General features: G+C 40.1%; 2 protein-coding genes across 3 annotated transcripts; one reads left to right on the top strand and one right to left on the bottom strand.

The window, feature by feature from the left end:
* Positions 1-81,764: 81,764 nt before the first annotated feature.
* On the bottom strand, positions 81,765-174,037 carry INTS7 (integrator complex subunit 7). The gene is made up of 20 exons (XM_082675499.1): positions 173,857-174,037; positions 162,458-162,587; positions 161,138-161,284; positions 159,869-160,006; positions 153,536-153,582; positions 149,279-149,478; positions 148,675-148,797; positions 133,812-133,929; positions 131,539-131,673; positions 128,056-128,153; positions 125,141-125,380; positions 123,437-123,574; positions 122,126-122,332; positions 105,871-106,065; positions 105,208-105,311; positions 103,750-103,818; positions 93,784-93,916; positions 88,288-88,386; positions 86,693-86,878; positions 81,765-83,204 (listed from the first exon to the last, which is right to left on the bottom strand). Exons 1-20 carry the CDS (start codon positions 173,948-173,950, stop codon positions 82,917-82,919), a joined length of 2,889 nt encoding a protein of 962 aa, XP_082531625.1. The 5' UTR covers positions 173,951-174,037; the 3' UTR covers positions 81,765-82,916.
* A 367-nt stretch (positions 174,038-174,404) lies between these two features.
* Positions 174,405-212,353, top strand: DTL (denticleless E3 ubiquitin protein ligase homolog; the record flags this gene model as incomplete). Of its 2 annotated transcripts, XM_082662353.1 has the most annotated exons (15): positions 174,405-174,456; positions 179,297-179,422; positions 180,493-180,591; positions 181,590-181,651; positions 181,736-181,856; positions 187,612-187,677; positions 188,895-189,007; positions 190,272-190,345; positions 192,207-192,310; positions 192,623-192,727; positions 195,343-195,455; positions 200,919-201,008; positions 203,414-203,549; positions 209,215-210,047; positions 212,255-212,353. In XM_082662353.1, the coding sequence occupies 15 exons, from the start codon at positions 174,405-174,407 to the stop codon at positions 212,351-212,353; spliced, it is 2,193 nt and encodes a 730-aa protein (XP_082518479.1). The 2 variants fall into 2 exon arrangements, with proteins under 2 accessions (XP_082518479.1, XP_082518480.1); XM_082662354.1 differs by lacking the exon at positions 179,297-179,422.
* Positions 212,354-265,066: the final 52,713 nt, after the last annotated feature.

Genomic DNA, 265,066 nt, shown 5'->3' with positions numbered 1-265,066 from the left:
AGTTTGCTAGGGCTGCCATAACAATATACCACAAACTGGGTGGCTTAAACAACAGAAATTTATTTTCTCACGGTTCTGGAGGCTGGAAGTCCAAGATGAAGGTGTTGGCAGGGTTTGTTTCTTCTAAGGCCTCTTGCCTTGGCTTGTGGATGACCATCTTCTCCTTGTGACTTCGCATAGTCATCTGTCTGGGCATGCAGGTGTCTGGTGTCTGTCTCTGTGTCCCAATTTCTTCTTACAAGGACACCAGTCACACTGATTAGCACCCACCCTAGTGACCCCATTTAATTTAATTACCTCTTTAAAGGTCCTATCTCCAAATATAGCCACATTCTGAGGTACTGAGGGTTATGATTTTAGTATATGAATTTTAGGGGGACACAATTCAACCATAACATCATCCTTCTACTGTTTACACTGCAGAATTCTGCCATTTCAGTAGCTTTTTATGGGAGAGATGTGGAAACCCTAATCTTGAATCTTTCAGCTAGTCCCCTCTTGACTGGCTCCAACTTCATTAGACTTATCTTCAAGCTAAGCACATCGTGTTTCAGGTGTAGGTATGTCCTGTTTCATTGCCCAGGATGAATGAGAGGGCTTATCTTTTTAACTTTCTTGACCACAGCAGCGTGTTCAGTTTCCAGACAATTCAGTGCCTACCATGGATAAGGAACTGCATTTGGTCTAGCTTCTTCAGGGAACAATTGTTCAGGGAACAATTTCAGATGACGCTTATATTTATTTCTTGTATTTCAGAGTTCATTTAAGATACATGTTTTGTATTCTTTTACCTTACACATAATACCTCCCTCTTGCCTATATGGTTTTTTTGCCCCGCCAGCTTTCAATTTACTGAGACAGCCTCCTGAGATTTTTCTGTAGCTTATTTTCACAATACCAAGGGCAGACAGATGCATATATGCTCTGAACGACTGTAACAAGAAGGTTGGGATGGCCAGTTGTTCAGGGTAGAAGATCTATAGAAAGCAAGGGCCTTCCTCAATGACTAACTAGCCTCCAGTCCCCTATCCAACTACCTTAGAGCCAGGTTTATCAAAACACAAACATAAATTAAGAATTTTGCCATCTTCCTATAGTACAGCCCAATAGGGGAAGAAGGAAAACAAGGAGACCCCACCCTATAGCCACAAGACTTATAGTTTCAGTTTCAAAAGCCCACATTTGAATCACAAGAGGATGGTCCTTTGAAAGAGAAATATGACTTCTCGCATTTCCAGGAGTCTCCAGACATTTTAAAACAATCTAACCACAACACCTGAGAAGGTTTAATTCCACCCATCTGGTCCACATACATCCAACAAATTAGGTTATAACCAGGAAGGAGCTCCCTTGGGCAGAAGAATCCTCCTGGGCTCTCTCTTTTTCCTGGTGGCAATTATAAAAACATTTCACCTACCTTTACCGGGTTCTGCACTAAAGCGCCAATGAAATATTTCCTCTCCAGGGGAAACCCAACCAGCGGTTTTATAAACATGCAATGACTAGATACCGGCCTCCCACATCACTAGAAACAGTTGCAACCTAGAAATTAGCACCCCAGACAGTCGTGCATTCTGACTGTCGTCAGCTTTAACTTCAAACAAAAAGGGAGATATATATATACCTAAATATATATAAATATATGAAATATATAGTTTTCTTCTATATTAGTATCCATAATCATTTTACATAAAATATGTTAGGACTTATAACCTTAAAATTTTTTAGACAAGACTTGACTACAGCTTTATTTAAGCCATTTCAGCAACTCTTGTTATTAACAAGGTTGACCCTAAACAGTTTTGTGAAGTAAACAATTCTCTCTTCTTCTCTATGTCCCTCTCCTCTTCGACTAATTTCCCTTTTCCCCTCTTGATACTGAAATGGTACCTAGTTTCCAAGGGGCACTGAAGACCCCACCTAAGACCTCCACCCCCAACAGACAACACTCTTTAAGCTAGAACCTTCTTTCTCACCTATCCAACATTGCATTTCCTTAGTTCAGCCCAGTCTTTCCTGCCTAGTGTGGTAAACTAATCCCTGCTGAGTTGCTAATGGCTAAAACCCACATTCCCTCTTCCTGAAGTATTAACATTTTATAAAGGACTTCCTTAAAAGCATTTCTGTCGGTAGATTCCCAGGTACTGTAGTGGAGAAGTATTCTTGTAAGATATTTTGGAGAGGCTATTTCAGCAAGTTCCTTCGCTGACAGAACCTACGAAATCATGTAGTACCCCTAAGAATAAGACAAATTCAGATTTAAAATTGTCTTTTCCTAACATAATAACTAAAATAATGACATGTTGTTGATGATTATGTTAAAATAGTAATAACAGCGGACACTTATTGATCACTTTCAACACTGCAGGCCCCGTTCTCAGTGCTTGCCTTCCATGCATCAACTCATTCATTCTTCATGAAGACCTTGTAAGGCCCTACATTTTACTGGTGTAGAGATTAAGTGATCTGCCCCAGGTCACTCAGCCAGCAAGTGGCAGGACTGCGACTGGATTCCCAGTTCTCAGGCTCCAGAGCCCATTCTTCTGACCACAAACTACAGTGCCTCTCTAGGAGGGGCTGGTGGAAAAGCCACTCTCTACCAGAAGGGTGAGAGAAAGAGAGAGAGATTGAGAGGAAGTTTCAGAGGATGCTACTCTTCTCCAGCCTCATCTCTTATCACTCCCTTCTCACACCGTCTTGAAAGGATGCACTGTGTAACTTCACACATACAAGCTCATGTATTTTTTTTGTTCATGCTTTTCCCTTCTCTGTGCTTTTTTGGGGGGGTGGTGGTGCTGCACTACACAGTTTGTGGGACCTTAGTTCCCCGACCAGGGATCAAACCAAGGTTCCCGGCAGTGGAAGCGTGGAATCCTAACCAGTGGAAGCATGGAATTCCCCACCAGGGAATTTCTCCTCTCTGTGTCTTTTTGATTCTACTCATCTTCGTGGTCCAGCTAAGATATCAAAGGATCCATACCCCCAGCCCCACCCCCAGAATTCATTCTTCCTCTGTGTGCATTCTTATATCCCAGTGCTTACCATACTGTAACAGGCTTGGATGTTTTACATTTCAGGTTCTCTCCTAAAATTAGAGGTTCCATATCACCTGTCTTTCTCATTTTTTTCCAATGTCTAGCTTAGTGCCTTATATCTGGTAGGAAAAAAAAATTGAATTCAATGTTTACTTAATTTATTCAGACTAAATCATTTCATTTTTTTAAGTTGACAGTAGGATACCTTGAATGGTGACATCATCATCATTGTCATCATCACCATCATTATCCAAACCATAGCCAGAAGCAATAAATGTTGCTAATACTTCATCTTAAAATGTATTTCAACCTTTTAAAAATGATTGTTTCGGGCTTCCCTGGTAGCGCAGTGGTTAAGAATCCATCTGCCAATGCGGGGGACACGGGTTCGAGCCCTGGTCCGGGAAGATCCCACATGCCATGGAGCAACCAAGTCCATGCGGCACAACTACTGAGCCTGAGCTCTAGGGCCCGCGAGCCACAACTACTGAAGCCCACGCACCTAGAGCCCGACCTCCGCAACAAGAGAAGCCACCGCAATGAGAAGCCCACGCACCACAACGAAGAACAGCCCCTGCTCTCTGCAGCTAGAGAGAGCCCGGGCACAGCAACGAAGACCCAACACAGCCTCAAAAAAAAAAAAAAAGATTGTTTCAGTGGCTAGAAGCACCTCAGCTGAATCACTAATTGTACAAAATAATATTACCCCCTTTTATTATTAAAATATCTTCCTTCCTCATTCTCAAGCTATCATCTACTCCCAATCCATCCTAGATGATGTGGTTGTAGTATCTGGCTTAAAGTACCATTTTTAACATTTTATTTTCCTGCTCAAGTTTTGACATTGCTTTTCCACGTCCTAGCAAATCAAGTGTGACTCTGTCTGTCTGGTTTACTTCAGGACCTCAACACCAGATTCCTCACTCATTATCCTAGAGTTTATCAACCAACGGGCCATGCACGCTGCTGTGTCTCAGGGAGGTTCCCAAGGCAGAGCTTGGCACTCTAGGGTACAAACTGGTGGCCTCCATTTACCCCAACCTATTTTCACCATTGTCAATGACTGCCGTGAAATGAAAGGCTGGGAAACATTGTCAAATTCTACTTCAGTTCTCATTTACTTCCTAACCAGCCTCCTCTACTTTTTTTTTTTTTTTTTTGCGGTACGTGGGCCTCTCACTGTTGTGGCCTCTCCCGTGTGCTCCAGACGCGCAGGCTCAGCGGCCATGGCTCACGGGCCCAGCCGCTCCGCGGCATGTGGGATCTTCCCAGACCGGGGCACGAACCTGTGTCCCCTGCAACGGCAGGCGGACTCTCAACCACTGCGCCACCAGGGAAGGCCAGCCTTCTCTACTTTTAAACAAACACATTCCGTAGCTTTGCTTTGGCTATTCCCCTACCTGGAAAGCCATCCTTCTTTCTCTCTGACCATCTTTTAACAACCACCGGAAGGCTGTCTTCTTGTCCGGGACTCCAGAGTCCCTTCTCTGAATAACTACTGCATTTATATAGAGAGCACCCCACAGTTTTGACTTAATTCTTTGCTCTCACACATCCTTTCTGCATGCTTGTTGCAGTGGATAGCATAATTACCTGCCTGATTCTGAGCCTGCAGTACAGGGAGGTCTAGTCATATAAACTGTACAGATTGAGAAGTTCCAGGTGCATAATTTCACACTACCCCACTCAGACTGCAAACAAGTTCCAGCCCCTCCTTCTCACTTCTTTCTCTGATGGTCCTTCAGTAGCTTGATCCTTTCAATCATTCTGTCCTTCCACAGTCCATCCTCCAGTTTAAAGCCAAATCTACTTTTTTCAGCCTCTCTAGACCCTCAGAAAAGTTAGATCTTTTCAGGGTCCTGGATTCTGCTTAGCTTCCAGACAAAACTGTTCTCCTTACAGTTAACCTGAATTCCACCTTGGCAATTTCCCTGGACTGTGTCCACAGAATTTCCCAGCACTAACTTCTTTCTGGAAAGAGTACCCTATCTGCTTTGTACTAGCTTCTTCTCCCTTTCCTCTGACCTCATATTTATCCTCAGGAGATCCCATGGAATCACATGTCTGAAGCTTTCTTTCACAATTCCAGGTCCTACCATTGACAACCGACTCCTAACTTGTCTGGAAGCTTTTAACTCATAAGTATCCTATGTTTATGGGTTTTCCCACAAATTAAAAAAAAAAGAAAAAACAACACTGCAGCATCTTTGTTCTGGCATTGGGGTGGTGAAATTTAGTGGTATTTGCTAAGGAAGGGGAATTCCCCTGTGGAAGAGGAACACAGGATAACTTCACTTATGAACAGAGGAAAGAAGGTATGGGGAAGTTACATGGCTTGTTCATCCCAGAGAGCACCAGAGACAGCTGCTGTGGTATTAAGGCGACCAACTCTTGATTTACCTAGGACTTTCATCATTTTAGCACTCAAAGTCCCACAGCCCAGGAAACCACTCAGTCCTGGCAAATGGTTGCTGACCCTCTATGGTGTCCTGGGTCCCCATGCAGTCCCTTAGCCAGGTTACAGAGGTCCAGCTTCCCTGCCCAGCTTACCTTTTCTCTGCTACACCTGCTCTCTGACGATTTGATGCATCAGAAGTTAACAAGCCATTCAGGTCTAATAGCGTGTTTAATGTTTCCTCTAAAGCGTTATTACTTGTCCTTATCTGGGTTAAATTTCCCCTCTCATTCAAGTCTTCAGCAGTGCAGCTTGGCTCTTTCCGAAGTTCTCATCAGCTTAAATCATAAGGGGTTTGAGCAGAAATTTTCACCCTGCTCCTTTTCAAACTGTGTGTTTAAGATTGATTTGTCATCTTGGGGACTGAGCCTGTTGGCTGAGACTGTCGTAATGAAAATCATGCCACCTTGCATTTCCCCAGTGCCTTGCAGTCAACAAAGTGCTCGCGCTCTCTCTCTCTCTCTCTCTCTCTCTCTCTCTCTCTCTCTCACACACACACACACACACACACCCCTTGCGTCGTGTTACCAATAACCCCCTGAGGTAGGCAGGTACTTACTGGTTGAAAGAAGTAAATAGGGTAAGGAAATAATTTCTTTACAAGTGGTTTTCTCTTGAAATGTCTTTAAGAAGCAGTTTATAAAACATGCTTTCAAATCCTTTGTTTCTCTTAACTTCTGTCTTCAAAGCATAAAGATCTAAATTATTAAGAATCTAAATTATTAAGAATCAGCTACTGGCAACCACACAGCCTGGAGAAACCCCAGAGTAGGGCTGGGGGGATCCCAGTTCCTCCCTCCCAGCACAGCCAGCCGCAGGCCCTGGAGGGAGGGTCCCACCCTCCATCACCCCAAAACCTGGCAGGCCCTGCCTCTCTACTTCCTCTCACCTAGAACATTATTTCTATGGGGAAATGCAAACCCACATGCTCTTGAAAGAGAACCTGATTGTAAATTGGGAACCGTCGACAAAGAATCCTTCATCTCTTGGTTTCCTATTATGAGGTCTTCTCAGCACAAGCTCCTGTTTTAAGTACTGTGAATTAAACAAGGCTATCGGCAAAAGAGTGAAGCTAAAATGCTGCCTCTTCAAGTGTTAGGGGGAACACTGACCGAAACCGCCCACCCTGGCCAGGCAAAGACGGTAACAATTTGCATGAATTATTTTACGACAGGAGATCCTGGTAAGGAACACGGTACTAACAAGCCACCACCAACCAGAAGAATACGGGAAAGGTCAAAAGGAGAGAGGAGACGCCAGTCCACATGTCCTACCAACCTCCCAGAATCCTCCTGGCTAGAATCCATCTTGGCTGAGTGGTTGCACGCGCCGCCAGGAAGGACCCTGAGTCAGAATGGCTGGCCAGAGACAACCCGGAAGTTAATCCCATCACCATAAAACCCGACACTGCGAGCCACGTGAACCCACCCTTACCCTCCTGCTCTCCGCCTGGGCGCCTCTTCCCGATAGTCTCTTGCTTTGTCAGTAAGTGTGTCTCCTCGGACAATTCATTTCCAAGTGTTAGACAAGAGCCCACTCTCAGGCCCTGGAAGGGGTCCCCCTTCCTGCAACAAAAGGATGGGATTTTTAAAGTTTGGAGCCACTCAACTTACAGTAATTCTATAGTTTACGTTCTTGCATGAGGTTTCGGTAAACCTTCGGCAACTCCACGTCATGTTGAATTGAATGACATTCTTCTGAAAATGTACCTACTCTATTTCAGTGTTTTTAAATATGCCTAATCATGAGAAACATCTGCAGTTCTTTTTAATTTGAGACTTCAGTGTATATAATCATCTCCTGGAGAGCTTGTTAAAATGTGGATTCCTGGGCCTCATCCCAAAGATTCTGATTCAGTCTGTCTGGGGTGGGGTCTGGGGATCTTCAGCATTAAAAAGCATCTTCACGTGATCTGAGGCTAGGTGCTCTGAAGGTCCCTATAAACCTTGCTATGTACTGTGTGGGCTGCCAACATCGGTGTCACCTGGGATGGATTAGAAATGCAAAATCTCAGGCTCCGCCCTGATCTTCTGAATCAGAATCTGCATTTTAATAAGATTCCCAGGTGGTTTGTGTGTACATAACATTTGATAAGCAGTGCACTACAATACAACGAACATCACATCACCTCAAAACTTGAAACCACGTGAGAGCTATTAATGGATAACCTGGAGCAAGCCTTCTTCCATGGGGACCTTTAATGTGTACTCAACAAATATTCATTAGATGAATATATTTTCATGGAATAGGTACCATGGAAGTCCCATTGTGCAGACTAACTTGCATTGACAAAATCGTGAATGAACCAGAGGTCTAGATAAGTGTTTGAGTATATAAACAAGACTTTTTTAATGTATTAATCAACAAGTATTTACTTATTAGGTGTTTTCCATGTGCCCAGAATTTTGCTTATCCCATTCTATTTGGGGGAAAGAAAGATAATATAGAAAATATTTATAGAAGATAATGAAATGCCTCGACGCTATGTGGACATTGGATGTTTGCAATTGGAGTTCTAACAAGGGGAAAGTATACTGACTGGAAGAGTCAGTGGAACCTCCATGGAGGAGGAGGTGAGCGAGTGGGTAAAGTATGGGAGGTGTTACGGAAGCAGACAGGAGGCCTTCCCAAGAAGGAAAGAGAGCAAGGAGAGTAAAACTTAAAATGAGCTTGATTTGTCTGGGAGACAGAGAAGTGAACTGCCCTATTACGGCAAAGGTTTTAGGGGAGTGAAGGACGGAAAACAAGGTTATGTAGGAGGAAGCTAAATTGTAGATGGTTTGAAAGTCAGAAGTAGAATGTGCTATAGCATGTGTTTGGACAATGCTGGTTATTTTCTCCAATCCATTTTTTTCTTTCTACTTTACAAGAAGTTTTTTTTTTAATTGTAGTATAGTTGACTCAGGCGATTTTTTTTTTTAAGTTGGGCTCATAGCCAACCAAGACGTAGACTACATTTCCCAGCCTCCTTTACAGGGCAGTGTGATCATATGACTATCTTTTGTCCAATGAGATATAAACAGAAGTGTTTATATCAGCTGTGACTTCTCTAAGGTACCTTTAAAGGATGGGGGCACATCCTTTTTTACATCTTCCACTTTCCTGTTAACTAAATAGGGATGAGGGTAACTAGAGCTCAAGTAACGATTTTGGACCAGAAGCTGGAAGTCACAGGCTAACATGAGCAAACAGTGACATAGGAGGAGTCTGGGTCCCTGGTGATCAGGCCATTCTAACCCCAGACTGCTTTCCTCTGGTCTCTTTAACATGAGAAAGATGTAATTTTATATCTTCCTTAAGTCACTAATATTATACTTTGACTTTTCTGTCATGCACAGCCAAACCTAACTCGAATTCACAAAACATGTAATTGAAAGCCAAAAATGCAAGTGTTTATGCATCAGGCACCATCCTGGTTCCAGGTCCCCAGCCCTATGACCCTAATAGATTAGTTACCTAATCTAAGCCTTTGTCTTCTCATATGTAAAATAGGGAGAACATTCCTCAAGGGTGGTTATGAGGAGCAAATTAGATTATATAAAGTATCTAGCACAGTGCTGGTGTACAGCACGCTCTTAATCAATATACTCTTTCTAATTATATACAGGGACATAGCAACAGACCAATATGGGACACAGTGGCTGTGAAAAGTCAGAGGGTATCTACAACTAGAAGATAAGTTTGGCAGTAGTGGACTTCATGGTTTAAAAGGTGAATAGACTACAAGCAGGCAAATGCTTCAGAAAGTCTTCAGGCTAGCCTGTGGCATTAGCATGGGAACTGAAGCAGATACGTACTGAGCCCTTTTTCTGTCCCAGGCACATTCTAGGAGTTAAAGCTACAATGATAAACAAAAACACACATGTTCTTACACTCACAGAGTTTACAGCCTGGTATGGGAGTCAGACATTAAACTACTCATGAGTAATGATGGTAGGTGCTGAAAAAGAAAGAAACAAAATGTTCTGAGAGCTTGTGTTAGAGGCGAGTAACAGAGTGAGGTAGGATTCAGCTGAGATGTGAAGGATGAACCTGAGTTATCTAAGTGAAAGGAGGCGGAAAGTACATCCCCTGCAGGGAAATGAAAGGCAACGGCCCTGAGATGGAAAGGAGCAGCATAAGTTCTCATGAATAAGATAAAGCCAGTGTACCTGAAGTGGTCAGCCCACAGGGGAGCCTAGTATGAGACGAGCTGGAGAGGAAGGCAAGAGACAGGTCCTATAGGGCCTTGTAGACCATCATAAAGGGTTCTGTCCCAAGGATGATTGGCTGCTGGCAGGTTTTGAGCAGAATCCTAGGACGGCAAACCATCCCAGTTTGCCTGGGACTGAGGGATATGAGACTTCAGTGCTAAAACTGGGACAGTTCTGGGCTAACCAAGAGGTTGGTCACCTTAGTGATCTAATTTTTCCTAAAGATTACAGTCTGGCTGCCATATGGAAAACCAAGTATAGGAGGACAGGAATGGAATTAATAAGAGCAGTTAGATTGTTGGAGTATCCAGGCAAAAGAAGACAGTAGCTTGGGCTGGGGTGGTGGCAGTGAAGTTGAGGGGAAGAGGATGGATTTGAGAGAAATTTAGGAGGTAAAATTGGCAGGACATGGTGAGAGGTTGGAAATGCTATTTCCAAGACCACATGGATTAACTCAAGACCACATGGATTAATTCAAGTTATTTCACTTTCAAAAGTGAAATCTGGACTTCAAATCCCACATAGGAGCTCCTCTGATTATATTCTTCTAAGCACTGAAATACTAGGGTAGACCCAAAAGAACATCACCTTAGCCAAAGTGCAAACTATCTAGTCTAAGCCTTGGTTTCAAGAATCAAAGGCTATAAAGAAAACATTATGGCTCCTTAACTTGCTGCCTTTAGGCAAGGGCCATTTAAATCACCTTAGATCAATGTGTTCCCCAAGGAAAACAATCTTTTTTATAGCTTAACAACTACACCTAACCCCAAAATGAAGCCAGGAACTCTTTCACCTCCTCTAAAGTACTTTTCCTCCTACTAGAAAGTGGTCCAATAGTTACCATGAGCTATTGATCTAGGTTTTATTTGTATGAGAACTTGTGGTCTGACAGTATTTCCAAGTAATCATTTGCTTTTCTTACTTCTTAACCTATATTTCTAAACTGATAACAGTTAAGGAATTTTTTTTTTAAGTTTTATTGGAACACAGCTCCCCTCCCCCCATCTGATTACATTTTGTCTGTAGTTGCTTTCATCCTACAGTTGCAGAGTTGAGTAGTTGCTTTTGGGGTTTTTTGTGGGTTTTTTGCTTTTTATTTATTTATTTACTTACTTTTGGCCATCCCCAGCTTGTGGGATCTTAGTTCCCTGACCAGGGATCAAACCATGGCCCCCACCATGGGAAGCTCAGAGTCCTAACCACTGGACCACCAGGGAATTGCCAGGAAATTATTATTTACTTATAATTGTCACTGTAGTTTTATGATCATTCTAACATTCTTTGCAAGATGTTCTACCTTTTTAGTAGGAATAGAAAACAGTACATATAACTTTTTTTTAAACATCTTTATTGGAGTATAATTGCTTTACAATGGTATGTTAGTTTCTGCTGTATAACAAAGTGAATCAGCTATATGCATAGGTATATCCCCATATCCCCTCCCTCTTGCGTCTCCCTCCCACCCTCCCTATCCCACCCCTCTAGGTGGTCACAAAGCACAGAGCTGATCTCCCTGTGCTATGCAGCTGCTTCCCACTAGCTATCTATTTTACATTTGGTAGTGTATATATTTCAATGCTACTCTCTCACTTCGTCCCAGCTATCCCTTCCCCCTCCCTGTGTCCTCAAGTCCATTCTCTACGTCTGCATCTTTATTCCTGTCCTGCCACTAGGTTCATCAGAACCATTTTTTTTAGATTCCATATATATGTGTTAGCATATGGTATTTGTCTTTCTCTTTCTGACTTACTTCACTCTGTATGACAGACTCTAGGTCTATCCACCTCATTACAAATAACTCAATTTCGTTTCTTTTTATGGCTGAGTAATATTCCATTGTATATATATGCCACATCTTTATCCATTCATCCGATGATGGGCACCTAGGTTGTTTCCATCTCAGGGCTATTGTAAATAGAGCTGCAATGAACATTTTGGTACATGACTCTTTTTGAATTATGGTTTTCTCAGGGTATATGCCCAGTAGTGGGATTGCTGGGTTGTATGGTAGTTCTATTTTTAGTTTTTTAAGGAACCTCTAAAGTGGCTCTATCAATTTACATTCTCACCAACAGTGCAAGAGGGTTCCCTTTTCTCCACACCCTCTCCAGCATTTACTGTTTGTAGATTTTTGGATGATGGCCATTCTGACCTGTGTGAGGTGATACCTCATTGTAGTTTTGATTTGCATGTCTCTAGTGATTAGTGATGTTGAGCATCCTTTCATGTGTTTGTTGGCTATAACTTCTTAATTGCTGCCTCTTTTTTGCACCATAAAACTATTTGGTAGCTTAGGAAATGAAAGGTTAGGATTGTGAACCAAGCAAGTAATGATGAAAAAAGCTTGATGTAGAATCAAAATTTACACTTAAACACAATTATGCTTTTTTTCCTGTTTATATTTAATCTAAAGTTTCTAATAAACTTGCAGGAACTTCTTTGTTAGTGTTTTTTACACCTGTAAATTGTATAAATGTTTCCTTAGCAAAGTAATAAGTAGCATATCTTAATATTACTAAATTATACTCTATAGGACCTCAATTATTTTACTTTGCAATACTTAGCACTTTTAACTTAAATTAATTTCATTATAAAAACACTAAAAATAGGGGCTTCCCTGGTGGCGCAGTGGTTGAGAGTCCGCCTGCCGATGCAGGGGACGCGGGTTCGTGCCCCGGTCCGGGAAGATCCCACATGCCGCAGAGCGGCTGGGCCCGTGAGCCATGGACGCTGAGCCTGTGCGTCCGGAGCCTGTGCTCCGCAACGGGAGAGGCCACAACAGTGAGAGGCCCGCGTACCGCAAAAAAAAGAAAAAAAAAAAAACCACTAAAAACAATGTTAATGAAATAATTCTGAAAATCTTATGGCGGTGACCAGGATGAGTTTGGATGATTTAGGGGTCAAATATGTGTGTGGCAGGAGCAGGCATGTTTCTGTCTGCCTTTTAAAGGTAGCAATAAATCCAGCATCCATCCCTGAGGATAATTAATTCAGTCAAAACAGCTAAAAGGCTGCACCAACATCTAGGAGCTCTAAGGAAGCCAGTTTGGGGATAAAGTAGCACCCACCCAGCCACAACCCACTGTCAGGGTCACCTTGGACCTTGTCACCATCCAGACTGCTTCAGTTATGAAACCTGAATCTCTGTATTCCAGCCTCTGGCCACAATCTCCTGTTCTTCAGCTTGATCCTCTCACTCGTGCTCCCCTAAAACTTCCCAATCTTCCCTTTTCTCCCTCTCCATCTCTCTCCACTAGGCTTCTCTTACCTCGCGTTTCACTTTAATTGCTCTCATTGTACCCCTCAACTTGCCCTTCCCATAGTCTTCAAATTACACCTGCCCTGCAAAACCTGGGATGGTTCCTGAGTCTGTTTTTTGGTCATACTCCTATGGGGGCTATTGGATTCAGCTGAAAAAAAATCACACGGCTCTGAACGGAAGGGTGGTATTAACACGCTATGGATTCCAGACTCAACCAGGTGTCCTGAGCCACTTGGAAATCCTTTCATATATCCCTGATCAGCTTCCCATCCCATTGGTCTTGTTTCAAATACAGTCTCCTCTGATCTGCATTCTCTCCCCTCAGACTCATTGGAAGGCCTCATCAACTGGAAACCTATCTGCAGCTACTTTTATGTGCTGTTGATCATCTAGAGAAGTTTTAATTCATGTTTCTTAGACACATTAAATAAAAGAGTTACTAGGAATTTCCTCATTTTGTGTTACTATTTAAAAACCATCAAACTTCTAAGTAGTGAACAGGACCTGTTGAATAAATGCTATTTCTAAGAGGAAAGGAGGAAAAGACACAGACTTGAAGGTTCTATTTATATGTATTTAAATTGCTATATATATCAATAAGTAGATACTGATATTATATATACCTGTATATATAAAACAGCTTTATAGATTTATAGTAAATATATATAAGCTTTATTGAGATTTAATTCACATACTACATAATTCACCCATTTAAATTATACAATTCAACAGTCTTTAGTATATTCACAGAGTTGTACAGCTATCACCAAAATCAATTTTAGAACATTATTATCATCCCAACAAGAAACCCTGTATTCATTAGCAGTCATTCCCTGTTTGCTCCCAAATTCCCCAATCCCGGGAAGCTGTTTCCCTGTTTTCTGCCTCTATGAATTTTCCTATTCTAGGCATTTCATATAAATGGAACCACACAATACCTGGCCTTTTGTGTTCAGCTTTTTTCACTTAGCATAATGTTTTCAAGGTTCATCCATGTTGTAGAATGTATTAGAACTTCCTTTCTTTTTATTATCAAATAATATTCTATTGTCTAGATATACCACATTTTATTTATCAGTTCATTAGTTGATGGACGTTCGGGCTGCTTCTGTATTTTGGCTATTATGTGTAATGCTGCTAATGAACATTCATTACAAGTTTTACATGGACATACTTTTTGAATTTTCTTGGATATTTACCTCGGAGTGGAATTGCTGGGTCATATGGTAACTCCGTGTTTAAACTTTTGAGGACCTGCCAAACTGTTTTCCAAAATGGCTGCACCAATTTACATTCCCACCAGCAATGTGTAAGGGCTCTGATTTTTCCACACTCTTGCCAACACTTGCTTTTTTCCCTCTTTCTGATTATAGCCATCCTAATGGGTGTGAACTGGTACCTCATTGTAGTTTTGATTTGCATTTTCCTGTTGGTTGATGATGTTGAGTATCTTTTCATGTGCTTATTGGCCATTTGTAAATTTTCTTTGGAGAAATACCTATTCGGATGCTTTGTCCTTTTTAATTTGTGCTAACTGTCTTTTTACTGTTAAGTTGTAAAAGTACTTTATGTATTTTAAATACAAGTCCCTTCAGAAGATCTAACTAGCCATTTCTCCAAAGAAGACATACAGATGGCCAAAAAGCACATGAAAAGATGCTCAACATTACTAATTATGAGAGAAATGCAAATCAAAACTACAATGAGGTATCATCTCACACCGGTCAGAATGGCCATCATCAAAAATCTACAAACAGTAAATGCTGGAGAGGGTGTGGAGAAAAGGAAACCCTCCTACACAGTTGGAGGAAATGTAAATTGCTACAGCCACTATGGAGAACAGTATGGAGGTTCCTTAAAAAACTAAAAATAGGGCTTCCCTGGTGGCGCAGTGGTTGAGAGTCTGCCTGCCGATGCAGGGGACACAAGTTCGTGCCCCGGTCAGGGAAGATCCCACATGCTGCGGAGCGGCTGGGCCCGTGAGCCATGGCCCCTGAGCCTGCGCGTCCGGAGCCTGTGCTCCGCAACGGGAGAGGCCACAACAGTGAGAGGCCAGTGTACCGCAAAAAAAAAAACAAAAACACTAAAAATAGAGCTACCATATGATCCAGCAATCCTACTCCTGGGCATATATCCAGAGAAAACCATAATCCAAAAGACACATGCACCCCAGTGCTCATTGCAGCACTATTTATAACAGCCAGGACATGGAAACAGCCTAAATATCCATTGACAGAGCAATGGGTAAAGAAGATGTGGCACATATATATAATGGAATATTACTCAGCCATAAAAAGAATGAAATAACGTTATTTGCAGCAACATGGATGGACCTAGAGATTGTCATACGAGTGAAGTAAGTCAGACAGAGAAAGACGAATATCATATGATATCGCTTATATGTGGAATCTAAAAAAATGGTACAAATAAACTTATTTACAAAACAGAAATCGAGTCACAGATGTAGAAAACAAAGTTATGGTTGTCAAAGTGGGAAGGGGGAGAGGGATAAATTGGGAGATTGGGATTGACATATACACACTACTGTATATAAAATAGATAACTAATAAGGACCTACTGTATAGCACAGGGAACTCTACTCAGTACTGTGTAATGACCTATATGGGAAAAGAATCTAAAAAAGAGAGGATATATGTATATGTATAACTGATGCACTTTGCTATACAGCAGAAACTAACACAACATTGTAAATCAACTATATTCCAATAAAAATTTTTAAAATAAATAAATAGAAGTCCCTTATCAGACAGGTGATTTGTAAATATTTTCTTTCACTTTGTGGATTTTCTTTTTACTTTCTTGATGATAGAGCACAAAAATTTTTAAATCTGATGATGTCTGCTTTATCTAATTTTTCTTGTTTCTTGTGATTTTGGTATCATATCTAAGAAACCATTGCTTAATCCAAGACCACAAAGATTTACACCTTTGTTTTCTTCTAACAGTTTAAGTTTTAGTTCCTAAATTTTTTTGTTAATCTTTGTATCTTGTGTGAGGTAGAGGTCCAACTTAATTCTTTTGCATGTAGCTCTCCAGTCGTCCCAGACTATTCTTTTTCCATTGGATGGTCTTGGCGCCCCTGTCAAATCAATTGACCTTAAATATGAGGGTATACTTCTGGACTCTCAGTTCTGTCCATTGATCTATATGTCTCTACTTATGCCAGGACTGTGTTGTATTAATTACTGTAGCTTTGTAGTAAGTCTTGGAATTGGGAAGTGTGAATACATCATCTTTGCTCTTTTTTTTTCAAAATTGTTTTGGCTACTCTGTGTCCCTTAAAGTTCCTTATGAATTTTAGAATCAGCGTGGTGATTTCTGCAAAGAAGCCAGCTGGGGTTTTGATAAGGATTGTGTTGTATTTGTAGTGTCCTGGGAAGAAGTACTGCCATCTAAACAATATTGTCTTTTCATTTGTTTAGGTCTCCTTTCATTTCTTTCAACAACATTTTGTAGTTTCTAGAGTATAGGTTTTACATTTCTCATATTAAATTTATTCCTAATTATTTTATTCTTCTTCATAATGTTGTAAGTAGAATTGATTTCCTAATTTCATTTTCAAATTTTTCATTGCAAGTATACAGAAAATGATTTTAGTTTAGTATTAATCTTGTATCCTACAACCTTACTCATTAATAGTTTTTTTAAAGTGGATTTCTTAGGATTTTCTATCTATAAAGTCATGTCGTCTATCCCCTGAATGTTCTTAAAGACTGCAACAATTGCACTGTGGCGGGGCTGAGCTGGGGGGGGTGGATCTTCAATCCCTTCAAAATAGTGATATAGGGGCTTCCCTGGTGGCGCAGGGGTTGAGAGTCTGCCTGCCAATGCAGGGGACACGGGTTCGAGCCCTGGTCTGAGAGGATCCCACATGCCGCGGAGCAACTGGGCCCGTGAGCCACAATTACTGAGCCTGCGCGTCTGGAGCCTGTGCTCCTCAACAAGAGAGGCCGCGACAGTGAGAGGCCCGCGCACCGCGATGAACAGTGGCCCCCGCTCGCCACAACTAGAGAAAGCCCTTGCACAGAAATGAAGACCCAACACAGCCAAAAATAAATAAATTAATTAATTTAATAAAAAAATAGTGATTTTTTTTTGCTGAAAGCTTTTCCTTTTTCTAGCTAGAAAGGATGAGTTTCTCAACAAGAAAATTCACTACTAATTCTTTACACATTACATTTCAACTAGATGCAGCTGAAAAATCCAGTTTTGCTTTTCCCCAAGGGTTGCCCTTATCAACCTACCTAAATATATGAGATGGGGATTTTACTGGTGGTCCAGTGGTAAAGAATCTGCCTTCCAATTTGGGGGACGCGGGTTCGATCTGGGTTGGGGAACTAAGATCCCACATGCCGCAGGGCAACTAAGCCTGTGCACCACAACTACCGAGCTCGCGCGCCTCCACGGGAGAGTATGCGTGCCGCAAACTACAGAGCCCAGCTCTTTGGAGCCCGCATCCACAACTAGAGAGAGAAAAAAACCCACATGCCACAGCTAGAGAGACAACCGAGCAGACAGTGCGCCTTAACAAAAAGATCCCGCATGCCTCAACAAAGATCCCGTGTGCCACAGCTAAGACCCGACACACACACACACAAATAAGGAAACCAAATAAATTAAATAAATATTTTTTAAAATAAATAAATATATGAGATCATGATTCCAAAATAGTGTCAGTATTCCTCTCTTTCATTCAGAAGGCAGCAAGGTTTAATGGAAAGATCTCAGTCTCTGGAGTTGGAAGACTGATTTCCAGTCCAGCTCTGTGCCTATTAGCAGTGAGACTGTGTCTGCCTAACTGACTTCTACATGGTTACTGTTGAAAGCCCAGTGAGCTACTTCTTCAGGCTTCCTTCTGTGAGCTGGCTGTTTCCCCTGCAGAGGACTGGGCCTCAGAGGGGTGGCAGTGCCCTAGAAGAGAGGAAGCAGAACCAGCTGAGCTATACCCTTGGGAAATACCTACTTCTTTTCTTTGGTTTTGTTAGGGGTAATTCCTTTCCTAGTTTAAAACTATGATGACATTCCACCTCATTGAGAAATGCTCTCACTCTAAGGGTGGATCTACCTTTGGTGAAGGTATATCCGGATCTCACCCAGCCTGGTACCTGCTGGCTGAAGAGGACCTGTGAGATAGAGGGGAAAGTCACAGTAGTGATTAGGAAGAACAAACAGGCTGTGGTTTACCTTAGTCACAGAGCCATGGCTTTGTCACCAGGATGGGGGGATTGGCAGGGGGCATTCCATTCCTTAACATAATGCTCATTGCTTTAGCTGCACCACTGCTTCCTTCCTTAATGTGTAATTAAGAACTGACTTTATGAGACAAACAACATGTCCATTGTTAGGCTCAGTAGCCTAGTGGCAAGAGTGTGGCCCTATAGTCAGTTTGCTTTTGGTTCAAATCCTGGTTCTATCCCTTAATAGCACGTGGCCCTGGCAATCTACTTAACCCCTCTATGCCCCCATTTCCTCATCTGTAAAAAGAGTATATAGTAATTCACAGAACTGGACAAATATGTATAGTCCTTACCATATGATAAGCACAATATACATATTAGCTATTAGGAGTAATAGTAGTAGTATTCTTCTTCAAGGCATTTAGTTGATTAAATTAAGACAATTGTTTGAAGTGTTTTTCAATCTTTAGTTTGCATAATAATCACCAGGAATGATTTTATAAAGTGAAAACTTTCAGGTTCTACCCAAGAATTTCTGATTCAGTGGCAGGGCTCATGAAGTTGCATCAGTAGCAAGGAATGTACTCCAAGATTCTGAGTCAATTGATCCGTGGCCACTTTTTTTTTTTTTTTTTGCGGTAAGCGGGCCTCTCACTGTGTGGCCTCTCCCGTTGCGGAGCAACAGGCTCCGGACGCGCAGACTCAGCGGCCATGGCTCATGGGCCCAGCCGCTCCGCGGCATGTGGGATCTTCCCGGACCAGGGCACGAACCCGTGTCCCCTGCATCGGCAGGCGGACTCTCAACCACTGCGCCACCAGGGAAGCCCCGTGGGCACTTTTTTAAATGAAATTTTATTTTAATATAATTTCAAATTTACAGAAAAATTGCAAAAAGAGCACAGAGAACTCTCATATATACTTTACCAAGATTCATCAATTTTTGATAGTTTTCTACATTTGTTTTACCAATCTCTCTTTTTCTCTATTTGTCTCTGTATATAAAATTTTTTTCTAAATCCTTTAACAGTAGGTTGCACTAAGTGTCCACCGACAGAGGACTAGATAAAGAAGATGTGGGAATATTACTCAGCCATAAAAAAGAATGAAATAATGCCATTTGCAGCAAGATCGATGGACCTAGAGATTATCATACTAAGTGAAGTAAGTCAGACAAAGATAAATATCATATGATATTGCTTATATGGGGAATCTAAAAAACGATACAACTGAACGTATTTACAAAACAGACTCATAGGCATAGAAAACAAACTTATGGTTATCAAAGGGGAAAGGCGGGGGAGGGATTAATTAGGAGTTTGGGATTAAAATATACACACTGCTGGGCTTCCCTGGTGGTGCAGTGGTTGAGAGTCCGCCTGCCGATGCAGGGGACACGGGTTCATGCCCCGGTCCGGGAAGATCCCACATGCCGCGGGGCGACTGGGCCCGTGAGCCATGGCCGCTGAGCCTGCGCGTCCGGAGCCAGTGCTCCGCAACGGGAGAGGCCACAACAGTGAGAGGCCCGCATACCGCAAAAAAAAAAAAAGTACACACTGCTATGTATAAAATAGATAACCAATAAGGACCTGCTGTATAGTACAGGGAACTATACTCTATATCTTGTGATAAACTATAATAGAAGAAAGTGTAAAAATAATAAATATATGTATAACTGAAACACTTTGCTGCACACCTGAAACTAACACAACATTGTAAATCATCTATATTTCAATAAAAATTTTAAAGAGTAATTTGCATATCATGCCCCTTTACTCCTTAAATCTTCAGTCTGTATTTCCTAAGAGTAAAGATATTCTCTCTACATGAACACTCTTCAGTTATCAAATTCAGGAAGTTTAACCTTGAGAAGCTATTTTTACCTAATATATAATCCATTTTCCAATTTTATCAATTGCCTTAATAATGCCTTTTATAACAACTATTTTTCCCCAAACAGGATCCAATCCAAGTATTACATGTTGCATTTAGTGTGACCTCCCTTTGTCTCCTTCATTCTGGAACAGTGCCCCAGCCTATCTTTGTTCTTGTCATATTGACATTGTTTGTAGAATACAAAACAATTATTTTATTGAACGTTTCTTATTGTGGATTTGGCTGATGTTTTCTAGTGATTAGAATTGAGTTATGCAGTTTTGGCAAGAATTCTTCATAACTGATAATGTCCTTTTCAGAATATCCCCTCTGGAGACACATGATATCCATTTGTTTCTTATTAATGACATAGACTACACTTTGAAAATACTTGATTACTTTGAGAAGTATTTGTCTAGCCAATTTCTGTTCTAAAAGGCCTTAGAACCTAGAGTGGTCAAAAAAGGAAACAAAACCTCTACTCTTCTGATATTTCTGATTGTTAGTTAAGGGGCTTATCTGTCTATTACCTTGGTACTTCAGAAGACGATCACATAACAACCACAGCTGCTATTACATTCAAACCTACAACACACCTTCATGCTTCACTTATACAACTCCCCGCTCCACCCCTTTTTATTCTTAGTAACTCTGGATCATGACTTTTATTTTGTTGTTTATACTGATAAACTATGTGATTTATCATATGACATAACTAGACCTATCCTTGCTACTGATGGTAGTCTGAGACTAGTAGAGACAATTTAATTAATTTCTTGCGTCACACATTTTACAATGATATATCAGCCTCGTCTTCAATGGTGTGCTTGAAAGTACTCACTTATTCTTCCTTTATCTCTAAAACACACTTATCAATGAACTATAACTAATGTTTTACCTTATTATTTATATTTCCATGTAAAATCTCTAACCTGCTGTCTCATTGTACCTACTTCATCATTGACTACATAATTCTCTTAGCATTCCTTCATTCATGCATTCATTCTACAAATAGTTCAAAGACTAAGAAAGAATGTGATTTAAGCATTAAAGAAGCTAGCATTTATTGAATATCAGCTTTATGTCAGCCACTATTACATATATTACCTCACAACAACCAGAGAGGAATGTTTTTGTTACCAACATTTTACAGACAAGGAAACTGAATTAAATAACTTAACTTGACACCAAACCACTAACAAGTGATAGAACTGAGACTTAGTCCTACATCTGATTAAATATACTCTTCATGGGTACTACCTATAAAATTGCAATGGTAAAGACAGAGCGAACAAAATTAAATTTACAAATTTCAGAAAGCCTCTCAAAATTGAAAGTGCAACTTAAGGTCAAATGAAAGCATTACCTTACAAATGGGTAGGAAACTTACCGAACTTTTACCCCTCAGGGCCCTTCAGGGTAAAACCAGAAGTTTCAAAATAGATTCCTTTGAAAACTTTGACAATAAAGTTGAAGTTCCTGTGTTCTCTCCCATCCTACCCACCCTTCTTCCTTTCCATTTGTTACTATTATTGTGCTTTTATACTCTGCGTAAAATAATGTGACTAAAAATACAAATTAATGCAAAAATAGCATGCTATATGTAATACTGTACAACTTGGTATTGTCATTAAATATGTTTTCATCTAGCATTTCTAACGAACATTTGTCTGACATACGATGTTTAAATACACATTTCTAATAGATTTATTTTAAAGACTGTATAGTATGAATATGCCAAATGGTAATTTTTTACAATTTATTTATGTATTCTAATGAAAAATATTCAGGTTCATAATGGGTTATTAGGGAAGCTAAATTGATTAGAAAATGCCTTTAACTTTTGAGATTAGCATTATGAATAAAGCTCCCAAAGCCAGAGGACAAAGGATGCCTGGAGTTGGCATCTGGTGTTAGGAAGACCCTTTGGCTTGAGTCTTACGATCTCAAAGGGGTCTCCAATTAGACACTATTTCAACAATAACTATGTATTAGGAAAAAGAGACAAATGTCAAAGTGAATGGTATGTTAAAGACTAATATATTTTCTCACATGTACACATTATCTTTTTTACTTATTTAATTATTAACAAACTTTATTTTTCAGAGCAGGTTTAGATTTCCAGCAAAATTGAGCAGAAAGTACAGAGTTCCCATATAATCCTTGCCTTACACATGTCCAGTCTCTCACACTGAGTTTTTAATCATGAATTGGTGCTGAATTTTGTGAAATATTTTTCCTGCATCTATTCACATGTTCATATGATTTTTCTCTTCTGGACAGTTGATGTGATGTGTTACATTAATTGATTTTCAAATGTTGATCCATCCTTGCCTACCAAGGATAAATCCCACTTGGTCGTGGTACATAATTCTTTTTGTACATTGTTGGATTCAATTTGTTGACTATTTTTGCATCCATGTTCATGGTCCATTGTTGGTCTATAGTTTCCTTTTCTTGTACTATCTTTGACTGGTTTTGATATTAGAGTAATGCTGGCCTCATAGAATGAGTTTAGAAGTGTTTTATTGGCTTCTATCTTTTGGAATAAATTGCAAAGAATTGGTATAATTTGTTCTTTAAATGTTGAATAAAATTCCCCAGTGAGCTCACCTGGGCATGGTGCTTCCTGTTTTAAAAGGTTATTAATGATTGATTCAACTTCTTTAATAGTTGTAGGCCTATTCAGATGGTCTGCTTCTTCTTGTGTGAGTTTTGGCAGATTGTCTTTAAAGGAATGGGTCCATTTCATCTAGGTTATCAAATTTGTGGACAGAGTTGTTCATATACTTTAATATACTATTAAAATCCATGGGATCTGTAGTGATGTTTCCGCTTTCATTTTTGATATTAATAATTTGTATCTTCTTTCTTTCTTTTTCTTAGTTAGCCTGGCTAGAGACTTATGAAGTTTATTAATCTTTTCAAAGAACTAGCTTTGTTTTTTATTTTTCTATATTCTTTCTCTAAAACTCTTCATTTCTTTATCTAGATACATTTCTGATCTATATAATTTTCATTCTCTCTGAATAATTTTTTAAAACATTTCTGGCAAGGCAGGTTTACTGGCAACAAATTAGCTCGATTTTTGTTTGTGTGAGAAAGTCTTTATTTCTTCACTTTTGAAGGATAACTTCACAGGGTACAGCCATGTCAGCCATCTCTAGTTGACTAATGAACCCATCAAAGGCATTCTTCATTTCTCATGTAATTTCTCTGTTTTTAGTAAGGTGCTTCACCCTCTGACCTCAGCCACATCAAGGATCCCAGAGCATAAGACCTCTCTGAGTCAGCTTCACCAGAGAGTAAACCTCTATCTAGTATTCCAGTGGGATGGGGGAGGTGTACACTTGTACCTAGGCAGGGACAGCAGGCAATCTTGGTACTCTTCTTTATACAAACCTTCATTCAATCCTTTGGTTTTCAGGGCCACCCCAATCCAGTACCTCCAATTTCCTTCTGGGGTACTGCATGGGTGTTGGTTTGGCTCTTGTTATCTCCCAGAAAGCACTAGTGTTTCTGCTTTCTCCTCTTTACTAAGTCATTTATTATCACCTATCCCCTTTCCATCTTCCAAAATGTTGTTAACATCTCTCATTTGCTGTGGTCTTTTCACTTGTTCTCTTTGTCCTTGTAGATTTGTCTCTTTTTTTAAGTCCCCCCCCCCAACTTTAACCTTTTGAGATTTTGGAAGAACACAGAGACAAATAAATATGACTAATTCATTAGGTTATCCAGAAGCCTATTTGTTTTTCATGTAAGATTACTTTAAAAAATTATGGCTAAGGGACCCAAAAAACTGTAAGTTGTAGGGTCTCTTTCAACTTTCAAGTAGGTCTGATAGCTATGATCTTCACAAACTCTTCCTGGAGACAGAATCCCAAATGAATTCTAGATCTGACACAATATCAACATTCTCATATTTTTATATGCAAACATAAATTAGTGGGTAGTTATCTTCTTTAAAGAGGAATTTGCTATGGGAAACAAATTCCCTTAGGATATTTAAAGTAAAATTTTATGTATAAAAACTCAATTTATAGCTTAGAACATAATCATTATATATATATTATAGTATACTTATGTCTTTCTGCTAGCCAAGTCACTCAGCATATTCTTTAATTTGGAAGCTGGAGTTTCATAAATGGTACAATCATTTAAATCACATTATTATAGCCTCAAAAATAAGTGGATCATACTAAGCGAAGTAAGTCAGACAGAGAAAGACAAATATCATATGATATCACTTATATGTGGAATCTAAAAAAATAACACAGAGGAACTTATTTATAAAACAGAAAGAGACTCATAGAAACAGAAAACAAACTTATGGTTACCAAAGGGGAAAGGCGGGGAGGGATAAATTAGGGATTTGGGATTAACATATACAAACTACTATATATAAAATAGATAAACAATAAAGACCTACTGTATAGCACAGGGAACTATGTTCAATACCTTGTAATATCTATAATAGAAAAGAATCTGAAAAAGAATATATATATATATATATATGAATCACTTAGCTGTACACCTGCAACATTGTAAATCAACTATACTTCAATAAAAAAAAGAAGTGGAAGCTGCAAAGGAAAGGAAGACAAGCAGGAAAAAAAAAACAGGTTTTAAGAATGATTGGGCAAAAAATAGAGACAAAGTAGGATGACAGCCACAGGTGAAAGAAAGCCATCCAAATACCTGGGAAAAGGTACTGCTGGGAAAATAATGGTGGGTTCTCACTCATGGTAATGAAGGGCTTAAAATGGAAGATTGGAGGAAAAAATTGCTGCAGACATGAATCTAATATCATGGTTATAATCAAGTGCATGACTGCTTTTGAACAGTTTTCCAAGTTACAAGATGTGCTGGGTTTGGATAATGGGCTGTGCACCAAGAGTTCCTAAATTAAAATAGTGACGGCCAAGAGAGAGGACTCATAGATTTAAGAGGAAAAAAGTAATCAGGGACTTCCCTGGTGGTCCAGTGGTAAAGAATCCACCTTACAATGCAGGGGACACGGGTTCGATCCCTGGTCAGGGAACTAAGATGCCATACGCCACGGGGCAACTAAGCCCGGGCACCACAACTACCGAGCTCACGCACCTCAGTGACAGAGCCCTTAAGCCGCAAACTACAGAGCCCACACACTCTGGGCCCGCGCACCACAAGTGGGGAGAGAAAACCTGCACCACAACTAGAGAGAAGCCCACACGCTGCAACAAAAGATCCCGCATGCCTCAACGAAGATCCCGCCTGCTGCAACTAAGACCCAACGCAGCCAAAAATAAATTAAATAAATAAATAAAATAATAAATAAATTTTAAAAGAAATAATCAAAGCAGACTCAGTGAGAATCAGAAGGAAAGAATCCATTGGAATTCTTCCAAGTTGATTTCAGAATTTCAAAAGCATTGATATCCCAAAAGAGGGGAAAAAGGCATGTGGAGTCATTGACAAGGAAATCATAGCATCTGTGATGATATCAGGAACAAAACAAACAAAAACAGAGAGATAAGCTCCTCATAACAATATTAACATAATAACTAATGTTTATTTAGCATTTACTACATGACAAGCACAATGCTAAATATCATAGCATTATCACATTTAATCTTCACAGCAACACTATGAAGTAGGAACTATTTCCTACCATTTACAGATAAGGAAACTGAGGATTTGTGACCTTAAATAAGTTGTTCAAGGTCACACAAACTCAGGTCTGTCTGACTCCAGAGTTGGAACATGTGTTTCTACCAAATTCATGTTATCAGTAATAATTACTATTTAATAAATATCATTTATGTGTCAGGCACTTTATATACTTACCTTTATTCCCCACTACAACCCTGTGACGTAGATTTAAATAATACCTAGGTATTAATAAGGTATCATTACCTTATTAAATATTAATAGTAGTCTTACAACAATTCTCTGAGGTAGCTATTATAGATATTTATAGGGTATTACCTTATTAATTATTAATAATATCTTGAGGAGAGTTACATTCAAAAGTATGAAAAACTGATATTGAATTCCCTCAAAAGCAAACCACATTTAGCATCTCTGTTTCCCCTCCTCCTCCTCCTCCAATCTCTCCTCCTTCTCATCCTTCTCCTGTGAGAATGAGCAATGGGAAAGAGTAGATAGGATACGGATGTTGAAGCCAGACAGGCCTGGCTCTGATAGACTTGGAATCAGCTCCCAACACAAAAAAACAGCAGCTACAAAGATCTTATGAGCGACACAGCTGATGCTCCAACTCCTTCTTCACCTTCCTTTTAGTGTGCTGTGGATACAGCAACTTGTTTGTTGGGGAGTCGGGTGATAGCTCAGCCTTCTAACATGTATCAGAGAGGTTAAAAGGGAAAGCATGGAAAGAGGTAGTGTTAAAGAATTGATATAATTCTTCCTAAGAAAGAGCTGAATGTTGTTCTTTGCAAATAACAAACCTGAAAACCCAGAAGAATAAGACAGCAACTTCCCATAGGGAATGAGTTCCTAGAATTAGGGAATATGACAGGAAAGACTTTGATTATTTTGGAAAAAGAAAAGATATACTTCTAATGTTAGGCAACTTGTCCTCATTGCTTAAGGGATGGTTTGAAGTTGTAGTTTGAAAATTATCCAAAATTGTTGCTTTTTCTCTTATCATCGCTTGCTTCGGACCACTTTATATCCATTTGCAGGATTCCCAATGAGTGGGCAATAGAAGACAGAGGAGGATGGACTCATGTCCCAATAGATACTTTGATAAAATATTTGATAAAAGAATGGGGAAGGGGAGGAAATCACTGGTTAAAATTACTTTTCTAGGCTAGCTGAGTGATTCAAACACCCATGGTTAGAAGAACACTTGGAGCCAGGTTGGGGATTCTGTTGGTTCATTGTTTGACTAGGGTATCAGCTAAACACACCTTAGTTTACAGATTACTTCTTCCCTGGTGGTTTATAACATAAAGATTAGAGCACATGCAGCCATACTCATAGATAACTGGAACACAGGATGAGGATATGAGAACAGTTATCAGGGGAGTGCATCTGAGAAACGCCTTCTTCTATTTTGACCCTCATGCATCACACAGGCTATAATCAATCTACCCAAAAACCTTACCCAAAACTCTGCACCAGGGGAATTCTGAATGAAAAGGAATCTGTCCTTCTTAGAAAGAAAGCATAGTACTTGTCTGGACTCAGTTACTGAAATGATAGCAGTAATAATGTTGATAATATAGACACCCTATTAAGTGTGCTAAAAGTGGAAATTCATGGAAATAGCCTATGTGATCTTTGGTCTACCCATGTAATATTGAGGAGCAAAGTTCACAGTCAAATGGTCTTCATCTCCAGTTCTGATAAAAGGAGTATCTAGCCAACTCAAATTGTGGGCTAACTTCAGGGTTCAACTCTTGATTTCATGAGTTTAGAAAACCCCTAATTTCATCCCTTTATCTTAGCAGATTCCAAGATGCTTCCATGGGCAACCATGATGATGTCATGAAGAGCTGGAAAGTTCACCTAGCCCCATTTTCCATCCACAAGATCAAGAGAGCCTCTGTTTAGTGGCCTTTACCCTGTGTCAGCCCTGGCCTTTCTCTCTTCCTCTGTAGTTCCCAGCACATCACAGCTAGGGTTGAGGGCTTATTCCTACACCCAGTCCTAGCTGCTCCTCCTCACACCCAGTTTTGGAGTCCTTCCTAACTGAGGCAGGGAGTTTGTCTTTATTTGGGCTACTCTAACAGAGTGCCATAGACTGGGTAGCTTTTAAAGAGCAGAAACTTATTTCTCACAGTTCTGGAGGCTGGGAAGTCCAAGATCAAGGTGCCGGCAGAGTCAGTGTCTGGTAAAAGCCCACTTCCTGGTTCACAGACTGCCATCTTCTCACTGTGTCCTCACATAATGGAAGGGGCAAGGGACCTCTCTGGGATCTCTTTCATGTGGGCACTAATCCTATTCATGAGGGCTCCTCTTTTATGACTTAATTGCCTCTCAAATGCCCCACCTCCTAATATATCACATTGGGGGTTAGAATTTCAGCATATGAATTTTTTCAGTCTATAACAGAGTTCAGTATTTATAGGCTTAGTCTCTCCCTACAACCTCATTTCATGGGGCTACTCTCTTAAGAGTCTGGCTCCCTAGTTATGGCTGCTAAGTGCCCATGTGACTTATCCATTGCCCAGTTTCTTTGGTTTCTGGGCAGATCTGGGACTCAGCATTCTTAAGGAGTGGTGGAAGATAATTGTGCTGACCTGTGAAGCACACCTCTCCTCATGGCCTTGGTCCCACCAACCCTAGTCCTGAATTTTGACCACTTACCTTGCCCAGGATCTCAATACTGAGGTTGAAAATTAAAACTCAACACAGTTGTTGGAACTACTTGTTTCACTGCCAGGGTCATGGTTCTCCAGACTTCCAGTTGGGGTTACAATCTTGACTTCCTCTTGTTGTACTCCCTGCCCACCTCTGACTTACCTCCCAGTGCCAAGTTTTCTGAACTGTGAGGAAGGTAACTAGGTCTCGTGGGCCTTGTGCCTGCTCTACCCAGCTGGACCTCTGTCCAAAGCAGTGTGCTGCATGCAGCAAAGGAAGACCCAGAGGTAAATTTCCCATAAAGCTTTCTCAGGACGCTTAAACACCAGGGCACCTGTATTCTAGGTGGGGAGAGAAAGCCAGGTTGTTATCAATAAGAATTTTTGCTGGTAAATTACCTATACTGATCCCAAAAGAAAGGGATATGAATCTCCAAGTCACCAGTATTTTGTTGTGATTTCTTTTTTTTTTTTTAACATGTTTATTGGAGTATAATTGCTTTACAATGGTATGTTAGTTTCAGCTTCACAACAAAATGAATCAGTTATATATATACATATATTCCCATATCTCTTCCCGCTTGCGTCTCCCTCCCTCCCACCCTCCCTATCCCACCCCTCCAGGCGGTCACAAAGCACCGAGCTGATCTCCCTGTGCTATGCAGCTGCTTCCCACTAGCTATCTACCTTATGTTTGGTAGTGTATATATGTCCATGCCTCTTTATCGCTTTGTCACCGTTTACCCTTCCCCCTCCCCATAGCCTCAAGTCCATTCTCTAGTAAGTCTGTGTCTTTATTCCTGTTTCACCCCTAGGTTTTTCATGACATTTTTTTTTTTAATTCCATATATATGTGTTAGCATACGGTATTTGTCTTTCTCTTTCTGACTTACTTCACTCTGTATGACAGACTCTAGGTCTATCCACCTCATTACAAATAGCTCAATTTCGTCTCTTTTTATGGCTGAGTAATATTCCATTGTATATATGTGCCACATCTTCTTTATCCATTCATCCGATGATGGACACTTAGGTTGTTTCCATCTCTGGGCTATTGTAAATAGAGCTGCAATGAACATTTTGGTACATGACTCTTTTTGAATTACGGTTTTCTCAGGGTATATGCCCAGTAGTGGGATTGCTGGGTCATATGGTAGTTCTATTTGTAGCTTTTTAAGGAACCTCCATACTGTTCTCCACAGTGGCTGTATCAATTTACATTCCCACCAACAGTGTAAGAGGGTTCCCTTTTCTCCACACCCTCTCCAGCATTTATTGTTTCTAGATTTTTTGATGATGGCCATTCTGACTGGTGTGAGATGATATCTCATTGTAGTTTTGATTTGCATTTCTCTAATGATTAGTGATGTTGAGCATTCTTTCATGTGTTTGTTGGCACTCTGTATATCTTCTTTGGAGAAATGTCTATTTAGGTCTTCTGCCCATTTTTGGATTGGGTTGTTTGTTTTTCTGTTATTAAGCTGCATGAGCTGCTTATAAATTTTGGAGATTAATCCTTTGTCAGTTGCTTCATTTGCAAATATTTTCTCCCATTCTGAGGGTTGTCTTTTGGTCTTCTTTATGGTTTCCTTTGCTGCGCAAAAGCTTTTAAGTTTCATTAGGTCCCATTTGTTTACTTTTGTTTTTATTTCCATTTCTCTAGGAGGTGGGTCAAAAAGGACCTTGCTGTGATTTATGTCATAGAGTGTTCTGCCTATGTTTTCCTCTAAGAGTTTGATAGTTTCTGGCCTTACATTTAGGTCTTTAATCCATTTTGAGCTTATTTTTGTGTATGGTGTTAGGGAGTGATCTAATCTCATACTTTTACATGTAGCTGTCCAGTTTTCCCAGCACCACTTATTGAATAGGCTGTCCTTTCTCCACTGTACATTTCTGCCTGCTTTGTCAAAGATAAGGTGACCACATGTGCGTGGGTTTATCTCTGGGCTTTCTATCCTGTTCCATTGATCTATCTTTCTGTTTTTGTGCCAGTACCATACCGTCTTGATAACTGTAGCTTTGTAGTATAGTCTGAAGTAAGGGAGCCTGATTCCTCCAGTTCCTTCTTTCGTTCTCAAGATTGCTTTGGCTATTCGGGGTCTTTTGTGTTTCCATACAAATTGTGAAATTTTTTGTTCTAGTTCTGTGAAAAATGCCAGTGGTAGTTTGATAGGGATTGCATTGAATCTACAGATTGCTTTGGGTAGTAGAGTCATTTTCACAATGTTGATTCTTCCAATCCAAGAACATGGTATATCTCTCCATCTATTTGTATCATCTTTAATTTCTTTCATCAGTGTCTTATAATTTTCTGCATACAGATCTTTTGTCTCCTTAGGTAGGTTTATTCCTAGATATTTTATTCTTTTTGTTGCAGTGGTAAATGGGAGTGTTTTCTTGATTTCACTTTCAGATTTTTCATCATTAGTATATAGGAATGCCAGAGATTTCTGTGCATTAATTTTGTATCCTGCCACTTTACCAAATTCATTGATTAGCTCTAGTAGTTTTCTGGTAGCATCTTTAGGGTTCTCTATGTATAGGATCATGTCATCTGCAAACAGTGACAGCTTTACTTCTTCTTTTCCGATTTGGATTCCTTTTATTTCCTTTTCTTCTCTGATTGCTGTGGCTAAAACTTCCAAAACTATGTTGAATAAGAGTGGTGAGAGTGGGCAACCTTGTCTTGTTCCTGATCTTAGTGGAAATGCTTTCAGTTTTTCACCATTGAGGATGATGTTTGCTGTGGGCTTGTCATATATGGCCTTTATTATGTTGAGGAAAGTTCCCTCTATGCCTACTTTCTGCAGGGTTTTTATCATAAATGGGTGTTGAATTTTGTCAAAAGCTTTCTCTGCATCTATTGAGATGATCATATGGTTTTTCTCCTTCAGTTTGTTAATATGGTTTATCACATTGATAGATTTGCGTATATTGAAGAATCCTTGCATTCCTGGAATAAACCCCACTTGATCATGGTGTATGATCCTTTTAATGTGCTGTTGGATTCTGTTTGCTAGTATTTTGTTGAGGATTTTTGCATCTATGTTCATCAGTGATATTGGCCTGTAGTTTTCTTTCTTTGTGACATCCTTGTCTGGTTTTGGTATCAAGGTGATGGTGGCCTCGTAGAAGGAGTTTGGGAGTGTTCCTCCCTCTGCTATATTTTGGAAGAGTTTGAGAAGGATAGGTGTTAGCTCTTCTCTAAATGTTTGATAGAATTCGCCTGTGAAGCCATCTGGTCCTGGGCTTTTCTTTGTTGGAAGATTTTTAATCACAGTTTCAATTTCAGTGCTTGTGATTGGTCTGTTCATATTTTCTATTTCTTCCTGATTCAGTCTCGGCAGGTTGTGCATTTCTAAGAATTTGTCCATTTCTTCCAGATTGTCCATTTTATTGGCATAGAGTTGCTTGTAGTAATCTCTCATGATCTCTTTTATTTCTGCAGTGTCAGTTGTTACCTCTCCTTTTTCATTTCTAATTCTATTGATTTGAGTCTTCTCCCTTTTTTTCTTGATGAGTCTGGCTAGTGGTTTATCTATTTTGTTTATCTTCTCAAAGAACCAGCTTTTAGTTTTATTGATCTTTGCTATTGTTTCCTTCATTTCTTTTTCATTTATTTCTGATCTGATTTTTATGATTTCTTTCCTTCTGCTAGCTTTGGGTTTTTTTTTTTCTTCCTTCTCTAATTGCTTTATGTTCAAGGTTAGGTTGTTTATTCGAGATGTTTACTGCTTCTTAAGGTGGGCTTGTATTGCTATAAACTTCCCCCTTAGAACTGCTTTTGCTGCATCCCACAGGTTTTGGGTCGTTGTGTCTCCATTGTCATTTGTTTCTAGGTATTTTTTGATTTCCTCTTTGATTTCTTCAGTGATCACTTCATTATTAAGTAGTGTATTGTTTAGCCTCCATGTGTTTGTATTTTTTACAGATCTTTTCCTGTAATTGATATCTAGTCTCATGGCGTTGTGGTCAGAAAAGATACTTGATACAATTTCAATTTTCTTAAATTTACCAAGGCTTGATTTGTGACCCAAGATATGATCTATCCTGGAGAATGTTCCATGAGCACTTGAGAAAAATGTGTATTCTGTTGTTTTTGGATGGAATGTCCTATAAATATCAATTAACTCCATCTCGTTTAATGTATCATTTAAAGCTTGTGTTTCCTTATTTATTTTCATTTTGGATGATCTGTCCATTGGTGAAAGTGGGGTGTTAAAGTCCCCTACTATGAATGTGTTACTGTCGATTTCCCCTTTTATGGTTGTCAGTATTTGCCTTATGTATTGAGGTGCACCTATGTTGGGTGCATAAATATTTACAATTGTTATATCTTCCTCTTGGATCGATCCCTTGATCATTATGTAGTGTCCTTCTTTGTCTCTTCTAATAGTCTTTGTTTTAAAGTCTATTTTGTCTGATATGAGAATTGCTACTCCAGCTTTCTTTTGGTTTCCATTTGCATGAAATACCTTTTTCCATCCCCTTACTTTCAGTCTGTAAGTGTCTCTAGGTCTGAAGTGGGTCTCTTGTAGACAGCAAATATATGGGTCTTGTTTTTGTATCCATTCAGCCAATCTGTGTCTTTTGGTGGGAGCATTTAGTCCATTTACATTTAAGGTAATTATCGATATGTGTGTTCCTATTCCCATTTTCTTAATAGTTTTGGGTTCGTTATTGTAGGTCCTTTCCTTCTTTTGTGTTTCTTGCCTAGAGAAGTTCCTTTAGCAGTTGTTGTAGAGCTGGTTTGGTGGTGCTGAAGTCTCTCAGCTTTTGCTTGTCTGTAAAGGTTTTAATTTCTCCATCAAATCTGAATGAGATCCTTGCTGGGTAGAGTAATCTTGGTTGCAGGTTTTTCTCCTTCAACACTTTCAATATGTCCTGCCACTCCCTTCTGGCTTGCAGAGTTTCTGCTGAAAGATCAGCTGTTAACCTTATGGGGATTCCCTTGTGTGTTATTTGTTGTTTTTCCCTTGCTGCTTTTAATATGTTTTCTTTGTATTTAATTTTTGACAGTTTGATTAATATGTGTCTTGGCGTATTTCTCCTTGGATTTATCCTGTATGGGACTCTCTGTGCTTCCTGGACTTGATTAACTATTTCCTTTCCCATATTAGGGAAGTTTTCAACTATAATCTCTTCAAATATTTTCTCAGTCCCTTTCTTTTTCTCTTCTTCTTCTGGAACCCCTATAATTCGAATGTTGGTGTGTTTAATGTTGTCCCAGAGGTCTCTGAGACTGTCCTCAGTTCTTTTCATTCTTTTTTCTTTATTCTGCTCTGCAGTAGTTATTTCCACTATTTTATCTTCCAGGTCACTTATCCGTTCTTCTGCCTCAGTTATTCTGCTATTGATCCCATCTAGAGTACTTTTAATTTCATTTATTGTGTTGTTCATCGTTCCTTGTTTCATCTTTAGTTCTTCTAGGTCCTTGTTAACTGATTCTTGCAATTTGTCCATTCTATTGTCCATTCTATCTCCAAGATTTAGGATCAACCTTACTATCATTATTCTGAATTCTTTTTCAGGTAGACTGCCTATTTCCTCTTCATTTGTTAGGTCTGGTGGGTTTTTATCTTGCTCCTTCATCTGCTGTGTGTTTTTCTGTCTTTTCATTTTGCTTATCTTACTGTGTTTGGGGTCTCCTTTTTTGCAGGCTGAAGGTTCGTAGTTCCTGTTGTTTTTTGTGTCTGTCCCCAGTGGCTAAGGTTCGTTCAGTGGGTTGTGTAGGCTTCCTGGTGGAGGGTACTAGTGCCTGTGTTCTGGTGGATGAGGCTGGATCTTGTCTTTCTGGTGGGCAGGTCCACGTCTGGTGGTGTGTTTTGGGGTGTCTGTAGACTTATTATGATTTTGGGCAGCCTCTCTGCTAATGGGTGGGGTTGTGTTCCTGTCTTGCTAGTTGTTTGGCATAGGATGTCCAGCACTGTAGCTTGCTGGTCGTTGAGTGAAGCTGGGTGCTGGCGTTGAGATGGAGATCTCTCGGAGATTTTTGCCGTTTGATATTAAGTGCAGCTGGGAGGCCTCTTGTGGACCAGTGTCCTGAAGTTGGCTCTCCCACCTCAGAGGCACAGCACTGACTCCTGGCTGCAGCACCAAGAGCCTTTCATCCACAGGGCTCCTTAATTTGGGATGATTCGTTGTCTATTCAGGTATTCCACAGATGCAGGGTATATCAAGTTGATTGTGGAGCTTTAATCCGCTGCTTCTGAGGCTGCTGGGAGAGATTTCCCTTTCTCTTCTTTGTTCTCACAGTTCCCAGGGGCTCAGCTTTGGATTTGGCCCCGCCTGTGCGTGTAGGTCGCCGGAGGGCGTCTGTTCTTTGCTCAGACAGGACGGGGTTAAAGGAGCCGCTGATTCGGAGGCTCTGGCTCACCCAGGCTTGGGGGTAGGGAGGGTCACGGAGTGCGGGGCGGGCCTGCAGCGGCAGAGGCCGGCGTGACGCCGCAGCCTGAGGAGCGCCGTGCGCTCCCCCGGGGGAGCCGTCCCCGGATCCCGGGACCCTGGCAGTGGCGGGCTGCACAGGCTCCCCGGAAGGGCGCGTGGCCAGCGACCCGCGTTCGCACACAGGCTTCCCGGCGGCGGCAGCAGCGGCCCTAGCGTCCCACGTCCGTCCCTGGGCTCCGCACTCCCAGCCGCGGCCCGCGCCCGTCCCCGGAGCCCCCTCAAGCAGCGTTCCCAATCCCCTCTCCCCGTGCACCAGGAAACAAAGAGGGACGCAAAAGTCTCTTGCCTCCTCGGCAGGTCCAGACCCCTCCCCCGGACTCTCTCCCGGCCAGCCGCGGCGCACCAACGCCCCGCAGGCTGTGTCCACGCCGCCAACCTCAGTCCTCTCCCGGCGCCCCGACAAAAGCCGGAGCCCCAGCTCCCAGCCCCGCCCGCCCCAGCGGGCGAGCAGACAAGCCTCTCGGCTGGTGAGTGCCGGTCGGCCCGATCCTCTGCGCTGGAATCTGTCCGCTTTGCCCTCCGCACCCCTGTTGCTGTGCTCTCCTCCGCGGCTCCCAAGCTCCCCCACTCCGCCTCCCGAAGTCTCCATCTGCGAAGGGGCTTCCTAGTGTGTGGACACTTTTCCTCCTTCACAACTCTCTCCCGCTGGTGCAGGACCCGTCCCTATCCTTTTGTCTCTGTTTAGTTTTTTCTTTTGCCCTAACCAGGTACGTGGGGGGTTCCTTGCCTTTTGGGAGGTCTGAGGTCTTCTGCCAGCGTTCAGTAGGTGCTCCGTAGGAGTTGTTCCACGCGTAGATGTATTTCTGGTGTATCTGTGGAGAGGAAGGTGATCTCCGTGTCTTACTCTTCCGCCATCTTCCCGGAAGTCTCTACTCAGATATTTAGCAGAGAGCTTCATACGAAATCAAGGGTAATCATTAAACAAATCCATTTCATCTGCCATCACTAATCAAGGTTGTTTTAATTGTTGCTACAAAAGAATTGCATGTCCTCAAAAGGGCGTATCACCTACATAATAAGATGTTTGCCTGAGTTGTTTTCCAGGAACTTGGAATCAGCTATGTCTAGTCTGAACTGAGCTGGTTAAGACTCTGTTGTGATTTCTTTACTCATTCTAAATGAATATTCACTTCCATACCTGTAATTTGTATTATTTTTCTGAAAGAGCAACCCCTTTCTGAAAGTAAATTGTATAAGCTTCAAGCCCCACAAAATCTGGATCTGCCCTTAGGAAGACCCATGGCCAAGCCCCATCTCCAGACTATGATTTCATTGATCTGGGGCCATAGATATCCGCTGAGGTCAATTTTCCACCCTAATGGATTTTTAGCAATGTCTGGTTTTGGTTATCACAACTGAAAGTGAGGGGAAATTTGCTTTTGGCATCAAATAGCTAAAGGCCAGGAATGTTGCTAAACATCTTTTTTTTTTAAATAGGATCAGTATTTTATTTTTTAATTTTAATTATTTATTTTTTGGCTGCATTGGGTCTTCGTTGCTGTGCCCGGGCTTTCTCTAGTTGCAGTGAGCGGGGGCTACTCTTTGTTGCGGTGCAAGGGCTTCTCATTGTGGTGGCTTCTCTTGTAGTGGAGCACAGGCTCTAGGCACTTGGGCTTCAGCAGCTGTGGAGTGCGGGCTCAGTAGTTGTGGCTCATAGGCTCTAGAGCACAGGCTCAGTAGCTGTGGCACAGGGGCTTATTTGGGATCTTATGTGGGATCTTCCCAGACCAGGGATTGAACCCGTGTCCCCTGCATTGGCAGGCATTTTCTTAACCACTGCGCCACCAGGGAAGTCCCTGCTAAACATTTGAAAATGCACAGGACAGCTCCCACAAGAAAGAATTATTCAATCAAGAATGCCCATGGTATCACAGACGAGAAGCCTTGATCTAGGATGGGGCTCTGAGCGTCAGCATTTTTCAAAATGTTTCCAATTATTTGAATATTATAATAATAATTTATCATTATTATAGTAATAATAGCTAACCTTTACTACCGAGTACTATGTGCCAGTCACTGTTCTAAATTAACTAACTTGTTTAGTCTTTGGAATAGCTTGTAAGTACTATTATCGTTCCCATTCTATGGATGAGGAAATTGAGGTACAATATATTAAGAAATGTGTTCTAAGATTCAATCCCAGACAGTTGGGCTCCAAAATCTGAGCTATTAACTGCTATTATATACCTGAACATCCTTGACTGACTCACTTCATCCATAGAGATCTCTAGAAGGGAAGGAGAGCCCCAGGTGGTTCCTATAGCCACAATCCTCTGCTCCCATCACTTGGAAATGAAAATAAAATGCAAAAAGGACTCAAAGTAGGTATAGCTGAGATGGGGGAAGATGTATAGAACCATTCTGAACTGTGTGCCACAGGGGCCTGGGTATTTGTGCCAGTTCCCGATATGTCTATGACTAATTCAATTTGCTGGATGCAATTTCTTAAAATGAAAGTTTTATCCAGAAATGACAGACCCATATTGGGGTACAAATTCCTTAAAAAAAAAAGTGCCTTGCCCCTTAGACGGTAAATAGGTAATAGTAATTGTTGCTACTATCACCATCTCTGGAGCAGTAATGGGTTGTGTGGCAAATGTCCCTTTTACAGATGGCTGCCTTTAATTGAAAGCCATGCCAAACAGCTGTCAGAAGTGCTGACTACCAGACTGGGAAAAGTACCGCCAAATGGGAGGAAAGCAGACAAGTTCGGTGGCAAAATGGGAGAAATATATAACCTGAAATGACTCTCTCTTTAGTCACTCTTAGAAAATGCTGAAGTGGAAAGTACCAGCACTTTGGGACTTCTTGGTTCAATTTCAGAAAACCAAGATGAATAAGACAGTTTCTGCCTTTAGCACAGCAGATGTGGTGGGGATAAGACAAAGGCGCAAGAACTTCTACAATAAAATAGGCCATGGAAAGAGGCACAATAAAGGGCTCTTCCAAGCTTGGAAGAGAACCCCAAGCCCCATGTGAGAAGCACAGCTGTGGCCAATTCCTTGATAACCAGCCTGGGGAGACGCTGAGCAGAGAATCTGGTAGCTGTGCCATGCTTGGACTTCTGACTTACAGAAACTGGGAGATAATAAATTTGTGTTGTTTTGAGCTGTTTGTAATAATTTTTACACAATAGAAAATGAATAGGATGAATTACATTGGTTGATTTTCAAAAGCTTAACCAAGTTTACATTCCTGGGATAAACACTATTTGGTCACCACACACTATCCTTTATACACTGTTAGATTTGATTTGCTAAAATTTTGGTCAGAATTATTTGTATATGTTCATGAGGGATATGGCTTGATGCGAAAGTGAGCAGAAATTTGAAGGAGAAAGACACGGAGGTAAGATGAGAAAGGAAAACATTACAGATGAGAGAACAACATAGTAAAAGTGAGCAAGTGTCAGACAAGGGCTGGATGATAACCACATATGGGAAGTTAAGTGGTGGGGAGGGGCTAGAAAACTGGGGAGTAGAATGAATCCTTAGTTTAGGAGGATAATTAAAGATCCACTGAAATTTGTTGAGATGAGCAAGCCAGAATCAGTGTGTGGTTTGAAATGTACTAAGCAGAACCTGAGGGACAGTAGGGAAGCCCTTGCAATTGTCTGGTTTGAGGTCAGGAGAGCCTGAACCTTGCAGGGTAAGGGAGAGGAGAAGAAGCAAGCACTAGAAGAGATCTAGCCCCTTAGCACTCAGCACTCAGAACATCATCTGGTGATTGGAACCAACCACTGAAGGCAAATCTGAGAACTACTGACCAGCTGCAGGTCCAGCTCCCTGTGTTCCTGGTGGATCCAGGCCTGGCTGGTTGGTCCCAGAAAGTACACAGTTATTAATGGTGGCTCTAGAGGCCCAACCCAGAAGGACTCCAAGAAACTGGTTTGAGTCTGCTGTCCACTCTGGGATGGGAGGTAGTTCAGTTTAATTGATGAAATAGGGGAGAAAGGAACAAGGGAGCTTGGGGAGCAGAACTGTGCTCTCTCAGTAAGGGCTTGAAGCATCTCTCTTGGGTTTGTGGTCCTAATGCAGGATCGGAAGCAGAGGCTGATGGGAAGGACTTCTCTGGAGGGTACCACCACCAGCCCTGGAGTTTATCCTACGTCAGAGGTTGGAAGGGAACAGAGCAGGCTTGGGGAAATGTAGCATGTTGGACATTTATTCTTGAGTCTTTGCTGCATGCAAGCTCCCTGTAAGAGACTCTATATTTGTGACCACATTGGGCAGTTATCCCACAATGTCCTCTAGGGAGCTGCCTCTAAATTCATTCTTTCTCCAGAAGGATAGCTTTTACTTTCACAGCAAAGTCAGGTTCCTCTAATAAAATGCTGGCATTACCTGGGGGGTGGCAGAAGAGGGGTGCTTAATACAACGGCTTATCTGACCATCTCCTCAGGGGCACGGTTATCCATAGGGAGAGGTAACATACGGAATGGGCTGAGGTGGACTGATGAGGAGAGGTGAGAACACACCTGAGAAGCTGAGTCAAAGAAGTGGGGATGGGGATTGTCTGGCCACTGGGGTGACACTGGCAAGATGAGACTCTGATTTACAATTTTGCTCCAGGTTCATCCTATAGCCTTATGTAGCACTCCCTCCCACTCCCTTCTGTGGTGGTTTGAATTATGTCCACTAGTCCTTTGATCTGCCACCCCTCAACAGGTGAAGAGAGCTTGACCTTCCTTCCTTTGATTAGGAGCCAGAGTTAGTGACTCCTGCTAATGGAAAGAATATGGCAGAAGTAACTGTGTTACTTCTGGGATGAAGTCATGTGGCTTTCATTTGGCCACTCTCTCTTGGATCACTGGCTCTGGGGGAAGCCAGCTGCCAAGTCATGAGGAGAGGTCTCTGTGGCACGGGACCAAGACATCCTGCCAACAGCTGTGTGAGTTCAGCCATCTTAGAAGCGGATCCTCCAACCCCAGTCAAGACTTAAGATGGCTGCCACCCCGTCAACATCCTGACTCCTACCTCATGGGAGCCCCTGAGCAGAACTATTCACCGTTAAGCTGCTCTCAAATTCCTGACCTAAAGAAACTGAAATGATACATATTTGTTGTTTGAAGCCACTACATTGTGTAGTCATTTGTTATGCAGCAATAGGTAACTATTATACATTCCGATGGGTCTCAATCAGCTGTTTCAGGTCAATATAATTCAGTGGCTCTTAGCATGGAAGGACCCAACAAATGAAGATTATTAAAGCTAATCTTGGGGACTTCCCTGGTGGTGCAGTGGTTAAGAATCCGCCTGCCAATGCAGGGGACACGGGTTCGAGTCCTGGTCCAGGAAGATCCCACATGCCGCAGAGCAACTAAGCTCATGCGCCACAACTACTGAGCCTGCGCTGTAGAGCCCATAAGCCACAACTACTGAGCCTGTGCTCTAGAGCCCACGAGCCGCAATTACTGAGTCCGCGAGCCTAGAGCCTGTACTCCACAACAAGAGAAGCCACCGCAATGAGAATCCCGTGCGCAATGAAGAGTAGCTCCCGCTCACCACAACTAGAGAGAAACCCGTGCGCAGCAACGAAGACCGAATGCAGCCAAAAATAAATAAAATAAGTAAATTTTTAAAAAAGAATCCTTAAGAAAAAGACCAATCTCTGTATTTTGCAGGTAGGGAAATGAGCCCTCATCTGGAATAGGGCTAAAGTGCTTTGCTTTGTTTAATTTTGCCTACTTGAATAAATGCTTTTGAACCTCAGCATAGAAAGTTGTATGTTGGAATATACAAATTCATGCAAAGCACTGGGAGGGAAACAGTACACTTTCTCCATCTGCTCTGATCGCAGAAAGCTGGCTCTTAGGTTCACTAGTCTTGACATCCATGCTTGAACAAGGAATGAACAACCTGGCTTGAACAACGACAAGATTTTGAAAATGTAGGGCACTGTCTTAGCAAAGTGCCGTCTAGACTAAGAATCCTGGGATGACTTTGGGCTGGTTTGTTTATGGACCAAACAGGGATTGCTCAGTCAGGGAAGCCAGCCAATGGGGCAGTCGGTGAACATATCTGAAAGGCCCCTGCAGGCATTCTAGAAAGATCTGTGTGGACAAAGAATATCACCTGCCATTTTAGTAAACAAAGAATGTTGCGCCCATAAAGCCATCCGCCACTGTAGCCGCCCCTGACGGTGTGCCCTGAGGGGATTCAAGATGGAGAAAAACAGGATACTGCGCTAAAATAGTTAAGGTGCATAGCAAAGGAATGATTTCAATGAGCCCAAACTCTTGCATCTTCCCATACACAGAAAAACACTAAAATCATTAACTTGAGATGTCTGTTTTTGTGATTAGCAGTAATCTTTTGATGTTGGACTACATGTTTTGTTTGTTTCTTTGTTTTTCAACAAAAACTCCCATATACCCTGGCTCCTCCCTTACCTCTTTGGAACAGTCCCTCAGAGCCATCTGAGTGTCTGACTCCTGGACTTAGGTCCTTAGTAAGTCCACGGAGTAAAATATAATTCTCAGCTTTTAGGTTGTGCATTTTTTTTTCAGTTATCTGCTTAACTAACCTTGCTTAGCTCATGATAATTTTGGCTAAGTGCTTGTCAGTGGCAGTGCTTGTAGCCTAACTGGGGCTGTATTTTTGCTGTAACGTGTCCCAGTTAATGTGCACAGCAAGAGGTTGTGAGGTTTTGGACCCAGGTCCCCTGGTGGACTGGCATTTTACACGGCTTCTGCTCTGCTCGATTAACCTTGTGCTCCTCCGTGTTATAGCTGCCATTCCTAACCCCCTGGGGAAGCCAGCAGACGCTTGTTTGAACTGGATTATAGATTATGCAGATCCCTTAGGTTAAGGTTCTTAGTCGGACTGGTAGTTAACATTTATTTTTGTATCCCCAAGATTTAGCACAGGGTCTGGCTCAAAAATGTTTGAATGAATGAATGAATGGACAAAAGGATGACTACCACTCCCTGGGATGGTGAAATCCCAAAGGCGGGTCAGTCTGGCAAGTTTGATGCCTTTCCTGTTCCTTGCAGACAAGAAGCACCATCCAGAGATCCTTAATTCTTCACTCAGAGCACAAGGACCTTTACAGATTTTCTTTCCTGTGCTTTATCCTTTTTAAATGCAAACTGCGACACCGGGTTTCACAGAGGCAGAGGATTCTTACTCTGAATCACTCTATTATATTTGAGCCTTACCTTGGCACTACTTCCTGGCCACACTGGACTCTCCCATTCCCAGATGGGCCCTGGGGTTTAGTTCCCATCAAAGACCTCCCAGGAAAGTCTGATATCTTCATCCCCAGTCTGGGCACTCTTAGCCAGGCTTAGCTGACAAAGCCACCTCAGTTCTCCCTTTCCTAACCAAAGTTTCTGGTTGACAATCCCCACTCCTCACCTCAGCCCCAGGGGAAATCATTCTGTACTGAGTTATGCTAATATATTAATCAAATAAGACTCCTGTTTTGTATATCCAGGAGCCTTTCATTTTTTGATTTTTAAAGGGGCTTTGCATATCCCTGCTCTGATTTATTGGTTTTAATGTTATTTCTCCTCACGGTTTGCCTCACTGTCTACTCGATGGGGCCCCCAAAACAGCATGTGAGGGTGACCTTCCTTTTGAGTGCTCAGTACTATTGACTGTTCATGGGCACAGCCTAGGCTACAAGGTCAGCACCCTTAGTGAGTCACCTCTTTTTTAAAACTTGCATTTTTTTCCCCAGCTTTATTGAGATGTAATTGACATACAACATTGTGTAAGTTTAAAGTGTACAATGTGATAATTTAATACACGTACATACTGTGAAATGATTACTACAATAAGATTAATTAGTACCTCCATCAACTCACATAATTACCGTTTTGTGGTGGTGGTGTTTGTGGTAAGAACAGTTAAGATGTAGTCTCTTAGCACCTTTCGAGTATATAATACAGTATTGTTAACTATAGTTCCTTGCTGTACATTAGATCCCCAGAACTTATTCAACTTCTAACTGGACGTTTGCACCCTTCGACCAATATCTCCACCCCCAAGCCCCTGGCAACTACCATTCTACTCTGTTTCTATGAGTTCAGCTTTTTAGATTCCACATATAAGTGAGAACACACAGTATTTTCCTCTCTCTGACTTATTTCACTAAGCATAATACCCTCTAAGTGCATCCATGTTGTTGCAAATTTCAAAATTTCATCTTTTTATGGGAAAATTGTTTTTTTTAATTTTACATTGGAGTAGAGTTGATTTACAATATTGTGTTAATTTCAGGTGTACAGCAAAGTGATTCGATTACACATATACATATATCTATTATTTTTCAGATTCTTTTCCCAAAAGGTTATTTCAGAATATCAAATAGCATCCCCTGTGCTATACAGTAGGTCCTTGTTGACTATTTTATATACAGTAGTGTGTATATGTTGATCCCAAACTCCTAATTTATCCCTCCCCCACCCCCTTTCCCCTTTGGTACCCATAAGTTTGTTTTCTATGTCTGTGAGTCTGTTTCTGTTTTGTAAATGATTTGTATCATTTTTTTAGATTCCACATATAGGTGATATCATATGATATTTGTCTTTTTCTGTCTGATTTACTTCATTTAGTATGATCATCTCTAGGTCCACCCATGTTGCTGCAAATGGCATTATTTCATTCTTCTTATGGCTGAGTAGTATTCCGTTGTATATATGTACCGCATCTTCTTTTTCTGTTTGCTGATGGGCAATTAGGTTGCTTCCATATCTTGCCTGTTGTAAATAATACTGCTATGAACATTGGGGTGCATGTATCTTTTTAATTAGTGTTTTCATTTTCTTCTGATATATACCCAGGGGTGGAATTGTTAGATCATATGGTAGTTCTATTTTTAGTTTTTTAAGGAAACTCCATACTGTTTTCCTCAGTGGCTGCACCAATTTACATTCTCACCAACTGTCTACAAGAGTTCTCTTTTCTCCACACCCTCTCCAACGTTTGTTATTTGTGGTCTTTTTGATGACAGCCGTTCTGACAAGTGTGATATGTTATCTCACTGTGGTTTCAATTTGTATTTCTCGGATGATTGGTGACAATGAGTATCTTTCCATGTGCCTGTTGGCCATCTAAATATCTTCTGCCCATTTTTAATTGGGTTGTTTGGCTTTTTGATATTGAGTTGTATAAGCTGTTTACATATTTTGGATGTTAACCCCGTATTGGTCATATCATTTGCAAATATTATCTCCGTTCAAGTAGGTTTTCTTTTTGTTTTGTCAGTGGATTCCTTTGTTGTGCAAAAGCTTTTAAGTTTAATTAGGTTCCATTTGTTTATTTTTGCTTTTGTTTCCTTTGCCTTAGGGTACTGATCCAAAAAAAAATGTTACTACAATTTATGTTAAAGAGTATCCTGCCTATGTTTTCCTTTAGGAGTTTTATAGTATCCAGTCTTACATTTAGGTCTTTAATCCATTTTGAGTTTATTTTTGTATATGGTGTGAGAAAATGTTCTAATTTATTCTTTTGCATGTAGCTGTCCAGTTTCCCAGCACAACTTATTGAAAAGACTGTCTTTTCTCCATTGTATATTCTTGCTTCCTTTGTCATAGATGAATTAACCATAAATATGTGGGTTTATTTCTGAGCTCTCTATTCTGTTTCATTTATCTATGTGTCTGTTTTTGTGCCAGTACCATACAGTTTTGATTACTGTAGCTTTGTAGGATAGTCTGAGGTCAGGGAGCTTGTTACCTCCAGCTCTGTTCTTTCTCAAGATTGTTTTGGCTACTCAGGGTTTTTTGTGTTTCCACGCAATTTTTTAAATTATTTGTTCTAGTTCTGCAAAAAATGCCGTTGGTATTTTGATAGGGATTGCATTGAATCTGTAGATTGACTTGAGTAGTATGGTCATTTTAACAATATTAATTCTTCCAGTCCATGAACACAGTATATTTTTGCATCTGTTTGTGTTGCCTCCAATTTCTTTCATCAGTTTCTTATAGTTTTCTGAGTACAGGCTTTTTACCTCCTTAGGTTAGCTCATTTAATTCTTAAAATAATTCTGTGAGGAGGTAGTAAAATTAGTCCCCTGGGCTCTGTTGCTCCCTGTATTCGTTTGCTAGGTGTTTTGGAGGCTGGAAGTCTGAGATCAAAGTATTGGCAGGGTTGGCTCCTTCTAAGGGCTGTGAGGAAAACATCTGTTCCAAGCCTCTCTTGTTGCCTTGGCTTTTCCCTGTGTCTCTTCACATTGTCTTCCCTCTATTTGAATCTGTCTCTGTGTCCAAATTTCCCTTTGGATAATGACTCCAGTCATACTGGATATGGGCCCACCCTATTGACCTCATTTTAACTTGATTACCTCTTTAAAGACCCTATCTCCAAATAAGTTCACATTTTGAGGTACTGTGGGTTATGGCTTCATCACAAGTACTGGGGGATGGGGCATGGAGGGACACAGCTCAACCCATAACAATCCCCAAATTACTGAACTGTAGGTTTCCTAACAAAGATACATGGAAGCTGGTGCTGGCCGCCTCAGTGAGGTAGAGGCAGGAGACAGCCTATGCTATGCATGAGTCGCTCACAGTTCGTAAACCCACTCACTAGGGTCACTCTCCAGGAGTGAAGCATTCTACCTGATTCACTTGCTAAAAACAAAGCAACAGGGCCCAAATGGAGTCACTTGTGCTGAACCCACGTCACCAAAATAAAACTTAGTACCTACCTAATTGCAGTTTCAGCCTCTCCCAGGAACGTAATTTTAAACCAGTCAATCTGGAATTTCCTGGTCAGCAGTAGTGTGGTAATTCCCTCAATAGACCCCTCCCATCCCCCAAAGAAGGATGTGGTAATCACTCTTTCTTTTGCCTGCCCCCCTCTGTCTATAAAAACCTTCCATTTTGTATGATTCTCAGAGCTCCTTTCTAATCCCTGGATGTGATGCTGCCCCATTCCTGAATCGCTGGATAAAACCAACTGGGTCCTTAAATTTACTCAGTGAATTTGTTTTTCAACACACCAAAAAGTCAAATATTTTGATTTTTTGAAGAGGTACCAAAAGATCTAGATTGGATTAGACTTTGATTCCAGGATCAGCCACCTCTTTAACGCTGAGTGACCCTAGAAATTCCTGTAGGTTCATTTCAAGAATAAGCAGGGCCTGGGCCAGCCACTAAAGCAACCGCTGAGAAATGGAACAGAAAGAACAAGAGAGAAAGGATATATTAGGAGGGCTGTGAACCCAAGGAGAAGGAAGTGGAGTGTTGAGGGAAGAGGAAAGAAAAAGGAGGTCAGAGAACTGCAAACTGCCTCCAGTCATCTGAGATTTAAATTGCACCTCCTGGCTGGAGATCAAAGTAACATATGTAAATATGTTTTCAAAGGTTAAAAGTGTTATGCAATTGTAAAGTGTTATTTTCTAAGGCAGAAATACCACGACATTGTACCCTTTGGGAACTGGTACTCTAGGTTTTCTGACAGACTGCTACCTCATCTTTCCTTCACTTAATTTTTTAGCCACAAATAAAACATTGTAACTCTTCTGTAAGTCACCAGCATCCATCTTCATTGCTTTGAGGAGGTTTGTGTTATAATCAGCAAATATGAAAAACTTCCAAGGCACATTAACCTCCGTGCTAACCTAAATGGGAGTGTCAGGTTAAAACACTCCCCTTCCTCCTGAGGTCCCAGCAAACTCTTATTGTAGAAGGCAAGAGAGTTGGAATAAATGTCCCTGACTCTCAAGTTTCATATTTTGCTCCTGGTTTCGCCTAAGACCCTGTGAATAGAAATTCAGTTGTGTTCCAGAGCCTTCCAACCACTGATTCTCAAAACTGCCCAAGGCCAACCTGACGGGCCTCAAACAGACCCAAGAAAGCGACTCTTCCCTTTAGTCCTTACGGACAAACTACTTACAAGTCCATACACTCCACTTTTTATGTACATCTAGGAGCTACTCTCTAGTAGCTTGATAAGTGAATTATTAAAAGATAATCTAATTTGGAATTCATAAACCAAAATCAATGAGATACTAGTTCTTATTGAGGATTTCTAATTTCTAATTTAGTATCCCACCAAGAAGTCTGGCTTCCAGGGAAAGCTCTGATGGAGCCTCGCCCACACCTGACTGTCTCTAGACCAGTGCTTTGTATTGTCATTAGTCTACAGTCAGTATTGCCATATTTGGGTCAAGGTCTTCAATTGCTGCCATTCTTGCTTTAATTATAATTTACTGTTAACTTAGCTTCATCATTATCAAGTTAGTTGCGATTTGGTTAGCCTTAAAGCAACTAGTGTTGCATATTTGCTTCAACTGTATTTTTTGGCCTTTAATTTTCCAGTAATTATACCTAAAGACAATTATGCATTGCAATCTGAATATGAATCATGTATGCCCTAGTTGCTAAAGCACATTGACACTTAATCCCCCCCAAATATACTTTACAATGGCCCCTCAATAGTATCCCTGAGTTATTTTTCCATTGGGACGTGAGAAAGGATGGGGTTGATTGGCTGTGGGCTATTTTGCCCAGCTTAAAGTGGGCTCAAGGAGGAAAAGAAAAGGTTGAAAACCACTGTCTTACACTTGAGGAATAAACAACTGAATATACAGCACATCTTGCAAATAGCTTATAAGTGGCATGTGCAAACTCGTTCCCCTTGATAGATGCCTGGGAAATGAACGTCCACACTTACCTTCTTCCACCCCCTACTCAGCTGCAGGCTTGCTGTGCTTGTAGCAGGAAGCAATGGAGTCTGACGGATCAGGGAGCAGAGCAGTGGTAATGAATGGGAGGGGGTGGGGCTGTTCCGAGCAAAGGTTTCAGAGCAACTGTAAATATGAGAGGCAGGGGCACAAACAACACTGAGCTCTGCAAACAGTGGCCGAAGCTCGCAGCCAGAGGTTTCTGTTCAGGGCTGTGATAAGTGCTGGTTGTACATTAGTAAATGGCAGTGACCATGAAAGCCCAAAGAGACTTTGGAAGACTGGGCATTCACACATTCAGGAATCCCTCTAAGCTGGGTCTGGGCTGACCTCAGGCACAACCGTGGTCTCACACGCTCCCTTTCCTGTGGATCCCACTGAATTTCATTTGTGTCTCTTTTGTAACGTTGTGTTCTGTCTTGCTTTATAGTGGTTTATGAAGGTCTAATTCCCTTGCAGACTTCATTTCTTTGGGGGTAGGATCAGGTTTCACCTGTCTTCAGGGGACAGCTTGACAGAATGCCAGCAGTGGAGTTGGGGGATCAGCCTTCTGTTAGAATTGTCTCTATCCTAAGTACTGAAAACCCAACTCAACCTTTCACCCAAAACAAACAAACAAACAAAACCCCAAACAAAGAAAAGTATTGATACACAGAGGTATTAATAGTTTACATTATGATTTAATCCAGAGACTCTAAGACTTTCAGATCTCTCTCTCTCATAAACAGATAGAAGGATGGATGGAGAGCTAGACATGGAGAGATAGAGATATATCTCTCAATGTCTCTCTTTTTTCACACACACACTCAATTCTGCTTCTTTCTGTATCGCCCTCATCTTCTCCTACAAATGAGCTTCCTCCATACAAGTGGTGGCAGTGCTTGTAAATAGTTTATCTCATTTCTGCTTAGCAACCCAGAGCGGGGAAGGACTTCTCTTTCTCCGATCAGCATATACAAGTCCAAGGAAGTCTCTGATTGGCCAGATCTGAGTTGCAAGCTTACCCCAGGGAGGGGAGAAGGGTTTTGTGATGGACAGTCCCACCAGAATCTTCTGGTAAAGTGGAGAGAGAAAATTCCCCAGAGGAAAGGGTATTTGTAAATGCTGTTACCAAAAATAAGGATTTGGGGGTTGTGGGTGGGAAGGAAGCGGAAGTTGGGCCCACAAAATAGGAACCGTCCATTTCAATGGATGGGATGCCGTAGGTAAGGGGACAGGGCCTTGTACTGAAATAGACATTAAACTGAGCCATCCATTTCCTCCTTCTTTGGGCAGTTCCCAGTCCCTCTGTTCTTGGAGCCTCCTACTTCCTTCCTTAAATACCCTTGTCCCAGCCGCACCTAAAGTCACTTCTGAGACTGTTGGGGAACGGCAGCCAAAGGGAGCTGAAAGGACCCTCCCCTGCTTGACTCTCTCCAGGAGCAGGAGAGAAAATGCTTTTGATCTGGAACAGAAGGAAGGTTCACAGGGAGATCAGAAAGCTGTAGTAGAAAAGAAAGGAAAGCTAGCACAGCGAGGCCATAAGGCCTGTTCTCTCGAGTGCCTGAGGAGTTAGGAGCTGGGTCACAGCAAGTCCCATTAGAATTAGTGGCAGGGTTCAGAGACGTGCCATTCAACTGACGCGCAGCCTGTTTCCACGTTATCAGAGACCTCCAGGCAATGTTCCTTCCCTTGACAGAGGCTCAGCAGGGGGAATGGTGCAGTCCAGAGCTGAGGTGTTGAAGCAGGAAGCAGAGAGTGATTTAACTCGGGCTCTGATGGGCCTGGGTGTGTAGGCATAGCTGGTTTCAGTCCAGTAACCTGCTCCATGAGGCTTTTCTTGGAGTCAGTGGCCCAGAAGACATCTGCGGAGGAGGATGGTTGACAAACCAGGCTCCTGAGCCCGTAGCAAGTGGGGTCCTGGCAGTGGATTCAGTGCCAGTGGGAACCAGGATCAGGGGGGTGAGGACGACCACACCTGCACAAGGATTTGCGCTGAGTCCTTGTTTGTTTTTTGGTTTTGCCATTGAAATCACATTCCAGTAAGACTGGAGGTGCAGAGAGAAGGAAGTAATATGTGGTTTCCGTAGTTCTTGGCCATAGCTGGGAGGCCAATTGGCACAAGAGTTTGGGTACAGGAGAAATTCAGTGACGGGAGTTTAAGAACCACCCGCAGGGCAGTTGTGATGCATAGGAAAGAGAATGGGACGTGGCGTCAGCAGATCTGAAGTTAAAGCCTGACTCAACTGCTCATTCACTATGTGATCTTGGACAGGTTACTCTGCTCCTCTGTGCCTCAGTTTCCTCATCAGAAAGAGTCAAGACAATAATACTTCACAGGGTCATTGTCAGCATGAAAAGAGCAAATACTGTAACATGGCATTCCATTTTTGGGGGTCTATTACCTTCCTCAGGAAGCTGTAGGGTGTAATTGTTAAGAGCTCAGACTCTGGAATTTGACAGAACTGAGTTCAAATCCCCGTTTAAAATTACAAATAGCTATTTATGTATGAAATAATGAGATGTCTGGGATTTGCTTCAAAATAGTGCAGGAAGGGGAGAGTCAGTGGGGATGTTGTGGAATGAGACTGGCCATGAGTTAACAATGGCTGAAACTGGGTGATGGATATATGGGGTTTATTAGACCAATCTGCGTACATTGTATATACGGGCAGTCCTCACTTTGCATGGTTCTGATATGCATGGATTGCAGTTACCATGGTTTAGTTAAATAGCACCAGTCTCCCCGCAACACAGCTCAAATTTCAGTGACCACAGGATATTAACTGTGAGTAATTGCATAAAGTACACACTTTAGTGCACAAACTACTGCATAAAAAGCAGGTGCCCATTATCATCAGCCATCTGTCACAACACTTCTTTCAAAGTCTGTCTTTGGTTATTGGTCACTGCCCATCTGTTGTTAACACACAGACACAAAGCATGTGCTGAGTTGCCTCTTTGTCTCCTAGTGATAAACCTGTGACATTTTACAAAAATGGATAATCAAAAAGAGAGATTTGGCCAACAGAAATGAAAATGCACCAAAGAAATGAACAGTGATGACGCTGAAAATGAAATTAGAGCTTATCTACAGGTGAACTTGTAGATAAATAGCCGACTGTGGGGAGGTCGACATTGACGCCATTCAAGGCTATGGACACAGCCAGAGGAGTCAGTGAAGGCAAACTCCGGGAAAACAGTGGTTGTGACGAAAAGATGATATTCCAGAGAAAGTGACACCTGGAAAAACCTTCACATTGAAGGTACTCTTGGAGGTGCTTCACAACATGGAAAGCTCAAAGGACGAAGTGTTGGAAGGTGATCTACACTTAGAAAGAGCATGACAATTCACCAAGGCATAGAAAATATGCTTAGTCGTTGTGTGACGTGAAGGCAAGCACTGTTCAAACTACTCTTGATACACTTCTTACAAAGAAATAAACACCTTCCTTTTCAAAGTGTCTAATGTTTTAAATTACAGTGTACTAAATAAATATTAGCTTTACTCTTTTTTTCATCTCCCTATGTATTTACAACGGACAGTAAGGGAAATGTTAATGTTCTGACAAAAATGTTTGAAGGTCACACATGAACTGTAATTTTTTCATTGTTTATTAAGATTGCTTTGCGTGCTTTCAGCTTACACAACCATTTTCACAATCCTGCGCTACTGTGGAAGGTTTCCATTTTGACATTTTCAATACTGAATAGTTTTTTTTTCTAATCCCCATTCAACCACTTTCTTATGAAAATTATTTAATCTTCCCGTGTCTCAATTTCCTCACCCGTCAAATGGGGATAACAGTAGCATTCATTTTGCTAATCGTTGTGAAGATTTAACAAGTTAATGCCTGTCGAGTACTCAGCAGAGTGACATAAATAAAAGATTCAGTGAACAGTGGCTGCTATTATATTTTCAGATCTGGACCAGAGGGAGATAGAAGACACTGAAAGGTCACAGGGTATCACTGTGTTATAATAATCATCGTCTACCATTAGATGCCTCACAGCAATTCTTGTTTGCATACTTCCTTAAAATGCTGCCTTCTGCTACATGGAGGTATTTCAGCACAACTTTTTCTCAAGGAGCCTCCAATCTGGATAAAGACACAGTGATGTAGCTCAGTGTTTCTCCACTTCTTTTTTTTTTTTCACTATTACCATCCCCCTCCTGCCCCACGGGAGCCTTTTTAGACATCTTTCCCCTAATCTACATCCCCGTGAAATATTAATAGCATAGCTATACTGTATATTCATGTGTTCATGTACTATATGTATATTTGTGCTTTACATAGAAAAGGAATAAAGTCCTACCCCAACCAATATTTTACCCTCTTGGGAGGATATCATTGTTATTGAGAGTGATAGCATGATAGCATGATGTAGATGAAAATGTAACAGACATGTTGATTGCCTATTCAATGTCCTTATTGCCATCTTCATCTTCCTACGACTACCCCATCCATCCATCCCCAACCCACTGCTTTCCCCTTTCCAAGGGAACCCTGATATTTTATTTATGTCTGTCTGTATGTATGTCAATCCACTGTCATGCATGTGGTCATGTACTTCACTAAGCCAATTAGGTAATCCCGTTCTCTTTGCTAGTGATTTCACTAGTGATTGGTTAGGAATGGGTGTGTGATACAACTCTGGGCAACGAGATGTGAGGGCAAGTCTGCCAGGTGGCTTTGGGGAAAGGTTCCTTCATGACGAAAAATGGACACACCAGAAGAGATGGTCTAACATTTTCCCTTGGAAGTTGGCAGGTTTAGATGAGTTACTTAAACTCTGACAGCTAGCTACGTTTTGTCCATCAGATGAATTAGCTTAAGAACCCAACTGACATGCTGAAGATACAGAATGAATGGAAATAACCAAGGTTCTTGATGACATGGAGTTGCTGAAGTAATCAATCCTGGAGCTGCCCTACCTTGAGACTTCTTGTTATATGAGATAATACTTTTTCTTTTTTCTTTGGCTTGCTGAGTCACTGTTTTTAGATACTTGTAGCCAAAAAGATCCCAGTGATGTTGGGGGGGAAAAAGAGCTATGACAACAAAATAATTTTGAACAAATGTATTACTAAAAAGTCAAGGTAGGGCTTCCCTGGTGGCGCAGTGGTTGAGAGTCCGCCTGTCGATGCAGGGGACGCGGGTACGTGCCCCAGTCCGGGAGGATCCCACATGCCGCGGAGTGGCTGGGCGCATGAGCCACGGCCGCTGAGCCTGCGCGTCCGGGGCCTGTGCTCCGCAACGGGAGAGGCCACAGCAGTGAGAGGCCCGCGTACCGCAAAAAAAAAAGTCAAGGTATCCACATAAATTGCATTTGGAGACAAGATTGGAAACACATTCCTGAATAACCTTATCCACGTTCATAGCTCCAGCACCCAGACCCCTGAAGTATCTGCGTTTGAACCCTATTCACCCATTAATCACGTGGATGGCCTTGGTAGATTACTCTTTTCAGTGTCAGTTTCCTTCTTAGTAAAACTGAGACAAGAATACCTGTACTGGATTGTGAGAATCAAAAGAAATAATACCAACGAAGTATTTAGAACAGGTATGGCATATATATTTAATATAAAATAATATATAATAAAATTTACATGTAATATATATATTTAATAAAAGGTAACTCTTATTATCATCATTTCCTTTACGCTGATGGCTTCCAACACAACCTCTCCATCTCTGTCTGTTCCCAAATTTTCTCTGGATATTCTCACTTGGATATCTCAATGTTACTATAAATCTAACTAATTTCCTGCCTCCTTCCTCTAAACCACACTTCCCTTCCTGTGCTCTGGATCCAACACTCTTAGCCCAGAATGCATTTCTACTTCAGCATCCTTAAAAAAATGTATCTGTGTGGACCCAGCACCTTGATCCCTCAGGCGTTATAAACGGTCTTCTCTAGTCTCCCAAAGCATTTTGTGTCTCTCATGTCGTTTTTCATTATAAGTAGATTATAAACCTGTCTTCCCCAACTCTAAGCTTCTTGCAGACTGAGGCTATAATAGGGAGATGGCACAGCATCCTTTCTGCCATTCCCTGCCAGTACCCTGATTTTTACTCAAGTATTTACTCTCTGGTCTATTAGATTTGGGGAAAGATAACTCTTACCCTCCAGCTAAAGAGGTAGGTTTTTATTGCCTAGATGTAATCCCATCCTGCCTGTCAAGGCAATTAGCTTAGGCCTGGGTTTCTGAATCAGTCAATGCCTGACATTTCTTTCCACATGGGGATTGGTTTTGAAAGGAATATGTGACCTAGTCTGACCAGTGGCAAATGAGGTGAACTTTGCTAGGTAATTCTGGGAAAGCAGGGTCTATGCTTTTAACAGTGAAACTTCATAAAAGCTTTCCTCTCTTTTGTAAATCCTGGTATCTAGAAGAGCCATTTATCACAATGTGGGAAGCCAACCCGAAGAGGAGGCCCATGCACAGAGGGGAGATGAGCTGGGAGCCACCCAGTTAATTCATCCCTGAAGCCTGCCCTACCTCTCAACTTCCATTTACATGAGCCAAAAAACTTATTTATTAAATTGAAGTAACTTGTAGTAGGAAGAGTCCTAACGGATACAGGGACTCTATCTTCAACTTTGTATCCACTGTATATCTGTCACATGGCAGGCATTCAATAAATGCTTGTGGGTTGGATGAGCCCATGATTCTAACATGGTTCCCTGCTGGCTCTCTGGATCTTGCCTGCAGAGCAATTTTCTCCACACAAAGCTCCGGCAGCTCCCCTCCTCATCTGAACTTTTGGGAGGAGTGGGTTGTTTTCTAAAACTGAAACAAAGCATCCTGAAGTGACAGGAAGGTTCATGTCTATCCAGTCCAGCTCTCTTTTGGAAATTCCTGGGTGAACACAGGCAAATCTAAACTCACTGACCCTCCTTTTTCTAGACTTTGGACTTCAACCTTTAGATGGCAGTTGTGGTTATCATTTCAACATAATTTCATGAAGTTTTAAGCTTATTACTTCCTGGGGATAACATTGGAATCACATAACTTAATCAATAAGCAATCTACAAGTCACATTTTAGGGTGGATTATTGTTATTAAGTATTCAATCACCAAATATTTGAGATGCAAAGTCCCATGGAATGATATAATTTCTAAGAAGTTTTCTGTTGTTTATTTTCTTCATTTCTGGATGTAGATTATTAAGAGCTGTATTGTCAGTTAGTATTTCTTTCTTCTTTTTTTTTTTTTTGCTGTACGCGGGCCTCTCACTGTTGTGGCCTCTCCCGTTGCGGAGCACAGGCTCCGGAAGCGCAGCCTCAGTGGTCATGGCTCACGGGCCCAGCCGCTCCGCGGCATGTGGGATCTTCCTGGACCGGGGCATGAACCCGTGTCCCCTGCATCGGCAGGCGGACTCTCAACCACTGAGCCACCAGGGAAGCCCAGTATTTCTTGATTTGAATATCTTATCCTGTGTCTAATTTCCTCCTGCCCCCATCATTTATTGCTTTAAATGGTACTCCCCTATCTTAGGGACAGCAGATGGGCCAGAGATTGGCAGTGATCTTAAAGCAGACATCCATAAGCTGCTCCGGACCTAGGAGATGGTCTTACATGAGAGTATCATCCAACCACATTGCTTTATATTGTGCTTGGCTAACTAGGTAAATCATCTCTCAGAGATTCTGAACGTGAACCACAGATAGAGAGGGATACATAAAGAGGAATGAAAAAATTAAGCTCAACCACATTAAAATTAAGTACTTCTGTTCATCAAAAGACCAGATAGACAGTGAAAAGATAAGCCATAAAGTGGGAGAAAATATTTGCAACATTAGGTAAGTGATTGTTACATAAAAGAATTCCTAAAACTTAACATGAAAGAGATACACAACCCAAGAGCTCTATCCAAAAATTTTGAATAGGCACCAAAGGGCAAGTCCCAATGGCCAATAAACAATATGAAAAGGTATTTAGCCTCATTAGTCATTGGGAAATGTGAATGAAGCCCCAACAAGACACCATTATATATCCACCAGATTGGCAAAATTAAAATCTGAAAATAACATAGACAAGGTTATGAAACAAGGGGAACACAAATACACTGCAGGAGGGAGTATAATTGCTACAACTACTCTGAGAGAGTTTGGCATTACTGAGTACCTTATGACTCATCAACTGCACTCCTAAGAACGTACCCCAGAGAAATCTGTCCATAGTGCACCAGGAAACATGTAAAAGAATGTTCAGAACATAATAGGAAAAAAAGCAGAAACAACCTAAATAGCTATACATGATAGAATGGATAAATAAATTATGGCGTATTCTTACGATGAAAGACTATTGGGCAATGAAAATGAAGAGCAAGAGCAATATGCAACAACACGTTTGAGCCAAGCTGGCAGTAAAAGCGTATGGAAGAGATGTGGCCATTGTCCTTCATGGCGGATGGCTTTGCCTTCTGGGAGCTCCTTCTTTATCTGTTTCCTCTCTCACAGCATCTGAAGTGAACTTTGGATTAAGCCCTCTTTGGAGCTATGCAGATTTCACAGCCGGCTTCCTACTGGTGCAAATGTTGGGGTCCAAGGGTTGCTTTCTGCTTTAAACACCTGGAGACGTTTTTTTTTTTTTTAATGCTTGTAGTTTGAGAATGTAATTGCCTTGAAACTTGAGAAGGCTTCAGTCAGTTCCATGAGCCAGTCACCACTCCCAAGTTCTTCCCCGAACATAGGTCTTTAAGTTGCTTTATTTCTTTGCTTTCTTGATCAACCAGTGATTTTCTCTCTCATTTGAATGATGGCTACCTTGAGTCCATCTGAAATGACACTTAGTCCCTTTTTTTAAAAAAATTAATTAATTTATTATTTTTGGCTGTGTTGGGTTTCTGTTGCTGTGTGCGGGCTTTCTCTAGGTGCGGCGAGCAGGGGCTACTCTTCGTTGCAGTGTGAGGGTTTCTCATTGCAGTGGCTACTCTTGCTGCGTAGCACAGGCTCTAGACGTGCGGGCTTCAGTAGCTGTGGCATGTGGGCTCAGTAGCTGTGGCTTGGGGACTCCAGAGTGCAGGCTCAGTAGTTGTGGCGCATGGGCTTAGTTGCTCCGCGGCATGTGGGATCTTCCCAGGCCAGGGCTCGAACCCGTGTCCCCTGCATTGGCAGGCGGATTCTTAACCACTGCGCCACTAGGGAAGTCCCAGATCCTTAGTCCCTTAGTCTCATCTTTGGCACAGGCCTGGCTCTTGGTTTGGCTGAGAAGTTTTAATGACCCTTTGAAAAATGCTTTGAACAACCACAATTTTAGCTCTTCTTGTTTGGGGTAAAGAAGAAATTGACTTGTCTGACTCTGTAAAGATCCACGATTCTGGACATACTCCGCAATCTGGTCACTTCTTGCCTGCGCTTGTTGTAATATCTTACTAAAAAGCAGGAAGGAGCAGCTAGTACACACTGACAATGGAGTTTTATGCAATTACTTCCTTTGGAATTAGGGGCTTAGTAGGCAAGTGGTCTGTCCTTCAAATTATCACAGACGATGATCTTGTCAAATGTTTTTGCCTCAGCATAACAAGACACTGGCTTTCCAGTAAAAAACATCAATTTCTTATCTCTCCAGTAAAAAACAGTGACACGTATTTTGAGTTTTTGTAACGGCAATACCATACTTTTGGAAACAATTTCTATATTAGTTCGGGTAAGGTTACAGATGGGTAACAGAGACCCATCAATAATCCCACACCTTTAAGAAGACAGAAGTTTCTTTCTTTCTCAGGTAACAGTCCAGGGTGGCTCTGTTCTGCCTGATCGCTCAGGGATCCAACTTCTATCCAACTTCCTTCGCTCAGGGTTCCAATGCCATATTGTTAAGCCACTTCTCCAACCCCTAGGCCTTGATGTTATCTGCGTAATCAAGGTTCAGTCAGTGCCTTGCCAGGGTCCCAGTGTGTGGGAAGGGGGAAGAGACTGGGGAGGAGACACACCCAGGTGTTAAGTGTAGGCCTGGAAGTGGACCCACTCACATTCCTTTGGAGGAAATTTATTTAGCCTGTTGGCCATATCTAACTTCAAGGAAGGCTGGGAGATGTGACAAGGATAAAAGAAAGAACAGATTTGGGTGGGCCATTCAAGTTATATTACCCCCAAATCTTCAATCTCAAGTCTTCAGTTTACTTGGCAGCTCTGGAAATAGATTGAGACTCAGGTTCTTGGCCATAAAGTCGGAGCTACGTAGAAGACCAAAAATACCAGAAGTTCCTCTTTCATGTATATTATCTATGAAAAAGCCACATAATTTCACAAGCATCTGGCTGAAACAGTGGAACATTGTGATCTTAACAATTTCTAGCAGGCCAGACATAGTAAAAGGAAATTAATTGTGCAGGTCTCATTATAAATTTCACATCTATAAAAATTCACAGCTATGTTCTTCAATAAAAAAGAAGATGAAGAAGAAGAGAAAGAAAGAAAGAAAGAAAGAAAGAAAGAAAGAAAGGAAGGAAGGAAGGAAGGAAGGAAGGAAGGAAGGAAGGAAGAAGAAAGGAAGAAAGGAAAAGAGAGAGAAAGAAAAAGAAAGGAAGGAAGGAAGAAAGAAAGAAAGAAAGAAAAACCCAGCGCCCTGCCTGGCATAAAGTAGGCACTTAAATGTCAGTTCCTATGCCTTGCGAGTTCCCTTTCAGAGTATTAATTTGTCTCCAGGGGCTGTCCTGGCTTACCTAAGAAAAGACGATGCGATCCAGGATAGTGGAGGGAGTTGATGCAGCCCAGAGAGCCCAGAGACTCAGAGAACAAAGGCAGCAGCACCAAAGTAGCACCTGGGGTTGCCCCCTGGGGAGTGGTACCCTGAACACCGTGAGGCAGTGGCGGCCAATAGAACACACGAACAGCCACTTCTCACTCATCAAGACCTCTCCTGGCTGGCAAGCCTCTTCTCACCTCTCTCCTCTCTAGCCTCATTGACTATCTGCTCAATGAGAGCGTTAAGCCACTCTCTCTGCTTGTAGTGGAAAGGCAACACAGCCTGTCAGGATTGCAGTAGCTGGGGGCAAAGGCAGGGTGTACGTCGTTCAGGGGGAGTTCACCCACTGCGCTGTGTGCACCTGCTGCCTGACTAGCGGGAACAGTGTGATCTCCCAGTGGCCACTCGGGTTCTTGTTTGCTCCGTTTAGGCCAAGTTGGAAAGTGCAGGAATGTGATGTCATAGATTTTCCTAAGTTTCAGCAGGATAATTAAACAGATGCTTCTACATCTAGATATTTGAGTAAAGTCCTGCCTGGGTTGCCTCGGCCAAAGTTCACTCATGTTGACTCTAAAGCCCTGTGTTGGACTATGTCCACTGTCAGGAGGTGCCTGGCCACACAGAAAGGAGGGAAAAGGACAGAACAGTAAAGACATCGCTATCGCAGTGGTTAAGAATCCGCCTGCCAATGCAGGGGACATGGGTTCGAGCCCTGGTCCAGGAAGATTCCACATGCCGCAGAGCAACTAAGCCTGTGTGCCACAACTACTGAGCCTGCGCTCTAGAGCCCATGAGCCACAACTACTGAGCCCGCGTGCTGCAACTACTGAAGCCCACGTGCCTAGAGCCCGTGCTCCACAATGAGATAACCCACTGCAGTGAGAAGCCCGCGCACCACAACAAAAGTATAGCTCCCGCTCGCTGCAACTAGAGAAAGCCCACGAGCAGCAACAAAGACCCAACACAGCCAAAAATTAATTAATTAATTTTTTTAAAAAAAGACATCGCCATCTAAGAAATTCCCGTGAGAGAATAAGCACTACGATTATTATTCTGAGCTCTGTAAAACAAACACACACACACACACACACACACACCATGAATTGACACATCAGCTATTTGCAAACCCTTGTGCTAGTTATGAGAAGGAAAGTGGGAGGAAGGCCTTTGCTTTACAGTCCTTCAGGTGGACAAGGAAAAAACGGGGAAGACAGAATGGTCCTAAAAGAAACATTATTCCTGAAACAAAACACAGCATAGTCAGTATGTCAGAATAAAGAGACAGTGAAAGAAATGTGTTTGTTTAATGATTCACTTATTCAAACATTTACTCAATACCAACTCTGTGCCATCCATTGCAATAGGCACTAGAGACACAAAAACAAATAGGACACAGAGACCCTGCCCACACAGCTAGAAGCAGGAGGCAGGAAGTCAAGTAAATGAAAGCACAGATATGTATGTCATCAGAGCTTTTGTAGACACGGGTACAAGGGTCAGCTTGATTCTAACCATCTGTGGAGTCTGTGGGCAGAGGTCAAGAGGAGGCTTTCGAGAAGGGGTGGCCAGGGTGACAGCCGTGACAAGTGAGGATGCAGCAGCACGTAGAGAGCAGGCTCAGGGGCTGTGGTGCCAGAGCAGCTGCTATAATCTTAGAAAGCCAAGCTCCCAAAGCAACTTTTTGTTTGGCCATTGACACCTGGGATGCAACAACGATATCAGAAAGGTGCATGTTCCAGGGGAGAATGTGATGTTGGGGAACTAGTGAACCTTATGAATGAGCTGGACTCCTGCTGGGAGCCCCCTGCCCTCATCAGGGCAGCTGGTTATCATACTGCTGACACCTAGCTGGCACAGGAGCCACCCTGATGAAGCAAAGAGCCAGCTGTCCCACTAAGCCTCCTTTCAGGAAATGTTACGCTAAAATTCCCACTCTGGAGCAAACACAAAGGAGCTGGAGGTCCCCATGGTTGAGACTCTGGAGGTAGACAAAAGTAAGCTGGAAGCCTGGCTCCTTTTTTTTGGCCACACCACCTCGTGGCTTGTGGGACCTTAGGTCCCCGACCAGAGATCGAACCCATGCCCCCTACAGTGGAAGCACGGAGCCCTAACCACTGGACCACCAGGGAATTCCTGGAAGCCTGGCTCCTTATTTAGCAGATGGACAAAACACTTGTATTAGTAAGAACTTATTAGCTGTAATAGACACTCAAGCTAGGATAAGTGAAAAAGGTCAATTTAACATAAAGATATAGGGCTGTCTCTTAACACCAGAGGGCAGGAAGGCATCCAGGTCCCAGGGAAGACCAGAACTGGTGGGTGGCTGCCCACCAGGAACCATTCTCCCTGTCTCTGCTTCTCTCTAGGCAACTGTTTCTCTGTCTGTCTGTCTGTCTCTCGCCCTCTCTGTCTCAGCATAGCTGAATATGGCCACCCACAGTGTCCTTGCTTCCATCTTACAGGTTCTACCCCAGGGAAATCCCGTGCTTCTCTTTGGACACAGTTCCAGATGCCTGGGGGAGAGCTCTGAGTCAGCTGAGGCCAGGAGTGCAGGGTTCATGCTGAACAGAAATCTGCCGGGAGCTAGCTCTGTGGGCAAGGGGCAAGGGTTCTTGTGAGTTGGGCAGGCACCCCGAAGGAGGTCAACCATAGTTTTTCAGGGACTCTAGACCCTGAAGATAATAGTCACGCCTTACCTGGTCATCAAACAGATTTGATGAGTTAATATATGTAAAGCAATTACCATACAGCATGTCCTTAGTAAATGGAGGTGATTATAATTATTATGAGTCAATAAAGAGAGAATGTGATCTATTTTTAGGAAAACCCACTCCAGGAGGCTGGCATGCAGCCTTCTTTCCTCCACCAAAGACGTTCACATTAACATAAAGATGCAGGGCAAGGTCCCTCTTTCTTTGCCTCAGCCCCATCCCTCTCATCTCTCATCTCACAGTTACAACCTAAAGCTCCCGTTCCCACTTGCCCCCAAGCTTTCTTTGTTATTACGAACCAATCATTTACTCTTGGGGCCCTTGCCACCCCCGCAGGTAATGGCTGTTCTTAGGAGTGTTAAGTTTATATGGTGATTATATGTCTTTCTTCTTTATTCAACTTTAGACCTGTGGGCTGAGAGACCACATCTGAGTACCCAGGACATTGCCATGCATCTAGTGTTCACTTGATAATATTTGTTGATTCATCATGTTTTCACGTCAAGGGCAATATCCATTTATAGACCCATAAAATGAATCTCAAGAACTCATTTAATTCAGGCCACTGCCTTTAGGCAGGGTAAGGTTTAAATGTCGTGTGTTTTATTTCCACTTTCCTGTAGGCCTACAGGCACAGAACCTGGGATTTGGAAGGGGCCTGGTAGGTCTAGGTCAGGCACCTATGCAAGGTAGGATTCCTGCCCTGAGACATGGGCATCTGGTCTCCACTTGTTACCATCCTAGAAACCTCACTCCAGCTTTATCTTTTACAGTTTAGGGAGTTCTTCTCTGTAGGAAGAATCTCAAATCTACCTCTGTGTCAATTCCATTAAATGTTCCTAATTCTGTAGGACCAGAACTAATGCCTCTGAGACAGGCCTGGGACCTGGGACCCTTTGCTGCAGTGTTTGCACCTGGACAAAAGTCTCCTTGAGCTACAAAATACAAAGAAACTATAAGGGACTAAAAATAACTGCTGTGCATGCACAGTTGGGGCAAATTCTGGCTAAAAGATACAAAAAACCCTAAAAGACCAACTGCCACTTCTGGAGAGCCAGGAGCAAAAACAGGGGGTCGGGAGCAAAAGCAGGGTACTGCTCATGCCCCCTGCACATAACACCACAAAGGGGTGGGAAAACCTAAGCCGTCCCTCCGGCCCGACCCCTGGACACACCCCTACCCTCACCCCCATGTAAGGAACCAGCTTGTCCCACCTTGGGGAGCAAGCTAGGAAGGGAACCTGTTACTTGTTCTCACTCACCCCTGCTGCAGAAGGGACCCCAGTAAAACCTTGCCTGAATTTCTTGTTTGGCCTCTGATCAAATTTCTATTAAGGAGGCCAAGGACCCTGGGCAGTAACACTTCTTCCCCATGGCAGACTTCCTTGCACACAGAATGAGGGCCCGGTTCACTCTCTCGTGTCCCCTCTGAGCCTCTTCTCTTCCACCCAAGTGTCCTTAAGTCCTTCTCCACAAGAAATGGTTTACAGACACTTTGTCAACCCTTGGGCACCTTGATATGTTGTGTTTCTCTTTGTTTTCCTTTCTTAGGGTTCAGAAGCCAGCCCATAACACTCAGTGTGGTCTGACTGCTGAGGGGAGTGGGATTGGGACCTTTGTTCTCTAGCGACTGTGATTTTTTTAATACTGTGTAATTTTGAGCTAGCTTTTCTTTCAGTTGGAGAACCATCATAATTCTGGCTCATATTAGTTTTAAAATCATCATACATTTTTTCAAAAAATGGTAATTACTTTTAAAAAAAGAAATGTAATATACATCATCATGGAAAATTCAGGGAAACAAAAAAACAAAACATGAAGGGACTAACCACTATATTGTAACCCTTCCCTTTAAAGATAACTATTGTTTACATTTTGGTATATACTCTTCTAGACATCATTTTCTATGTATAACACATACACACAGTTTTATAAAAGTGGGATTAAACTTCTGTGGCAGATTAAAGACGGCTGCTAATTCTTTGCTACTCTTCTCATTGAAAGATGGCATCTATTTCCTCTCCCCTGCTTCTGGGCTGGACCTGTGACTGTTTTGTTTGTTTGTTTGTTTGTTTTTGCGGTACGCGGGCCTCTCACTGTTGTGGCCTCTCCCGTTGTGGAGCACAGGCTCCGGACACGCAGGCCCAGCAGCCATGGCTCATGGGCCCAGCCGCTCCACGGCATGTGGGATTCTCCCAGACCGGGGCACGAACCCGTGTCCTCTGCATCGGCAGGGGGACTCTCAACCGCTGCGCCACCACGGAAGCCCCTGTGACTGGTTTTAATAGTATTAAATAGTATTTAATACTACTTCCAATAGTATGTGGTGGAAGTAACACAGGGTAACTTCCAAGGCTGGGCCTAAGGAGATCTTGGCTTCTGCCTTCATCTCTTGGAAGACTCTTTTTGGAGGCCAACCATCATATGAGGAAGCCTAATAGCCCCCTGGAGAACTGAAGCCGGTGTCTGAGAACACACGGAGCTCCCTCCCAGCTGGCAGCCGGTATCAATGATCAACTGTGCAAATGAGGTCCTTTTGGACCTTCTAGTTATCCCAGAGTCCCAGTCAGGACCAAGTGATACAAAATAATCCACAGGATCATAAAAAGTCATAAATTGTCATTTGAAACCACTAAGTTTTGGAGTAGTTTGTTACAACAGCAATAGATAGCTGAAAAAATGACACATAATCACAGCAAATGGTAATACAGTGTTTTCTGTGCGCCGGGCATAGTTATAAATTCTTCATACATATTAACTTACAGATCCTCACAATAACCTTATGAAGTAAGTACTATGAGTATATATTATTGTGCCCATTTCACAGATGAGGAAACTGAGACACAGGGGAATAAGAAACTTGCTCAGGGCCACACAGTGAGTGATGGTTCTGGGATTTGAATCCATACAGTCCCTCAGGTTCCAGAGTCTGTGCTCTAAACCACCATATCCCACTGCCTCTCTGCTGCTTCCTCTCGTTTAAGATACATGAACAACTTTCAAGGTCAATAAATATCAATCTACAAAGTCATAATTAAGGGCACTGAGTCAAGTATCCAAAGTATTCGCAATCTATTCTAGTTTTGAAATTCTCTTCATTGGATATATAGCGTGTTAAAGTCGTCAAGCTGTTGATAAAATTTGTTGAATAGAACAGAGTTCAGGAGTGAACCCCCTTGAACCCACCTGAGATGTCCATCTAGAGGGCCATCATTTAGCAATACTCTTTAAGTACAGATTGTTCAACAAACTGGAATCTGCCCAGGGTTCTATTATCTTAGCCACTGGTTCCCGAGCACGGGCTGGGAGATAGGCCACATAGAAATTGTATAGGCACTTGTTAAAATACAGATTCTTAGGCTTTGCCCCAGACCCTCCAGGAACAGAATCTCTGAAAATGGGGCCCAGGAATCTGCATTCTAATGCCCTCTATATCATTCTGATAACAGCTAGGTTTGGGAACCATTGATTTAATCTCCATTTCTCCTCATCCATATTGATAGCTCTGTCAAATCCCATACCAAATTTCATGTACACTAAGTCTGTGGGAATTTTCTGGTAGTCCTTTGAGAGATGTCCTAGCTCTGCTGTTAACCAGATATATGATTTCATCTCTGGACTGTTTTTATCTATAAAATGAGGAGATTGGGTTAATTTTCACAGTGGATGCTGTGGTGTGCCCACACATACCTTCTTCAAGACTGAGTCACTCATTCCCTCAACTGTTGGGATGGATGACAGTTCACAGGTGACCCAAGACCATATCTCCCCCAGAAGCATAGCCTGTCCAGGGACTAGTTGATGAGGAAGTATGAAGACGCAGCCCCCTAGCCTCAAGGTGAGCCAGTCCTGAAGAACCCTCCCATAGGGTTGACCTGAGACCTTTGTTACATCTGCATCACAGTTCAATTCACCCCTCTGCCATTTCTACTCCCTTCGGTCACCCATAGGCATGGCTGCCAAGGGCACTCAGTAAACTTCCTGCCCACAATCTCCATCTCGGTCAGCCTCCTAAGGAACTGATTACCACAGTGACCTTCCGCTCCTGATTTGGATTGAAGTGACAGCACAGACTCTCAGGTCCTTTTCAAACATCCTGGGCTCTCCGTTCAGCTCAAGAAAAGCATTCTCCTTGTCATCCGCCTCCCATTCATTCTTCATTCACGGAACAAACTTTTACTGTACCCCTACTACGTGCCAGGCCCTGAGCTCAGCCTGGGTATTCAGAGACTTTCCTGTATCTCCAGTAGTGGAAGGAGAGAAAGCACTTAGGAGCTGAATGGCTCTGCTGTCTCTTTGTCAATACTGTGCTATTTCCCATGCTATAGGACTAGCCCATCTTCTTGCTCTGAACATGACCCAATAGGCCTTTTTTTGGCCCTGATCGTGGTTGGCAAGGCCCTTTGTAGGGGATTGAACCCTCCTGACGTCATTCTCATGAGTTTGTGTCTCTCTTTGAATTCCCCTCTTAGCTTCTGAGTTTCTCCTCCCAGCTCTAGTAGTCGGGCTGGGCAAGGACCAACATAAATGTTTCATTCATTCAGGACACTAATGTCTATTTTATGTTTACTGGGCTCGCAGTGGAAAATGTAGGGGAAACAATCTTAAGTCCTTCCAGAAGGGCTGAGGCAGAAGTAAGGGATTAAAAATGTTCATCCAATAATCCATCAAGGACTGACATTCTTCAGGCAAAAGTGGAATAAATCAGCTACATTTGCTGCTGCCGCCCCTCTCTTGTCAACTCCAGCCCCTGAGGGCACTCTTCAGCTCCATCCCCACTCCTCTTCATGGATTTGCAGCCTCCCTGCCTACTGGTTCTGCATACTTCCTACTCCCTTTGCTGTCAAACATTTTCATTTTTTACTTGCCTGCGACTGAGTCATAAGACATATTCTCCAGGGATCACCATATTTTATGCTTTTTCTTGTATCATATTGCAACATAAAAAGTTTTGTCCAACAGACATTAAGAAAACAGGGAGCTCTTTTCAGCTCTGCAATCACATCATGCCCAAGGGCTCTTCACTGAAGAGATATAATAATCTAGCACAGGAGCAGAAAGGACCCAAGCCCAACACTCTCATTGTATAGATGAGGAAACCAAGAAAACAGTGAAGTCAAGCAGCTTTCCAAAGGTCACACAGCAGTAATTGCCAGAACAGGAAAAATGGCACCTTCATCCAGTGAGGAAGGAGTCCATGAACGGTACATTTTAGGAAGGGCTCTGCCTGTCAGAGGTGCTAATTTCTGCATACTACCTAAGAGTACTACTCTGATCGATTGTTTATAGAAGTAGACATATCCTTATTAGTCAGGCCTCTTTTACCCGCTACTACTCCACCAGGGGTCAAGACCAAGCCCTCGTTGCCCTTTTTAACTAGATCACGAGCAGAATAATCCAGGTTCCAGTCCACTTGGTTCCAGAACTTACAAGTTGTCTGACCTTAAAAACACCATTTAACTGCTGTATCTGTGGTTCTCCAGCCTGGCCTTGCTCCCACACCTGTGGGGCAAGGAAAAGCACACAGGATCTCTGAGGGAGAGAGAGCCCTTTGTACCATGAGTTGTTCTCCCTCCTTCCTGTGCACTGGGATCCTCTATGGAGCTTGAAATTGGAGGAGGGGGTATGGTGGTGGAGCAGGGATGGGGGGGATGAGGGTGGGACCTGGTGACTGGGAAGCTTTTATTTTTTTTTTTTGGAGTAAAATTGCTTTACAATGTTGTATTAGTTTCTGCTGTACAGTGAAGTGAATCAGCTGTATGTCTACCTATATCCCCTCCCTCTTGGACCTCCCTCCCATCCCCCTCCATCCCACCCATCTAGGTCGTCACAGAGCACGGAGCTGAGCTCCCTGTGCTATACAGCAGGTTCCCACCCTCTGTTTTACTCACGGTAGTGTATTTATGTCAAACCTAATCTCCCAATTCGTCCCACCCTCCCCTTCCCCCCCGTGTCCACAGGTCCATTCTCTACGTCTATGTCTCTATTCCTGCCCTACAAGTAGGTTCACCTGTACCATTTTTCTAGATTCCACATATATGAATTAATATACGATATTTGGTTTTCTCTTTCTGGCTTACTTCACTCTGTATGACAGACTCTAGGTCCATCCACATCTCTACAAATGACCCAATTTCATTCCTTTTTATGACTAATATTCCATTGTATATATGTACAACATCTTCTTTATCCATTCACTTATCGTTGGGCATTTAGGTTGTTTCCATCTCCGGGCTATTGTAAATAGTGCTGCAGTGAACATTGGAGTACATGTGCCCTTTTGAATTATGGTTTTCTCAGGGTATATGCCCAGTAGTGGGATTGCTGGGCCATATGGTAGCTCTATTTTTAGTTTTTTAAGGAACCTCCATACTGTTCTCCACAGTGGCTGTATTAATTTACATTCCCACCAACAGTGCAAAAGGGTTCCCTTTTCTCCACACCCTCTCCGGCACTTACTGTTTGTAGATTTTTTGATGATGGTCACTCTGACCAGTGTGAGGTGATACCTCACTGTAGTTTTGATTTGCATTTCTCTAATAATTAGTGATGTTGAGCATGTTTTCATGTGCCCCTTGGCCATCTGTACGTCTTCTTTTTATTTAAGCTCCATAAGTGATTTTGATGCACAGTCAAGTGAGGAAACCACTGACAAAGTATAAAAGACAAATAGGAGAGGAGAAATAAATTACACTGTTAGCTAAAAAGAAGTCTTAGAATTATCTGCACATTTTAAACTCTGTTTAGAGTTGATAACTAATTGTCTGCCTTTTTCAGGGCACTCAAAACGCTAATCTCAGGTTCCTTTCCTTCTAGAAAAGATGTATATGACTTCAGTGACATTTCTCTTACCTTGCAGTCTACACACACACCATGAATCATCTCCACCTGCCTCTGTGCTGAAGTCAGATTCTAAGTCAGGTCTTTTATCCTTTGACCACTGAGTAATCACTCTGGCCCCAGTCTGTTCTTTCAGGTCCAGGAAAACAATCTGATTAGGCTCTGGAAAATGGATCCACAGTGGCCCAAATCTCCACAGGTGCTCTATAAACCCGACTGCTAATGTTCTGCTTGGGAATAGCTGTCAGAGTCCTAGCTCTCCTTTTTAAATAACTGAGTGGCCTTGAGCAAATTGCTCAATCTCTAGGTCTCCGAGATGATTATTATTACCTGCTCATCACGCTTTACAAGGTAGTATTTCCTTCCTTATAGCAGTTCTCTTCGGAGTACCAGTGCAGTGTAATCAGAAACTTGTTGCAGTGGCCTTAACATTAAAGAAAATGGGTAGGAATGAGAAGCATAAATTTGAAGAGCATTTCATTCAGCCCCTAAGACACCAAGGTAGACCCTGTTACTTCTGTCTGCCCAGCACCTCCTTCCCCTCTTCTGGGGACAGAGCCTCCTTCCTTGGGGGAACCGCTTCTTTCTCCCTCCATACGGTTCCGGGCCGCTGATCCAAGCACCCTGGACTGTTCCTCTGGGGCCACAGGGGTGGACATGTGACCCCAGCTTAACCGTAACAACAGCCCACTCATCCGGCCACAGCAGTTGGTCTGATGATTCATCTAAGGACCAACTCCCTCCCTCCCCCCTTAAAAAATCAGGGATTTTTCTAAATGAAGCTGGTGGGGAAACTCTTCTTCCTGGTCAAATTGCTATATAACTGTGACACCAGAGCTGCCACATTAAGAAGGATGGGAGGATGAGGCCACCATCCAGAGGTGAGGCTGTGAGAGACAGACATGGAAACGAGGAAAGAGAGTATGTTTTATGGTGTTAAGTTCCCTCCGATTAACTCTTTTTTAAAAAATAAATTTATTTATTTATTTATTTTTGGCTGCATTGGGTCTTCGTTGCTGCACGCGGGCTTTCTCTAGTTGCTGCGAGCGGGAGCTACTCTTCGTTGCGGTGTGTGGCCTTCTCATTGCGGTGGCTTCTCTTGTTGTGGAGCACGGGCTCTAGGCGTACGGGCTTCAGTAGTTGTGGCACACGGGCTCAGTAGTTGTGGCTCACGGGCTCAGTAGTTGTGGCTCACGGGCTCTAGAGCGCAGGCTTGGTAGCTGTGGCGCATGGGCTTAGTTGCTCCACGGCATGTGGGATCTTTCCGGACCAGGGCTCGAACCCGTGACCCCTGCATTGGCAGGCGGATTCTTAGCCACCGCGCCAGCAGGGAAGTCCCCCTCTGATTAATTCTAAATCCAAAGAATTCTTTGGATTCTTTGAGCTACCCCAATATTTCCACCCCCCAAAGCCTCTTTTTCACTTAAGCCAGTTTTAGAATTTCTGTCACTTGCAACCCAGAGTCTTGATGAACAGAAATACTCTGACAGCTTTCCTCTCTACCACACACTTTTTGAGACTTCAAAAATGTGAGGCTCTGTGTATCGGTGAGCTGAGTGTGCTGTTGTCTTTCCTAGATCAGCGTTGGAAGGTTCTGGTGTAATATTTCCCAGCACCCCCTTCTCTGTGAGAAGTTGGCCAAGAGGGAAGTTGCATGTGGGTGGTGGCGGTGAAACAGCAGCCATCACGCTCTGAAGGCCACTGTTGGCTGGAGCTGGTGAGGGACACCCCGAGAGGCAGCCAGGCTCGTGTGTGTCCCTGCTCTTCCCCGCTCCTCTGTGACTGCCGGCCCTGCTGACCAACAGTGATGCCCCCATATACCATGAGATGCTTTGCTGCAAACTCACAGAGGCAGTAGCTACAAAGAGCCACGTCCTTCCAAAGATTGCACCCCAGCCCCTTGGTGGCCCCAGTCCAGCAGCCAGCCCTGCCTTGCTCTTCCTTGTAAGTTCTGCTTTGTTCACCCGCACAATGGCTGGTGAATGACTTTTCAGTGATCCTTCACCGAACTTTCAGAAGAAAGAAAGAACTTTCAGTTCTTTACTTGCCCAGCTCCTCCCACAATTGTGTATGATCTAATTCTTATAGTATTAATAAATTCCTTATTCCATAAGACTCATAGTGGTTCTGCTTCCATAACTTAACCCTAAGACAAATGTCATTGGGTGAACCCTAAGGAGCTCCCCGCTTCTTTTCTTTGCTTCAAGCCCACACTCAGTCCTCCTGTCTCCATGGTGCTGCTCCCCTCTGGTTGCTCATCTTTCCACACCTCCATGTGTTCATGGGAAGATCTGATCCTGTTCCTGCTCATCCTACCATTGTGTTATTTGCTGTCTCAAGCTACTCTTGCCTGTGGCCTCTGCCTGCTTCACTTTTACACTATTTCCCACTCTCCAGTTCAATCACAAGACTGTCTGGCAGGTGGCCTGGAGATTTAACACAGACTGGCATCCAGCTAAGGCGAAAGCCAGGACGTCCTGCCCAGAGCCTCCCCCTACTGATTTCCAGTTAGGAAATGTCATTAGAGAAGGAAATAAATACCTTCAATGAGAACTTAATGGACACTCTGTGTTGTCCACAGATGCCAAAAAAAATATTTTAAAAAATGAATTAACATAGCAGAAACTATTTGATGTGAAAATTATCAGGGAATACTTAAAAAATCAACATGGTATGTTGTTGGCCCATCGAATGCTCCATGAACAGCCCTGAAATTTCCACTGGGATGGGTTCAAGGTCTCTGCCAGTTATGTGATAATGGCTCAAAGACCAGAGCTATTAACCCCAGCCTGGCCATTGCTCAATATGCGACCCTGGTTGAGTCAGCTGGTCTACATGGATTAATGAAGTAACAGAGAAAGATTTAAGAATCATGGTATCTCAGGCTTGGAAGCAACATGAGGAGTTATCCCTAATTCAGGCAGCTGACCCTTGCTTATCTCCATCCAACCCCTCTGGCTTTGCTCGACTCCTCCCTCAACTGGGGTCCTGTGGCCATGTACCACTGTCCCATCACTGCAGGCAAAGGCTGGGGATGGTGACTTAGGCCTCTGTTGGGACTCTGTCCAAGAGTTGGGACAACTGTCTAACAGTGGAATTTTCTCCATACTTATTTAGGCACCTTAAATTTTTAAAAGAACACTCCTGCCCAGTTTGACGTGAGACATGGACAGCAGGAGAGGACTGAGAGAACTGGGAACGTGCAAGAGGAAGAAGAATGTATTACAAAAAAGAAGCAAGCAAGTAGCTGCTGGTACTGGGCATCTAATACTTCCTACATACTTTATATCTGTGTTGACATTTAATCCTCACAACAACTCTATGAGGTAGTGGTGTTTTCTCTAATTTGCAAATGAAAGAATTGAGACCCAGTGATCTCCAGCAATGTGCCTTGAATTGCACAACTGGTAAGTGGCAGATTTGGGATGCCAGACACTTTGGGGTGACCCCGACCTCTGTTCTTTTTCCATGTATAATCCTATCCCTCTCTACCCATCTCTCAGTCATGCTTGATTAAGGGGCTTTTCCAGGTTTCTGGTCAGAAGGAAATTGGAAGCCATCATATCATTATATCATCCATCATCCCATATCATATGTCATGTCATGTCCTATCATATCACATCCATGGTTGGCTGGGTAAATTTATGATTAAACAATGCAGTTTTCTTTCAGCCACACAGATTTAGTGTTTCTCACCTCTTCCTTTTGTCGTCTACATACATTCCCCAGGTGTATAACTCCTCTGGGTATTTGGACAGGGTGGATTCTGCCAGGCCAATGAAATCAAGGTCAGGTGACCTGACCAGGTAAACCAGGTGAGCAGTGGCCTTTACTTGACGTTGGTTTGACAAGGTTTATTTGGTTGTCCTACACATCACACCTGTCCTACATCTGTCCTCAGAACCTCCTGGAGAGTCATGGGCAGCCAGCAGAGCCCTCACTACAGCCTACATTAGAAAATAACTTGCCCTAGTCAGTTTGTGGCAAAGCTGGTCCCAGAGGCCAAGTTCCCTGACTCTCGTTGCATGTTTAAATGCTTCTTTCATGTATATATAGGATGAATCTTTACCCATGCCTAACGCTGATTTCCAGAGCAGGGTTGAGGGCTTTAGCCCCCCCTCTTCACCTCCACCAGCACCCCATGCCCACACACATTCACCTCCTTCTTTCTTATGAATAGCTGATGTTTTCCCAGTTCAGATAAAGTCCTACACAAACATGGCAAGCAGGTTCTCAAGCCCACTTTCAACCATCAAGGTTCCTGGGTAGAAACTCTGGAGCCACTAGCACATGTGCCTGTCTCTTCAGGAGCCACCATTATTTTGCTTTGTAGATTCTGCCCTTCTTCCTGTCAGAGCCATGTTTAAACATCGTTTTCCACTCCAGGATGACCAGGTTGTTATGGTGACTTTGTTTTTCATAGACACAGTGCATCTGGCTGGTTTTCCCAAGTTTCTGACCAGAGGTAGCAACGGCGGGTCAAGGTGTGGCCCAGATGACTTTTCGGCTATATAGATTTTAGAAGCAAAAGTGGCCATGAAATTTCCATTATCTAGAGACCTGTCTTCATCCTACAGAGAATGAAAAGAACTGAGATTTGCTAAGGCCAGTTCTTTGCTTCTTTTATGCAGAAGGGAAGCGGAAGTAATGGCCACTTCGCCCGAGAACCCAGCAAATGGGCTGGGCTCACTCCAGCAGGGAAATTTCACCGAAGTGAGAACACCTGAGGGAAAACACCGGCCCACCCACCACGACCAAATGAACTCTCCAGCGGTAGGCTGGCATGGGCTCCCCTCTCCCAGGGGTTGTTGATTGCTCAGGTTTTACAATCCTCAAGCCCTGTGCCAAGGAGCTTTTGTGGTTTAAACCAATGTGCTTCTGGGAATAAGTGCCCTTATTATTCCTAGTTCATATTATTTGCCGTGCTCTTATACCACGGTGACATAATACCCTTTGTGCAGCTGTGCAATAAGAGTCCTTTCAGGATCCTCTAAGAGCTTTCTAATTAGGACCACAACCACACGACAGACAGAGAAACTGAAGACCAGAGACAGGGATGACAAAGCTTCACCTTGGTCACAAAGGAGTCCAGCCCAGTTCTGACTCCTACTCGGAGGCTGTAGGGTCAGGGCTAGGCCACTAGTTTAGGAAGGGCACCTCTGCAACATTGGCTGCAGAATTATTAGGCTGCCTGAGTGCTGGGTCCTTTGTAGTAGGGTCACCTAAGTAGTTGAGTTATTGAGTTGAGGACCAGAAATATCCAGCATTAGTTATGCAATAGCTCTTGAGTTTACAGTTAGTTCTCAGTGGCTAGGCTCCTAGGACCAGTTAACTCTATTAAGGCTAGGTCATTAGAAACTGAATTCTGCATTAAGTAATTCAACTCAAATGACTGCCTACTATGTTCCAGGCACCATGCTGGACAGCAGGCATGCAAAGATGAACTCCCAATCCTCCCGTTGGATGTTCACAGTTTAGACAGAAGGCGAGATAGCTACGTACACAGGGAGATACACATAAGCAGAGAGTAGACCAGAAAGCTAGGGTAGCACCCAACTCTGTGTGGGCTTTCAGGGAAAGTTTCTTGGAGAGGAGGACTTTCAACCTGGGTAAATCTACAGAGATGGACTGAGCTTGCTAAGCAGAACCATGGGGGAGAAGAAGCATCGCACACTGAATGCCAAGTGCCACAAGGGTGCAGAGGTGTGAGATGCACTGGGGTTCAGGAAACAATGAGAATGTCAACAGGTCTAAAGCGGCAGCCATGGTTATCTCACTGTTCTTTCTCTTCTGTTTTCATAGCCAAAACGCTATCCCTTTTTACTCTCAATGTCTTATTTTGGATGTTAAAAAGACTGAACATTGGGTTGTTTTGTCTTTGCGTATTGCTTTAACCCTCCACTTCTCCTTAGGGCACTGTGGATGTCTCTGACTAGGGAAAGATCACAAATTGGGGAATGTCCAAAAGAAAAGCAGAAAGATGAATATTTCACTGCATTATAAGGACGTAAGGGCAGCTCAGGGAACCTTGGACAGGAACTCAGCTGGGCTGTCCTTTTTTACTGTTTGTATGTATAGCAAAAAACATGGTCTTGGATGACTCCCAAGGTTACCTGTCACAGGTCCAGCCATCCAAAGGGAGTCTGTGGTCCAAAGCTCGCAGGGTAGAAGTATAAAGGAAAGCAGATGGGGGGTGGGAGGTGAGGGGAAAACATGAGTTGGCCGGCAATCTAATAGGTGACCCGCAGAGGAGTGAAAGCATCAGCGTGGAGCTCTCCGAGTCTGATTTGCACCTGGCTCTGGATTGGAGTGGTGAGAATCCAAGGCCACCTCTGCCTTCCTCTCCTTGCCTTTGTCTTCCCTGGCATCTTACGTTGCCCACTCCACCTCCCACAGGGTCTTTCAGGCAGCTCTTTATACACGAGCTCAGTCTATGAGAAGGACAATGGAGTGGACTGCTCAAGTCTCACCTGAGTGCGACTGGCACCCCAGCACCTTGGCACTGTGGACAAACATGGATCAAGCTTACACACATGACAACCACCAACCAAAGCTTCCAGAGAGCCGGGACTCTACCTGCTGCAGTGTTTGCCTATAACAGGTGCTCAATCAGTCCTTGAAAAAGAAAGGCAGGGAGAGAGAAAGGGAAGGAGGGAGGAAGGTGCCCCAGAAAAAAGCTGGCTGGCAACAGTGAAACCCAAATCACCCAAAGCAACAACATAGTCCACATTCTGATCAAGAGAAGGCTGGTGCAGGAGGAATGTGAAGGTGACTCTAAAGAAAAAGACAGATGATGGGAATTCCCTGGCAGTCCAGTGGTTAGGATTCTGGGCTTTCACTGCCGGGGTCCTGGGTTCGATCCCTGGGAAACTAAGATCCTATAAGCTGCGCGGCTGGAAAAAACATAACAAAACAAAAAACGGATGAACAGGCCTTTTTTTTTAATTTTTACTTTCTTGCAAGTCTAGGCTCTGGTTCCCTCCCTACTGCCTCAGACCTCAGATCAGAACCTGAGCTGCACTCCAGGCCCCCCACAATGGCAGTGGTGTGTGCTCCTGCCTTGACACTGCTCGCAGCTCAGAAATAGTAGGTGAACACTGAGTCAGTAGGCAGACCAGCTGGGACTGCTCCACACAGGGATGCGAACCAGGGCTGGGGGCTGGAGAATAGTCACGAGGGGTGGGACGGCGGAGGGAGCCGTTTTTTCTCATCAGCGGGACACGGTCACATTAGCCACTACATGTCCACCTTTATGCTGACTCCGAGGGCCAGGCAGGCTAACTGCTCCACACAAGATTGAACATGATACAGGTCATGGAGGAACCCTGGGCTTGGCTGGAGAATCAGAACATGGAGGGATGGACAAGGGTTTCAGTGATGGAAAAGAGTTTTCAGGTGGTGGGAAAACATGAACAAAGTCACGATGGTGAGAGTGTGCAAACCAAGCTCGTGGGATTCCCAGGAAGCTAGTTTTATTACAGGCTGGGATACACACAGAGATGGGGTGAGAGGTGAGGCCTGGCTGCCACGCTGGAGTCTCACTGTGGAGGGTTTTAAATGATATACTGAAGAATTCAGGCTGTATAGGGAACCCAATGGGAATTAAGATTTTGGACCAGATGAGTGAACTGGGAAGCAGTGGGAATAAGGATTACTCAGAGGAGGCAGACACTAGCAGCAGGAAAAACAGGAGGTGAAAGTGATATTCCAGGAAGATATAATGAGGCTGTGAACTAGGGTGACGGTAGTGGCAACAGGAGGGAGGCAACACTGTGAAGGACAGTCCCCCATCCTCCAAAGTAGGCCAGCTCTTCTCCCTGCCTAGACACATATCTCATACACACACAGAGACACACTTAGGAGGCGAGAGAAAACATAACCTCTTCACCACCCCTCTCCTCTCAGCTGTCAATTTTTGTCCCTTGAAGTCCTCAAACCTGGGACATCATCTTTAAGGCAGAGATGATCTGAAACATTACTGTTTTAGGAAGCTGACGTTTCTTTCCCTGGGGTTCTCTGGGCCACCAGGCCACGCTGGCCACTCCACCACTGACACGGAAGGCAAGCAACGTTTGGTGGGCCCGCCAGTAGCCGGCTTTGTGCATGTATTATTACCTTTAATCCTCACAACCCTTCAACAGGCAGGTATTAGCCCCACTTCACAGACGAAGAAGCCAAGGCTCACAGAGATGTTATGAGAGTAAATAGAGACTCGGAGAACAGCCAGGGGGCTGATGTGGGGTGTGGGACAGTGGACAGAGGTGTTTGTTCCCATTAACAGGACATGATAATTTTAGCCAACATTTGTCCACATTCATGCCAACCCCAAGAGTCAGGCAGCAGAACATACACGAGACTGGATTTGATACTGGTCACAGAGGCAGACGGAGCACCACGTCTGGTTGGAGGAATCAGGGCCAGGGTTTCTGCTGGGTCTGGAGGGGCAGATGGGTTTTTCAATGTGGTGTAGCTGGGGTCAGGGGAGGCTGCATTCTGCTTAAAGCTATTTCCCTATGACCAAGGCTTTGGGGAGCTTTCTATACTCTCAAACACAGAATTGAAGCAGGAGGTTAAGACTGCCGTGAGGGGTTTAGCTGGGATGTGAGGAAAGGTTTAGTGAACTGGGAAGATGGTTAGATTCCAAAGGGGCAGACTTTCAGGCTGAGAGAGCTTTTCCAAAGGCCACACAGGAAACAGCAGCGACTCTGATCTGGATGGTCCCGTCTAAACACATTCCTCTCCACTTTCACTGGAGAAAATGATCAGCTACCAAGGAAGCTAAGGCTGCCCTGGCATAATCAAGGCCAGGGTGGGTTTCCCACAGCCTGTGCAAAAACAAGCAGTGGCATGGCCGTGAACCCAGGGAACTTGTCTATGACTGTATTCCCAGTTCCTGGTACCCTGTACGTGTTCAATCAACATTTGGTGAAGAATAAAAGATCACCTGTTTCCAACATTGTTTGTGTCCTTGTTGGCTGTGCCTTTTGCACAGATCTGAGAAATCTGAGCTCACAAACGCCTGCTCAGACGAATGGACAAATGCTGACTGAGCTACAGTGCCCTGTGATGTCAGCTGAGTTACCCTGGTGCTTAGGATGAAGGAAAAGTGCTTTCCATCAGCTAACCTGGTCAGCATGCAGGGGAGAGAGGCAGGGGGAGGCGGTGCTTGGGGGAGACGCGTGGGCCCCCTCCTGCACCAAGGGCCCTCAAGGAGATTCCAGACGTGCTTACTCCCCGAGAGAGACAGCTCCAGGCAGGGCTAATACTCTCTTGAGCATCCCGGGTGACACTGTAACCACTAAGTAGGACAGATATGATCTTGCTTAAGTGATTCTGTGATTACAGTCATTTCTCCCTAATGCCCTGATACCTTGAAACGTGACATTGAGGCGTTCGTGTCCTCCAACAGCCTGGCCAGAAGCAGTAGTTTCTGCAACAGGAGACAATATTTAATTCTGAGTGTAAGCTCCTATCTCCTCAAGGCTAAATACTGACTTCACATTTTAGGAGTGTACCTTTTTTCCAAATGCTCTTTTGTTCCTCTCTGGCTTCCAAGTAGTAGCTACCCAACTGCCTCTGCTTATGTCAAAAAGAGGCTCTCTGAGGAGGAAAGGACACTGCATTTGAAGTGCTGGAAAAGGAGAAAATGCCACATGACGGCCAGTTTTCTAATTACCTAAGAGCCTGTCCTGTTACATATAAGGGGGGTGCTACTAGAATTTCAGAAATGGCATCTTTTGTGCTCTGTCAACAGCTTTTATAAAGCCCTCTCCACATTCTCTAAAAATAGGTCTTTTCTGTCAAATGAGACTGCAAGTTGCTTGAGGGGTCTCCCTGTCAGTTTCCTTTTGCATTTCTCACCCCAGTTCAGGGCCCGGCATTGTCAGGAAAGCCCCTCTCTCCAACTTGCACTTCTACAGTAGCCTTTTCATCTGCTTCTCCTGTCAAGTGGGAGAAGGGGCTGGGGGGATTTCAGAACTAACCCTCCTAATCACAGGACCGGCTGCCTTTGCTAGGTGGGAGGGGAAAGCAAGGATGGGGGGCACAAGTGTTCACAAGTCGCCATCACTTTGCTCATCTCCTAAGTGTGAGATGACACATAAACAGAAAGCATCTTTAGCCTCACTGCTTCCAATGGGGGAGCTGGGGGTGGGAGTGGTAGAAATTGAGGCAGCCCGGCCTACTTTCACTTTCCATGATCTTAGGAAACAGGAAAAGCAAACACTGGTATCTTCTCATAATTCCTCAGTCTAACTCAGTTCTATTTTACTTGTCACAGTCTTCTATTTTAAATTTCTTTCTTTAAAATACAAATAAGCCACAAATAAGCTTCATCAAAATCCACAAACGAAATCTCCCGAGAAAACCAAAAGGTAGAGAGAGTATTTCTTCTCTGCTTACAATCTGAATTTTGAGGGTACTGGGTAGATGTTCATCTTTCTGATTGTTCTGATTCATTTGGTATTATCTCACATTTATAATTTTATTAAGAAAAAATTATCTGGAAACAACAATAAAAAGATTCTTAGTCTCAGTTTGCCAGCTAAGTATCACTAGACAAAAGCTAGACCCGTAGTCATGATCTATGAAGAAGACAATCCCCAAACTCATTTCACCAAGTCTCAATCTTTAACTAGACCTAAATAATAAGCAAAGAACGCAATTATTGCACAACAAACTGGACTGTGCAGGAGAGAACTGCTCTGGGAGAGATTAGCAAGTAAGCAGGAGGATAAGGGAAAAGATATAGACTGAAAAAATGTTTTGTAACTGTAGTAGATTTGAAATAAGTAAATCTACATTTCGCATTCTTCATTATCTGTGAAAATCAATGACTCCAGATCTTGGTATGTTATTTAAGAAAAAAAACATGACTTACCCTCTGTTTAAATCTGTTACAATTAAACATCAAATTGCTCATAGAATGAGTAGACTGGGAGGCACCACAGGATAGTGGACTAATGCCAGTTAAGCCAATAAAATACACAGCCCATGGAAAGGTCTTTGTGTTCCTGGGCAAGAAATGGAAAGGAAGACCACAGCCTCCTGGAGTGCTGTTGGCAGGAAATCTAAGCCAATTCACCAGACTTTGGGACTTCTCAGTACTCCCATCATACTTTCACTGTTGGTGACTGATAAAACCTAAATCCAAGGGCACATTATAGAGAGAACAGGGCTAGGTGGTTGAGCAACACAGTACTGTATTATCTGAAGCAAAGCAAACACACGAACCCCCGATGCCTTCCTTGTCATCCACACTCTTCCACGTGAAAGCTTTGGTGCATCAAATAACTCCAGTGTAGACACCTTATCTAGAAACCTACTTAAGGACTATCTAGGTCCTAAGGTAGTAGTGAATCTCATTTCTTCACTTATTACTCTTGCACTGTCCAGTTCTACAGGCAGTAGCCACATGAGGCTATTTAAGTTTAACTGAATTAAAAGTAATAAACGATTCAGTTACTCTAGGCTTACTTTAGATACTCAACAGCTCTATGTGGCTAGTGGCTATATTGGATAGTACAGACTTAGAACATTTCCATCATCTCAGAAAGTTCTGTCAGACAGCTCTGCATATACTCTGTATACCAGATGGCAGGGTCATCTTATTCTCAGTATACTGCTGGCATGTATTGGCACAAAAAGATCAAGTGACCTATCCAAGGATCCATGGCAAGTGAGTCGTATAAATAGAACTTAAACTGACATCTCTGGGACCCTAGACTGAAGATCTTGTTTGGCTGTTTTGTTCTTCTCTGAATCATATTTCAATATGAAAAGTGACTGACAGCCTTCAGTTGCAAATTACCTGCTACGTTGGTGGGTTTGAGCTGGAAAGCCGCATCACAAGATCTCTTAGTTTAAGTTGGACTACAATAGTACTTTAGTTTCTAAATAGTCAATATACTATGGCCGTTACCACTGAAGGTAATCAGTACTTTTGGAAAGTATTTTCATAATTTTCTTTGTACGTTTTTCTTTAAATATTTTAATTAAATAGGATTTCAGCACTGCAGTAGACAGAAATTCCATTTTGTTTAGGTCAACAGTAAGCTATTTTGTTCTTAATCAATGTACCCAAAATGAATATGAGGGGAGATAGCTTAAATGTGTGTTGACTAGCAGAGAAAAGGTAACTTTTATTTTGAATAAATAAAATGCTAAGGTTAAGAACTGATCTATGGACTTCCCTGGTCATGCAATGGTTAAGAATCCGCCTGCCAATGCAGGGGACATGGGTTCGATCCCTGGTCTGGGAAGATCCCAAATGCCGCGGAGCAACCAAGCCCGTGCGCCACAACTACTGAGCCTGCGCTCTAGAGCATGTGAGCTGCAACTACTGAGCCCACATGCTGCCACTACTGAAGCCCACATGCTCTAGGGCCCATGCTCTGCAACAAGAGAAGCCACTGCAATGAGAAGCCCACACACCACAACGAAGAGCAGCCCCCGCTCGCTGCAACTAGAGAAAGCCTGCACACAGCAACAAAGACCCAACACAGCCAAAAAAATAAAATAAATAAAATAAAATAAAATAACTTATTAAAAAAAAGAATTGATCTAACACTGTGAAAAATAATACTAGGGAGGATAATAATAGCGGTAATAATAACAGCAAACACTCATGTGTATCTGCTTACTATGTGTGAGGCATATTCTAACTGCTTTATATATATCAATTCTGTATTAACTTGCTTAATCCTCACACCTAACCCATGAAGCACTATTATGCTTCCTGATCTGGGGAATAAGGAAACTGAGGCATAGAGAGATTAAGTAGCTCATCCAAGGCCACAAAGTTAGGTAGAGTTAGGGTTTGGAACTGGACAGAGTGGCTCCAAAGGTTGGGCTTTTAGCCACCAGGTTATACTGCAAAGTCACTAAATACTGGGAAAAATCAGTCCTGTCTTCTTAAATCAATCGGCCAGTGCCCTTATTACTCATATTTCTAAAATCAGGGAACATGTTCACTTCATAATCAGTATGTTTATCTTTCTTTTCTGCATCTTTCCTTGAGTATTCTTTTCCTTTTCATTCATGAGTGTACTGTTGAAATAATAAACAGTTTCCCCCCACCTCAAATAACTGTTTAACAGTTGATGCCAAAAATGCAGTAGATATTATACCAAAAATAAAATCGGTGTCCTAATTCCAGATCTAATGGACATCCTAAAATAAAATAGCCTTTTTTGCTTCACAGAGTTACTTTTCACTCCAAACTGTTTGGATTTGTTTTTATTTTAATAATTCCTTTCCAGTTTGTGCCAGGGGCTCTATAATATACCAAATCAATCAGTTTATAACTACAGCTATCAAAAGCCTATCTTTTAAGAATATAAAATACGGGAAGGTCTCAAAGTGAACTGGGGGAATTGGTGGTTTACAAAATTTGCTTCTTTTCAGACAATTCTGCCTTGAAACAGCACCAGAAACCTAAAATTAACATTGTAAAATTTCATTCTGAAAATAGCCACTTTAAAAGAAAAGAAAAGAAAAAAGATTTTTTCAATTTAAGAAAGAACTTTTTTTTTTTTTGGTCTTTAGTCTTTCAGATAACAAAACTCTAGACTGGAGTCAAGAGGTCCTCTCTAATCCAGTCATTTTACAGACAAAGAAACTTCCGTCTACAGAGATGATGACACTTGCCCAGGTCACAGGGCTAACTCTTTGGAGCCTACAGTGGAACCCAGGCTTTCCGTCAGCTCTTTCCATACCTGGTAGAAGGGCAAGAGGTCCTGCACACGTCCCCCACTACTCTCTAGCAATTCTTCCTAAGGCTTATGTTCCCAGATGTTGTCATGCCTGTGCACATCATGTACTGCGTACATCTGGACATCAACCACAGTGGACACTGTAGATCTGCACCGTTTTATGACAATGCCCTGGCCACTGGCAGAAGTGCTGTGCTGGGACAATAGCCCATGAAGCCAAGAGATCTTAGAGGGACACGAGTTGCCTGCCAATCACTTTCACCCCTGGAGGCCACATTACACACACACAAAAATCCCCCAAACTCATTTTTTTCCCTTTAAACTCTATCCCTCCTTTGAGTCAATGTCGACTTTAAAGAGAAAACGGCAAAACGAGCAAAGCAATTGAGAGATTTATTTTAAAAGAAAACTTCCAGGGAATGTGCCCTGCGCTTCACCTTGGGAGCTACTTCCAGCCCAAGTGCCCATATCATCAGTGTCTGCAATCCTGTGATCCCTGATGTCTAGAAATCATGACCCCGAAGCACTGAACAATCCCAGATCAAGAAAGAACAGTTAAATTACATGTAGTATACTGTGTTAAGAAAGTGTATTATTATTACATTTTATAATGGTTTTCCACCAGTACTGACATAGAAAAAAAGGGGGTTTTCTGGCTAACGAGAAAACTTCTATTCCCTGAGCATTCCAACTAACTGAGGGTGTATTATAGAGAGACTGCTGTTTCTAGACAATCAAGTTTAGCACTACCTAACTTGCCAAGAAGAATCTAAACCAATCAAAGGAAAAGATCTGCCCTCCTAACATTAAATGTGATTTTTTTCATTCTTAGAAACAATAAAAAAAGTCTGTATTACATAAAATTGCACATATATTAGAAAAAACAAATTATTAATTTCCAATCTTTCTATGTAATTGTTAGCTGCTCTTTGGGTCAATTAAACACTAAAACAATAAATTACGATTGCTTTAGCAGAGAATAGATAGGTAAACAGGTGAAATAATACGGCAGGATGTTTCCTTTCTGCTAGACTGCAGGCTCTCATAATCCATAACACTGGATGTTTCAGGGGACACTTCCAAGTCCAACTACGGGAGTACTCAGTTTCTACTACCCTGGGTAAACCCGGCACATACTGGTCAGAACTTCCAAAGGCCCAGCTCAGAATTAGAGGTCTATGTCAGGCAGCAAGTGATATATTTTGGTAGGAAAGCAGTCAAATTTACTAATTCAATGATCCCAATATGTGACTTTTCCTGAAAGAAAAAGAGAAGGCTCAGCAAAAATAAAAGTAATAATAGCAAAACAATGAAAGTGCTGAATAGGAGATGAAGGACTTGGTTTAAGAAGAAATAAGGGGAAAAAAATCTTTCTGGTTAGGAACCCAATGATTTCTCCAAGTAAATTTTTAAGAAAAGAAATGTTTTTTTCAGAATGTTCTATCACAGAAACCAATGAATAAACGGACTCCATATTCTAACTTTTGTACCTTTATCCATATGAAAAAGCAAACTATTTTCGCTAATTTGCTCAGTTCCTGGAAAGTCTGTAGTGCCTCTGTTGCACGGCTAAAACCGCGTGTAGGCATTTCGCTGCTGCTGCTGTTGTAACGGCTGCTGGACTTGCTGCTGCTGCAGGCGAATCTGCTGCGAATAAGGGTCTTCCAGGGATTTTACAAATATGGTGGTTCTGGGACCAGTCTTCCATACGATGCCGTTGGCGTCTTTCACGGAAGATTCCACTGTAATGTTGTGTGTGCCAAGGATAGCAAAGTTCAACAGGAATTGAGTACTGAAGTAATCATTATGAGGCTCAACCCTCTGCTCCATCTCATTGGTCATATTGTCAATGGGTATCTGGAATGAAAAAAATCGTTAAATAACAATAGCTAACGTTTCCTGAGTGCATGCTGTGAGCCAGGACCTGTTTTAAGTGGTATTTAAATCTTTGCAAACAACCAAAAGGTAGGTACTAATATTATCCTTGTTTCACGAATGAGGAAGCTGAGGTGGGGAGGTTAAGTAACTTCTCCAAGGTCATACAGCTAATGAGTGATGACGTTGGCATCTGATAACAAAACTCTAGACTGGAGTCAAGAGTCTGGCTAACTCCAGAGCCTGTACTCTTAATATCAGGTAACACTGCCTCCTCACTAGAAGGAGCCTGAGTAAAAGGAGCTTTCTCAGCCCCTCTGATGAGGCCTTTCTGCCTTGGGAAGCAGTTCAGAACATGCCACCCCAAATACGCGGCTGTGGCATAGCGATTATTTTGAGCTAAAGGCACTTGAAAAACAACAGGTACAGAAAGGGCTCTCTGACCTGCCCCTTTTTACCTAAAACATAAATCAGATTTTCCATGAGAAAGGTAAACCTCCCTGCACCAAAAAAGAGAAGACTGTCACCAGAGACTGGGAATCGATGTTGAGATGGATCTGTACGAACCAACCTAAGAAAATAACCCGTATCTTCCACTAGTCTCCCCCAATGCCCCAACAGATCTCCTAGTCATTTTACTTACTGTCCCTAGCCCCAAACCCTCTGTCTTGCCATTTTGTCAGGAATTTATCATCTGTGTGACTAAAAGGTATCTAAGCTTTCTGTTCTGGTCACTTCTTTGGGTCTTCATCCTCCTGTGAAGACTCCCATATATATGTAAAATTCTAATAAAACTGGCATGCTTTTCTCCTGTTAATCTGCCTTAAGGTCAGTTCAATCTTAGGCCTAGCTGGAGACCCTAAGAGGGTAAAAGAGAAATTTATCCTCCCCTCTCCTTGTTCACCCAACCCCAACTCCAATTCCCATCTTTCTTTAACCTGTGAAGAGATATTCTAAAGAAACTGGATGCAACCACCTGTTTCAGTGAGTTTAAAATCTGAAAGACTAAAAAAGAACATAACGCTATGCAAATATATGGTTTTTCCCCTCCTAGCTAGTCTGATTTTATATTACTTAAGTAATGTAGTGATTCTTCCCTCCTTTAACAAATTAACTTTAGAACTTGCATGTTGCTTACTTAAAAATCAGTGTTTTGTTCAGATGGGCAGTACAACATATTATGAAACACAGATTTATGAATTCATTTATGTATTTAGCTAGATACTCATACCTTTGTCCTTCAAAGAACAGAGTAACACCTGCAGGTGTATCTCTTCTTGTACCCAAGATGAAGTATGTCAAGAGAGACACTTATTCTAAGAATGCATATACAGGTAATCAGAATGAATATTTGATTAGATTGCTCTATGTTTATGTGTGTATTTCTGTTGTGTAATTAATTATATAAATGTGCCCTGAAGCTTCGTGTCTCAATAAGCAGTTATCATGAGGTCAGTTTTCCAGAGACACTGATCTGTAACATTAATGAAATGAAGTCACCACAAATTCAAGATCTTAAAATTATTTATAAGTCCTTTTTTGTTTTTTGTTTGCACATTCAACTTCTGTAGGATTTTTATTTCTGTAAAGAATATGCACACCAAACAAGAACTTCCTTAAAAGGACCAGAAATAGGCCTAGTAGGCAACCTGATCACTCTGAACGCATGATGCATTTTAAGTTGCAAACTCACTGCAAGTAACATTACAAAGCAATCATGTACTACCTGGCTTATTACGTCAGCTTCTTGACTTTAACCAGTGCCTCCTGAGAGGTAAGTCAACAATGAGAAGACCAGTAGTACTTCTCGACTTGAATGGTTTTTTTAAAAACAGTAAAAATCACTATATACAAGGACAAAGAGAATCATGGTTACTGTTCTTTCAAACTCAAAATGAGCAGAGAGCTGCAGACAGGGATAAGCTGACTATGTAAGTTCTCCTTATGATCTTCTGTGACAAGAGAGATCACTGAAACATAAGAGAGTTGTACTAAATACAGTAAATGATTTTTTTCATTATTCACCAAATATCTACTGAGTGGCTACATAAGGTGCCATGCTTTGTGCCCTCGAAGTCAAAAGAGAGGGAGAGAATGAAGGCTGAGCCTTCTCAGAGTGGGTACAGAGCCCCGGAGAGAGAGAGAAAGTTACCAAAGTAAGGAAAGTAGTAATGGCTTAAACCAGACCTTCCCTTGGCCTTTTAGCCTAAAACCACCAAAGAGAATAAAATGCTCTCATTTTATATCTTTACTGATACCCCTTTCCTTGCTCTGGACCTCAGTTCAAGGGTGCCCACAAATAAACCCAGACATAACCAATTTGGACATTTAAACAACTCTGTTCATACAACTGTGCACTTGTTCACTTGTTCCATTTACTGTGAATAAACCACCAAGGGACTAGAAAGAAATGTCTAAAGAAAGGAACATTCTACATTTGGAACATTGGTGTTTCACAGGCACAGATTCAGAATCTTAGCTTTGGCTAACAAAGCAAGCGTGATTTTGGTTAACCTACCTCATGATTTCTCAAAGTAGCAAATTTCTAGGGTTAAACCCTTAACGAAAGATTTTACTTCATCTGATCACTGTATGTCAATATAGTATACTTTTTTTTTTTTTTTTTTTTTTGCGGTACGCGGGCCTCTCACTGTTGTGGCCTCTCCCGTTGCGGAGCACAGGCTCCGGACGTGCAGGCTCCACGGCCACGGCTCGCGGGCCCAGCCGCTCCGTGGCATGTGGGATCTTCCCAGACCGGGACATGAACCCGTGTCCCCTGCATCGGCAGGTGGGCTCTCAACCACTGCGCCACCAGGGAAGACCAATATAGTATACTTTTTTTGGAACATGCTAAAATTTACTTAAAACAAAGGAAAAATAAATAGATGTGTTCTTTTGGGGTCAGGGGGTTAGGGAGAAAGTTTTTCCCCACTCCCGATGCTTCCCTCCATGTGGAGGGACCTTTCATTAGATGAACAGTACTGGTCTCTAGGGGAGAAGGTGCATCCTACTGATTGGTAAGTTGTGGGGTGGGGACTGGGCCTGGGGAGCTAAGCACCTTCTCTCTCCCTTCTTCTTTGGGCTTCAGGGTACTGCTCCTCCCAGTTTTATAGGGGCAGGCTCTGTGTATACTGGCGGAGGCTGGTGGGAAAACTCAATTCAGAGCCACAAGGCTAGGCAGTCCTTGCTGCCAGGCACCTGAGCTAGGTTTCTCCCCAGCTCTAACAGTAGTGACACTCATATTTTGATCTCTGCCTGCCTGGATACTTTGTCTATCAACTGGTTCGGGCAGGGAAAAGAGAAGTGTTGTTTATCAGCCCCCTTACACCCTAATACGTACTTTTAACTTACGTCCATCTGATCCCTTGGGAGGTATAACTGCAATCTGCTTAACCATGAAAAACACTGGAAAACTTCCATCAATGAGTTGATAAAACCTGCATCACAACTCTGCCTCTTTTCTAAATTACCTTGTAGTCTTGTCCAGATTTACTCTGCAGTGTGGAAGAAACATTCAGACAGACAGACTGAATTTTGCGGAAGAGTCCTGGTTTAGATCCGTGCTGGACCACTCCCTCTACCTTCAGCGCCAGTTGCTGGTTATTCTGGACAGCAATGGGTTCAGCAGGGTTCCGGGGGGATGGTGACAGGGCAAGCTGGAAAGCCAACATTAAAATAAATGCTAACAACCGAAAGCAAGCTTCCTTACAACAAACATGTCTGTGCTAATTGTTGATTATAGATTAAAACATTACTTGTACACACACAGGCACACATACATACACACAGATACATACACACACAGACACACACACACACACCCGCAATGACCTGACCGTGCTGGGACAACCAGACAGATGTACCTTTAAAGTCAAGGGTTCCTTATCCCTAATGCCTCCTTTTAAATACCACTGTTTTGTGTTTTTTTTTTTTAAACCCCCAGCCCCAGTTCTGTTTGAGGGGAACAGAGGATTAGAGAATAGCAAGGGCACTGTTCTCCCAATTTCTGAGGTGGGGCATTTCTTTGACAATGAACCAACTCTAGTATGGAAATGCACTATATAAATTTTCATGTCCAGCTGCTGTCTCTATGGTCTTAGGTAATTTTAAATAAACTAAATTCAAATGTAAATGAATCTAGAATTCTAGGATTACATACGCTATCAAGTCAGCATGGTATAAAAGTCAATTTCCACACATAAACCAAATGACATTTTTAACCTCTCAGTTTTTCTTTAAAAACATATTAAGAATCCTAAATACCCTTTAATTAAAGAAAGCTCAAATCTTGCTTAAATAAAAATACGGAAGAAACTGGGTCTTTCTGATAATGTTGTTGAGCCAGTGAACCCTGGAGACATCTTACCTTAGGACTTCTTATCTATATAATCAATTTTCCTTGTTATTCAGGTCATTTTCAAATGGAATGCTCTATTATTTGTAATCAAAAACATTCAAATGGATGCAAAAGTGCACTGAAGACATTTGCTGATCGGGATAATCCAGGGAATCTCTTACAAATGACAATTTCCCCCCTTTCCCAACAATTTCATTCTTTTTTTTTTTTTTTTTCAATTTCATTCTTTGCATCAAAATAGCTTTTGAATTTTGAGTGGCTTAAATATTTTAAAATACTGACTATACTCATTGCCCAGCTTCTCAAAATTTGTTATTTGTAGACAAAAGTGCTTTGGAGATAGGGCTGGTGATGTTTTACTGGACCTGATTCATTCCAAGTTGGGTTTAAATAGTTTGATCAGACATGGATTCAGCTCAAGATCCCTGTGGGCTACTATGATGAACAGCACCCAACTCATTCTTGAAGACAGGGACAGAGCTCAAGGTACCCAAATGCCTGTCCCACTGCATTTGGCACTATGAGGAAAGAAAGGAGAGGAGAGGGTTTAACTCCCAAATCACTTGTTGAAGGGAGGAAAGGCTTACAACTGAAGAGTATAAGTTCTGTCTAAACCAAAGGTAAGATCCTGAAGCAGAGCTATGCCCCCTACAATCTTCAGAAGAAGGTATTAAACTATATTAAACCTGATTGTTCTTCCTATATTACCTTGATGCTGGTAGACTGCAGTTTCTGGAAAAAATATCTCTGAAATGAAAGAGGAACTTTCAGCAAAGAAATGATGGCATTGCAGAGACATGCTGTATGCTGGGGAAAAAAAAGAAAAACCAAATGAAAATAAATTTCCAAATTTCATCAACAAATAGTTACTTTCAGGAAGAAGTGTAAAAACTACAAACGCTCATAAAATTACTACAAAAGTACACACCAATCAGGTTAAGAGACATAACACTCAGGAACTATATACATTTATCAAATCACTCATGCCAAGGAGGACAATTACAGACTTTTACTTTATTCTGAAATATATTCAATAAAAAATGACAGAGAAAACCCACACTCCTCAAGACCAAGCAGTGTGCAGTCTGCGTTTCTATAGAGCTTAGAGCTACTAGATATATAGTTATTTTAGATACTAAAGTATAAAGTAACTATCACGTGACAAAATATGATAAAGAGCAGGTATATGGTAAAAAATCAGAGCAAAATATTGACATTTGAGGCTCGAGACCAAATCCCCGTGGAACCTTGGCTTGGAACTGCCTCATTCTTCATCCCATCTCTACCAGGTGGCCTCCCTGTTCATGTGGCCATGAGTCTCCAGAGAGAGAGCAACGGTGAAAACTTACTGGAATTCAGATTACAGATTACCATATAGTCCAACTCTATAGATCGCTGAAACTTAAATAAAACACCTTCTTTCTAAAATCTATTTCACAAATTTAACTGAGTTTTGAAAATCCCAGCTTAACTGCAGAGGAATAGAACTACTCTAATGAATCTTTCGAGTCTTAGTGAAAGGGGTCATAGAACCAGAATTTAAGAATTCAAAGATTTTATTTATTTATTTGTTTATTTTCAACTACTTTCTTGAGGTACCACTGACATGCAAAAAGCTGGACATATTTAATGCATACTACTTAATCAGTTTGGAGATAAGTATACACCTGTGATACCATCAAAGCTATTTTAAAGATCACCCAGTTTAACCCTCAATTTTGCTGATGACACAGGTCACCCAGACAACTAATGGAACAAGCTGGGACTGGAACCCAGGTCACCTGACTAGGTCACTCAGTGATTTTGTTTTATTTCACCAATGATTTGCAAACTTAATCGAAAAAAAAAATTACAGTACTGGAACACCTGTAACTTTGGGTGACCCAGAACCATTCCTGCTTGGTCTACCATCCCCTCCTCAGTCTACTCCTCTCTCAGTGGCCCCCAAAATGCCACAGGCTGAAAACTGTTCCACTATACAGTGCTGTCTGTCCTTTTAAGTTCCTGCTTCCAAGCAGGGTATCACCTAGTGCCTCTGCTATAAACATTTTTAAAAAGTAGGGCATTAAGGCTAAAAGCCAGAAGAATCCATTCCTCATTGGTTTCAGATTACTGAACATTCTGTGCCTGACAGACTCCTAATATAAACGCCAGGTCTATTACTTGAGATTACCACAACACGGATTTAGAGACACTGGGTCTACTCAGGTTTAACTGCTAAAACGGCACTATTCATTTTCTTGCCACAAGGGATCTGAGATGCGTTTGCCTGGACATCCTACTTGTGGTGGAACCTTTGATGCCACAACAGTATTTAAGGAGAGAAACATCTTTAAAGAATGGATTTAGAGGAGCACAAGTGACCTCAGGCTGTTCCCGGGCAAAAAGGTACCATTTTCCCTTTTAAAAGAATAGATGCGGATTTTGCAATTCCCCACTGGGAAAGCAGGACTGCCTCTGAGACCACTAGCCCCTTGGGCACACTTCAACACGTATGTTAGTTGCAGATTACTATCAAAGTACCAGTCAGGAGATGTGAAATCACATATCATGATTAGTAAACCGGTAAGAGGACTATCCCATCATGAATACTCCCTTCATTGCCAAACCGAATACTTTTCAGCCTTTGTATTTTTTGACACTTCTGTGGCACCTGATAATGCTCTCCTTCCATGAAATTCCACTTAATGGCCCCTGCCCTCACTTCTGATTCTTCCCTGCTCCATCTTCTTTCCTAAGATTCTCTTCCTTTGTATGTTCCTTCAGTGTTGATGCTCTCCTTAGTCCGTTTGTCTTCTCAGTCTGTTTGTTCTTCACAGGCAGTTTTCTTCACTCCCAGGACTTTAAGAACCTATATGCTCACGACACCTCAACTTTACATGCATTCCAGCCTGTCTCCTTCTGACACCAAACCTGTTATCTAACTGCCAATGTTTAACATGTTTAAAAATGAAACCACCTTCTTCCACTATCCCTCTGTATTGTCTCAGTCAAGGATCAACCATTTGTGCACCTGGTCATCTAAGCTGGAAACCCAGAGGTCATGTCTCCATCCTCTCACATCTAATTTAAAGAAAACAAAAAACAAACAAAAAACCAAAACCAAGCCTTGAAAATATTACACCTAAATAATCTTTCTTATGTATCTGTTCTTCTCATTCTTGCTCCCACTTTATCAATTTGGCCCCTACCTTGGATTACTGCAGAAGTCTTGTAACCACTCTTCTTTCCTTTAATTTCATGGCTTCCAGGCCATTACCTGTTCTGTTTCTACATAATAGTGTACAGTCTTAGCTTAACCACTTCTCTCCCACACCCATTTAAAATGCCTAAAGAGTGCCCCCATTGTCTACGGGATAAAGTCCAAACTCCTTAAGACTGTGTTAAAAGCCTTTTGTCATCTGGCCTCCACTGACCTCTCTAGTCCCGAGCCTGCACATTATGCTGCAGCAATAACACACTGTTCCCGGAAGACATCATGCTATCTCATGCCTCCGCTTTTTAAAAAAAATTTATTTATTTATTTATGGCTGTGTTGGACCTTCATGGCTGCTTTGGATCTTCGTTGCTGCACGCGGGCTTTCTCTAATTGCAGCGAGCAGGGATTACTCTTCGCTGCGGTACGCGGGCTTCTCATTGAAGTGGTTTCTCTTGTTGCGGAGCATGGGCTCTAGGTTTGCGGGCTTCAGTAGTTGTGGAACGTAGGCTCAGGAGTTGTAGCTCGCAGGCTCTAGAGCGCAGGCCCAGTAGCTGTGGTGCACGGGCTTAGTTGCTCTGCAGCATGTGGGATCTTCCTGGACCAGGGCTCAAACCCATGTCCCCTGCTTTGGCAGGTGGATTCTTAACCACTGTGCCACCAGGGAAGTCCTCATGCCTCTGCTTTTGAACATGTTGTTCCCTGCCTGAAATTCTCTACCCCTCCTTATCTGCCTCAAAAACTCATATGCAAATACCTCTTCTCTCTGATGTGCACCCTCACCCCATTTCCCCTATCCTTTGACATGAATTACTTTCTCTTTTGTGCTACAACTCTACTTTGTGCAGACCTCTATTATTGCACATATATTATATTGTATTTGTTTACAAAATCTTTCTTATCAGACTATGGACAACTTGAGGGAAGAGCCTCTTTGTCATTTTTCTATTCACAGGATTCAATAAATGCTTGTTAAACTGAATTTTGGGTTCAGAAAGTATCAAATCTATAAAATACAATTTGGAAAGGGGGAAAAGGGAATCAACATTTATTAACCACTCCTTATATGCCAGGCCAGGCACTGTGCCAGGCATTAGGCATTATTCCATTTAAACTTCACAAAAACCCTATGAGGTAGATATTTTTCCATATCATAGAAAAGGGTATTAGAAATTTGTCTAAAATCACGCCTGCTGAGTGGCAGAGGTAGAATCTGACCCTAGGGCTCTTTTCTCTGTATTGCGTACCTACTGGGCAGAAAATTCCCATTCTTTCCATTAAACGCAGTGGATTGAACTCTGTCAAACTCAAGGTACTATCTGGCATCTATTTAATTTCCTAGGGTGGAGCTTAGAGGAAATACATGTAAATAATTTAATCAATGTCTCACATAAATATGTCTACTTCCTACGAAGATAATCTTTACAGTCTTCCTTAGCAATCAATCTCAGTATCAAACAGCTACCTGTGTCATTTCAATTCAGCAAATATGTATTGACAATCTTACGTGGAAAGCAGTGTGCAAATGAAAGTATCTAACCTTAAAATCTAATTTAACTCTTTAATGACACATCCTGTCAATTTCTTCTAGAACACCTGATAAATGGTGAGTTCAGAATGAGAACAGCAGGAGGCAGAAGAGAGCTACAGGAAATACCAGTATCCAATGTGTAGGCAGGGCAAGAGAAACTCTCCAAGGTGTAAAGTTCAAAGACAGTGCTATGCACTGAATGTGATGTCGTCTCTAAATTCACATGTTGAAGCCCTAACTCCCAATGTGTTGATATTTGGAGGAGGGCCTTTGGGAGGTCATTAAGTTTAGATGAGGACATAAGGGGGGGACCCCTGTGATGGGATCAGTGCCCTTATAAGAGAAAGGAGAGAAAAGAGGCCCTCTCTCTCCAACACGTGAGGACACAGCGAGAAAGCAGCAGCTGGCAAGCCAGCAAGAGACCCCACACCACAAAACAAACTGTTTGGCACCCTGAGTCTGGACTTCCCAGCCTCTAGAATTTTAAGAAATGTCTGTTGTTTAAGCCACTATGTCTATTTTATTATAGGAATCTGAGCTCAATACAACACTGGAGAATGGCCAGACAGGGAGGAGGAAATCTGGGTAAGAGTGTCAGTCTGTCCTGTGACTGGGAAGTCAGGGGATAAACAGCAGATGTTCAACAGTGCCAAAGGTAGCAGATTCAGTAGGCTAAGTGGACATGAGTATTAAAGGACAGCAGTAGCATCACCTGGCAGGAACTGATTTACTGATAGTCAGAAAATAAGCCCAGTTCTTTCTATTTTAATTGGCCAATAGTTTTCAACCCTGGTGGCATGACAGAATCACCTGGGAGCTTTTAAAAATACTAAGGTCTGGGCCTCGCAGAGATTCAAAGATAACTGGCCTGGGTGGGGCCTGGATATTGATGTTTTTTTTTAAAATAGCTTCCAAAGTGATTCTAATGTGTAGCCAAGGTTGAGAACAATTGCAACTTTAGTTAAATTGTTAAAAAAGGGAAAAAAAAGTTTTATCTGCATTCTGGTAGAGCAGAGTTGACATGTTAGTGTGACTATGTAGCAGCTACAGATGTGCTAAGTGCTTTCATGGATCATCTCATTTCAACCTCACAACAATACTATGATGTAGGTACTGTACTAACCCTGTTACAAAACAGGCACAGAGGGGGGCTTCCCTGGTGGCGCAGTGGTTGAGAGTCCGCCTGACGATGCAGGGGACACGGGTTCGTGCCTTGGTCCGGGAGGATCTCACACACCGCGGAGCGGCTGGGCCCGTGAGCCATGGCTGCTGAGCCTGTGCTCCACAACGGAAGAGGCCACAACAGTGAGAGGTCCGCGTACCGCAAAAGAAAACAAACAAACAAACAAACAAAAAACAGGCACAGAGGAAACAGTCATAGAGAGGTTAATGTGTTGAAGTCACACACAGTAAGTGCCAGAGACAGATAAAAACTCACTTCCACATAATAAAACTCAATAAAACAAATGTGACTTGCCATGTAAGAAACAGGGGTATATTTCCGATTGAGTGATTCCACCTCCTCCAAGACATGATTATATACAGACATCATTCTTCTCTCATATTCACTATCAGCATGGGCTGCTCCTGTAGATCCATATTCCTGGAAACTGAAGTCAAAAATTAATATCAATCAATCAACCAAGATAGTAACTTTTTTTTGCGGTACGCAGGCCTCTCACTGTTGTGGGCTCTCCCGTTGCAGAGCACAGGCTCCAGACGTGCAGGCTCAGTGGCCATGGCTCACGGGCCTAGCCGCTCCGCAGCATGTGGGATCTTCCTGGACCGGGGCACGAACCCATGTCCCCTGCATCGGCAGGCAGACTCTCAACCACTGCGCCACCAGGGAAGCCCAACAGTAACTAATTTAATGTCAAAATGTGTCAGGTACTTTCCACACTGTCTCATTTAATCTTTAAAATAATGAAGTAGGCACTGTTATTTCCATTTCACAGATGAGAAAACTGAGGCTTGGAGATGTTAAGTAATTCGCCTTCAGTCACACAACTAGTAAGCGACAAGCTAGAATTCAAATCCAGACCTGACTTCAAATTATACAAGTCTTAATCACTTTGGTTGTTAGCTAGTATAAAAATGTTTAATTAAACCTTGTCCCTGCCATGAGGGGAAAGAGACATAAGGCATTTGAAAATGTAAACTATCAATAAAGTCAGCAGACAAGTGCCAAATAACCAGTAAAGATATGCAAGTAATCAGAATATAGAGGGAGCTGAGGAATGCCACAGAAGAGATCGGTCTTGGACAAATCACTATGCAAGTAGCATGGATAAGATTTGAAGAGATGGAAAGTTCGGAGGGCATTCATAACTGGAGAAATGGCATGAATCTAAAGCAAGCAGGTGAAATGCACAAGAATGTTCAGCAGAGAACTAGCATATAGAGCATGCTGGAAGAAGTTTTACCTAGATTTCTTTTTTTTCTACTGCCTCAAACCCAAAGACATTTCTGAAAGTATTTCTAAATGGGAAAAGGTGGCAAAGTCCTGCATTCTAACTAAACTTCAAGAGGGCTATTTGAAAATGCAATATAGGTAACTTAACTATGTTGGGTTAACACTATTCTTACTATTCCCTTATTATCCTTTTAACGGCTACTATGTGCAAGGTACTTCAGCTGGGTACTTTACATAGGTTTTCATTTAACCATTACAACCACTCTAAGAGACAGGCATTATTACTTACCTATAGTTTATGCATATGTGGCTCAGGGAGACGAAAGAACATGTCTATATTCATACTCACTCCTAGCTGTATGTACACGTGTATCTGCCTGGCTCCAAAGCTTTGTTCCCTACTCTGTACTATATCTTAAGTTCTATTAAGACAAGAACTGAACCTCATTTAGTGATAGACTTTAAGGAAAACTATACCACACAATAAAGCATAAAGATTTAAAAGTCTCTGACAAAGTGACCTGCAAATAAAAGGGTATAAAATCAGAATATACTGTTCCATCTTCTACAAAAGGAGTATTCCTTTATTTATTTTTAATAAACTTTATTGAGATATGTTACAAAATCGCAAAAATGTACCCTTCCTAGTCAATCCCTACTTGTGGCCCCCAGCAACCAGATTAGCTTTCTATCACTGTAAATGAGATGTTTCCTAATACTGGATATAAATAATCATACTATATGTAATATTTTGTGTCTGGTTTCCTTTACAGCACAACATTTTTGAGTCATTAATGTGTTTTGTGTATTTCAACAGGTCATCCATCTATATTGCTGAGTAATATTCCACTGTATGAACATACTACAATTTATCTACCCATTCACCTGTTGACACATTTGGCTCTTTCCAGATTTTGTTGTTACAAATAAAGCTGCTAAGAAAATCTGTGTACAGGTCTCTGTGGAAATATGTTTTCATTTCTCTTAAGTAAGTAGAAATAGAACTGGTGGTCATATGGTAATTGCCAAACAGTTTTCCATAGCGGCTGAATCATTTTGCAGTCCCCAAAATGTATGAATTCAAGCTCTTCCACATCTAATATTTGGTATTAAAGGGCTTTTTAACTTTAGCAATTCTAGTGGGTGTTAGTTGTATCTCACTGTGATTTTAATTTGTATTTTTCTGATGCCTAATGATGTTAAGCATCTTTTCATGTGCTTATTGGAATTAACATATCTTCTCTGTTGAAGTGTCTGTTCAAATCTCTTGTCAATTCTTAAAAATTGGGTTACCTTGAGTTGTATGGTTTTCTTAATATTCTGATAGAATATGTTTGAGAATATTTCACCCTGCAACCAATCTTTTCATTTTCTTAATGGCATCTTTCAGAGAGCAGAAGTTAAAATTTTTAAATCCAATTAAACAATTTTTTTCTGTACAGTAACTGCTGCTTGTGTCCTGAAAAAATCCTTGCTGATCTCAAGGTCATGAAGATTTTCTCCCAAGTAGTATTCTAGAAAGTTTGGAATTTTATCTTTTACAGTTTGATCTGTGATACACTTGGAATTAATTTTTATGTATGGTGTGAGGTAAGGTCAAGATTCTTTCCCCCCTATACAGCGTGTTCCAGCACAATCTGTTGAAAAAAACAGATTGTCATCTTTGTCAAAAATCAAGTAATACTCCTATGTAACTATTTTGGTCTCTCCATTCTACCCTCAAGCCAATATCACATTGTCTTAATTACTGGAACTTTATACTAAGTCTTGAAATCTTTAGCAAGTCCTCTAGTTTTTTCCCTTTATTTTACAATATGGTGAATTACACTGATTGGTTTTCTAATATCAAACCTAGAATTTCCGGAATAAACCCTACTTGGTTTTAATGTATTATCCTTTAGAGTTTTGTTAGGTTCAATTTGTACATGTTTTGTTAAAGATTTTTAAGTCTATGTAGAATATGTGAATTTTTCCTGTTCACCTCCACTATCACATTTATTGGCACAAAGTTATTTATTCCTTTAATATGCTTTTAATATCTATGGGATTTGTGATGGTACTCATTTCATTTCTAATATTGGTAATTTATGCTCTCTTATTTCCTTGTGCAGAATAGCTAGTTTTATCAACTTTATTGATCTTTTCAAAGAGCCAGCTTTTGGTTTCATTGACTTTCTCTACTGTTTATTTATAATTCACTGATCAGCATTCTCATCTTTACTATTTCTTTCCTTCTAATTACTTTGAGTTTAATTTGCTCTTTTTCTTGCTTTAATATGATAGAAACTAATGTTATTACTTTTAAACTTTCTTTTGTGTATGTATGCATTTAAAGTTATAAATTTTCCTCTAAGCTCTGTTTTAACTGCATCACACAAGTTTTGATATGTCGTGTTCTCATTTTCATTCAGTTTAACTTACTTTCTAATTTCCCTTGTGAATTTTTGACCAATTGGAATGTTTAGAAGTCTTGTTTAATTCCTAAACATTTAGGGATTTTCCAGAGATGATTTTCTAATTTAATTCTATCAGATAACATATTCTACGTAGTTTCAACGCTTTTACATTTACTAAGAATTGTTTTGTAGCTCAGCATATGGTTTACTTTGGTAATTTTTCCAAATGCGCTTGGAAAGAATGTGTATGCTGCTGTTAGTATGGCATACAGGTCAATTAGGTCAAGTTGGCTGGTAGTGTTATTCAAGTCCTCTATATCCTAAGAAATCTTCTGCAAGTTGTTCTAGTAATTATTTCAGAGGGGAGTGTTGAAAACTCCAACCATAATTGTGGATTTATTTCTCCTTTCAGTTGTCAGTTTTTGCTTCGTATATTTGGAAGATCTGTTACTAAATATATAAACGTTTAGAATTATGTCTTTTGGATGAACTGATCCCCTATTATGGTAAAATGTAGCTCTTTATCAAGTCTTTGTCCTAAAGTCCACTTTGTATGATACTGTCACGCCAGCTTTTAGGGTTCCTTTTCCATCCTTTTGTTTACTTTTAATATATTTGTATCTTTGTATTTAAAGTGGGTTCACACATATGGTCACCTTATCTTTGATAAAGGAGGCAGGAATATACAATGGAGAAAAGACAGCCTATTCAATAAGTGGTGCTGGGAAAACTGGACAGATACATATAAAAGAATGAAATTAGACCACTTCCTAACACCATACACAAAAATAAACTCAAAATGGATTAGAGACCTAAATGTAAGGCCAGACACTCAAACTCTTAGAGGAAAACATAGGCAGAACACTCTATGACATAAATCACAGCAAGATCCTTTTTGACCCACCCCCTAGAGTAATGGAAATAAAAACAAAAATAAACAAATGAGACCTAATGAAACTTAGAAGCTTTTGCACAGCAAAGAAATCCATAAACAAGACAAAAAAGACAACCCTCAGAATGGGAGAAAATATTTGCAAATGAAGCAACTGACAAAGGATTATCTCCAAAATATACAAGCAGCTCCCGCAGTTCAATATCAAAAAAACAAACAACCCAATCCAAAAATGGGTGGAAGACCTAAATAGACAATTCTCCAAAGACGATACACAGATTGCCAATAAACATATGAAAGGATGCTCAACATCACTAATCATTAGAGAAATGCAAATCAAAACCACAAGGAGGACTACTGGGCATATACCCAGAGAAAACCATAATTCAAAAAAACACATGCACCCCAATGTTCACTGCAGCACTATTTACAATAGCCAGGTCATGGAAGCAACCTAAATGCCCATCGACAGACAAATGGATAAAGAAGTTGTGGTACATATATACAATGGAATATTACTCAGCCATAGAAAGGAACGAAACTGAGTCATTTGTTGAGACGTGGATGGATCTAGAGACTGTTATACAAAGTGAAGTAAGTCAGAAAGAGAAAAACAAATATCGTATATTAACGCATGTATGTGGTACCTAGAAAAATGGTACAGATGAACCGGTTTGAAGGGCAGAAGTTGAGACACAGATGTAGAGAACAAACGTATGGACACCAAGTGGGGAAAACCCCGAGGGGTGGGGATGGTGGTGTGCTGAATTGGGCGATTGGGGTTGACATGTGTACATTGATGTGTAGAAAATTGATGACTAATAAGAATCTGCTGTATAAATAAAAATAATTTAAAAAAGCAGATGATTAATACTTAAAAAAAAAAAAACCACAAGGAGGTATCACCTCACACCAGTCAGAATGGCCATCATCCAAAAATCTACAAACAATAAATGCTGGAGAGGGCAGGGAGAAAAGGGAACCCTCTTGCACTGTTGGTGGGAATGTAAATTGATACAGCCACTATGGAGAACAACACGGAGGTTCCTAAAAAACTAAAAATAGAACTACCATATGACCCAGCAATCCCATTACTGGGCATATACCCTGAGAAAACCATAATTCAAAAAGGGACATGTACCACAATGTTCACTGCAGTACTATTTACAATAGCCAGGACATGGAAGCAACCTAAGTGTCCGTCGACAGATGAATGGATAAAGAAGATGTGGTACATATATATAATGGAATATTACTCAGCCATAAAAAGAAACAAAATTGAGTTATTTGTAGTGAGGTGGATGGACCTAGAGTCTGTCATACAGAGTGAAATAAGTCAGAAAGAGAAAAACAAATACCATATGCTAACACATATATATGGAATCTAAAAAAAAATGGTTCTGATGAACCTAGGGGTTAGGACAGGAATAAAGACGCAGACAAAGAGAATGCACTTGAGGACACGGGGAGGGGGAAGGGTAAGCTGGGACGAAGTAAGAGAGTAGCATTGACATATATACACTACCAAATGTAATATAGATAGCTAGTGGCAAGCAGCTGCATAGCACAGGGAGATCAGCTCGGTGCTTTGTGACCACCTAGAGGGGTGGGATAGGGAGGGTGGGAGGGAGACACAAGAGGAAGGGGATATGGGGATATATGTATACATATGGCTGATTCACTTTTTTAAACAGGAGAAACTAACACAACATTGTAAAGCAATTATACTCCATTAAAGATGTTAAAGAAATAAAAAATAAAATAAGCAGCCCACAAAACCTCATAATAAACCTATGAATTAAGACGAGATATAAATAAATAAATAAATGATAAAGTGGGTTACTTGTGGTAAGCTTATACTTTGGGTTTTGCTTTTTTAGCTGTCTGATAATCTCTTTACTTAGAGTAAGACTATCTACATTTATTGTAATAACTGGTATGACTGGGTATAAATATACCATTTTGTGATTTGTTTTCTATTTTCATCTGTTCAGTTTTTTTTTTCCCTCTCTTCCCCTGCCTTCTTTTGGATTAACTGAGGTTTTTTTTAAAGTATTCCATTTTACCTCCTCTATTGGCTTATTTATTTTCTAGTGGTTGCTCTAGAGTTTATTCATCTTCATCCTCCATTACCACAAGTTATCTTCAAATAATATACACTTGATGTAAAATGTAAGACTCTTACTACTGTATTAATTCCAACCCCCACCCCCGTCATTTGTCTCACGTCACACATTTTACTTCTACGTGTTATAAACTCCCAAATGCATTGTTATTTTTTTCTAAATGGGCAATATTTTTTTAAAAAAGTAAAAAATGAGGAAAGTCTTTTTTATTTACTCACATATTTACCATTCCTAGTGTTCTTCTTTGTAGATCTGAATTTACATCTCAAATAATTTTTCTTCAGCCTGAAGAACTTCCTTTAACATTTCTTATAGTACAGGTCTAGGCCTGCTGGTAACAAATTTTCTCAGATTTTGTCTGAAAATGTCTTTATTTAGTCTTAATTATTCAACGGTATTTTTACTGAATATAGAATACTAAGTTACTTTTTTTTTCTTTCAGGACTTTAAAGATGTTGCTTCACCTGTCTTCTGGCTTGCATTATTTCTGATAAGAATTAGTAAAAAATTCTTATTTTTATTCCCTTCTACATAGTCTTTTTTCTTTGGCTGCTTTATATTTTTCTTTATTACTGGTTTTCAGCAATTTGATCATCATGTGTGCCTTGTGATTTTCTTTATGTTTATGCCACTCTGGGTTCGTTAAGCTTCTTGGAGTTGTGGGTTTATATTTTTAATTAAACATGAACATTTTTCAGCCACTTAAAATATTTTTCTGTCCCTTGTTCCCCTCCTTCTAAGATTTCCAGTTACTTGTATAGTAGTACAAATGACACTGTCTCACTGGCAATTTTAACTTTGTTCCGTTTTTCAGTCTTTTTTCTTTCACTGTCCAATTCGGATAATTTCTATTGCTATGTCTTTAAGTTCACTAATCTTTTCTTTTGCTGTATTTAACCTACTGTTAAACCCAACCTAATCAACCTTGAATTCTATGTTCATCAAAACTATCTTTCAAAAATAAAGGCAAAATCAAGATATTTCATTTTTATGCTCTAGAAGTTCCATTTTCTTTTTAAACCTTTAAATTTGTTCATTGTCTTCTATCTTTAAAATTTTGAAAATACTAATAGTACTAAAATACTATTTTAAAGTCCAAGTCTGTTAATTCCATCATCTGTCATTTGTGAGTCTTTTTTCTAATTGGCTGAAGTTTCTCTTGGTTATTTGTCACATCTTCCAGCTTCTTCTCATGACCAGTAATTTTTGATTGGATGCTAAAATTGTGGACCTTATACATTTGAGTTTTTGGATTTTGTTGTCTTCAAAGAATGTTAAGATTTTGTTTTGGTGGACAGCCATTACTTGTCATAATCCTGACTCTTTGAAGGATTACTTAAGCTTTGTTAGGTCAGGTCTAGACTAGTCTTCACTTTAGGGCTAGTTTAGCTTGATTACTAAGGTGGTGTGACCCTTCTAGTGTCTCTTCTGAATGCCTTGAGTGTTCAATTAGGTTTCTACAGTTTGGCCGGTTGGAACTCAAACATTTCTCAGCTCTGCGTAAGCTCTGGGAACTGTTCAGTTTACAGCTTCCTGGTAATTATTCCCTCTCTAGTAGCTGTTTTTTGCCTGGCCTTGTGGGATTTCACCTAATATATGTACAGCTTATCATTCAGCCAAAGATTCATAGCACTCTTCCTCTGGAAAGCTTCCTCCACCCCTGTACTTGGCCTGCAAATTCTTCCTTTGTTCTCTGAACCCTGATATCTATCTCTTCAACTAAGCAAGACCACCATGTTTTAATTTGGTTACTCCTGCCTGAAAGGCAGTCTAAAAAGTGCCTCCAGGCAGAGGAAAGCAAGGACTAGTGTAAAGTTTACCTTATTTATGTCCCTTCCCTGAAGGATTACATTCCTGGTCTCCCTGTTGTCCAATGTCTGGAAACAGTTAAACTTATATTTAAACTTGCATATTTTATCCAGGTTTCTAGTTGTTTACAATAGAAGGAAAAGTCCCATACGTGAATGGCTTCATGACCAGAAGCCATTCCATTATATTTTAGGCAGTAAAAATAAAGGTTAAGTGCAAAGCTAGAATAGAAAAATGTAATGGACAAGCATCTCAAAATATTTTTTCTTAATAATCCTAAAAGGTTGGTATGAGCAGATAATAACATTTATAATTATAAACATAAACCCCATCCTATCTCACACTTACTGATACTGGCTCAAGCACAATGTTAGCTGCTAGAGATACGAAGTTGGATAAGACAAGGTCTCTTCTCCCCAAAAACCTTCTAGGCTATGAAAGATACACACAGATTTTTGTAAAAACTATAGTGAATTTTATTAATGTCATGCTTCACTCTCTTGAGGCTCTTTTTAGCAGCAGGTCCTTCTTTATATGAAAGACACAAAATATATAGTATCAAGAAGAGAAGTTTCAGAAGGAATCTACTCTTTGCAGTTGTACACCAGTACGACTGAAACCCAGAGAGCTCTCCTTCAAGGTGCAATCTTTCTTTTCCAATTTTTCATTGCTAGGAAGGGCAAAGGTTAGGGGAAAGTGGGTTTAGGGGATAAAACAGGATGGAGAAGAGTGAAGAAAGGTGGTAGGAAGTGGAGAGGTTGACAGTGAGAGCAGGATTTGAGAGCTGGCTAGATAACTCCCTTCACCCCATCCCTGCTGACCATGTGTTAAAAAAATCAATCAAGAAAAATACTAATTTCTCTTATGTCAACCAACAGTACAATGACATTTGTGTGCTATCAGGTAAGATGAGTAGGCATAATCAGAAATGGCGAGAGCCTGGAAGTATCAATTAACTGGCAAAGACTGAAAAATATGGAGGTTAGAGAACATTTTGAAATTTAAAAGGGAGAAGCTTAAAAAAACAAAACAAAAACACTGGAAGTCTAAGGGGAAAATGAACATAGATCAAAGAAGGATAAATGGAAAAATAAGTAAAAATTAGTATGTCATCGAAATATTAAAATGAATCAGACAAGTGAAAAAAAAATAGCCAAGTGTTGTTTAAATATCTATTTAAAGTAGATAGCACTTTAAAACAGAAGGCAAGGATTTTGGTACTGCCTTGGAAAAAAATGGTGAGTCAATGCTTTAGGACAGAGAAATTTAAAATGCTCTGTTGATTATGTTCTCTTTGAGGAAGCTGATCTTAGAATCACAGGCCTTACTAGATTGGAAATATACAGTTGAAAATAAATGTTCTAAAACAGAATACTATAGTGGGAAAAAATAATGGACCATTCTTCAATAAAAATATTTTGAACAATTAATCAGTTAATTACAGAATGGAGAAGGATTTTAATAAAGCAAAAAGAGGAATATCTTTTTGTTTGGGAAACCAAAGATAAAAATTTCAAGTTCAAGCTTAATTATACTATTAACTCAATTTTTTACACCAAAATTTAGTTATAATATACCAGAAGAAAATGTTCAAATTCAAAGAACTTCTTCCTAGTTATTTAGAAAACAGAACACAGGAGGTAAGTAAACAATGGAGACAGAAAATCTAGGTTTGTCATTAGTTATATGACCTTAGGCAAATGCTAGAGAAGTTCTTCCTCTATAAAACCTCTTCCAAAACACTGTTGTGATGATTAGGTAAGATAACATATTTGAAAGTGTTCTGTAATATAAACTATTTAAATACCTTGCTGATTCTGGATCCAAAATCAGGGCTTCTATTGCGTGAGATATCAGTAAACAGCTCTGCTGCTGTCTGCATTATGTTAAGGTTATACATGATAATAAAGAAATGTACTATAGACTTTATATTATTTGAATACTAAATAAGGCAAGATGAAAATTGTAAGGCCAGCAGGTCCGGGGAAGGGCCCAGGGAACCAGACGGAAACCCCGCCAAGGAGGCTGATGCAACCAACCAGTCTTCCCGCTCCCTGAGGGGCAGAACCAACGGCTCTGAGGCTGATGCAACCGACACCCAACATTGCCACAACATCCAAAAGATAACCAAAAAGGGGCTGCTTCACACAGCAAGTGCCTCCCCTGCGTCCACCCCTATACATTTTGTTCGCGCCCACACCCAGGCGCAACTTCTCTGGCCCCTTTCTCTCGGACAAGTGAACCTCACCCGGGAGCATTCCCAAATAAAGCTTGTTTAAGCTCTCCTCCGGTTTTGGTGCCGTTCCTTACAAAAATCATATTCTTAGTGAAGGTAACCACATGTTATTGACTCAAATAGTCTGTGGCTCTATTTTTTTCTTTTTAAGGGATATATGTTGTCTGTGATAGTTCCAGGAAGAGTACTTCAGAGGTTAATGTTGGAAGGAGGAGCCAAGCAACAGGCTCTGTGATTCAATCACAGAAACTTTTTTATCTATCTTGGATATAGGGGTTTCACTAATGAAAAGTTTAAAACCACCACCACAATAAGGGTCTGTAGAGCGGTTACCCTGGAGGTTCCTAGGCTGGGGCTCAAGGGATCTGTTAACTCTCCTGAAATGGTATGCAAATTTGGGGGGATATGTGCATATATGCATTTTTTTTAGGGGAGAGGGTCCATAGCATTCATCAGGTTTTCAATCACTAAACCAAAATGCCAGGAATTACTGATTTATAGGTCTGCAACTTAAAAGCAATTTATCTTTCTTCCTTTCAAAAAGGATCTGAAGCTGCTAATAAGAAAATACGGAGAACTTAAAGGGGGCTTAGGGAACATAAGTGATGACTGAAACGACTGAATACATCATTAATAAAGGTGATGGGAACTAGGGTTGTTAGCTGTGAATAAAAGATAGGTGAAGCAAGACAGAAAATGGTTCTCTGGTGGAAAAATATTTTGTGTTGTCCATTGTAGCTCAAGTGAGCACAAAGTATTCAACACTGCTTGGACCTGGGTTTTGGACGCTCTTCCCAGAGGTGGAAAAAGACCACCACTGAGTCACCACTTTTTAAAAAGCCTGGTTGAAGTAAAGAAGTTAAATTATACTGCTCATACTAGGTTTCAAAAGAGAAATTATTATTTATGGTAAATCTGTAGGCTTATCTAATGTATATGTATATTTTAGTTAAGCGTATCTGAAATATTTACTCTACATTTAAAAGAATACTTCCAAAGAACAAGAAATATTGGGCAAGTTTAGGATACAGTTCTACATTCCTCAAAGTTGCGGAATCAGCATCAAAAGATGCCTGATAAAGATCCCCATATCGGGAAGCAAGGCTTCGGAATTCTTCCATGGACAGTTTCATCTATAAAGAAGGAAAAATATCAATTATGATAAATAAACAAATATGCTTTCGTGCTGTATAAACAACACAAAAGTCAAAACATAAGAAAACAATCCTCAAACAATAAAAATGAAAAAATATTTTATATCAACTCATTTTCAATTCATTCATTTTTATAAACCCTATTAAAGAAAATTAACAAAGATGGCAAATGAAACTACAAATGTGTACAAGATTATAATTTACACATAATGTACAGAAACAAAAAACACTGCATTTTTAGCTTCTTCAAAGTTTCACTAAAATAAATATGGTTATAAACTTCCCAAAGTTTCTTTAAAATGTATGTCCTTTTTCTTTATATAAACATGTAGCAACTAGTGAGATATCATCAATCACTCTGTCATTTTAATAAGACTTCAGCCTGTTTTTTGCAAGACAGATGAGTTTAGAAGTATTTGATGTTGCCTCTGAGTCAAACCGCTGATTTTTAAGTTTCAGAATTTTTCATCTCACAACTAACCTCAAAAACCTCTAAAGTGTAAATAAAAACTGCACTGAAAATAAAGTTAAGACATACCTGATTGGAGATGCGACCACACCGCTGGAGGTCATTGCCTAAGGTCATGGCAATTGTTGTGGCAATTGCAGGTGGCGGGCTTGTCTTGAGGCTACTACAAGTACAGATGAGTTGAGAGAAGGCTTGGAGAAGGTCAATCCTGAGCTTTACAAATTCACACTGAAAACTTAAAGGATTCAGTGGTGTACTGGCAGCCTGGGGAATAAAAACAAGCTATATTTAATACAAGGTAAGCATAAAAGGAAGATGCTGAAGGACAAAGTATTTGTCAGAGTCTGCAAAAGAGCAGTAGTTCTAATGATGATGGATAAACACCCACATTATGAGGGGAGGATGTAATATTAGAAAGAAAAACTTATTGTCATTAGCATCAACTCTGAAAAACTATGTTCCATCAACACTCAGGTTCCTTACTTCCTACATTTGCAAAGACCCCACAAGACATGGGTTAACTAGACCGTCATCTGTAAGATATCATATGAGGGATGCTTCACAGACATTACCATTCCCCCCAAATTCCCTTATCACCTTCCTACCTTTCTAACCTGAAATTCACATGCTGGAATCATTAAACAGAATTTTTAAAAGTTGGAAGGGGGAGGGCTTCCCTGGTGGCGCAGTGGTTGAGAGTCCGCCTGCCGATGCAGGGGACATGGGTTCGTGCCCCGGTCCGGGAAGATCCCACATGCTGCGGAGTGGCTAGGCCCGTGAGCCATGGCCACTGAGCCTGCGTGTCTGGAGCCTGTGCTCTGCAACGGGAGCGGCCACAACAGTGAGAGGCCCCCGTACCGCAAAAAAAAAAAAAAAAAAAAAAAAAAAAAAAAAAAAGTTGGAAGGGGGAGAAAAGAAAGGTGAGGGCAGGAGAAATATATTGTTAGACCGTCACTGTTAAAAAAGTCTGTTGCTGGCGGAGGTGAGGCAAGAGCCAGCCAGACCACGTGGGGCCTTCAGACCACAGGCAAGGTTCCGGATTATATTTTAAATGCAGTGTTTGGCGCCCAGCCCCCTACTCTGTGCAGTCCCCCCCGCCCCGGTTTCTTCCCCGCGGATGCGTACGTGCGTCCCGAGTGCGGCGGCTGTGCCCAGAGACCCGCCTGACCCCGGGCGCCCTTAGCCCTGGTCCGGGCTCCAGCCACCGCAGCACGCTCGCCTCTGGTCTCGCGCTCTGCCCTCAGGCACCTGTCCCCCGGTGATCCACGCAAGGCCCCGTCGGCAGGTGAAGTGGCCTCCCTTAGAGCGACCCGGAAAGTGTGGTCCGTATTTCAAGGTGGACTTTCAAAGGCGGTGCTGCCTTGAACCCGCGGGCCCCACCGGTGGCCGAGCGCTCCAAGACGTTAAGGGAAGGGCAGGCCTTCCCTAGTGCAGAGGCACTGGTGTTGGCCGACTGTCCATTTTTGCAGAAATCTTCCTCCTATGTGGGATCGCTGTCTGGAGAAGGGCTCCTGCTTTGCTCCGGGAGGAAGCTAACCCAGGACGGCAACACGTGTCTGGAAGGGCCATCTCCAGAAAAGAGAAGAGCTGCAAGTGCTGTCAGTGATCCCCTCCAGGCACCCAGAGCCTTAACTGAAATACCGGATCGTTCCCTAGATTTTTGCTACATTAAACTATATTGTCCAGTTAAAAAAAAAAAAAAAAAGAGTACGAAACACCGTGGTAGAGGACAACGATTCCTGGCTCTCCCCTGACTGCACAGCCTTTGGACAACGTTGCCAGTGAAAGAGCTTTGTTCCAACCACCTGCCCCAGTGCAGCTGTGTCGATGGCACGAAGCTTCGTTCCGCAGCTCCTACTTCACAGCAGTCCCCTCTCCCTGGTCTCGTTGTGGGTCACACCATGATGGCTGCCCACCCCTCAGATGGACCACAGGTTCTGGAGTTGGCTGCTCCCGAGAAGAGCCGGGTGGCGACTTTTTTGAGCAGGACCAGAACAGACCTCCTCGGGTCACGCAGCTGCAAGTGGCACAGTGACCCAGCCGCTCGCTTGCAACCAGCGACTTTCCCAAACCAGCTGCTGCTTCAGCTTCGTGATCGGGCCAGTTTCTAAATTGGGTAACGGTCAAGAGGCATGGTCTGTGATGTCATGTATGTAAAAATCTGTTTCTCGTTGAAGTTACAAAAGTAATGACAACACGAGCTTTCACAGGGCCGAGCTCACTTTGTTCTGATCGCTGCCACCAGCGTAGGGGGTCCAGGGTGGTGGGTAGATGAAGCCCACCTCTGCCTGAAGCATCCAGCCAGGCTGTGCATCCACTTCCTGGTCTGAGAAACGGAACTAATAAGCAGAATACAACTTCTCTTTATTGTTTGCTACGAAGAGTGATCTGATTTAAACATTACTCGGAGGCCCCTGCTTATTTTACCAAGCACAACGTCCTCCACGTTCCTCCATGCCGTAGCAGGTGACAGGACTTCCTTCTCTTTTAAAGGTTGAATAATATTCCATAGTCTGGATAGACCACATCTTGTTCATCCATTCACCTTTCAGTGGACACTTGGGTTGTTTCCACCCCTTGGCTAGTGTGAGTAATGCTGCTCTGAACATGGATGTACAAATATCTGTTTGAGTTCCTGCTTTCAGTTCTTTTGGGTCTATACCCTCATGGGTGTGAGGCAGTATCAGTGATTTTTAAGATTCCTTTGCTTCCCAATTTCTTTAGCTGTCTTTCTCTCCCCTCCTACCTTATGAAATACTTAAGAGATTAAATGTATAAGATAAAGAAATTGCTAAAAATGAGGAATTGGGAAGTTTAGACTTACATCTCCTAGAGGGATTGGAATGAGTCCCTTTTCACCACCCCGAATTCTCCCAGCCAGTGCCTGCCCTGTCCCACTTCGCAGCTGGCTTTGGGTTCATGAAAACATATACAATATTAGAAATTAAGACTAAAAGATTGTTTTTAAAAGATTTTGATTCATTCATTTAAACTTACAATAAGAAACCGACTCCATGTTACTCAACAGTAAATAACATTTTATGAAAAATCATTATTTTCAAAAAATGATTAGTGAGAACAAGGGACTTGTTTCATATTTTTGCAGATCTCTTTAATGTCTAGCTTGATAAAAGACAGCTGGATTCTCATAGCTGCTTTTGTGTTCAGCCTCTTGTAATATATCATTTTAGTTGATGTCTGTTAAGAAAATTTGATCTCACAGGGATGTGTAGCAGGAAAATGGAGAACATTTATATAGGTTCTCCACCATTCACTGAATTGTGCAGTTATTCCAAATGTTGACCCATTTCACTAGACAGTATTAAAAATCACAGTTGTGTGGAATGTAAATTGGAGCAGCCAGTATGGAAAACAGTAAGGAGACTCCTCAAAAAATTAAGACTAGAACTACCATATATGATCCAGCTATTCCATATCTGAGTATTTATCCAAGGAATACAAAAACACTAATTTGAAAAGATAGATGCACCTCAATGTTCATGGCAGCATAATTTACGATAGCCAAGATATGAAAACAACCTAGGTATCCATCAACAGATGAATGGATAAAGATGGTGATATATATATGTACCATTGTGTCCCCGCGAAAAGGCAAGGACCGTCTTAGTATTATTAGAAAAGTAGTTTTTTTTAAAAATATCAGTTATCTTTTAATTGAGGTGTAGTTGATTTGCACTGTTGTGTTAGTTGCAGGTGTACAGCAAAGTGATTCAGTTATACATATATATATATTCTTTTTCAGATTTTTAAAAATTTACCGAAGTATAGTTGACTTACAAAAAAAATGCTAACTTAACAATAAATGGAGGCGTAATGAAATTAACTTTCTTCCCTGACATGACTCGCTTAAAACATGCTGATGCCGTTCTTAGATAGTATTTCACACTCTTCTTTTAGGAGGAGAGCCTGGTGTGTGACTTGAGGTTCTAGAATTAAGTTACAATATTATCCATCTGACCAAGTATTGACCTTAGTGTAGTTCTCTCTAGTTTTAAGTGTCAAATTATAGTTTTATTATTTGGTGGAATTCATATTTTACTCTAGGAAATAGTTTGCCACTTCCTGTATCCTTTATAAGAACATACACTTGCTCTAGTATCCCTCTCAAATTGCAAAGTTACACCTATATAAAATTATATAAGCTAGAGGTAATAACTATAATCGATATATTGAATTCTGTGGTTTTCAAACTTTTGGGATGTTTTGTTCTAATCATGAAACAGCACAGATTAGGGATATTAAAGAGACTATTTCAATTGTTTTTAATTTCTTGGAGATTTGATTTGCTCTTATAGGAAGATAAGTTCCCCCTTCCTCTGCCCCTTAAGCTGCTACTTGCTGTTTTTTATTTACTGCTTATCAATAACTTTAGAAGGGTCAGGGATACAAGTGGGTATATATGATATATATACAGTTATATACAGTGTAGACCATCTTACCAGACAAAAAATCATTTGCAATATTGTCCTAACATGCATTATAAAACTGAAAGCAAAGCAAGATGTAGTTATAATGAAAAAGATTTACTGCTACTCTGAAGTTATTTCTGACTAACAAGAAATATTTGATGATATAAGATGGTAACTTTGAAAGTGACTGTGCATCTTACATCGTGTTATATTGAGGAAAACAATGTTAGATATAGTATGCATGTTCAAAAAGAACACAGAAAAGATAAACTTGTGATAAAGGTCAATCAAAGACTTTAAAAAGGTAATATCGTCCATGAGAGACAGAAAACATATAAAAATAAAATTTAGACTATAGTGCTATGAACAATGCCAATGAGAAATAAAAGGGATATTATTTACTCTTCTTTACATGGGGGCTAAAGCTTAAAACGGAAATGGGTTCTAAGGTCAGCAGGTAAAGCAAAAATTGTATACAGTCAAAATTATCCCTGAAAATTCCTCAAGAAGGAACTACTTCCAGTAAATTTAACATAGGTGAAGGAACAGCAAACTCAGAGCCCCGGGGTACAAGCTAATTGAGAAGAACTGTCCCCACTATTTAAACTGCTATTTTGTGTCCCCATTATTTAAATAGCTATTTTCCTTCATTCTTGTTCTTTCTTTCTTTTTTTTAAAAGTCTAAACATACAGAGGTAAATCTGTGTTAAACACACATATAATGCTACTTCACTGAATTTCTGACTTGTGGTACATATTCTGTTTTCTATATGGAGCAGCTAAAAAAACCCAATGTGGCTGAAAGGAAAGCTACTTAATAAACTCAGTTAAAAATATTTATATATATTGTGGTAAAGAACATGTGACAACCAAGAGTGAACCACAGTGCAAACAATGGACCTTAAGCCCCTAGTAACCACCACCCTACTTTCTGTTTTTATGAATCTGACCACTTTCATTTAAGTGGAATCATATAATATTTGTCTTCTTGTAATTGGATTATTTCACTTAATACAAGCTCAGTTTTTGAAAGAATAAGCCAAGCTTAAAGCAATAGTAGACTAAACTGTTTAAAACCAGACCTCCTGCTAAGAACAAATGGAAAACTGAGTTAAATATTATGAACATCTATCTAAAAGCACTGAAGAGCTACTAAGGCAACAAGGAGCCAAAATCATGGAGAGATGGGCAATCCAAGAAGATAAGACTGACATCTGGTGATTACTTGCTAATTTGAAAGCTGCTCCTGGGAGTCTGAGAAGCTGAGCAGAGCTTTCAGCAGTCTCATAAGACTAAGAGGGCTGTGGAAAACACTTCAGCCTTTTGGCTGTAACTTCAAAGGGCTATACCCTAGGAGTTAGGAGAACCAAAAATATACTGGCTCTTCCAAGGACTGAAGCTTAGCTCTGAATCAGTTCAATCCTTGGCTGGATTAGGGTAATCTGCCCTTAGCCTAACTGCCTGCCAAAAGCAAGGATGATATAATCATTGTAATTTTTCACACACACTGTCCAAAACTAACTAAAAAAATAACTGAGTATACAACAAAGACAAAATTCCTCAAACCAAAAGGGGGATAAAAGGTCAAAGACACAAACCACAACAGATCCAGATAACAGACTATCATATATGAATTTCAAGGTAACTACAATCAATATGTTAAAGAACTTAAATGACAAGATAGAGAGTCCTGGAGAAGAACTACAGAATATAAAATAACCAATGGAAATTCTGGAACTGGAAAAACACAGTAAATGAAATTAAGAACTTAATGAATGAGTCTGACATGCTGATTAGACACAATGTAAGTGAGAATTATGGAAATGGAAGATAGGTCAGAAGAAAATATTTAGAGTTAAGTATGGAGAGATAAAAAGGTGGAAAATGAAGAAGAGAATATAAGAGATATATGAGTCATGGTAAAAAGAATTAACATGGGTGCACTACGTCCCAAATGAGGAAGAAAGGGACAGAAACATTGGCTGAAGAGATAATGGCCAAATGTTCCATAACTGATCAAAGTCATCAAGCCTTATATCCCAGAAGTACTATGAACCCCAAAAGGCATTTATACTGATAGTAGTATAAACTGGAAACCACCATAGGCAACTTTTTGGTAGTATTTATTAGAGCTGAACTTAGTGTATCTATGACACAGCACTACCATCCAGAAGATAGGCACACCTATATCAAAAGATGTGTGTAAGAAAGTTCAAAGTCAAATTATTCTAAATAGCCCCAACCTGGAAATAACTCAAATGTTTCTCAAAAATAAAATGGATAAACAGATTGTTATAACAGTTATCCAAAAGAATATCACAATGAAATGAAAATGAACAAACTACTGCAATATGCAACAAAAAGCATGAATGCATCACACGAATATAAAGCTGAGCAGAGAAGCTAGAATCAAAAGCATAATACTGCATGAGTCCTTAAATAATAATGAAAAACAAGGCAAGACTAATCTATAGCTTTAGAAATCAAAAGTGCCTTCTACAGAGAAAGGTAAAGGTAGTGACTTGAAGGGAAAACATTTCTTAAAGTGATAAAAAGCCACAAATCAGAAGATAATATTTGCAACTCATATAACCTACAAAAGACTGGTATCTAGAACATCCAAAATAAAAAGGCAACCTAATGAATGGGAGAAAATATTTGCAAATCATGTATCTAGTAAGGGGTTAATACCTAAAATACATTTAAAAACTCATACAAGTCAATAGTAAAATAACAACAACAAATAATCCAATTAAAAAATGGGCAGAGATTTGAATAGGCATTTTTCCAAAGACATACAGATGGCCTATAGGCTCAACATCACTAATCATCAGGGAAATGCAAATCAAAACCACAAGCGCAAAATTCAACTCACACCTGTTATAATGGCTATTATCCAAAAAGCAAGAAATAACAAGTGTTGGCAAGGATGTGGAAAAAAGGGAATCCTGGTGCACTGCTGGTAGAAATGTAAACTGGTGCAGCCACTATGGATAACAGTATGAAAGTCCCTCAAAAATTAAAAACAGAACTACCATATGGTTCTGCAATTCCACTTCTGGGTATTTATCTGAAGAAAACAATAATACTAACTCAAGAAGATATCTGCACCTCCATATTCACTGCAGCACTATTTACAATAGCCAAGATATGGAAACAATCTAAATGTCCACTGATATATAAATAAAGAAAATGTGGTATATATACACAAAATGGAGTATTATTCAGCCATAAAAAAGAATAAAATCTTGCCATCTGTAACAACACAAATGGATCTAGACGGTATTATGCTAAGTGAAATAAGTCAGACAGAGAAAGACAATTACCGAATGATCTCACTTATGTGTGGAATCTAAAAACAAAAACCAAGCTCATAGATACAGAGAACAGATAGATGGTTGCCAGAGGTGGGGGTAGGGAAGTGCATGAAATGGGTGAACGGGGTCAAAAAGTACAGCTATAAAATAAATGAGTTATGGGGATGTAATGCACAGCATGGTGACTATATTGTGAGGGAGAGGCAAAGATAGCAGAGTAGAAGGACCCTGAGCTCATCTCCCACAGGCACATCAAAATTACAGCTATTTACAGAGCAAATACCAATGAAAGTGACCCGAAGACTAGCAGAAAAGAACTTCTACAGCTAGAGATGTAAAGAAGGAACCACAGAGAGATGGGTAGGAGGGGTGGGTATAGTCAAGATCCATACCCCAGGTTGGTGACCAACAAATGGGAGGCTAATTACAAACTGCAGAGGTTCTCCTCAAAAAGCAAGGGCTTTGAGTCCCAGCCGGGACTGGGCTTCCCAGCCGGGAGCCCCTAGAATGCTTGGCTTTGAAGGCCAGCAGGGCTTATTTTGGGGTGAGCCAGAGGACTGTGGGAAATAGAGACTCCACTCTCAAAAGGCATACACAAAAGAAATCATAGAAGGAAAAGATCAGAGCAGAAATAAATGAAATAGAGAGTAAAAAAACAATGGAAAAGATCAATGAAACTAATGGCTGGTTCTCTGAAAATATAAACAAAATTGACAAACCTTTCACCAGACTCATCAAGAAAAAAAGGAAAGGCCCAAATCAATAAAATAAGAAATGAAAAAGAAGTTACAACCCACACCATAGAAATATAAAGGATCATAAGATATTCCTATGAACAATTATACAACAATAAAAGGGACAACCTAGAAGAAATGGACAAATTCCTAGAAATGTACAATTGCCCAAGACTGAATCAGGAAGAAACAGAAAATAAGAACAGACCAATTACCAGTAATGCAACTGAATGGGTAATTTAAAAAACTGCTGACAAACAGAAGTCTAGCACCAGATAACTTCACAGGTGAATTTTACCAAACATTTTGAAGAGAATTAACACCAATCCTTCTCAAATTATTCCAAACTGCAGAGGAAGGAATGCTTCTGAATTCATTCTATGAGGCTGGCACCACCTGATACCAAAACCAGACAAAGATACCACAAAAAAAGAAAATTACAGGCCAATACCACTGATGAACACAGATGCAAAAATCCTCAATAAAATATCAGCAAACTGAACCCAACAATACATTAAGAGGATCATACACCATGATCAGGTGAGGTTTATGCCAGGGACGCAAGAATGGTTCAAAAATCAATGTTATACACCATATTAACAAACTGAAGAATAAAAACCATATGATCATCTCAACAGATCCAGAAAAGGCTTTTTGACATAATTCAACATCCATTTATGATAAAAACTCTCCACAAAGTGGGTATAGAGGGAATATACCTAAGCATAATAAAGGTCATATATGACAAGCCCACAGCTTGTTTTCCACTCAATGGTGGAAAGCTGAAAGCATTTCCTCTAAGATCAGGAACAAGACAAGGATGCCCACTCTCACCACTTTTATCCAATATAGTATTAGAAGTCCTAGCCACAGCAATCAGGCAAGAAAAAGAAGTAAAAGGAATCCAAATTGGAGAGGAAGAAGTAAAAATGTCCCTGTTTGCCGATGATACAATATTATATATAGAAAATCCTAAAGACACTACCAAAAAACTACAGGAACTCATCAATGAATTCAATAAAGTTGCAGGATACAAGATTAATACACAGAAATCTGTTCTGTTTCTATACACTAAAAAACAAACTATCAGAAAAAGAAATTAAGAAAACAATACCATTTATAATCGCATCAAAAAGAATTTAAAATACCTGGGAATAAATCTAAGGAGGGAAAAGACCTGTACTCAGAAAACTGTAAGACATTAATAAAGGAAACTGAAGATGACACCAAAAACTGCAAAGATATGCTATGCTCATAGCTTGGAAGAATTAATATTGTTAAAATGCCTATACTACCCAAGGCAATCTACAAATTCAATGCAATCCCTATCAAAATATCAAATGGCAGTTTTCACAGAACTAGAACACATAATTCTAAAATTCATATGGAAACCTTACAGGACCTCAAATAGCCAAAACAATCTTGAGAAAGAAGAACAAAGGTGGACGTATCACACTCCCTGATTTAAAACTCTACTACAAAACTACAGTAATCAAAACGGTATGGTTTTGGCACAAAAACAGACACAGATGAATGGAACAGAATAGAGAGCCTTGAAATAAACCCACACGTATATGGTCAATTAATCTACAACAAAGGGGGCAATAATATACAATGAGGAAAAGACAGCATCTTCAATAAGTAGTGTTAGGAAAACTGGACTGCTACATGCAAAAGAATCAAATTGGACTCCTTTTTCATATTACATACAAAAATAAACTCGAAATGGGTTAAAGACTTAAATGTAAGACCTGAAACCATAAAATTTCTAGAAGAAAACAGGAAGTACACTCTTTGACAGAATACTGTCTTATTGAGCTAAGTATCCTCTGTCTTACCTAGCAATATTTTTTTGGTTATGCCTCCTCAGGCAAGGGAAACAAAAGCAGAAATAAACAAATGGGACTACATCAAACTAAAAAAGCTTTTGCACAGCAAAGGAAACTATCAACAAAACAAAAAGGCTGCCTACTGAATGGGATATTTGGAAACAATATACCTAACAAGGGGTTAATATACAAAATATACAGAGAACTCAAACAACTCAACATTAAAAAGAGCAAAAAATCCAATTAAAAATGGGCAGAGGACCTAAATAGACATTTTTCCAAGGAAGACACACAGATGGTCAAAAGACACATGAAAAGATGCTCATCCAGGGAAATGCAAATCAAAACCACAACGAGATATCACCTCATACCTGTCAGAATGGCTACCATCAAAAAGACCACAAGTAACAAATGTTGGAGAGGATGTGGAGAAAAGGGAAACTTGTGCACTTCTGGTGGGAATATAAATTGGTGCAGTCACTATGGAAAACAGTATGAAAGTTCCTCAAAAAATTAAAAACAGAACTACCACAGGATCCAACAATTCCACTTCTGGGTTTTTATCCAAAGAAAATAAAAACACTAATTAAAAAAGACATATGCATCCCTATGTTCACTGCAGTATTGTTTACAATAACCAAGATACAGAAGCCACCTAAGTCCCCATCAAGAGAAAAATGGATAAAGGAGATGTGGCATATATATATATATATATATATACATATATATATATATATGCACACACACACACACACACACACACACACACACACACACACACAATGGAATATTAGCCATAAAAAAGAATGAAATCTTGACATTTGTGACAACACTGATGGACCTAGAGGATATTAGGCTAAGTGAAATAAATCAGACAGACGAAGACAAATACTGTATGATTTAACTTATATGTGGAATCTAAAAAACAAAACAAATGAACAAACATAACTAAACAGAAAGAGAGTCACAGACAGAAGAGGTGGTTGCCAGAGGGGAAGAGGGTGGGGAGAGGAAACTGCTAAGGGAGATTAAGAGGTACAAACTATCAGTTACAAAATAAATGAACCACAGGTATGTAATGTACCATATGGGGAATATAGCCAATAATTATGTAACATCTTTGTATGGTAACAGATGACAACTAGACTTATCATAGTATCATTTTGAAATATACACAAATACTGAATCGGTATGCTGTGCATTAGTAACTGAATTTCATAGGTCATTCAATGTAAATAAACAAATGAACAAACAAATTCATAGAAGAGTAGATCAAATTTGTGGCTACCAGAGGTGGAAGGCTGGGTGGGGGTTGGGAGGGAGAACTGAACGAAGGCAGTCAAACGGTACAGAATTCCAGTTATAAGTAAGTCCTAAGGATATAACGATATAAGGATATAAATACAACACAATAAAGATAACTAATACTGCTGCATGATATATATGAAAGTTGTTAAGACAGTAAAATCCTGAGGTCTCACCACAAGAAGAAAAGTTGTTTTTTCTATCTCTTTAATGTTGTATTTATATGAGATGATGGATGTTCACTAACCCTATTATGGTAATCATTTCATGACGTATGTATGTCAATCATTATGTTGTATACCTTAAATTTATACAGTGCTGTATGTCAATTATATCTCAGTAAAACTGGAAGAAAAAATAAATTTTAAAAATACTATATTGAATATTTGAAAGTTGCTAAAAGAGTAGATCTTAAAAGTCCTCTTCACAAGAAAAAAAAAATTTTCTAACTATGTATGTGACAGATGTTAACTGTCACCATACTTACTGTAGTGATTTCACAATATATACAAATATCAAGTCGTGTTGCACATCTGAAACTAATCCAATGTTATATATCAATCATACCTCAAACATATAGATATATAAAGTTTAATTGTATTAGTAATTTGGGAAACTCCAATCATAACTTCCAGAACATACCAAGTGAGGGGGAAAATGTAGAGTAACAGGAACTCTTATACACTACTGGAAGGATTGTAAATTTGTAAAACCACTATGGAAAAACTCCTGGTATTAGCTAGTCAATTGAAGATGTATATACCTTATGCAATTCCACTCCAAGGTAGTATTTTAGATCAGTATCTCTTAACAGGGGCAGGAGTATCCTCAGCATTTCTGGAGATTAAGCATCTCCAGCCACTGAGCATTAGGCCAACAGCAGTCCCTCCAACCCCTCTATCACTGGGACAGACAGAAACATCCTCACACGTTTTTAAATTGGAGCAGGGGGCAGATACATAGTTCTGACTGAGTACTGCCCTAGAGAAGGGTTTTCAATCTCAGTATACTAGTGACATTTTGGACCAAATAATTCTTTGTTGAGGGGAGTTGTCCTGTGCATTGCTGGATGTTCAGCAGCATCTTTGGCCTTTACCCACTAAATGCCACTAACACCTTGGTGAGTTGTGATAACCATAAATGTCTCCAGACATTGCCAAATGGAGCTAGAATCATCCCCAGTTGAGAATCAGTATCCCAGAGAAACCTTTACATAGGTGCATCAAAATATGTCTAAGAATGTTCACAGCAGTAATGTTTTAATAACAAAAAACTGGAAAAAATCAAAATTTCCATCAACATTAGAATGGGAAAATAAATTGACGTATAATCATATAATACATGGGTATACAGCAGTGAAACTGACCTAAAGCTTTATGCAACAAGATGGATGAATCTTAGGAATATAATTTAGATAACCAAAGCAAGTCAAAGAAAAATACATGATTCCTTTTTATATAAAATTCAAAAACAAGCAACATAAAACAATACCTTAAGAGTTAAAGAAAAGCATGTTAAAATTGTAAAGAAAGGCAAGGGAATGGTACATACAAGGTTCAGGATGGGGACTTCCCTGGTGGCGCAGTGATTAGTGGTTAAGAGTCCGCCTGCCAATGCAGGGCACACGGGTTCAAGCCCTGGACCGGGAAGATCCCACATGCTGCAGAGCAACTAAGCCTGTGCACCACAACTACTGAGCCCACGTGCCACAACTACTGAGCCCACGCGCCTAGAGCCTGTGCTCCACAACAAGAGAAGCCACGGCAATGAGAAGGCCGCACGCCACAATGGAGACCAACACAGCCAAAAATAAATAAATAATCAAACAAACTTACAAAAAAAAGGATTCAGTATGGTGGTTACCTTTGTGAGGTGGGAACTGGTATACAAACATGGAGGGGCACACATGAATTTTAAAGGAAATAGTAATATCCCATTTCCTAAACTGAGTGCTAGGTATACTTGGATATTTGATATTTTTATATACCTCACATAATATATATGTAGATATCATACCTATTCAATATTTAATAAAATAAAAAATAAATTTAAAACCCACCATTGTAGGCAGATTGCGAAAATCGTTCCTCTAACTCATGCCACCACTCCCACCCCTGCCCCAGTCTCCACACCTTATATATCTCCCTTAAAGTGTGGGTAGAACCTGTAACTTGCTTCTATCTAATGGAATATGACAAAGGTAATAGATTTTGAGGATGTAATTTAGGTCCCTAATGAGCTGACTTTATATTAATCAAAAGGGAAATTATTCTGGGTAGATCTCGCCTCATCAGGTGAGTCCATTAAAAGAGGGTCTTGAAGGTAAGAGATTCTCCTGTAGGCCCTGAAGCTTCCACAAGACTTACGGCTGTGAGGAAATAAATCCTGCCAAAAACTACACGAATTTAGAAGAGGACCCCGAGCCCAGGCCTCAGACAAGACTGGCCCCAGCTGACACCTTGATTGCAACTTTGTGACAACATGAGCAGAGGACCCAGTTAAGTTAAGTCATGCCTGGACTTCTGACTCATAGAAACCGTAAAATAATAAATGGGTGTTGTTTTAAGCCACTAAATTTGTGGTAATTTGTTACACAGCATGGAAAACTAATACAAACACTTCTTACAATTTTTATTTCTAAGAAGCAAGATAACTATCATTAATCACTGCACTGGGAAATTAGGCACCCAAACATCGCCATAGCGGCCCCACGAGCACAGAATTTTTAACTTCTCTTTAGTTTGGTTGAAGAAGGTAAAAAGTATAATCCTCATAGCTGACAACCTCAAATTAGAACATTCATGTGTCAGAGAGTAAAAGGGCAATTCATGCTCAAATCATCTTCGTTAAAAAGACAGAAAGCTACCGTCAAATCCATACTTGTCAAATCAACAGGTTTTCTAAAAACCTTAAAACAAAACAAAACCCTGATAGTATAGTACAATCAGAAATGTGAGAAGTTCCAAATGATTGTATGGATCATACTGCCTTCCCCTTCAGACTATTCTCAAGTGGAGAATCATTTCCTGATTTCTTTTTATCCTCAAAGCAGTGTCTGGCACATAGCAAGTGCTTACAGTGTTGAATAAAGGAACTCCATTTCAAAAGATGATTTGAGGCCCAATAACCTGCCCTTGCCTGTGTTAATGGCAGAATGGAGACTAAGACAAGGGCCTTCTGTCAACTGGGTACTTTCTTCCTACGTCAGAATTCAGTCCTTAATCACTGCCAAGCCTCATTAAACACACATACACACAAATCATTAAAAGACTATTAAATATTCAACAGGATTTTTCATAATATTAATTCTATCTGCCTCATTGTTTTGTGAGCCTGTTTCACAGTTCTTACCATTTACTGTACTGCATGATTAACAATTTTCTGTTCCACATCAACTAGAAAATGAAATTACCCTACTGATCAGAGGCAGTAACTGTACTTTTTCATTTTCTAAGGTATTTATTAGCCTGATATAGGTAACAACAATCTTTTCCTAAGATAATCAAGAGGAGAGAATCACTGCAGTCAGTGCTACCCCTTAAAATGGAGGGCAGCCATTCCAATATTCCTGTTTTAAAATGGCAGTTAATCAATAAATCATTCTTCAAAAGATATGTACCCACAGTAATCTGAATAGTCTGTCTCTTTTGTGACATCTGTTTATTCTTTGTTCTACTTTGAAATATTTCTCTTTGCATGGCCCACCATTAAAAATATTTTAGATTATGTGATAAATATAAAACAGGTAGGGCTTCCCTGGTGGCGCAAGTGGTTGACAGTCCGCCTGCCGATGCAGCGGACACGGGTTTGTGCCCCAGTCTGGGAGGATCCCACATGCCGTGGAGCGGCTGGGCTGGTGAGCCATGGCCGCTAAGCCTGCGCGTCCGGAGGCTGTGCTCCGCAACGGGAGAGACCACAACAGTGAGAGGTCCACGTACCGCAAAAAAAAAAAAAAAAACAGGTAGCAAAAGTTTTATGGCCCCATCTAAATATATACAATTTTTAAAGTCACGTGACAATATTTTAAACATGTTTAATGCTGATTACATAAACTCTTTACTCTTAAGGGGAAAAAGTCCTTGCATTAATACAGAAAATGCACATTTTAGGGAACAGATTCTTAGGAATATAACTAGTTTCAAGGAAATGTTAAGGATCTGCTCTCTCTGCCACACTCTTTCTTTCTTGGGGAAAAAAAAAAAGGGAATAGTAGCTGGCTGACTGTTAATTTGGAATAGGAGGATATCACAGTGGGATAAAAGGTGAGACATTAGCATCCCTCATAATTTCTTCTTTATTTACAAAGCAAGAAACTCTAGTTTCCTAGTGAGTAGTTGCCAGGTGTGAGATGGGGTGGAGGGTTTATGTTTGACGGTAGCAGTCACCCAGGCTGGAGTCTTACTAACAGGAATCTGGAAAGGGAGGACCCTATCTCCACTTTATCCTTCCTGCATGGATTCAGCAATCCTCTTCACATGTGTACCTGATACTTGATAAAAACAAAATGATAAATGTTCACCAATCTATGAATGTTAAAAAGTGGGGGAGGGGTTAATGAGCTACTTCCATGTCCTATTTATTACTGTAATACTGCCAAATACATATATATCAGCAGGTTTTTCAAGGTTAAAAGAGGATAAGTCCCAAAAGAAAAGAGAGACCATTGTCACACAAGTCATCATCACCAAAGGAGAATTAAGAGAACTTACTGTTAAGGAAGCAATCCCTTTGTGGTAGAATTTTAAAGACTCAGCAATGCAAGAAAGTGCTGAACTATAATTCTCCTCTTGCAACCCAGTGAGACACTGTTCTGCATGTGAGAACTCTTTCAAACTATTCAGCCAGAAGTAGAAATGTTCTGAGGCAACCTGAGTCAGCAAACTCTGATAAAGCTCTCTGGCCATGTCGTGATTACCCTAAGAAAAAAAAGGGGGGGAGGATAATGAGGTTCTTACACTTGAATTAGTTGATGTAGCAGCTAAAAGAGAAACCCAAACCTTGGATAAGTTTTAACAATCATTCCTCACATTATAACTCTGTGAGACTCAGTCTAAGTATTTCTTCAGAGAAAACATGCTGAGCTGCTTTTATGTAACATAATGACTGAAGTTCTTTACCAAAACAGTTCCAAAGAGAAAATGAATGGAAGTAACTATAACCCATGTCTAGAACTTTAGTTCAAAATATAGAAAGTATAAATATTTATTGTATGTCATTTTGTATGAGCTATTTAGTGGGGTGGGGAGAACTCCAGTTAAGTTCCATCAAGCGATTACCAAGAGGAGCACTGCGCCCTCTGGAAACGACTGTGGGAAGGGTAGCTGTGGGAGGATGTGAATGCCTTTTAATGCATGGGGGCGAGGGATGCTCACTGTCTTGCAGTGCTTGGATGCTTGGGACAGTTGGGTATAATAAAGAAATATCCTGTCAATAGTGCTTCTTCTCCCATTTGAGAAACACTGTAAAATGTGAACATGTGCTTCAATCACCTAGAATAATGCTTCTCAAATTTTGTTCTCTGGACTTATCCCCAAAGAATTTCTATACTATCCAAGCTCTATATTTCCTCTCAAACAAAAGTAAATAAAAATCGTTAGGATTTCCATATGGTTGAGAGGGAACAGAAGACTAAAACTTTCCCATTTCCACATAAGAATGATAAAGTTGGAGAGGGAAAGGGAAGAACGACATGGTGTACTGAAAGGGGAGAATATAAACGTGGGTAGGAGGGAGCTGTGCTTACGGGAGCACAGGACAAAATGAAAGTGCTGCTAACAACCTACAGCCAGAAAGAGCTCATATTTTTGGAATTCCCATGGAACTTCCCCATAATAACATATATACCATTCTCTGTGCATATGTTAAAAATTAGGTCCTTTCCTCCATCATCTTTTAATCGCATGACTAAAACGTACTTCTACCTTCATCTTTAGTTTTGACTAGGAGTAACAATCACATAACCTAAGGTTCATAATCTGCCATTTTCACCAACCCAGTTCACAAAGAAGGATACTACGTACCATTCGGGATGCCTGTCTGGCAATTCGGTATACAGTCCATCCGTTGGAGACGCTTTCAAGCTGCTGCTTAATTACTGCCTTTACTTCAGGAGACAGTGCTTTCTGACTGGCTACAAAAATCACAGTGGCCAAGCTCACCTAACATCGAGCAAGAAGTAAGAAAGTCAAGAAAATCATTAACTCTATGCAATGTCAAAGATAACTTTACCCAAAAGCATTAAAAACTAATTAGAGCCTATCAAAAAAGAACAAAATTTGTCTTCCTTTGACATTTATAAAATTTCCACTTTATTCCTTTGCTCAGAGCATTGTGTATAACAGCAAATAATTAGAAACAATGCCCATAAATATGGATAAACTATGATATAATCACACAATGAAATACTATAGAGCAGTGAAGTGGATAAACTAGAAATACACTTATCAGTATAGACGATTCATACAAAACAGGCAAAAATAGGCAAAATGCAAAAGATTACATGCAGTATGAGAACACAAAGTTAAAAATATGCCAAAAATATTGCATATCACTTAGGATATATACTAAGGTAGTAAATATGTAACAACATGCATGGGAATGACAAACACCAAATTTGGGAGAGTGGTTACCTATCCTGATAGGAAGGAAGACGACACTATCAGAGAGATACACAGCGGGGTACAAGTCAAGTGTACTAGTAACACTTTTTTCTTAACCTAGGTGATGGATGCAAAAGCTTTCATCATATTATTCCTTATGTGTTTTTGAATATTATGTTTCATAATTTAAAGTTGCTTGAAAGTAGTACTAAGAAAAAAGCAATAAAAAGCATTAATTGAAAATGCTGCTTCAATGAAAAATAAACTTGGCTAACTGCTTCTCAGTATTCCAAAGCTGATACACACAAGGATCCATACATACTGTGGTAACTGCCTGATTCCCACGACCACTGCCACTTAGTCATCTGGGTAACCTTTACTGATAGCAAATGATGAAATGGGGGCAATCTTTTACACAACGCCCCCTGCAGGATTAAACATAAAATGGGCTTGAGTAAGTAATTTCACTAAGTTTTTTTCCCAAGCCATAAAGCCAGCTGACCACAAACAATACGGAGTGGCTACTTTAAAGCTTACATATAATTTATGCATATTTAGAACGTAGTCTACTCTCAGACCTGGAGAACTTTCAACTAAACATTATTACACAGCTTCCACACCTTCTGTTTTTTTTCTAAGCATGTACCTTTCCCAGCCCCCGGACTGTACTGAAACCTAAACTGGATCCTAAACAGCTAAAGAGGTCCTGGATTGGCAAAGAGGAATTGGGTTAATTTATGGTCATTGATATCACTAGCTCTTTAACTTACATTTTTGGAAGTACAATACACGGTTTGGTTCATTATTTATTTGTCTTGTATAAAAAAGAAAAAAACCTTCATTTTCATTTTGTCCTTTGTAATAAAACAAAAATATCAGATTGAAGGCTTTGGCTACACTAAGCTGATTTGACAGGGCTTAGGAAGAAAGCAGTTTTACATGTGAACTAAATAGGGCTTTCTACACCAAAAGAGGAAATGGTAAAAAGCTCCAGGTCCCAGCCCTATTTTGACTTCAGCATGCTCTTGGTCTCAGCTAATTACTTTAACCTGTGGAATTCTGAAAGTAATTCCCACTAGCCCAGATCCTATTCGTCCACATCAGGTTCAAAAAGCGGCTCCTTACCAGAAGTTCTTGTTGCTTGTCTGTGGCTGATCGTCCAATCACCTTGTAGAGCTCCATGAGGTCACCGAGCATTCCATCGCCCAACACAGGCAGCTGCATGGCAATGGCGGCCAGGCAGTGGCACATCAGGATCCGGGCAGCGTCCTGAGCACTGTGCAACTGAGTCAACAAGGTCTCAACTACAGACTGGCTGAGATGGGGCCTACCCTTGGCCAACTTCACCATACAATTCAGAGCGATCTGCGTATTGAATAGAAGATGGACCAGTTACATTCTGAAGGTTCATATGAAGTGAAGTTTAAAGAAAGTAACTCTCTACAAGTTACTAGGAAAAATCAAGGAAAAGGGTTTTTTGTAGGCATGACATTTTTCTCAATAAGAAACACATGACATTGAATCCCATATTAAGATCTGCAAGTGTGCCATGTTTAAAACTAAAATAATAAGACAGGATGGTACATTAAACACTCATTTTAATCTAAGACTATTCAGTCTAAGACTTGAGATGAACATCATAAGGAATAATGCTGAAAAGGCCAAATAAATGCCAAACTGAATGTCATATTACTGCACTTTCATTACTTTTCAAGAACTGCTTCTAAAGTGTGGTTTGTAAACTTACCCATAATGGCATCTCCTAGGATGCTAACTAAAATATAGATTCTTGGGCCCTATCCATCCCAAACTTAATGAATTAACCTTTTTTTTTCCTGGTGTTTGGGTTACCGAAAGTTTGCAGTTTAAAAAAGGTGCCCTAGGTGACTTCAGCACACTGAAGTGGGGAGGAGGCTTCTAATTTTCTCTTATTTCTCAACAGAAATCTAAATATCAGTTGGTCTCAGAGCTTCTATTCAGGCCGGTTAATCACATCCCTAATATCCCAGCCATCAAAACTAGAAACCCAGAAGTCCTCTAACTAACATAGCCAACAGGTTGCTAAACCTAGTCATTTCTACTTTTGTCAAGTCTCTAATACCCATCTATTTAGCTCCCTTTCATTCTCTCTACTACAACATAAATGTCTCCCTAATTCCAATCTCTTGAAAAGATGGGCCCATTAATCCATCCTTCACGCTACAACCATGTAGCTTTCAGTGTGTTAGGAAGAATAATCATGTCTTTAGGGTCTGACAGACCCAGAGTTTAAGGTCAGCTTGCCCTTGACTAAGTGTGTGTGAACAAGTTATTTTATCTCTCTGAGGCTTAATTTCCTCATGACTATAAGAGGAATACAAATTTCACTAGTTAGGGTTATTGTAAACAGTGAAAGATGTATATACAAGCCTTCAACAAAGTTTGGTACATAATAGACATATTTAAATAACAATAATAGCTAGAACAAAAGTTAGAGCATGGTCACTACTTCAAAATTTTAAGATCTCATTACCTACAGAATCAAGCCAAAGTTCCTCAGCCTGACATTTGATATCCCCCATGATCGAGCTACAAACTACCTTCTAATCTCCCTTTACCTCAACCAGCCACAGTGGGCTACTTATCATTCTTCCAACATAACAGGTACATTTCTGCTTTCCTGTCTTTCATAACAGTGGTCCTTCAGGTTCAAACGATCCTTCCTCAATACTGAAATTCTACCCTGTCTTTCAAGGCTTAATTCATATGACATCTACTTGTTCAAGTCTTCCCTAATATCCTTAGTTGAAATTAATCACTCCCCACTCTGTCCTCTCAATTAGAATTGCACTTTTGTTTATATTACCAGAGAACTTGCGACATTCTGCTTGGTATTACGACCCCTTATATAAATATCAGTATCCTCTTATGGAGAGCTCCTCTAACAAAGGGACTTTTCTTGACCATCCATGTATGTCCCACTGTGCTGAGTCCAGTGTTTTATTGACACCTATGATTGGTGGGAAAGGTTTTGGTTTGCTTTCTTTCTTTCTTTTTAAACTTTTTAAATAAATGTATTGTGGTTCCAAAGGGATTCTGTGGACTTGCCAATCACATGTTGCCTACTTCCTTCACCACCCCTTGATTATCAGCTTTTATTTAATGGTACTAGTATCTTTACTGTACATCAGTATGACTACATCATACCTTTTCTTAACATGCTAAAATAAGTCATGACTTCCCTCAAGCCATACCTTAGACAAGTTATAGTTCTTACATTCTCCATTGTCTACTTAATAGCCTTTTACTTCTATTAATTCCACTTTTCTTAATTATTTTGTACCATCAAAAATTATATTTTATGTTTCAATCCAATAATAGTCTCATTTAAAAATTTTTTAACTATCTCTAAGATGATTCTATAATTAAGTGAAAGTGAAAAGCCCTTAAAACTAGGGCTTCCATACTCTAGAAATTAATACACGCTTACACATTTATGAGTTTGACTGCAGTAATTTCATCAGTTCTTTGTGATCTTATCAGTGTTACCTTAGATTATAAACTTCCAAAACTGCAGGAGCTCTGTCTATTTAACTTTACATTATCTAGGACCATCATATGTATCTATTACAACTTAATAAACACTTTCAACTGACGGCAAAATAGGCCAAAGCTCAAATTTTTACCTCGCCTATATTTTGGAATAATAACAGTCAAAATGCTAGCTTTGAAAGTGAAGATCAAGGGCAAATATTTGTTTAAGCCAGGAGTTCACAAACTCTTGCACTTGGGCCAAATCCTGCCTGTTTTTGTAAATAAAATTTTACTGGAACACAGCCACACCATCACCCTTCATTTTTTTTTTTTTTTTTTTTTAAAAAAAAAAAACACATTGTCCATGGCTACTTTTTTTCTGCAATAGTAGACTGAGCAGTTGTGACAAAGAGTGCACTGTCTGCAAAACTTAAAATATTTACTATCTGAACCTTTACAAAGAGATTGCCAATCCACACTTTAGGCAATGAAGACAGGCATTATATTAAAATAACTGATGTTTTCACCTTTAAAGTGGCTTGAGCACCTGGGCTATCATCTTCACTACAAAGTACCAGAAGGGATTCCAGGCCAAAGACAGCATCTTGTTCCAGTGCCAAAAGGTCTATAGGAAAAACACTAATTGTTTTTAGCGGTCAAGTAGAGAAGATTAAATGCACACACACACACACAAACACACACACTTAGAAGAAGAAAACATTAAGGAATCTAAAATATAGGAAATACTTCAATGCATAAAGCTAACCTTCCTGAAAAAGTACATGTGGCATTACTTCTAAAATGCAAAGGCTATCTTTAGACTTGTAGCACTACCTTATTGAAGATTATAAAAATATATACATTATATCAAGCCGAAAAGCTTCTGCACAGCCAAGAAAACCATTAACAAAGTGAAAAGGCGAGCTGCTGAATGGGAGAAAATATTTGCAAATCATATATCTGATAAGCAGTTGTTAATATTTAAAATATATTAAGAACTCATACAACTCAACAGCACAATAACTCAATCTGATTAAAAAATGGGCAGAGAGTCTGAATAGACTTCTTTCCAAAGACGACATACAGATAGGCAACAGGTACAGGAAAAGATGTTCAACATCACGAATTATTAGGGAAATGCAAATCAAAATCACAATGAGGGATCATCTCACACCTTTTAAAATGGTTATTATAAAAAAGATAGGAAATAACAAGTGTTGGCAAGGATGTAAAGAAAAGGAAACCCTTGTGCATTGTTGGTGGGAATATAAATTGGTGCAGCCGCAACAGAAAACAGTATGAAGGTTCCTCAAAAAATTAAAAATAGAACTATTATATGATCCAGCAATTCCACTTTTGAGTATGCATCTGAAGAAGACAAAAACATTAACTCAAAAAGATATGTGTACTCCCATGTTTATTGCAGCATTATTTACACTAGCCAAGATATAGAAACAACCTAAATGTCCACTGATGTATGAATAAAGAAAATGTGTTATGTATGTGTGTATGTATATATGTGTATATATATATATATACACATATATACATACACACACACACACACACACACAATGGAATATTATTTAGCCATTTTTAATAAAAGAAGGAAATCCTGTCATTTGTGACCATGGATGGACCTTGAAGGCATTATGCTAAGTGAAATAAATTAGACACAGAAAACCAAATACTGTATGATCTCACTTAAATGTGGAATCTAGAACAAACAAACAAACACCAAGCTCATAGATACAGAGAACAGACTGGTGGTTGCCAGAGGTGGGGGGTAGGAGGTTGGGGGTGGGCAAAATGGGTGAAGGGGGTGGAAAGGTGCAAACTTCCAGTTATAAAATGAGTAAGTTATGGGAATGTAATGTAAACCATGGTGACTATAGTCAGTAATACTCTACTGCATATCTGAAAGTTGTCAGGAGAGTAGATCCTAAAAGTTCTCATCACAAGAAAAAAAAACTTTACAATGACAATGTATGGTGACGAATATTAACTAGATTTATTGTGGTGATCATTTCACAATATATACAAATATTGAATCATTAGGTTGTACACATGAAACTAATATTTTTTAAAAAACACACACACATACAATAAACCAAGATCTAAAGCCACAAAGGTATAAATAAAGCCTAACTGAAACAGTGTCACCAGCTTAGCTAGGGAAAAAACTAGCAAACCATGTAGCATGTGTCAATCTTCCAAACAAGACATAAATTATGCAGGTCCATTTTCACCTAGGATGCAACTTTCTCATGCAAGTGGAACTACTTTTAGGAAATAATCAAGACCCCACTTAATCTTATAAATGTTTTAAGTCAGATCATAAAGAAATGAACCCTTTAGCTGTCTCATGTAATAGCAGTACTATACCATCTTTTCACTACCTTTGGGCTATAATTTCTCTAAAGTTTCTAGAAAGTTCTGAATAAATTACTTAACCACATTTAGGTTAATGTATGTCAGCTTTGGGACTTCCCTGGTGACGCAGTGGTTAAGAATCTGCCTGCCAATGCAGGGACACAGGTTTGAGCCCTGGTCCGAGAAAATCCCACATGCCATGGAGCAACTAAGCCTGTGTGCCACAACTACTGAGCCTGTGCTCAGAGCCCATGAGCCACAACTACTGAGCTCACATGCCACAACTACTGAAGCCTGCACGCCTAGAGCCTGTGCTCCACAATAAGAGAAGCCAACGCAATGAAAAGCTCGAGCACCACAATGACGAGTAGCCCCCACTCGCTGCAACTACAGAAAGCCTGCACACAGCAATGAAGACCCAATGCAGCCAAAAATAAATGAATGAATGAATAAATAAATAAATGAATATGTCAGCTTTGAGGACATACAGCAATTTGCTGTGTTAAATGGTAGAAAATACTTATTACTATGGAAAAATAAAACAAGATTAGTTATTCAAATAACTAATAGGGGCTTGGCAAACAATGTCTAGTGAAGGTCAGGTTGCTAGGAAAACAAAGGCACTAGTAACAAGCAATGCTGAAGCCTGGTGGGGATAAGAGGGACTGCTGATTCTTAACAAAGATCAAAATAAGCACTGAAACAGATGAAACATCCAAAATGTACTTCCTGTTTTTGAACACCAGCATGAACTTCTTTAAATGTTTGGGTCAAAAGACGTTAGGAATACAATAAAATATATGCATTATTTTCTATGCACATCCTTCTTGATTGTGCAAATCATTTAATGCTATAGATACCTAGAGATAAACTCCATGAAAATTTAATTTGCATTGCTCTGTTAATTCATTTGCCCCCTAGGTGAAACTGTCTGTTATTTAAGCCACTCGATAACTTCATATGGTTTTTTTTCCCTAAATTTTCTAGGTTTTTTTTTTTAACAGGTGAACAAACTGATACCACTGGATAGTTATAAGCAAAGGTAAGCAATGGGAGGAAACGGGCAATGCTCCATAAAACCTTTCAATTCCGCAATCCCAATCCTAAAGTCCTCATTTTTTTTTTTTTAATAAATTTATTTATTTTTGGCTGTGTTGGGTCTTCACTGCTGGTCGCGGGCTTTCTCTAATTGTGGCAAGCGGGGGCTACTCTTCGTTGCGGTGCGTGGGCTTCTCATTGCGGTGGCTTCTCTTGTTGCGGAGCACGGGCTCTAGGCACGTGGGCTCAGTAGTTGTGGCTTGCGGGCTCTAGAGCACAGGCTCAGTAGTTGTGGCGCACGGCTTAGTTGCCCCGCGGCACATGGGATCTTCCCAAACCAGGGCTCGAACCCATGTCCCCTGCATTGGCAGGCGGATTCTCAACCTCTGCGCCACAAGGGAAGCCCCCTCATTTTTTTTCCCCCAAGGATTAAGCAGTCTTGAGGAAATCTGCCCAAAGAACATTCAGGAGGAGGCAACCAATAGATAAAAGCACACAGGCTAAAAATAATAAGGGATTAAAAAACCAAATACACACAGGATTCTGGTGAAACTCCAATCTAAAAGTTTATACATAATATCAGTCTTAATCAAACTTACCTTTTTCTTGACAAGAGACAGTAATATTAGTTAGGACTCTCACTCCATGAGCTGCAATGCCCCTGTTATTATGGTAACAGCACTCTTGGGCTAATTTGACTAAATCAGAGGATCTAGGGGAAGAACCCACATTTCCTAAACAAGAAGAGAAAAGTAGTACAGATTTAATTCATTCATAGAGTTCAAAAGCAGTTCATTTTATAGGTTCATTTTTATCATTTTGAAGAGAAAATCTCTAACAATAAATTTCAACAAAATTTTCTGCCTCTACCCCATGATCAATATACATCACCACTTCTTTTCCTCCTGTCAAGGTACCTAGAATAAGTATATGCTAATAGTTTTGTAATGATTAAAATCTAAAATCAATATACTTTCCCACAAAAATATTAATAAAAACTGACTAAAGAATACAGCAAAAGCCAAAACAACTATAGATTGTATCTTGGGCATTCAAATAGTCTCTCATTAAAATGGAGTCATTACAAGTCTTCTTGTCAAATAAAACCTTACATTCAAGAGAGGAGAGAAACAAAAGTTTTAAGTTTGCTGTTCCCACTTCAATTGCTGGCACAGTTATACTGCAAAAGGTTTATATAAGAATTTATTATTTTCGAGCTAGAAAGGACCTGGGGATCATCTGATTCAACAACCTATTTTTACAGAAGAAACTGAAGCCTAAAGATTTTAAGCATCTTGCCATGGAGGTCATAAGACCTGTTAGTTATGCATTGGCCTTGTGCTTTACATGTTAAGTTCTATCCTATAGTTGCAGTAACTTTTAAAAGTCACACCTGAAATTCTGTAACATAAGGTTTATGTCGTGAATGTTTTTATTTATAGTAGAGAAGCTCTCAGTTATAAGTGAGTGAGCTTCAGGAAGAATCAGGAGATTAAAGCTCATTCAACTTCTCAGCGGGGTCTCTCATTCCTGTCTTCCTTTCCCCTGCTGATTTTTCCATGATTCCTATCAACTGCAATCTTTTACACTAAGGGTGATCATATTTTGTGATGTTTGAAAAGGACACTATCATAAATAACAACAGGCATAAACCAAGACTATCTCAGGCAGTGTGGGACATATGGTCACCTTATTGATTTCCAGCTTGACATAAAAGTACTAGCTTAGGTAAAACCTCAGTGCTTTTTAAATAGGCAAAACATTTGAAAGATGAACCTATGAGTTCTCTTTACAAAACCGTGGAAATTGTAATTTCCTCCATTCTTTTTCTTGCCCACGTGATACGGACAATGCAGACTCATCTATAAATTTACAAACATGTTTTGGAACTTACTTTTTTCCTTTTTTTTCTCATCAAGATATTAAAGAAAACTTGGGGAAAAACCCAAAGAAAAAAACAAAAATCATCCCCAAACCCACAAACCAGCATGACCTTATTATTAACTTTCGGGAATACTTTAAAACATCTTTTTCCCCCATGCACACCAATACAATTTAAAAATTCATATATAATCAGAATAAGTAGATACTTCCAATTTCTACCTTTAAAATATAATATTTGTGAGCATTTTTCTATGTCAATTGTTTTTGGAATAAAATTATTATTTTCAATTTTTTTACTTAGAAACAATTTACTAAGATAAATTCACAGGGTTCAAAAGGTTCAACCAATAGCAGAAAAAGGTAGAAAGTTAGTAAGAGAAAAGTCTTCCTCATCCACTTAATGTTATATTTCTTGTGCATCATTCCAAGACTATAAAACAACAAAAAACTTTAGCCTTAAGTCTGTTATGTAAGCAAGCTCCTCACAGGGCATTAACAAACACATTTTGGAGTTAAATCATTTTAAACAGGCAACTAGGAAAGCATTATTGAACTGGGGTAAAGTTTTATTTTAATCATTTTCCAGAAGGATAACATATGCCTAAAAGGAAGCACATGACATTTGCTTTTAAAATTCACCACCGCTTGGTCTTTGAAATACACTTAAATCCAAAGGGCATTTTAAGTCAGAGACATACAAAAGCAAACCAGCTATTTTAAGCACCCTAAAAAATATTGTTTCATCCACATATAATGCAAAAAAGGGCAAATTGAGAAAAACTATAGCCTTGAGTTAAGATCAAAGATGCAAGATTTTATTATCTTAGGAATTAGTTAAGAAATCATTTTCAAAGAAATTCCTAACATACAACCATATGAAATTGAAACCTTTCCTGATTTAAAGCTTTACAGAGGAAACGACTTGAAATATCAACATGAATAAAGGATTAGCATGTCATCCATATATTATCTCCTTTCTTCTCTTTACCTGAAGCTATGCTGAAGTAATGTTTGACGGCGATGGTCCCTGACAGCGTGGAAAGAACAGACAACATTCCAAGTTTCAAGCTGTCATAAGGAGTCTGGAGGGCACATTCACAGAGTGCCTGAAATGCAGAAGAGAAAGGAATACAGAAGTTAAAACATCAGTATACCTTAAAACTGTCTACTCGTTTTAAATTTTCTAGCTTTTTAGAAAAATTATATCTTTTTTTCCATGATAAAAAACTTCAAACTGCCACAGCCAAGAGGAACCTTAGGAGACACATTAGCTAAATATAACGTTGTATCCTACATGGGATCTGAACAAAAAAAAGACACTGGGTAAAAACTAAAGAAATCAGAACGGAGTATGAGCTTTGGTTAATAATAATAATGTACCAATATAGGTTCACTGAGTGTAACAAATATACCATACTCATGTAAAATATCAATAATTGGGGAAACTGGATGTGGGTATGTGGGAGTCCTCTGTACTACAGTCTCCATTTTTCTGTAGATCTATACCTGTTCTAAAAAATAAAGTTTATGAAAAAAAAGGTCATCATGAATGACTTTATTAAGATCACTATGAATTATGCCCTATTTAGTCCTCACAAGCAGAACCTCCAATATATTTTGCTTACCTGACAGATATTAGTTCATATGTATATATGTGTGTGTGTGTGTGTATATATACATATATATTTATATATATATACATATATATACATATATATACATACATATATATATATATATATTTTTTTTTAAATAGTAGAGAGTGTAGCATTCTATCTAGTTAATAAGTGAGTGAGCTATCTATCTATCCTCCTCCATTTCAGGTCATTTACTCTACTCTTGACTTAAGGTGATCTGAAGTATTACCAAAATCAAGATGCTAGTTTTTTTTTCACTGTAGTTAACCTTGAATATGTGTTCCTAGTACAGCGAGTCTTGGCTCATCCTGTATAGTTACTCTTAGGACTCTATAACATTACTGCATGTAGTGTAAATGGTCAAATAACTGTCCTGTTAAATTAAACCAACTCCCATTCTCTCACAAAGACAAAGTTTCAGAAAATGAGCAAAACTGAAAGACTAGGGGAACAATTAAAAATAAAATTTCAGGGACTTCCCTGGCGGTCTAGTGGTTAAGACTCTGCGCTTCCACTGCAGGGGGCGTGGGACTGATCCCTGGTTGGGGAACTAAGATCCGCAGGCTGCACGGCGTGGCCAAAAAAATAAGAAATTTTAAAAAAAAGAAAGAAAACATTCTTCAATAAAATAAAATTTCGGAAAGGGTTAAACAATAAATTTAATATGACCCCAATAAAAATATCAACAGAATCTTGGGGGGAGGGGAGAACTTAGATAACCTGTTTACAAATCAGAAAATATGCAGAAAATTCTGACAAAGTATAAGGACAACAAAACAAGCCTTACCAAATATTAAAATGTAATCTATAGTAATAAGATAAGTTTTTCCTACTTGTGGACAGAAATCAAAAGAGAACTGGTCCCAGAAATAGATTCAAATACACACAGAATTTAATATATGATAATGGCATTTCAAATCAGAGACTATTCAATACACAGTTCAAGGGCAACTGGCCAGTCATCTGAATAAAATAAAACTTGATTCTTGTTTCCTTTTTATGGCAAATAAAAAACAAAACTGTAAAAAGCACTAAGATTTAACATGGCAAAAGAAAAAGTGAAAAGATAAGTGCCAAAATTGGGGAAAAAAATTTATATCATGTAAGATCAACAAAGGCCCAATAATCTTAATATATAAAAAGTTCTTAGTAATAAATAGGCAAGCAGCCCAAAAGAAAAATCAGTAGTTCACAGAATTTATATAAATGTTTTTAAAATATAAGATGTTTTAAACCTCACTGATAATTTGAAAAATTTAAATTAAAATGAGTTGCTTTCACCAATCTGATTGGCCAAGATTAAAGTTTAATAATACATAACACTGAAAACAGCATGGGGGAAATAGGCACTCACACACTGCTGATAGAAAGCTAAAAGGGTGTAAATCTCATTGATGGGTAATTGGCAAGATAAAAAATTTTATATATATACATCACTGAGCCCCCAAATTACTCTTTTAGAAATTTATGTTCACAAAGGCAACTTTTTTTAACAAACTCGTCAATGGAGCAATGTAAATGGCAACAACAAAAATACTGGAAACAACTCTAACGTCCATCAGTGGGGGACTGGGAATAAAGAGACAGTACCACACAGCTGGTAAAAGAATGAAGTAGATTTATGTGCTAATATGAGATGTTCCCCAAGATGCATTCTTTTTTTTTTTAATTTATTGTATTTTTGGCTGCGTTGGGTCTTCATTGCTGTGTGCAGGCTCTTCTCTCGTTGCAGTGAGCGGGGGCCACTCTTCATTGCGGTGCGCGGGCTTCTCATTCTGGCAGCTTCTCTTGTTGTGGAGCATGGGCTCTAGGCGCATGAGCCTCAGCAGCTGTGGCACTCGGGTTCAGTAGTTGTGGCTTGCGGGCTCTAGAGCGCAGGCTCAGCAGTTGTGGCGCACGGGCCTAGTTGCTCCATGGTATGTGGGATCCTCCGGGACCAGGGCTCAAACCCGTGTCCCCTGCAATGGCAGGTGGGTTCTTAACCACTGCGCCACCAGGGAAGCCCCCCCCAGATGCATTCTTAAGTGACAAAAAGTTCTTAACATGCATAGAGTATATTTGCATTTGTACAGAAAAAAGATGGGACATACACATGCTTGTGTGTGGATGAAAAAATTCAGGAAGGATACCTAAGAAACTAGTAATAGTGATCACCTCTACAGAGGAGACCAGAGGGAAGAGATGGAAGACACTTATATTTTGCTCACTGCACACCTATGAACTCTGTTTAATTTTTATCACGTGCATGTATACTTTTTCAATTGAAAGAAAAACTTAGTTAATAACAAAAATAGCAGCAGCAGCAAACATTACTGTGGAAGGCATGGAAATGGACTTGAAACACAAAGTAGTTTTTGGTAATGGAAGGGAAGACAGTCTATGTGATACAAACAAGAACTGGGGCAATAAGGCCAGAACATGAAGTGTTTATTTGCGGTAAGAGGAGATATATCCAAAAGGGATGAAGGCTAAGAGAGAGAAATATTGATTAGGGAAGATTAGGTCAGATTATAGAGGGCCTTGAATGTTAGGCAGAGTAATGTAAACAGGATGAGAAAGGAAAAAGGAAGCCACTGGAGAGGAATAACATCATCTAAAGTGTTGGGAAGATTATTCTGGCAATGGTAAACAGAACAAGTTAAAGAAAGTTGAGAGGTAAGGAGCCATCCTGTAGCTTATGGCAGTAATCCAAGCAGGTGGTGACTGGTGATGGCCTGAACTAGAACTCGGTGGCAGGAATGGAGAGTATAAATATGAGAGACATTTTGAAGGAGACTGTATATGAGGGAATGAACAAGAAGGATTCAATTATTATTATAAAATTTCAAAACTGATGACCAGAGAATGTTGGTTCCATTTACAAAGACTGAGAATTTATGCAGATAAACTAATTTTTGAGTAACAACAGAAAACAGGAAGAGATATGAAGTCCAAGAGGAAATATCCACCAGGCATTTGGAATCTGAGATGTCGCAGATTTTTAACTGGAACACTCTCATTAGAATTCTGGCTTTGCCGCTCACCATCGCTGTGATCTGCACCAATTACTGAAATCTTTGAGTTTCAACTTCTTTGTCTGTAAAATGGGGGTAAAGATTTATACAGAAATTATACATCCCTGGAAAAACTATAAAAAATTAGACACTGGTTACCACTGGGCAAAGGAGCTGAGTGGATGGCAGAAAAGTGGGAAATATTTTACTATATAGCCTTTTGTAGCATTTGAATTTTGACACATGAATATATTGGCAAAGAAAGGAAATGAAGTTTAAAATAAAAGGCGGGCGGTGACATCTATTGTCTGTAAGATTAAACAGCTACTGAAGAGTCAAAGCACTTCACAACCTCTGCAAGTTACTATGCTGGAGAGCAACTGAGCTCAGGTAAGAGGACTAGATTGTTAGAGGACGCATGTGCTTATACTAAAGGAAGCCCTCAGACTGGCAGAGAAGAAATGGAAGAAAGAGCTTAGACTGAATTCAACTCAAAGATTCAACTCTGAGGAAAAGGGGGAATGAAGAATCCAGAGAAGGTGCAGTTCAGAGAGTGGGAAGAGTAAGTGAGGACAGATAAGGACTGAAGAAGGGGAAGGCTGACAGTGTCCAATGTATCAAAAGGAAAGACGATAAAGGCAGAAAAAGGTTCTGGATTTAGCATTAAGAAGAACACTGGTGATCTTTTAAGTAACTAAGCAAAGTAATAAGGAAACAGACCTATAAACAAGTGTGTTAAAGAAAGAGTAGGGAATGAAGATGTAAAAGCAGATATAGATGCTATTTTTGAAGTTCAAAAGAAAGCTTTTTTACAAAAGAAAAAAAAAGTCATTGCCATTAGGTAATATTACAGTTTTAATTTATTTATTTAAATACACAGCCTACTTCCATTTATCCACTTTTTACTGCCTAAATTGTTCTGCCTTGTACTGTTAGTTTGTACTTGGGAATAAAATTACTAACCAAATAGCCCCATAAGTTATGTCCTGTATTTACACATATTCAAAATTATGTCTTATAAAGTGCTCTATGTATAACAGATATTTAACCTTTTGGGATAATCAAGAAGGTTGAGACATGTTACATAAGATGATATTAATAATTTTAAAGAAGAAAAGATTTACCATTTAAAAAATTGAACAAAGTGTTAGAAAATCTATAAAATTATCTACAGTGTTATCTTCTCATTTCTGTCACTTTGCACAGTATTGGATACCTAAAATGCTCTCTGTAATTACATATTGGTTTAAAGGTCCATTAATTTAATGTAGTAAGCTTAACGGAGCACATCAAAGTTCCCCAGAAATAGCACATCAGTCATATTTCAACGATGAAATATGGTTCAAGTTTCTGTTTCAAGGATGTTACCTATTACAAAATTGTTCTTACCAGGACCATTTTTCAAAAAGGAAATATCTAACTCTTGAAATGGAGCCCCCTTTCTCACACACCACCACTGTTACTGTCACTGACTATTTGGTCTGAATTTCTCTCTCCAGGCTGGTTTAACTCACTGCTCAACTGAGGCTCTGTCCTGAATTACTGTTTTCTGGGTCAGCTCCTAAATGGGGGCTTCTCCTCTACTCTAGAATGGGACTGGCCACCAGGGATGTGTTCCAGAAAAGCATGGCAAAAAGTTGATAATCTTCAAAATAAAGAAAAATGTCATGTTAAAAGTACTCTGTGAAGGGGATTAAGAGGTACAAACTTTCAGTCATATAAGTCACAGCATATGATGTGCAGCATAAGAAACATGGTGAATAATACTGTAGTAACTCTGTATGAGGACAAATGGTTACTAGATTTATTGTGGTGATCATTTCATAATGTATTTAAATATTGAATCACTAAGTTATACACCTGAAACTAATATAATATTGTATGTCAACCATACTTCAATGAAAAATAAATAAACAAAAGTACTCTGCCAGAGACATAATACCTCTAAATTTTCTATGTCTCCATTGTACTAACTACAAAAAGAAAAAGATTATTAAAAGAGCTAATTCTCATGTTTAACTTGTCATTTCTCCTAGGATCAGGTAAGATATAATCAGAAATCTTCGGAGAGATCAAGTCAAAAATAAAATTACGCCTTTGAGAATACCCAGAACAAATAATCTTTTGCTGTGTAACAGACAGGTTGAATAAATCAACCTCTTCAGATAAGACAATAACACCAGAATAGTGTAAACTATTAATACTGATCAACACAAATGGATATTATAGCAAGACATATAAAAAAAATCCAAAGAGAAATACAAACACATGAAAAAATATTTTTGTTCCTATGAAATTATTTGTTTTTGACTACCTTAACAATAATACGCTATACTTGGGCCTTGATTTAGGCCCTTCCTTCCTTCAGGTTTTTAAGACATTCGGAACGAAAGTATTTCCTTTAAACCTGGAATATCTGATTACAGGTGGAAATTATAATACCTACCAACTCACCCGTAAAAATAGCAATAGAATGCACACAATTTGCAACTGAAATACCAAAACTCAAAAATCAATCAGCAGTGATAAGACTGGCTGAGAGGAAGAAAGGAAAGAATGAAGAAAGAAAAGAAGGAGCGAGGAAAACCTTGAATAAAAATAATTACTCTTGGTGACAGAGTAAAATTTGAATTTGAAATCAACAAGCTATTACCTTGTAAAGGTTAAATCATTAGAACTGTTTTCTTCTGCTCTATTTCAATATTTTCAAAAATACACCCAGGCTTTGAAAAAATGATTATTTGACCACATCCATTTAATTAAAATCAATATGCTCAGATTTCAGGCACAGTGGGAAAAAATTCTTTGTGGGAGAGACAAATATTTAATAACATGTATTTTCGATTAAAAAGAACTAAAGAAAAAAGCCACAAGAAAGATAAAGATAAATCAGAACAAAAAACTTCAGGGAAGATGTGGTATATTGAAGAAATACTCGTAAGCTGTGAAATCAACAAAACAGTTAACACCTAAGTAACCATTAATGTGGTTGTGAAGTTCAATGCAAATATTATAAAAAAAATTTCACACGATAACTGCATAGTATAAAAAAAGTAACTGGTAATTAAATTTCAGATTATTTCAACAACATACAGGGGGAGGAGGGAATGAAGGGGAGTAGAAAAGAGGAGAATTTAAGCCTGCTAAAATTTGCAATATTTCAACCACCATACTTTTCATTCTTAATAGAGATACACAAGTTCTTATATTAATATATAAAATATAGAGGTAGGTAAAGTAAGAATAATGCTTAATTACCATGCTAAAATCTTTTTAGTTCACTAGAGAATAAAAGAACAGTGAAAACTTGATCAAAATAACAAAGTAATGAAACAAAGGAAACAAAAAAGGACACATTGTAAACAGTCTAAAATACGACTGTTTATAAAAGTACAAAAACTCAGTTACATCGATAAATGTAAATAAGTTACACTACTAAAAAAGACTCAGATTAAGTCTAAAGAGGTAAATCTAATTATATGTTATTTATAAGAATCAAACCTAAATGACAGAGAAAGGTTGAGGATAACAAAATTGGCAAAGACCTGATAGATATGTGGAAAGAAAAATAAACAAGAGGCAATATTAATATTATATAAAGAACTTGAGGCCAAAACAGCTTTAAATAGGAGAGAGGATTCTTTTACACTAATAGAAGTTCTATCTGTGGAACAAGATAGCATTAAGATTTTTAAATTAAAATGGTTACATATAAATTGGCATGAGAAGCTAATGAATATCAAAACTTCACAGATCAAAAAGAGAAACTAATTTAAGATATAGTATACTTGAGTAGTATCAATAAGATTTCATACAGTTTAATACTGAAATATATATTAACACATATATATATTATATATTTATCTGTATTACTTAACATATATATTACATTATATAGAAAATATACTGTCTTTTCAAATTCTACGAACTGTTTACAAAAAATGATCCTACACTGCGCCACAAAGAAACCTTAAAATTAGGAATTAATAACAAAAGATTAGCAACAACAAAAATTCCATCTACAAATATAAAAACCTTATCACGTCAAAAACAGAAACTTCCAGTTATAAGAAAAGTAAGTACTAGGGATGTAATGCACAATATGATGACTGTAGTTAACACTGCTGTGTGATATATAGGAAAATTGTTACAGTAAATATTAAGAGTTCTCATCATAAGCAAAAAAAATTTTTTTCTTGTTCTTTTTATCTATATGAGATGATGGATGCTAACTAAACTTAGTGTTAATCATTTCATAATATTTGTAAGTCAAACCATTATGCTTAAACTTATGTATGTGATGTATGTCAGTTACATCTTAATAAATGGGATAAAAGAAGAATAAGAAAAAAGGGGATACAAATATTATTTAAACTAATTCCATGGTCAAAGAGGAAATCAAAACTGCTCTCATGGAAACTAAAAGAACAAAATCATTTACAATACAGTCGCCCCTCAGTATCCGCAGGGGTTCCAGGACCCCCCACTCCCGGCTGCAGATACCAAAATCTACAGATGCTCAAATACTACTGGTGTAGTATTTGCATATAAATTGCATATGCACATCCTCCCACATACTTTAAATCATCTCTAGATTACTTATAATACCTAACACAATGTAAATGCTATGTAAATAATTGCTGGCAGGTGGCAAATTCAAGTTTTGCTTTTTGGGACTTCCTGAGATTTTTTTTTGGAATACTTCTTTGAGTCATTGGTGGTTGGCTGAATCAGCAGATGTGATACAAAGGGATGATTCTGCAACCAAAAACCATGAAACACCTAGGAATATCTCACAGAATATGAACAAAATTTGTATGCTGAAAACTAAAAACCACTGATGAGAAACTGAGAAAGATCTAAATAAATGGAGATATGCCATGTTCATAGATTAGAAAACTCAATACTATTAAGATGTCAATTCTTTCCAAATTGATCTATAGATGCAAATACCAATCAAAATCCTAGCAGACTTTTTCGTAGAAATTGACAAATTGGTTTAAAATTTTGTATGGAAAGGCAAAGGACCTAGAACATCCAAAATAAATACAAAGGTAGAGGACTCACACTACCTGATGCCAAGACTTACAGAATTCCAAGCTACAGAAATCAAAATTGTGTGCTATTGGCTTAAGAACAGATACACGGACCAAAGGAACAGAACAGAATCCAGAAATAGACCTATATAGATAAGGTCAACTCATTTTCAACAAAGATGCTAAGGTAATTCACAGAGAAAGGATAGACTTTTTAACAAATGGTGCTGGAACACCTGGCTATCCAAACACACCTCCATTCTTACCTTGCACCATATACAACAGTCAACTCAAAATGGATTACATAGAGCTAAATATAAAAGTTAAAACTATAAAACTTCTAGAAGAAAATATATGAGAAAATCTTTGAGACTTTGGGTTAGATAAAGACTTTCTAGATAGGGGCTTCCCTGGTGGCACAGTGGTTGAGAGTCCACCTGCTGATGCAGGGGACACGGGTTCGTGCCCCGGTCCGGGAAGATCCCACATGCTGCAGAGCCGCTAGGCCCGTGGGCCACGGCCACTGAGCCTGTGTGTCCGGAGCCTGTTGCTCCGCAACGGGAGAGGCCACAACAGTGAGAGGCCCGTGTACCGCAAAAAAAACAAAACAAACAACAAAAAAAAACACAAAAACTTCCTAGATAAAAAACAAAAATACAACCCCAAAAGGAAAAAAAAAAATTGATAAACTATATTTCATCGAAACAAAAAAACTTCTGTTCTTCAAAAGATGCTGTATTCAAGGCACATACTGGCAGAAAATATCTGCAAAATACACATCTGACAAAAGTATTTGTATCTGGAATATATAAGGAGCTCAGTAACAAGAAGAAAACCTAAAAAAAAAAGCAGCATAAAAGATTAGAGCAGGCATTTCACTAAAGAAGAGATCTGGATGACAAGCCTATACGATGCTGGTGGATACCACTACACAACTATTCAAAAGACTAAAATTACAAAGCCATACAATAAAAAGTGCTAGCAAGGATAAAGAACTACAACTCATACATTGCCGCTGAGTATGTAAAATGGTACAGCCATTATAGAAAACAGTTTGGCAGTTTCTTACAAAGTTAAACATACATTTACCACACAACCCAACAATTCTACTCCTACGTTTTTACCCAAGAGATGTCCTACAAAGATCTGTACAATAAAAGCTTTATTTATAATGGAAAAAAAACCCACAAAAAACTGGGAACAATTCAAATGTCCATGAAGCTGTCAACGGATAAATAAACTATGGTCCATATACTGGGATACTACTCAGCAGTAAAATGGAACAAACTACTGCTTCATGTAACAACATGGATAAATTATGCTAAGCATTATGTTAAGCAAAAGAAGCCATACCCAAAAGGCTACATATTGTATGCTTCCATTTATATTTTGGAAAGGCAAAATTATAGGGATAGAAATCAGTTCAGTACTAGTCAGGGGTTAGGGGAAAGACTGACTAGAGGGGCCTGAAGGAACTCTGGAGTGATTTGAAAATGTTCTATATCACAATTGTGGTGGTAGTTACACAACTGTATACATCTATTAAAATTTGAACTGCATATCTAGAACTGTGCACCTAGAAAAGTTTCTGTAAATAAATTATACCACAAAATCTGACTTAAAAAGTGCATTTCAGGGACTTCCCTGGTGGCGCAGTGGTTAAGAATCCTCCTGCCAATGCAGGAGACATGGGTTCAAGCCCTGGCTGGGAAGATCCCATATGCCGCGGAGCAACTAAGCCCATGTGCCACAACTACTGAGCCTGCGCTCTAGAGCCCGCGAGCCACAACTACTCAGCCCATGTGCTGCAACTACTGAAGCCCACGCACCTAGAGCCCGTGCTCCGCAACAAGAGAAGCCACCGCAATGAGAAGCCCCCGCACTGCAACGAAGAGTAGCCCCCGCTCGCCGCAACTAGAGAAAGTCCACGCACAGCAACGAAGACCCAACACAGCCAAAAAATAAATAAATTTATTTTAAAAAAAAAAGTGCATTTCAAATTAATGGCAATGGGAACACTGAAAGTTGTAATTTATGGAATGTGGCCAACCTGCACTAAGAGGAAAATTAATAGCCTTAAGTGCTTTCATTATTAAACAGAAGAATAAAAATAAATGTACCAACCACTTGAAAGGCACAAGAAAGCCATGCTTCTGGCAAGAAAAGGGGAACATAAACACAATAGTAAGAATAAAATAAAGATAAAATTTTAAACACGGAGCTACTAAAAATTATAAAGGTTCTTTATACTGATACTCATGAATCTGCAAAATAAATTAAATGGAAAACAAATTCTCAAAACTGATTCAAGAGGTAGAAAACTTTGATAGGGCAATAACCATGTAAGTAATTAGAAATATTCTCAAAACTCTATCCCTGGAAGAAGTTCCAGGTTCAGATGGACTTATGGCACTTTTTTTTTTTTTTAACATCTTTATTGGGGTATAATTGCTTTACAATGGTGTGTTAGTTTCTGCTTTATAACAAAGTGAATCAGTTATACATATACATATGTTCCCATATCTCTTCCCTCTTGCGTCTCCCTCCCTCCCACCCTCCCTATCCCACCCCTGACTTATGGCACTTTTAAAGCTATACCCTCAGAAGACAGAAAATTCTTATGTCATAGCTCTTAACCATTTCAGAGCATGGCAAGGGCAACTACTTACACTGCATTTACATTTTATTTATAACTACTTACATAATATTTACATTGTATTAGGTATTGTAAGTAATCTAAAGATGATTTAAAGTATATAGGAGGATATACATAGGTTATATGCAAAAACTACTATTTTATACAAGGAACTTGAGCATCTGAGGATTTTGGTATTCAGCAGGGGGTACCGGAACCAAGCCCCCAAAAATGTCAAGGGACAACTGTATATCAATTAAAGGAAAAAAACATGCAACCACATGAATGAGTCTCATCAGTATAATGTTGAGCAAAAGAAGTAAAAACAAACAAAACTAAACAATATTTTTAGGGAGGCATATATATAGATGGTAAAACTATAAAGAGCAAAGAAATGATTATCACAAAGGTCAAAACAGTGGTTTCCATTGGGTGGGTATTAAGGCTATGATCAGGAAGAACGATGTGAGAGAAGGAAGCAGGGTTCTGTGATTTTGCAGTGTTCTCTTTCTAGCTGGATGGTGGTTACATGGGTTTTGATTTACAATTATTAAACTATTAAATATACATTGTACATACTTTTTTGTATGTGTGATTTATCTCAAAATAAGGAAAGAAATGAGATAGAATAATACAGTGCTCTCACTTGGTTTGGTTCCCTAAAATGACTGAGCACATTCTCTTCTTGGATAGTATGTTTAGTAGAAAAAAACACAAGAGGACAGAGCTCTCTTAATTCTTAATTAAGTCCTCTTAAGAAGCTCTCTTAAGCATATTAAGTCTCTCTGAACCCTAATTTGCTCATCTATTAAGTGCAAATACTAATTACTGTCCTTATGTCTTGGGGTATTTGTGACTATCAATCATAATATACCAAAACATGTTTAGAAAATTGCAAACAAACAAAAAAACACAGCAGTTCAGTTTTCATAATCTGAAATTCAAAGGTTTTTGTTACACTGTAGCTATGATCATACCAAGAGATAATAAAATCCATGAAAGTAAGATTTATTTCTGACAATTTTCCATTTCACTTTAAGCAGCATTTTTTTAAAAGTGGTGCATCTGTCATCAGTAATGGGCAAACAAATAGGGTTCCACTTTGAGAAAAAATTAATATAAAACATTAATTTAACCTAGGAAATGCTACAAAAGATGACACATTAAAAGTCTAGAGATTGAAATCTGTTCTTGTATTTACAAAAGAAAACTTAAGAATGTCTTTTCCTCTGTGTGAAAAGGAGAAATACAGTTCGCTAAGTTCCCCATCCAGTACCTTTCTCTAATAAATACAGTCAGCACCAAAACTGTTCTCCCTAAATTGAGTAAAGGAAACAAGAATAAAATAAACAATTTAACTGGGCTTCTCAATTAGCCTTGGTGCTGCTATGGGACAATTAAAAAGAAACTGAGAGGCAAGTCTAATTCACTAAAACAAACCTAAACATTAAAGGATGTAAATTTTTCAATAACTAAGTAATATCTTTGAATGGTGACACAGCATAACTAGACTTATCATGGTGATCATTTTGAAATGTATAGAAAAAGATTACTATGTTGTGTAACAGGAACTAACACAGTGTTGCAGCTCAGTTATACTTCAAAAGCAAGCACACAAACAAACAAACATACAAACAAATTCATAGAAAAAGAGATCAGATTTGTGGTTACCAGAGGCACGGGGTAGTTGGATGAAAGCAGCCAAAAGGCACAAACTTCCAGTTATAAGATAAATAAGTACCAGGAATGTAATGTATAGCATGATAAATATAATTAACACTGTTGTTAGGTTATGTATGAAAGTTGTTAAGAAAGTAAATCCTAAGAGTTCTTATCACACAAAAAAATATTTTTTAAATTCTTTAATTTTGTATCTATGAGATGATGGATGTTCACTAAACTTATTGTGTAATAATTTCATGATGTAAGTCGAATCATTACACTGTATACCTAAAACTTATACAATGCTCTGTCAATTTTATCTCAATAAAACTGGAAAAAAAAGGGAAAAAAAGAAAGAAGTTTTATATATTTACTTTGCCACTTCTAACTTCTGCCACCAATATCAACAATGCTCTTGGAAATTTTTTAGATTGAAACACTTAGAAAAAGACAAAGATAATATTGGGTTGGCCAAAAAGTGCCTTTGGTTTGTAAGTAAAACTAAAAGACACCTTTTTCATTTCCACCAAAAACTTTACTGAACAACATATTCACCCTTTTGTGCCACTACCTTCTGTCATTTTTTAGGCAACTTCATAATTCCATCTTCCCAAAACTTTTTATCTTTTTGAGCAAAGAACTGTTCCAGGTGCCTTTTACAGTCTTCCAGGAAATTGAAAATTTTTCCATTAAGAGAATTTTGTAAAGACCAAAATAAATGGAAATCCGAAGGTGCATTGTCTGGTGAATAAGGCAGATGAATCAGAACTTCCCAGCCAAGCTGTTAACAGTTTTCGCCTGGTCATCAAAGAAACATTCTGTCTTGCATTATCCTGATGAAAGATTAGTCTACTGACTAATTCTAGACACTTTTCGTCGAGTGCTACTTTCAGTTGGTCTAATTGGGAGTAGTACTTGTTGCAATTAATCCTTTGGTTTTCCGGAAGGTGCTCATAATAGAGGACTCCCTTCCAATCTCACCATATACACATCACCTTCTCTGGATGAAGACCGGCCTTTGGTGTGGTTGGTGGTGGTTCATTTCGCTTGCCTCACGATCTCTTCCATTCCACATTATTGTACAGTATCCACTTTTCATCGCCTGTCACAATTTTTTTTTTAACATCTTTATTGTAGTGTAATTGCTTTACAATGTTGTGTTAGTTTCTGCTGTATAACAAAGTGAAATCAGCTATACGTATACACAATTTGTTTTAATAACGGAACGTTTTTGTTACGTTTAAGTAGAGAATTGCATGTGGAAATATAACTTATGTGGAACCCAAACATCAAAGCGATTAACATAACCAAGCTGGTGTAAATGATTTTCAATGCTTGACTGGATATTCTGAGTATGTCAGCTATCTTCTGTGGGGTATAATGTTGATTGTTCTCAATTAATATCTCGATTTGATGGCTATCAACTTCAACTGGGGTATCCAACCGTGGAGCAACGTCCAGCGAGAAATCTCCAGCACAAAACCTCACAAACCATTTTTGACACGTTCAGTTAGTGACAGCACCTTCTCCATACACTGCACAAATCTTTTTTTGCATTTTTACCTTTCTTGAAATAATAAAGCATAATAGGTCAAAAATGTTGCTTTTTTCTTCCATCTTCAATATTAAAATGGCTACACAAAAATTCACCAATTTTGATAAGTCTTGTATTAAATGTATGCTGATATGACAGCTGTCACATACAATCTAACAAAATTGTTTCGAATGAAGTTAAACACAACTAAGTGCCACTAGAGCCATCTTACAGAAAAAACCAAACAAACCTTTTGGTCAACCCAATATAAAAATGTAAAGCAAAACAATATGCTCTATTATAATGCTATATTATTTTTCTATATAAAATATTAATGTTCAAAGTTCTGCATACCTGAATGTTTTCCCTACTCCAAGTATGTGGTGTTTTACTGGCAAGTAATTTCAGATCTTGAATAGCAAGTCTCTTTACTGCTTTCCTGGGGTCATTCTTCAAATACTGCAATAGAAGCTGAATCTACAAAAGAAATAAGTCACTCCATGAATGATACTGTCACTGAAATTATCATTAGGGATGCAGTGTAAGTTAGTGAAACTTACATTTGAGACAGGGCTCATTTCAAATTACAGCCCTGTCATTTATTCGCTATGTGCCCATGTTTGGACCTCTTTCTCCTCTTGTATAGAAATATACTATCATTTAACTTCCAAGGTTCCAGCACAAGACCTGGCCTCAAACACTCAATTCTTCCCTTTTTTTTCCCCCACCAACTCTATGCTCTGCCACGTACCCCCACCTCCCCCTCATTTCTCTCAAGGCTCTCAAGAATTAGCACTATGAACAGAGGAAAAAAGCAAGCAAAAGGAAATGAAACCTTCTCTGATCTTTATCAGAGAAAGGGATCTTAATGTTATCAAAACTTATGGGTTACTTATTTTTTATCGTATACTTAATATGCAAGTTTATTGAAAAGGCAGTTAAAGAAAATTGACATTACCTGTTTAGGCGTATCAACCAAGGATGAAGCTGCAAGCAGAGTAAAGGTGTGCAAAGAAACAATCACCATTTTGTTGGAAGGGTAGGATGTGACTAGCTGTTGTAAGAGCTCACGAGCACTGGATGCCAATATTGCATCATGGTGCATGTGCTGCAGGATAGGGATCAACTTCAGCTTCAAGTCGACTGGCGTGGCTAGACCTAGATACAGAAAGAATGCTTAGAGATTTCTGATCATCATCCTGGATAATAGTTCACAGTTAAAAGGTCTGATTCAATTAGCAAAATGACCATTTAAAAACAAATAGTATATGAGTATTATGGTTATAAGATTAAAGATAATTATCTACTAGAGATAATCAACAAGTTCAATAGTTTTTTTTCAAAAGTATGTATCTTAAGTTGTGGGTGCTTATTAAACTACATGCTGATAGTAGAAAATGCCCTTAAAAGGCACAGTAGAAAGCAGTCATATTTGCTGCCTGTTTCTTCCCAAAGGATACTAAAAGATATACACATACACGTATACATATACACACGTATATGTACAAACTCAATGGTGATTATTTGATTATATTTACAATTTTAATTATTTCCTTCAATTCTAAGTCAAGATCAGGATGTGAACAGACTGTGTATGGAGCAGTTTTGAAACTCTCTGAACTTTGTGTAGCAATGCCTTTCTTTACAGTATACAAAGCTGGAACTCCATGAGGATTAATTCCAAAGCATCTTTTCCTGTCAACATTGGAGCTACATAAACAAAAAAGTCTTTTCTTCTACAGCACGGCTTTGAGGTGACAGTGAACAAAAAACTGTCATTATAATATACTACACATATGTCAAAAGCTAATTTATCTCTGCTGATCACTGGTTTTGTCCCTGTGAAGTAACTGTTAGTGTGAATACATAAATATTTCAACATCCAACAGTGGCTTACATCAACTAAGTCCCTTACTATTTGGCCTCTCTTTGAGTTTAGCCAAAACAGAGTCCCAGGAGATGGGAGGGAGAATAAGGTCAGAGCATTTACTCCCTGGTTTTCTCTCTGCAGGATCATATCAGGCTTATGCTATTATTGTTTTGATCCTTAAGGTACTGAATGCATTTGAATGACCAGTCTATCTTTGAAACTCTTTCTCAATAGCTTCTGCTTTTTCACACTCTTCCTGGTTTTTGTCCTTTCTCAATCTCTTTGTATTCTCCTCTTTATCCACACTTTAACTTCTGGTATTCCTTGGGCTTGGTAATATATTATCTTCTTACCCTATGTACTTTCCCTGAGTGAGCTTATATATACCCATGGCTTCTATTACCAGCTATATGCTTTTTTTTTTTTTTTTTTTGCGGTACGCGGGCCTCTCACCGCTGTGGTCTCTCCCGTTGCGGAGCACAGGCTCCGGACATGCAGGCTCAGCGGCCATAGCTCACAGGCCCAGCCGCTCCGCGGCATGTGGGATCTTCCAGGACCGGGGCACGAACCCGTGTCCCCTGCATCAGCAGGCGGACTCTCAACCACTGCGCCACCAGGGAACCCCACCAGCTATATGCTTTTAAAGACTGCCTCCCCCTCGCCTCCCTGCTCCCTGAACTTCAGATATGTGTATCCCATTACCTCTGGTCATCTCCAATGGGATGTCTCAGATGTATTTTATACTTAACACAGCCCAAAGACAACTTCTGATCTTTGCTATGAAATTGCCCCTCCAACTTTTCCCATTTCAGGATATGACAACTCCATCATTACAGCTCCTCAGAACTTGGAGTCTTTCTTGATTCCCTTATTTCTCTCACACCCACATCCAAATTTATCAACAAATCTTGTTGGTTTCTATCTTCAAAATATAACCCAAATCTGACTGTCTTTCCACCTTCATTGCTATCACATTAGTCCATTTCCACCACCATCTCTTGACTGGACCATTGCAACAGTGTCCTAAGTATGGTCTCTACTTAGGCCTTTCCCCATGGCAGACTCCTGTCGCATATCTCCCCCTTCTCCTCTGCAAGTCTATTCTCAATCCAGCAGTCAGAGGGACTCTTTGTGTTTACAGACATTTTTACTGAAGGCTTAGGGAGACTCAAGATTTTACTTTGCAGAAACACAAGCAGCTTAAAATTTAATTTAAGGATACTTTATTCCTAAAACTTGCTCACCACTTCTATATCTTGAGCTCCAATCTTCCTCCACCTTGCCCCCATTCCTACCCCTGTGTTTTTCTCCCTGTCTCTCTTTCTATCTCCTAATTCCTGTTCATTTACTTCCACTTTAAATTTATTTATTTGTTTGTTTGTTTTTATTTAATTATTTTTGGCTGCATTGGGTCTTCGTTGCTGTGCGCGGGCTTTCTCCAGTTGCAGTGAGCAGGGGCTACTCTTCGTTGCGGTGTGCAGGCTTCTCACTGCAGTGGCTTCTCTTTTTTTTTTTTGCGGTACGCGGGCCTCTCACTGTTGTGGTCTCTCCTGTTGCGGAGCACAGGCTCCGGACGCGCAGGCTCAGTGGCCATGGCTCACAGGCCCAGCCGCTCCGCGGCATGTGGGATCTTCCCAGACTGGGGCACGAACCCACGGCCCCTGCGTCAGCAGGCGGACTCTCAACCACTGCGTCACCAGGGAAGTCCCGGTGGCTTCTCTTGTTGCAGAGCACGGGCTCTAGGCATGCGGGCTTCAGTAGTTGTGGCTCGCGGGCTCTAGAGTGCAGGCTCAGTAGCTGTGGTGCATGGGCTTAGTTGCTCCGCAGCATGTGGGATTTTCCCAGACCAGGGCTTGAACCCGTGTCCCCTGCACTGGCAGGTGGATTCTTAACCACTGCATCACCAGGGAAGTCCCTACTTTAATTTTTTACAGATAAAACTTATGGAACAAAAATGAATCTTAAGTATGCATATCAATGGATTTCTACATATGAATATATCCATAGAGCCACCACTCAAGCTATACAGAATCCTCCAGCACCCTAGGAGGCTCACATCAACTCCCTTGCTATTTGCCTTCTCTCTGGGTGGAGAGCCCCAGCAGAGGGGAAGAGAAGAATGCTCAGGACCGAGTATTTATTCCTTGGCTCCTTCTCTGCAGGGTCACATCAGGTCACATCATTCTGAAGGTCAGCTTTTCAAAGTGGCCCTCTTGATGTGACTCCAGGTTCTGGTAGCCACTCCCTCTTCTGCACCATAGAGGGGTATAGACTACATCATCCCCTATAGTTTACCTTGCCCACACCTTTGTAAATCGTTCCTTCATTAAACCCTACTAATTATCTCAGCTCAAATGTGACATCTGTTTCCTGCTGAGATCTTGTCTGATACAGTAGGCATTCAATAAAAACCTGCTCAATGAATGAGTGATGCTTCCTTCTAATGATAGCTTTCTGCAGGACAGCCCTTTTCTGGCAGCAGGGGAAAAAAGACAAAGGGATAAACAGAAACAGGACAAAGCTCAACCACTGTATCTTGGTCTTCAATTAAGTGATTTTATTGTGGCTCCATTTCCTTTTCCATAAAATAGGGGTAGTAGTATTACCTATCCAAGTCTACCAAATTGCACAATTCAAAGAAATGCCATCTAGAAATACACAAAAAGAGTCGTGTTCTCTAGAGCTGTGCAATGCTGTAACCCTAGAGTTTCCTTTTATGACTATTATGAGGGTAAATGGGGTAATACATGTGAAGCACAGTATGGAAGATGAGGTTAGAATACTAAGGCTTTGTAGGCTACAGGGAGGAATTTGAATTTGAGTTTCGTTGCAGCTGGAAGATACTGGAGGGACATTAGCAGAGTGAAGAGAGTCCCAGAGCTCCTAACAGCACAGCTCTCCCCCAGGTCAGAATGTTTTCCCCCTAAATATCTGCACTTCTCACTCAAATATCACTTTATCAGAAGTCATCCTTGATCAACATATATAAAACAGTAACTTCCCCCCTTCTATCCTGCCATCTGCTCTGGGGACTCTCTATCCTTCTTACCGCACTTGTTCTCCGCAGCACCTGATATGTCATAAATTTACTTATCTGTTGCCACCACCAACCCTTCCACCATTAGAATGTAGGTTACATGAGGGTAAGGGCTTTGTTTTGTGTACTACTGTATCCTAAGCACCTAGAATAGTTCTGGCATTTAGAAGACACTTAATAAACATTATTTGAATGAATAAACGAATGAATAGTGACTAGCACACAGTAAGTACTTAATAAATGTTAGCAGCTAATATTAATATAAATCCCATTAAGTTACTTCATAATACCAAATGAAGCATACATACCTTGAATCATTTCACTGATTTTGTTACAGATTCCTACAGCAAAATCCCTTTGGAAAGAGAAAACAGCAAAATCTTTAAAACCAAACAATTAAATTTGCTTCAGTTTTCTGAGGACTTAAAAGAAACAGAACACAGTAAGCACAGGAGAAATGCAATACTCCAAATCGTAACTAATATTCCTAAGGTCAGGTGCCAGGGGTGGGGTAAGAAATGCAACTGAAACCAAAACTCCAAACAGCAGTGAGCTTATGCCAACACTGTTCCCACATGATTTTCAAGGAAAAATGCTCTGATTTATGAGCATTGTTGCAATTTGCATTACTAAATGACACTGTCTGAAAGACTCAAGGTCACTATCTCGGTCTACAATGTTTTAGGACACACTTTTAATTAAGAGAAGCTTTCAACACACAAGCGATCACTTACGTAAACAATAAAATATATACCAAATATTCTGAATTTTAGAAAAACAGAGTAAGTATGAAGTAGTAGAAACTCAGTAGGAAATATGGATAGAATCTTACTAAGAGCCAAATTATTTAAAAGTGGCCATTTTTTAGATTAAAGACCTAAATGTAAGACTGGATACTATAAAACTCCCAGAGGAAAACAGGCAGAATATTCTCTGACATAAATCTTTTTGGATCCATCTCCTAGAGTAATGGAAATAAAAACAAAAATAAACAAATGGGACCTAATTAAACTTAAAAGCTTTTGCACAGTAGAGGAAACCATATGCAAAGCAAAAAGACAACCTACAGAATGGGAGAAAATATTTGCAAACGATGCAACAAAGGATTAATCTCCAAAATACACAAACAGCTCATACAGCTCAGTATCAAAGAAACAAACAACCCAATCAAAAAATGGGCAGAAGATCTAAATAGAAATTTCTCCAAAGAAGAAAGAAGACATACTGATGGCCAAAAGGCACATGAAACAATGCTCAACACTGCTAATTACTAGATAAGCGCAAATCCAAACTACAATGAGGTATCACCTTACACCAGTCAGAATGGCCATCATCAAAAAGTCTACAAATAATAAATGCTGGAGAGGGTGTGGAGAAAAGGGAACCCTCCTGCACTATTGGTGGGAAGGTAAATTGGTGCAGCTACTAGGGAGAACAGTATGGAGGCTCCTTACAAAACTAAAAATAGAACTACCATATGATTCTGCAATCCCACTACTGGGCACATACCCTGAGAAAACCATAATTTGAAAAGATACATGCACCCCAATGTTTACTGCAGCACTATTTACAATAGCCAAGACATGGAAACAACCTAAATGTCCATCAACAGATGAACAGATAAAGAATATGTGGTATACATATACAGTGGAACATTATTCAGCCATAAAAAAGAATGAAAGATGCCATTTGCAGCAACATGGATGGACCTAGATTGTCATACTAAGTAAGCCAGACTGAAAAAGACAAATATGATATATCTTAAATGTGGAATGAAAAAAAATGATACAGATGAACTTACATACAAAACAGAAATAGACCCACAGACATGGAAAATAGACTTGTGCTTACCAAGGGGGAGGGGGAGGAGGGATAAATTAGGAGTTTGGGGTTAACATATACACACTACTATATATAAAATAGATAACACATAGGACCTACTGTATAGCACAGGGAACTATACTCAATATTTTGTAATAACCTATATGGGAAAAGAATCTGAAAAATAGATATATATATATGCATAACTGAATCATTTTACTATACACCTAAAACTAACACAACATTGTAAACAAACTATATTTCAATTAAAAAAATAAAATAAAAATTAAAAACAAAGTAGGCATTTTAAAAATATTATATATGTGTAAAGTATTTTCCAAGGTGTTGCTTTTGAGTCTGTTGCAATTGAAATATCACTGAATGTTGCAAAAGTTATTAATAACATGAATTTTTGGGATAAAACATTATATAACATATAAGGAAATAAGACACAGATAATATGATCTAACTTGGCTCTTTTAGTCATGATAAATTATACACAGGGCATGGAATACTTCCCCTCTGCAGTTTAGATGTCTATATAAAACATTTTCTGCCATTAAGATATTATTTAATATTCTCTGACAAAATGGAAAGCACACATCAAGTACACAGTGGTTGTCTGCAGGAAAAATACCATGCAGTCATTTGAGTTTCTACATGAACTACCCATTTTTTTTCATAAAATTCCATAATTATTCAGAGTTGGCTATTTGCAGATATTTTCTAAAAAGATGAATAAAGAAAGCTTGTAACTTTAAGGAAAGTAACTGGGAAAATTTTTTGCCAATCTCAGCTTCTAAGCAAAAATTAGCATTTCAGAAAACTTGTATCTGTCACCATGAGCTTGACAGCTTAATATTCACAGACCTTCCTGATGAGATCAGTGGTGATAGTAACAAATGTGATCCTTTGATATTTTACAATGAAAAAGGTCAACATTTGGAAGACCTGCATAACACAGTGAACCAATATTTTCCAGAAGACCAATATCTAAGTTATAAAACCATACACGGGTAAGAGAGGCCAATGGCTTTCAACGTAACAGTACATATTCACTGGTGGCTTTAGAGTTCACAGGGCAATTAACCTTTAAGAACCAACACTTTTCTAGTTTTGGTATAGTGTCAAAGAAAAACATCCATAATTACCTATAAAGCCTTTAAAAACACTCCTTTCTTTTCCAACTATATATCTGTGTGAGGCTGGATTTTTTTCACATATTTTAACCAAAATAACATTGCAACAGAAACAGTGAACACAGAATCAGATATGAGAATCCAGCCAGACATTAAAAAGATCTGTAAAAATGTAAAACACCACTCTTCCCACAAAATTGATTTTTGTTTTCGAAAATAATTTTTTTCATAAAGCTATTTTTATGTTAACATATTAAGAATTTGTTGCTTTTTTTTTTTTTTTTTTTGCGGTACACGGGCCTCTCACTGTTGTGGCCTCTCCCGTTGCGGAGCACAGGCTCCGGATGCGCAGGCTCAGCAGCCATGGCTCACGGGCCCAGCTGCTCCGCGGCATGTGGGATCTTCCCAGACCGGGGCACGAAGCCGTGTCCCCTGCGTCGGCAGGCGGACACTCAACCACTGTGCCACCAGGGAAGCCCCAGAATTTGTTACTTTTTAAATGAACTAATAAATACTTTAAAAATTTAGGCATTTTCATTCTAATACAGTAACTATCAGTTGATATAATAATCCATATAAACAAAAAAAGCTCTTTGAGGACTTCAATAATGTTTGAAGAGTGTAAAGGGATTCTGATACCAAATAGTTTCAAAACTACTGCTCTGATATCAGCCTCACATTTGATAAGAAAAAGTAAGTTGTAAATGTCTTTCAGGTATAAGGCAAAAGGTGTATTAGGTATGTATAGATGACCTGTTCACATTTCAGAGTGCTCCTGTACTTGTTATTCGTTCTGTTTGGAATATCCTTCCTCTAGATTGCTGCCTCTTCTTCAGCACCCAGTTTCAGCTCAAATGTCACCTACTCAGTGAGGCCTTCCCTGATCACTCTACCTAAGCAGCTCACTCAGGTCATCATCACAATGACAAAACTGTTCTATTTTTCCATAACATTAATGAGCAGCTGAAACTACTTTGTGTTTACATCACAATAGGTCATTCATCTTTTCCACTTCTGCATTCCTGGTGCTTGGAATAGAGTTTGGACATGATGGATATTCACTAAGTATTTCTTCACTAACTATATAATAACTTTTTTTTAAATAGTATCTTTTTTTTTTTTTTTAATTTTTGGCTGCGTTGGGTCTTTGCTGCTGTGCTCGGGCTTTCTCTAGTTGGGGCGAGCGGGGTCCACTCTTTGTTGCAGCGTGCAGGCTCCTCATTGCAGTGGCTTCTCTTGCTGTGGAGCACAGGCTGTAGGCGCATGGGCTTCAGTAGTCGTGGTGCGCGGACTCAGTAGTTGTGGCTCGTGGGCTCTAGAGCGCAGGCTCAGTAGTTGTGGTGCATGGACTCAGTTGCTCCGCGGCATGTGAGATCTTCCCAGACCAGGGCTCGAACACGTGTCCCTTGCGTTGGCAGGTGGTCTCCCAACCACTGCATCACCAGGGAAGTCCCACTAACTATACAATAACTTTGATAAAAACTCAAAGTTTAAAAGTCTGTTACACTCCTCTAGGGTCAATAAACTGCAAGTTAGAAGCCTGCAGTTTTCTTTCCTTTTTTTCTTTTTTTTTGGTCTAATAATATTTTTTTAAATTCTTAATGTCAGCATTAAGAATATGTTAAGAATATATAGTCTTGTATGGTGAAATAAACAGAATAATCCAATTCTCCAGCTTCTTCCCACCACCCCCACCCCCAAATTCCAATGTCACACCATTGGTCATACACTCCTGGAATGTTACCATCTACTGGTACCAAGGGGCTACTCCTTTTAGATGGTGAGTGCACCCTTCAGTTCACCACAGTCACCACGTGAAGTCACTTCTCTCATTGACAATGCCTCCCTGGTCCCTGAAGGCATTTGGGTTTGCAACTCCTGCTCTGGGGCTAGCTCTTAAAAATTATAATCTTTTTCAGAACAAGTCACATGTGGTTGTGGTAGCAGACAGGTGTAAACAGAATTAAATAAATTCTTAAGGTCTTTTTTGGCCAGTTTCTCTAATTTGTTTAAGATCCAAAATTGATGGAGATACTAACATAAAAATCCATCCATATTGGTTGAGATATTTGATCTCAAGCCAGGTCATCACTTCTGGGGGAAGAGGTAAATGCTAATCTGAAAAAGACGTATTTGCTTATTCACACTGATACATCTAGATAGGTCCTTCAGACTTTCCTATTGCACTAATTTGGTATTTTTAAACATCACAAATCACAAGTATACCATATTAAAGGCTGGTATGTGAAAAACTGCTTCTACATAAACTATTAAATGTTTACTGGTCATCAATAAGAAAAAAATGCCAACTTTCAAAAGCACAAATAGGAACTGTCTTTACTCAGATATTTCTCTTCCTCAATTATTGCCACACCTACTACTTTCGATCAGTGAATTAAAGACTATATGCTTTCTATTCTCTAATCTCCTTTTCCAATGAGTAATCCTGGAATTCTGAAGGCTTCATAAGAGCAGCTGAAGAGAAGAATGTGATGTATTAATAAAATATAAAGGAAGACTGTTGGTGATTAACTCTTTCAAGTCTTATCCAAATTTAGCAGAGGCTCTTAATGTAAATGCTACTTTTTATTAAAAAAAATTCATAGTCATCTGATTATAAAACCAAAACTTGCTCCTAGCAGGATATACAGAAATTTGTAAAAAAGAAAACAAAAATAAGATAACCATCTTACCAACCAGAGACAATACTTCGATATATATCTTTCTAGTCTTTTTTCTATTCCATAAATATAAATACTTTTTTAAAATAAATCTATAATATCATATAACCTATTATGTAACCTATTTCCAAATATATTTCTAAAATATATGCGTTACAAAAGCTGATACAGTATTTCGTTGTACGGTCATATCTATCTTACTAGCACACTGGTTGGAATTTAAGTTGTTACTAATTTTTTTGGTTACGATAACCCTATAACTAGCATCCTTGTAAGTAAGTATCAGTACACGTTGCTGACTCCTTAGGATAAGTTCTTATAAGTGGATTTTCTAGGTCAAAGGAATGTACATGTTTGAAGCAAAATACATATTACCAAAATGTCCTCCAGAAAGCAATGCTACTTCCCCATCAGTCACTAAAGGGAATAATATATATTTCTTAGAGAGGATAATCAAGCAAGTCAAACACAGTCATAAAACTATGGTCAACATTTCATCAAAAAAAAATACACACACACACACACACATAGATATACTGTTTTGTAAGATAGTAGACTATGACATCCCAAAGAAATTAAAATTGGTTTCAACTCAAGTTACTGTCTCTGTCAAACTGTGCACAGTTCTACTGCCAAAAAGCTAAACTTGAGAAGACAGTAAGAAAGCAGCAATTTAGTATTAGGACTGTATGTCTGGGGAAGGCTGTTCAGTAGACAAAGCTTCTGCTCCCCAGTGAAGCCTTCCCCAACTACTCTAATCCCATGCTGATCCTGTCCTTCTGGAAACTCTAATTTCATTTACAGTTAATGCCAACATCTGTACTTAACTTTTCTGTTTTAAGGATTTAAGTCCTGTTTTCCCAACATGACGGAAACCCTCTTGGAAAATACACCTTGCAATTTACATTTTTCTGTATCCCTTAGTGTTTTACATACACAGATGAGTTATTCCTTCAAAACCTCTTCCTGGGAAGCGAAATTATAAAAGGCCTACGCTTACTTTGACTGTGCAGAGAAGTTAGCAGCAGCAAAAACAGCAGCTTCAACTTCTACGTTATCATGTGAATCCAGACTCTGACGAATACTATGATGAGCATTCTTCCTCTCAGGAATTATTGATGCCAGACTTCCCAACATCCTGCACAAACAGAGAAACCCAAGAAGAATGGAAATACAATAAGCTCAAGGTCAGAAAAGGAAGAAACAGGCAAAGCTAAATTACCAAAACTAAAGTTTATAGGTCATTCCATAAATCTCAGGTTAATAAAGTATCAATTTTAGAAATCAAGCAATGACTCAAATTCTAAACACTTTTCCATACTTCAATATGTCAGAAAAACTAACATGGCTTATTTAACACAAGTAAAACTTCTAAGAATCACCTTGAAGTACATGCTGAGTACCAAAGACAGCCCAGAAAAAGAAACTTTTAAATTATTAAAGCATCAAAATATCAATTTTCCAATGTTGTATAAAGAAGTCCATTTTAGCAAAGCATTAAGAGTTCAATACTTTTGTTATTCAGCAGATCCGCAAAGTAAAAAGTAAGACTTCCCAGTCTTTTTTTCAACATCAGTGATTACTTGTATCATGATTTTCAAATCTCTCCTCAATATCAAGAGAAGAGAGGAGAATGCTCCCTGGGGCTCATATCAGAATTGAGGAAGGAAGAGTTTAGGAAAGTGAGTTTCAAACAATCCAAAAATTATGCATATAATTTCATAGATGATAGACCTAAAATGAGGATATTGGTTCAAGCTAGATATAAGGCTTACAAAATGAAATTCTAACAAAACTTAAAAAAAATTTTTTTTAATGCCAAGAAAGAAAAGAAAAGGCTGAAGAAACTAATATGTTATATCTGGCATTCTCCAAGGAGTCCAAATATAAATTATCATATACAAAAACAAGCACATAACCAAGGATGAATACAGAAAACTGACATGAAACAGTAGAACAAGGTCAGGAAGGTAAAAGTTCAAAATAAGCTGAGGCTAAGCCACATTCACCTTAGAGTTATCAGATCAGAACATCCACCCACGAAGAGAAATATTTCAAACGTAAGTTACCAAAACAGTATCATAGGTGGTTAGCTGCAAGGCATTTACAGATTAGGATGGTTACCATGTTTTCTCAGTGACTGTTAGTAGAAAAAATAAAAATAAATTCTTAATATTCAAAATGATAAAAGTAAATAGATTGCCTTTTGGGGATATATAATCACAACTCAAACAATCTTGTGCTGACTCATTAGCATAACAGAGTATACCGGAGTGTGATGGCTCTTGCTACAGGATCATTACTATGAATCACAGAGAAAATCCTCTTCACAAATTCATCCACATTTAGAATCTTCTCCAAATGCTTCTCACTTTGCTGAGTAACTTTAAGAACACATAGCCTCAGGAAATTATTTCTATGAAAAACCACAGATAAAATAAATTAGACCACTTTATAAAGTAATATTTAATTAGGAATCAAAGCAACACTAATGATATTAATAAATTTTAGCAATAGGCCAATGTTTTTCAACCTTAATATTCTCTGTCTTACCACTGAAAGAGTTAAAGTCTGTACAGTCATCCTGTGATATCCATGGTGGGGAGCGGGACTGGTTACAGACTACCCCCTGCCATACCAAAACCCTTGGAGACTCGAATCCCTTATACAAAATGGCATAGTATTTGCACATCCTCCCACACACTTTTAAATCATCTCTAGATTATTTACAATACCTAATACAATATAAATGCTATATACATCAATGTAAATACAATGTAAATAGTTGCCAATGTGTGGCAAACTCCAGTTTTGCTTTTTGGAACTTTCTGGAATTTTTTTTCCAAATATTTTTGACCCATGGTTGGTAGAACCCATGGATGCAGAATGCTTAGCTGCAGAGGGCCAACTGTACATGAGATGAGTACTAAGCATAAGCAGTTAGCAAAGCCTGCAGTCCTACTGCAAGGCACCAAAACAGTAGTAACAGAAAGAGAAGCCCTGGACCCCAAACTCAATCTCCTCAGTCATATTATAACCAAGGAGATGGTCATCTTCCTCTCAAGCTAATTCTACAACATCATTTCTCCAAGTCTGATTTGGTGTGTGTATGAGCACACGAATGCATGGAGAAGGGTGGAAAGAAGTGGGAGAGGGAACGGCAGAGGGAAAAAAATAGGTGTATATTCAGTGCTTGCTTACATGTTTCAGGCACTTCACAGTGACCCATAATCTCATGTAACATGTCATTTCATGTTATAAAATAAACTGTTAAATCAGAAACTTCTCCAAACTATCTGCACAAAGCCACAGATATTTCCAAAATATACAATAATATATTAAGGTTGTCTTAATTTTGAATTATCCTGTCCCCCAAAGAAATAAGTACTCTCTGACTTATATCCTTCACTTTTGCTTAAAATGCCTTTAAATTTCACACCAAAATTTGTTGCAAATTGCCACGTGCATCCATTAAAATGGTAATGAACCATGTGGAAGTCCTAAAAGCCAAAAAGAATACAGACCACAATATAAAATAAAGAAATATGAACAATGTGCTTTAGGACACCAAGGCCTTAAAAAGACTTACCCAACTCTGAAAACATCAGCTAACTTTAGGAAAGCAGAATTGATGAGAATGGGAAATGGATACTTCTGAAAGAGCCTGGGAAAGCGGACAACTGCTTCACACTGTTCACCAAGTTTGCCAGATCTTAGACCTATGAAGAGCATAAAAAGGGAAGAACAGTTTACAAATTTGTGGCTACAATAAGGCAAAAATAGCAAATATCAACACAGTATTACAGAGTAGAAGTATTTACACAGTAAAGTAATAATCATTCTTAACAATTAAGTACAATTGTAACTCATTACCTTTTCAAAAATAAAAATGGCATATGAAATAGTAATTTGGTAAAGTGTCACTTTTAGATATAGAATAATGAAAAAAACTATTTTTTAAAAAAGATTGAGTTGATAAAATATTTGGGGCCATAAGTAAACCTCAACAAATTTAAAAGGACTGAAATCATACTATGTATGTTCTCTGACCATAATGGAATTAAATTAAAAATCAGTAAGAGAAAAATATTTAAAAATTCCCAAATATTTGGAAATTAAGCAACACACTTATAAATAATCAATAAGATGAATCACTGAAAGAAGTGAAAGGGTGAAAGAAGAAATCAGAAGGGAAATTTAAAAAAAGAAAAGAAAAAAAGAAACTCAATCCTTAATTTGCACCATATACAAAAATTAACTCAAAATGAACCATAGACCTAAATGTAAGAGCTAAAATTATAAATTATATAGAAGAAAATACAGAGGAAATCTTTATAAGCTTAGGTTAAGCAAAGAATTCTTAGATAAAAAAAAAGTGGAGTTTTTAGATTAAAAACATCATAAAATTAAAAAGTGATAAGTTAAATTCTATCAAAATTAAAAACTTCTGCTCTTCGGCTTCCCTGGTGGCCCTAGTGGCACAGTGGTTAGGAACCCGCCTGCCAATGCAGGGGACACGAGTTCGAGCCCTGGTCCGGGAAGATCCCACATGCTGCGGAGCAACTAAGCCCGCGTGCCACAACCACTGAGCCTGAGCTCTAGAGCCCGCAAGCCACAACTACTGGGCCCGCGTGCCACAACTACTAAAGCCTGCGCACCTAGAGCCCATGCTCCACAACAAGAGAAGCCACCGCAATGAGAAGCCCGCACACCGCAATGAACAGTAGCCCCCACTTGCTGCAACTAGAGAAAGCCCGTGCGCAGCAACGAAGACCCAATGCAGCCAAAAATAAATAAATAAATAAATTTATTAAAACAAAAAACTTCTCTTCAACATATACTGTTAAGAGAATAAAAAAACAAGCCACATACTGGAAGAAAATATTTATAGAACATGTATCTGATAAAGGACTTTATCCATAGTTCTTATATCTCACTTTTTTTTTTTTTTTTTTGCAGTATGCGGCCTCTCACTGTTGTGGCCTCTCCCGTTGCAGAGCACAGGCTCCGGACGCGTAGGCTCAGCGGCCATGGCTCACGGGCCCAGCTGCTCCACGGCATGTGGGATCTTCCCGGACCAGGGCACGAACCTGTGTCCCCTGCATCGGCAGGCAGACTCTCAAGCACTGCGCCACCAGGGAAGCCCAGTTCTTATATCTCAATAAAAAGAAAACTTAATTTTTTTTAATGGGCAAGATTTGAAGAGAAATTTCACTAAAGAGGAAATAAGGATGGCAAACATAAGCACATGAACAGATGCTCATCACTGTTAGTCATCTATGAAATGTAAATTAAAAACCACAGTAAGACACCACTACACATCCATTAGAATGGCAAAGAAGACCGACAATACCAAGTGCTAAGAGGATATGAAGCAACTAAAACTCTCATACATTGCTGGTGGAAATGCAAAACTATACAGTTCTTTGGAAAACAGTTTGGTCATTTCTTACCAAGGTAAATATACACTTATTATACACTCAGCAATCTTACTTCCAAATATTTACCTAAGTGAATCGAAAACATCTGTCCATACAAAGATCTGTATGCAAAGGTTCACAGCAGCTTAATGCGTAATAGCCCCAAACTGGAAACAACCCAACCCAGTCTATCAACTGGTGAATGAATAAACAAACTGTGGTCCATACAATGGACTCATACTCAGCAATAAAAAGAAACCGATTACTGATACAACAACATGGGTGGATCTCAAAATCATTATGCTAAGTGAAAGAAGTGAGTCCCAAAAGACTACTGTATATGACATTCTGGAAAAGGCAAAACTATGGGAATAGAAAGCAGAAAGTGGTTGCCAGAAGATAAAGAAAGAGAACTGACCACAAAGGGGCACAGGGCAAGTTCTGGGGGTGAAAGAATTGTTCTAGGTAGTGGTTTCATGACTGCATACATTTGGTGGATTTTATTATATACAAATTATACCTCAATGAAATCTGATTTTTTTTTCCCCCACGCCTCACACAGCTTGTGCAATCTTATTTCCCCAAACAGGGGTTGAACCTGGGCCCTCAGCAGTGAAAGCGCCGGGTCCTAACCAATGGACCGTCAGGGAATTCCCTCAATGAATCTGATTTTTTTAAAAATCCAACAAATAAAAGGAGTTAATATTCAATCCTTAAAAAAATTCATTAAGGATGAGTATCTTGATATGGAATTAACAGTATCACCTTCAAATATTTTTCTTTTAGTATTTTGCCATTTACAAAATGCTGATTATATCTGCACAAGAGTAAGTGCCCTAGAACATCTCTGTTCAGTAAAGTTTGTTCACTGTTAAAAAATGACAAAGGAAATGTTTGTCTGAGGTGTAAAACAAGGAATGTCACTTGCCATTCAGTTCTACAAAGATTAAGTCGCTGACCTACAGCACACCTGAAAGGAATTTAGGACAAAGAACAAGATGAGGCACTCTGTGCTTTAGGCAAAACAGGCAAAACAGGCCCTTAGATAGTTATATTTCAGGAAAAAAAAAAATTTATGAACCCAGATTCTTGCATCTTCCCACACTTAGAAAAGCACTAAAATCATTAACTGAGATATCTGTTCCTTAGACTAGCAGTAACCTTCTACCGAGACATATGTTGGATTGCACATACTCCTTAGCCAAAATCACATGTATACTGACCTCTCCCTCTGCCTCTTCAGAGCAGTTCCTCAGAGCTATCTGGAAGGCTGTCGCCAAGGCTATAGTCCTCAGTAAGACACTGAATAAAACTCAAATCACAGCTCTTATATTGTGTGGTTTTCCCCCAGTTGACAGAGGGCTCTTTACTGGTTGCCACTTTGTTCCAATACATAAGACAACCACAAAGTAAATCTGCACGTGCAATTTCTACAACTTCCTAATGAGTTAAGTTCTATAGGTACACTCATGTTAGTTATTTGGTACTTGGAAAATATTTCCTCATAGGAAAAAATATAGCACTATCACTAGTCATAGTACTCCATAATCTAATAACCACTTACAATAAAAGTTCCTCTGGGAAAATTAATTCAAAATTAACTCTAACTGAGATATTTAGAACATACCCCTTCTTTGTCTGCTCCCTTCTCCCTACACCCCTCACCCACCAACTTCCATACACACAAGAACTGCCACTAGAAGATCTAGGAGTCTTCTTCCCACTAAATGCACAGTACCAACAGAGACACTGTAGGTTACTGGCAATGGCTCCTGTATCCTTGAAAAAGGGGTCAAGGGACACACAGATAGGGCACTGAAGGACACAAGGGAAGGGGAGAAAAAGAAAGGCAAGTGTGAGGATGGAGGTGTGAGAACAGAGAAGGAAGAGATGTGTGCTTATGTACTTGTGCTGGGGGAAGGGAATGCTGGGAGAACCCACAGTAATTGGACTTGTTTCCTTCTCTTCTCTCTCTCAAGAGTTGAGTGATACAAAGGATAGTAAAGTTCTGTTTGTAATAAATTAACCTTGGTTGGAATGAAAAAGGTAAAGTAGGAAGTGGTCTACATACAGGGAGTCTCCTCAACAGAATATGATCCACTTTACCTTCCCTTTAAAAACAGAACCACAGACCAAATCATTTACTTAAACATGCTGATTTAAAATGTACCAAAGATAATTTTGCATCTGGTCAAAGAAAGGTTTTGATTTCTCTAGTGTGGTCAAATTTTATTTCTTTAAGATAAAGTAGACCCTCATTCCCATAATAGACCCATCAGGGTACATGAGCTAAAGAATAGTAAATGTCTCGCTTATTTTCTGATATGAGTTTTATGAGAGAGGAAATGAGAAGCTAGGCTGGCTCAGAAGGTCAGAAGCTAGGGTACAAGAGAAGAGAGAAGTGCATTAAGGCCTGCAGTGCAGCAACAATCCTAGGCTGGGGCAGTATGGTACCCAGCTTGCTTGCTCTAGGCCAATTCCAACTCCAGTATAAGCCAAGCACCTGAAAATAGCAGCTCAGCACAAGCAGATCTTATTCTTAGAGGGGTTTAAGAGGTTATTCACTGTACTTCTGTTGCTAGCTACAACAAATCTGAGGAAAAATACCCTGATCAGAAGACCAATGATCATAAGAATGCCACCGTAAGACCCACTGTGGAAGGATGTGATTGCTGTTTCTACATTTTACTTTTTATTCTCCCACCAAAGCAACAGAGATCTCTTCCTTTTCAGTGTCTGGAGTTAAACAGTGCTCAACTTAGTTGCAACGTGCAGGTAGACTAGGAAGAACTAAAATAAGTTGTCCATAAATTGCTTATTCAGTCAAAATCCATTTGGCAGCAATGAAATTCATTATTCTAAACGTATTTCTCATTTAAAATGTGCAGAACATTTTGCTACGCTAGTGGTTTATCAGGTCTGATTCTGCATCAGAAACATTTGTGAAATTTTTCAAAAATGTCTATGCTAGGGTTCCTCTCCAACCTACCAAATCTCTACAGTGGGGGCCCACGCATCTAGTTAGCTGTTTTGTGAAGGTAGGCGAGTAGATCCTCAAGCTATCCTCTGCCACTTAATCTTATTTGACTGAAAACTAGTAGGCTGCTGAATCTGGCCCTAAGAGTAACTTTATGATACAATGTTTTCAAAGGTTTTGAATTCATTGTCAAATATTAAAAATGAAATGAGATTCCACATAAAACCCAGGATTTCTGGGGTTTGGGGTTTTTTTTTGAAAATTTAAAGATCTGAAATGTCACTAAAGAAGGTGGAAGAATCCTGACTAAAGAAAGAAACATTGTAGTATTGCGGGTCTGTGTTGAAGGCCAGTTTGGGTTTGTGTCATTTCTGATAAAAGCCACATACCAAGTTGTATGACTTTCTCCAGCAATTTTTGGCTGCCTTTGGGCACACATGACTAAAATAGAACCTTGGATGAGAATTTAAAGTACTGGTAAGAAACTTAATGAAATTAATGAAATGAGGGACCATAAAATCTAAGCTGGATAAAGAAGTAAAAACACAAAGGGATTGAGAGGTAAGGGAAGTAGAGAGGTAAGTATACTGAGGTCTGAATGAAATAAAGAATGTTAAAGTAGCAGTTAATCATCATGATGATGATGATGCATATTAAGTGCTTATTCTGTGCCAGATACTCTAGTAAGCATTTTACATGTATTAAGCTCTCACTATACTCACAGAAGTTAGGTATTATTCAATAATTCCCATTTTAAACATGAGGACACAGGTAAAGAATAGTTAAGCGACTTGCCTAAGAAACAACAGCTAATAAATGGCAGAGATGGAATTCAAATCCTGGCAATCTGGTCCTAATTATTATGCTAAAATGCATTTCTAGCAAGCAACTAGAGGACAGAGGTTAAGATTAAAGAAGAGATACCTGAATGGGATTTCAGAGTGGTATAATTCTGAGGGATGACAAATTCCAAGGAATTGAAGAGAAATAACATAAATTATGGTAAACTTGGGATTTGTGATACATCAATCAAGTTTTCAAAACAGCATACATTGCTAGGTAGCATGTATCAGTCAGAGTTCTTAGCTGCAAGCAACAGAAGCTAACTCTGATGATTAGGCAGGAAATGAGTTTTTATTGAGTGTTTATTAAAGTAATAAGCAGTTTCAAGGCAAAACTCCTAAGAACACCTAACTCCACACTGCCAAACTGATTAGATGAGGTAAACTACTGTTGCTGGGAAGCACCAGATGCTAGAATTAGCTCTCCTATCATCTAGGAATGTAGTAGCCATTGCTGCTACTACTGTACACTATGGACACTGCAGCCACTGCTGCTGCCAAGGAAACTGCAAGTACTCTTCAACTCTGCCTTCTTGCATCTCTAAACTAAATCACAGAGCCTGGAGGAGATTTGTCTGATTGGCAAGCCTAGTTCACATCCTGTGCTTTTTTTTTTTGGCCGCACCGCTTGTGGGGATCTTAGTTCCCCAACCAAGGATTGAACCTGGGCCCTTGGCAGTGAGGGTGTGGAGTCCTAACCACTGGACTGCCAGGGAATTCTCTCCTGCACTTTTAAAAGGGAAACTAGGAAAGTGAGCTTTTGCTTCCACCTTGATGAGACAGTGCTTGTGGTGTGGGCCATTCCTCAAGCATAGAATGTTCACAAGATGCTAAGTGACCACCAATATGACTAATATCCACTACAAAGAACACTGCTAATACACACTACTACACAAGCACATTTTAGGAGAATTTGTTGTATACATTTGCTTTAGCTAAAGGGTGAGAATGATTCAAAATGGAACCCTAATACCCTAACATCTTAAACCATAACATCTTAAAGTCTATTCATTAAAAATGAGGTGGGGAGGGGAGAAATACAAACACAAGTATGCACCACACATTATACCAAGGCAATCTCACAACAGCTTAGTAAACTGATCATGGTAACATCTCAGTAAATTATATTTAAAAAGCAAGAATAAAAACAACTAATAGGATAGTCAGTTCAACTGATGATGCATTAATAATAAAGCATCCTTCCCCCAAACTTTAGAATCTGTAAATATACATGGTGAGAATGCACGTAATATTGTGCAGTATGCACAAATACTGATTTAGAATCATAAACAAATTATTTTTATGAATACCAACTTTTAGGAATATTTAATAACTTACTTTGTAAGTTACAAGATAATAGCTTTTAGCCATATGTAAAAATGAGTCTATGGATTTCAGTAAGAACTAAAGAAGGCCCTTGGATTTTTGGATCAGTTCATAGTCCATCAAAGGATCACCAGCCAGGCTTTAAGAATCAGTCCTTTATAATGCTGGTTTTTATGTGGCTTTGAGTTAAGAGTTTGACCTTAATTCTACATGATCTTACAGGTCCACTTCTCAATACTGCCACACTAAGTTTGGTCTGGTAGTACAGATTCTCAAGAGAAAGAATTTGATTGACTCAGTGTGGGTCACATGTCCACTTCTGAATCACTTATGGCCTGGAATTAGTCACTTGGTACAAACTTGGCTGCAGAGACCTCCCTCTTTAGTAGGGGATATGGGGATACTCACAGGGCCTCATATTTGTTTATCATAATACCAACTACATCTGTACCAATATGGACAGAGTAAAAGCAACCTGTGGTCTCTTCCAGAGTCTGAGAATTCAGATGTTTTAGAACATAGGTGAAGTGACAGCATCTAAGGGAAAACAGACAGTTGTCCTGATTTACATCAATTTCCTATTTCATAATTAACTTTTTCATTGAACATACCATCAAGTTTTCCATGCAACATTAAGTTCACCAACACCTCAGACAGCAACTCCACCCCCTACATTTCCTTTCTTCTCATTGCCCAGGTGCAAGAAAGGGAAACCACTCTCTTCCCCATTGCTCTTGGATCTCATCCCCCCCACAAGGCCAACCTTACAGAAAGCAGATAGGCTGAGTGACGTCATTTAAGGTAGACTCTCCTTTTCACCCAGGGTGAAGGAGATCTTGCATAAGTTTTCCTAAATCACTGGGACAACTTCCCATCAGCTGACTTAAAAATCTTTAGACTGACAGTGTAGAAGTTACATTAGTGAAAGTTACACTGAGTAAATTATGGGAGATATGTCCTTTGTAATGCCTATATTATAGAAATGATTGATTATGAAATGTGTCATATATACATAAGTTATACTTGATTTGACACTTTGCTGTCTTCACAGCTCAGGCAGCATGGTTATCAGCTTAAAACTTTTAAAAAGGGAAGGCAAAATGACCTCTACATAGGAGCTAAAGTGACCTTCAAAAATGTAAACCAATCCATGTCAGTCCTCTGCTTAAAAACTTTCAATGTTTTCCCAATGCACTTTGCATAAATCCAAACTTCTTGTCCTAACAAAGCCATATTTGATCTAGCCCTGTCTGCCTCATGTGAGCTTCTTAAAGCTGTTTTGTTCACTAATATAGCCCCAAGTCTGAGTGCCTAACACAGTGTAGATGATCAGTAAATATTTGTTGAATGACTTAATGGCTATTATATAAAGGATGATTTTTCTGTGTTACTAACTACATCCTAAATGAACAGAGTTAAGTCAGCTTTAAAAGAGCATCCATGGACTTCCCTGGTGGCGCAGTGGTTGAGAATCCGCCTGCCAATGCAGGGGACACGGGTTCGTGCCCCGGTCTGGGAAGATCCCACATGCCACGGAGCGGCTGGGCCCGCGAGCCATGGCCGCGGAGGCTGCGCGTCCAGAGCCTGTGCTCCGCAATGGGAGAGGCCACAACAGTGAGAGGACCGTGTACCGCAAAAAAAAAAAAGAGCGTCCATTTATTCCTAGACAGATCAGAAACAAGTTGCTTACTGCCATGCTTGCTCAAAACGCTCGGAACAAAGTGCAATGGTTATAAACATATAACAGGTTATAAATGGCACCATTTCCCAAGTGTATTTCTTGACACTAGTGCTACAGATACTTCTTTATAATGTAGTTCAAGTATCACATCTGTATATCTTACTGCCTACCCAACATCTCCAGCTGGATGTCTAAGAGACATCTCAAATTTAACAGTCTCAAACTGATCTGATTTTCATCCACTCAGTAGATGGCAATACATACTTCCAAGAGCTCAGACCAAAAACCTCTGCGTTTCTCCTGACTACTTTAACTCTCACATTCTCATGCAATTCATTAGCTACTCTTGTTGGCTATACCTTCAAAATATATACAGAATCTCAGCACTTCACACAGCCTCACTGTAACCACCCTGGCCCAAGCCACTTTTCCCTGGATTGCTATTGATACAATTGCCTCCTCACTACAGTAGTCCCTCAGTATCTGTGGAGCATCCATGCATTCAAGTAACCCCACGTCAAATTCTACCTGTAAAATACTCACCCAAGGCACTGCTGGGAGGATTTAACACCATCACTTAGTATCTAGGACAGACACCTGGTTTACACTCAATAGCCACCTATATATTTCTTACAGATCTGAAATATTCCTATTTCAATTTTTAAGAAGGAAAAATTGTGTTATATTTTTTCTTACTACAACTTCAAGTTTTTCGGAATTAAACAATTCTAGATTTCTCATTTCTTCAAAGTCCCATCCCAATTCTGTTCCACACCACTGCTCTACTGTCATTATGGGATGAGTCCACCTGGACCACAGTGGTAGAAAATGTCTTTACAGAATTAGTAGGAATATTAGATATCCAGACCTGCAACTCTTAAGAGGGTAATAAGGAAGGAAATATCAGAATGGGGAGGGAAAGATTATGTAGTGTATAAAAAACACATTCAGGGGCTTCCCTGGTGGCGCAGTGGTTGAGAATCTGCCTGCTAATGCAGGGGACATGGGTTCGAACCCTGGTCTGGGAAGATCTCACATGCCGCGGAGCAACTAGGCCCGTGAGCCACAACTACTGAGCCTGTGTGTCTGGAGCCTGTGCTATGCAACAAGAGAGGCCGCGATAGTGAGAGGCCCGCGCACCGCGATGAAGAGTGGCCCCTGCTTGCCACAACTAGAGAAAGCCCTCGCACAGAAACGAAGACCCAACACAGCCAAAAAGTAAATTAATTAATTAATTATTTTTAAAAAAGAAAGAATGCACAGGGAACTATACTCAATACTTTATAATAACCCATAAAGGAAAAGAATCCGAAAACGAATAGATAACATGTATATGTATAACTGAATCACTTTACTGTACACCTGAAACTAACACAACATTGTAAATCAACTATACTTCAACTACAAAAAATAAATTAAAAAAATAAAATTTATAAAAAAAACCACATTTAATGTTATGACTATATTTTAGAGGGAAAAGTCCTCATAGATTTGTTGAGAAATCAAAGCTCAACATCATTTTCTTGGCTGATGGACCTGCACTAAAGATACTGTGACTCAACCAAAGGAATATCTCATTGGAGTGCTGTGGCATTTTTATGTTGATCAAAAGGAGTTAAAAGCTTTTCTAAAAAGTCTGAGAAACTCTTATCTAGACGAACCTGCTGTAAATGTTTACAGGTTAAAAAACAAACAAAATAAAGAGTCCCCAAAAAGTATAAGATAGTGTCCAAGTCGGAGAGCTGGGAAGTGGCTCAAAGTGGACTTTAAGAAAAATCCTTCTAACCTCTAGTTCTTAATATATTACACACTGGTAGTAGTTAATTAAAAATTAACTGCATACCAGGTGACAAAATGGTTCCCCCATTCAATAAAAATCATTTAAGTACACTGAAAACAAAGGTTTCATTTTAATACTTCAGTTCTTTACTGACAAGTATCTGCCCATGCCTCCCATATCCATATCTAAGAAAGAAGGCAAATCTCTTTTGCATTTAATAAAGACTTCTTTTGCATACCATTATATCACAATATTTACAATAATCTTGCTAGCTCAATGGTACTTTACCCACTTTGCACAGAAAAAAACAAGGTTAGGTTAACTTAGGTGACCTGTCCAGGATCATAAAATGAACGATATAAGAATTCAACTCAGTCTATCCAAAGCTCCTACTACTACACCAAGCTCCCACCACTACACCAAGCTCCCACCACTCCAACTCCCGTAAGGAAATAGAACTCGTGGAATCCGTCTGCAGAGAATGAGCAGGGGCTCTGATTTTCGGATGGTCTTGGCCCTATTTTTAACCTGCCTAATAACCGGCAGGTAAGAATTACAGAAATTAAATGAATCGTTATAAGTCGGTGCAAGATTATTATTCAGCACCCTTGGTGAAGACCTGGTCTCAACTGAACATACTGAAAAATAATTTCACAATTTCAATTTATCGTTTTTAGAAACTGCTTGGAAAATCGGGAGACTGTGCCCTCAAGTGGTCAAAACGGCCCCCACTCGCTACTTTTTCACCTGTACGAGGCCAACCTAACAACGCTGCAATTTCCCGGCAATCTCGCAAAGCGGCAAAAGCCCTGGACTCACCAAAAGCACTGGCGCCAGCGCCCGCCCCCGCCCAGGGAAGATAGGCGCATGCGCCTTCCCGGCTTCTCACGAGGCTACCACCGCCTGGGGGCGCCACTTCCCCCCACATGCGTTTCACCCGCTCAGCCCGCTCTTTCGAATACCTTTGTCTAATTCCATAAGGGCAGAGTTAGCATCCAGCTCCTGTTCGCCATAGCCGGCATCTGCCAGAAAAGACTTAGTTGAGTTTGACGCCATGACCCGAACAGTTACTCGACTAGCCTATTTAGAAAGATTGCAAACTCTTCCCCAGCACCGCCATCTTCTTCCACCACCTTCTCGCGGATTTTTCCTCCGCGCTCTGTCAAGCCGTGTTACGCATGCGCTCTGGTCTCCCCGCCGTTCGCCAGCGCCTCTGCGGCCCCCCGCGCAGGCGCTCAGGGAGCTCAGGAACTCCAGGTTCCCGCGGCTGGGAGAAAAGGAGGCGGGGATTCGAAGGGGGAAGTGACTCGGACGCGCCCGGACGCCGCGGCGGGAGCCAATCAGAGGGCGTGACGTCAGTTTGGCGGGGAGTTTGGTGGCCGGGGCTTACGGTGGCGGGAGTTGGAGGCAATAACTAGTCGTGTTCTAAGGGACGCCACATAAGATTTCTGCTGAATCTGGGGGCATTTCCACGGCTTTTCTCTCAGTTGAAAGTTTTCCTCCGGCCCAGATGCTCTTCAATTCGGTACTCCGCCAGCCCCAGTTTGGCGTCCCGAGAAATGGTGAGTAACGGCCCTAACCGCTGCCTGTTGCCGGCGGGATTCACCTCCCCCCGAACAACACCTCGGACCAACGCCGACTCCAGTTCTGTTTCCCAGCCGCCGAGTTCTCCCACAGGCAGAGCGAGTTCGTGTTAGCGAAGAGTACTGAAGAAAGCTGCACTTTCGTGCTCTCGAGACACTTTTAGTCGTAATCGGGATTTTTTCAATTGTAGTGTAGGCTGACGGAGGGAGGGACGCTGAGTTAACTGGCCTCCATTACGGCTATGTCTGTTTTGCACATTAACTGGAAAACGCGTTCATGGGAGTATGTGTGGTTTTCTCAACAGCTATGTGAGATCGTCAAGACTCGTATTCATTGATTAATTCATTCATTTGTTGTGGAACCTTAGTGAGCCCTACTCTGCTATATATGACAGTGACTATGACCCGCTGTTAAGGAACTCAGTCAAGCAGAGAAGACAGAACATCTGCTTCTAGCATGGTCAGAATTTTTTCCTCCTGATTAATACATGAGCATAAAAACTCGTAGTTATAGAGCGAAAAATGCCCATAAGTACATTTCCCAGAAATGACCATTACTAATAGACTGAAGTATTTTATTCCAAATGTTCTTCAATGCCAGAGGTAATAAGTATTGTTATTTACAGAAATGGGATAAAAATGTTTTGTTTCTTTAACGGTAAAACTTGGAAATACTTCCATGTTAGTGTATAGATAACTGATTTATTCTCTCCAGTTCTTGAAGTTCCTTATGTTAAAACATTGGCAATAAGAATTTTGAGCTTAGGTTTGGGTGTCATCAACCTGAAACTTTTTGGTAAGTTTCTGATAAGGGAATTATTACCCAGACTAAGCTTGGCTGCAGGTGAAATCTCATTCATTTAAAGATGGACTAGGTCTTTCCGCTTGAAACCACGTGAAAAACAGAAAGAAAATAATGTGAGAAGTGAACTTTTTGTATTTAAGGCATAGGTCTAGGAGAAGGATATTGAGAAGGAGACTGGAGAGTAGTTCCTCCACTTCCTGCCTCCAATCTAAAACCCTACCATCCTTACCTCTTTAAATTATACTCTAAATGCTTCTCTTTCTGTCTCTCCTGTGACCTTGCTTAAGATACTTCTCTGTCTTCTGTCATGAGTGTCAGTACAGCATAGTAGTTATGATCTCTGTCTTTGGAGTTAAACTTGCTGAGGTTTAATTCCACCTCCACTCCTTACTTAATCTGTGTGACTTGGAGCAAGCTGTGAAGCCTTTATTTTGTAACAGATTTTCTCCTAATTCTACATTCTGTCTACTTCCCTTTTCCCTCTAATTCACAAATACTTATCAGGGAGGGGTAAATTTTCCCCTCTACCCCTCTTGAGTATTTATGGCTGGACTAATAAAATTGACACAAGACAGATTAGCAAGAGAAAAACAAATTTTAATTCATGTACATGGAGGTGTCATAGAAATGGGACTAAGAAATGGCCAAAGCAAGGCAGCTTTTATACTCGTCAGACAAAAAAATAAACAAACAATAAATTTGTGAGGAATTGACAGGACAAAGAAACTTAGGTTTGGGATGCTTACTAAGTGAAGAATCTAAACAGAGTTTGGGCTTCAGGTAGTAAAATAAAAGAAGTAACAAGGTTTGTTTACACACGCTTCTTGGCTCTGAATTCCCTATCTCTGACGTATTAGGGGGTCCTTCTACCTCCAGTTGCAAGGAGTGCACCTTTCATAAGAGATTTATTTCCTGCTTTTCAGGGAGACAGGGAGGTCAGAGTTTCCTTCTTGCATCAGCTGCTTCTCAAGCAGCTTCAATGCAAAATAATCAATATGCCATTGTGGCATGTTTTGAGACAGCCCACCCCGAGCCCCCAAATACTCATGCGTTGTTATGTGTTAGGCACTGAAATTCATTCATTGTTATATATAATGCACTGAACTTTATAGGACCATCTTCTTCTTTCCCCTTCCATGAGGGTGTTCCATCCTAGGCCCCTTTTCTATTTCTACCTACTCCCATGGGTGATCATAGCTGTAACGAGGGTTTCTTCTATTACTACCTGCAACCTTCCATTCCCTATACTTTACATCCATTCCTGTAAGAGTTGTATCATCCAGATGGTCAGTCCTGTAAGCATCTCAAACTCAAATACCCAAAACCGAACTCACTTTTTCCCCAAACCTGCTATATTACCTATTTTAGGAAATGCTCTCATTATTTTAAACTGGTCTTCACAGTCAGAAACCTGAGAGTCAATCAGAATTCCTCCATTTTCCTCAAGATACGCATTCAGAGAAGTCCCCTTAAAATCTCTAATCCTTCTTCCTCGGTATCCCCACTGATTTTGCCTCTTCACCATATCTTGGATCTGTCCTTTGCTTACCATTCTATTTCCCTAGGTTGGGCCATAATATGTTCTTGTCTGAACTGTAACAAGTCTCCCAAATGTCCTCTTAGTTTCCCTCTTTCCAGTTTATCCTCCACATTGCTGCCAATGATCTTTCTGAAATGGAAACTGATTACTCTTCTGTGTATTTTTAAATTGGTATCTGAAAGTTTTTATCATAAGTTTAAACAGATGCAAAGGATGTCATCTCTGGCCATATTGTGAGTGATGACCTTTTTAAATAAAAATGCTACTGCTACATCAGTCTTTAAAATGTATCTAATAGACTGTAAATACTGTAGTGATTTAATAATCACATCAATCATTTTTGAAAAGTATGAACTAATTCTAACTGCTAGATATTCTACATAGTTGTTTTTTCCCCTTGAGCTTATTACCACTTTATTTCTCCCACAGAATTTATCCTAATGTGATTTGATTTTAAGCTTGAAAAGTCATTTTATTGATCATGCTATCTTATTTCTCTGTGTAAAAAAATATGTTTAAATTGATGTTTTCTGTGATCATAAAGCTCTAAGTGTTAAAAGTTTCTTCTGGGTTGACTTATCATTACTATTTTTAGTAGTATGTCGTTGATCAAAACTATGGATTACTAATTTCAATAAATAAGCAAGATAAAAATTTATTGAAAGTCTATGTTTTAAAGAGATGGATTTGGGTGTTTATGATGCCTTTATTAAAGGAGTTATCCAATTGTCTCTTAATGGGGTCCCAGGAGTTTTTGTACCTTGAGTCAACGCAAGGTATAAGATTGGGTCATGGAAATGCCTTTCTTTTGAAAAGTGGAAGAAAGGTAGTGATGAAGAGGGGGAAAACCTTCGACCTCGACATTGTAGACAGGTCAGTTTTAGAAATACATATATATATGGAAGTTGAGTATCTGGAAATTAGTTCTCCGACAGCTCTCATTCTCCTTGAAAAATCTGCATGTAACCCCAGGGGCTTAAGTTGTGCGTTGAAGAAATAATAGGCTTTTCCAAATGAGTGTTGTGAGGGAAACCATTACAAGCTCATGTTGGAAACAGAATAGAACAATAAGGATCCAAAAGTAGCTTACGGGGCTTGTCCATGAAGTGTGTGTTGTCACAATCGCAGAGGTGGAGGGGTAAATAGGGACCAGTTACTAAGCCATGTTAGGCCATTTGTTGGTGTTTGGATATAGTTTGTCGGCAATGAGACAGAGTTGAGGGGTCACTGTTTAATTGTAAAGAATTTAGGTCTCCAGAGCTTATCATCTTCAGTTCCACTTAAACTGTTCAAGATTCCTTTTGAATTCATGAGTTGTGATTAGTTTTTGGTTTTGTTTTTTTTTAATCCCAAACTACAAGTGTATGTTTATATAACTTTAGAACAGAGGCTTTTGTTTTAAAATTCATTCCGTAGATGGATATTTGTGAACTCGACCACATAACTAATTATTGTATTCATATTCTTCTTTTAGTGGTCTTTAATGGCTTGTTTACAATCGTATCTAGCCTTAAGGTAATACCCCCAGGAATAATTACTAAATCTGGACCGAATTTATTTGCCTCGTTTGCATTTCTTCAGGTTATTTCTATGAACATGCAAAACCAGATTTGTCTGAGGTTATATCAGGCTAAGATGTCTTCTTCAAATGGTATTTTTTTTATGAAAAGTGAGAATTGAAAGTACCCTAAAGTATGAGAGTGTTTGTTAATTATTTAGACAGCTCTCTAGATTGTAACTTCATTGTTTCCTCCCATGCTTACTAAACATTTGGTTCTCAGTAACTATATATTGAAAGAATGTTTCTTTTATATATTTAAAATATGTTGACCCACATATCAAAATGATAAAACAAATCAAGATGGTTTACTATTTTAGGACCATAGTACACATCAGCTTTCTGACCCAAGCAGAATAAACTTTCCCTCCACCCTGAATTTCTTCCTCTCTCATATACTAGGGGCTACAGTAGGCACATTGACATACCTTATTTCCTTTAACTCTCTGACCATTGGCTTATGTGTGATGTTGCTAGTAACTTGAGTTTGCAGTAATGATTTAGAAACTCTGAAAACATAAAATTTTAATTGACGAGAATGGCAGTTTTAATGGTTGTGGTAGTCTTTGTGGTTGTGTTTTGCGATTGTCTCCAAAGGGTGGGGGAAGGGGTAAGATCTTTTCTAATGTGCAAAGGCCACTTGTTTCTTGCAGTCTTAAATGTATTAGCAAGAGTCTCCATTTAAGATGATAAGCCCAAAGCTGTGTCTCACCAGAAGCTGAGAGTGCTCTTTCGTTTTTTCCTTAGGACCCCTTAGGAAAATACCTGAAACTGTGTTCTAGAGGGCCATGGATAATGAGTGGATCTATACTTAAGTATATAAAGCTTTTAGAAATGAATTTATAACCTCTGCATTTGTTAAAAGTACTGAAATGTGATATATTGGAACTCTATAAGGAATTTTGTCTTACCTTAGGATGGTCTTCACAATACCCTCTACAGTCCCTTCTTACTGGTTATCAGTGCAACTATAATGATGAGCACACTTCTTATGGAGAAACAGGAGCCCCAGTTCCTCCTTTTGGATGCACCTTCTCTTCTGGTAAGGGAACTACTGTATAAGCTAGGTTTGGTCAGAAATGATCTATTTCACTCTAAAGAGGGAAAATATTTTGGGGTGTCTCCCTTTCAAGAAAAAGTAAATTAGATAGATGATAGAGTTTTTCTAATAACTGTTCTCCCCTGATTTATGAAATAGACTTTTCTTAATCTCTATGCATAATTACATATTTCTGCTAAGGGATAAGATTCTTATAGCACCATTTTTTGTTTGTTTGTTTGTTTTTATAACTGATATCCGGAAAGGGTTGCAAAGGTTCAGCCATCATGAAAACTTTTGCCCCTTTTGACCTGTTGGAATCTATCTCTTTCTACAATGCATTGGGGAACATATTAACAGAAATAGAGTACTTGTCCCTGCTGTTAAAAGTTTAAGAAAAGAAAAGTAAAAAATTGTGAAAAGGGAATATAAAATTAATAGGTTCAGCCTGCTGGTGGCTTGTATCGTATGCTTTTATTTGCCATGCCTATATCATATGCTTTTATTTGCTATTGGCCAGTACCACTTTTGTTTTGTTTAATTACCATGCTTGATTCAGCCCTTCTTTAAATAAGAGATTATCTGAGGACTCTCAACCACTGCGCCACCAGGGAAGCCCAAGGATTGGTGTTTTTGAGTCACTTAATTAGGTATTATGGCAAATTTTCAGCCATCTTTTTTTTTTTTTTTTTTTTGTGGTACGCGGGCCTCTCACTGTTGTGGCCTCTCCCGTTGCGGAGCACAGGCTCCAGACGCGCAGGCTCAGTGGCCATGGCTCACGGGCCTAGCGGCTCTGCGGCATGTGGGATCTTCCTGGACCGGGGCACGAACCCGTGTTCCTTGCATTGGCAGGCGGACTCTCAACCACTGCGCCACCAGGGAATCCCTCAGCCATCTTTAATTCAGAAAAACCTCTCTACCAGCAGGTGCTATTTGGGTAGAATCATCTTACCTCTTTTCAAATAGATTGTAGTTATTCAGTTAATTTATATTTTGTTGTTTATATAGATTTAAACTCAGCTTTAAATTTTTTTGTGACTCTTTATATATTTTATTCTTTATTTCTTATTTAGCTCCCAATATGGAGCATATACTAGCAGTTGCCAATGAAGAAGGCTTCGTTAGGTTATATAACACAGAATCACAAACCAGTAGAAAGAAGTGCGTCAAAGGTAAGTCGGGGTCTAAAATATCTGTTTGAACATTTTTAATTCATAAAGCCTCAAGGAAGTTACTATTTGAATAAATTCTCAGTGATACTTCTGATTAAGCCTGTTTAGGGGCCAGGCTGAAAGTAAATGGTGGACTGCCTTTCTGTCGATAACTGTTAACGGCAGCAAAGCCTTTACTGAAAGTTAAGAAAAATACATTTTAGAATTAAAAACAGTTTTTCTTTTAAAAAATTAAAATTTGTTATATTATACTTAATGTGGGGAAATGTTGCTTTAAAATATTTATATTGAACAAACATCTTACATACATAAGGCAAAGTTCTACTGACCTTAGGAAGGTAATAATCTGGAACTAGTAAGTCAAGTGTTGAGATAACTAAAGTAAAACAAAGGCTATAGATGATGTAGAGGAAATACAAAGAAAACGCCACAGGTGTCACAAAGAGCTCTTACATATCAAAGAAGGTGAGGAAAATTTTTCATGAAGGATGGGACATTTGAGGCAGACTGTGGTATTTAGACCCATGGAGGTGGAATAGGACACTCCAGGTGGAGGGAAAAGCATTAGTAAAGGCCTAGAGATAGGAAACCATAGGATATAATGAGCATATAGGGAGCGCTCCAGTTTAGTTGGAATAGGATATACAGAGAACAGTAAGAGATAGGGCCAAAGCAAGCAGAATTTTGAATGTCAAACCAAAGTATTTTAAACTCCATTCAGAGAGCATGATGAAGATTTTTGAGAATGTTTTATAAAGATTCCATTTTAGAGAATATATACCCTCATGGAAAACAATCTGATATCAAATGGTAGTTTTATGGGGTAATGAAGGGAATGTGCTATGTGTGCAAGTCCACAAATTCTCTTTGGCCCATGGATCTTAGTGTGCTGACCACTGATCTTTTCACTACAGCTTTCAAGGCACTTCAACAGCTATTGGTATGGCTACCACAAGACATAGTTTAGACAGTTCACATTCACCATTTTCTTTGTTTAGAATGGATGGCTCACTGGAATGCTGTCTTTGACCTGGCCTGGGTCCCTGGTGAACTTAAGCTTGTAAGTGACTTTCATTTTATTGGGATCTGGGTAAACACTGGTAAAGGGTTGCTTTATTAAACTGTGAAACCTTATTTTTGAAAGGTTACAGCAGCAGGTGATCAAACAGCCAAATTTTGGGATGTAAAAGCTGGAGAGCTGATTGGAACATGCAAAGGTCATCAGTGCAGCCTCAAGTCAGTTGCCTTTTCTAAGTTTGAGAAAGGTAAGTATATGCTTACCCTCTTTCATCTCCTTAACCTCTTTCATGGTGAAGTAATAATAAGCTGTAATTGTTTCCACCCTTTCCCCTGTCAAAGTTGCTCCTTTACCTATGTAGATGTTTGAGATTCTTAATATGACTTGGAAACCTCAATGAAATTAAGTTGGATTTTAGTCCCATTCTAATGGATATTATCTCCAGCTTGTCTCTGAAAGTCAAGTGTCTTCAGATAATTTTTTTCTGTAATCTTGCAGATAAGGTAAAAATTCACAAATAGCCACAATCCCTCTGTTCAACTTTGAGTGGCCTTTGAGGTCACAGCCTGTACTGGACACTGATTAACTCCATCTGTAAAATAGTTACTTTAACTCTACTTGTAAAATTTAAATGGAGTATGAGGCTGGGTGGGAAACCTGATAAACTGGACATGATTCTTTACCTAAAAAATTTACCACATAATTACTTTAAATGGCCCAGTTCCCTGGTATGTTTTCAACTGTTACTTACTCACAATCTTTCTATATTTATTTAACTATTATAATGGAGAAGGAAGATTATAAGAAAGAGGGCTATAATACAGAACAGTACTATAGTAGCTGGGGAAAAACTTAGCAGGGGTATCTGAATGAGCTCTTCATTTCTGTGTTTTTTGTTTTCTTTTCTCCTTCCTCCATTTGTTTCTCACTAAATGAGTGAGACAGCAAACGTTCATCTCAAAGAAGTGGCTGATCAATCTGATTTTAATCTCGGAATAATAGAAATAAACAGTATAGTTCCCTTTATCATTAAAAAATATTCTATTTTTAAAAGGAATGTTTTTGTTTATTCACCTGAGCACTCAGGAGTACTAAACTGAGTTGTTGAGCTGGTTTGGACTTTAAAAAAAGGTCAGTTGATTGCTGTTGAGACTGGAACCTTGAAGAGGAAATACATGACATAGTTTTTATCTCTGCATAACTTTTCATTAACACATCTGTTGTATAAAGTTAAGTATGCTTGTGTTCTAGTTTACACTCCTGTGTCAGAGTTCATTGTAAGTTTATAAAAATAATTTAAAGTCATGAAAATGTACTTAAAGTAAATTTGTTTATTTAAAGGGTAATAGAAAAGGGAAACACCGTATCTTTCGGTCCCTTTACTTAATTTTTGAAACTGTGCATTGAATCTATGCCAGTGTGGTCTAGTAGAAAAAGTGGTAACCTTTATCATGGCTCCCAGTAGTTCACAGGTGCCCTAGCGTGAATTAGTCTGGTTGGACACTGCCCCCAAGGCCTCATCGTTTGGTTGCTAAAACACAGATTTTAGGCTCTACCCCCTCAGCCAAGTGTTCTTGGGCAGGACATACTTTTACAGCCATATATAGAAGCCCTGTGTTTTGTTCTGCTTTCTGCCTTTAAATTCTTGGGCAAAGTCATTTTTATCTCCCAGGACCTTCATTTCCAAATTCACAAAAACATTGTAAGCATAAAAATGAAGTGAGGGGCTTCCCTGGTGGCGCAGTGGTTGAGAGTCCGCCTGCCTATGCGGGGGATGCGGGTTCGTGCCCCGGTCCGGGAGGATCCCACATGCCGCGTAGCGGCTGGGCCCGTGAGCCATGGCCGCTGAGCCTGCGCGTCCAGAGCCTGTGCTCCGCAATGGGAGAGGCCACAGCAGTGAGAGGCCCGCGTACAGAAAAAAAAAAAAAAAATGAACTGAGATGTGAATGCACACACACCAAAACAAACAAACACAAAACTGAGGAGCATATAAATGCTTAGTGGGTTGGTTTTTTTGGGGTTTGGTTTTTGGGGGCGGTTTTTTGTAGGTAACGTGGTAGGAAAGATCATGATCCAGTTCTTTCAGCCCTATATGGGCAGAATACAAATAATCCTAAAGGACATAGTTATACTAGTGGAATTTGCCTTCCCTAAATATCTACCACCTGAAAACATGGAAAATGTTTTCATCTCTAATTGTCAGTTGCTCACAGATGTGTGTTTTGTGTGATAAAATGGGTGTTAGAACTTCTAGTGAGTAATTAAAAATAATTATAAGTGTTTTTCTATTTCCCCTCCTACAAACTTATCTTCAAATTTGCACCTTCTTTCTCATTCTTCATTCTCCAGTTTAAGGCGAATCCTTCTTCCTAGAGCACTGGTTCTCAACCTTGACTCATTAGTCACCTAGGGAGGTGTTTTGTTTTGTTTTGTTTTTATTGAAGTATAGTTGATTTACAACGTTGTGTTAATTTCTGCTGTATAGCAAAGTGACTCAGTTATACACATTGGGGAGGTTTTTTAAAATACCAATTAAGTGTGAATCTCTAGGAGGTGGGCCAGGCGTCTATTTTGTTAAAATTCCTCAAGGGATTCCAGTGTGCAGCTAAGGTTAAGAAACATTCTTGATCCTCCCCAAGACCTTATGCTATCACTTACATCCCCACAGCTCCTCTGTCTTCAAGCTTTCCTTCTCTTGGCTGTTTCTCCATAGGAAAAACTCAAGCATATCTGTGGCCCGTCCAGAAAGAAACATCTTAACCTTGTATTCTCCTTCAGCTATCATCCTTTCTTTTTTTTTTTTTTGTGGTACGCGGGCCTCTCACTGTTGTGGCCTCTCCCGTTGCGGGACGCACAGGCTCAGCGGCCATGGCTCATGGGCCTAGTCGCTCCGCGGCATGTGGGATCTTCCCGGACTGGGGCACAAACCCGTGTCCCCTGCATCGACAGGCGGACTCTCAACCACTGCGCCACCAGGGAAGCCCAGCTATCATCCTTCCTTATTTCCTATCTCTTCTAAGTTTCTTAAGAGTAATCAAAACCCGGTTAAATGTCCTCATCTCAGTTTGGTTCAATCCATTCCATCTCTCTCTTCCTGAAATCACCCTGCCTTCTACTTGTTCAATATTTGACACTTCCGGCAAGTTATTTTAAAATTCATGAAAATTGTTTTCTTCCTTGGAATCTGTGATACCACTCCCTCTGGTTCTCAGTATTTCTGTTTATTCCTTCATAATTGCTTTTGTGAACTCCACTTCTTTACCTAACTTGAAGTGTTGACATGGCCCAGGATTTGGTATTTGGCCATCTTTTCCTTTCAGTCTGTACCTTCTCCCTGGACAGTTTCATTTATTCCAATTTTGTTTTGTTTTTTGCTCCACTTATATTGAACCAGATTGTATTTCCAGCTTTCACTTTTCCTACAAGCACTTCAAGTTCAGCATACCCAAAACTGAACTCATGATTTCTCCCAGCAGCACCATCCTTCCCCTGTGCTCTAAAATCCTTTCTCTTCAGCCTGAAGAAAGTCCCTTAACATTTCTTGCAGTTCGAGTCTGGTTGTAATTAACCCCCTTTGTTTTCCTTTATATGAAAATGCCTTTATTTCATCTTCACTATTAAAGGATATTTTTGTTGGATATAAAATCCAGGTTGACGGGGTTTTTCCTTTCATTACTTGAAGGTGTTGTTCCAGTGTCTTCCATGGTTTCTGTGGAGAACTCTGGTCATTTGAATCCTTTCCCTGTATGTACTATGTTGTTTCTTCCGACTGCCTTTGGGGTTTTCTGTCTTGGTTTGCAGCAGTTTGACTGTGATGTGTCTAGACATGGTTCCCTGCAAAATTATCCTGTTTGAGGCTTGCTGAGCTTTTTGAATTTGTAAATTTACAAATATGTGTCACTGAATCTGAGAATTTTTCTGCCATGATTTCTTGAAATATTTTTTTCTGCCCAATTTTCTCTCCTGGGACTCCAATTACTCATGTATTAGACTTTTTGAAATTGTCCCATGAATCCTTGAAGCTTTCTTCATCTTTATCAGTTTTCTTAAATTTGAGATATAATTAACACCCCATAAAATTCACCCATTTAATATGTACATTTCACTGGTTTTTAATTTTCTTATAGAGTTTTGCAGCCATCACCACAATCTAAGTTTAGAATGTTTCCATCAACCCAAAAAGAAACCAGAACCTGTTAGCAGTACTTTCCGTCTTACCAGCCCTACACAACCACTGAACTACTTTCTCTATATATAATTTGCCTCTTCTGCACCTTCGTATAAATAGAACCACACAATATGTTGTTGGCTTCTTTCGCTTAGCATAATGTTCAATCTTATTTTTCTCTCTTCCTCAGATTGAATGATTTCTGTTGATCTGTGTTCAAGTTCATAGACGTTTTCCTCTGTTCTCTCCATTCTGCTCTTAAGCCTATCCAGTGAATTTTATCATTTCAGAAGTTGTGGGCTTGGGTTCTAAAATTTCCATTTGTTTTCAATAAGTTCTGTTTGTTACTCTGCTGAGATTTCTCATCTTTTCATTGATTATGAGTGTCTCTTTATTTCACTTGACAGTAATATCTGTTTTACAACCAGACCTGATAAATCAACATCTGGGTTGTTTTGAGGCTGGCCTCTGTTGATTTCTTTTCCCTTGAGAATGACGCATTTTCCTGGCTCTGTATATGGCAAGTAACTTAAGATCATACCCTGGGCATTGGGAATGGTGTGTTGGACTCTGAATTCTGTTATGTTGCTCAGGAAAGAGTTGGTGTTTTTGTTTTAACAGGCAGTTAAATCATTTAGACTCAAATAGCATAATGTGAAGGCAGTCAGTTCAGAAGATCGGATCTCAATTCAGTTCTTTAATTTAAGCCTTAGTTGGAAGCTGCTTTTAGCTATCCTATGCACATATGGTTTGGGGGTCAGCCAGAGACTTGAGCTAAGTTTAAACACAGAATTAGGGTTTCCCTTTCTCTGCTGTCTCCAGGCTTCCCCACTTCCTCTGGCAGCTCTTCTTGCCCCTGTCCTCTTTTCCTAGTTCCTCTGGCTTGAAAGATGGTCTTTTTGTTGGCCCTTTGGCTGCCTGGTTCTGATGCTACAACTGTGGCTGCCCTCAAGGTAAAACCACAAAAAATCAGGAACTTACCCTAGGCCAGTCACTTGCTTCAGGTGTTGACTCCCTTACAAAAATTGTATGTTTTTGGTCAATCTGTATGACCCTCAAGTAGCTGTTTTTTGTATTTTGACCAGAACACTTATCAAATTAATCCACCTACAATTTGATAAGTGCTCCCTCTTTCATACAGGAAGCAGAATTTTTTGGTTTAATTTTAAAGAATAAAGTATGACAGATAAACTGGAGTTCCCCTGTGTTCCCTCTCCTGATCTCACCGCTCTCCTTCCATCCCCAGAGGCAACGCCTTTCACAAACTTTATGTAGATGTGGTTTGTATCTTTATACTGAGACAATACAGCTTGGAGGTTTGGAATATGGGCTCTGGATACATACTGCCAAAAATAATAACCTTTGCAAGTTACATATCCTCCCTATGCCTTAGTTTTGCTTATCTGTAAAATGGGGATAATAATTCCCATCTAATAGGGTTGATAACAAGGATTGAGGTCATTTATAAAAAAGCACTTAGGATAGTGTCTAAAACTTAATAAGCACTCAGTATATTTTGGTTATTGCTTATTTATCATTATTCTTACTACAACTTTATAGTATAGTATTTCATGTGGTTTTAAAGAAAATTTACAGAGAGGGATTATTCTATTAAGTTTTTGCTCAACATAAGCATTTTGAGTTCTTTATAATCCTTTCCCTTCACAGCTTTGTTTTCTTATTTGTGTTGAGCTATATATTTTTATCATTTTTAATCTCCAGGACCAATTACAGTACCTAGCATATAATAGAGACTCTAGGAAATTTAAATTGAAATATATGTGTCACTGACTGGTTTTGTTAACTTCTTGATAAACTGTTTATGTATCTGCAGCTGTCTTCTGTACAGGTGGAAGAGATGGCAACATTATGGTCTGGGACACCAGGTGCAACAAAAAAGGTAATCTAGTTCCATTTTAATTTTGATATATGTGGGATTGCCCCATAATAATTCTGAATGAAAGAATCAACTGTTTCACCTGATTACCACCAGGGGGCACATGTTCATAAACCCCAATTCTGCTCTGTTCAGTTCTCAGGATCTTAGTGATTGTTTTAAGTATTACCCTCCATATTTACCTCATATTGTCTTCTGAACTATAATGCCATTTACCTAAATTATTGATGGAATTGTAATTATTAGTACATGATCTTTTATTTTAATTTTAAAAATTTGGGAACTTTTAAGAATTGGATTAAATTAAATATAATTATACTCATATTGCCCCATGATACCATTAAGCAGAAAGCAATGATCATCTCCCTGCTTCACTTTTTTGTAAAAACATTATTTTTAATAGACTATTTTTTAGAGCAATTTTAGATACACAGCAAAATTGAACAGAATGTACAAAGAGTTCTCTCCGTACTGATATACCTCCTGTCCCCACACAGCCTCTCCCACTGTCGACATGTCCAACATCCAACCAGAGTTGGACATTTGTTACGATTGGTGAACCTACTCTGACACATCATTATCACCCAGTGTCCGTCTGTACTTTACATTATGGTTCACTCTTGGTATTATACATTCTCTTGGTTGTGACAAACATATAGTGACATATACCTACCATTATAGTATCATACAGAATAGTTTCTCTGCCCTAAAAGTCCTCTGTGCTCTACCTATTCATCCTGCACGCCCCCCAACCTCTAGCAATCACTGATCTTTTACTATCTCCATGGTTTTGTTCCCAGAATGTCATATAATTGGAATCATACAGTATGTAGCCTTTTCAGATTGCCTTCTCTCACTTAGTAATACGTATTTAAGGTCTGTTTATGGCTTGTTATCTCATTTTTTTTTAGCACAGAATAATATATCATTGTCTACATATGCCACAGTTTTATTCATACATTCCCCTACTGAAGGATATCTTTGTTGCTTCCAAGTTTTGGCAGTTATGAATAAAGCTGCTATAAATATCCATGTGTTTATTTCCTTTTTATACATCATAATCTCACCACAAGAGATGTAGTACAGTAGCCCTGCTGGCTTCTAATTTCACTAATTTAATAAAGAATATAATTAATTTTGACATCTTATATATAAATGTTACATTCAGCATGGGAATAAAGTTCTGAAACCTAAACCATTTACCTTGGAATATTTTTCAGATGGATTTTATAGGCAAGTGAATCAAATCAGTGGAGCTCACAATACCTTAGACAAGCAAACCCCTTCAAAACCTAAGAAGAAACAGAATTCAAAAGGGCTTGCTCCTTCTGTGGTAAGGTTTTATAACTGTATACATGTGTGCAGATCTTGACAGTAGCATAGAGTCTCATTTTAGGGAATTCGCTGGGCATAAAATAGGAGCTAGAGATTCAGTCAATGAATGAGAATCTTCATTTCCTCTTGATGTCACTGGTTTATTGCTTAATACCAGTTCAGTACCTATGGTACTGGTACTCAAACTCTAGTGTGCAACAGAGTCACTTGGGGAATATGTTAAAAATTCAATTTCCTGAGACTCATCCCTAGAGATCTCCATGCATACACATCATCTACAGTATGATGTGATTCATTAGGAAAGGGAGATGGGTAGTTTGAAGAAGCATATTAAGTACCATGATACAGTATTCTGTAGGGGAAAGGAATCCCTGTTGTTGTTTTCATAATACAAACTGCAGAAAAGATATGGGCTTTTTATTATTTTTGTTTTTTAATATTTGGCAAAAGATTATAAAATATTTTGAGAAATATTGGGGTAAAATATAGTACCTCTTTAGCATATTATAGTCAAAGCTCAAACAATGCCCATAATACAGCTTTTTTCTTTAAGAAAAATCACCAGTGTTCTTACTTGAATTTGTTTATTTTTCTAGTATTCTTGGTGTATAGAGTCTTAGTTAATATTTTGGGGACGTGTGGTTGCTAGAACATTAGGACTTAAAATTACATGGGCATGAATGGAAACTGACAGGGTTATTAGCATGTGATTTTTGGAGGCCAGATGAAGTTAAAATGAGTAACATTTCAGACTTTTCATCAGATTCTTAGCCAAGAAAACTTAACAGCAATTAGGAGGTAAAACTCTACTAGCTCCTTTAGAGTTTTCATAGCATGTAACCATCTTTCGTTCACAATTCTTTAGACACTCGTATATGACAATCTGGATAGACGGCAACATTTTATAGATGAAACAGGTACAGGTTAAATGAGGTTCCTAAGGATAGACAGTAGGGATGATTTCAAATAGAGCTAGTAGACTTAGACAAGTACTAAAATCTTGTGTTAATCACCAGTTTTTTCTTGAATACGAGTCAAAGTGTTCATACTATGTAATATAACATGATGTTTAGGTCACTTCCTTGCTAAAATTGCTTCTTGGTCTGCATATATATCTGACTAGGATTATTGGAAGGGCAAGATCTAGTCATACTCAGTTTAGGGGAAAAAGCCATCATTTTAGCGCCTTGGTCTCTTGATAGTGAAGATTGTTATAGCCAAAATAGGATTTCCTTCTTTTCTTTTTCTTCCTTGTGCTGTAGGATTTCCAGCAGAGTGTTACTGTGGTCCTCTTTCAAGATGAGAATACATTAGTCTCAGCAGGAGCCGTGGATGGGTAAGACGAGTCTTTATTTCTTGGTTCTTTTGGTGAGCTGTCTTTCATGAACTGGGATGGGGAAGTCACCTAGACCCATTATAATTCAATGTGTGTGCTTTTAACTTTCAACATAGTGAGTACCCAGCTGAGAAGAGGAATTACAGATCACACTGGAAAATATCTAGTTAGGACTCTTGCTCAAATAATTAAATGAGATAATGTATCACACTTAGCACATTTCTAGCACATAGGAGGAGTGTTGGCTGCTGCTGCTATTATAGAGAAGCTGGCTGGGTAACTTGCTTGTCTGTGCAGTGTAATTTAATCAAGGATTCTTATTTTGAGGAGCAAAATTTCTGTTACAGGCATATATCAGAGATATTGCAGGTTTGGTTCCAGACCACTGCAATAAAGCTAATATCACAAAAAAGGGAGTCACACGAATTTTTTTGGTTTCCCAGTATATATAAAAGTTATATTTATATTATGCTGTATTTATATTAGTATATTATAGTTTATTATATTACTATATAGTTATATTTACATTGTAGTCTACTAAGTGTGTGATAGCATTATGTCTAAAATAATCAATATACAGACCTTAATACAAAAATATTTGATTGCTAAAAAATGCCAAAATAATTAAAATAGTAGCATCAAAGATCACCAATCACAGATCACTATAACAAATATAATAATGATGAAAAAGTTTGAAGCATTGGGAGAATTAGCAAAATGTGGCACAGAAACATGAAGTGAGAAGATGCTTTTGGAAAAATGGCACCTATAGACTTGCCACAAACCTTCAATTCGTAAAAGAACGCAATATCTGTAAAGCACAATAAAGCAAAGCACAGTAAAATGAGGTATGCCTGTATTTTTGATTTTGTCTTTTCTGGTTTAGTAATATCCTAAAAGGAGGAATATGATTCTGGACATGTAACTGGCATTTCTGGAAGCAATCTAACTAGATTGATAGGCCTAAAGACTTTCACATACTTTCCTTCTATGATTGCTCTGAATTTTTGGCTTCCAAATAAGTTTGTGATACTTCTTGATTGTTTGCTTTGTTGGAATTTAAGTTCATTGAGTATAGGGGCTCTTTTTAAAATTCTCTTCTTTGCCCCGTTTTTGCCCCTATCTCCCAAGACATCCCTCCCTTCAAAAGTTTTAATTTTAAAATATGATGGCTTAATAAACTAGAGTTTCTATTGTGTCCTCTGGACACTTAAACTCTTCTGTGGACTGAATTCTCAGGCACAAATGTAGAATTATCTAAAGGTTATTAGTTATATTTGTAAATGGCTGTGAAAGCTTTGCTTCCAAGGATACTTCCCTTTTATAACCAAGCTTGTGTTTTCAAGTTGCCTACAAAGTAGATGTAGAAGATTAAGAAAATTATTCCAATAGATGAAATGAAAAAATACTTTATTTCACAGGAAAATTTGTTTAGACTAGATTACTTAAGGAGTTAATATATGAAGATATAACCATAGGGACAGAGCTTAACACTTAATGATGTCAGAAGTTACATGCAGAATGTTAAAGGCTTAGGAAGTGCTTTTTTTCTGAAAACAATGAAACAATGACTATCAGCAGTCAACCTTCATCTTCCTTTTCCGCTCCCTTGAAGTAAACTCAGGGCAACCCATCAGTGGGTCAGATCACATCTGTTTCCGTTCTGCCAGAATTGTTAGCCTGACGCTGGAGACAAGAGTATGAGATAGTTCAATCTGTTTCCCAATGACATATCCTCACTGTACCTGGTTGATGTGCCAGAGGAATTAGATTAAAAGTCATTTCACATTCATATGTAGTTGAAACTGATTGGTGTTGGAGAAAGACTATAAAATAACTATTTCTTTACCTTGGTTTTTAGGGTAATCAAAATATGGGATTTACGTAAGAATTATACTGCTTATCGGCAAGAACCTATAGCATCCAAGTCTTTCCTATACCCGGGTAGCAGCACTCGAAAACTAGGTAAGCCTTTGCGTATTCATTAGGACTTTTTTGTAGGGCTTTTTTGGATATGTAAGTTTTGTTAAAATTTTTAAAGTAAATATCAAGCTAGTTTTCAGCAACTATTATTCTCTGTTGACTTGAGAAGCTAATATATGGAAGTATCTTTTTGAAGTTTCAAAAGATAGAAACTCCTAAGAATAATTTTGGTTTGTATATACTTTAGGGAAGAAGAATTCTGATGATTCTTGTGAAATGATCTAAAAAGATCATTTTCACCTCAGTTCTACTCTCCTTCATCAGCACATGCTAACTAAAGTTTCCTTTTTCTAGGATACTCAAGTCTGATTTTGGATTCTACTGGCTCTACTTTATTTGCTAACTGCACAGATGACAACATCTACATGTTCAATATGACTGGATTAAAGACTTCTCCAGGTAGGAGCTTAGTCATTCAGATTCTCTTTCCTGGAAACTAATAGGGTTTTTTTTGTTAATGAGAATTTAATGTTGATTTTTTTTTTTTTCCTGTACCAAATTTATGAAGACATATAAGGACTTTGGGGTCTTCGATTAGTTCCAGTGATGTTTTTATAGATGTATTTACCTTGTGATGATTTCACAAGTGAACAGAATCCTGCTCTGTGTGGTAACTTAATAGTCTCTCCCAAAATTATACCCCTTTGGGTATACTTAAAATTATCTCAATTTTTGTGGGATAGAGAAGGTTGTTCTGCCCGGGTTTTGTCCTATTTGGGAACTGTTCATTAAAATTAGGGGACCTCTGGATGTTTTCCCTAACCTCACCTTTTTATTTTTCTTCAAGAAAATTATAAGTGGAATCTGACTTTAAAGCTGATAAATAACATTTTAAAAAATCAAAGTTTTTCAAGCATACTCTAAGAGGGTTATTTGAATTTCATCATTTTAAGAACATTATCAATTATTTAAGCAAGCTGCATATTTTGTAACCTACTTCTCAGGTATAGCTCTGTCAGAAACTGACTTTGAATTCTATAACCAATCCCTAGAGCTACCCAGTTCCCAGTAAAGTAAGATGTGTTGATAAAAAAAGAAATCTTAAAATTGTACAGAATTTAGCTGGGCTCTTAGAGAAGTTTCTAAAGACTGACCCCTAGCCATTGTTAGGACTTTGGTATCTGTGGCAGTTACCCAATTGGTATTTTCAGTGCCCTGGGTTAGGTCTGACGTTGTCTAAACAAGAATAAGAGTATTTGGAAAAGGGAAGAGGTTTTATAACTTTGCTTGCTGTCTTCGTGAATGGAATTAGAACTTGGACAACTTCTAATTTATTTAGCCGTATAAAACAGACTCTTTCAAATTTTTCCCTAAAAGATAAAAGCCTAATTATATTATCAGATGTCCAAGAGCTCTTTCTGTATCATTTTGTTATAGTGTGGCACCAAAAGGGGCTTTGAATTTAGTTGTCCTTCTGCCATTAAAACAAATATGCCCAAGGCCACTTTACTAATAATTTAGTAACCTTTTTCCTGTGCTCCTGAAATAATTTGATTGGCTCTCATATATAGATAGGTAGGTAGGTAGATACATAGGTATGTTCCTTAGAAATTGAAAGACAGACGTGTGTGTGTGTGTGTGTGACACATCTGGTAATTGCTCGTCTTTTTCAAAACTTTAGAAAGGGTCCTGGACTCAATACTTGATCTCCTATACTTTTAATTCACAGCATTTTATTACACTAAGTGATGTTCATAAAGATGACTCTGAAGCACTTTAATGAAGATTTTAAAAGCCCGAACTGTCAAAGATTAAATTAAACTAATTAAAACCAATACAGGTTTTAGAAGGATTTTTCACATGGTTTGAAACATTTACTGTGTACTTTATGTTGGCTTTCTTAGACCAGCAGAGGGCAATGAATACTTACGAGTTTAGTGGGAAATTTGGTCTATAGTTTTCCATTCGTAGCTAAGAGTTGAGAAAGATGAACAATTGTAGTTTTGGAGTTGTAGTCAGAATAAAGGAGCCTGTTTATTTTGTGGGGATTTATCTATCATAGTTGCTCTATAATATGTGTATCTGAATTGATTCATATCCTGCTTAACTTTCACAATAATAGTATTTGATATGGGGGTTATTTGATGTGCAGGCTTTTTCTTAAAGGCCTATAAATACAAAGTTTTTTTCCAGTGTTATTCTAGCAAAAGGAAGGGATTTTTGTGAGTACTTACAGAAAGCTGTTAAGTCCCTTAATAATTCTTTTTTCCCCTCCATTAGAAGATTGGAGTGAAATATTTTTTCCTGCCTAAATGTATCCTTAAATTTTCTAATGACTGAGATTTTTTTCTTTTATTTCCTAGTAGTATTCTGATGCCAGAGGCCTCAGGTTTTGGTCTCCTTAGGATAAAAGAACTTGTCAAGTACGTTATGCTAGATTGGATAGTGAGAAGTCTAAACCTAACCTAGTTGGAGTATCTTACATATGAATATATAGCTTACCCCACTTCAGCCTATTTAAAGTGCTAGATTTAAGGTTACCACATCTCAGATAAGCTATCCATAAATCTTAACTCTCCTTTCATTGATTTTTACCTGTTCATACAACAAATGTTTGAAGATCTCCTCTGTTCAAAGCATTATAAGAAAACGATATTTATGAAATTTATCCTTAAGATAAGTCTAAGAGGAGGAAAGATGAATGTTTAATGCAACGGAAGAAACCTAGCCTAGGGTGGGGAGAGAGGGTCTAATAAAGGCACTTTACTAAAGGATTGGACCCCAGCTCCATTCTTGTCCTTTAAGAATATTTTTCATCACTTTCTTCTCTACAGCCAGTTCCATACCAAGTATTTGGGTTTAGATTGTGAGATTGGGTGTAATATAAAGCCTCTTTCTAGGATTTCCATTCTTTCCCTGCCAATGTCCAGTTCTTTTTTATTTGGTGACTAGCTTGACCATCTGCTTCAGTAATCAGTACACTAATAAAACTTGTTAGAACATGTATACTCCTCATTTATTTGAAAACTGGAAATAACAAGGGCCAAGTAATTTGATTTTTTTTCCTCTGGCAGTGGCTATCTTCAATGGACATCAGAACTCTACCTTTTATGTTAAGTCCAGTATTAGTCCGGATGACCAGTTTTTAGTCAGTGGCTCAAGTGATGAAGCTGCCTACATCTGGAAGGTAAGTTACCGAACTTTCCCCACAAAGGTGAGGCTGAAGTATTCTTGCAAATATTTCTTCTGTCCAAGATGAGGTAAGGTTAATGTAAACACATACTTTAACTTTTCTGTATCAGATGTTTAGTAAAAATTGCTTCTTGCCTCTTAATATAGCCAAAACTTCACTCTGATTCTGACAGAAGATATCACACTTTCATGGTCAGCTTCTCAGAAATTGACAATCCATATCCTCCAACAGTTTTACAGATTATCAGGAAGTTGAGAATTCAGAAGACTGGAAAGAATCTTAAATACTTTGTCCTGCTTCCTGGAAAAACATGCTGTTCTGCCTTTCTGCCCTGTGTTTTCAAACTCTCATTCAAAACACAGTGTTTGGATACTAGAATCCTACCCCCTAATCACACTTGCAAAAAACACTCACTCAAAAATATTCATATAATAATTGTGTTCTTTAGTCTCCTCTAAGTGGCCAATCTTCAGGCTATTGAAATAGATGTGGTTGCTTTGTTAGTTTTGTACATCTTTAATAGCATTATTTATTCATTTATTTATTTATTTTACAGATTTCCCATTTCTGTTACAGAAATTTATAATTTCTTTTTTTACATTTTAAATAAACAGTGGTTCTAAAGTGACTACTCTAGGCTAAGAAACTTAATGCTGTCAATTTGAAGTCAAGTGGAGAAAATTGAAATATGAGTAGCACTTGCTGACCACTGGAAAATGTCTCTTGTGGAATAATTAATTATAGAAATGTCTGAGTTCAGAGAAAGAATAAGAGCATTAAGGCATTGTTTTCCTAGGGCTAGAAATTATTATCTTCCAGATTGCCCTACAATGTCATAAACTTCCTTGATATTGGTGAATTGAATGATCAGAGTTCACACATTTTGGATTTTAGAGTCATAATGTCTAAAACTTCATAGACCTATAGGTTCAATATTATCAAATTCCTTCTCAGGAGGAAATTGTATCATTCTTAGTACTGCCAATCTGTAGAAAGTCATATCTTTAATGCAGGGCAGGGGTAGATCCTGTCATGTATGAAGCATAATTCTTCAGCTTAATTTCATCTGGTCCTGAGGGAGGTACTAAAAAATGCTTTTTCTATATACCTCTAGGTTTGCAACTCTAGTTGCAAAAATGCAACACTACCTTATCAAAAGCTTTAGTAACAATAACCTAGATGGTCACAAGGTGGAGATAGTGTTCTATCCAAGATGCCTTTGTGTTGACCTTACCTCTTTTTCTTCAAGCACATTTGTTATATTTTTAAAATGAAAAATTTGCTTATAAAATATACAGTTGAGAACTCCCTCTTATGGTAAGAGTTTTTGCATAGCTTCCTGTCTATAAAATTCTTCTGACTTGAGCTTTAAACTTTATGTGACTAGCACTAATGTTTCTGTCTCATAATCTGGTCTTATGCTGTGTATTTATTGTCTTTTGGTTTTCCCTTTCCCCTTCCCTCACTGTTTTACCTACATTTCCCTTCTCTACTATGGTTCCCAACTTAGTTAGAGGATTTTATTCCTACCAAGGTCTGTATCTTTTTAAGTTTTTTCTTAAAAACAAAATTTCAGACATACCAAAAAGTATAATAAAGGATTATGCAAAAAAAAAAAACTTTAGGCACTGATCATTTTTTTAAATCATTTAAAATCAGCTTCTTAATTATATATATATATAAAATTACATATTATGTATGTGTATATGTATAGTCTTATTGCCAATTCTTCAATTTATTTGTTTTCTGTGTTTTGTTTTTTTCTTTTTATTGCCAAGCCTTAAAGTTCCTCCCTAGCTCTAGTACAAATGCTTGCTTTTTTTTTTTTCCTTCTTGGTTTCAGGAAATCAGGGTTGAGGGTTGCTTCCTCTCTTTAAAGACATGAAGTAAAGATACTTGGTGGTTCATTAGTAACCCATTTCAGGCATTCAATCAGTAGGTATCACACACATGGGTGACCCTTTCTGAATTCTAGGCTGGGTCACATGTCGGTGCTGAATGATGTGGTTCAAACATGATGTTCTCCTGCCTGTCCCTCAGTGTGCAGGTTCTGATATTTGAGATCCTGGCAAACTTACTGCTCCTAAAATTGAATGTGTCTAGTGAGGTGGCTCAGTTTCTCTTTTCCATGATAAGGAAAAGTGGGAGGGGTGTAGTTTAAAAAAAATTGCACACAAGCTGAGTATTCAGGCTGTTAGGTCAGAATTCTCTCAGGTGTTAGGATTCTCCTATGCCAAAAAAGCCCATGGGCCCAAGAAAACAGGGTGAAAGAAGGGAATTTTAGATCTCAAGACAGAAGAGAATGGCCTTTTAATCCTCACCACTGGCCAGCAAAGAGGAGATGTAACATAATTAGACTTCCTGACACTGAGGCCTAAGACTTAAGAATTAAAAGATTTAATATTATGTTATTTTTCTTTTTAAATTTCCTACCCCCTGTCCTCCTCTCACCCCTACCCACCTCCCCTTCCCTGGTTCATTTCTGATAGAGCCACTGAATAGTATTGAAGTGGTTATAAATAAACTGATTTGGCACCATCATTCTACCACTGATTGGCGAAACATTGAGCCTGACACTTTAGGAAGTGTAAATGATCTCTTGGCAAAAATGAAGATTAGTTTTGGTTTCTAACTGGGCAGAGTAAGGAGGTTTTTTGAGGAAAAGTGCTGATCTTTTTTTCATGTTCAAGTATACAAAACGTTTTATGAAGTCTGTAGGTTAGAGCCAGTTACTTCATAGTTCTGGGAGTTTTAACTTCGGAATTTCTGATGCCTTGAGTTAGTCTTTATAACAACTAAAATTTGTAAGAGGACAATTTTCTGTGTTTTGACCATTCTCAGAATGCATAGATGTTTAAGTGCCTCTTGGATTTAATAGTCACCTCTTCTTGTTTGAAAGTAGAGGGAGGTTTTTAAAAAATGAAATTATCATTGTGATAATATTTTTATAATAATGAAGTGACAATAAATAAAAACTTATTTGAATAAAAATGAAGGATTTAAAAGTCACCTGAGTTTCATTAGAAGAAATTAATCTTCTTTGAAGTAGTCACCAAGTATAGTTTACCATACTAGGATAGTCCTCAACTGTGAAAGCACTTGTTACTAACGTTCATAAAAACTTGTTGGACATCAGTTCTCATTCCAGCCCACAACATGCCCTTCCCTCCATTTTTTTTTGTTGAGATAGAATTTGTATAATGTAAAATTCACCATTGTAGTCACCTTAAAGTGTACGATTCAGTGATTTTTTTTTTCACATAAGCACAGTATTGTGCAACCATCCCCACTGTCTCATTCCCAAATATTTTCATCACCCCATACCCTTTAAGAGTCACTTTCAGCTTCTGGCAACTACTAACCTATGTTCTGTCTCTAGGGATTTGACTATTCTGAACATTTCCTATAAATGATCTTTTATGCCTGGCTTTGCTTTCACTTAATGTTTTCAAGGTTTATCCATGTTGTTGCATGTATCAGTACTTCATTCCTCTTTACGACTGAATATTCCATTGTATGTATAGACTTTGCTTTACTTATTTATTCATCAGTTGATGGAGATTTAAATTATTCCACTTTTTGACTTTATGAACAAAGCTACTATGAACATTCATGTACAGATTTTTGTTTGAACATGTCTTCAGTTCTCCTAGGAGTGTATACCTAAGAGTAGAATTGCTGGGTCATGTGGTAATTAATTCTGTGTTTAACTGTTTGAGGAACCTTCCCCTCACTTTTAATGCTGTGTAAAGTACCTGGCTCATGGTAATCATTTCAATAAATGCTGACTTTTTTTACTATTATTATTCCTGCCTTATTATCAAATTGTAAAAAGTTTTTCTAACAGGTCTACCCTTTGTGTTTTTTTTCTTTTAAATCCTATAGATAAATGCAGAAATGTACATACATTCTATTGGTGGATATTTGTTTTTTCTTGACATTAATTTTAATCTTTGGTATAGACAGTCAGGTTTTCCTAGGTATTTTAATGCCTAGGAAAATGAGGAAGGGGCAGGATCATGAAATAAAGAGCTAGAAGCAACAGGCAAGTAAACCAATGGAGTAAAATAATGTGTTGTTACCAGGGAGGGTCAGGAGGACATGAGGATTTCCTCTTACTTTTAACTTGCTGCTTGCAGTACTCCTTGGGCCTTGGGTAGAGAAACTTTATGGGCTGGGGCCATAAAGAATTTCTGTGACTTGAGATAGAGACTATCTTGAAAGTCTTTTCTAAAATATGCTACCTTGTGAAAGAATGAGCTCTTGTTCTCTGTGGCATTGTAGGAGTAGGCAGCAAGTGAGGTCCTTTTAGATCTCAAGAAAAAGCCCAGCAAGGCAAATTAGATTCTGCTCTTTGTCTTCTTCGGCTTTTTGAATCATTACATATGTGCCATTTAACCCAAGAGAGGAGTAGTAATAATTGAGTTGGGTAACCTTATGAATCAGTGTGTCAAATCCCTTTAACTACAGTCTGAGGAGTCCATTAAGCTTACTTAGTAATTCTCACAAATATTCTTCCCAGAATGCCTCCACTTTCTTCATACAAATGAGCAATGATTCAGATCTTCAGGAAAATGAAAAGAGAATAATTTCTCTTTTTCAAACACATGCTAATAATAGCTGTGTGAGTTTGTACTCCATGTTGTGCTGATTAATGCCCATGGCCTCTGATAGGGATTGACAGCTCTTGAATGAGTCAGCTGTCAAATGCATATCACTAATGGCATCGAATGAGCGTGAAAATATTCTTAGTCACATGTGTAGTACTGCACAATGTGACCCTTCTTTATACATTAAAATGTATTGAGATGTGGCAATACTTAACTTGAAATTCAAGATTTCTTTAAGCAAATGAATTTAAATAAAATTTTAGAGGAATTTTTTTTCCAAAATGGATAAAAAGTGCCATGTAGAATATAGCTTATACCCCTTCAAAATGAAGGAGTATAACTGGGCTTTCTTAAAAGTCAGTGAGTCTTCTTTTGGAAGAAAGACTGTCCTCTTGTCCCAAGAGATCTGCTAGCATGTCTCAGGTACCTTCAGGACTTAGTAAGTGCAGCGTTCCTGGAAGTAGCTGACTAGAGAAGATCTAAAGTTGTCTAGGCTCCACTTGAAGTGTACTACCTAGTTGCTGAAACTTACCCTTTCAGTCTTGAATTTTAGTCAAAATACGTATAGCTAAGTTGTCCTGATTTGAAATAAGACCTGTCCTGGTATGTAAGCTCATATTGTTTACTTATTTTGGCTATTTTCATTCTGTTTTCTCAGATTAATGACAGAAATACTTTCATTGCCCATTGGGACTTTTTCTGAGCTATAAGTAGGCATGTCTAGGGGCTTTTGGTAACAACTCTAAAGCTCTCTAAGGTACAGATATGGAGAAATTCGAAGCCTCTGTCTGGGAGACCTACCACTGCTCTCTGCTGACTTGTTTTTTTCTTTTTGATGTTGTGATAGGTCTCCATACCCTGGCATCCTCCTACTGTGCTCCTGGGTCATTCTCAAGAGGTCACATCTGTGTGCTGGTGTCCATCAGACTTCACAAAGGTTTGTAGGTGAATCTGTGGTTGGTTTAAAAAGTAGATCACAGGTTTGTAGGTTTTTCCAAGGTTAGCTTGAGAGTTAATACAGACTTTTATGTTTATATAGACATTTAAAAGATCTAGAGGCCATCCAGAATCTGTATCATCATTAATCACACATATTCTATTTTTTATACCAATAGATAAACTGTATTATGCACTAAAGAATAAGTGGATTTCTTAGTTCCCTAGAGTCATTCCTTTCCTAAACATAGGATTTAAGTTTTTAACATTAATAAAATTTCATTTTAAAATCGAAGGTAAAAAGAAAATCTAAGGTGAAAACTAGTGTTTCTGACTTTCTACATATTATCAATGTGGTGTATTAAAGGTAACACCTTGACTGTTCTTCACAGTCCAGTTTGGGTTCTCACATGCCTGAAAAATGCTTACTGTGAAGTCTTAACGTGTTAGGCTGTGTGTGACTAAACTAGAGAAGGAGTAGCTCCAAAGTATTTTAGATACTTTGAAAAGAAGAAAATATACTCACTTAAAAATTTTTTTAATAGTGATACTAAAAACAAGTAAAAACCCTGAAAGGTAGAAATCCCAGAAACATAAACAAACTCCACATACATGTAGGGATTTCATATAATAGTGGCCCGAGTTCCACTCACTTCTCCAGGGCCTACCTTTGGTCTTTGGGTTATTTTGGGTTTGCAGGAAATGTCCCTTCTGTGGAGAGCTCCTTTTTATCTATTATGTTTTGCAGGTTTGTTGCCTATTATTCCCATCTGTTTTTTTATCTTCCAGAATCTTCTCATGGTCTGATCTACTCATGGCATCCCTGCTAGCTTTCCAGTACTACTGTGGATTTCCTTTTATTTCTATATCCCTATATAACCATTTCTGTGATGAGCTTCATGATAGACATTTTTTGAAATCATTGCTTTAATCACCAAAAATTACACCCCTATGGCATTTTCCCTCTAAGATTCCCTGTGATTTCCAGTGAAACGTCTGCTTTTAATGTGGAATTTTATATCTTCATAGAACTTACTGAGATGATTTTTTTTTATTATTCAGTTAATTATCATCTTTGTCCATCCATCATATATTGCCCTTATCCCTTTGCACAGAAAAGACTCAAAGGAAGTAGCAGGGCTGTTTACTCATACCAATTTAACGACCACCTTTTTAAAAGGTTCTTTAAAATAATTTTGTCCCGAGCCTAGAATTAGGAAGATAAAAATACCGCTTTAAAAAAAAAAAAAAAAGATTTACACTTTGAAATTGAAAAAACTTGGATTTAAATTCTAGCTCTGCCACTTAATTGTGGTGACCTTGGGCAAATAACTTTATTCCCATTTTGTAGATGAGGTTATTTGAGTACAAGCCTTTTTATATTGTGAGAATTAAATAAGATAAAGAACATAAATTTTCAGACATTCAGATTTAGTAGTTGCTCTGTAAATAATAACTTGTTTATAGACTATAGAATAACTGGGGATTCCAGGCATTTCTTTTGAGCAGTTAAATATGTGTGTCTTCTTTTGGCCTCCCAGTGAGGAAAGGAAAAAGCTGCCAGCCTCTTGGGGACCAAGACTTAAGAGAACGTGTGTTCTTTTTTTTCCTCTCTCTTTAGTTACTAAAATAGAGAAATTATATAAACAAATGCTGGGGAATAGCTCTGGTACCAGTGGCCATTTGCCACAAGCTCTTCAAGCTGGACTTTCTCTGCCATAAAAGGCTTGGGACCAAGATCAGGAATGGTTAGATATTTTTAAAGGGGCAAAAGTTATTTTTAACTTTTTTCAGTCTAGTGAACGTGTCGTTTTCCCAGATTGCTCCTTTACCTATCTGAAAAAGAATCTTAGGGAAAGGTTTCATTCTACTTGCCACAGCATACTAGAGTCATGGACTAAATCAGATCTTGGGAATAATCCCATTACTTTAACAATAAGCCAGAACTTGAGGAAGTCAGAGGAAAGTCATACAAATTAAATGTCAGTGACATACACTGACTGATCTTTTAAGAGAAAGAGTAGAAATGGCATCTTAATTTAATTACATGTTTTGTAGTTACACAGAAGGTGATAAAGATAATGACTTGCCCAACTTCTTGAGAATAAAATGAAATGAACCTGGTTTTATAGTAGAGCTTTAGGTAGCTAAGAAATGACTGGTCACAAAAGTCATACCAGCAGAATGTATATAAAAAAGAAACTAAAGGATTCACTTCTTTGGAAATCTGGAATGATTCCTGAAAGTAAGGAATGAAAGTATCTGACCTTTCAGATAACATTTTCTATATCCTGTTACATCAGGCAGAATAATTCTCTAATCATCAGCCCTTAAGACATACCTGTTTTTCACTTTGTTGTGAATCTTTGATTGAAACTTATTAACTCCCTTCCTGGTTCTCTGTAGATTGCTACCTGCTCTGATGACAATACACTGAAAGTCTGGCGCTTGAATAGAGACTTAGAAGAGAAATCAGGAGGAGATAAACTCTCCATAGTGGGCTGGGCCTCTCAGAAGAAGAGAGAGGCGAGAGCCGACCTAGGTAAGGATCCCGTGCATTTTTCTAAGTTTTTTAATGGTTTGATTGATTTAGTTCTGTAGTACAGATGGTGAGCTAGATTTGATCTTATTTTGGTATGTTTTCAGAGGAAAGCACCGTCTCATTGACATTCTTTTTAATATATGTTTTCTGAACACTACTATGTTTATCATCTACACAAGGCACTGGAATACACCAGTAGATTTATTTTTTAAGTATTTGTTGAACATCTACTATGTTCTAGGCACTGTTCTAAGTTCCTGGGGATTCTACAATAAACAAAAGATTCAAAATCCCAAAGATGTAAATGAAGCTTACATATTAGTGTGAGAGTTGGCAAACAAGTTAAAGAAGTAAAATTTGTCAGATAACAATATGTGGTTAGGGAAAAAGGAAAGAAGGAATGAGAGAATAGCAAAGCATGCTGTTAAAATTTTAAATTAGGTACCCAGGGAGACCTCAATGAAAAGATGGTATCTGAGTAAAAAAATTGAAGTAATGAAGTAGTAAGCCATATGGATATTTTAGAGAATGTTCTAGGCAGACAAAACAGCAAATGCAAAGGCCCTGAAGCAGGAGCAGGCCTGGCATATTTTGTGTTCCTCAAAGAGGCTAATGTAGCTGTAGTCCCTGTGGCTAAAGCGGGCAAAAGAGAAGAGGGGAATAGTAGTGGAAAATAAGGTTCTTGTATGATTTTGGCTTTTATTCTGACAGACAGAAAGCTGTTGGAGGGTTTTGAATAGAGAAGTGTATGATCTGACTTTTCTTAATTTGATCATTCTAACTTCTGTGTTGAAAACAAATTTTAAGGGGATCAGGGTAAAAGCTGCAAGCTAATTTAAAAGCTCATTGAAATAACGCAGGAAGCAATGATGCTGACTTAGACCAAAGAGGTAGCAAATGGTGGGACAAAAAGTCTTCAAAATCTGGATATGATGGAGCCAATAGAATGTGCTGTGGGACGTAAGGGAGAGTTATCAAGGATAACTTCAGAATTTATGGCTTGAGAAGCTAGAAGGGTGGAGTTGCCGTTAACGTATATAGGAATCACTGCAGGAGGAACAGGTTTGGGGGAGGGAACAGCTGGATATGTTGTTTGATATTGTTAGACATCTAAGTGGGGATGTCAGCGAGGCAGTTAGATGTTTAATTCTGCAATTTAGGGCTGGAGTTGTAAATTTGGGATTCATCATCATATTGGTAAAAGGTAGCTATAGATGGAAAAGAGAATAGGTCTGGGGTCTGAGCCTTGGAACATCCTAATATTTAGAAATTGGAGAGGTGAAGGAGCAGGTACAACCTGAGAAGTAAGAGAAAAACCAAGAGAATTGTGTAAACTAAGAAAGATCAGATGTTTTTGGCATGCAATGTAAGATGAAGGCTAAAAACTGACCTTTAGGTTTGGCAGTGCAGGCAACCTTAGTGAGAGCAGTTTTTGGTGATGTGTTGGTGGCCTGATTAGTGTTGTTCAGGAGGATGGGAGAAGAGAAGGCTCTTTCAAGAAGTCTTCCTAGAAAGGAAAGAAGAGAGATGAAGTGGTAGCTGAAGGAGGAAGCTGTGTTGAAGTTTGTTTTGGTTTTGTTTTGTTTTTTTGTTTTGTTTTGTTTTGTTTTTTGTGGTACGCGGGCCTCTCACTGTTGTGGCCTCTCCCGTTGCGGAGCACAGGCTCCGGACGCACAGGCTCAGCAGCCATGGCTCACGGGCCCAGCCGCTCTGTGGCATGTGGTATCTTCCCGGACCGGGGCACGAACCCACGTCCCCTGCATCGGCAGGTGGACTCTCAACCACTGTGCCACCAGGGAAGCCCCTTGTTTTGTTTTTAATGAGAATATAGCATTTTGTATGTGACTGAAAGGATCCTATAGTGAAGGGGAAAATCGATGCAGGGAAGTTTGCTGGACAGTGTCCTCGAGTGAGGGGATGATATCTAATATACATGTTGAAGAGTAGTCCTTTGTCAGGGGTGTAGATAGTTCATCCATAGTAACCAGAAGGCAGAAATATAGGCACAGTGAAGGTAGGTGGATAAATGGGATGGTCAGAACTTGTGGAAGTTTCCAACTGTTCTGACAGCTTCTATTTTCTTAGGTAGGAATGAGGATCATCAACTGAGAATAAGGATGAGGAGTGGAAGTGATAGAGATTTGAGGAGAGAAAAGAAAGTCTGGAATAGTCATATAGAGAATAGAAGAGTAAATGGACCAGGGAAATATGATGTTGAGCATAAGAGTCAACCTAAGGCTGGCACTCACTCATTGAAAGTGAGCAGTCAGCATGGTTGTGCATCTGCTGCACAGGTACAGGTACACTGTAGGTGGAAAGTTGGTTTTAACCAGTCATATGGTTTGTTTGGTTCTTTTAAATTTTTTTCAGTAATTTAATGTTTTATTTATTTTTGGCTGTGTTGGGTCTTTGTTGTTGCGCGTGGGCATTCTCTAGTTGTGGTGAGCTGGGGCTACTCTTCGTTGCGGTGCGTGGGCTTCTCATTGCGGTGGCTTCTCTTGTTACGGAGCACGAGCTCTAGGCTCACGGGCTCTAGGCACCCGGGCTTCAGTAGTTGGGGCATGCAGGCTCAGTAGTTGTGGCTCACAGGCTCTAGAGCACAGGCTCAGTAGTTGTGGCGCACGGGCTTAGTTGCTCCGCGGCATCTTCCCGGACCAGGGCTCGAACCTGTCTACCCTGCCTTGGCAGGTGGATTCTTAACCACTGCGCCACCAGGGAAGTCCCTCTGCTGCCTTGTCTTTATATGTATTTTTTGCTCCCTAATTTTGAAAAACAAAAATGAATTATATGAGGAAAAAGCCATCAGCATTGCCACCACTCATACAAAATTTCAGTTAACATTTAGAGTTATTTTTTGAGATTTTACTCCCTTATCCATAGAGATTTTCTTGTTAACAGTCATAGTTAAACTACAGATATATTTGGATTTCTTGAGGATTTTTTTCACTGAACATGATATTCTAAGCACTTTCCGTGTTATCTTTTTAGCAAAACATTTTGAATCATCCCCTGGGTAAATGTTCCATAGTTTACCTAGCTATTCTATTGTAGTTGGACATTTTATTTCCAATGTTTTGTGGGAAAAAATTTTTTTCTGAATTTAGGGTCCCCATCTCCCATTAAAATAGATTCCCAGAGGTGGAATTTCTGTGTTAATGACTATAAACATTTTAACATTTTTGATGAAAATTATGTTTCTTTTAACTAGGTGTTTTTGTTGTTTTAAGATTTTTTTGATGTGGACCATTTTTAAAGTCTTTATTGAATTTGTCACAGTTTTGCTTCTGTTTTATGTTTTTTGGTTTTTTGGCCACAAGGCATGTGGGATCTTAGCTCCCCGAACAGGGATCGAACCTGTACCCCCCGCGATGGAAAGCGAAATCTTAATCACTAGACCACCAGGGAAGTCCCTAACTAGGTGTTTTTAGTGTGTCATTAATTATTCTTAGTTTTGGAGGTCAAGTCACAAAAAAGTTGCATATGTTGACCAAATTTGTACCATACTAATAACATTTAGCCATTATTGAATATTAATACAGTTGTTCTAAGGACCTAGTTGGATTATCTCGTTTAATTCCCCAAACAACCGAAACTGAAACTCAAGGAACGTAGGCTTGCCTAAGATCACACAGCTGTGAAGTTATAGTAGAATCAGAGTTCAGACCCTTGCAGTCTGATTCTAAAGCTCATGCTTGGAAGCACCTTGCAGTATTGCCTCCTTTAACCCAGCACAGCAAAGCGAAGTTCAAACTAAGCCTGGACCAGGAGCTAGACCTAGATTTCTCTGTCTCTGGGTGATGCTAGAGTTAACTCTGAAGAGCACTACAGAGCAGCAACCTGACGCAAGGACCAAAGGCTGGTGCACTGGCCATTCGGCCCTGTAAGCCAACTTGCAGCAATGGATTGGCTGCTGCTAATCACACTGCCGTTTTGAGAATTATGTTCCTATGTTTTCCCAAGCCTCTAATTGCCACCCCAATCCTTCACTGCTGTCCTGGACTGCCTGTCTTCTCTTCTGGCCCTTTTAACCTAGTAACTAGAAAGCTTTAAATCCCAAGGCACGGCCCCTTTTACCTTGTCCTACTTTTCGCAGTCAGCACCTGCTCTGTTGTTTACTATTCTTTCACTGTTTCAGCCAGAGATTTCATAGCACCGTCAGGGCAAATGGTTCTCTGCCTTGTCTGTGCATCATAGCCACTTGTGGAACTTTTTAAAAGTTTGTCTCCAGAAATTGTTCAGTAGGCCTGGGGTAGGGGCCAAGTACCTGTATTATTATAAAGCTCCACATTAAGTCCGCTATGCAGCCAGATTGAGAACCTCTGGTCAAGTATTACTAAGTGACAAAAATGATTATCTTAAAGAGAAGGAAACCTTACCTGTTCTATCTCAAGTGCTTGCTGTAGTCTTTTTTTTTATAACTTTCTTTTTAATTTATTTTTGGCTGTGTTGGGTCTTTGTTGCTGCGCCGAGGCTTTCTCTAGTTGCGGCGAGTGGGGGCTGTTCTTCTTTGCAGAGCACTGGCTCTAGGCGCAAGGGCTTCAGTAGTTGTGGCATGCGGGCTCAGTAGTTGTGGCTCACAGACTCTAGAGTGCAGGCTCAGTAGTTGTGGCACGTGGGCTCAGTAGTTGTGGCTCACAGGCACTAGAGCTCAGGCTCAGTAGTTGTGGTGTAAGGGCTTAGTTGCTCCACAGAATGTGGGATCTTCCCGGACCAGGGCTTGAACCCGTGTCCCCTGCATTGGCAGGCGGATTCTTAACCACTGCGCCACCAGGGAAGTCCCAGTTTATAAGAATTTGCCTGAAGTATTTGTCATTGCCTGTAAACAAGGGACAGGACACATAGAGAAGAGTTCTATCCACTATTTGATTTGCTTTACAGAGAGCGTGCATTGAGTTTCTGAAACGTTCTTTGACATTCTTTGGCTTGTGGAAAATCATAAATTGTAAATTAAGGTGGAAAGCCACATGAGGCCTGATAACAAGTAATTGATGGAATTACTTCTTATGGAGATTAAAAACTATCTCCATTTAATAGATGTGGAAACCGAGGCAGAGGTGAATGGTTGTACCAAGTCACATAGTGATTGTGTCAGATTGTAGGCCTGTATGCTCCTTAGTGTGCGGTGCCTCTCTGCCCTGTGCTCAGAAGTATACACAGGAATGCTAATCGCAACTTTACTTATGAAAACAAAATATCATTAACAACCCTAATGTCTTACTGTTACCTTAGGATACTTTGTAGCTGTTAAAAGTGATATAAATTTGTATTAATGTGGGAAATGTTCATGATATGTTATGAAGCAGGTTACTAAATATTTGGTACATCATGGTCCCATTTTTGTGTAGAAAAAAGAGATGTATTATATCACATGCACAAGTATAGAAAAAACATTAAAAGTGGTTCACTTGGATGCTGTTAAATTTTTCTGTAATTTCTAGATTTTTACAAGTATGTGTTTTACAGCAGGGTGTTTGGGGGGCTGGCAGTTAGGAAAAGGGAAGGAAAATGCTAAAAGGGTCCAGTAAGAATCAAATGACTTATGTGATCTGCTCACTGGGAAATCAACCCCTGGATGATTAAGTTAGCTATAATTTTCCTTGATGAGAACTTGGGGGTATTCTATGGCTTTCACTTCTGATTTTTGTGACCCTCTTTTCTTTTTCAGTAACAGTGACAAGTAGCCAGAGTACTCCTGCCAAAGCCCCCAGAGTAAAGAGCAGTCCATGCATTTCCTCCCCATCATCAGCAGCTTGTGCTCCAAGCTGTGCTGGAGACCTCCCTCTTCCTTCAAATACTGCCACATTCTCTCTTAAAACCCCTCCTGCCAAGACCCGATCTCCCATCAGCAGAAGAGGCTCCGTGTCCTCTGTCTCTCCCAAGCCACCCTCATCTTTCAAGATGTCCATTAGGAACTGGATGACCCGGACACCTTCCTTATCACCACCCATGACTCCACCTGCTTCTGAGACCAAGATCATGTCTCCAAGAAAAGCCCTTATACCTGTGAGCCTGAAATCATCCCAAGCAGTGGCTTGCTCTGAGTCTAGAAATAGAGTAAAGAGGAGGCTAGACTCAAGTTGTCTGGAGAATGTGAAACAAAAGTGTGTAAAGAGTTGCAACTGTGTGACTGAGCTTGATGACCCAGTTGAAAAGCTTCATTTGGATCTGTGCTGCCTTGCTGGTAACCAGGAAGACCTTGGTAAGGACTCTCTAGGTCCTACCAAACCAAGCAAGATTGAAGGGACTAGTATGAGTGTCACAGAGCCTCCTTCTCCTGCCAGTCCTTATGCTTCAGAAGGCTGTGGAACGCTACCTCTTCCTTTGGGATCTTGTGGAGAAGGCTCTGAAGTGGTAGGCAAAGAGAATAGCTCCCCAGAGAATAAAAACTGGTTATTGGCCATGGCAGCCAAACGGAAGGCTGAGAATTCGTCTCCACGAAGTCCATCATCCCAGACCCCCAACCCTAGGAGGCAGAGTGGAAAGACTTCTCCAGGCCCGGTAAGTTGGCAGTGGTAGAAGATGCATTTCCCAACTGGCCAGGGCAGGCACAGATCTCTTCTCAAAAGTCAGAATGTTTTGTTTTTTTTTTTTAAAGTAAATCTATTTATTCCTAGGATTGCCAGATTTAGCACATAAAAATGCAGGACAAATATTCGTGGGACATATTTATACTAAAAGTTTTTCATACTAAAAGTTATTTGTTGCTTGAAATTCAAATGTAGCTGGGTGTGTCCTGTATTTTATCTGGCAACCCTATTTACTTCCATTAAAATCCCATCTGTCGGGCTTCCCTGGTGGCGCAGTGGTTGAGAGTCTGCCTGCCGATGCAGGGGACATGGGTTCGTGCCCCGGTCTGGGAGGATCCCACATGCCGCGGAGCAACTAGGCCCGTGAGCCATGGCCGCTGAGCCTGCACGTCCGGAGCCTGTGCTCCGCAACAGGAGAGGCCACAACAGTGAGAGGCCCGTGTACCGCCAAAAAAAAAAATCCCATCTGTCAAGGTCCATACCCCTCAGCCCCATTGCCTGATTCATCAAAGCCTTCTTCATCCTCCAGGATGTCAATTCAAAAATATCTTCCCTCTCCTTTGTTTGACATTATTCCCTCCCCTACCCCCCAGCCCCTGCAGCCTCTTTTTATAGATTCTCTCCCCTTTTTATAGACAAAGCTGTAATTCATGGACAAGTTGCCAACATCCATAAATAGATTTTCAATATGTAATTACAGCTTATAATTATTTAAAATAAAGCAAAATTAAGATACTTACAAAGCAATTTAAGTGAAGAATCCTAGATTTTTATGATTTTTCCCCAGTCTTTTACGATCATCTTGCTCACACCGGTATTTTTGGCAACTCACCTGTATCTGCCTTTTTTTAAACATTCAGTTTAACTTTACTTATCTTTTTATTTAACTTAGATAATTTCAAAAACAGATATTGCTGGCAGAAATAGCTTTGTGAACCTTGAAAACCAAGTGACTCATGGTGGAGGCAGAAGTAGCTGTGAGCATTGGGTGAGCTATGGGTACCACTCAAAGGGAATAGAAAGCTTCTGCTACTCAGTTTGCAAGTTAAGGATGGAGTTGGGTTAAGGAATTTTCTCCTGTAGTTCATAGTAGCTCTTTGTCTGTGTTAGGGAGAAGGTGGAAGAACGATTGAAACCCAATTTAGGAGTCATGATCAGTAACATCTGCCCATTTAAAGGGCAGAAGCTAGATAACCTTAGGCCAGTTCTAGTTTAATAAGTGTTCATATCCCCCTCCAACTGTCATGAAGCCTATCCCATAATTTTAGGAAAGATAAACTAGAAGTTTTTTTTTTTTTTTGGCTTAAACAACAGACATTTATTTCTCACAGTTCTGGAAGCTGGGAAGTCCAAGATCAAGGTGCTATTCTCATCCTGGTGAGGGTCCATTTCTTGGCTTGCAGATGAGTTGTCTTATTGCTTTATCATCGTATGGTGGCGGTAGAAATATTTTAAAGATTACTTCAAACACAAATTCCAAGACCTGCTACAGAATATTAAAAAAAAAAACAAACTATAAGTAGTCTTTCCTTTTTTCTCTCAAAATTATCCCTGTAGGTGATCTTTGCCCCTAGTTAAATTCCTATTATCATAGGAATTTTATTTCAGGGAGCTAGTCCAAGCTATGTGTTAGCAGAAAAGCAATTTCAATAAAAAATTGTTTTCATGAATGTGTACACCTTAAAGGCTGTAAAAAATAGTGTGCTGGTCCAAGATATTTCTGGCTTTATAATTTCAATCTTTGAAGCTTAAGTTTCTTTAAAATAATTTTTTTCTTTATGTACATGTTGATAATGTAGACTTCAGAAAAGGGTAGTATCTGCCATTTGAATACCTATCTCGTTTGTAAATTTGGGAGGGTGATTTACTCACGTATTTCAAAGAGGATGGTAATTGTAACCTCTTTGGTTCCTATTACGAGGCTTAACTGGCAATATTTTCTGTTCACATGAAAAATCTGTTTCCTCCTTCCTTGCATGCTGCCTTAAATTTTTCTGTATTTAGTACAAATCAACCAAAAGAGACATTGCCATCAAAGTATTTGAGACTGAAATCTATCTGACTAAATAAGCAAATTTCTAGGCATCCTAACTTAAAATACCCTTAGTGATAACTTGCTGAGGTAACAGCTGAACTTTGTCTTAGAAAATCTTTAGAATCTAAACTTTCTTCTTCTAGGTCACCATTACTCCCAGCTCCATGCGGAAAATCTGTACATATTTCCATAGAAAGTCCCAAGATGGCTACTGTAGTCCAGAACAGTCAACAGAATTATAGATTCTCATCTGAGTGAGTTAACTGAACTTTGACCCATTAAAACAAGATAAAAAATTCAACAGAGTGACTCTGTAACTCTGGTTTTAAGAAAGCTACCGTTTTTTCCTTTTTAGAGAAAATCCTTTCAACTCCGAAATTTACCTAGCCTGGTTCTACTGCCATGGTGTACCGTGCAGCTTCCTCGGAATGAATGCTGTGTTTAAATTTCATAAAGTAAGTTTGTCACTGTGTAACATTTTGAATGAGTAGTCTTTACTTTTTAAATTATGCATCCTCCCTACAATAATGATATCCCATGTCATAGAGGCAAAAAAACAAGTGTTGTCTCTCTTACTCTGAAACTTTCTGGGCACAGTGGAAAGTATCTGCAGGCCACAGCAGGAGGCCTGTCTGTGAAGGTCAGCTGCTGAAGAGGACCCTGGGTCTCTGCTGCTTCCAACAAATACAGTTTCATATAAAATATATATAATCTTTTCACTACATTTTTGTGGGGTTTTTTAAGTATGTGGTAAAATGTGATGTTTAGATAAGCAAATTTATATTGATTCAGTGTTAAAATACAATCTCAAGTTAAAATCATCTTTATTTTAAAAGCAGTGATAAATATCAGCTCGTTGGAGAAACTTGGAGAACACTAGAAATGTTTGTCTTTTTTTCCCCCGTATATATCTCCCACATTAGATCTAAGGTTCTCATATTTTTACCAAGCAATCTACTATGTTTCCAACCCAACATCACGTTCTAGAAAAGGTTATAGTTTTTGCCATTTACTGGAGGAAGATGTTTATAGAATCAGTAGTCACTGAAGCTGGAGTTTGAATTCAGTCTTCAGTTCTCTAGGGGCTGCTACTTTTTTAAAAAAGAAGTCATCAGATTTTAAGAAAAAGTAATGATTTTTTATTGATATTTTTATAAAAGTAGGTAGTTCTTAACTGAAAATCCAGAACCTAAAGAGTAAATCTTGACTTTAACTTGATTTTTTGGATTCTCTTTATATACGAAAAAGCAATGATCTTCTAGTAGAGCCCTGAGCCAAACATCATAGAATTTTCTCTAGGTATTTAATAGAGAGAGTGTACAGACTGACTCTCAGTTAATAGTGTGCAAAATATCTTGAGTATCCCTTACCTTAACAGTTACGTATCAATCAGCTTCAAATGAACCATTGTTTTATATTTTAGCCCTTTGTAACCTTATAGAAACAAGCTCCGTGTACTTCTATGTACTATGTCCTTGGAAGGGAGTCCTCTTCCAGTCATGAAACTTGATTCATTTTATCCACATCCCTGAGGACTGTGTAGACTTTATTCATACTTTTGTCATCATTTTAAAATCTATTCTTAATGATAACTCTTTAATTCCTTTGATTCTTATAAATGAAGGTGTAACAACAAGAAACTGCATGGGTCAGTTAAGCATGGGTTCTCCTGGTTTTATCCAAGGAGAAAGGTAAATAAAGGAAAGCCACAGAAATGCTATTTTCGAAACAAAGTATGCCGTAGCATTAACTGAATATTTAAGAACTCTACTTATATTTGATGTTTGATTTTTGTGTGTTTGTGGGAAGGTGTTATTTATGACCAATACCTGCCAATAATGCAATCTATCTTTCTTGATTTGAAAGCCAGTGGGGAAAAGGATCCATGAAAAAGAGAACTAAAGTAGGTGGTTTTCTTCTTTGTATCCCTGCTCATCTGACAGTTTCTGCTGAGTAAAATTGGGGATAAATGTGACTGTCAGAAACTGTGCTGAGAGTCTACTGAGTGTAACATTCCCACTTGGAAAACTAGTACTTCAAATGGGTGCCAAAGTTCAAATGTAATGAGATAATAATTATCCCTGCTTGTGTCAGTGTCAGACTTTGAGCTGCTCCTGAATAATAAAGCCTTTTACCTTATCTGATGTTCTTTTCTGAGCTTTTGCATTAACCTAGAAGCAGTCTGTCTACACAAAAGAACTATAGCAGTAATCAAGAATCCCTTCTACTTGCTCATTGAATAAAATTTGTTTATTCCCAAGGACATGATCTAGTTCAGGCTGAAAGAGGTTTTCATAAAATACGTCTTGCTTGATCAGACCTTGAGTGTTTAAGGTGGCTTGGATTACTTGATAAAGGAGGGTGGGGTGGTGTAATTCTTTTTAGAAACAAGTATTTCCAGCCCAAGGTTTTCTATTTGAATACACTCCAAGCACTTTTGCTACAAAGCTGTATTAGAGTTTCCGTTTGGCTGTTTCAACACAGGCCCTTAATTTACTTTTGCAAGGGTTGACTAATTAGTCCTTTAAAATGTCTCTTAATCTAGGCTGCGCTTTCAGTTGGTGATAAATCAGAATCATGTGTAGCTTACCCCGTTGGGGTGGCAGAAGGCAGGTTCAGCCCACCATCCCTATCCCCAGCCTTAATAACTTAAAACTTTAAGATTTTTGGGACACCCTGTGTAGGAGGCATTTTTTAAAACCTCAATTGTGCAATATGCATGTCTAGACATTACTTTTTTCTTTTTAAGTGTGTGTGTGTGTGTGTGTGAGTTGCTTTAACCCTCACCTTGAAATTAGCCAGTGGCAATGATCTTGTATAGGTCACAGCAGTTTAACATATGCTTTTTGAGAGCCTGTTGTAGCCGACACACTGCTGCTCTTAGGTCTGTTCTTCTGCTTTTCCTAGTTCCAAAAGGGACAGGACTTCCTCTCACACTGCTCTTAAAGCAAAGGACAAGCAGTCTCACAGAGAGAATCCGTTCCACAGCTAGGTGGTGTGGGCAACATTTTACAGAGGTGCATCAGAAGAGAAACTGAGTGAGGATGTCGTACTAGAGAACCTGAGTTCTTGTCCTCCTTGTGGCAGTTCAGCACAGGTGTCTGCTTTGTAATTATATACAGGGCTGAATGCTGGCCCCGTTGAGCATCACACCGCTTCCCACACAGGTCTCCATAGGAGATCCTTTGCCTGCCGTCGGTTCGGATCATGCCACATCACGGATTAACCGGTTACGCATCAGATTCCTAGGAATTGTGGAAAAACCTGCATTGTGCATGTGCTCTTTAGAGATTGTTTGCACGTTATAAGCAAGCCAAACAACATTTTGTTGGATGTGAAGTGAGTCAAATACTTCATTAGATCCAATGCCAGGAATACAAGCCCAGCTTGCTATAAGGGACTCACTTTGTCATCTAAAGGGGTAGAAAAACCTGTTTTATTTCTGAGCTACGTTTGAGCACATGCTAAAAAGTGTAAGGGTTGTTATAGAATTATGTAAAGTCAAGTCAGCCTTTAAAAAAAACATTAGGCAGCTTGTTTGGATCAGTATGCCTACAGCAAGTATGTACAACACAAATGAGAGGTGTTACAGTATTAAAGCATAGGCTTATTCCATCCCTGAAGCTCATCCCTCCCACTTCCCTGCTAAGCCAGGAAAGAGGACTTCAAGGATATATAACCAGGTTCTTAATTTTGAATTTCAAAGGTTTAATATTCCATTTATACCCCATTTCTCTTTAATTTCCTTAACTTGCCACTTGCCCTTTCCCGTTTTGACATTCTAAATAATTCAAGCTATTTTGTAGAATATGAATAGCACATTTTAAATGCCTTTGATTGGAAGACATTCAGTTCAGCCAACACATCCATCACCTGGAAGATGTTCAATTCAGCCAACACTTATTTATTCACTCCTGCCAAGCCCTGTGTGAAGCACCTGGTCTGCAGAGTTCCTCCCTTTATTTTCAGTAGTCAAAGGAGTCACTTTATCTGTGGCGCTTCAATAGGCTAAAGTCAGCATTTGAGGGAAACAGGCAAAGATCGGATTTTCACGTCCTTTGAATGAAGTTGTGAGCAGCTACGATGTAGCAAGTGCTGGCTAGATGCAGACTCTTCCCTCCAGGAACTTCATTCAACTGCCACTTAAAGCACCTTTAACTTTTCAAAGTAAGATGCTTTCCTCATGCATGTTTCATATATTCTTTATAACACTGTAAATAACAGTTAAAAACATCTCTAGACTGCATAGCTTTGAATTCCAGCCCTAGCTGTATGACCTTTGGCAAGTTCCTTAACCTCTCTGTGAATCAGTTTCCATGAGATGTGTGGTTATTACATGTACAGTTCTTAGGACAGTGCCTAATAGCACGTAATAGCTTACATTTATTGAACAATTACTGTTAGCTATTATTCTCATAAGGTAGGGAGGGCAGGGGTTGTTAATCATATTTGATAAATGGACATAAAGGTTTAAGTAACCAGTTCTTCTGACATTCCTGTTCCACTACAGTTGTGATCCTCAGTTAGGGGAACTAAATCAGAATCACCTGGGAAGCTTCGCCTGGGCCTCCAGTCTTAGCACTTTTCAAAAGGAGCAAATGGGCCTCTGGGAAAAAAAATCTCTATTTCCCCAGGTGTTTGAGATTCATGACTCTTTCTCACCAGGTGTACATGAAAATTACAGAGGTTATTTCATATATAGCCTCAGCCACTGTTTAAAGAGGCTGTGGTTTGCAAATCTATATCCTGGACTCTCAAGTAAGCCAAAGATGTTGCTCACACAAAGCCCACCCTCCCTGGACTCTCAAGTAAGCCAAAGACTTTGCTCACACAAAGCCCACCCTCCCATTTCCTGACCGCTGCCCCCAGCTGTGCTACATTGTTTAAGATGTGTTCACCTTTAGGGAGGAAGCTGCTGCTGGGGGACATTTAGAGCCAAGTCTTGATCATTTGTTGGGCTATTGTGTTCCCTGGCCAGCGAGTAGGCAAATAAGAGGTAAAGCTCAAAACAGGCTATGCTGCTGTATTAGTAGCTCTGATTTTGTAAGAAACTTAGAGTCAAACATTTGGTTGAGGAGTACTGTGTAAGTCTCTAGATTCTTTTCCCTCACTTCAGTGAGATTCTTCCCTGAGCTCTTTTTCAATGCCAATAATACTTAGTGCCTTTATTTCATCAGTGCCAAAATACCAGCCATGAAGGTTTGACATTTTGGTGGACAAACCCAACATTGAGGTTTCAGTTGGCATCTGTGTTGCCACTGCTGCTGTTCAAGACCGTGATTTCCAATTACGAGAACTTATAGAATGTAGCATTCTCTTATTAGGAGTTGGCACCTTCCTCTCCGAACAGTCCTCCATGTTGGACCCCTTCATCAGTTTGTGCCAGTTATCAATTCAGGTGAAGATGTAAAGGGCTGATTTTTTTTTTTCTTTCTGTTAACAGCCTTACTTTTAAATCCAGAGTTTAAAAGTAATTATACAAGTGGGCCCTTCCCTATTATATTACCAGATAACGTATGTTATTGAAATAACAAACTATAAATAAACCATCTGGCCTTGCTATGCTGATACGAAGTTAGCACATACTGTCATACGTCACTCGATAATCATTCAGCACCAGTCTTTTCCTCTTTTTAATTTCTCTTCCACCTTTTCCCCATCACCTACAGTACACTCAAACATGATTTTCCAAGAATTATTTGAAAAGAAGCATAATAGGATTTATGAAGTGTAACTGAAATAATAGCGGTATAGGAACTGAAAAGTTAAAATCCAGTAGGCATTGTTGCCCCAGTAATGGGTCAATATTTGGTCCAACAGTTAGTGTCAAGTTGGAAATGCTACTTCCATAAAAGCCTTATTAGATTTTTCTAGCTTTATGTGGGAGTATGATTCCAAGTCCAAAACTCAATGTCTTCACAAAGAGGTTGACTAGCAGACAAGTCAAAATGAATATTAATAACCTTTGAGTGGGGAAGAGAAATGATAAACATTTCTCAGCTTCCTAGTTAGGTAATGAGGTATTGGCTTTTAAGTGTTGCAGCTATAATTAAGTATCTGGTTTTGGAAAACTACCTCCTAAAACTAAGACATGTAAGCAACAAAAGTCTGGAATTATACATGGAATGCCTGCAGAGCCAGGAAAATTAGAATGTGGTTTTTTGATGATTAAGAATGGTTTCTATTCCAGCCAACTCTCCTGTACAATAAATTGCACAAAGAGAGGATGCTGTTTAGAGCAGCTTGTTAACTCGAGTTATCCTGTGGTGTCCTCATGCCTTCCTGTTTACTTTGACAGCATTTCTAATCCCATTCACTTTTGCATGGTATTTTGGCCAGCTGAACAGTAAATGAAGCCAGGGTTGTGAGTTGGATTCCCAAATGGCCTATTCACTTCACTCTGTTCTGTGGCCACAGGCAGCCTGTCACATGCCTCCCCTAGCAAGCCACCCCACAGAGGGTGGTACAAACTCATAGTATGTACCCTCACTATACACATCCTGAAGGCATTCTGAATTCCTGTCTTTCCTCACTTCTCCCTATCTTATGACCAAGTTTATAAACCTCTTTTAATCAAACTTATAGATTCTTTCATGTAATACACACAATAACCCAATAAGTGACTATAATTGTTATCTACATTTTGACAGATCCACATTTAGACAGAAACTAAAGCATGAAAGTTCAGTAGCTTGCCCAAGGACACATAGCCAACGAGTGGCAGCTTGTAGATCGGTCTGACTCAAAAGCCCACAGTACTAATTCCCATACTATAATAACTCACAGAAAGAAGGCTGTCCCTGGCCCTCTATTAATCAAATATATGCTTCCTGGGCTTCCCTGGTGGCGCAGTGGCTGAGAGTCCGCCTGCCGATGCAGGGGACACGGGTTCATGCCCCGGTCTGGGAAGATCCCACATGCCGCGGAGCGGCTGGGCCCGTGAGCCATGGCCGCTGAGCCTGCGCGTCCGGAGCCTGTGCTCCACAACGGGAGAGGCCACAACAGTGAGAGGCCCACATACCGCAAAAAAAAAAAATATATATATATATATATATACACACACATATATATACATATATATATATGCTTTTCATTTTGTGCACATTTGAAAGAGAACTCTCAAAATACTCCAAAGACATTTCCTACTTGAGTAATAAAAAAATTACTCTTTGGGAGAGGAAACCATTCTTAACTACAGGAGGAAGGTGATATACAGGTCGAGAAGCTTGAACCAATACTGATAACGTTATAAGAACACAAGAAGACTGACAAACAGGATCAAAAGCTAGAAAAACAGGAACAAAGGCACAGAAGTTAAAATTCTTTAGGAAAGAAAAAGTGGAATAAAGCTTGCCCACGAATATAAGGGAGAGAATGAAGGATGAAGATGAGGATACACAGAGCCTATGACCCAACAATTCTACCCCTGTGCCCTAAGGGAACTCACATGCACTGGGCATGTGTACAGGGATGTTCATAGCAGCATTGTTTATACTGGCCAAAGGCTGGAAACAACCCAAGTGTCCATCTACAGTAGAATGGATAAACTGGGATACTCATAATGGAAGACTATATAAAAGAATGAACTAGCTACACATGACAATGTGAATGAATGTTAGAATGTTGAACAAAAGAAGCAAGAACAAAGGAAAGCATACAGTATGATTCCTTTCAAATCAAGTGTTAAAAAACGGGATACTGAACTAGTATTTGAGGGATACATATATGGATGGTAAGAGGCAAAACAAAGATGATTATTACATTAGGTCAAGACAGTGGTTCCCTCTGGAGGGTTGTGCTTGGGAAATAAGACATGGGGGGCTTCCTAGGTTATGGCAAGTCTGTCTCTTGCTCTTGGAGCTGACATGCTTATCTGCTCTGATTATACCTTGCATTTATGTTTTATGTACTTTTCTGTATGTTTTATGATTCACAATGTTTAAAGGAATGAAGATGAGATCTCTAGAGAAGACAGGCAAGAGGTGGGGATGGAGAAATTCTAGATAGACTGGATAATAACAATAATAACAGTTATTCAAAGGGAATGAGTTACTAGGGGAGCCTGTGGGATCTTCTTGATACTTTCTATGGAAAAAGGAAAATCCCCTGTTCCCTCAGAGCAGAAGGATGAACTAAATTGCTTCTACATATACTGTCAGGATTCAGTATATTCATTCAGTTTAAAAGAAAAGAACTGAGCCTTCAGCTAACAGTGCAATGGCTCAAACATGGGGTCGGGGTTTTCATAACCGGGATTAAGCCAAAAGTTAGCGGGGGGAACTGACAGTGGGAGGGAATCCTGCAGCATTGCCAGCACTGCAGCCTTTAGCCACCTAAAAACTCCATGCTATATACATTTCTTCCTTTCTCCTTCTTTCCCACTCTTGTATTTTCTTTCTCTTCCCAAGGTGGGTCATCAAATCAAGACAGAAATGGGCCATAGAAATCAGATTCTTATTTTAAAGGTGTAGAAACTGGCCTGGGGAAGTTAACCAGTTTGACCAACATCACAAAACTAGATAGTGTCAGAATCCATTCTGGTGTCCCACTTTCTTTGCATCCCAGTCCTACTCATCTATTAGCTATTCCTCCAAATAATGTACTATCCCGCCTTTGTTCAAGGCGTCTCCTCTGCCTGGAATAGTTTTTAACCCCTTATGTCTGCCTTTAAAGTCCTCATTTTTTAAGGTCTAGTTCAGACACCCCTCTCTTCCTATAGGAAGTATTCACAGATTTTCCTAATTAAACCTTCCTTCCATTCAACCCCGTAGTGCCTTGTCAAACACTAAATGGTGCTTATCACATTTGTCTTAGAATTATTGGGTTGGCCAAAAAGTTCGTTTGGGTTTTTCCATAAGATGTTACAGAAACACCCGAACGAACTTTTTTAGCCAAGCCAATATTTCTCTGTTTCCACCACTAGATTATCCCCTCCTAGTTGTCAAACTGGCCTTACTCATTTCTGCATACCCAGTGGTATGCTAGAGCTGGCTCATACTCATGAAAGCCAATTATTAGATATTCAAGAATTTTGTGAGCTGGTTGTTAAAATGTTGGTAGCCTGAAATCAGTCTGGTGAGAGTATTTATACCATGGAATAGACAAAAGCTACAAATCAGGGCCTTTTTTTTCCCCAGAGAGCCAGCTTATCAGCACATCCGGACCCATTTCCCACCGTCGCCATCAACCCCTGTGCTTGCTATAGTGCCCAGTAGAGCAGTTGCAAAAAGCATGAGGAAGGGAACCAGTGAAAGTGCAGACCGAAATGTAAAGAGAATTCAAAAAGCGTCTGCTCAGTAGCCCAGGGAAGAGAATTCTTTGAGAACTGGGTAGCTAACTGCTGCTCAGAAGTTTATGATAAGGCCAGCACATCTTTGTTCTCCAGAGCTATTTCAGTAGCATGATAGGGATGAAAGATGGCTGGGAATGAAAAAATAGGGGTGATTAGGAAATAGGTAGTAAGGGTAGATTCAAGAAAAGAGAAAGCAGTCTTTCTCCTATTAAACAGCTATTTGCTAAACACCTACTATGTGTCGGGCATTGCACTAAACGATGACAGGACCTGTCCTCAAGCTACTCGCAGACTCCTCAGGCAGACAACAAGAGAACAAAACACAACGTGATAAGGTCTCTGATCAAGGCATGATGTGCGGACTGTGGGGCGCATCCAGCTGAGCCTGGGCATCCAAGGAAGGTTTTACACAGAAGTTGACTCTGAGCTGAGCCCTAGAGAAGAAAGAAAATTTCCAGATGGTAAGTGAAGGAAGGGCATTCCTCATAAAGGAAGTAGCACAATAGCACGAACAATGGTTTGAGGGTGTGAGAAAGAGTGCCCTTTGGAGGAACTGTAAGTATCGATGATTCCAGTTTCCCCCTAGGGCTGGAGCACAGGGAGCACATAAAGAACAGCAGGAGATGTGGCAGTGGAGGTAAGCAGGGGTCGGGGCATAAAAGCCCCCACTGTGCCACTATATGGAGTTTGGACTTTATCTGGAAGGCACTAGACAGCCACTGAATGAGTAGGCAGGAGACAAACACGATCTGGTTTTTATTTTAGAAAGATGATTCTGGTAGCAGTGTGGGAAGTAGATTGGTAAGGAACCAGGCTTCAGGCAGTCGACCCCGTTAGGAGGTGATTGCAGTAATCCCAGCACTAAAGGCAATGGACCTGAAGGAAGCAATGGCAGTGCAGACTAGAGGATAGTGTCAATTTAAGAGATGCTCCTGAAATGGCAAACTAGTGTTTTTTTTAGGTGAGTAAACGAGAGAAGAATCAAATCCAAGGATCTGACACTGGCAACTGGGTAGATGGTGGTATCATCTGGGGGGAAAGGGATACAGTAGAAATGGCAGGATTACGGGAGGAAATTATTTTCCCTGTAAAGCCCTGATGGGAGAGTAGAGATGCCCTATAGGTGGTTATATGTATAGAACTGGAGCTCCGGAGAGCAGTCTGAGGTGGAAAGAATTTTAGGAGTATTAGGTGTGAAAAGAATAAAGTGGAGCTTAAAGAGGAGATGGGCCAGGGAGAATGTGTAGCGCAGTGGTTCTCAAACTTGAGTGGACACTCCACCAGTTTTTAATTCAGGAGGGAGGTCAGAGGTGGGAGCTGAAAAGCTGCATCTCTAACAAATTCTCAGGCCATGTTGATGGTGCTGGTCTGGGAACCACACTTTGAGGACCGTTAGTGTGGAGAGAAGCCAGCATTTCAGAGTGATTAGAGAAAGAAGAGCTGACAGGAGTGACTAAGAAGGAACCATTTTAGGAAGAGATGGCCCAGGACAGAGTTTCAAGGAGTAAATTTGAACAATGTCGGGCAAGACGAAGAACAAATAATGCCAATTGCATTTGACAATTTAGAAGGTAATACTGGAGCCAGGTGGTCGTGTCAGTGAGGAGAGGGGAGATGGCAAACGCAGTTTCCACTTCCAAGGGGTTTGGCTGAGAAGAGAAGTGAGAAGGGATGGACACTGGGGGCAGGGGGAGGGTCATGGTCAGGACGAGACCTGTGGTTGGGAAAGACTAAGTACATGTGTGGGCTAGGAGAAAGGAGGCAGGAAAGAAGTGTTTACAGGCAGGAGTGGGGATAACAGGAAGGAAGGGGATCCAGAACACAGGGAACTTCACCTTAAGGAGGAGGAAGAATCCCTACCTGTGAGGACAGAGGAGCCTTCAGGATGCAGGAAAAGGCCAGAAGAATCAAGGGGGAGAGTTTTGAAACCTGGGTGTGCTGGAGTAGGTTTGTAATATTTGTAAGCCAACGGGAAGGGGCCTGCCCAGAGGCAAGGACCTATGCTATGGCTCAGGGTCCCAGAAATGGAGGCTTGGGAGGGATGGCATCAGAAACAAAGACAGGCAAGGATATAATTTAGGAAGTGCCCAAAGATGCAGCTGCAGTCACCACAGTCCTATGTATAAACTTGAAAAAAAAATAGTTTAATCCAAAAAAATCAAAAACACTAATTCGAAAAGATACATGCATCCCAATGTTTGCAGCAGCATTATTTACAATAGCCAAGATATGGAAGCAACCTAAGCACCTGTCAACAGATGAATGGATAAAGAAGATGTGAGATATATATATATATATATATATATATATATATATATCACATATAAAGTGGAATATATATATGATATGTATATAATGGAATATTACTCAGCCATAAAAAAGAATGAAAATTTGCAGCAACATGGATGGATTTGGAGGGTATTACGCTAAGAAATAAGTCAGAGAAAGACAAATACTGTATGATATCACTTATATGTGGAATCTAAAACATAAACTGGTGAATATAACAAAAAAGAAATAGACTCATAGAGAGCAAACTAGTGGTTACCAGTGGGAAGAGAGAAGCAGGTGGGGCAGGAGAGGCATAGAGAATTAAGAGGTATAAACTACTATATATAAAATAAATTAGCTCAAAGATATATTGAATAACTCAGGACAATAGCCAATATTTTATAACTATAAACAGTATAACTTTCAAAATTGTGATTCACTATGTTGTAAACCTGAAACTTATATAATATTGTACATCGACTATACCTCAATTTTTTTAAAGTTTAAAAAAATAAAATAGATCAAAATAGATTTTCCAACAATCATTGGACGTTGGTTAGATAAATTAAGATATGAGTGTTAGGAAAGATGTTACTGTAATGATAGAAAAAAGATAGGAAATAATATATTACCAAATAATAGGTATAATATCTAATTTTGTTCTTACAGGTATAAACGAATTTGAATATAAAGGTACTGTAGTAGTAGTCAGCACTGGAGAGTGAACTCACAAGTGATTGATTTATTTTCTAGATTTTTCTACAAGCATATGTTAGTTTTGTAATTTTTTTAAGTTATTTTACAAAATACTTTTTAGTTGAATCTAGGGAGGAAAAGAGTTACTTGTTTCTCAGAAGCAAAAGGGAAGGAAGAAATAATGAGCAAAAATACAGAGAAGCTTTGTATCTTTCCCCCCTAGGGTAAATAATTCCACAACAAACATCTTTTTTTGTTTGTTTTAATAAATTTGTTTATTCATTTATTTATACTTACTTTTTGGCTGCGTTGGGTCTTCGTTGCTGTGGGGTTTCTCTAGTTGTGGCAAGCAGGGGCTGCTCTTTGTTGTGGTGTGTGGGCTTTTCATTGCAGTGGCTTCCCTTGCTGCAGAGCACAGGCTCTAGGCGCACGGGCTTCAGTAGTTGTGGCACACGGGCTCAGTAGTTGTGGCTCATGGACTTAGTTGCTCCACGGCATGTGGGATCTTCCCGGACCAGGGCTCGAGCTAGTGTCCCCTGCATTGGCAGGCAGATTCTTAACCACTGCACCACCAGGGAAGTCCCATTTCCACAACAGACATGTTTGCGTGTGTGTAAAAACATAGAACATAGAATCTTATATATAGAATACATATACACATTTCCACTATTCTTCATAAATGATTCCTAGAGGTGGGATTACTATGACAAAGGGTCTGAAAAACATTAAGGCCCTTACCTTAAAAGTGCCAACTCATTTTTGGGAAAGTTGTACTTTGAATGAGAAATTTCTGATACAGATATAAGGGAAACTGAGGAAATTCACTCAAAAAGAAAGTGTCAGGGACTTCCCTGATGGCGCAGTGGTTAAGAATCTGCCTCCCAATGCAGGGAATGTGGGTTCGATCCCTGTTCAGGGAACTAGATCTCACATGCGTGCCGTAACTAAGAGTTCGCATGCCACAACTAAGGAGCACACGTGCTGCAACTAAGGAGCCAGCGAGCCACAGCTAAGAAGCCCGCTGGCCGCAACTAAGGAGCACATGTGCCGCAACTACGGAGCCCACGAGCTGCAACTAAGGAGCACACGTTCCACAGCTAAAGGAGCCAGCGAGCTGCAACTAAGGAACCCGCCAGCCGCAACTAAGACCCAACACAAGCAAAAATAAATAAAATTAAAATTAAAAAATTTTTTAAAAAGGAAAGTTTCAGAGTCATCTGCAGAGAATGAAGAAACAAATGGGTGTGGGGAAGAGAAAGAAAGGAACTAATATGTGCCTGTTTGTGCCCCAGTCTGTGCTAGGTGCTTCAATAAGTACAACCCTACTAAGGGGATTGTTATTATTCCTATTTTACATATAAAGAAACTAAACCTCTTTGAGTTTAAACCATTCTCCCATGGAAGCTCGTGAGTAGTGGAGGAGAGTTTTAAGTCCTGGCCTCCAAAGCCAGATCACATGGAAATGGCTTTAAATAACCACTATGAGAATTGCAGTATCTTCTCCCTTCCCTAGAGAATGGAGACTAGGACACTGTGGCCCAGCTAAAAGTTGGAGGGATCTGGGGTTATGGTATATGGAGTCCTGAGGGAAGCTCACGTGGGCACTGATTCAGTCAGACACGAGGCAGAAGAGAATGGAAGAATACCCCAAGATTCTAGATGCTCACCAGGACTCCTGAAGCAATGCCTTTGGTCTCTGGTCTCAACTGACCAAAAATGATAGAATCAGAATTGAAATATTCATACCTCCAATTAAGAGTGAACAAGGGATGATTTAAAAGATTGTTGAACTACAGGAGGAGCTCTGATGAAAGTCAACAGACTTCCCAGAGTTTATGATCATCTTATGATGTAAAATAGTATAATGTCTCACCGAGATTCTAATCTTAACTCTACCCCTTAGTAACTCTGTGACCTTATGCAATTTACTTAATCTCTCTGAGCCTCAGTTTCCTCATCAAAAAAATGAGAAAAGTAATAACAGTAATTCTTTCATTGTCATTGGAGAATTCAATGAGTTAGTAAGTGTAAAGTCCTCAGACAAGTGCCAGGCAAGTGCTAAGTTTTAACTTTTTACAGTTGCCCTGAGGGGCCAAAATTCCTACCTTGAAGAGCAAATAGTAGGGAAGAGAGTCAGACACACATGGTCTTTTTTTTTAATTGAAGTATAGTTGATTTACAATGTTGTGTTAATTTCTGCTGTAGAGCAAAGTGATTCAGTTATATATATATGTATATGTATATATTCTTTTTCATATTCTTTTCCATTATGGTTTATTACAGGATACTGAATATAGTTCTCTGTGCTATACAGTTGGACATTGTTGTTTATCCATTCTATACATAATTAGTTTGCATTTGCTAATCCCAAGCTCCCAATCCATCCTTCCCCCACACCCCTCCCCCTTGGCAACTTCAAGTCTGTTTTCCATATCTGTCAGTCTGTTTCTGTTTCGTAGATAAATTCATTTGAAGACACACATGGTCTCAGTGGAATGGTTTGTGAGAGCTCAAACACCACAGAAAGCTTGTAAATTTCCAGCATAGCTCAGCAATCTGGGAGCAGAGGCAAAGAAATCTGAGTTAGGGATTACCTGAGATGGGGAGTCAACAAGGAAGGACCCAGAGAAGAATAAAGAATGCGGGATCCGTGAGCAGCCTGGAGGCAGCAGGCCACGAGGTCCAGGCTGGATGTGGAGGAAGCAAGAGGTTCTGGGAAGGGTGAGCAGGTGAGGAATGAAATACCTTGACAGGTAGAAAGAGTTAAGTAGGTTGTGGTCAGAGTAGGGTTATGAGAATTTGAGATGCCATGGGCCATTTTGATGCCGTACCCAGGTTATGTTCATCACAGTGAGTGACAGGTTGGCAGAATTTAGGGTCAAATTTGTAGTTTTTCAAAATGATGGTGAAGCCAGGGTATCAGAAGGATCAAAAAACAGGTGCCCGGGATGAAGTGGCCAGGAAAGCTGAGAGGCTGGTGTTAAGCCACTGAGGAGGATAAGAGAGTGCTGGAGATCAGGAGACAATCAAATGGACAGGGCAGCCTGTAAGATAGGATGGTCTGCCCACGAGGGGTTGGGGAGCCATGACCTGGAGAAATACCAGCAGCTCAGAGAATGCCAGCCTGTTCTCCTGACCTCGAGACCCAGGGGCGGGAGAGAAGCTGCCTGCTCCGGAGAGGGCCAGAGAACAGGGCAGGCCATGTTTCCATTAGGATAAGAAGATGGAAAGCGCATGTGTTGAAAAGATGGAGGAGGTGAGGAAGTGCCTTCACCAGCTAACTGGTACTCTATAGCCTAGGGGCAAGGAGACACTTCAAAGGCCTAGGAACAGTTAAGTGAAGCTCCGTCTTGTAATAGGATTACTGCCTGACAGAAAGAGAGACTGGGAGGCCAAGAGATGTCCCCACACAGCCCTGCCTGGGCCCACCATGCCAGGACAGGACCCTGCCAGAGGGAAGAGCCGACCTATTTCTGTACATTCAGGCTGCTGAGTAATGGCTCCAGAGGCAGTGCCAGCATCTCATAGGGCACAAGGGGAAAGTGAGAAGTAGGGCTTGGCGCCTTATTTTGGGAGCTGTCGTCAAAGGCCCAGCCCTCTGGTTTGTGTGTCTGACACTCCTCTACAGTTCTCACTTGGAGCCTAGATGACCAGCCCTGCTCAGAGGGAGAGGTGCCGAGAGAGAAAGGCCCCGTAAGAAAAGAAAAGCTCTATGGTTTCCCCAAAGACAGGGAATTTTGAGTACTTACTTCCTGAAGGAGATCAACAGTCAATCCAGTTGGTCAATACAACGAGGCTAGTGCCTCAGCCTAAGGCCCTCAGGAGTGAACCCTGTTTTCTCTCCCTGCTCACACGTTCTTTAAAATGACTGCAAAATGACCATGACCTGCGGGATACTTACAGATACTCTGTTCTAAACCTTAGGCGTCAAGGTGTGTAGTTTGAGTTAGAGTGTATTTGAGCTAGTTTCCAAAGGCGGGGATGCCAGCTACACTCTCGCAGCCAGTCCTCTGTGTGTCCCCAGTAATGCACATGTGTGACTCTGCTGGTTGGGACTAGGGCTCAGTCTAATGTGGAAACAGTCACATATACACAAAGGTCAAATCTCTGACCCCAGGGCATCTTGAGCTAACTGGCCCTGCGAGCCTCTGGGACAAGCCTTTGGATTAGTTGCTGCTGAATGCATAGCTCCAAAGACTCTGCCCTGGGGACACTCGTGGTTCTATGATAGTAGGTCTTTAGTTACCTTAAACCCCCAAACTCCCTTAGATCCATTCAGGGACTCCAAGTCTGGACTCTAGGTGAATCCCCTATCTTGACTTCCTATATACTTCCTCCTTTTCTTAAAAGTAAACTCTGTTAATTCTCTGGGATTTCTTCTTAGGAATTCAAGTTCTCTCTTCTCATATTAAATAGCCCTATGAAATAAAGGAATTGGGATCCAGCAGGGTTGAGTGGTTTGCACTGAATCATAACTCTACAGCACAGCAGTGGTTAGAGCTCAGCAAGGTCCCTGCCTCTTTCAGTTGGCCCGCCCTGCACCTGCTTACCTCTGGTTTGTGCCAATCTAAGAACCAAACTATGGATGGCTACAGGCATGCGCCCCTTCTGCAACACTGCCACCTGTCTCTCTGGGACAGTCTTGGACATCACTACATCAGGTAGAGATTATCATTACACTGGAAAACTTTCTGACACATACCTTTCTGTGATAACCCTACCTGGGTGGAATTCTACCCAGCTCAAATATTATTGTCCTGCAGTCATGGCTTCTGATGGTTTTGTCCTGTCATTGATCTGTCAATGACCCACCTGTAGTCAGAATGACTGTCTCGTGCATAGAAATGCTCAGACCTTTGTTCTGAATTTCATTAGTTTTCTGTGGCTACAACCAGGACTTAATCATTTATCAGATTAAATGTTACAGTGTTGGGAGCATAAGTTTCTACACTTGTTCTCTGAAAAGCTCAAGGATTTCTTAACCACTTGGGGCTTATCCACATTTTGGGGAATCTGAAATCTAGGGACACGCACCCCAGAAAAATTCACAAGATACTTATACACAAAATGTTGCTTATAAGAGTGGAGGTGGGGCTGCAAGTTTACAGACCCTATGAAGCCCACTGATGGAACTCAGGGGCTCTGCAGGTCTTGTGTTTAAGGATGCCTGGCTCAAGCTACTGTAGGGCAGTTCAGCTCCAGCCCAACACTAGTGGAAGAGGGTTCACAGGTTTAGTCCCTCTGTGGATGGGTTGACTTTACACACAGGAGCTCTTATCTCAGAACCACAGAATAATCTCTAAAGTTCAGACCTGGAAGGAGGTTTAGCATGTGCCCAGTTCAACCTCCTCTTTTTATACATTAAAAAGAAAAAAAAAACACACACAGAGAAAATTAGTCATTTACTTGAGGTCACATGGCAGTTATAGCGCTAGGACTAGAGCCCAGGCCACACCACATAATACTGTGAATGGTCTTTTAATGGTGAATAAGGGATATAATTTTATATACGGAGGAAAGCACATGACAATAGTCTCCTCATTTTTAAACACATGAACCAAGATAGGCAGTCAGTATTAACTGTCTATCATGCATCTGTTCATTTATTCAGTTATCAAAAAATGTATATCTAATGTGCACTATGTGCCAGGCACCCTGCTAGGTACTGTTTACCATAAGGCTCAAGCTTTCCTTAACGTAGTATTAGCACACACACACAATTGGTGCCAACATCCCCTTTTATGACACTGTTTTTCTCACTGCCCACAGATATCAATTCAGATGCTGTCCACACACTCAGGGATTCCATTGGCCGTGGCTTCAAGGTCTTTTTCATATTGTGAATTGAGTTGGAGGGAGGTAATTTTAAGGTGCTATACCATCTATGGCCAGTTCGTTTCTAGACTCATCCTGGGTGAGCATGTGAGTCTGGAATAGAACAACTAAAAGTCTGGCTAAATATGAGAACTAAACGCCTAAAACTCAAAAAGGCAGCCACAATCCCGTATTAAATGTAGGCAGAACTAGCTCTTTCATGTGCTTGAGCAAGCGTTCTGATCCTACCCTGTGTACCCCACCACCTTGCTCCCCCTTGTCCTCACTGCCTGACATTCTGTCACTTACATGCAGACTTTCTCTCATCCTGATCTGACTCCACCTGCACCTGGAGCTTTTCCCTGAGAGAGCAGAGCTCACCTTTAGGCCTAGACAATGCTCTGCTCCTTCTACTCCTGCCACGGCAGGTCCTACATACACACGACCTTAGACTTTCAATTGGGTGACCTTGCATTAAGCCAGGGTCATATCAGACCAGGCCAACTGTCCCCAGCCCTCCCTAATCTGGAATCACATTCTGCGCTTCTTTGGGGGTCAGGACGGGAAAGGGATTATTATGGAGTACTAACTAGGTGTTAGGCATTATGCTAAATACCTTACATGGACAATCTGTCTAGTCTTTTGTTTGTTTGTTTGTTTGGGTCATAACTTAAAAAAAAATTTGTTTCTAATTAAAAACTTTTTTGTTGATAGAAAAAGGAATGCCTTCTGATTAGGAGCATGTTATAGTTTATACTTTTTTAAATTTCAATTTTATTGAGGTATAATAGACATATATAAGATATTTAAAATGTACAGCACGTTGATTTGATATATATATATACATTGTGAAATGATTTCCCCCATCTACTTAATTAACACATCTATCACCTCACATATTTGTCTTTTTTAAGATAACATGTAAGTTCTAGTCTCTTAGCAAATTTCATTTTTACAGTGCAGCATTATCAACTATAGTGATCACATTTTACATTAGATCCTCAGACCTTATTAATCCTGTAGTTGCAACTTTGTGCCCTTTTACCAATCTCCCCGTATTCCCTCACTCCTCAGACTCTGGCAACCACTTTCCTACTCTCTATTTCTATAAGTCTGACTTTGTTTTTAAGATGCCACATATAAGTGGTACCATATAGTATTTGTTTTTCTCTGTCTGGCTTATTTCACTTAGCATCGTGCCCTCAAAGTCCATCCATATTGTTGGAAATGGCAGGATTTCCTTCTTTCTCATGGCTGAATAATATTCCATTGTATATATGTGTTACATCTTCTTTGTCCATTCATCTGTAGATGGACACTTAGGTTGTTTCCATATCTTGGCTATTGTGAATAATGCATGCAAATATATCTTTAAGAACCTGTTTTCATTTCTTTTGGATATATACCCAGAACTGGGATTGCTGGATCATATGGTAATTGTATTTTTAATTTTTTGAGGAACTTCTATATTGTTTTCTATAGTGGCTGCACCAATTTACATTCCCACCAACAGTGTACAAGTGTTCTCTTTTCTCCAAGTCTTCCCCAACAGTTGTTATCTCTTATTTTGAAGATAGTCATTCAACAGTAACGGTATGAAGTAATGTCACCTTATGGTTTTGATTTGCATTTCCATGATGATTAGTGATACTGAGCATGTTTTTATGTACCTGTTGGCCCATCTGTATGTCTTCTTTGGAAAAAATGTCTGTTCAGTTCCTCTGCCCATTTTTTTTTTAATTTATTTATTTTTTATTTTTATTTTTGGCTGTGTTGGGTCATTGTTGCTGTGCACGGGCTTTCTCTGGTTACGGTGAGCGGGGGCTACTCTTCATTGCAGTGTGCAGGCTTCTCATTGCAGTGGCTTCTCCTATTGTGGAGCATGGGCTCTAGGTGTGTGGGCTTCAGTAGTTGTGGCACACAGGCTCAGTATTTGTAGCACGCAAGCTCTAGAGCGCAGGCTCAGTAGTTGTGGTGCACAGGCTTAGTTGCTCCACTGCATGTGGGATCTTCCTGGGCCCGGGCTCGAACCCGTGTCCCCTGCTTTGGCAGGCGGATTCTTAACCACTGTGTCACCAGGGAAGTCCCTGCCCATTTTTTCATCGGATTGTTTGGTTTTTTGCTATTCAGTTTTGTGAATTCTTTATGTATTTTGGATTGTGATATTATGATTTCTAAGAAATATACATTTGGTTATTCAGAAGACCAAAATATAGTTCTCATATATATTTGGTCTTCATCTATAGTTCCTGACTCACAGTTCTCAAAACCCTTGGGATTTCCTAAGTGTTGAAAGTGATAAAAGTGTTTTTTGTTATGTGAAAGAGGTGACTTTTAGAAGCACCTAAGGGTGGAGACTGGTTGCCAGGAAAACTAACCCTGTGATTAGACGGTTGGACCTTTCAGTCCCACCCCCTGATTTCCAGAAATGAGAGAGCTGTTTGAGGTTAAACCAAACACCATTGGCCAACAATTTAGTCAATCATGTCTCTGAGGACAGCTTTTTTGTCCTTTTTGTTGAGCTTCCACACTGGGGAACCAGAACACTTCCATGTGCCACCATGTCAGGCCCCACGTTCCATGAGGACAGAAGCTCCTTTGTTCAGGACCTCGCTCTTTGTGTCTCTGCATTTGGCTGTTGATTCATATTCTTTATTATCCTTTTATAATAAATTGGTAATATAGTGAGTAAACAGGTTTTCCTGAGTTCTCTGAGCCATTCTAACAAATTAATCAAGCCCAAGGAGACGGTCGTGAGAACCTCTTATTTATAGCCAGTAGGTCAGAAGTATAGGTAACAACTGAAATGGAGGGCAGCGGCCTTGTGGGACGGAGCCCTTCACCTGTGCTTTCTGATCCTATCTCCGAGTAGATAGTGTCAGAACTGAGTTGAATTTTTGGACACTCTCCTGGCATTTGAGAATTGCTTGTTGGTGTGGGGAAGCCTACACACACACACACACACACACACACACACACACAACACACAACACACACACACACACACACACACGTTGGAATTGGGTCCAGGAGGAACTCTTTGCAGGATATTAACCCTTTATCTGATACATTAATTGCAAATATTTTCTCCCATCTCATAGGTTCCCTTTTCATTTTGTTGATGATTTCCTTTGCTATCAGAAGTTTTTTAGTTTGATGTAGTCATGTAGTCCCACTTGTTTATTTTACTTTTGTTGCCTTTGCTTTTGGTGTCACATCCAAAAAATCATTGCCAAGACTAATGTAAAGGAGCTTACCCTTTATGTTTTCTTCTAGGAGTTTTATGGTTTCAAATCTTACATTCAAGTCCATAATCCATTTTGAGTTGATTTCTGTATACGGTGTAAGAAAGGGGTCCAGTTTCATTCTTTTGCAAGTGGCTGTCCAGTTTTCCCAACATCATTTATTGAGACTGTCCTTTCCCCATTATATATTCTTGGTTCCTTTGTCAAAAATTAATTAACCATACATGCATGGGTTTATTTCTGGGCTCTCTGTTCTGTTCCATTGATCTACATGTTTGATTTTATGCCAATATCATACTGTTTTGATTACTATAGCTTTGTAATATGGTTTGAAATCAGGGAGTATGATACTTCCAGCTTTGTCCTTCTTAAGATTGCTTTGGCTATTCGGGGTTCTTGGTGGTTCCATACAAATTTTATGATTGTTTGTCCAATGGCTGTGAAAAATGCCGTTGGAATTTTGATAGGGATTACCTTGAAGTTTACCTTGGGTAGTATGGACATTTTAACAATATTAACTCTTCCAATCCATTAGCACAGAATATTTTTCTATTTATTTATGTCTTCTTTAGTTTCTTTCATCAATATCTTATGGTTTTCAGTGTACAGATCTTTCATCTCCTTAGTTAAATTTATTCCTGGGTATTTTATTCTTTTGATGCAATTATAAATAGGATTGTTTTCTTGATAGCTCTTTTTGATAGTTCACTATTAGTGTATAGAAATGCAGCTGATTTTTGTACATTGATTTGGCATCCTGCAACTTTACTGAATTTGATTATTAGTGCTAACAGTTTTTGGTGGAGTCTTTAGGGTTTTCTATACATAATATCATGTCATCTGCAAATAGAGACAATTTTACTTCTTCCTTTATTTGGAGGTCTTTTATTTCTTTTTCTTGTCTAATTGCTCTGGCTAGGACTCCCAGTACTATGTTAAATAAAAGTGGTGGGAGTGGGCATCCTTGTTTTGTTTCTGATCTTAAGGGAAAAGCTTTCAGCTTTTCACCATTAACTATAATATTAGCTGTGGGCTTGTCATATATGGTCTTTATTATGTTGAGGTAAGTTCCCCTATACCCAGTTTGTTGAGAATTTACTGGCTCATCGTTTAAATGCTCCCCTGCCCAGCAAACAATGACACAGGAAACATGTGTTGACTTTTCCCTGGTTGGAGTGTGTATGTCAGGGTGGGAGTGGGGGTTGCTATCTTCCCAAATTCAGCTGGTTTTTGCAGAACACTGTCCACTCTTCAGCAGAGCCATCAGTGGCTCGCCCCTGTGTTCGCCTCTCTCCTCTGTTCTCCAAGCAGTAGAAGCCACAGCTGAGGCCTGGGCCCAAGCTGGAACCTGATTCTACCACTCCTTCCATCCTCCTTCACCAGCCCTTCCTTTCTCAGCACCAACTCTGGCCCAGCAACCAGGTTAGGACTGTCACACATGCACAAATTATAACCTGGCTGCCCTGTTTCTCCTCCATGGGTAAAATGCCCAGAGCTGAGGGAAATAAATGCCTCCACTCTGTTTTGCTCTCCACAGAAGCCAAGGGCCAGAGGAAAGAGCAGCCCCGTTGCTTCTTTTAGGTAGTGTGGGCACCAGAGTATTGAGTGAGTTGAAGCATTAAAGAAGGCTGTTTTGTCTTCACTAGACCTTGACAGTGACCTTCCTCAAGCCCTGTCCCTCCCATGCACTCACAAGCACAGTATGGATCAAGAAGCAGCACGTATAAAAAGACCTTTCTGAAGACTGAAAGGGATTGTTCCTGACAGGCCTGCAGAAACAGCTCAGGGAGGCTGAGTTCTATGTGGGGAATCTGTCAGGCTAACAAAGGGCCAGCTCTCCCAGGGACAGGAAGTTTGGAAGGTGACTGCAGGGAAACTCATTTAGTGGAAACAGAGGAACCACCCTCTTCCCGTTTCCCTCTGGCTGTGCTTCCACAGAAGAGCCAGGCAGCTGGCTCATCCCCATCCACCCAGGCCTGCAAGCAGGTGGCAGAAATTTTCACCTCTCTTGTATGGCTAAATCTCAACCCCGGAGGAGCTGATCTATCTGCCTCCTTCTTGTCTGCACTCAAGCAACCAAACACTACTGAGGAAAGTCTCACCATCAGGCAGATTGGTTCCACTCTAATTCAGGATCACTAACCCCACATGGATCAAAGGGTGGTTGAGAATTTTACTACATTTCTCTGGTCAGCTCACACTCCTATCAACAACTGTTCCAAACCTTCTCCATTCTCCTGGGACCTCTGGTGCCCTCACCTCCACCCTCACTTTTCTCAGAAGTCATCATCTCCGAGTTCCTCTTTTGTGTTACCAAGTGTTTAAACCTACCTACGGTACTCTTCCTTCTTGCTTCCCATTACAGTTGAAGAGTTTTCCTTTCTACTCGCTAACCAAGAACAATTCCACCACGTGGGTTTTATATCCCATCCTCCCCCACCTTCCCATGAACCTTAATCTGTAATTTATCCAATCTCTCTCTTGTGTATCTAGTCTCTCCCTCTCTACCGGGCCCATCTTACGGTTATTTAAACAAACTCCTATCTCTCTCATTAAAAAAAAGAATCCTTTAACACACATACTCCTCAGTCTATGGCCTTCTTTCTCTCTGCCTCTACACAATCAATTCCTCAAAATAAAGCTCTGCTTTCTCACCTTCCATTTAACTTTCAATACACTCCAATCTGGCTTTTGCTATCATTACTCTACTGAAGAATCTCTTGCAATGGTCATCAGTGATATCCATGATTATGCAGTGTTCATCTTTCAGTTCTCATCTTCCTCTTCAGCATTTGACTCTGTTGAGTGGTTATAAATGACCATTCCCTCTCTCTTAAAAAAAATCTTCCCTTCCATGATACAACACTCTCCTTGTTTAATTTCTAAATCTTTAACCACTCTTGCTCAGTCTCCTTTACAAGCTCATCCTTCTCTACCTAGCCATTCATGGTTAGAGTTCAAGGCATGGAGTTCTCTTCAAGTCCGTTTACTCTAAAGTGCTTTTACACACTACACTGAACTGCCTCATTAAAATGTTTAAATCAGCATTATATTATAAACACCTTCCCACATCTGCAAAATTATTTTAATGAGGGCATATTATGGATGTACCATAACTTATTTACTCAGTCTCCTATTGTTGGTCATGTAGGTCCTTTCTAATACTTTTACTTTTATAAATAGCACTATGACAAAATCCTTATACAACTCGTTGCATGTGATTAGATAAATGATGCTAATATTAATTACTACTATCCAGTCAATAATAAACTGCTATGTGGAAATTGGGGATATTTGGAAAATGTACACTTAGTCTTTTGAGGTCAGTAGCATGAAGAATACTACCAGGGTAGCCCATGCAGCAATACTGAGTAGGACAGAATCTTGGACAGAAGAAACTGGCTTGGTCTAGGAAGATGTATCTTCTCTTTCCCTATTCTTCTGAGTTTTCAACTTGGAAGTTACCACCACACATGATAAGAGGTTCTGGGCAAGGCATTGCTCACTCTGGAAGCCATGGGCCCTTTGCCTTATTCCCACTTTATACTTTGGCAGAGGAGTCAGTCCTGATAGAGCCAGATGGATCTTAAATGACTTCAGAGGATTTTGAGGACATGGATTGACTGGAGAAGTTTCCAAGGCCTGAGATCAGTCCTGGAACTGATCTGTCAGGCCTGAACTTGGATGGCTGCAGGACAAATAGGTCAGCGAAAGTCAGTGCCAGGAAAGCAGCAAGAGTAGGCTGACTGAGCAGACAGGATGGGGCACAGTCATGAGACTGAAAGAAAATTGGGGGAAGACGAGGAGAGTTGGCACAAACAACTTGGGCTCTTCTTCATCTCCCCAAGTATGTAATACTGGAGTGCCCCTGGGCCCAGTCCCTGGACTCCTACTGGTTCTATCTGTCCTTCCTTAGTGATCTCACCCAGACTCATGGCTTCAAGTACTATCTATACAGAGACGATCCCCTATTTTACATTTCCAGCCTGACCTCCCGCCTGAACACCTGACCAATATATTTAACTGAAAAGTTGACATCCCCACTTGGATGTCTAACAGGCATCTAACATTTAACACTTGTAAAACTAAACTCCTAACTTTACCTCCCTGCCTCCCCGACTACATCTGATTCCAACTCAGGTAATGGCAATGCCACTCTTCCAGTTTCAGGCCAGAAACTTGGAAGTCATCCTTGACGTCTCTCTTTTTCTCACAGCCTGCATCCAACTCATAATCAAATCCTGTTGGCCTTATCTTCAAAATAGATTCGGGTTTGCTTTCATCCATGAAAAATGGGACTTAACTATCTCACTATAAACAATGGAAAAGGGACTTCCCTGGTGGCGCAGTGGTTAAGAATCTGCCTGCCAATGCAGGAGACACGGGTTCGAGCCCTGGCCCGGGAAGATCCCACATGCTGCAGAGCAGCTCAGCCCGTGTGCCACAACTGCTAAGCAACCCCCACTCGCCACAACTAGAGAAAGCCCACACACAGCAACAAAGACCCAATGCAGCCAAAAATAAATAAATAAAAATAAATTTATTTTTTAAAAAAATGGAAAAACTGGATCAAAGATATAGAACAACTATTTCCAGACATTGGACCAGAGGCAGGAGAGGACTGTGATCCCTAAGTGAAGGGAAGCAAATGAGGTGAGCCCTCAGTTGTGGAGGCAATTTTCAGATTGCTCGGCCCCCAATACAGCACCATTCTTAAAGGACATAAACCAGCCACTTGTGTCAAGCTGATTACATTGGTCCTTCTTCACCCTGGAAGAGAGAACAGTTTATCTTGAGTGGGATTAAAACATATTTCATTAACTCAAAGTGGATCATGGACTTATATATAAAATATAAAGCTATAAAACTTAGAAGAAAAAAAAACAGAGGAGAAAATCTTTGGGATCTAGGGCTAGGCAATGAGTTCTTAGAATTGACACCAAAAGCATGATCCACACAAGGAAAAACCGATAAATTTGACCTCGCTAAAATTAAGAACTTCTGCTCGATGGAAGACCCTGTAAGAAGGACGAAAAGACAAGCTACAATTGGGAGAAAATGTTTGCAAAGCATATACCTATCAATGGACTAGTATCCAAAATACATAAAGAACTCATAAAACTCAACAGTAAAAAAAAATCCAATTAGAAAATGGGCAAAAGGTACCAACAGGCATTTCACTGAAGAAGATATTCAGATGGAAAATAAACACATGGGAAAAAAGTTCAATAGCATTAGCCATTAAAGAAAAACAAAGTAAAGCCACAATGAGATATCACTAGACACTTACTAAAATAAAAATTAGTGACATCAAATGCTGGTGAGAATGTAGAAAAACTGGCTCCCTCACAGTGCTGGTGGGAATGTAAAATGGTATAGCTGCATTGGAAAACAGCTTGGCAGGTTTTCTTTTTTTTATAAAACTAAACATACGATTGCCATATGACCCAGCAATTGCACTCTTGGGCATTAATCCCAGAGACATGAAGACTTATGTTCACACAATAACTTATACACAAATGTTCATAGTTTCTTTATTCATGACAGCCCAAAAAAAAAAAAAAATGGAAACAGCCCAGATGTCCTTCAATGAGTGAATGGTTAAACAAACTGGCACATTCATACCATAGAATACTCAGCAATAAGAAGGAATGAACTACTGGTGAATGCAACGACTTGGATGAATCTTCAGGGAAGTATACGGAGTGAAAGAAGCCAATTCTAAAAGGTTATACATTGTATGATTCCATTTATAAAACATTTTGAGATGATGAAATTTTACACATGGAGGACAGATCAATGGTTGTCAGAGGCTAGGGATTGGGGAAAAGGGAGGGAGAAGCAAGTGTGGTTATAAAAGGCCAACACATGGAATCTTATGAGGATGGAACTGTTTTGTATCTTGACTGTGGTGGTGGATATACAGACCTACACACATGATAAAATTGTATAGAACTAAACACACAGTCTCACATACACACAAAAGGGGACAAGTAAAATTGGGGCAGTCTGAATTGTAATAATGTCCATGTCCCAGTTGTGATATTATACTATAGTTTTGCAAGATGCTACCCTTGGGTGAAACTGGGTAAAGAGTACATGGGTTCTCTCTGTATTATTTTTTACAACTGCATATGCATATATAATTATCAAATAAAGGTTTAATTTTAAAACAACATATTCCTGGTTGATATTCTAGATTTGGATGTGCTTTTCTTGCCAGGAGAGCCTGGGCCAACACCACAATCCAAAAGCTTGTAGAGCATTAGATTTACTGACATGGGATTGAGTGTAACCTTGCTTTGGACCATGGGCCTTACTCTTCAGCAAAAGAAGTGTGGGAGTGGGTACCTGACATGGTATCCCCTAGTCCTATCTCATATCCAGAAGCTGAGAGAGTGGTGAAGTGACTGCTTAACGATGCAGCTGAGACACCAACTTGGAGCTGATATCCTGCAAAGCTGGGGTGTTGTCCTCCAGGATGTGGTCTCATCCTAATCAACCACCATTATATACTACTGTGTCCCCGATAGAGAGACCTGCTCACCATCACTCCAGTGACCTTGAGGAATTTGTGTGTCCAGTCCCTGCAACTTTAGGCTGTATGGGTGTAGAGGCCCTGGTTGCCACAGGGAGAATGCTTCCACTTGGAGGATGCATAGTAGGTGTTCCAGTAAGGTTTTTTTGTTTGTTTGTTTGTTTTTAAATTGTATTTATTTTTGGCTGCGTTGGGTCCTCGTTGCTGTGCGCGGGCTTTCTCCAGTTGCAGCGAGCGGGGTCTACTCTTCGCCGCCGTGGCCTCTCATTGCAGAGCACGGGCTCCAGGCACGCGGGGTTCAGTAGCCAGAGCTCGCGGGCTCCAGAGCGCAGGCTCAGTAGTCGTGGCACACGGGTCCAGTCGCTCCGCGGCATGTGGGACCCTCCTGGACAGGGCTAGAACCTGTGTCCCCTGCACTGGCAGGCAGACTCCCAGCCACTGCGCCACCAGGGAAGCCCCTCCAGTGAGTTTTAAGCCATGGCTGCTGCCTTGGTAACTTCAGGCTCCTTAAGCTAAGAGAGCAGCAGACAGTGAAAGCATCACCACACTGGCCAAGGTGATTGACCCTGACCATCAGAAGGTGATAGGCTGGGTTACACTTTGGGGACAGGGAGGAATATTTCTGGCACTCATGTAATCCACGGGGGCATCTCCTGATACTCCCCCTCCCGATTATAAAGGTATATGGAAAAGTGAAGCAGCCTTGATCTGAGAAGGACATGGTAACCCACTGCTCACATCCCTTAGGGCTGAGGGTCTGGGTCACACCGCTTGGAACAGCAGAGGTACCAGCTAAGGGTGAGGGGACTCTAGAGTGGGCAGTACAGGAGGGAGATGATGATCATTCATTATAGTCTCAAGACTAGCTGCCAGTAGTGGGGACAGAGGGAGGGGTGGCTAGTTCATCCCACTAATCTTCCTTAAGTTCCCCCAAAGAAACAGACCAGCCAGAATCCTGGAGAAGCTGTTCCCAGATGGAGTGGATTTGAATGGCACAAGAGGTGGTTTGTAGCAGATACTATAATGCTCAGTCCATGTCCCCCTCAGCAGCCAGGAGTGTTGCCTATGGATGGCTCACAGCTGTGTCCCTCTCTGGGCAATGCTGTCAGCTGAAAGGAACTTCCTTGGCTCATTTCTGCACCCCCTCACTGGGGGCAGCTCACAGCCAAAGACTGGTCAATGTGGGGCTGCAAGGCCTTGGCCAGTGCTTCAATTTGGGGCATCTCTATCCAAGAAGCATCTCAAAATTAACTTGTGCGAAACCAAAGTCTTAAAACAAAAGAGAAAGAAAGAAACCAAACTCTTGGAGTCCTCCCTAAACCTGTCTCCTTCCCCATTTCAATAAATGCCAATTCCATGCTTCCAGTTGTCCAGTCGAAAACCTTGGAGTTTTGACTACTCTCTCTCTCTGTTTTCCTGAACATCTAATATACCAGCAAATCTTGTTGGCTCTACCTTCATATCCACAATTTGACCATTTCTCAGCACTATCACTGCTAACCCTCTGCTCCAAATCCCTATAAACTCTCACCTGCAACACACTATAGCCTCCTAACTGGCCTCCCTGCTTCTGTGCTTGCCCCTTTCCTCTCTTCCATGCAAGCAGCCAAAGTGATCCTGTTAAGAGCTAACATGATGTCATTCTTCTAACAAATTCTTCTAGTGGCTTCTCATCACACTTAGACTGCAAGCTAAAACCTTTACAACAGCCTACACAGCCCTACAAGATCTGGCTCTGTGCCACCTGTCTGACCTCCTCTCCAGCCACTCTGCCCCTCCCTCTCCCTGCTCCAGCCTCTGGTCTCCATGCTGTTCCTCAAGCTCACTGAGGATGCTCCTGCCACAGGGTCTTTATACTTGCCTCTCCTCCTGCCTGGAAAGCTATTCCCCGAGATAACCACGTCCCTCACTTCCCTTGGGTCTCCACTCCAGCATCGCCTTATCCAACACGTTTCCTGACCATCTTATATGTAACAGCAAACTCCATTCCCACCTTATCACCACCCACTCTCCCACCCCCCCTTGCTTGGTACTTACTACCCGACATAATTCTTTTTGTTTTTTGTCTACCTCCCTCCAACTAGAAGGTAAGCTACATGAGAATGGGGACTTTTTGTCTTTTGTGTACTATATCTCTAGTTCCTACAACAGGGCTTGGCATATGGTAGATACTTAAAAAAAAAAGTTGTTGGATGAACCAATCAAGTTTCGGGACTTTATAATTTAGGCTTTCACACTACCTCCCTCCACTGCAAAACAGCTACATCTTGAAATGTGGACACACCAAGACCACCACCAGAACACCCATCGTCATGTGCAACACACACCGACCCAATAAACACCTTAGGGGGAAGTGCCTCTCAGTTGTGAATTCACTGTCCTAAACCATCTGGATCACAATGAGACTCAAAGATTCAGGAAAAAGGAAGAGACCTGAGCCTGCAAAAACTCCGTTAGCCACAGCGCAGGAGGTCATGAGGGGCTCACAAAAATACTTTAACTATAACTTCTTTTAGAGTCAGAAGAAAAATGAGTATAATAATAATTAATATATGATAATAAATCCAGCTTGGATTATATTCATCTTTATACCAATACAGTCATGAAATAGAATTTTTAATATTTTCTTATGAAGGAAGCAACCCAGGAAGACGAAAGGGGCCCACGAAAGTCACAACGTGGCCCTGCCTGACACAGCTCACCTTTAAGGCTCTGGCTAACGTCAAGAGCCAGCAGGACAGGGAGATGGAGGGGAAATGATATTTCAGCAGGCTTTCTCATTGATTCATCTCCCCATCCCAGCTTTTCAGTCCTGTGGTGTCAAAGGGGAAACTGAAGCTCTGAAGAGTTAAGTGATTTTGCCAGTGCCATCAAGACAGTAAGCGGCCATGCTAAGACTTGAGCCTAGGATATCGAAGACCCAGCCATAGGCTACCTTACTGCCCTGCAGCTGCCACATGGTGCCTACAAAGCCGCAGGCACAAATGTGGAATGAGACACTTCGTCCTCAGATCTGCCCCTGCCTGCCAAAGGCTGCCCCACACCGGGCCCTGCCCCTTGAGTCACCTCAGCTGCACCCTGCCCTTCAAGAGCCCGAATTTCCCTCATCTGCCTCAGCCCCAATGCCAAGCCCCTGCCCCACCCCTGACTCCTGGTCTTAAGCATGATACTTCGGGGAAATGAGGGTCAAGTGGCAATGCCCCACCCTATGCATAGGCAGGTCTGGCTGCCTTCTCCTGCCTGTTAGTCCTTCCAGAGAAAAGTAACTTGGTCCTGAGGGAGAAGACGGCAGCCTGGGAGGGACTCGTCCTTATTACTCCCAGCACAGGCTGGGTGCCAAACCCTCCCTCCTTGTGCCCAGGTAAAGGTCTGCAAAGACTCTAAGGGCCTCTTCTGTCTGCACCTCGTCCTCCCCAGCACAAGCACAGGGGTAAGTAGGTTCCTTCCTGAGGCCCAAGCAAAAATTCTCTAAGGGAGCTGCCTTGTCAGTCTCCTCCATTTTCTGCCCCTGTTTGGCGACCTCCAAATAGGAGCAGTTGGGTAGTATTTACGATCCAGGAGGAGAGCTAGAAAGAGAAGTGTGGACTCGGGAACAGGAGGGCCTAGCTGAATTCCAGCTCTGCGGATAAGAAAGTTAACTTCTCCAAATGTAGCTAAAACTTGCTAAACACAAAAAGAGAGAGAGAGAACAAAAGGTGCCTAACGTGGTTAGCACAGGATCTGGAATCAGGTTGTGCCAGTAAATGTTAGTGAAGCTTTATGCCTAGTGTGCCTTCCACTCGAATTTGCCTGGTTTTGTGGTGGTTGTATTTCTGAGTATTCTCCTTAATTCATTACACGTTTATTGAATCCTTACATGTTGGCCGCTATGTAAGCTTTGGAGACACAACTTTGAGTAGAAGAAATCTTTGCCTCTGAGGATCTCATGCTCTAGCAGGGACTGCAGAGAAGTGAACAGTCAACTACAGTGCACTGTGGTAGTTGTCCAGCTCTGGATCTTAACTGATGGTGTTGCCATCAGGAAACCAAAAGGTCAGATGGCAGAGAAGCACATAGCCTTCAATGGGGTAGTACATAAATAAAAAACAAGAAACCAAATCATGTTGTGAACAAGAAGGACCAAGATAGATAACCATAGGACCCTGAGACCTAGCATTTGGCCATTTTATAAAGTAGAAGGTGTAAACCTAGCTGTTCTTGGCTATTCTTCCTAAGAAAGAAGCCCCATTAGGGTCCCAGGGATTTCACCTTAGGAGTTTTCTAAAATGATAATAGATTATTTTTATCAGCCTTATGAGTAAGTGGAGTAGGTTGCCACCTTCGTGTGTGTTCTGAGAGAAATGAGAGGGTGCCTCAGCTGCACGCCAAAATGCCTCCTTGCATCACTGTTCCTGGAAGTCCATCAGAGTCAGTCCTCAGGGATGCTTTTAGCCCTTAAAGTCTTCTTTTAAAGGCATATAGTCCAGAGAGAGATGCGCCTTTACTCTGGCTGTTCCTTTGCTTAGGTTGCTCTTTTCCACGTACTCAAAGCCTGTCATTCAGGTCCAGAGCACTTCCTCAGGGGTTCTGTTCCAGCCTGCCACCCTCTTTAGGAGGACTCGTATTGCTGCTATGAGTCTTTGATCCAGCAGGTTTGGTCTTGTGTGGCTTGTTGGTTGGATTCTGTGTAAGTGTGTGTGTGTGTGTGTGTGCGCGCGCGCGCACGCATGTGCATGCACATGCATGTTTCCTAATTAGTGCGTCTATCAATTACAGGTATCACTTTTCAAAAGTTCACTTTATACCACTTTGCTTTTATGAAAGACCTACACTGGTACCTGTTTTCATTAACCGAAAGAAATCCAAAGGGGACTTTTGCTTTTACGAGAAAAGGTAATTGCTTCTTTGCTTTACACCATTTCAGCTTACAAAAGATTTCATAGGAGCACTCTATTTTCAGATGGCAGGGGAAACCTTTATCTATTGCTGCATTACACACCACCCCAAAACTTAGTGACTTAAAATGACTGTTTATTTACTCACAACTCTACAAGGTAAGCTGGGATCAGTTGGGTGGTTCTTCTGCTGGTTGAGTTGATGTCGCTCACACAGCTGCTGTCATTTGGAGGCTCAACTGTGATGGGAAAACCCAAGATGGGCTTTATTCCCATGTCTGATTCTCAGCTGAGGAGATTAGAACAGCTGGGGGCTGGCTGGCCCCTCTCTCCATGTGGTATCTCGTTCTCCAGGGCCTCTCCACATGGCCTTCTCTCCAGCGGTCATCCTGGGCTTCCTTACACCATCGCAGCCAAGTTCCAGAAGGTAGCATTTCCAAAAGTAGAGCACAAAGGGCAAGCACTTATCTACTTGCTTCATGTTTGTTAATATCTCATTGACCAAGGAAGTCACACAACCAACCCCAGAGTCAATGTGGGAAAAGGCTTCAAAAGGGTATGACTCGGGACTTCACTGATGGCACAGTGGATAAGACTCCATGTTCCCAATGCAGGGGTGCTGGGTTTGATCCCTGGTCAGGGAACTAGATCCCACATGCATGCCACAACTAAGGAGGCTGTGAGCCACAACTAAGGATCCCTGGAGCTGCAACTAAGGATCCCTGGAGCTGCAACTAAGGAAACCGTGAGCCACAAATAAGGAGCCCGCCTGCCACAGCTAAGGAGCCATCGTGCCACAACTAAGGAGCCCTGGAGCTGCAACTAAGGAGCCCTGGAGCTGCAACTAAGGAAACTGTGAGCCACAAATAAGGAGCCCGCCTGCCATGGCTAAGGAGCCATTGTGCCAGAACTAAGGAGCCCTGGAGCTGCAACTAAGGAGCCCACCTGCTGCGACTAAGACCTGGTGCAGCCAAATAAATAAATTAAATAAATATATATATTTTTTTTTAAAAAGGGTAGGTGTGGTTTGGGGTGGGGGGGCACCAATGTCTACCTCAGTTTATAAACAGAGTAGAGATTGCATCTTTTTTTTTTTTTGAAACTTTCACACTTACCAGCATAGTCTAGTCTAGAGTATACTGGTAGATGCTCAATAAATACTTGTTGACTGACGAGTGGTGGATATGGTTAACTGCCAGCAAAGCTCCCTAGGATGGGCCTTGCAGGCAAGAGCTGAAGGTTGCTCCATGAGGAAAGCAGAAACCTGAAAGGAAAGGTGACTGAACACCAGATGCAAATGTGTGGGTTTTAGTGAATTTAACTAATGCCCTTCCTATTGATTTCAAAACCAGAAAAATGTAAGTAAGAAATATAAGAAACTAAAGTATGCTCAGCTTAGCACTGTGTTACGCCTCATGGAGGATACAAAAGAAGATAGGGTCTTTGAGGTCACGGAAGAAACAAGAAATAAAAACAGGAAAACTTAAATATTACAAGGCCTAATAATGTTTTTAACATAGTGCATAGCACATAATAAACCCTCATGAAATGTTGGGAAAAGAAAAAACAGGATGTGGTCAGGAAGTGAAAGATTGATTAGTCTAGGGTTCAGCAAACTACAACCCACCTTCTATCTGTTTTTGTAAATAAAGTTTTACTTGAACACAGCCATACCAATTTGTTTACGTATTATCCACAGCTGTTTTTGTTCTATGACAGCAGAATTAAGTAGTTGCAGCAAAGACTGAAAGGCCTGCAAAGTCTAAAATATGTACTATCTGGCCCTTTACAGAAAAAATTTGCCAACCCCCAAAACTCAATAAATGCTTCCCAGGCTCAGTAAAATTGGTACAACTTCCCTTGATGGAGGAGAAGGTAGGTTAGTGCTAGGTTTGATGGAAGATTAAATATTTTGCACTCAGAACTGTGAATAGTTATGGTCTGAGAGAAACCCGTTTTGGGGGACCCCCAGCCAGGAAGGATTTCTGTTGATATGCAACAATGTCAGGCCCTGGGCCTCTGTTTAGACTAGTGGTCCAAGTCATTCATCCTGGCTTTCTCCCCCATCTCATCACCCTGTTTGCCCATCCTCCTCCACATTTTTGTTCTGAGGTCAGACAAGGTATCCAAATATTGAAGTTGGATATCAGGGAACCATTGACGAGACAGTTATACTTTCCATTTGGATACATATCTGTGTCCTTAGGAGCAAAGGGAGCATCACACTATATAGAGAAAGGGCCTGGTACCCTAAACCTTATTCCTTCAGCTACATGGGTCTCAAAAGGTCATCTTGGTCATTCCCCTGTGTCCAGAATGGATTGATTTTAAGTCATCTCCTAGATCTAATACACACACACACACACAGACACATGCCCAACTTTAAACAACTCCCACATGCTTAAAAAGAGCACAGCCTCTCCCCAGGGCCAACTTATCCAAAGACAGTAGGCTTAGTGCTAAGGGCCCGTGGTATTTTAAGGACCAACAAAAACATCTTAATTTTAACTTCTTTTAAAACTAGAAGGAAAAAGGAATGTAATAATAATGGATATATAATAATGAATCCAGCCTGGATTATACTCATCTTTATACAAATTATATAAAATATAATTTTTAATGTTTTGGGTTTTTTGTGTGTGTGTGTGGTACGTGGGCCTCTCACTGTTGTGGCCTCTCCCGTTGCGGAGCACAGGCTCCGGACGCGCAGGCTCAGTGGCCATGGCTCACGGGCCCAGCCACTCCGCGGCATGTGGGATCTTCCCGGACCGGGGCACGAACCCGTGTCCCCTGCATCGGCAGGCGGACTCTCAACCACTGCGCCACCAGGGAAGCCCTAATATGTTTTTTTAATGGAGGAAGGGGGCCATAAAGGGAAAAGTGCCAAGGGGCAGTGAAAGCTATAATGCAGCCCTGTCTTCCTCAAGTAACAGGTCCACAAACTTGATGGAGCATGGATTCTTCCCAAGATCTGAGCAGAATCCCTGCTGTGATCACGTATGTCCTTGGACCAGTCCTTTGGAGAACTAAACACAGCTGCCTTTGACCTCTGAGTCAGGATAAAAACAAAAAAGCTCTCTGGAAGGAAGCGGAGGCTGGCAGCTAGGAAAGAAGAGTGCTGGTGTTGATTCAACTGGCCCCAGGGCCTGGCGAGGCCGGACTGCCCAGCAATGCCCCTGCCACCAGTGTGTCAGCTCAGTGTGTCAAGCAGAGCAGAACCCAGCTCAGGCCCTTCATGAATAAATATTGCTTCAGGCCCAGGCATGTTGACCTAAGAAGCTATGGTTCCTTCACCTCTCTCCGGCAGCGCAGATTGATCTGGGGGAGCCACACTCCAGTTAAGAGCTCTTTGAGGAGCAAGCTCAGCCTGGAATTTGCTTTCAAGCTCTGGTCACTGCTGCTCTATGTGCTGCATCTCTCAGGAGCCAAAGATTTGTGTGTTGATTAACCAGCTGCTTTAATTCTCCTCCAGAATTCTCCCCCTACTTCTCTTTGTTTCTGCTTCACAGTGTTTCTTCCTAGAAGGGTGGAAGAATGAAATTTGCTTCTCTCTTTTTTTTAAATTTATTTTGTTTTATTTATTTATTTGGTTGTGTCGGGTCTTAGTTGTGGCAGGCAGGCTCCTTAGTTGCAACTCACCAGCTCCTTAGTTGCAGCTCGCTGGCTCCTTAGTTGTGGCCTGTAAACTCTTAGTTGCGGCATGAGTGTGGGATCTAGTTCCCTGACCAGGGATTGAACCTAGGCCCCCTGCATTGAGAACGTGGAGTCTTAACCACTGCGCCACCAGGGAAGTCCCGAAATTTGCTTCTCTTAAAATCAGGGCAGCTGGTGCTACTTAAAAAATGCAACTTAAAATTTACCTAGATGGTCTTTGTTATAGGTTGAACTGTGTCCCCCACGCCCAACAAAAAAAAAGATGTACTGAATCCTAATCCTCAGTACCTCAAAATGTGACCTTATTTGGAAATAGGGTCTTTGCAGATGAAATCAATAAAGATGAGGTCGTACTGGAGGAGGATGAGCCCCTAATCCAATATGACTGGTTTCCTTACAAAAGAACACCATGTGAAGAGACAGAGGCACACAGAGTAAAGACAGCCATGGGAAGACACAAGCAGAGATAGGAGATAAGCTATCAAAAGCCAAGAAATGCCTGGGACCATCAGAAACTGGAAGAGGCAAGGAAAGATCATCTCCTAGAGACTTTGGAGGGGGCATGACCCTGCCAACACCTCAGACTTAGCCTCCAGAAATGTGAGCGAATAAATTTCTGTTGTTTTGAGCCACTGCTTTGCGGTATTTTGTTCCAGCAGCCCTGGGAAACTAATATAGTCTTCAAAGCAAATAATCTGCCCAGCTGGAGCAGCAAGTCAATTGACTGACACAATAATCACACCAAGCCCTTGTTTAGTTGTAAAAATTTTACTTCTTGAAGTTCCTTCTTCATTATCTCATTTTAGCCTCATGATTCCCTGGTGACACAGGGCAGATTTCATTATCCCTCATTTTGTAGATGCAAAATCTGAAGACCAGGATGTCAAATCACTTACCCGGAGTCATGCATACGTGTCTCTGTGACTTAGGAGAAAGCAATGAGTAACAGAAATGCAAACTCAGCTCCGCCCCGACTGGGCCCCTGATGAGTAACCCAACCTTGTAGCATCCGGAATTTCAAGTACAGTCATTACTTTCTTTTTAAGAGCATTAAAAATCACCCGTCATCTACTATCAACATCACTTCATAAAAGAAAAGGCATTTTAACACTAAAAACAAGGAAAGACCTTAATACCAGAATAAAGCGCATGTCTTTTAAATTAAATAAATTTTGTTTATTTTTTTAACTCACTACTTTGTCCTTATTTTCTTCATTTTTCAGAAGACAGACAGACACCAGGATCAGCATTGGGGAAACACTTCTGAAATCTCCCTGGGCCTCATTTACCTTATCAGAGGGTGTTGGATTTCTCCTTGAATCCCTTCTTAACAATTTATGATTCTCTGACCCAATCCCAGATTCTCTTTCTACTAACACAGCTGGAAATGGGAACCCCTAGGTCCAGCAGTGACAGCCAGAATGTCCTGGTCAGAGGAGCTGGATGCAAGAGTGTCCAGGCTCTGTCCTGAGTCCACAGTATACCCTGCCGTACTCCAAGAGTGACCAAGAGTTGTTTTGGTGGCATCAGGTAAGTCATGGGAAGAACTGACTTCCTCTTAGGAAGTGACTCCTTAGTATTTGAGGCCAAACAGCTTGGGATTTGATGTGCAAACTGCAGCCTGCTTTCTCCCGGTACCTCCTGCCATCAGGCTGGTTGTGGCTGGCTTAGCTTTCACCCTGCTCAGCAGGAGAGCTCAGGGGCCCTCCAGGCCATCAGTACCCCCCTGCTGCTCTAGGTCAGAGTTGGGAAAAACAGACTGGAGAATCCACTGCTTCTACCACAGGCTGCCACCAGGCTAAGCCTGAAGCTTAAATGTGCCCTACAGCTAAAGTCAATGATTGTATTATCATTAATGATAATAATAGTCTTTTGCATATTGTTTTTAAGGATTTTTAAAAATCCGATATCTTTTTAGCATAACGTCGGTGCTCAGGGAAATCTTCATGAAAGAGATAGGACTGGAAGGGTACCCTGAAAATGTGGGAGTACTTGGACAGGGTGTAGGGGTGGGAAGGATGGGGTTGGTGTGTGTCTAGAGAACAGTCTGGAGGGTGAAAAGTAGCAGGGGCGGTTAGAGCTGAGAAGAGCCCTGCCTGAAGGGGGCGCTGAATTCCCAGAAGGAGAGGGGGATGAGCTAGGGATGGGCCAGGTGTGTGGAGATCTCACAGGCTTTTGAGGTCGACTTGGTCAAACACTAGTTCAACCACTTACTAGTATTATTATTCCTGCACCCCGCCCCCCCTTCCTGCCGCCTCACTGTGAGGGAAAGCTCTCCAAGGCCAGAAAAGTTAAGTGGTCGTGAGGGTAGGGAGAGGGCAGGAACAGAATGAGTCCGTCAGGGATTCTTTCTGTTAAAAAGTTGTTCAGAGAAAGTCAAATGACATCCACCCTCTCAATCTCTTGAACTGGTTGCATCGGTGCCTCCTGGTCCCTGAGAGTGAACTTCCAGGGTGATAAAAATCCATGGAAATCAACAGATCTTCAGCCAAACATGACCCCTCTAAGGCCATTTGACCAAACCACTAAGCCAAAGAACAGTCCTTCCCACCCTGCTCTCAGGCGGGGTCCATAATAAGGATTGAGGAAGTGACCTTTTCTCAGGAAGTGGGTGGACAAATGACCTAAAATTCAACCCTTCCCTTCTTGGAAGGAACTTATCATCTAAAGGAGGAAAGTTTTTAAATGTGCTCCTTTCTCAGTGCAGAAGGAAAAAGGAGTGGGAGGAATGATTTACTATCCTGCAGTAGGTTTTAGAATACAGAAGAGAAATATTTTCTACAAATGGGCACCTGTTTCCTCTGAGTGGAGAGTTGGCAGCTTTAAAGAGGCTGAAAATTTTCTCTGGAAAATGTAGCCTCTACTTTTATAATTGTCCCAGTTGGAAACCTAGAGGGATTTTTATCATATGTGATATTGATGTGTTTATTTATTTATTATATTTTGCTTTTCCATCATCTTCTACTGCAACTGTTGGGATTCAGGCTAAGTAGTGTATGAAGACTCAGGGCCCAAACTGAGAGGGAGGAGACTGGTGAGGGAGCTGACCTAAGAACCGGAGGAAAATTGGGAGCAAACGCCTAATTAAAATGTGTTTGACTTTCCATGACTTTAGTTGAATTTGCATTTTTATTATAATAGTAATATATGTACCCAGTCAGCATTGTGTTTTTATTATAAAAGTAATGTAAGTACCCAGTATAGATCATAAAATCAATATAAGAACCTGGTGTGGAGGCATTCTGGCATTCTCCCCAGATCCGTGGTGATTAGCTCCTTATATATTCTTATAAAAAAGCATTTATGCATATGTAACTAGGAGAGTGTATCCTTTCCTTAAAACACTCACACAAATAGAGTCATGCTATGCATATTGTTATACATCTTGCTTTTTTACCTAAAGATCTTCCTTGGAGATCATTCTTTATCATTGGTATGGTTGTATGTCCCAGTTTACCTGGGACAGTCCATCCTGTATAATTATCAACAGATTCCCACTCTCAAACCATGCTCGTTTAGATAAATCTCTCTACTTATCAGGTCAAATAGATCTGCCTTTTTGCTTTTAATAAGTTTCATGGAATGTCACACCATGATACCTCAAATATAACTAATCCCCATCTATGGACATTTAAGTTATTTCTCATTTTAACCATTAGAGACTGCTCGGCAGAGAGCTTCCTTGTACATTTATCTTTGAACTCCCGTGAAGACACACATGCAGGATAAATTCCTGGCCGTGAAACTTGCTGGGTCAAAGGGTTTGTGCATTTTACATTTTGTTCTGTGAAAATAATTTTTTAATTTACTTGTTTTTTATAGTTTCTTATTACTTTTTAAATTTATTTATTTTTGGCTGCATTGGGTCTTCATTGCTGCTCGCAGGCTTTCTCTAGTTGAGACGAGCAGGGTCTACTCTTCGTTGCAGTGTGCGGGCTTCTCATTGAGGTGGCTTCTCTTGTTGCAGAGCACGGGCTCTAGGCATGCGGGCTTCAGTAGTTGTGGCACGTGAGCTGCAGTAGTTGTGGCAGACGGGCTCAGTAGTGTGGCACATGGGATCAGTAGTTCTGACTCGCGGGCTCTAGAATGTAGGCTCAGTAGTTGTGGTGCATGGGTTTAGTTGCTCCGTGGCATGTGGGATCTTCCCAGACCAGGGCTCAAACCTGTGTCCCCTGCACTGGCAGGCAGATTCTTAAACACTGTGCCACCAGGGAAGCCCTAAATTTACTTTTTAATTGAGGTATAATATTCTGCTGTATCAATTTACTACCATTTATTTATCCATCTTTTATATTTTGAAAACTTTAGCAAAATTCCTCTCCTAAAAGGAGGAACTGCAGGCAGAGGGACCAGCCCAGAGCAGCCCTTTACGTGACTCCTCACTCTCATAGCCCAGACTCTCCCACACCTCTTCACTGGACTCTTGATGGACTAGATCCCTGTCCCCTCACACGGTTACAGCAGATTCTTGTCTGGCTCCTTCTCTCTCCTGCAGGTGCCCCGCCTTCTTCCTTCAGGAAGCACTGCCTGACTCCCCCTTACCATGACCACTAAGACTGGTATGGGATCTCTTTCATATACTCTCCCAGCATTCAATACTTCTCCCATCACATTACTCATCACACTGAAGTATAATCTCCTCTTTAACTTCCATCTTCCTAGTTGAGTTCTGGATTCGTTTCCTATTGCTGCTGTCACAAATTACCACAAACTTAAGTGGCTTAAAACAACACAAATTTATTATCATATAGCTCTGAAGGTCAGAAGTCTAAAACAGGTTTCACTGGGCCAAAAACATCAAGGTATTGACAGGACTGGGTTACTTTTGGAGACTCATGGGAGAATCTGGTTTCTTGCCTTTTCCAGCTTCTAGAGGCTGCCTGCATTCCTTGGCTCAGTGGCTTCTTCCATCTTCAAAGCCGGCAATGACTGGTTGAGTCTTTCTTATATCATATCACTCAGACACTGACTCTCCTGCCTCCCTCTTCCACATTTAAGGATCTTGTGATTACATTGAGTCCACCTGGATAAGCCAGGATAACCCTCCTATTTTAAAGACAGTTGAGCGAATTTTGCACTATGGACTCTGGTCTGAAGAGCCAGGTGTGAGGCCTCTGCCCCCAGCACCAAATGAGCGAGTGAAACTAGGAAGCACAAAGAAAAAAAAAGCTTCTGTACGGGGCCTGGAGCTAAGCAGTCAGCACAGCTGTTTCGCACTAGGAACTCTGGTCTGAAGTCCTGGGTGAGAGGCCTGTGGACACGGCACCCTATGAGCAAGTGAAACTGGACAAGCACCAAGGAAATAAAGGATCATAGAACTAAGTTAAGGAGTGTATGGCATTTCCTTCGGATAAGACTGCATTTACCAATGGTCCTGTGATTCACCAAAATGTAAGAGTGTAGACATCCTACTTCATTTTATTGCACTGGAGCTCTTTCCTAACTTTATTTAATTGCACCCAAGTTCTCTCAGGATGTAATAAAGTTTTACTAGATGCTGGCATATCGCTGTCTAACAGGACTGTTGAGATTAGAGTCCACTGTCAAGCCATGTGGAGGACAGGCTATTGGTGCTCCAGCCAGGCGACAGGGCTGTGCCACTGACGTGGGAGAGCCAAGTTCAGGACACTGGTCCACAAGAGACCTCCCAGCTCCACGTAATATCAAACGGTGAAAATCTCCCAGAGATCTCTATCTCAACACCAAGACCCAGCTCCACTCAACGACCAGCAAGCTACAGTGCTGGACACCCTATGCCAAACAACTAGCAAGACAGGAACAAAACCCCATCCATTAGCACAGAGGCTGCCTAAAATCATAATAAAGCCACAGACACCCCAAAACACACCACCAGACGTGGACCTGCCCACCAGAAAGACAAGATCCAGCCTCATCCACCAGAACACAGGCACTAGTCCCCTCCACCAGGAAGCCTACACAACCCACTGAACCAACCTTACCCACTGGGGACAGACACCAAAAACAACCGGAACTACAAACGTGCAGCCTGCAAAAAGGAGACCCCAAACACAGTAAGTTAAGCAAAATGACAAGACAGAAAAACACAGCAGATGAAGGAGCAAGGCAAAAACCCACCAGACCTAACAAATGAAGAGGAAATAGGCAGTCTACCTGAAAAAGAATTCAGAATAATGATAGTAAAGATGATCCAAAATCTTGGAAATAGAATGGAGAAAATGCAAGAAATATTTAACAAGGACCTAGAAGAACTAAAGAGCAAACAAACAGTGATGAACAACACAATAAATGAAATTAAAAGTTCTCTAGAAGGAACCAATAGCAGAATAACTGAGGCAGAAGAACGGATAAGTGACCTGGAAGATAAAATAATGGAAATAACTACTGCAGAGCAGAATAAAGAAAAAAGAATGAAAAGAATTGAGGACAGTCCCAGAGACCTCTGGGACAACATTAAATGCACAAACATTCGAATTATAGGGGTCCCAGAAGAAGAAGAGAAAAAGAAAGGGACTGAGAAAATATTTGAAGAGATTATAGTTGAAAACTTCCCTAATATGGGAAAGGAAATAGTTAATCAAGTCCAGGAAGCATAGAGAGTCGCATACAGGATAAATCCAAGGAGAAACACACCAAGACACATACTAATCAAACTATGAAAAATTAAATACAAAGAACAAATATTAAAAGCAGCCAGGGGAAAACAACAAATAACACATAAGGGAATCCCCATAAGGTTAAGAGCTGATCTTTCAGCAGAAACTCTGCAAGCCAGAAGGGAGTGGCAGGACATATTTAAATTGATGAAGGAGAACAACCTACAGCCAAGATTACTCTACCCAGCAAGGATCTCATTCAGATTTGACAGAGAAATTAAAACTTTTACAGACAAGCAAAAGGTAAGAGAATTCAGCACCACCAAACCGGCTTTACAACAAATGCTAAAGGAACTTCTCTAGGCAGGAAACACATGAGAAGGAAAAGACCTACAATAATAAACCCAAAACAATTAAGAAAATGGTAATAAGAACATACATATCGATAATTACCTTAAATGTAAATGGATTAAATGCTCCAACCAAAAGACATACATTAGCTGAATGGTTACAAAAACAAGACCCGTATATATGCTATGTACAAGAGACCCACTTCAGTCCTAGGGACACATACAGACTGAAAGTGAGGGGATGGAAAAAGATATTCCTTGCAAATGGAAATCAAAAGAAAGCTGGAGTAGCAATTCTCATATCAGACAAAATGACTTTAAAACAAAGACTATTACAAGAGACAAAGAAGGACACTACATAATGATCAAGGGATTAATCCAAGAAGATATAACAATTGTAAATATTTGTGCACCCAACATAGGATCGCCTTAATACATAAGGCAAATACTAACAGCCATAAAAGGGGAAATCGACAGTAACACATAGTAGGGGACTTTAACACCCCACTTTCACCAATGGACAGATCATCCAAAATGAAAATAAATAAGGAAACACAAGCTTTAAATGAGACATTAAACAAGATGGACTTAATTGATATTTATAGGACATTCCATACAAAAACAACAGAATAAACTTTCTTCTCAAGTGCTCATGGAACATTCTCCAGGATAGATCATATCTTGGGTCACAAATCAAGCCTTGGTAAATTTAAGAAATTTGAAATCGTATCAAGTATCTTTTCCAACCACAACACTATGAGACTAGGTATCAATTATAGGAAGGAACCTGTAAGAAGTACAAACACATGGAGACTAAACAACACACTACTTAATAACCAAGAGATCACTGAAGAAATCAAAGAGGAAATCAAAAAATACCTAGAAACAAATGACAGTGAAAACACGACGACCCAAAACCTATGGGATGCAGGAAAAGCAGTTCTAAGGGAAGTTTATAGCAATACAATCCTACCTTAAGAAGCAAGAAACATCTCAAATAAACAACCTAACCTTGCACCTAAAGCAATTAGAGAAAGAAAAACAAAAAAAGCCCAAAGTTAGCAAAAGGAAAGAAATCATAAAAATCAGATCAGAAATAAATGAAAAAGAAATGAAGGAAACAATAGCAAAGATCAATAGAACTAAAAGCTGGTTCTTTGAGAAGATAAACAAAATAGATAAACCATTAGCCAGACTCATCAAGAAAAAAAGGGAGAAGACTCAAATCAATAGAATTAGAAATGAAAAAGGAGAAGGAACAACTGACACTGCAGAAATACAAAGGATCATGAGAGATTACTACAAGCAGCTATATGCCAATAAAATGGACAACCTGGAAGAAATGGACAAATTCTTAGAAATGCACAACCTGCCAAGACTGAATCAGGAAGAAATAGAAAATATGAACAGACCAAACACCACTGAAATTGAAACTGTGATTAAAAATCTTCTAACAGGGCTTCCCTGGTGGCACAGTGGTTGAGAATCTGCCTGCCAATGCAGGGGACACGGGTTCGAGCCCTGGTCTGGGAAAATCCCACATGCTGCAGAGCAACTAAGCCCACGCACCACAGCTACTGAGCCTGTGCGTCTGGAGCCTGTGCTCCACAACAAGAGAAGGCCGCAACAGTGAGAGGCCCGCGTGCCACGATGAAGAGTGGCCCCCACTCACCGCAACTAGAGAAAGCCCTCGCACAGAAACGAAGACCCAACACAGCCAAAAATAAATAAATAAATTCATTAAAAAACAAAACAAAACAAAAACAAAACAAAAAATCTTCTAACAAACAAAAGCCCAGGACCAGATGGCTTCACAGACGAATTCTATCAAACATTTAGAGAAGAGCTAACACCTATCCTTCTCAAACTGTTCCAAAATATAGCAGAGGGAGGAACACTCCCAAACTTATTCTATGAGGCCACCATCACTCTGATACCAAAACCAGACAAAGATGTCACAAAGAAAGAAAACTAAAGGTCAATATCATTGATAAACATAGATACAAAAATCCTCAACAAAATACTAGCAAACAAAATCCAACATCACATTAAAAGTATCATACACTATGATCAAGTGGGGTTTATCCCAGGAATGCAAGGATTCTTCAATATATTCAAATGAATCAACGTGATACACCATATTAACAAATTGACGGAGAAAAACCATATGATCATCTCAATAGATGCAGAGAAAGCTTTCGACAAAATTCAACACCCATTTATGATAAAAACCCTCCAGAAAGTAGGCATAGAGGGAACTTTCCTCAACATAATAAAGGCCATATGTGACAAACCCACAGCCAACATCATCCTCAATGGTGAAAAACTGAAAGAATTTCTACTAAGATCAGGAACAAGACAAGGTTGCCCACTCTCACCACTGTTGCTCAACATAGTTTTGGAAGTTTTAGCCACAGCAATCAGAGAAGAAAAAGAAATAAAAGGAATCCAAATCGGAAAAGAAGTAAAGCTGTCACTCTTTGCAGATGACATGATACTATACAGAGAGAATCCTAAAGATGCTACCAGAAAACTACTAGAGCTAATCAATGAATTTGGTAAAGTAGCAGGATACAAAGTTAATGCACAGAAATCTCTTGCATTCCTATACACTAATGATGAAAAATCTGAAAGTGAAATTAAGAAAACACTCCCATTTACCACTGCAACAAAAAGAATAAAATATCTAGAAATAAACCTACCTAAGGAGACAAAAGACCTGTATGCAGAAAATTATAAGACACTGATGAAAGAAATTAAAGATGATACAAATAGATGGAGAGATATACCATGTTCTTAGACTGGAAGAATCAACATTGTGAAAATGACTCTACTACCCAAAGCAATCTACAGATTCAATGCAATCCCTATCAAACTACCACTGGCATTTTTCACAGAACTAGAACAAAAAATTTCACCATTTGTATGGAAACACAAAAGACCCCGAATGGCCAAAGCAACCTTGAGAAAGAAAAAGGAGCTGGAGGAATCAGATTCCCTTACTTCAGACGATACTACAAAGCTACAGTGCTCAAGACAGTATGGTACTGGCACAAAAACAGAAATATAGATCAATGGAACAGGATAGAAAGCCCAGAGATAAACCCATGCACATATAGTCACCCTATCTTTGATGAAGGAGGCAAGAATATACAGTGGAGAAAAGACAGCCTCTTCAATAAGTGGTGCTGGGAAAACTGGACAGCTACATGTAAAAGAATGAAATTAGAACGCTCCCTAACACCATACACAAAAATAAACTCAAAATGGAATAAAGACCTAAATGTAAGTCCAGACACCATCAAACTCTTAGAGGAAAACATAGGCAGAACACTCTATGACATAAATCACAGCAAGATCCTTTTTGACCCACTTCCTAGAGAAATGGAAACAAAAATAAACAAATGGGACCTAATGAAACTTAAAAGCTTTTGCAAAACAGAGGAAACCATAAACAAGATGAAAAGACAACCCTCAGAATGGGAGAAAATATTTGCAAATGAAGGAACTGACAAAGGATTAATCTCCAAAATTTACAAGCAGCTCATGCAGCTCAATATCAAAAAAACAAACAACCCAATCCAAAAATGGGCAGAAGATCTAAACAGACGTTTCTCCAAAGAAGATATATAGATTGCCAACAAACACATGAAAGAATGCTCAACATCATTAATCATTAATTAGAGGAATGCAAGTCAAAACTACAATGAGATATCATCTCACACCGGTCAGAATGGCCATCATCAAAAAGTCTACAAACAATAAATGCTGGAGAGGGTGTGGAGAAAAGGGAACCCTCTTGCCCTGTTGGTGGGAATGTAAATTTATACAGCCACTATGGAGAACAGTATGGAGGTTCCTGAAAAAACTACAAATAGAACTACCATATGACCCAGCAATCCCACTACTGGGCATATACCCTGAGAAAACCATAATTCAAAAAGAGTCATGTACCAAAATATTCATTGCAGTTCTATTTACAATAGCCAGGACTTGGAAGCAACGTAAGTGTCCATCAACAGATGAATAGATAAAGAAGATGTGGCACATATATACAATGGAATATTTCTCAGCCATAAAAAGGAACGAAACTGAGTTATTTGTAGTGAGGTGGATGGACCTAGAGACTGTCATACAGAGTGAAGTAAGTCAGAAAGAGAATAACAAATACCGTATGCTAACACATATATATGGAATCTAAAAAAAAAAAAAATGGTCATGAAGAACCTAGGGGCAAGGTGGGAATAAAGATGCAGACCTACTAGAGAATGGATCTAAGGATACAGGGAAGGGGAAGGGGAAGCTGGGACAAAGTGAGAGAGTGGCATGGACATATATACACTACCAAATGTAAAATAGATAGCTAGTGGGAAGCAGCCGCATAGCACAGGGAGATCAGCTCGGTGCTTTGTGACCATCTAGAGGGGTGGGATAGGGAGGGTGGGAGGGAGGGAGACGCAAGAGGGAAGAGATATGGGAACATATGTATATGTATAACTGATTCACTTTGTTATAAATCAGAAACTAACACACCATTGTAAAGCAATTATACTCCAATAAAGATGTTAAAAAAAAAAATCAGTTGAGGGAATTCCCTGGTGGTACAGTGGTTAGGACTCGGTGCATTCACTGTTGTGGCCCAGATTCCATCCCTGGTCTGGGAACTAAGATCCCGCAAGCCGTGTGGTGTGGCCAAAAAATAAAAAAAATAAATTCAGTTGATTAGCAACCTTAATTTCCATTTGCCACCTTAATTCCCTTTGCCAGGTGGCATAGTATATTCACAGCATCCAAGGATTTGGACGTGGATATCTTTGGGCACCACTATTCTGCCTACCACAGACTCCAAGCTCTGTGAGGGCAGGAAGTAGATCATAGTTTATGCCGTATCCTCCAGTACCTGGAACATGGTAAGTACATAATAAGTGTTTATCGATTCACTGCTTCCTGCCCTGTGAGATTCTTGCAGGTCAGGTAGAGAGAGCTGGCTCTAGGGTCCTGCCAGAAGGCACATTGCTATCTGCTCATAAGTGGGCAAGAAAACCTCACGGTGCAGCCTAGAGACTCCTTTTCCAACGGAACTCTTTTTAGCCTGAGGATGTTGAAGACCAGGGCAATCAAAGATGTGGTTCAGGGCAGGGACCATTCATTCGTCTGTGTGTTCCCTAACACAGAGCCTAGTACACTTTAGAACTCAATGCATGTTTGTTGAAGGGTCAGAGTGGGACAGAAGTCCAACTGGGGTAGAAAAGCTGATAGCAAGGATTCCACTAGGGCATTGGTCAGGGTGGGAGAGTTAGAGGCCAGCTGGGGTCACTCCTGTGTGAGCACAAGTTTCTAAAGCAGGCAGTGCTGTATCGGTCTGGCCCCAAGAGCCAGTGTGGAGAATCAGGTCAGACAGGAAGCCAGCAGCAGGCAGACGAGGCAGTGTGACATGGTCGGCAAGAAACTGGCCGTGGCAGGGCTGGCTTCAAGAAGCTGGGTGTGGGTAGAAGTTAAAATTAAGGGGACACATTAGGAAACTGATGGAGAGTAGGAACAAACTTAACCACACCAGCTTCCTGCTCCATGCCCCAGGTTTTATACTGTTTCTCTGTGATCAGAGTCAATGCAGCCTAGCCAGAGGCCTCTGATCAATGGATGGTGGCCAAGGCCTGGGAGCAGGAACAGCAGCTGTGAGGGACTCTAAACCAGACGTGTGCAGGAGTCACAGTAGATACAAAACTATATATGACACAGTCACCACCCTTGGGAAATTACAGTCTAGGGCAACAGTCAGGCACTAACTCTCATACAAGGTAGGAGATTAGAACGAAGGACGATTAAACTGAAAGCTCTTTATTTTAAAAAAAAAAAAAACATGCAAAAAGACTTCTTTAACCTTTCCAGTAATCCTGTGTGGTAGATGTTATTTCCTCCATTTTATAGATGAGAAATGTGAGGTTCAGAGAGGGTAGGTAATTTGCCCAAGATCACAGAGCTAGTCAGTGGTAGAGCCAGAATACAAACTCAGATTTCTCTTACTCTTTAGAGCCCACACTTCTAAACTATATTCCATAAAAGCAAAAGCTGTTTTTCTCTTTTGCCAAGCATAATGCCAGGCATATAGTAGGCATTCAGTAAATGCTTAAAATGAATGACTCTTTTGAAGTAAATTTAATTCTTATGCTCCCGTACTCTGCACACATTTCTATTATAGCTCTAACTTAGTACTAAGCTCTTGGTAGAATAAACACATTTTACTCATTCCAAACAGGACTTGAAATAGAATAGTTGTGTGTTTCTGAGCTTGCTTTCCTATCAAGCTGTGAGGTCGTGGGAGATAGGAACTACATCCTACCAACTTTTTCACCTAGCACACAGTAGGTATTCAGTAACCATGAGTGGAAAGGAGTGAAGGTTAACTTAGCAGTGTTGTAATCGATGGACTGGAAAGGGGACAAAGAGGATCTGGGCTGAAATGGTAGGGGCCCCTTTTTCTTCCCAGTATTAACATAGTTCCTGGCACACTAAAAGTGCTCAAAAACATTCACTGAATAAATGTACAAATGAGTGAATCCTGCATTTACTCCAGTTCTAGTTATAACAGTAGAATCCTATCTACTCTGGGTAGTTCTAGAGCCAGTAGCGATATTGTATTACATTCTGGGGCCCTCCCAGTCCAAGGAATTTCACACTATGTCTACAGAATACCCCTGTCTCCAAAGAAACCACAGTTCAGTTTCAAGTAGTTGTACCACAACCATAAACACAACCGCAAAGGAATGGAAACAAATCACCAGAACACTGTGAGTGGGAGGCCCAACTCCTCTCATCCAGTGGAGAGTATTTCTAAACAAACACAAAGGGGATTACACCTGCTCCGGATCCTGCCAAAACAATAGAAAGCAAACCCAAGAAAATCAGACTGGCACCAAGTGAGAACCCAGGGGGGCCAAACAGGAAGTTTCCTGGAGGAGGAGAGATTCCAGGGATTAGTATAGGAGGTAGGAGGTTGACCTAATTCCACTATCTTCAAGGGATATGATTGCATGGTCTAATGGGTCATACAATTCAGGCCCATCATATAATTTTAACCAGAGGTAAGTAGAATAACAACTGACTTTTACTGAGTGATATTGAGTACCAGGCACTGTGCTAAGTATTCTTTTTTATTTTTTTTTTGTGGTACGCGGGCCTCTCACTGCAGCGGCCTCTCGCGGCCGTGTGCTCCGCGGCACGTGGGATCTTCCCGGACCGGGGCACGAACCCGCGTCCCCTGCATCGGCAGGCGGACTCTCAACCTCTGCGCCACCAGGGAAGCCCTGTGCTAAGTATTCTTTATCATTAGCTCACAGCAGCCCTGAGGCCGGCTAAAACTGCGCAGGGAGATAATCAAGTCATGGGAGCCATCCAGGTAGGTGAGAGAAAAGATAAGGCACACACAGTACCACAGCTGAGGACAGGAAGTTCAGATGTCAACAGACAAGAGACTCAGCACAGGTGTCTGCCTGACCGCCAGTCCTTTAAGCTGATGATTCCCAATCACAAACCAGAGTCATCTGGGGAAGTTTCTAAAGATAGCTTTCTGGGTCCCACTCAGACTGCCTGAGTCAAAATTTCTAAGAGCAGGCCCAGAAATCTGTATTTTAACCTATATTTTTAAAATCTATTTTTAAAAAAGTCACCCTGGGGCTTCCCTGGTGGCATAGTGGTTGAGAGTCTGCCTGCTGATGCAGGGGACACGGGTTCATGCCCCAGTCCGGGAAGATCCCACATGCCGCGGAGCCGCTGGGCCCGTGAGCCATGGCCGCTGAGCCTGCGCGTCCGGAGCCTGTGCTCCACAACGGGAGAGGACACAACAGTGAGAGACCCGCGTACCGCAAAAAAAAAAGTCACCCTGAATTCACACTCATTCATGTGTAAGTATTCAACACACATGGGCCCTTAAAGAAAGTGCAAATGCTAAAATAACCCAGGACGCTGCATGGGCTTGTTCCCAAACTGCTTCCGTTTAATCCCGGATATAACTGGTTCCAAATTCATGGCTCTGAAATCCTAGCATTTTGGGGCCAGTGGAGGTGGTGTTTCTCTGGACGACACTCAGTCTTTGAATCTGAGTCTGTCCCCAGATCCCTCGGATTAACCTGACTCCTTTGAGATTTTGTGCTCCCTCAGGTGGTTCTATCCTCCCACCCCAGCCTTCTGCATCCAGCCAAAGCAGTGCTGAGCCTCATTAGAGAGGATGAGGGAGAGGATACTTTGGACTCGGGGTACCAGCAATCAGAGCATCATGCAGTAAGATGAGGGTACTGCATGACCTGGCCCAACCAAAGGCTTGATATCTACTTCCTGTCAGAAGAGGAATGAATCCCATAGCAGTCCCGAGCCCACAGATGAGAAGGTGCAAGTGAGGAGGAGAATGAGAGGTCTGAGCTTGAAGGTCAAGCTAGGATCATCTCAACAAGGTTCTCAGGTTCTGAATCCTATTCATGAACCTTCCATCTCCTGCATCAATACTCATCTCCATCAATCCCTGTCTCTGTCTTTACCACAGACAAACACCTCTGCTCAATCTTGGCAACCATCCACCACCCACAGACAAAAATAGCCCAGCTGGCCTCTGCAAGCACTTAGATTTCGATGATGGGAAACAAACGCCCATTTGGTTTACTTTCCCTTCAAAAGTCCAGGAAGCCTCTTGACAGAAGATATTGAGAAGGTTTAGTGAAGGCCAAGGATTTAAGTTTTGAAACCTAAACCATTTGACAGCCTCTGGGAAGGTGATAAAAGCCAAGAAACTTATGGTCAGTTTGAAACTCTTGCACTTTGTCTCATTCACTACATGTGGTAAGACATTCATCACAGTTGCTTAGATGCAGGAAAATATTCAGCTGCAGTGAGGCAGGTTTGTGCCCCACAGAAGAAAGAACTTTCTAATAGAGGCTTCCATGAGATGAGGAGTTGGCGCTGTGAGGTGTGAAATCATTTCCATTGGATGTGACTGACTCATCTGTCAGCCATACCACAGATGTGAGGTTGGAGCAAGATGACCTTTGAGATACCTTCCAATCCCTAATTCCATGACTCTGTGATCGTTATCACTATAAACTTTGTGGTAGAGTATCGGGGCTTGAGCTAGAGCGTAGAGAACATATGAGCTCAGAAAAGGCATAATGGAGAATCAGAACTAGTCATGTTCTAAGCGATATTCCTGCAAAGCTCTGAGGCCATAATAATTTACTAATATATAATCCTAAGAATATTCCTAGATGTTTCAGTCATTGAGAATCCAGACAGCTTCATCTCTGAGCAGTGTCTGGTAGTCAGCTCTCTGTTTTTAAAATAGACCAGATCAGTCTTGCACATGCTCTTCTTTCTGTCTGGAACACTCTGATCCATCTGCATGTCTTGTTCCCTCCTCTCCTTCAAGTATTTGCTTAGTTGTCACCTTCGTAGTGAAGCCTTCCTAGACCATTCTATTTATCCAGCCTGCCTTTTAATTGTAGTGTTTACACTATTTACATTTAGTGTAATTATTGACAGAGCTGGCCTCTAAGTCAACCCTCTTGCTATTATTTTCAATTTACCCCATCTGTTTTCTGTTCCTTTTTCTTTAAACTCCCTTCCTGCTTCCTTTTGTGTAAAGCAGAAAAAAGTTTTTAGT

The sequence above is a fragment of the Grampus griseus genome (assembly GCF_964374135.1).
Source record: "Grampus griseus genome assembly, chromosome: 1".
In the NCBI taxonomy this organism is placed as follows: Eukaryota; Metazoa; Chordata; class Mammalia; order Artiodactyla; family Delphinidae; genus Grampus; species Grampus griseus.
This window is presented reverse-complemented; position numbering and strand designations above follow the sequence as displayed.

Excerpts from the sequence above, each read along its gene's own strand:
- INTS7 (XM_082675499.1), bottom strand. The coding sequence starts at position 173,950 with ATGGCGTCAAACTCAACTAAGTCTTTTCTGGCAGATGCCGGCTATGGC. Across the intron at positions 161,285-162,457 it reads GCTGATGTTTTCAGAGTTGG|AAATAATTTCCTGAGGCTAT; the intron begins GTAAGTCTTTTT and ends GGTTTTTCATAG. Across the intron at positions 153,583-159,868 it reads AACTTCTCTGCACAGTCAAA|GGATTTTGCTGTAGGAATCT; the intron begins GTAAGCGTAGGC and ends CTCTTTCCAAAG.